A 243793-nucleotide genomic window follows, 5' to 3' on the forward strand; every position below is an offset into this window, starting at 1 on the left:
TTCGTTTCCAAGTCTGATAAATGAAACTTTTTTTCTGAATAATTTGCTCTGAAACAGGTGTAATAATGAGTTCTGTCTAACAATGAGTGTAACATTGCCTTCGTCAAATAATCCTTAGAATTTTAAATTCTATAGTTTTGTGAAAGATATATTCATACCCATGATCATATCGTCTCCATAATTAAACGAAATATACTGACCAAGAGACACAGAAAATCCACGATGCAAAAATACTTTATTCATATATCTTTGAAATCCAATCTTAGTGCTTTTTGCACTGAAAATATTGTGCTAAAATATGCTTACAGTAATGGCAGAGTATGTACGGTTTCTGTATGGAAATGACAATGCAAATCAAGATAATGTTGGAAACATTCTTCGTATAATGCCCATTATTTGTTGTTGGTTAAAAAATAAGTTTGAGGCGTATATCGTTGCTTAGTAACCTATCAGTACGTGATTTTGGCGTTTAATGTCATATGACTGGTGACACCAAGTACATACCAGATACTCATTTTATTAGGATGTCTCAAATTGAAGGAGTGAAAACAAACAACAGTAATTTGGTTTTTTTTTCTAAAACTGCTGATTATAAAAGAAAATAGAAAATTACATTGAACACAGAATAATTGAACGCAGTGCGCAGCATTTCACGTGAAACAGTAATTACATAGGAACGATGTTGCTGTACTGCATTGCAATTTTTTTTTGTAAAAGTTAAACGTGATTTATTCAATGTCGATCTTTCTTAAAAACAGTTAATTTCAAAATGATAACAATTTGAACAGATCTTATGGCAGGATGTTGTGACATTTAGAATCATTTAAAATCGCGGAATAAAATCCTTTAGAATGATATTCGAAATCTTTCAAAAGGTTGACATTACGCATTTGTCAGTGAATGGCTTCACGAAATTTCAAACGAAAAAAGACAGCCTAATGCTTTCATACAGAACATATTTCCTTATTATCTTGTTGAGTTCTACTTGTTTATGTAAAAGCATCTCTCTGTAACCTATCAGTACATATCAGTTTAAAAACTATCAATGTATGTAACGGTTTGGAATCCGTTTCGGCCTCTCGTCAGATTAAAAAGCTTTAACTGATGTCAGTAAATAAATCCGAATGTTTGAATCATGTTTATTCTGAACCACCACTACCGATCGTCGAGTGTTTTACATACATACTCCATCAGAAGGATTTAGCCAGACACAGAGATCATGTACGTCTGTGTTGAGCTCAATAATGTAGCCTTCATTTCTGGAAACGTTTCTCTCTTTTGGCATTTAAGAGAAGATAATTAAACTTTGTCTATATCACGCACCTGCAAGTGAATACAATAAAAGCTCAAGCTGCTTTAATAATACAGATTACTTAGGATTGTCTTAGGATAGATGCTAATAACGATTATAATTTTCCTCCACATTGCTTTCATTGTATAACTTCCAACAAGACAGAAATTATTCATTTTGATATTTCAACTTTCAAAAACATCGATAAAAATATATCAATACTCTCGCTGCTGGAAAGAAGGGGAATGAAAAGGTAACAAGTGCTTTATCGTGTTTTAATAATAGTCATTGTGATATATGAATATTAGTCAGGAAAAGCATGCACAACAAGGTACCGGAATCTATTTATGACATGGCAGTAGCGTGCAGAAACATGATATACCAAGATTTTCTCTAATAATTTCATATTCTCTTATAGTAGAAGTCAAATTATCCGTCGAAAATATTGATAATGGATGGTTGTTTTGCAAGATCAATGTTTCGGGACTTGTCCCCTGAAGGTTAATTCAACATATATTGTATCATCGCGATGTATAAACACATTTACAATGCATGCGAGGGTAGAAAAATAGGGATAGAGAATAAGAAAATTTAGACATATTAATGAAATTGTGATTCAGAACAAAAATTATTTTCAAAACGAGAGCATTGAACAATAGCAAAAGCTTCAGAAACACCTTTGCAAATTTTCAATGAGAATCAGATCATTTAATCATGGAATTCTTCATTGACAACACACATTACAACGTATTGATGCGACGACATGTAAACAGTATCAGTGTATATACTCTATTACAAAGAACCGCCCGAGTGCTAGAATTTCACACTGTCTAGACACATGTTGTAGATCCGCAATGCGTTTCTTCTGTCAGTGGGTACACTTTTTTAATACTAATATTTTCATCAAAAAGAATTTAAGGTACATTTGAACCGTCAACATTACGTCTTGTAAGACGATAACTCACCGCTACTGTCGAGCACAGCGTCTAAATATTACATTAGAAGACATCTCGAACGGCCTGACGTACTTTACTACCAGCATTAGTGAGTTAATCGTCAGATAGCCCACAACTAGGTTTTTTGTGCTTTTGAAATGGATGTAAATCAGAACAATTATTAAGTATTAACCATGGCTGATTATTAACACATTAACACAACGTGAACAGCTAAAGAAAAGGGTAATATGATTTTGTTAATGGTTAGTCTTTTATAACTTCATTAATAATGCGTCTTTGCCCATTTCCGGTGAATCTCCATTTCAAAATTGGTTAATGCTATCGGAATGCAGGAATATCATTCTGGCTATTACAATAAAGACGTCCATTAATTACCCATTAAGCGTTAAGGCAAAAATCTTGACATGGCGTCAATTATTCTAATGTAAGCTGATTGGGTTAAAATCTTGCTGCACCGTCCATTAACATCCATTAACACATTTTAGTTAAGGGGATTAGATTAGTGCTGGCATAGTAGACCTGTTTATCCTTTTTCTGGTCCCTTGATAATACTGTTGCCAAAGCTCAGACAAAAAAAAATATAGTTGACATCTGTAAGACGTGCCAGCGGACTGTGTTTTTGTCTTTTAAATGTTCTGTTGATATACAATTATGCTAATTATATTGTTCCAAGGATAAATTTATTTTCGGGTATATCAGTAATATTCTATTTGGTTCATACTAAGACAAAACAAAAAATCTTAAGAACAGTCGCGAAATGAGACACAGTGAAAGACTTAAACTTAAAAATGATGGAGTATTTACTTGGAAAATGCTCGTACCAAATAAACATTTTTTTTCATAATCGAGAGTAACATTCATAAGTATCTATTATATCTGCCCTTTATAAGATTAGGATCAATCTTTGGAAATAGTCCCTGTGTATAGAAGATTGAGCCCTAGAAAACAAGTTTGGCCGACACTGATTGGCTAGTAAATTATGAAGTTCCAAAACATATATGTCATGATAGGTAATGATTCATAGATAATAATGAAATAAATTTGTTAAGTCTGATTTGAAGTTTTGTCCAAAATTCAACTTCAAATAATAAATAGGCAATAATAGGAGTTTTAAGAAGTTCCACCGTGAAATTCATCTTGTTTCAAAAATGCCCCCGCCACTCTTTAGAAAAAGTTTGAGGCGAGTGACCTCCTTCTTTTTATATGAGACCCTAAACGTTTGTTATAGATCATAAAAGCCAAATTGAATTCAACAATTCTAATGATTATTGATATAACCCAGAACATTAACACTGAAGTCTATGTAAAATTAATTTGTTGGTTGGTCTCTTTAATCCCCCACTCACAACCCCAAGGAAAAAATTATTTAGTTGAAAGGATTTACCATTATGACAACATAATCCTAATTCAAACTGAAATCCCATCAAACTTTGTTTTCGATGAAGTTTAGATTAAAGAATTGGGAGATGGGTGTGGGAGTAGGGTGGGGATGTTGAGGTGTTGAGAGCAATTAGTCTGTTAGAGCGCTGACGTACGGCACATTGGATGCCACTAGACATCCTAATACGTACTGAACGTTCGGTATTAATTATACAGAGTGTAGACATTGTGAAGGACTATTGTTTGAATTTTCTTTCGATCATTTTCGATTTTCCTCATTTGCCCCCTGGGTTTCAAAACTTAGGCTCATAGCATCACTTGCAAGTTCTAGAAGGGCGAAACAGCTGTATGATGCAGTTCAGGTCATTGTTTGGCTCTACTGTATATAATTCTTAACCATGAAAAGGTGTTATTTTTGTCTTTTGAGAAAAGTTGAGAAGTTTTTAAACAATGAATTTTTCCGGACAAGTCTTAACTTTAGACAAAATCTGATTGGCGCAATTAAAGTTAAATTAACGTTATATTCAACTATCACCTGCTAGTAAATTTTAATGCAGTGAAAGAGTTAAGGAAATTGCCATGGGTGGTTTGTGTTTCTACAGCATAAGTATGTACTAGACCGCCATTGATACAACGGTTGGACCCTGCTTTCAATATAAAAATCATAACGTACATAGTTTTATATATTCTGCTTCATATAACACAAGCTCTGTGCTTCAAACGTCAATTTAAAATACTGTAAACCCCAGACAACACCAAATTAACCAGTACGCGAAACGTTAAGTAAGGAGACATCTTGATGTATCTAAGCTGTTCTGTGTTATATTGGTAATGATGAATTCCAAGATGTACTAGTCTTGAATGACGATGGCCGTCCTATCTCGCAGGCAGATTATCTATCATTCTGTCAAGCTATAAGTACTTCTGTCCACCTTCACTTAAAGCCGAGACCGGTAAGCCGGACCTAACCTGATTTCCATGACAGGCTTTCCTAGTGCAGAGCTCCACCATTTCTGATCAAGACGTCATTGTCAGTATATATACATTTGATCTGTAATTCATCTTTGATCAACAGGATACTATTCTGTATATAATTGTAAGGCAGTTACAATTCAGTAGAAACGTCATTTGACACATCAATTATTCAGCCTGTTGTTGTTTAAACAGTCACAAATTAGGTTGGTTCGGTACTTAGCCAGTAACCTACGTGGAAGGATGATTATATTTTCATCAATTGCCCCAAGAATGTTTCTTAACTTTTCATTTAATTGAAATTGGAAGAAAAGTCTTGCAAGCAATAAGGAGATATGAGGTTGGTTTGTATTTGTTCCTAAATAGAATTTACTTAATTTCATAAAACATGCTTAACTTTTTTCAATAACAAGGATATAACATGAAAACAATCAGATGAGCACACAAATTGGATCTAATATGTTGTTTAAGACATCAACAATCAAACCTTGCTGAAACAAGGAAGGTAATGGAAAAGTCGTCAGTTATAAGCATTATAATAAACATTTCTCAAGATGAGACAGCAGATGACCGACGATATAGAAGAGAAACCTGGAATACGCGGCTGACAGACCAAAAGATCTCGAAAATAAACCACCTAAAGATAAGCCTATCCTGCAAAATAAGCATGTGGATTCTTACACAAAGGGATCCGGATTTGCTTACTCTTTATGAAAATGTTCCGCATCTTATTTCCAAGTTTTTAGTGTTGACGATACTATCTTAAACGTAGACTAAAGAAACAAAACTTACAAATACATGTTGATTGAGGTGTTTAAGGCAGGTGTTATACATGGAAAATATATTTTACTGTGGTGATATCGGGAAGTAGTTAAATTATCAAGATCAATTTGTGGTTCTCCATTTCTCTTAAACTCGGATATGCGGCAGTGCTGCATAAACAAACCATTAAACAACGAATTTCTTTCTTATCTAATATATATTATCACAAAGACCGTGCTTTTTGCCACCATCCGTCACGACTCCTTCATAAGAAACATCGATCTAGGGTTTTATGAAGTGCTTACTGACATGTAAAAACAATCTTATACTAAACTAAATGGCGCATTAAAATTTTTTAACGATGATACTAAATATATATATCACCGAAACAGTAAAATGAAATGTTATGGTGCTAAAGGACATAATATTACCCATTTATGTTCAATGTGGCCGCTCTCAGGGGGTCAAAGATACACAATGACTAACGACTGGCACAAGGGTATTCGTTGACTTTGTATTTTGTAATTGATGAGACATCGCGACAAATAGAAACCGTGTAATAACAGTAATATCGAATTAGTTATAGATCTTATGGCCAACAGAAAACATTTTTTTTTTGCGATTCAAGAGAAACATTGTATTTATACATAAGCACCAAATGAAAGTAATCCGATGCTAATGTAATTAAATTTCCGTTAGTACCAATGTAATTGACAGAGGTAGTACAGAAAAAAAAAACTATGCGCAAAGGCATGAAATAAATTGTTTAAAGTCATTGACATGTCAAGCCTGAGAAGCGAACGATTTTCGGATAATTTAGGCTGTTTGTGCTCCGTCTGATAGCTGAGCAATGACTATAAAGCTGCGAAACATGCGGTGTTTGTTAGTTACATATATGTAGTGTGCCTACGTATTTGGATAATGCCTCCAACTGATCACCTACCGCCCGCCTACCAATTATGTTGAGTGAAAGGAAACGTGATAGATGGATACACAGGGTGACCATTAGAGGTGACAGACTGTGATAATACCACGGAATCCAAGCTGCTTTGGGACAAGTGACCGATACATGGCAGTGACACAACGCTGGGCTCTACTGCTGGGGTCTGTTCAGTGATAACACGATACTCAATCGATAGACTACGAGTCAGGTGGGATAGAAACGAAAAACGATTACAACTTATTTACTGAAAGTAAAAGATTCACACACGGGGCATCAAGGCAGCGTTCTATTTTGGAATTACCTGTCAACATGTGGGCTTATTGTGGTTAAGTATTGTTTATTCCAGCTGAGATTCGTTTAAATTCACAACAGCAGAACATGACGTGAGTACATTCAATCGTGAATTAATCATGAATATATTTAATAATGATGTAAGACACTTTTGTAATAGAGTTTCAAAAGGAAAAATTATTGATCTGTTTTAACTTGAGTGTAGAAAAACAGTCTGTTGATTTCGATATAATGCGAGGCAATACAATTATCTCTGAGGCGACCCGACTCATATAATACATTTAATATACGTGATATGTCATGCACTCAGAGTAAAGAAGAATAATGTACAAATGTGAAGCAGGTCAGTGAAGTGTTTTCTATATACGATGTCTGCAGTCAATGGTGGGCTTTGTTACCAATTTCCTGCGGAATTAACATTTACATGAAAACAGTGAATACTTTTGAAAAGAGACCGCCTGTACTGCGACTTTGGGAATAAGACCAATTTCCGGGACATTCTGATCACAAATGATGGACATCACTACGTCGTATACCAACCAGACAAATGACACCTTCATAATTCCAGGAGAAGATTATGTTCGTTTTCTAAACATAATTGTGTTTTTAGAAGCGTCGATGTGTGTTCTAATAGTAGTTGGAAACGGGTTCATAATAACCTTGATAGCACGCAGAAGGTTGCTTGGAAGGTCTACAAATATATTTGTGTTTTCGATTGCAACGGCAGATTTTCTTAATGGAATTTTGTCAATTCCAGCACATGTGCTATTTCTCGTCGTAGGAGGAGATTCAACAGTCTATCTATGCAAATGTCACAAATTCGTTATGTATCTAACGAAAACCGTTGTACCGTACACAATCTTATTCATGACAGCGGAAAAAACCATGAGAGTTTTGTGTCCAACGAGAGAGATAGTTACTGTAGCTAGGTGTATGTTCTTTACCAGTTTGTGGTGGTTTTTCAGTGCGGCCTTTAACATTTGGAGCGTAGTGTTATTTACGAAAGGAAGCGTTAATATTCTCTATAAGGAGGTTTCCTCATATCAAATACCAAGTTGTGTTCTTAATTCCAGGTTCATCGACTTACACACCGCTTTTCTTCTAACAGATGTCATTATTATTTTTGTGATACCTACTTTTGCAATACTAGGAATATATTGTGTGCTAGTCCGAAATTATTTCACTGTTCTGAGAGAGAGAATTTTAACTTATTTCTATGTGATAAAACTATTTATAGCACTCTTTATAACTTTCGTATTGTGTCATCTTCCCTTAGAGATATTCACGTTTCTTGACAGTAGACAGGGATCATTTACGTTGTTGTATGTGTTGGCTTCTAATTTCGCCACTTCGCTGTATTTCACTCGAGGTATATGGAATCTACTTATATATGCCTATTTCAAACACTATGTGTGTCGGAAAAGACAATTTTCAAGTATCCGAGCAAGCGGAGCCTTTCGTGAAGGAAGCATGGGGCCCTCTTTACGGCAGCGACTCAGACCTAGAAATCGATGATTTTACATTACCACGATCTATTTCATGTTTCTTGAATTAAAACAACACCATTTGAAATAGTATTATTTGATTTATTTTAATACTTACCAATGTATTTGGATCAGAAATATGGAAAAAATTGGGTTTCACAATAACAATTACTTAGTAATTACAAATTGTATTTGCTTTTTAATTTGCAATAAGGCGGTACAAAACACGTAGTATTTATAGGTCTTTCATATCTCGATGAATTATGTTTGATTTAAACCACACATTTGTTTATGTTACATGTAGTTCTTAGTTGTACATACTCATATTGAATGTGATCAGCGTCATCGTTCTGGCTAGTAATGATACCAATGTCAAGTCGGGTTTCCGTGTAGCTCAGTGATATTTGGACTCCAGAGAGTAAGCGATCGTTCCTAGTGATTTTCTCGGCCTTCTTACATTATTCTTAATCAATTGACAATGTTCGGTTTTATAAAGAAACGTCATCGTGTTCCGCAGAATAGGTTTTACTTATCGAAATTATCGGTATTTCAGTTGAAAATTTTCACGACCAATTGTTCCAAATTTCTCAGATCAGTTACATTTAAAGCAAAATACATCTGTTTCCGATAATGTTTCAAGGGAACATAAGAAAGGATGCTAAAGGAATGATCATAAAAACTCAAATATCGATGCATGCGTCAGTTGAAAATACTGTTTAGAGTTCAGATCAATGAGCACGCTTTGAAACACAACATAAATATATATCATTTTACATTTTATAAAAGAAATTCCGGACTCCTTTTGATGAGGACAGAATAAACTGGGTATAAAAAATCTTTGTACATACAACCGAAACTCCAGGGAAAAGGTAAAAAAAAAACCCAAACAAATAAACAAAATCATGACTGCAAGGAGACGACACAATGTACGTGTGGTGCCAAGTTTGAATAGCCATGTTGCTACAGAGAGCAACGTATCGATTCGTAAAAATAGAGACCAACTGGGACAACTAGAAGCAAAGGCGATAAAATTGATCAAATTAAGGAGTGAATGGGAAAAATCTAGACTTTTTTTAACATTGTGGTATGTGTTATAGCACTCATGACACCCATCCAAAAATTTTGTGACTGCCTGGACACGATAGCTAGGTCGAAAGTAAACTTTGAACAGATTTTGACTCTATATATAGCATATAAAACCCTAATTGCGATGCGTTTGTATTCCGAAATGGAATCGAGGAAAACGTGCGAAATGAATTGAATTACTTTTGTCTGCTACATTTATGCTCTTCGTTGCATTTATTCCATGTAAGACCAGCCAAAATTATGTCACACCTTTATTCATTTGGCGACGTAATCATTAGTTACTGTGTCTACATCAAAAGAGAGTTCTGAAATTTGGAAGCAGCAATATACTACTTTGACATTGTGCTTGTGCAACCATTTTTCGAGCACGTGTCCATTAACCTTGATACTTTAATGGAATCTGCATTCAAAATAATGAATAGCGATACGTGGGAGCAAATATTAGAAATCCGGAGTTATAACATCGGTATGTAAGTTTATATTTATTCGTTACTGGAAACCAGGTTTATTTTGATGCGCACACATCACTCTGTATTATTTGTAATATTTTACCAAAGTAAATCGGAATCAGGTTTGTGATATACGGTACAAGGATGCGATGGTGAAATTTCTGTGCGATAATTATGTTGCTCCATTTTGAATGCACGCGACCAATCGTCAAGAACATTAAATTAAGCATAATATACACGCCTGTAACTACCACGTATACCGGTAAGATACGCGGGAAATATTTGTTTGACAAGGTGGTCATAAACATTAGTTTTCATGTAGATGACGTTTTCTGTTTATAATAGCATACACAGTGTATTACGGAGCGCTACCTAAATCCGATGTTAACACTTATCAGATAAACGTATAGCTTCTGCATCTAAGAACGTCTCGATATATTAAAATGTTACTACATCTTATGAGTTTCCAGATTCCAATCTTACCTGCATGAATGTTTATCAAGGTAAAATAGATAATAGCTAATACTATACAAAGATTTCGTAGGATGGCCAGGAATGTCACCAAATAAACTCAGTATGTATTTGATTGTTCCGTAGTCACTCTAAGTGGATATCCTGTTACCTATACGAAATAAAACTTTTATTGTTTTGTGAAACGATTTTTAAACACGCTCTATGTAGACAGGAAGGGAAATAATCTCCTCAATACTTCGACTTTCGATGGGAGTCCCAAATGTCTCTTTTAAACCATGCCTGTATTGTCTATATTCAGACTTGCCTAGCTTGACTACTTTAGAGTTTAGGAGGCATGTGGAAAACGTTACTTTCGATTCAGGAAGTATAAACAATCCCCTGAACATGTATTCAAATGAAGTTTATAGGGGGAGGAATAAATTTTGATTTTTGTTGCTATTTGTTCATAAAACAAGTAACTTCCTGCCGTTTTGGGGTTTATTATTGTACCATCAGTCTGTATTTCGCGTTATTTACCGTCGGAAAGATTCTTTGATTGGACACGTTTCTGCTATATATGGGTACTCAGACGGTATGATGTATTCGATAAATAGCCAATCCTAGAAGAACCCACATTTCGTAACGATAATTTGATGTAGATGTCAGTAATTTGTTGTGTCGGAAAGTGGTCACCAACTCATGGCAATAAATATAAGATATTGATGGGTATGGGTCTTACTTGAATGAATGGACTAAATCTGGACTGCATCTCTCTATCTAGCAATTAGTTGTCAATCCAGTGTAATGTGTTGTACCAATCGGTAAATCACTATCATCGACTGATTATAAACATTAGAAAAGAAAACTATAGAAGAAAAACGTTTTGTATTTAAGTGTTCTCCTTTAAGTTAATTGAAAATGTAGCTAATTCTTTTAGTGTAGGAAAAGATAATTGATATTATTTATTCATAATCTTGAAAACAGAATACTTATATAACATTAACGAGATGGGATATGGTTTTATGCGATCTAGCGTGTTATTGTGTATGTTGTATGATGTTAAAAAATTCGACGATATGATTATTCAATGCTGTGTAATGTGAAAATGCCATTTCAACACTGACATACCTTTGCAATGGTATGTTTTACCTTTCAGCAAAGAACGATGTTCACGACTTAAAGACAAAAAGGCTCACAAGAGGCTAACCTCGTTTGTCTTTCTCCATCCGTGACAAAATACACTGATACTGACGACGTATTCTCTATAAATTCCACTGCATAAAAATGGTCAGGTGAAAAAAACTAAAAAGTTGTTAAAGACATTTTCAGAATTTTTGCACAGACTTCATTTCAAATTCATGATTGACCCTCCATCAAGGAATAAATTTGTTCCTTGTTAAGCAGATAGAATGTGATGGCTTGTCTGATAGAAATACCAGCAGTAATCACTCCTATACATGAACTGCGATAAGGAAAACGTATTCAAAATATTAAGTAGCTTCAGGCTCCAAGTCCCAGTGATAATCCGAACCTCTAGTGAAATACATAGTCTCATCCATCAATAGTATATTAACCTAATAGCTTTCCACGAGAGTATAAAAATATAACTACCGACCAATTCACTGACGTTGTTATCAAAGTTCATGTGGTAAGCATTAGCCAGACCGTGAGGATGAAATTTACCGATAAGTGCATATAATGAAAATAGCATTGAATTCAGTGATTTTACTTTTATCAGCCATCCACTCGATACGATATCAATGTATTTCTTGAAAAATTTTATTTGTCTGATATGTTGCTGATACATTTAGCTTTTTAAAAACTTCATACTTTGTGGCTACGACTTGAATATCTTTCAAATAACACTGACCAATGTATAACAAAAAGGTTATCTAAATCCATACTAAAATATATATTAGGTGTTTTCTTGGTCTGACGATAATGTTCTTTTTTACCTTTTGTTACCGGTTAATGAATAACATGGAGTTATACCCAATTACTATAGAATTCCTGATATATTTCAAAGGCATTTTGAATCGTGTTTAACAACATGTTTTCAATTTTTATCAAATAAACTCCATGTAATGTTTAAAACACGCCTTTTACTGGAATCTGTCTAGCACAGAGGAGCTTTTTTACCACAGTCTACAGTTTGTTGTCATGCCTTTTAAGATAACCTTGCAAAGCTAAAAACACTAGGAATTATCATTTGATATCCCTTTGTTTCATGGCAACAGACAGTTATGTCCTCACTATGTCGGCGATTGGGAGATGCCAGACAATGATTTATAGATAAAAAATCCGACAGTCAAATGACATCAGACAAGGAATATTTCATACCCCATTTTGATGGACTTAATCCGTAGTATACTTGGAAAAGTTTTGCCCACATTTTACATTTTCCCCCGTGTATGTTCTGTCAATAAACTGCGACTGTAAGTACAACTGAACGAAGATTTTTCCAGCGCCAACTGGATTTTAAACAAAAAGTCATATGCTGAAATGGCATCAAATGTAAATGCACTAGGGTTTTAACTCTTTCAAACAAAAGCGAAATCAGGGACTGTAACTACAACTTCATTAAACACTTTCTATCAGACAGTCATTGGGGATTGTACCTCCATATAACTACAATTACATGGGTCAAACTCAATCAAAGAAGGCAATCATCAGGGACTTCCTCGGGATGTTAACGCTACCAACGTACGTTACGTTGAATGCTTCTAGATTTAAAGGAAACAGTAAGTAGTACATATAACTGGTTACGAAGAAATTTGAAGAAAACAATGTTAGGTGGATCTCAGTAGTTTCTCCTTGCACCGTTTCAGGAAAATCCGTGTGAAACATTTCTTTTGTTTTATTTTACCATAGTTTTAATGAAATTGAGTTTTGGTTATTATTCTATTGGCATGCTGTTTTTTCTGTGCTGTTTTCATTTAGATGGCGAAATGACATATGTCAATGATAAGCATACGATGCATGTCCTCGTGACAACCACCAGCTTTACTGGTATGTACCAGAAGAGTAATATACTGAAGGACATACATTCCTATAACCATTAACCGTGCAATGACTTGAGTCCGAATAAATCCTATTAGTTTTCATCCCGAGGCTGCCCGTACGTGCAAAGCTTTATTGCATAATATAGCTATCGGTATAATTTCTACAGAGACAATCACGCGAACAATCTTTATTTTCCATCATTGCAATAAGTAGAGCAGTGCACTTGGCTCACCCTACACCAGTGCCAGACTGATTCAGACTGTTAATTGGATTTTGGGTCTAAATCTATGTTAAGATGTACTATCCATTTGTGTCTTTTGTACAATCTATTCCCTGTCCAAATAAGTAAAACAGAACTGTTTAAAGCACAGTTGAGATAAAAGAGTGAACAGATAAGTACAACTTCTCCGGAGAGACGCTCCAACCTAAGATCTATAGACGGAAGTGGTCATTGATATGTACTTCATACTGTATATGTAGTAAGAAAAGTCGCGTATATCGTCAAATACATCAACTGATAATGAGATTTAATTGATTAAGTGTTTTCTGTAAATCTAAGTCTCGACAAGTTCCTTATTGGTTTTTTTGTTTTTGTTTTTGGATTCGCGAATACCGAATTTGTTTAAGATAAATGTCTGACTGAAACTACATCCAACACAGTTGTTGTTGTTTTAATAACCTATCTTACAATTCGCAAATGTTTCATTTATAGATTGTATATTGGATGAAATATGACTACAGTGTAAATGATATTTGGAGAATGGATGTAAGGTAGAGCACAAATTTAGAATACGATTTATTAAACCAAAAAATTCTTCATACAGCCGTTTGTTTCTTTAGAGTCAGTCAGTGATGCTAATGGTCGATATTTTGGAAACTTCAAACACATAAGGTAATTAAAAAAATCCTAATCACTTGAAATAATGTTGAAGACTCACGATGAGATAAGTTACACATGCCGATGTTGTCACTTACACTTAAATTAGCTTTCTAGCTTTACTAGTAGAAAATGACAAGTAATTATAATTAATATGCACTAATTGATGTATAATTACCTTATATACGGGTTACTTGACGTAAGTGATCAATACGAATGAATTAAATAAACCGTAATCAAAAAAGCTAATTAAACCATGTGACTATAGATCGTATCTTTAATTACAAGTAGTGAGGGTAAATTAATGATAGTCAAGGTTCAATTAAAAATAAGACTGAACAAAACAAAAAAAAAAAAAAAAAATCTTTCACCCTTTAATCTTGTACACTCTAATGCATGTGTCAGCTTTAAATGTCCCGCATGCTAACCTACATCCTGTGCATTCTCTTACAAACACTAAGCGAGATGCAGGGTGAATCAAAACCAAGTTATATGCTGCTAGGAATCAGCCAGGCTTCCAAATGAATACATGTAATTGATCTCCTCGCTTGAAAGGCAACTGATCCAAATCGAAATCAGGAATTAAGAGTCCTACATAATTAACATCTTACGCGGTATACTAGAGCTGTAAGCTTGCAGTAGGTATCCATTCCTACAGTCCCAAGCCAATTTATGTATTCGATACTCCTTTTTTGAAATGCCTATCATAATTTCCTCAACAAAACAGACATAACATCAATACAATGATATTTTCATCTTTTTATTCGCTCAACTCAACTATGACCATCAATTTTGCTTCAAGCTTAGTGTAAAGCAGCTCGATGTTTTCTCACACAAATAGTCGATTATTCTCAGAAGGTGATGATGCCTGTGTTTTAAATAACAATATTCTGCATTGCATAATTTGTGAAATGTTTTTCCTGTGCTCATATAGTGTTAATGTTGCCTTTCTCCAAAAGAGAACTGTTCACATGCTTGCCCCAATCTTGCAGAAACTAATACAGAAGAAAACATGCGATCTGTAATTCACTTTCTCATTCAATAAATAGTTTTAGAAAAATACAGGTTGTGAAGGAAGGTTAAAGCATATAGTTTTCCGGATGTGTAAAAAGACATATGAATACAAAAACATGAATGTTTTTATTTAATTATTTTTCATCATTCAATATGCAGATTATAGTATCCAGATTGAAACCACTATATCATGCATACCTGCGATTTCTTTACACACGAACAATCAAATATTGCGTTACACCAATGTGTGACACAATTGAATAAGTGAAAACACTTTAACCATTGAATTATACTGATTTCCCAAACATTAAAAGTAAATAACGTTTAACCATCGCTTGAACAGCAGTGATGTCAGGTAATCATCAATATCACATCGGAAGCATTAGATGGAGCCTTTGGGTACATATGAAATGGATTGCACGACATAAGCCGTAAATAAGATTAGTCTTCTAAAAATTCCATTGGTAAGGTTGAAATAATTTATCAATATTTACATTATTGATAACTTGCAATACACGGTCATCATTGAAAACAACCTCAACAGCAACACAGCTCCAAGAACAAATATAAGATAAGTTTTCTATTTATATCCAAATTAATGTATCTTATAACAAAACAGTTTGATATCTTTTAACATATCAAACGATGTTTATATCACAATCAAAGTGGAAGAAAAAACATTGCAACTTCACAATTAAATAAAGCAGAGATGAGATCGAGTGGTTTTGTGCTAGCCAAGTTATCGAACTTATTATAGTTAATTGCCAACGTCGTACTAAGTTAGCTTCATTTAGAAGGATTACGCAACGCAAAAGTAAATAAAGTCAACTACCACTTTCATACGTTTTTCTATGTGTGATTCCCTCCTGTTGCCCGCATTAGTCTTCCGGCTTCATAATGTCTTGTGACAGTAAGTCTGCAAGGATATTGAATCGATGCGTCACCATAATTTGTCTGAGAATAACAGACGGTATCCGTACTGATTGAGGTCTTATCCTGACAGAATAATACCTCATCTACAGTACGTGTCATTTAATGATGTCTTCATCAGACCATCCATTTCATTATTCATTCAAGAACGACCAAGCATTAAATATATAATCATCTTTATTATAACTTTCACGCTGCTGGCTTAAGCCACAACACATTGAGATATTTGGTTCTAACTCCTATTTTCTCTCAAACCAATTAAATATTGCTTATTAGAAACTTATCGCAATAACTGCCACACAAGCCGTTAGCCATTTCACCTGCTGTACTTTGTATGATTTCTATATTGTGATATTTATTCCTGAAACTATGGTAGAATTCTACTTTGTTGTAAAAGGTTCTTGGGTATTGTCTTATGTACACTAGCTGTAAATTGTATGTTTCTATATTGTGATATTGTGATATTGTGATATTGTATGCATGCTAGCTGTGTTTACAGTATTTGTTATTTGAAAGAACTCATTACGTTTAACCACTACAATTAATCGCTACTGATGTAGCATTATTGTTATCTGATCTGTTATTTGAAATAATTCGTTTTAATGTACAATATCGTAAAGTGTCTGGTTTTGTTGCAATAAAGCTTGCTATCTTATGAAGTTAATGGAAATTTAATATATTTTATCTATCATTATTATGAAATAACTTTAGTACTTTAAGTAGTGCATGTTGGTTGATATAGATTAGCGTGTTGATATCACTATTTGTTGATTTTGTTTGCTCAGCAATTTACTAGTAATCAGAGGAGACATGACAATACGCTTAAATTATGTTTATTTCCGTATATATTTATATCAATTGTACATTTTGAATAACTTTTGTTGCAGTTACATTACCAGCTATTCAGAAATCTATTAAAAAATGTTTTCTGTCATTATATATGCTGATCCAAAAGTAACCGTTACACGTTTCGTAACATTTTCTTCTAGGTTGGTAAATTCTATAGAATAAATGTTCATATAACAAAACCAGTACAAGATTAAAATGTGACGTTTCGATGACTACAAGGTCACCTTCATCAGACAAAGGTAAAATAAATTCGGTATATACAATAATCGGCCAACTTTTACATCAATAATCTTATCGCAAATAGTGTGACGAGATGGAAATACCAAATATATCACCAACAGCATCAGATTTACTTGTGATGTCGAAATCGATGGCACTGTGGTTACCATGGCACATCTGAAAGTTTAACAAAGAGCCACGATAAAGCTTTTTAAACTGTTTGCTTTGTTTGAATAGCTCACCTTTGTGTTGGGTTCCTGTTACATGGAAGCTTTGTGCGTGATTGATAAGTATAGTTTCGTGTTTAGCTGTAATTAAAAAAAAATGGGAAGAGACTTATTGTCGGATGGTATCCGTGGAACGTAGTATCCATAGTGAAAACAGAATTGTCCATGTTACGAAATCGTCAGTCTACATTTGCTAGTTATGATCTTAACTAAATAATCAACCTTCATTGCATTGTTTAACAACGAAGCCTCTATACAACGTAAGACAAAATTGTACAGCTAACCTTTTTGCAGCAGATGCAGATCGTTCCAAGGAGATGTACTGTAAGTGGGCCTCTATACAACGTAAGACAAAATTGTACAGCTAACCTGTTTGCAGCAGATGCAGATCGTTCCAAGGAGATGTGCTGTAAGTGGGTCATTCTGTCTGGACAATAGCAACGCAGTTCAATGTCAACTGTAATAAATTTACACCCTAATCAATACCTAACACGAGTCAAGCAAGTTGTTCTCAATACACTGGATCGACGTAAAGCCGGGGAAGGTTTTAACCAACAACTTTATATGGTAATTGACGAGATGCTTAATCTAACATCAAAATAAATAAACGATACGTTACAAGAAATATACCATTAATTCATATAATGGTCATGATTGCCAATACTTTTTAAGAGAAACAACACAAAACTACTGTCAACTAAACGGAACTAAACGTGCTGACATGAGAAAAAGAAAGATTTACAAGAAGGCTTATGAAAACGTACAAGGTCATATGAGATGCATACAGTAATAAAGTGTGTAAGAAGTTTGAATCTCATCCATTGGCGTTTGATATAAATATAAGCAGACGTCAGCTAAGTGCAAGATGAAGCTTACCGAGAAAAAAGATCGTGAAAATAATTCGATAAGATTTATCGAAAATGCGGAGGAGTTATTTCCCTTCTTCGAATCTCGAATTCTCGAGTTAACACTGCTTGCTCTCATCAATTTACCGCAAGAGTTCAGAATTGTAACGATGGTATATAAGTTTAAACGAAGGAAAGTCAAATCGGTCACCTCTACGAATATCTTTACATTAAAAATGTACCTGCATGTCTAATCTACATATTCCAAATTTAAAGAATTACTTCAGGGATCAGTGAATATTCATCGCTTCATGGTTTTCCCGAGTCTTTCATCCAGAAGAGATCATCGATTTAAATTAAATTCACTTATACTAATGCTAACTGTTCGTGGACGTAAGAATTCTTGAGTTAAAGCCATCCACGAAATCCACGAAAGTAAATAAACACTGAAAATAACTGCTTTCAAAGTAGTTGACAAAAGACTTGCATCACATTTCAAAAATTATTTTCCTTAAGTTTTTCACTACTTTTCTTCCTTCAATGAGTTTTAGTCCAAGTTGACTTAAATATCAAGATAACCACTCAAGTGTTATCAATACTTTCGGCTTGGATTGAAAAGAAAGATATCGCCGGTTACTGTCCTTAATTTAGTTAAAAATACGAGTGAAGCAAGGTGCCAAAGACAACACTGGTAAACACTAATTTATTCACAGGTTCACAATGAGGCGAACTGTGCAAATGCTTTAGTTCTTTATGATTCCAGTCTGAATAGAATAAACAAGCGTTGAGAAACAAAAAATTCGAAACTTTCATGCAGTGTAATTTTTGCACGAGTGCTTATTTATCAACACAAAACAGAGACAAGGCTGTACCAGTTGTCAGGACATGAGAAATAGGGAGCTTCGTTTTAACACAAAGATTATCTCATGTTCTACACTCATAACAAGATAACGCAGACAACAAGATTGAATGAAAATGGCCATCAAAATGGTGACATTAAATTCATAATATCTATCATAGAGTCAAAGCCATGACTCAAAAACACAAATGGCAATAATACTCAACAAAAATTTCCAAGATACTGTAATTGCATTCTATCAACCATAGAAGCAAATACTACTTAAAAAACAATGACAGCTAGCCTAACTTGGGGTCCCCACTCTTTTATACTCTATTTTTGAGAGCAAATGATATTTGGATGCTTCCAAAGTACCGGACGTTAAATGACATGGCTGATTGTGTATTACAAAAACCGATATCCTTTGATGTGTATATATCTAAGACACTTCTGATACTAATGCTTACAAAACACAAACCGAATAAGAGTTACGTGAAAATACGGTTCCTTTGTGGATCTAGCCTCTTTCTATCTTAATACATACATGTTGCGGCAGTACCAACCAACATCTCTCTTATGCAATATGCAGCATCTACTGAATACTTTCGCCGCTGCCAAAAACAATCGATGTCAATAAAGCGCTTCCTACGCACGAACCCGAAGAGTATGCTGACAGGTGATTGCGTCTAACAGATAATCTATTTGATGTTAATTTGATAGATTCATAAAACATAATAATGTTATTATTAGAAAAAATGTATAGTAATCATGTTTTGATTCTCATCAGTGTGCTAGGCGATTTCGAGATCTGGGTAAAGAGAAAGTATTTGAAAAAAAAAAAAATACTACATGTATACCTAAATGTAATACCAACTAATCTAGTCTCAAATCTATTACATATAAATGCCTGTGAGTGTCGTAGTACAGAACCATGACCCATCGCCGGGTTCATAATGTAATACAGACTAACGACAGAACACTGACATGCTTGCCGGTAAAGTAACACTAACTATTGAGTCATTTGAGAGTGGGATACCGAAGACCAAGGAACCACATGTGGTGACGAAATACAGATCACTTATTTACCTGTGACTGACGTAGAAATACCCTATGACTTGCGTTTGGATGACTTACCAAACACCAAAGAGCCGTCTATAAGTGACGTAACACAAACACGCCCATTATTATATATAACAATACATGCCAATTTCAAATGTGATAACATTATATATAGATACTACGAAAACTGTTTGCGAGGTAAAGAACATTGTAACGTCGTCTTATCAAACTCAAAACTCGACTGATAATTCGAGGAGACATGTTGTTTCATTCATCGTTCAGGGTTTCGGACAGCTCCTGTAAGATCGACTGCTAATTTTGACGTTCTTTCACACATTGCCCAAGAACATCTCCATTTGCAATAAATCAGATTATTTTAATGGCCAACATTTGCACTTCATTCTGCTACTTGAAGGGTCGGCTGACGTAACTGGTGTGCGCTGGTGGTGCTTTATCGTGCTGGAGAGTGGTGCAAACGCCATGAGGTCTTCTAAATTGTTAAACAACTTGTACTTAAATTCCGTCCCTATATTGAATACACCCTCCGCCTCCCAACACTGTGTCGCAGACAAAATTGGAATTCGTCTGAAAATAGAACATGTGGATGTTTTAAGGCCGTCAAACTGATCTCACAGAGAAAATATTTACTTCTTGGTGCGAAATAAAGCTTGGCGTGTTAGATGCTTGTTAGTTTTCTTGTTGGTTCAAATGTTGTTTACTGTGTTCTCGTTGAGAACGTGACCCTATTAAATCGGGTTGAGGTAGATTTAAATGACCGGTGTCTTCGATGAAGCGGAATACGCTTACTCTGCTGGAGCACTTGGTTGTTTGATCCTTGTACTTTTTCGGCATGCTCTTTTTTGATCGTTCTTAGTGTGCTCATAATTTGCCCTCGTTTCAATAAATTTGAGCTTAACGTAAGACTCTTTTTACGTATTGATATTTTCTTTGTTCTCTGTTTCATTTCCGTTAGGCCAAACAATATGACATTAGGTCCAGTTACGACCATCATTACGATGGATTTGTAACATGATTAGTACAATATAGGGACGCGGCGTTTTCTATTGAAAGCTTTCAGCCTTTTGTGAACTGTTTGGACCTTTCGTATCTACCAAGGCTACGAAGGGATTGTCCAAGTTCACGACGGTCATTCCTGTTGTGACTTAACAACTAGAAAATTTCTCAATACTCCATAGACAATTTCTCAACACTCCAATCAAAGTGCTGTGATGTGCTCACATCCCTTTACTCTGAAACAGCCGGTACCTAATGCTAAAAATTGTGATATCTTTTTTTCGAAATTCAAATGACGATATTTGAATAAATCTTATTACCCTCTTCGATAATTGTCAATGGTATATATATATTCAAAGTGGTTTCCTTTAACATACAATACTAAAATTAATGCTAAAGATAATCATCTTTTCTCAGCTCTGCAATTATCGATTTCGCCACTGCACGACCAATTTGGTTTTTTGGTTTTGATGAATTAACTGTGACATAAACTTTGACCGTGGTGTACAACAAAATTCAGATTAATATCCAAGTATTATAAGCAAGGTTACATCAACAGTAATAAGATAATACACACGAAATACCCTGTACCAGATTTACCGTATGTGAACACCATCATTTCAAAATACACGAAAAAACTGACAAAAATATGGTAAAATTTAACATCTTATAAACCTTACATTAAAGTCATTTATTATCGTACTGAAATTATTATTTAGTTGATTAATTGATAAGTATTTTTGTAAACGTTGTGTGTATGTGTATATTCTGAACCGTGCCACTATTCGGATGAAATAAAAGGTACTATGTAGGTAACGTTCAGCTTCGAGGAATGTAAGATCCAACAACAGTGTATCACCTGCAATCTCGAGGAGAATACAAAAGACAAACAATTCAAAAGCGATTGTGGCTAAAAATTGAGAGTTTGATACTGTAGAACCAAATAATGAATTCAACTGCATCAAATAGCTATTCTGTCCTTCTACGACTAAATAGTAATGCTAGGGGCTTAACTCTTTAAATGTACAGGGCAGCTTAGGAAAACTCAAATAATGAAACAAAATCTCAAAACCTAGATAGGGAGGTGCTCTAGTCTCATAATTCAAATCTCATTTTTTTTTTGTAAACTTATATATTTCATAACTTCGGAAGAACAAGTTAACAAATTACCTGAAGGTTGTTTTTTCTCGAAAAAAGAAATATTCATTTAACAATAGTTATACTGTGATGCTAACAATGTCTAATGACAGGAAATGAAGATAAAATTCGAACTACAAACAAAGGAATTTCATAAATCGACTTTATAACGGGCAGATGAGCACGTTGGAGAACACAATACTGGTAAACAGAAGGCAAGAATGGTCAGATGTAAAGCGTTTCACGAACAAAAGCATTATAGCATAGATATAATCAATAGAATATATGAAAGTTAGTTTCATTCCTCTTTGAAAACACATTCATATTGTTTATAATACTCCAGAACAGTGCTGAGGTGCTCATTTCGTCCAGTGCATTTCTTATACTTTATTATGTTAAGACCATTCATATTAGTGGTACCCAAGCAGATTTCCATGGCAAAAGTACACGGTTTATACTATTAAATTTTCCAAGCGTCACATGCCATGGGATCAAGAGTACAAGAGAGCATGATAATTGTGGTGTGCTGGTGGGAGCAAATTTGATCCACTTTGTCGAGGGCAAGACATGTCTGACATGAAATCAGGAAAATAAAATACGTTAACGTTTATCTTGAGGCAGCCGTATATAGAACAGTATACTAGCTTGAATCTTCATTTGTGTTTAATGTGTGTATGTGGAATAACAGGAATCAGCATTCAGTTTGGTTATTTTTCATTGGAGGCTCCCAAAAGTGCTCTTCTGTTTTGATGTTGAAACAATACGAACATGTAAAACCATTTATATAAACATAAAAATCGAAAGCAACAACATGCACGCACGTGTTAATCAACATACGATTCAGCGACACAACCCATGGAAGGGAGGCGATAATTAGTCTTCAACTGAATGGAACCCACCGGCCATAACAAAGAACGCATCAAAAAAGCATAAAGACTTCAACGTTTTTGTTTCGGTGACATCGTACAATAATTATCGTCATTAATTCTTCTGATTTTACCCTCCTGAATCCCTTTGTTCACAGTATCATTATCAACAGATTGAATATCAGTTAAACAGTGACGGTAACTCTGTGGATTGTGAAAGCGGAGATGTTATAAACACGAAAGACAAAAAATTGTCATACGGAAACCGAGACCATCACTTTTGTTTTAGTAGTTTTTAGGTGTCACGATTAGTAACGTTTTTGAAAAAAATGGTCAGTGAATATTTTAAAGAAAAGATTGAATCCCTAATTTCAAGTTCAGAATGCTATAAACGATTGTCGTTGCAAACTGATATTCTGTTGTTGAGGTACACGAAAGGTAAATAATGTATCAGCAAAGATGAGTCAACCAACCGTTACAATAACTCGCCACCAACCCTGAAAAATACAAGGATTTCAATCTTTCTTATAAATATAATTTGTCCTCAGTCTTTTTACTTGAAAAATCAAAACTTCTAATATAATAAACAAGCCATGAGACTTAATTATATCGTTGCATTTCTTAAAACTTCATGAAGTCATTCATTTTACTGTCTCAGAACGTGATTATAACAGTGCCAGAGATTATAGAAAGAGCTTCTCGAAGAAACAACAGGGTACAGTTTTACAATATAGGCAACACTGTGTACTTATTGAAGGTCATTTCCTAAATTATCCTACATATGTCCAACATTTATCATAAAGGATTTGCAAATGTATCTGTAGAAAGGTTGATGCAAGACATGAGTTTTAATATCAAACGGTTCGAAACAGTAAGAGTATTCAGTTATTGATTAAGGAACAAATTAAACCAATTCATCCATCAAGTGAGCATGTAATGAGATTTTTATTTGAAAATGTATTCCATAAGGAATTCTTACATTCCACTGAACAGTAATAGTACATTATTTGACATTAGATATAGTGCACATTCCCATTAAAAGAATGATATAAATGACTTTACTTCTATTGAAATGTTTCTTCAGTACATACAATGTAGTTAACTTTTCTAAAAGCATTATTCCATTACGAAATGTATTGTCGTCATTGGCAAAGTGGAGATCCTATGAATAATCACCGCAAAATCAGTCTTGTCATTTTCAATCATTTACGATTCATCGTAACGACACGTCATGTATGCAATCCCAGTCGAAACGTGATGTTGTATAGCTAAAGGTCGTTACTACCTACCGCGTTAGATTTGGAGCGATACGATACACTATGTACTCAGTTTTGAATTCTTTACTCAAACTGTATTGGGTAAATTGGTAAACGTATGTACAATTCATTTTTATCTATATCAGTGTTAACTCATTCACTAACCTTATTAGCTTTGATACCGTGCATCACTCAGTGATAACTCATTCACTAACAATTTTAGCTTTGATTCCTTACATCACTCAGTGTAAACTTATTCACTAACCTGATTAGTCGTGATACCTTACATAAGCTAGTGATAATTCATTCACTAACCTGATTAGCTGTGATACCTTAAATCACTCAGTGTTATCAAATTCACTAACCTGATTAACTGTGATACCATACATCAGTCAGTGTCATAAAAATTATGTTTTCTCGCTAACAAATTTGACCCCCTGTGATATTAAAAGTGATTCCTATATATGTTATGTATTTGATTTATTTTGAACCTTCATAACTCTACCGATTCATGTATATAATTTATTTGTTGAAAGTAAATAAACAATTATATAAAAAACCGAATGCTAGTTGCTAATGGTGAATAATCTTTACGGGAGTGATGGCATAAAAGATAGATTGTTGAATGTTCAAAATATTCTGATATCTTTGTCACTTGCCTCTTGTTTTATTATGTCCTGGCGAATGTATCATGTTATGTCTCGTCAAAAAATAAACGCAATACCGCTGGTAAAACGTAACGTGTTTAAAACAAGAACAGCAATATATTTTTGTTCAAAACCTACTGGAATTACCTGTATATAACAATATCTGCTTTAAAACCTTAAAATCACAAAAAATGGACAATATACAATGGCTTTGTTGACACGTGAAATTGTTCAAGTGTTCACCATGGTGATCAAAGTATAAACGTCTGTCTTGATTTTACTATGGTTGTTAGGAACATTATTTGCGCTAAAAAATATTTACACAGATAAAAGAGTGGTGATAGGAATGGTATGCAATAGGACGATGATGATCTCATGTCTGCTCTGTTAAAAACGACCTATCAGCTGTCAGATAACATTGAAGTATGACACCTGATGGTGACAAATAAATGTGGTAGATAATTAACCCGTGTACGTGTATGATTTGACATCCCAGACAAGGCAGACACGCAGCGAGACAGAACGAACATATCGAAGATTTCCGGGGAAATATCAGATGTAATAGTATCGTGTCACGAATATAGAACATTTGAACAGTTTTGAAGGACTGATGATATATACTGTACGACCAAATTCGAATCCTCAAGCTTTTAAGGATACATAATTATCATTATTACATTCTTAACGGCCCATCAACACATAAAATGTCATTAGGGCCATCAAACGGTAAAACACATAGCGATCCAAATGGAAATAACATTTAACAAACCAAAAAGTAAACGACAAATGTTAAAAATCTTAAATGGGTATGTTAACACAAAAGATTAAAATGGTGCGTCAAAGTCTGTCATATAGACCAACATCTTTCAGGTAATGTAGAATTATACAAATCAGTTTCAAAAAGGGATTTTAGACATGTAATATTACGATAAAAACGTTCTCGAGTAGACAGAAGTTCATATATCATATATAACAATATCGTAACAACATTGAGTGTTAATCATGGTTATGTTTACGCATCTTATTACCTGCATTTTTCTTGTTTTTTTTTAAACATGTATGATTGTATGCCTTAGTGTATTTAGTTACGCAGATTCCTGACAAGTTCAGTTGGCGCTATGGTTAGGGTCAGACTCGATTTACCGTGAAATATAGAAGAAATGTCATGTCGTGATATAAACAAAACATTTTTCGAGAGCTAAATAATCCGATACGTTTCGTTGCACAAATGGTTCTATTATAATGTATCAGTGTTCTGGATTGCCACTAATCCGCCGATTAACAGAAACAATTCGAAACAGTGTTCCAGAAGAGAAAAAAAAAAGACGAACTAACAAATACCAGAATATCTACAGAATCCCTATCCAAACTCAAACACAATCAAATTTGGGGAACATGTCTACAAAGAAAAGACCAACCCGGATATAATTAACATTTAGGATTTAGACCGAGAAGTAGCTACTTGTCATGATATATCTATAGCTGAAAGGATTACTATTCTCAAAAAGATTGCTAGGACCACATTTCATGATTATACCACAAAGTGAAGAACTCTTGTGGACATCTCTGCTGTACAAGAAGACTTTTGAAACAGTACAGGGAAAATAAGGTTAGATATTCCGAAAGAGTCAGTGTCTTCTGTTCCAGATAAGGTACACACCGACAGAAGCAACACGCATGCTAACGGGCATCAAATACGTCCACAAAGAAATAGAATACTTATCAGTGAGATCTCCATGACGACCGAAAATTTCCCCATAATTTTCAACAACCTGCATCTCTCGAAACCTATGGTTGTGATTTTGTTTCCCGCTTGTTGATATTTTGCACGAGAATCGTGATATCAGAAACTAACCCTTGACGATCGAATCAACTGCGACATGTAAGCAGGGATGTTGGTATCCAGAAGTGAAAGATGCATCATGGGTAATTGAAATCATTACGCTTTCTATGCAGAACGAAAACTGTCTATGTTGGTTTCGTTGTAGGTGAAAGATCGAGGCTAATGTAATGTCCTTGATTTCCCATTCTAATTGGAATAGACAATAGACGAGGTCAATTAATCTTTTGATAATTAAGACAAGACTCCATCAATATATCTAAAAAAATTAATTGGAAGGACGTTGCAAGGTCTCTATGACCTTTTTCTCTTAAGCTATTTGATAATTCAGCCTCATGTGAAAGCAAGAATCAAGTCAGCCAACACACTCTAGCTGTTGTTTAATAACGTTTTTAATTATTGATGGTATGTAGTATGTAGTCATAACGTCCGAGGAGTTCGTGACGATTCCAAACGATACATGTAAAAACCACTGACAAAGGATGCATTAGCCTTACTTATGTGTGCAGTTTTAGCGTAAACAACACTATGTTCAGCTTGATTTAAATAAAATCAATTACACGTGTATCTGCCACAAACAGTGAATAAGTCTACCTCAGCCGTGATGCGATAATTGTACACGTTCCAGAGTAACTGAGGTTTACTCTCAATACTAGGAACGGAACTTCTGAATGCTATACGACAATGGATATTTACATCTTAAATATAGAGGATTTTGAAGGTCAGTCCTGATTAAAACCGACCAATAACCATGTGTGAAATATTCAGGTAAAGGTTAATTTAACACACATAAGTAACACCGGGAAATGAGGGAAAGACCGCCGAATGCATATAAAGGCTAAAGGATAACTGGCGATATATATATATCACAACAACACATCAAAATCACGTTTATCTTCATAAAGACTTCAGAACTTCGGACGGATTGAGTTTCGATCGAATCACCGCATGCTTAAACAACGTAATGTCTATGTATATCAAAATTAACAATCACAAGGCTACCCTTACTCCCCGTTTCCCTCGGAAATTACCTGTGTAATCAGATTTTAATATTTCTCCTGCAATATAAATTTCCATCTTACTAATTATAGACAAGCGGAGGATTATCCCTTTTTTGATGTATGGTAAAGAAAGTTATGTGCCCTGCTGGATGTCTTTTCCAACGTGCAGATATCACCAGAGCAGACGTTGTTTGCATAATGAGACTGGGTTAGCAAGCATGTTGAAGTGCCCAGAATATTCGGTTTTACTTGTATGTCTCTTGACTGGCTAACATGTCCGTTGACACGCTTATTAAATAAGCGAGGATATTATCGTTCCTTATCCGTGTTGTATTATAATTGTATCCATGAAAATATACATTGAAGTGGACGGAAAACGCCACAGATATCAGTCTATCAATAACATATTTCACCCCCTTGTGTTTTATAAGAAAATCATGAAGAAAGAAATATTCTTTTATTAGCAAGCACGCGGGATTTTTTTAGGGATTGCCAGTCTACTTATCTTTTCCCGAAAATTCAGCCGCCCCTATCAAACCTCCAAAGGAATTTCTATTTTTGTTATCGTTCTGTGTTTCTATACATGTTATGGTGTTGCTATCACAATTTTCAGCATTAATGACGTGACATCATTGAATTCTTGCCGTTTTGACATGCAATTGTAGCCACATTAAAATCCCAGTCTCCACGTCAGGGAATAGCAATCTCACAACAGTTAACTGTTCAGAGAAAGAGAAGTGTCTTACTTTCTAATCAAATATTGTTAGTGTCGTGTTCATCTTGATGATGTTAGTCTAACTTGTCGTTCGGGATGGGTAAATGAAAAGTGTAACTCTAGAGTGGTGTATAATGGAAAACAACCTCATCTTCAGAGTAATATTTCAAAAAGAATCTTCCCGCGAGGGTTTAAATGTCTTACCAACCAGGGAGTTTGATATCATGTTTCTCCTATCCAGCTCGCCCTTAATATTAAGTTTATTATGTTTTCTTTCTATTGTTGACATGGAGTCATAGCTAAGTATTGGAAATTTCCCGTTCTTAAATCTAGGTTGGAAAATGGAATTTCCACTTCGCTGAATTAGTAGACAACTATCCAGGGTATCGGAAAAAAAATTTCTCTTCCATAATATCTATGCGATAGAAAAAATAGATATAATTACTGGCAAACAGTAGATGTGCCTATGTTACCGGTGTTATAGATACCAAGATTAAAATCAGACGTGTAACGTCATAGGACTAACGGTAGAGCATTTGATAGCTGTTATGGACATTCAGTTTACAACTTTTGAACTGTTGTCTGTGGTTTCTAGACATCGGGGAAGGAGCAGATAAACCACGTGTCAACAGAAGGTCATAAAATGAGACATTGCGTCGTCAACAGTAAATCGTTTGTTGAACTGTTGGATGTTTATTCCATCGCTAACGGCTGCGATCAGGTCAGTTTCTACAAACTGAAGTTCTCGTTTGCCGTAAAACCGGAGACAATTTAGATATAAGGTCTGATTATATCAATGTCATATGTACTGACGTTTCAGCATTTACATCGTAAATGGACATTTATGAATATTTCCGAACAGTCAAATCAAATTAATTGACTCCACTATTAATAGACAAACGAAAGACCACAGTTGACATGTACTCGAATGACAATATTTTATGTTTGTCATCAAATCTTTTAATGTGTCTCATCTCTGAATATTATGAAGACGTAATCTGTATACACCAGCAGACAGGTTTAATTGGTTAATATTGCAATATGACACGTGAGCTTTCGAATATTATAAATCATCCAACACAATGCCAACGTAAGAATGGAAATGTGGACTAACCAAATGATTTTATAAAATTACCATTGTTAGCATACGTTAAATGAACACGAAGTACGTGTGTGACCAAATTCATAACAGTGTCACTATTCATAAAAAGGAATGTGACAAACAGGGTCATTAGAGAACAAGAAGAAAAAAAAAACATGTTAACGTAATCATAATCCAAACTCAAGTGAAATGAAACCAAAACCAAAATATGAACTAAAGGAAGATTTACACAAAGTCTCCTGAAAGAGAACACGATGAATGAGACCAGGTGGTCCGTTAAGACATCCGCCAGGTAAACCTTCGTCAATTCAAGTAATTAATGTCATATTCTAAAAAGGGACCAATGTATAGAACAAAGGAACCATTAGAAAAAAACTAACAAAGGTCAAATACGAGAAGTTTAAAATCGCTCAAAGAGATAAAACATTAAAGTTAAGGGGTCGAAGCAACAATATGAAGCCAACAAATAAAGACAAGATGTACCACGATCAACTTGTATCTTCCATATCGTGTTTATAGAATGAGAATGAAATGTAAACACGTGATTTGTATGCTGAATGAATACATTTATATACCAGTCGAATTCGGTCGTGAAAACGATAAAGATTACAACAGTCACTTGGTGGAAGGGAGACAACTCAAAAACAATGGTAACGATCTTCTGAACAACTCCCTAATAGTAAACATACATTGGGTCGTCATATAGGTTGCGTCAACTGTTAGTATGGTGTAATAAGGGATTTGTTTTATATCTCATGATCTAAAACATTGTTCAATTTTCATATGTGATCCATGGTTAGCATACCTTTATTAGTGACGTAAGAGCTGGATATCTTGAAACTTTCACAGTAGCAGTTTAAAGTGCGAGATTCGACGACGATTAATTGTTATATACAATAAAGTATACCTGTGGTTTATACGTGGCGTGTGGATAGAAAACGATAATATCCATTCGACAATGCATGGCGACAGCAACATTTCAATTCCAGGTTCGAGGAGCAGCTAACAGCTGTTTTTAAATAGGTAAGTGTGTAGTACCTAGAATATATTTTAATATTTCTACTCACTTCCTAAGTTGAGTGACATTTTGATAATCACGTTCATTTATGATAAATATATAAATCTATAGTACGGTCACTTCATTTAAGAATACTGTACAGTCTTCAAACGATGGTTCTCAACGTTGGCCATTCTGCGTTATCTTTCATTTGTAAAGTTAGATTTTTTTTCAGGATTATGCTTAGAGTCCTACTACATATCACAATTACCACAGATCATCCCTCACCCATTTTTATTAAACCTTTGTAGTATTTCAGAGATCTCTAAATCATACCTGTGTATGGCATTCACTTTCCAATTCTGAGACGTGAAAAGTCAACGGGGCCTGTAATTCACTTTTTCACACTATATACCTTAAAGTGCCGCTAAGATACACTTTGTCTATATTTTGCTCTCATTTTGAAAGGATAACCTCACATATCAGTTAACTTGGTCGAGGGGTTGATGAGAAATGAAGTATTTTTTCAATTCATCAACTTTGCGTTATGACGATGAATTTTCAAACCACTAGGTCTTTGTTCACCATTTATAACCAATCCAAAACAAGGTATATTCATCATCTGAACACACAAGAAACAATAAAAAACCTAGAATTGTCTACCTAATTAGTGTGTACTAACAGAAATCAACGAAAAATAGACCTGTAGAATATACACGTGCAAAACTATGCATAAAATTATAGAAAGAGGGATTTTATTATCTATTAATTTTACAGTATATTGATTGATACTATATTGATTAAAATAATATTGATTAACATTTATGATATTGATTAATGTGATATTGATAAATGATATTGATTAATGTGATATTGATAAATGATATTAACTAATGTGATATTGATAAATGATATTGATTCATGTGATATTGATAAATGATATTGATTAATGTGATATTGATAAATGATATTGATTCATGTGATATTGATAAATTATATTGATTAATGTGATATTAGGAAGAGAATGAATTTGCTATCGTTCGGACAGGTTGAAAGTCCTCTGACACCAACTAATGACTGCATTATTATTCATTTATTGGTTTAGGCCTTCATCTGAAAACCACTCATGGATAGAAACCTTTCGGAAGATCTATTTATTTGGCAGTACCCCTTGTATGAAATGTGCACCTTGATCAAACACAAGCAATATTTCTGCCATACAATAACAGTTCAGCATGAAATGTAGACATTGGCAATGGTAATAAGACATAAAGTAAAGAGTGTCAAATGTAGACATTGGCAATGGTGAAAAGACACAAAGTAAAGAGCGTCAAATGTAGACATTGGCAATGGTGAAAAGACACAAAGTAAAGAGTGTCAAATGTAGACATTGGCAATGGTAATAAGACATAAAGTAAAGAGTGTCAAATGTAGACATTGGCAATGGTGAAAAGACACAAAGTAAAGAGCGTCAAATGTAGACATTGGCAATGGTGAAAAGACACAAAGTAAAGAGTGTCAAATGTAGACATTGGCAATGGTGAAAAGACACAACGTAAAGAGTGTAAATGTAGACATTGGCAATGGTGAAAAGACACAACGTAAAGAGTGTCAAATGTAGACATTGGCAATGGTGAAAAGACACAACGTAAAGAGTGTAAATGTAGACATTGGCAATGGTGAAAAGACACAACGTAAAGAGTGTCAAATGTAGACATTGGCAATGGTGAAAAGACACAAAGTAAAGAGTGTCAAATGTAGACATTGGCAATGGTGAAAAGACACAAGAGTAAAGAGCAATGGTCAAATGTAGACATTGGCAATGGTGAAAAGACACAAAGTAAATAGAGTCATATGTAGACATTGGCAATGGTGAAAAGACACAAAGTAAAGAGTGTCAAATGTAGACATTGGCAATGGTGAAAAGACACAAAGTAAAGAGCGTCAAATGTAGACATTGGCAATGGTGAAAAGACACAAAGTAAAGAGTGTCAAATGTAGACATTGGCAATGGTGAAAAGACACAAAGTAAAGAGTGTCAAATGTAGACATTGGCAATGGTGAAAAGACACAAAGTAAAGAGTGTAAATGTAGACATTGGCAATGGTGAAAAGACACAAAGTAAAGAGTGTCAAATGTAGACATTGGCAATGGTGAAAAGACACAACGTAAAGAGTGTAAATGTAGACATTGGCAATGGTGAAAAGACACAACGTAAAGAGTGTCAAATGTAGACATTGGCAATGGTGAAAAGACACAAAGCAAAGAGTGTCAAATGTAGACATTGGCAATGGTGAAAAGACACAACGTAAAGAGTGTCAAATGTAGACATTGGCAATGGTGAAAAGACACAAAGTAAAGAGTGTCAAATGTAGACATTGGCAATGGTGAAAAGACACAAAGCAAAGAGTGTCAAATGTAGACATTGGCAATGGTGAAAAGACACAAAGTAAAGAGTGTCAAAGGTAGACATTGGCAATGGTGAAAAGACACAAAGTAAAGAGTGTCAAATGTAGACATTGGCAATGGTGAAAAGACACAAAGTAAAGAGTGTCAAATGTAGACATTGGCAATGGTGAAAAGACACAAAGCAAAGAGTGTCAAATGTAGACATTGGCAATGTTGAAAAGACACAACGTAAAGAGTGTAAATGTAGACATTGGCAATGGTGAAAAGACACAACGTAAAGAGTGTCAAATGTAGACATTGGCAATGGTGAAAAGACACAACGTAAAGAGTGTCAAATGTAGACATTGGCAATGGTGAAAAGACACAACGTAAAGAGTGTCAAATGTAGACATTGACAATGGTGAAAAGACACAACGTAAAGAGTGTCAAATGTAGGCATTAGCAATGGTGAAAAATTACAAATTATATAGTATAATATCACAATGGTATCACATTTAGTACAGATTAGATAGTGTAATGTTAAAATGGTAAAAAGTGAGTGCAGATTAGATAGTGTAATGTTAAAATGGAAACACACTGAGTGCAGATTAGATTGTGTAATATCACTATGGTAACATATTTTGTACATATTAGATAATGTAATATTACAATAGTAATACATTGAGTACAAATTAGTAACACATTTTGCATGGTAACACAACAGCATCATACATCGATGACAAAAACAACAATTATGTCTACGGAGTTAACCAGGTCAGAGATACCACTGGTATCAACAGCACAACAGCAAAAAACATCTATGATAAATACAACCATAGTATCCATGGAGTTAACCACGTCAGAAATACCTCTGATATCAACAATTTGAATGCAAATGTGGCCTCAGCACAAGAGCCGAAACAAGCTTTGCGAAAAATTAGCTGTAAAATTACAGAGAAATGGGCAATTATTCCTTCAACAAAGTCGCTGCAGATGCAACTGCAAACTGAAAACAACGACCAATATTCTTAATCGGATGATGGATATGATACGACGGGAGCTTATTGTCGACAAGAGAGCGACTTCTGCATTTAACATGACAAAGGTGAGCGCTGAGGGATGTCGTTTGTCATCCCATGTCATGGGTATATGCGAGTGTCAATGAAAGTATTAGCGGTTCTTTGTATTGTGACTCCAGATCCATTATATAGTCTGGCATTCATATCCTCTAAACCAACGACTCCATCAACATGACTGACCATAAGGAAACACGAAAACATGTAGCTAATAGCTATTCCTAATTATAATGTCATGAAATAGATGCGATATTTTGATATAATCTTTTTTTTAGTTTTGATAGGACCTTTGCAAATTTTATAAATCAAAAACCTCAAATTAACTTATTAAAAAAAATAAGATGATAACTAATGAAGAGCCACTGTTTTAACAAAAAAAAAAAAAAATTGTATGAAGAAACAATGTTAACAAAATTAGCCCACCCCACCCTCTAAAACCTTTGTAGCTACAATATGTCATGTTTATAAATAGTATAAATGGTATCGAGCTGTTTAATGAATAATCTAGTGAATGTTTGGAATGATAATTCTTTTCTGTCATTTATGTAATTATCTTCATAGCAGCTTCCTGTAGATTCCTCTGTTAGTTTAATACAATATCATCATACTGATACATAACGAAAACTGCAAGCTTTGGGACATCTAGCATACTACCCATGCATGCTTCTTGGTCTTCACATTGAAATATCAAGATATTCCGTCAAGTCCCATAACTAAACCTCAAGTGGGCAATGAACAGTTATCTACAACTTTGAAATGTGTTGTTTATTTTTATTTTGTATGTATTTTTTCTTATCTGATGAAGTATTGACGTCAAGATTGCATGTTAACATTATCAGAGATGATTTATGTAATGACAGGAATGTGATTGATTAAATATACTATTTCCAAGTTGTCACTTCATACGTTAAATATTTCGAATGCGAAATTGCAAGGAAAAATGAGAGCAAATGTTTATAGCCTGTGTGAACATATATGAAATAAACAAATAAAGAGCATAATATTGCTTTCAATTCAGGTATTGTTATTCAAACATTGTTTTCATTATTGCAGCTAGTATTCGATGATGCATAATGAAAAGTTCATTTACTGATTATTAGCTCCCTTGTTAACTTTCATCACTGGACTATTTTATATTTTCTGTTACGTCATCACACATCTTCAAATTCATAATTATCATTGGTTTTGTTGTATTTGTTTTTCATAAGAAAATTCTCTTTTCAAACGTAACACTTAACGTCAATGATTTTTAAACTGAAAAATTCACAATTTCTCCTTTTTCATTTTGATACCACTTGTTACATAATTAAGAATTATTAAATGCCTCTGAAACTTATTTTATCGAGGTTTTGTATTTGTTTAATCTTTTTTATCTTTATTTTTCAACGTAGTACATGAAATAAGTATTAAAGGATGAGGCAAGAAGAAAAGGACGACTAATTAAATTTTTGCTGATAGCCACTTTATAATATATACAGTGTGACGAAATAGAAATGGGCGTGGGTTTGCAGGCGACAATCAAGCATGTGTCTTTTCATGCAGTAAATAGTTAACGACTATACAGATCATAGGTGTTAAAAACACAATTGTCTCGTCTACATTAACTATATGAAAATATTCCATTAATAATAACTACTAAATTTTCAAGTTGTATCCTTACGTAAATGTCTAACTGAATACAATAGAAGGTAGGGACTCACTCACGATCCATCAACATGAAAACATTAAAATATTTTTTTTAATAATAGATGTATAGAATACCTTAGACAGCTACATGAACTTCTCTCAATTTGATCATTGGCACAGCTGTCACAAAAAGGTACATTTTAAAACTGTAGAGAAGCACAACATGTTGTGTAAAAAACATTGTTTTACTTTCGATGCAGCTTTTCTTAAAGTTGACCCACAACAATAGTAAGAAACTGCAATATTAAGCAATGTGAAACTGCTAAATTTTCATTTCATTTACCGAATTTGAAAACTGCACATTACTTAAATCCTAAAATTTACCGTCTTATCGTTTTTAACTTTTTGAGAAAAAAAGATGTTTGGATCTTGAAATTATCGGGGTCGTTTTTCCTGGAAAAAAGTCAAGGTCGCTCGCTTTTATTCATGGTTCTTAACTATCACCAGCATAAGCAGTTTTTCTAAGATCAAGAGACAAGCTGATTTTTTTTCTGGTCCTAATACGCAAGGAAACAGGTCCATGAAGTAGGAATCGATAAATTTAAAATCTGTAGTTTATGGTGATGATACTTGCAAAATTTAGTTTAAATCTACAACAAGACTTACTGACATATCCTCCATAAATTCTTCTCGAGAGAAGTGCAGAGGTACTTTAACGAGAAAACGTTGAAATTCTTTACGTTTTTAATCACGCCGTCTACTACACCATATTAAAATATAGTCCACAAGCAAATGGCAAAAGACATTATGTTGGAATTTAATACTGAATTATATCTTACTTCCTGTTAAACATAAGATGAGTACAGCATTAAGAAAGACAATGATTTAATGATAAGACGTTTTCGGGGCGTCGTCGTCAAAAACAATACGTCTGATTCTCAACGCTTGGGAGTATGGAATGCCCCTTGTGGTGTGATGTAGGTGACAACTAGATGGATGAAAATACTGTTGAGTGTATGTGGGCTTACTGATTAACACGGATTTATACAGTTGCTATTACTTCAATGATCATATATCTAATCCAGTAACAAGCATCCAACGAACATTTTTTGTTAGGATCCAGTACCAATGTTGGAGCATACCAAGGATATTACTCACTAAACTCTATATATATATTTATGATCAATGAAGGAATAACAACAGTACGGACAAGCGAATTGTAAAATTTTCGAGACAACCTGCCACATTATCAAGACACAAATATTACGTAAATTACATCATATACATAGAACATAAAAATACGAAGATATAAATCTTTAAAAGAAATGGGTTTTAAATTCTTTTATAACATTTTATTTATTTTGTTACTATTTAAGCTTTCCTTCTTATTTGAGATTAGACTACTTTCCACTGAGTATGACATGCAATTATTTTCATTGTGATCACACAAACGCTCAGTGTCTGAGTTCAAAACATACCGAGATTGATATAAAACTTCTGTTTTGTACTGTAATCACCATCTTCCATACAACAACTTTGGATGGTTTTTGTCCGTTATAAAGGGCCTTAGACGTCCATCGACCGATGGGATTGTCGATACACCTAAATTTACACCACCGGAGATTGCCTCGAAAATTTAACAATTCACTTGTATGAACTGTCGTTATTACATCATTGACAACAGCATATATTCCAGCAATTCGCATCAAACATTTGTTTGTAAGGATCCAGTACCGATATTAGACTATACCGTCGATATTACTTACTAGATTATATATATTAAAAACACTCATTACGTTGTTTAAACAACATTGCAAACAGGGATTTTTTTTCATAGCCAAGAGGAGTAAACTATATTTAAAAAAAACAGTGTATATATATATATTACAGTATTTGACAATGATTTCTACCACGAGCTTACTCATTTGAAACACATATTTGGTATATTTTAAACCATTTATTAAACAAATTTTAAAAGCTCAGTGGCAGGAGGATTGGAATACCTATACTGATAACAAATTGCAATCCGCTAAACGAGCTATCGGTGAATGGTTTCAAGACTATAGAGACAACCACCGAAACTTCGGATTGGTCATACAAAGCTTACACATTCATATATGCTGAAAGGCGAAGATAATCCTTGGCGCGTAGGATGTAATGAGCCATTCTCTGTTAAACATTTTTTATTGGACTGCATAGACCTGTCTACTCGAGAACGTTTTTATCGTAACATTGCATGTCTAAAATCCCTTTTTGAAACTGTTGAGATTTGTAAAATTCTACATTACCTGAAAGATGTTGATCTATATAATAGACTATGACGTACCATTTTAATCTTTTGTGTAAACATACCCATTTACCTTTTGGTTTGTTTAATGTTATTTCCTTTTGGATCTCTGTGTGTTTTACCGTTTGATGGCCCTAATGACCTTTTATGTGTTGACGGGCCGTTAAGAATGTAATAATAATATTATTATTATTAATAATAGCAACGCCTCTGCATTCTCAACCGATGGTGATTACATGTAGTAGTTGATTCTATATTCAGGGGTCTGTTCTTATTATCATGATTTTCGTGCACGAAGTCGTCAACTGATGGGCAAATTCATAACACAGTTTTTTTTGTTTTTTGTTTTTGTCAAAAGTTACAGGTTGATGAGAAATATGGGGAAGTTTTACAGTTGTCATAGTGATCTCGTTGAGATATATTCTATTTCTTTGTGCGTATGAAGTTAGATGCGTTTCATGCTCGTTAATTTGCCTGTAGGTTCCGTTGTTGTATATCTTCTCATTCGAGAACACACTATTACTTACTTGGATGAACGAAGATTTAGATGGCGGTTGTCGTCGATGAAGCAGAAGATATTTACTCTTCCTGAACAACCACTTTGTTCATATTTTGCTTTACTTTTATTGAATTTGAGTTAGGATTATGATTGTGTTGACATGTTGGTATTTCGAGTTGTGTTCTATATATCATATAAAGTGCATAGAAAATTCATTCATGTAATTTCCAGAAAAAAAAAAAAAAAAAAAATGGACACTGCATCTTGTATATTGGGGATGGTTTCCCGTTTAATGTCAGTTATATTTCACTCCTTTGACAGAATCTAGCAATATATTTCTCTCGTGCTTCGAACGGGTAATCATTCAATTTTCTTTATATTACACATTGCATGAGAAAACAATTGACAACGCCTCTTACAGCACATTATGAACCCCTGTTAAAAAAATTGGGAAATTCCAGCGGACTCTAAGATAATGCTGTTTACTTGTATTATACCATTATATGCTATTATCAAGGAAAAATCTTTTACCAAACAAACTAGAGGAATCTATAGGTCTACAACTTGTTCAACTTACGTTTCTTTTGCATTCAAGCAGGGAAATCGGGGAATTTCAGTGCAGTGACCAGAAAACAGTGATATTATATTATTCTTTTTTTATCATCACTGCGGTGGTTGTTTGTTTTATTCAACTGATGGATTCCTATATTTCACCGCCAAAATTGTAATAGATATGTTTCACTATACTGGTGATATGGCAAACGATATATATCCATCACTTTCACGATATATCACTTGAAAACTCCTAAGTCACTCCCCATCTTCGTGGCATCGTCATTATTGCAGAGTTACAAAATCTATAAAACGTTTTCCTCGAAAAAGTCCATATACAGGAACAATGCGACTGATATAACATGTTATGATATCACCAAATGAATTATGAAACTTTATAACCCGATTAATTTGACTTGTTTAAGATCATGGGCTGTATGCACGACGGTGAACAACTCAAAATAGCTTTCAGACATTGCACAAAAGATATGTGGAATTAAACCATGGACAACAGTCATTAAGATATTCGTTGGCTTGCACTCTGCATATGTCAAAAATTCGGATGAAGGCTGACCGTGTTCCCATGGAAATCACTGTAATGGAAAAAATGTATACACGTATATTAATACTTACTTATTTGCGGTCACAAGTAAATCATAAGACAGTAAAAACTGTAATTAGAAATATTATTATATGTACGTCATAAAATTATATGTACATTCTAAATGGATAGCAATGACATGAGCTTATTTATACATACATTGCAAAGTGAAATTATGTTCAATGCAAATCAAATTATGTAGAACATTTCATCTCTGACATTTTAGTCAGAATGTGCCTTGCAAGCAAAGCTGATCATTTATATTTGTCATTCGAGAAGACAATTAAGCAATGTCAATATCATTTAATAGTTTTTAATATCATCCAAAAATATTCTTTTTGATATTCAACCACAACGATATCTATTTAATAAAGGCGATTAAATATGAAATGAGTTTTGCATTTTCTTTTATATTTTTTAACACATAAAGCATGCACTTACAACTTAACAATATTCACACATTATTGATACTCAAATATCGTTTTCTTTAAAGTATATATTTATTTTGATGTTTATTTGTTGGTTCCTCCCGTCACTTTACATTGTCATAGTGATTTCCATCCCAGAAATTCATGGACAGTCTTAAAAGTACAGAATAAAACTTGGTCTTAACACAACATTCCCTACACGATTGTGTGTGAGTTGGTAACAAGTGAGGTGGCTGATGAGACAAAGAGGGCCATACTTACTTTGATAGAGGAAATAGAAACACAATATTGTGAAAGGGTCAGCTGCCTAATTCGATAAAAACAACATATTTAAATGTTCGCGGGATTCCGATCAGTTTTCAAACGCTCTCTTCCCTATGTTTTTAAGCAACCAAGGGAACGAACTCTCTTTTTATAGAAGGTAGGTTTCACCTGATAGGTGGTTCGAGTAAAGGGAAAGCAATTCTGATAGACGGAAGCAATTATGATAGAAGGATAACTTTAAGAATTCTTCTTTTCTGTTTGTATGAATGTATTTTTCGAAATCTAGTTTGAAGCATCCTTGGGAGAAAGACCAATTCGATTCGTTATTCAAGGGACTATTCCTATCATCAGGATTTGCGTGCAAGATACCGTCAACTGACGGAAAAACTCATAACACAAGGTTTCGAAATTGTGCTGACATGTCAGAATTTTCTTTGTACATTGTACATGTATCATGTTTGGTCTCGCAGAGGTTTTAAAACCCAAAAAGGAAAATATAGCAAATTCTTTAAAATTATTCTTTGCAAAAAATGGTAGGCAACGGCCATGGTCTCTTAAAAATTTCTCTGTTTGGATGAATCTATTTGGTCGAAATTTGGTCCGAACATCCCAGAGTCAAGACAAAGCGGTTTCGTTTAAAAGAAATGTATCGGTTGCTTAGGGGTTGAAGGGGTGCCCATTGACCTTGACCTTATTTGGTCTGAAGAACCATCCTTGGTTTAAGGGGACTGAATTTTGTATAAATATTTGGACTGCACCCTAACCCCCCGACTCCTTCAAAGGAAAATTAATTACTCGCTTTTGAATTTTTTCTGTTAGCCAAATTTAGCTTAATCTCTATTAATTCTTCATCTAAAGGGATGATAGAATTCTGCTGAATTTCTGGACAACTGGATTCTGTTTGAAATATAAATATCATCCCCCTAGATCTGAGGGGAAGGGGACGACAGATAAGCTTTGAAATATATCTTCTATATTTCAAATAACCAGCAGTGAGTAGGAATCAAGTCAAGATCCTGCAGAGAGATGGTGCCCTTGTTTGAAAAAAGTAGGATCCTTACAAATGATTTGTTTGATAAAAAGTTAACCCAAAGAAGAACCCACTGAGTATTTGATTCGTCTTCTGGAAGGTATCAGCTCTATAGACTAAAATTCTAATTAAGTTAACCTTATACTTTTTAAGACAACAGGATTTGATAGAGATGCCGATAGTGTTTAAACACGATTTGGTTTTGTTGAAAATTGAAGTTATCAAATTTGCCAGTTGGGTTTTCATAATCTGTACACTTACTGCCATTTGTTAAAATCACAGCACGGCAGACAGAGACCATGTCGTCGCCTACAAATCTTGGCTGGCTGACACACTGTAGTCTAGTATGATTGTAAATAGGACAACACTCCCTCTGGTACAACTGGGCTCGAACAATACATATCCCCAGTGAAGTAGAGAAACTGCTGTATGTCGGCATGCTTAGCATGGTCAGACTTTCTATAAAAAAACAAAACGACAAATATTGTAACTACACAATTGTTGAAGTATGAAAAATCCTAAGATAATGAATTCAGTGATTTGAATGTCCTTGATACTTACAAAGATTTACAAAAAGATAATTGAATAACACATTTAAACACTCATATGATTAAAGTGCAGCTTTCTGGTCCTTCTGGGAGGCGTCGGTGACACAAAGAGCACAAAGCATGGAATGAACGTTACGAAATTCAGAATAAACGGAAGAAAATATTACAAAGACGAAGAGTGCATTTTCCCCATAATAATTCAATAATTCGACATTTTGAAAAATAACGTCAAATACACTTATATAAATCTATATTTTGAACTTTGCCGCCATTCTCATGAATTAATAAAGTGTTACAGCTTTAATCAAACCGTTAGGACCGCTTTGCATTTTAAAAAAATGGTACAAAAGCTACATAAATTAATAGCACCTTTAATTGAACAAAGGATTTAAATTTACAAAAGGCACACAAGGAATATTGTGTGAAATACACGCAATGACGAAATTTATCAATTTGCGTCGCTGCTGCACCTCCCCAATTAGAATTTCACTTTTCTTTTGATTATATTGGATTTTCCCTCGTCGCCTCCAAGGCTTAAACGTTAGACCCTAAGTATCAATAGCGTCTAGAAAGATAAAACAGCAGTATGTTTAAGTTCAACTCATTGTTTAGCTCTGCAGCATCCAACTCAAAATTTGTATTCATTAACATTGTACGTCACTTTTGTACAATCTACATCGAGTTTGATGGAAAGATCTTCATACAAAACATTGGAAAGGTCAGTGCCGCCAGGTGCGGTATTGTAGTATACCTGTTACGTGATAGCAGTTCTTGGAAGTCTTACAGATAAACAAAGGTAATTAGTTAAATACAAAATACATTTAATTTACAATCGCAACACGATAAATTTACATTATCAAGTGATAGAGATTATAATTAATTGAATATTATAACAAACTAAACTAAAGATGTAGATGTCAAATAATCCAATTTTCAAAGACTTAGTACAAGCAGTGATTATTTTAATCCAAACATTCCTTGTGATAATAGCATGATAGAAATGCTTAAAATATCAAACATCTATTCATTCATGGTCGCATACATATCTTTTAAGAGTGACGCGCGAACCTTCTTTCTTTTCAATATTTTGTTATCTTTATATTTACAAGAGACAATTACGACAACTATTGGGTCGCTATCACTAATAATCAAATTATAATCAAATAATTTCACGTTTTTGTCTATGTATATATCTATATGTAATCAGAACAAAAATAATAAGTAATAATAAGTAATTGTAATTGAATACTTTTGTAAACAATTATCGCAAATATTGTTCAAGGAAAGTAATCAGTTGGGGCCATAGATAATATGCCGATGCTATGTAAATTATAAGTCCATATCAAAAGTGCTGATTACCAGAACATTGATGTATATATGATATATAACATACAGATAACAATGAATCTATGTACAGCGTTTATCTAAAAAGTACAGAGAACTGTTACAGCACACAAACTAACATAATTTAAGTCCAAGGAAGACGAAATCATAATAATCATGGATACGTATCGGTACTGCTTTATATCAAATTGTACAAAAGACAATTATTTTGGAATAAGATAGCGCAGAGCAAATAATGATCTAAATTGCATCGTCCTGCAAAAATCAAATCATAACCCCAATAATTCAACCTGTTTTCGGAAATATTTAACTTCCTATCAATACCACGCTCTATTGCGTTACCAAGTATGGGATGTTTTTATCAACTTTTTCTGCCAAATGATAAAACCAGAAAACCAATTTACTTAATTGCAAATTGTACAAAAGTGCACAGCTCAATATAAATTCAGAATTTGGTTCAGATGAACAAGAAAATGAATTATATACAAACACCAGCTGTCCGTCTTGAACAATTTACTCATGATAAGGACCTAAATTTGAAACAGAAGAGGCGACTGATAAAACAACCAAATCGAATGAAAACTTCGTCAAATGATAAAATATTTCACTGCTGTGCATTTGTGGCCTTTATCGTCATTTGCATGTAACTTTTTACCTGTAAGAATGAAACATACATATCCGACCTTTAAAGTCATGCCTGATTCATATTAAGTATTGCATTTAAAAAATACTTCTTTGTTATTCACATTTCGCACTCCAAACCTAAAAAAAGGCATTTTAACTTAGTTCATACACACTGTAAAGTTAACTATTTAACTAAACTAAATGTTAGATAAACATTTGGCAAGTATTGTCCTTACCTTGAAATTGAAGCATTTCTATGAAAATCAGCAGACAAATAACGAGTAACCGCATGTCCGTTATCACATACATCGAAATAGGACTTAACTGAGGTGAATGCACAATTCTGTCCCAAGTCCCGTATTTATAAAGAATATTTTCATATGCCATTTTAATATGCATGAAACCGACCATAATGTAATGTAAACTCACCTAACACTTACACAGGGATTTTCTAACTTCCGTTCCAGGAAAAGTCCTGTAGGAGGTCTGTCCTTTGATAATACGGTGATATAGAATTATAATCAGATATACATAGTCTCTTGCTGGTAAGCTGCCAGTAATTTAATGCTAACACCACAGTTAAACAACAACGGATCACTAGTATAGGCGACAAGTATTTTAAGTGTATCCTGTTTGCAAATTTAATTACTTGTGCTATTCACACTCTCTACGCCTTCTTTTAACACTACAATACCTGCCTCGAAAATTAACACCATGACTTTATTTACTTATTTTACTTCATTTACAAATCTTGCGGATATACCGTTCCGTTTGAAAATCTAAATGAATACAAGATCAAGTGTTGTGAAAGAATGTCTTGCATGCTTAAATGGGAATTGAATTGCAGGACCATCTGTTATTCTAAAACGAAAATGAAACACTTAAAGTACATTTCGGTCATATTTCACCATAATCGAAAGATCGACATAAAATACTGACGATGTCAACGCGAAAGTTGGCAATGTAAATTAAATAGTCTTGCAATATAATTTGATCAGGACACATGGTCGAATCAGACTACATCGGTTTCACCAATGACCTGTGTGAAGTAAAAGAATAAAAGTTATTTTGATATTTTACCGACAGGAATAAATAACAAGTAAATGTACGCCGAAGTGGTTATATTGGCCAAATAAATCCTAGTAACGTCACTATGGTGTTGTAACCGTCATTACCGCTACTCCTGAGCTTAATATTCATTTCCCCTCATTTATACATGGAAACGCAGCATGATCTAAAGGGTTGTGTTTAAGTTCAGTTTACAGCATCTACTGTTAATACAAAACTAAAGAACATGTGGTCAAGAACATTTTGTTTGCTTTGCCTGAAACGTTTTTTTTTACAAATACCAGGTTTAATCTGTAAAATATAACAAAGTATAGAGGAAATCAATAATTTTTCAGCTCACAGTAAAGGATACATGTGTCACAACAGAAAAACAGTTAATCCCTTTGATAAATTGATCTTTCACCTACGCAGTTTACCTCCGTCCAGCTAAACCAGATACCATGACCCAGTCCTGATTCTACCTACGCAATTTTGTCAGATTTGTTGTATGTAGGTGTGTACATGTAGTGTTTATAGAAACGTCTGAGAGAAGACCCGTAAGACATGTGGATATGGGAATTGATCTTTTACCTACGCAGTTTACACCAGTCACGCTAAACCAGATACCATGACCCAGTCCTGATTCTACCTACGCAATTTTGTCAGATTTGTTGTGTGTAGGTGTATACATGTAGTGTTTATAGAAACGTCTGAGAGAAGACCAAGAAGACGTGTCGCTATGGGAATGGCCATCAATACTTATGTTTATCACAATTGTCTCCTTGACTTTGCAGATTTGACGAAGCCAAATGGATACCTATTTACAGTAACTAAATTAAGTGCTCTTAAGTTCATCAAATAATACTAAACAATCTACACAAAATTTTGAAAAATATAACATTTAATGAAATAAATAAATAAAGCAACACCAAATAAGGCAAAGATAAATACACCTAGTGGAATGAATCTAATTACACTACACCACATTAGCATAAATTCTACCAAATGACATAAATCTAACAGCACCTAAAAAGATTAATTAAACTACATTTAATTACTTTATTAAATCGTCAGATAAAATCATTCTCACTACACCAATTTGAATAACTAACAATACACTATATAAAATAAATCTCACTTTTTTATTTAGCGTTAATCTTACTTCACCAAATATAACAAATCTACCGACATCAGTTCTCATCTATGACAAAACAATAAAAAAATACCAACCTGTCAACAAAACCATAATCCAAACTCAAATTTGATAAAACTAGGACAAAATATCATCTAAAGTATCAGCCCGGAAGTTAGTGCCCCTGTCTCGAATCGAAGGAGATCGCCCTTATCTGATTTCCCAAGCATGGCCACTACAATTACTAATGAGGGTGATCCTATCGACCTGACCGAACTTATACATGCCTCGGTCACTTCACCTACATTTATAGGCGCGCTTGTCCCGAACCTGGCTACTGCACTGGGGCCAGTTATCGGCCAGCCAATTTCTTCTGCCATGGCCCTTTTACTGAATAGATTAAAACTCTAACCGACCAACTGAATACGGTGACCCAATATAACCGCCAACTTACAAAATAAAGTTCAGCAGTTGGAAACTACTGTGAAGCATCTGGAGTCCTCTTTAGAGGATCTAAAGCAGTATGGCGCCGTACCAGCCTCTGGTTCTATAGATCTGTAATCAAAATATCTCTACTGATGACATCAACAGGTCGCACGTGATTGGTGACATACATAATGGAAAGGTACAAATTATATGCAGACTGCGTAACTGGAAAATCGAGAACAATATATATAGTCGCGTCTCAAATTAAAGAATCTCCAATCCGACCAGTTTCGTGTTTTTATAACTGAAGACCTGAGATCATTCCGACAAAAGATCATCGCGGGTTTGTCAAAAGCCAAAAGAGAGAAGAAAATCCAATCATTTTGTACGAATGACGGTCGAGTATTCTACAGAGCTACTTACAACACTACGAAAATCCTAATGAAACACTTGACCTCCTCTGGTTAAACCTCAAATACATATATATATATATATATAAATGAGTGTATTGTGTTCTTCATGTCGATGTACATGGGTTTCGTCTTATACACGTAGCAGTGGCAGGTACAATTTTGCGCAATTTATCTGATGTATGTATATGAAGAAACTGGTATTTATATCGGCCCAGGTGTTGGGGGTGTGGCGATTTAATATATATGCATAATTATCTTCTATCTTCGTTTCAAGTATCGACTATAACGAAATGGTCGCAGGTACTCTTTTTTATAAGGTGTAAGTTGAGGTATAAGTTTATCCAGGTGATTGTATTTCAAAGGAGAGCACCTAGTGTTTCAGGAGAATGTCAATTTCTTAGGCACGAATGTGATGAACATTTGAACAGACAGAAGGAATATGTGTCTGATCCGTTTTGCTACTTCTGTCGTCTGAATCGGGTATCCAAGCCATGCGTCATTGTTATAATATCCGTTCGTTCTTTCGTAATATTTATCATAATTTGATCGTAGAGTTAGCCCACCCACCTCACCACCTGCTGCGAATTTGTCAATATCACCGTAAGATAATGGTTTATAACTCATTCCTTAGGTCTGTGTGGGTTTTTCTTTTGTACATATGTATGGTATTTTAGCTATGCATCTTGTGTTACTAGCTATGCCTTTTTGTGTTACTTATATATATTATGCATAATTGTACAATTTTGTCTATTTTGTAAATACGTCAATATACCCAATACCCACCCTATATTATTCTGTATCGTATACTAATCTGCTTCGTTATTATACCTATTCTATTTACTATACTGTTGTCTTGCCATCCTCCTTCACCCCAATTATTTTCTTTTCTCGGTTCCTCCTAGATGCCAATATGTGACTATTGTTGTACTATATTGTATATATATATATATATTGATGGGAGAAGTCGATCATAAGTTGGTAAAACTTACAGACCAATCCCTTTGACATGTTATTCTGTCAATAAAATATGTTTAAACTAACTAAAGATCTACACGGAGACTCTTTAAAAAATACTAGATAAAAAAACACCAGATGTTCCGGATGTTTGCCTTCTGTTTCATCGAGGATATCCGCCATGCAAACCTTGGTCAATCCAAGTAAGTAATATCAAGGTTTTTAATACGAACAAATTATACAACAACGAAGAAACAGAATATTTCTCGATATAACCACTATTGCGATCGTAAATCTTCCCAATAGTTTCCATCAACCTGCATATTTTGAAACCTATTACGGGTGTGGCTGTCAGCTGACGAATTCTTGCATGAAAATCGTGGCTATCAAAACTACTGAATATCAGCATTCTCTCCTGGAGTTCGCTAGCTGTAACCTCTATGATCACGTAAACAAAGAAAGATATCTTTACCAGAAAACACATTTAAGGAATGAATCCATTTTTTCTGAAACATTACACAAAGCCAAAAGTTACACAAATGTGCTTCAGTTTGATCACATTAGTTAAACGAATACAACAGCACCAAATCAAATAAATCTGACCCCTCCCCAAAATCTTAATTAACACTAAATAAAATTATTTTAGGTACAATAAATGATATAAATCTAACTACACCAAATGAAACATCACCAAAAAAGATAAATAAACGATAGAAAAAAAATATAGACACCTTCGGAAATGATAGATGTATTATCACTTTAACAGTTTGAATAAATTACCATATACCAAATAAGATAAATATAACTACACAAAATAAGATAATATAACTACAGCAAATAAGATAAATATAACTACAGCAAATAAGATAAATATAGCTACAGCAAATAAGATAAATATAGCTACAGCAAATAAGATAAATATAGCTACAGCAAATAAGATAATATATCTACACCAAATAAGATAAATATAACTACACCAAATAAGATAAATATAGCTACAGCAAATAAGATAATATATCTACAGCAATAAGATAAATATAACTACACCAAATAAGATAAATATAACTACACCAAATAAGATAATATATACAGCAAATAAGATAAATATATCTACAGCAAATAAGATAAATATAACTACACCAAATAAGATAAATATAACTACAGCAAATAAGATAAATATAGCTACACCAGATAAGATAAATATAGCTACACCAAATGAAACCTCACTAAATAAAATAAACAAAAAGATAGAATAAAAAATATATATACTCCTTCGAAAATAATAAATTTAATCTCACTATAACAGTTTGAATAAATTACAATATACCAAATAAGATAAATATAACTACACCAAATAAGATAAATCTAACTACACCAAAATATTTACCACATTAGATGGAAAAATTTAACAACGCCAAATGAAATAGATCCCACAACACCTAAATTATAATGCGCAAAATAAATCTCACTACACCAGATAAAATAAATTTGATGTCACCAAATAAACTAAAGCACACTACACCAATTTTACCATCTCAAATGAAATAAATATAACTATACCAAATAAAATTAATCTTAACATACCAAAATAGATATATCTTATCTCACGTGATAGAATTTCACCAAATAAAATTAATTTAACTACACCAAAGGAAATAAATGTTACAACACCACTTAAGATAAATAACAATACACCAAAAAATAGCAACCTTACAGCACCGAATGAAATAAATCCTACCAAGCAAAATGATATAGATATAACAAGACAATATAAAATCATTCTTAATGCACTGATCATGATAGCTAATAAATAATGATGTCATCATTACGGAAACCAAATCGAAGAACACTTAAAAATCGTATTACGCAAAATGAGATATCATAATAAAGCGGGCGACTTTTCCGGACTAATTTCGAAGCTTGTTATGCAAATTAAATATAATAAACTTACTCTATTATTTGACATACTTCTAATAGTATTTGATATTGAAAATTCTGAAACGGAATGAAAACCATTGTGGTTTTCGACTTTTGACTTCCCTTGATACATTTCAGTGAAAGACTTTAAACAATACCAATGAGTCAAATAAAAAACAAAACCAAAACAAGTGTCCGATGCATTGTCTGCGTCATGAGACTAAAACCGAATTTGTCTTTAAGGTGCTTTATGAGATTATGGGTGGTGCATTGTATATTCTACTAGTGAACTGTAATTCCGAGATGTTTGAGAATTTACCCGACGTTCTTGTGCGATCGTTGATTACAAAAGATATTAACTTTATTAAATTACGTGGTAAGTGAATACCCCGGTCTCGTTTTCACATTTCTTCCAATCAGTTTTGATTTCCTTCTGTCACTGCATTGCTTCATAAATTTTGTCCATTATCATCACTCCAGAGTCCTAGAAAGATAAAGGATAAAGTTAGTGATAAAGATATTGTAATATTGTGATGTGGTAACACCATGATTCTATGATGACTTTTTCAAAAAATAACTATGTCCAAATATATCCGTCTAAAATTTTCAACATTTCGAGGATTTTATAGCTAGTAGACACAAACGACATGTGATGAAACATGGTTATTTTGTCCTTTTAGAATTCTTCAAGTGATGCTAAAGGAATAAAATATGAAAAATGAATTACCGAAAGTAAATGTTGATTTGCTAGCATTAGTCCGATAAAATTCGCAATTATGATTCTGTTGATGAAATATTGATAATGGTTAGCTCGCATTGATGGACGTTTAACGAGATCGATCCTTCACATCGATTCCGAATGTTAGTGCTTTTGAAGTTGTAATTGTAAGATAATGTTTACCGGTTTAATACAGTGTATTTTCAGGAATCATGCAATGATATCTATTTTGGCAAACATTTTAACATGTATCATACTCGACCCTTAAAACTTACAGTTGATGGTATATTGTAGGGGTTGTTCCAAATATTACGATTTCTATGATAGATTTCGAAGACAAAGGGCTTCGAGAGGTGCTGGTTGATGAAGAATGTAGGAAAGTAAGCATGCGTATTGGTTTCGATGTTTGTTGGGTTCTCGTTGTATAATCTTGACATGACAATACTTGGATTGACCGAAAACTTGCTAAGCTGGTATCGTCGGTGAGAATTTAGACACGTGCTCTACCGAGACGCATGCTCTTGTTCCAGTGGACTACGATCCAGTGTTCATAATTTGCCATTGTCTTATCTAGTACGATTTCGTAGCAAAGTAGTATTTTCATTTTTTATACACACAAATATTAAACTGGTTCAGGTTAGAATGCCTCAAATTTAAGTTCCATGATCTCAAACGAGAACTGTGTGAAGTTAAGCAAGACTGAAGAATTATGAAAGACCTATCATGCGTTAAGATATTTGATCCATAATTAATAGTTGCAAAAAAAGCATTTTGTCTCTTGTCGCGTCAGCGAGAAAAGAATTGATTGTTTTACCGATGATGTACCGTATACTTCATTTATTTATTCACTTAAACGTAACATCATATAACTAATATTACAACTCATTATATGTAACATAAAAGCGACAGATAATATCACAAAATAGGATTTTTCCTTAACTACATTTTCCATGAAAACTTCACATTATTCTGTTGTGCTGGTAAATAGATTAAATTTATCTAAGTGATTTTTTAGTTAATGCCTTAAGCAATACCGTAAATTGTAATCAGCTGATAAGGGAAGGGAGGAAAATATCCCAAACTCTTACTATAACAATTCAACTATCAAGTTAGTTGGCCTAATAAGCTTACCTATGAGGAAACCAGGTTAATCCTGTATTAAAGCTGTGTTTAGACGTGGGTTCTCTATTGCAAGGCTCAGCAACTGCGTGCAATGCTTTCATTACATAGAAATACGAAAATGGAGTCTTAGAGAACAAAGAAGGAAGATTTTTTGTTTCAACAACCGAAACGTTTCTGACATTACCATGGTGACTTAAAGCTTACAGAGAAGGAATACTTGTAACTTATAGATGTTTAGTGAAATTGCTCGATATATTTGTTAAAGAATTTTCTTTTTCATTTTTACAATTTATTGACATGCAAAAGCTATATTGAATGAGATAGGATTAATTTTCTTTACATTACTGGTGTGTATTAACATTTAATTTGTTCTATTGATTCAACACACATCGCAATACATTCTAATGAACAGGAAGGCCGACATCAACGTTACTATGTCTTACTAATCAATATTTCCCGGTACACTTTAATAGCATGAAGTCGTGACGAAGTAATGCTGTAAAACGTGACAAGAAGAAATCAGAATCAGTAGACCGAATGTCGCATTACTAATAGGATTGAGAAATACAAAATGAGAAACATTCGCCCAACTCGGTATGTGATCCAGAAGTCTCGTAATCTTAGCAGTGTGGTGCAGAGTAAACATGTGGAAGACAAAACTGGTCAGACAACTTCACCTCTTTCAGAGTTTGGAGAACGAACAACTTTGCATGGGTTACGTTACACTGTACAGCAAGATATCTCAGCTATACGAAGGTAAAACAAATCTATGTCTACCATCTATACTTTTGATATATAACTTATAAGCTGTCTTTTAGACGAGTCTTCATTCATTAAATAGACAACAGCTTATTTATCACTTACTACTCAATCCTACCTACTTATCAATATTTCCGGTTACAAAAGGCACACTTCTGTATACTGTAGGTAATACGATATCGCTTACAGTTGCATTATTTTTTCAGATTGATCTGGATAGTAGCGTTGTTGACTTTTGTGGGGATGTTGATTTACCAGATTGTTGACAGAGTGACGTATTATTACGCCATGCCAATCAATGTCAACGTTCGAGTTAACTATAACGCTTCTCTGCTTTTTCCAACAGTTACCATATGCAACCAGAACGCATTTAAGTATGTTTTTAGTTGCCTTTCAACTACTTTGTATTAACAAACAAATATTATGACACTATGACACTAACTTCCTTTTATGTCTACTCATATCCAATTCAAAAATCAATTAATGTTGTTCGTAGTGACCAAAGTCTTCTATCAGTACTTGATATTTTGCGGGATTCTTTTTTTTTTTTAATTTTAACTTACTATAGCTATTTAATACTGTTTCAGACTTTCAGTATTTTACAGTTATATACTATTAATTTAATGTGTCATTTATGGTACGCAACACTATCTTTACTTCGTTATTTAATTTTTTCTTGTACATATTATTTATCTTCTCAGTCGTTTGTTCAACAGAGTTAAGTTTTTTCTGTCACTTCGTTGTGGTCGAATTCCTTAGAAGACAAATTAAGGGGAAACTAATTCTTTACCTATCCTTACCTAGTGATTTTTTAAGAGATATGAAGTATACCATGCAACTGTTTTGGTAATGTGTTTCTGTGATAATTGGTATATGTTAATATGTTTCCGTGTATTACTGTAATGGTTGATATTACAGAGCCACCCTTGCTAGTAGGTTTAATATATATCATCTATTGGAGAAAATGTATTCGGCATCGGCAAATGTCACTGTGGAGGATTTGCAGAAATATGGTGTAGCAAACACTTCTTTAGACGACATATTTAACCTTACCGCGCATGACAAGGAAGACTTTATCACCAAGTACGTATATAACTTTAACATAAGGATATTCTTACTTTCAATTATTCAATTTGTTCTCACATTACACAACGAAATCTCACTTTAAACGCTGTGCTGGAGTGCTCTGTCTCGTCCATTCTGTACGGAACATTCACGCTGTATGTAGTGCCAAGTGATCACAAGTCTTTCTCCGTATGAAGGGTAATTTCTGACGAACGAATCTGCTGAATGATGAATTAAATTCATTGCTTCATTTTAATTGATCAAATCTTTCATTTAAGTATTGAAAACTGTTATTCACTTGTCTTTCGTTAACTGCTTAATAACTTCTTTTGGGGGTTGTAGACTCTACTAATAGAATTAAGATGTTAATGGTAATCTACATGCTACGTCCTAATTCATTATTAATGATTAGTGACACTCTTATAATATATAATTAATGACGTAATAACGACAGTACGAACAAGTGAATTGACAAATTTCCGACGCAATCTGTCTCCTTTATCAAGACACAAATATTACATAATACATTAATGTAATACATTATACATTACAATTACATAATTTTGATATTTCTTTCGACCAAGTATTTTCCCTCTATTTCAACAATTAAGGCCCTTAGCGTCTACAGGAAGAAATAGCTGTCCGATAATTGGCTATAATGTGTCTAATTGTAATCTTTTGAATGGTGTTATTCTCTTTCTGTTTTTGCTATTCTTAAATGTAATGAACATTAAAAAATCATTTTAATGTTCATACTAAGACAAATTACATGTTATCCAGGTGTTTTTGGAAAGGAAAAGAATGCGGACCGGATGATTTTGACCTTGTTGCCACAGATCATGGAATTTGTTACAGTTTCAACAATCGTGAGGGTGACAAAAGTATCTCCTCTGTTGGTAAATTACTTCTATTAATCGAGACTCCTCAAATAAAAGCATAGTTTTACCGTAACAATATAGCTTAATATTCGTCCTGGAATATTGTTTGTATAAGTCAGTTGTTGAGTGATATTTCCATCATAACACAGCAAACTACATCAATGCTGCTCTGTCAAATAATCAATCCTGTTCTAAAGAGTCAATCCCCCCAGCGGTACATATACGGTATTGTTTTCTAATGGCATTTGTAAGAACGCTTATATTTCTGATATGACCTATATTAATCAGAATCTAGCTTTGGAGCCATAATACAACATAGACAGAACATTTAATTAATTAGAGTATAAAACACCGACAGTAAGCCAATTCATTCGGTCTATGTCAGAATGCTTCTGTTTCTGCCTTGACATAATGTTGCGTTTTCTTCTTACTTTCTTTTGCTTTCAAACCATTTTTTTCTGTTCTTTATGATATATCATGGTTTTGTTATACAGTATGGAAACATTACATAACAAAATGAATGAGGTCATTAAAATTAAACACTAAAATCATACAACAACATTTTTAAGACATGAAGATCAGACTTGGATAAACATATTGTGGGCAAATAAGATACAAGATACAACACAAAACGAAGTCTTCAGGAAGTATACCTTGTGATCATTGGAGCAAACTGTAGTCAATTTAGACACACTACATAATTGACGACCATATTTCTTCAGGATTTTTTTTATTATTGATTTTACAATGGTTACGTGTATAGTGACACTTCCCAACATCTGTGTATTTACTCTTATTGGTTTTCGTTAGAGTTCTAACCAAACAATCTATGTTGCAGGTAGTGAGAACGGACTGCGCATGACCCTGAACGTGGAGCAATATGAGTACATGTCGGGACCGCGTGACTCGGTAGGAGTAAAGATCTTGTTCCACACTAGGGAAGAGGTACCACGTGTTCACGCCCTTGGCCACGCTGTTACAACCGGGGCACATACGTTCATTGGACTAAAGATGGTTCATGTAGGTTTTTAATATTCTATTGTTTTGTAACGACTATTTTTCTATTTTGACAAGCCAGATTTTATTTTTTTAATGAATAACACCAAGAAAATACCATCATGGCAAATTATCATAATTCAAATTCAAATTTTTTAGAACTCGGTCAAAATATGAAAAAAAGAAAGATCTACAAAGAAACTCCTGAAAAGTTATACGGAGAAAAAAAACAGGTGTCCCGGTCAATCCAAGTAAGTAATGTCACGTTCTCAAATGGGAACAAGGTATACAACAACGGAACTAATAGGCAAACTAACAAGCATCAAATACGTCCATAATGCACAAAAAAATAGAATATTTCTCGATGAGATCACGATAGCGACCATGAAACTTCCCAATAATTTTCATTTACCTGCATCTTTTGAAACCTATTACGGATGTGACCGTCAGTTGACGACTTGAAAATCATAACAGTGGGAACAGGTCCTTGAACATCGTATCAACTGTGACGGTGAAAGTATGAGATCAACTATTGCAAATAATGTTAACTTTGGACAACATTTCAAACAGGTAGAAGTATACACCAAATTTGCCAGATTACCAGATAGTAATTACAACGTCATCACCTCCATTTTTGTCCTGAAAAATTATGAAGCCCGAAACTATTCACTTAGACACAAGTTCACTTTATAGAGGCTTTATTTTACATATAATTGCAATGCTACCTTTTGAGGCATCCAATTGTATGCATTAAGTGATTTGGTAGGGAAGTGAATATTTGAAGGACATTATATTTACCCAATGAAGTCGTGCCGAACGTGCAGTTTAGAATTGTGATGACAATGTTTACTTATTGTGTTACGCTTATTCAAAGATACTCGAACTTAAGAAAAAAAATTTGTTGATGCAGTGATTTGCTTATCAAGCACGATAATATACATATCAAACAGCATTATGTTGTATGGATTTGCGTTCTGCAGGTCCGCAACTTGCCTCCACCATATGGAACTTGCAGTAACAGGTCGTTGGAATATACAAGCCACTATACTCTTGCTGGTTGCCAAATGGACTGCCTTACTCTTCTCGCATACGACAAGTGTCACTGTCGACATACGTACATGTTACACAAAAACGGTAATACCTGAGGCGATATATGATTAGATACATGTTAAAAAATTTAAGGCTCTTTCATATGTGTGTGTATATATAAGGGTTATCCGTCCAAGGGTCACAATACGGTGAAACCTGATACTGGAGGTTTTATTTAGCCATTGATTGCATTTATTATGTAATCTCACAGACGTTCAATGGTTATATTTACATTTTTGTCATTTTTTTTTTTTTTTTATTTTTAGAAATAATTGAAATTCAAATTTCCCGCTCAATCGTTAGTGTTGCGATGTTGATGGAACAGCCATATTGACGACGACAACAATAGGTGCGTGGAAAAACAACAGTAAAACAATGACAGATTGATAAAACAATAAAGTTTGAAATTTTATTAGCTGACGAAATGAATATGTTTAACACTTTCAACAATTACTATTTAATATCAGGACTTAAATCCAGAGAATTAAAAATTTCACTACGCAGGTGTAAACCGTAGGCCGACCGTGCCGGTCCATTCATTCAGAAAAAATTGCGGCGTCACGTCAATTCGAGTTAAAAGTGAACGAACAGCCTGAAAATGATGAGCCGGCGAAGAAACTTGGTGTAGCCGTATTGGCTTGGACATTTACATTAATGTTTTGTCTGAGTGAGTTTAAAGGAAGAGGATTATCGCTTGCAGAAAGGGACTCCGATGAAACACATGCTACGGTTTGTGAGGAAACTGCTTGTGGGGATCTCGAAACTGTCGCTGCGTGATCGGTAACAGGGGATCGCGAAACTCTCTTTAGCCTACCACAGAAAAAATATTAATGCGCACTCTCTGAACTGCATCTACAATACTGTGAATTCAGTCCACATTAATATAGACATAATGGGTGACAGAGCAAAATGTAAATATAATACTTTGTGATCCCAAGGGTGGAGTATCACACACGCATATAAACACTAAACGTTTCGAAAAAATGACTGCCGGCCCTCCATTTTCTTAATTTTTTTTATTTGTTTTGTCCGCAGATTTTCTTTAAAGAAACTTAGATTTAAGACTTACCCATATTTTGCAAACTGAAAGTTTGGTTTGCCATGAAATTCTTATCCTGTAATCGGTTTATAGATACATCATTCGCTCATGGAAACATTACCTTATGTCATTTCATTCGTAAGAATCGTCACACAAAATCTCTTTTACGAGTCGCTATCGATCACTATGATGTAACGACATTGCGGTGCTGAAAAATATTTGGTGATATTCATGGGGATTCATCAATTGTTCTTAGGAGAACCAGCAAACTGGAATCCAATGCGAGTTACAGACTGCTTCTGTTTTACAGTTTTGCAGGTAAAAGTTGAACTTGACGAAAACAAGGTGACTGAGAATATAGCATTCGGGTTGACGGAACCAAATACGAGTTTTTAGTGTTTGACAACAAGTTAGAAATCATAAACTTTTATCTTTTTCCTGTAGTATCCAATAGGTATTCAGCGATTGTGTTTTTGTGTCATGTAGCAGAAACCTGCAGTGTGTCTGAAACATGATGGTCGGTCGTTGTTTACGAACATTTGTATTGATCAATCGTTTACACTAGGCAGGTCTACTTTTTTGCAAGCACTCTCATCATATTGTCGAGCTTAACACTGTCCACGTTCATCTTTACCATATGATTACATAGCTATCGGTATTTGTATCTGCCACCAAATAGAACGGGTCGTTTAAGTTGCAGAAGTGTTGTTGACGTTTTGCGGCACAGAAACAATACATGGCCACGGGGTATCTCTAGCAAGTTGGACTTCATCCAAATTTTAATCTTGCTGAATATTGTGACTTTGTTGACATGTCGATGGCAGGTGCGGCTTCGATCAATATCAACAAACACTCGATATTGTAAGAGCTGTCTCCCCTAAATGCAGAATACTTCGCGCACCTACACTTATGTAAGATATGATTTCATCCGTTATGGGCAAACTCTATCCAACATGGTGGGATATGAGAGCAAACTAGTAACTTATATGCATACAGACAGACTCGTTCTAGTGTCTCCAGAAATCGTAGAATTCCAAAAGCTTTCTCAATCAAATTTCACAAAGTGTTAACAGTAAAAGCCCATACTAAATCTCTAGAAAATCAAACTATGCATTGAAATCTGGCAATTAAAAAAAATTGTACCACTTTGAGTGTCATGATTCAGTGTCTTAGTAGTGACATTCCAATGTACTAGTTTTTCATAGCGCCTTCAATGGTTGTGTTTTCTGAGACCACTATTGCCTTAAAATCTTTGCAGTTGCTAGGGCGACAAAAGAACGAATTATAGTAATGTGTCAATTTATTCAGAAAAATTGTTACATCATTGACGAGAAATTGGAACAACCTTATATTTCGATGCATTTTGATATGTCTATGACTTAACACACTCTGGAATGGCAAACGTTGGTGACCTCAATATACGTCAGTAGACCCTAACGTCTAATATTATCCAGAACTTTTAGAAATTATTGTGCATGCGTGCAAACTTCATCTTTAAACATAACAAACCTTCCTGCCTTAAATGGACATTTTTGTACGCTGTATGTTATATATATATATATTATTTTTGTCATCGTAATGATTGTTGCTTGCGTCCAAATATTTTAAATCAAAATATTAACACAGAGTTTACCCTTGTAGGACTTTATGATATTCTACGGAATTTTGATATTGTATTTATAGAAATAAAAATAAGCGTAACACGTCGAGCTGCAGCACGATGTTTGCGTTGGGAACAGCGGCGTATCCATGTCTGTTTCGTTTGTTTAATGTGATCATTTCATTTTTTGTTACAGGCGTTCCGCCAATATGTACCCTTTATCAGTATATAACCTGTCTAAAACCTCTGCTTGGTAAGTAATGGTTAAGTGTGTTTGATAGCAAACGTTTTTCATCAATAAACAATATCAATGAGAGGAAGAAAACTATAAACAATAGTTATATTGTAAAGGATTGGTCATGTCCTCGTTAGAAAGTTTGCTATTGGTTGTAGTCGACCTCAACCACAATTTAAATACGGCATTTGGAGGTTACAAATGTAAAGTACGTATGGTTACTGAGTATTGCTAAAGCAAAACAAATCTCATATTGACCTCCTCAAGCTATTACAATTATTCATTTATATGGATGGTGCTTATAAAGCATTTTCACAATGTCAATCAGCAGCGTCCACATCTGATATAACATACATAATACAATTTGTCGAAACGCTTATACTGATATAGCTTAAATGGAAAAGTATTATAAAACTTTAACGTTAAGAATTTGACCAAAAAGAAGTTATGTCCCAAACATGACTATTATAGATATGTTTAATCAACCGGAAAAATCAATCAACCCAAGGATTTTGGCAAAGTCAAAAAATTAAATTTAAAAAAAAGTGTTCCAGTTTTACTTTATCAGTTTCCTAGAGCAATTATTCAGCGACAAACCTCCTCTGGTTTTATCGGACTTATAAAACATTTAATTTGTTATACTAGGTACAAGGTATATTCATTGATAAATTTCTTCATAGCAACACCATGAACTAACACAATATGATGAGACAGATAAAATGAAAACAATTTTTATGTATCAAAATTTGGTATCAATGAAATTGTTTCATATTTCATGTACAATGTACGTCATTTATAATGAATTTTTCAAACTTCGGGTGCCCGTTTATCTTCATGTTTGTATTTACTGAAATTTCGCCTTTTCTTGTAAACGTAAAGCCAAATATGGATTTTGTTTTGGTACATAATAGATTGGAGCCTGATATCGATATATGTGTCGTAAAAATTACTGGTTTTTTTTTCGAAAATTGTACACCTTATCATCAAACCATTAATGCTTGATTAGTTTTGATATAACTCTATATATCTATACAAGACACTTTCTAGTGAATGGAGATGTTCGAACACGTGACGAATCAATGATTTTAAACAAAACAACGGTAAAATCACTCACGAAGAATGTAATCAGCATTCTGCATTATCATTGATATGAATCCAGTGTATTGAACAGTATACAAGACTAAATGTGATATTTTCTAGCTGCGATTATTAAACCTACAACACCGAAAATGTTATTTTACTGCCCAGATATGAGTACGGTGACAGAATAATGTGTGCAAAGTGTGTGGATGGAATGTAAATGCCTTTTGCACCCCACCATTGTTACAATTTAAACAATAATATCTTCTTCTCAGTGTTGCCTAAAAATAGGTATCAAGACAAGAAGGGTGTTTTAAAATTGACGAACGTTGTATTTCTTTGGGTTTTTTTTTCATTTCAGAAGGACTTTTGAGTATGCCGCAACTATGCAACTGTCCTGTATCATGTGAATTTCGATCATTTGAAAATGATATGTCTTACGGTTCTACGTCAAAATATGCAATAAAGCAGTTTGTTAACGAAAACAATTTCGAAAAGCTGTCAACTGCTCAACTGGCGGCAAAGGAAGTGACATCACGAATGCAAACTGCCACTTGGCAACGGACAGTAGCTCTGGCCTATGATTTCATACAAAATTTTGACGACGTCGAGGAAGTATTGTTGGTCAGCCTGTCTAGGCGAGTAGATGAATTAATCAATGCTTTCGATGATCATTTCGTGGCCATCAAATACATATATAATACACAGACGTTTCTATATAATATGCAAATATACCTTGTACGGAAGAATTTTATTGGAGCTAAAGATGATATGGAGGAGCAAACTATACAAGCAGTGGTCATTGCGTACGTCAATTTTATCATGAAAATCGAGAAAAATGTCGGTTTATTAACAGACAAAAATAGAACGGATCCCTCTTTACGTCTAATGCTTCACAGCTGTACATCACTTATGGTGGCGAACAGGATAGAAATGATACGTAGAACCTATGTAAACTACACAACTTTGAAACGTGCATATGAAACGGGGACACCTATTTTAAATCACTCATTCGTAAATCTTTCCACAGAATGGAATGAACCAGCCACACCAAAGTACTTACTAATGGATTCTCTCATTCACAATGATTATGCTAGGATTTATAAGAAACTCCTGTTTCTTAATCTTAATAATCTCACATCTGTATTGAAGAATATTATCAGTCTTGCGGATAAAGCTTATGCCACTGGATTTGTTGATAATGACGACTTACTTTATCAACGACAACAGTTTGAATATTTTATGAGAAAATTTGTTTTTGCGAGGAGTGTGTTTTATTATGAAACCGTAAATTATCCCATTAGAAAACTTGAAACTAGACGGGAAAATTTGCATACTCTATGGCATCACATTACTGAAGAAATAACGACGGTGAAACAACGATTACAAGCAATGCAAGCCCATCTTCATAAAATCAAAGACGAATTTCTACATGCTATAGCAAATATTAAAACCAAACTGGAAAATTACATATATTTTCAAAATGAAACATTTCTATCCATTTCAGACTATCTGACATCACAAAGAGTTAAAACGTTCATTTACTGCTTTAACAACTTTTTTGAACACCTGAATGAAAATGAAAAATCTTTAGTTGATTGGATAAAACTAGTGGAGAAAGAACTCATAGAATTGTGGCACACAGTAATTGGTGACAGAGATTCGAGTCAGTTTCATAATTATAGGAATGGATATCAATTCATTCGAAATTTTTCTGACGTTAAGGCAGAAATCATCGCCAATTTCACAAACATTATCCGTCTTTGTCAATTTTCTACCATCGTTTCAAGTAAGGGACACTCCTTTATCAATTCACTGGCGAGAATACGTGATGAGGCAATGGTATATACAGACTCCGCAGCCATCGATAATGAATTTGCACGGTAAGTCATTGTTTCGGTAACATAATGGTAATCATTTATTTATAAGGTTTTTCAAAGGAAATGGATTAGTATGCAAAAAATTAATTAAGGTCCTACTTCCCTTGAATATAAAGGAGATATGGACATTGTCTTTAGTTGTTAAACATGAGAGAAAAAAACAAACGAACCGAAATTATCGGCATCATCAACACCTCAAGAATGCATAGATATAAAATGCGCTACCTTCTGATACTTTTATTCGTTTCTTCATTTTCAGAAATAATTTCTTGCAAATAGATATTTTCTACGAACAGATGAGTTATGAAGAAGTTCAACAACAGATCGGTTACGATATATTTGCTCTCCTTTGTGAGTATCAACAGTCTGAAAATATGCAGCGGTGCTAAGATTCAATTCAATTCATTTAGGTGGTAGGTTCATTGTGGAATCAACGGATTGTTAGCAAGTCAACAAACACTTTAGTAGTGCAGAATTACTGTTTTAGGTTTTATTTATCGAAACGTTTATTTTACATGTAATTATGTGATTGCATTAACATGTTTTATATTTTCCCCGTGGTCAGTCCGTAGTAAGTAAAAATTTAGGTTTAGTTCTAGTCACTGTACATTAAACGCAATGAGCGTTACCTGTGAAGTATTTCCTCCATGAAGGTACGTATAATTAGAATGGAAGATCTTATTCCACATCCAATAAGATAGCAGTGTGCTTATTTTAATGAAATCACTATAATAGCTTTTCCGATTGTTAATGGACCTTGGATTGTAGTATCGAAAAAATGAATGTTTAATTTCATACTTTATTTTGACGAATAGTCTACGGTTTTCTTTTCACAGGTGATGTCGGTGGATCCATGGGATTGCTATTAGGAGCCAGTGCGCTATCTGTTTTAGAAATAATTGATGTCCTGTTTACCCAAACGTTTTTCAAAATCAGAGCAATTTTCTAACTGGAACTCAAGTCTTGACAACGCTGAACATTTCCATCCAGTGCAAAAGTACAACCTACGACCGATATTTGAATTTATTCGCAACGGAACCGAAAAGACAGACATTACTACATTAAACAACAATCGATATCGTCTCGATCAATATTTGATCTGACCGAACTGATCAGTGAATGTATAAACCAGATACTTATATAACTATATCTACAACTATAGAAAAATCTCTCAATATGAGAATATAGATTGTAAATCTAACATTCATGAAATACATTTCACATTTCGTTTCTAAGTTGTGTATAGATTTCCTTTCCGATTAATATCAGATACGATAATTAGAAAAACGATATATCGGATACATTTCTGTTTGATATCAGTATACACAAGACTGATCACAAAGAATGTACATAGCAAATTATATAATGTAGAGTATATAGAAAGCATTATATACATGCTATTGTCTATAGTTCGATACCCAGCAGGTGATCACTACTAACTTCCTGTTTCTTTATCAATATATTTAATTATTTATTTTCCACTGATAACCTGAGGTAAAGTATAGCATGCCCTCAATTTTTTACGCGCAATATTCCTGAAAATAATAGGAATATCCATCATGATTATGTACGAACAACTTCCGAATATGACAATAGCAGCAACATAGCCCATCACTCTACACGACGTACGATCGTCGGGTACACTCACTAGTCTTCGTTTGTAAGACGACAGGTCAGTTTTGTTGATCTTAAGGCTCCGTATTATAGTGTCGAAGTCTAAGCTTCCAGTCACTGTGTGTGTCGTTGGCTGACACAAACAAGTTGACAACGAAGTGGTCTGGGAAGCACACGTGTCTGAAATCAAAGACACGTGAAATATAGATTATGAAGTATGTAAAATTCTTTTACATCCAATACGCTATAAAGAAAATAGACTGAAGATATTTTATCCTTGTATAAAACAATAGTAATGCACAATACAATGGCTGAAAGAAATTATCACTAAAACATTGAAGTATGGTTTGGAGTAATGATACCTTTGGTTTTACAAGCCACATTTTTAATTGTCCTATTTCTTTCATATAATATGTAGGTGTCGAATCGATGACAAACATATGATACCTCGCATTTGGTACCTGTAGCTTTTAATTGAAGTCAATAAGTCAATGACAACATGGTTTTACGATATTTCGCTCAGGGCAACAAAGATCACTTGTTTTAATACCTTAATAGAATACAGACGTCTGAATCGATTGTTTTTGTAAATACATGGGGAATGTATATGCATTGTGAATATTTAAATCGGTGATTAATTTGGAAGATATATATACTCACAAGCTGATGTACTTGTTCCAGTAACGATTGGTTCTATTGTAGTAGTGTTTGGCTCCACTGCAGCATCTAAATAAAATATTTGCTTAAATTTTGAATCATGAAACACACAAAACAAATACATCGACAACATTCATTATAAACCACCTCCAAAAGAGCACTAAAAATGTCAGAGTAATTGTAGCCATAGTAAAGTCATAAAGAGCATGTTGAAGAGATCTAGTCAGAAATATATTTTTATGCATGTCTAATTGTCTATGATAAAGAGTCAGTGTTTTGAAGTTATATAATTGAGCTACATAACCATTCCAATCTTATGAGCATTTGATAAGCTCAAAATATTTATTGTATAAATCTGCACACAATAAACACTACATGTAAAACGGCAGTGATCAGACTTGCAAAGGGATGTGCTTTTGCGAAAATCATATCTTATTTTAAAGATTCAAATTGCGGTGTTTAGCTTATGACAGATTTATTAAAAAATATCATAGTCCGCCAAAGACCATGAGAGACAATGGTATATTTCTGCTAAAGTAATTGCCCTTTCGTTGCCTTTCAATTAACGCTACTTTTATACGACCTGTGTTCCAACTTTGTACGATAATTTATAAAATACGCTTCATTTGTTACTCCATCCAAAGTTACCGGAATGGATAACTTACTTTCTGAAGTGTAAAACCCCGTAACCTGTTAACCAATTAATTAATTGAATTAAAGTACAATTTAATTAAACTTTTAAACCATAATACACTAAACCATATAATAAAAAAAAACACTGAGCTTTTTTCTTGTAATTGATATACCTACTCAGCAAAGGTACACAGTTCATAATCTTCTGCTTGACTGGTTTCGTCAAGGTGTCCTTCACTTCATCTAAAAGGAAGCGACAACGATTAATCAATCATACAAGGGTATAGGTTTCTTGTATGTAAATTATGTACTCAGTCAGCATACAACTTTTAAATAATTAAACATAAACATGAAAAATGAGAAAATATTGTTATGTATATGCTATAAAGAGTCATAACTTTTTATACAAATTCATAGTTTCCTCAACATTTGCATGGATTTCATTTAGGTTTGTGTCGAAACGGATTCCGCTGTTTTTATATTATTTAACCGATTTTCGGTTGCAAATATCAGAAATAATGTGCAACTTACACTTATGTCCTGACGTCTTAACGTAAACCGTGGTATGGTTGGTGACTGGGAGAAGCTCATAGTTGTGCCGAAAATATACTGGATTCGTTTTGTACACTACACACGATCTAACATCTTTATTGTAGACGGCAACAAATCCTGGAAAGCCTTTCTTGAGATTAATAGAACATACAGTTTCCGTCGTGTTATATGTTGAGTCTGTCAGTATATGGATTCCACCAGGATCGAGAAGAGTCATGTTAAAATAGGTGTCCGCTGAATACACACCTGTTAACAATGTATACTCAAAATGGAAATTGCAACTGAAACTCAAGATCTATTGCAATAGGCAAAACTGAACAAAAGCAAAATTAACACAGAGACTCCTGAAAAAGTACAAGAAGAACAGTACTAGGAGCTCCGGAAGAATAAGCGTCTTATACTTCATAGTGACGTTATCTGCAATGTAAATCTTGTAAATTCAATTTAAATCACAATGCCAATTGAGACAAATTTAACAACGACATTACAACTAGACATAATAATGATCATAAAACACGTCAGAATTCATATCGTGCAAGGAAACAGAATATTTCAAAATGAGATTATAATGACGACCGTACAACTTATCCATGATCTGCATCAATGTCTTGATACCATGTTTTGTGTGTTAGTTTTGCATTGGTTGACTTTGATCTTGCACTTAGAATTTTCTCTGACCATCGATGCAGAAGTAAACGATCGTAATACAAATCATTACTATATACAGAGTAGCACAAACACCATCAATGACTTTCCACTCGAATTCTTACTGCTATAGTCATGCATATACAAAAATAAAAAAAAATATCGAATAGGTTTTGATTTTGCAATCGATTACGGGATAACTCACTTACAGACCGGGCATTTTATTGGAAAAACAAAGAACGATATCGATCTTAGTATTCATGTATAAGGATATCAGTTAAAACACGCAACAAATAATAAAGGAACATATGACCCTGGCAACACACAGCTAAATCACTAGCCTGTACATCTAGATACTGTTCGCTGATTTGGATATAAGGGCTTACAACTTCCGGAACGTCTTGACATCTGCTGCAATCCAGACTTCTCCACATGCCCTGGGCACATTCCAATTGAATTTTTTTTTATTACCTCGTACATAATCATGTTCATTTGTTAATATATGCTTTGAAATGTTTCTACGGGTTGAAAATCTCTGAAATCTTACGTTTACATATTTGAATCTGTAAATGTATTGAAACCAGGGTACAATAGCGGTATTGATTCATTTCAACACTGCATGACGTGAACTTTCACATATTACAAAAGAATAATCATACTTGGTAGAAGTTTGTAGTATATTTGTTTTGAAGGTTCGTATTTTTGGGTCATTTACATTAACAAAAGAATCGTGATTGGCTACATGGTATTGTTATCTTTAAAATCTCTTCTTTCACTTAACACTCTAGAAATGTTGAGGAAAAGGCCTTCCATTTCAGAGAGAGCAAATGCTAGAATTGATTTGTGACAATGTTTGTATATCAGAGCAGGTTATAGTCTCCTCAGCATTGACAACTTATCGGTGAACGTTTTACAGCGTAGGTTTATTGGTCCTGTATTGAAATTTCGGAGTTTTGACATAATCTTACTTACCTGTTTTCATTGTGCAGACGAAATAGTGTTCTTCCTCACAGTTTGTCATGTAAGGTTCAAAATTTGTTGAATCAATCGTCATGTTTATCGCTAAGCATAGGATATAAGGATGCATGATATTTTCCAATGTTTTGCTGTTGTAAACGAAACAAGTTGGTGCATACCACTTCGTTTCGTTCGCAGGTTTGATGAGTCCCAACCACAAATCTTCTCCTGTTGGCCTACAAATGAACATAAATAAATAATGTACATATGTTAAAACGAAGTTACATACGCGTTTGTGTCATGAAAAAGAACCCTTTCATTTAATGGAAACATCGAAATCCCTCTTATAAGCAAGCATGGAAAAATATAAATTACTGTTTTCTCTTCTTCGCCTTGAAGTTGATGTTTTTCATATTTAATGTCTTTGTTGTTCATATTACTGTATTTCCGTTTACATGTCACAGTTGATTCGATATTCAAGGGCCTGCTCCCATCATCACACTTTCCGTGCAAGAGGTCGACAACTGACGGACAAATTTATAACACGGGGTTTCAAATGATGCAAGTCGAGGTAAATTATAGGTGAGGTTTAAAGTAGTCATAGTGATTTCATTGAGAAATATTAAACTTCTTTTTGCAATATTACACCGGACGTATTCGATGCTTGTTAGTTTGCCTGTTGGTTCCATTATTGTATGCCTTTTCTGTTTTGCTTTGGGAACGTGACATTACGTTCTTAAATTGACCAAGAACTACTCTTTCGGAACACCTGTTCTTATCCTCCTTGTACTTTTCCAGGAGTCTCTGCGTAAATCTTTCTTTGTTCATAGTTTCATTGCAATTTTGGGGAGATTATGATTACGCTGACATGTTGGAAGTTTAAATATAATAAATGGTATGTTTATCTCTGTTTTGGATCGACAAAGCAAATATCGAAATTTAAATTAAAAGTGACTATGCTCAGCCTAAAGAATACAATTTGGATGTTTTGATTTACCACTGCATTGTGTGCATACGATGTCGCAGGTCTAATATGTTATAACTGCCAACTCCACTATAAAGAACCCCAAGACCACTGTCGATGCAATACTGCGCCGCTTGAGACCAGGTCAACCGAACCTTCACCACAGTTCTTGTGTGCGTGGTGCCTCCATTCAGCTGGGCAGCTGTTTACAATAAAAGACCGTGATTTAGCGAGTGAGAGAGTAAATAGTTGATAATTACCATGATTTCCATTGCCACTTTAACCAAAACAGGTACGATGACAAGCACAAACTAAAATAAATAGTAAATAAAGAAGTAAATACTGGCCCGTAAGTTCCATTGATATTTCAGAGGCTGACATTATATCAATGAATTTGAAATGTGCTTGATATTAGTTTTATATTGATTACAGCTTTGTCTAAATCCACACGAAGAAGCTAATTTACTGATTTCATCTATCACATTACCACTTTCACAAAACAAAATCTCGTATCAGTACGTTAAACAAAAAGGTGATAATAATCGAAAAAGGAATTTCCCACAAGTATCGCATTAGAACTTATTCAAATTAATTAATAATTTAAATGAAAATTAACAATCCAACAATTTGTTTCAACTTCTAGAGTAATTAACAACAATGAATTCAATTCTAGATTTGAAAAAAAAAACGTAATAACAACTGATTAAGACATTAGAAAGCGGTTCTAATCAAGGTTCATTTCATTTAGAGAAAGAGAGTTCATGACATTGGATAACTTTTGACGGTATTCAGCATACCTCAGCTTGCCCACCTTTCTATTGTTAACGAGCTATAACACAACTGAGCACCTAGAGCTCAGATTCCCTGGTCATTCAGTAAAGGCAGTTCAACATGGAAGAATGTGACTTACCTGTGATATTGATTTCCTGAGCAGCAACTGAAAATGTTGTGGCTACTGAAATGAGATAGTAAACAGTTTCCAATATGTGTTTATACTCTAAGGATAAAGAAACGCGTGATAAACTTTGAAGATGATTCTAGTTAAGACGTCGAGTATAATAATTAATATTTTTTAAATAAGAATGAAGATTAATCCATACAGAACAACTTGCAAAATCAACGATTTGTATCTGATAAGTGATTTAGGATTAACTAAACATAATTGAAATCGAAATGGACTGATTGTGGTGGCTGGCTAGTCAATACCGGGTATGTCTCTTATTCGCTCTCTCCACAGTCCTGATTCTCCTAGGCATGGAGTTCATGAGTTAGTTTATCCTCCTCATTTGGAAGTTGTCCCATACTTTAAAAAGGGCAGCTCTCAGTTAGGTCAGAGTAACAGAGAAGGCTGGCGTTGTCGTTGCCACACCATAACCGATCCACCCCCAAAACCTATCAGTCTCTACTATGCAGCAGTCGGTATACATGAAAACGAATATCTACTCGGACAAGGGTGAATCGGGATTCAAAAGTAAACAATGACCGCCTCCACTGCTTTAGTGGGAATATTCTGGAGGGGGCATGTGTCTCTATGAAGACTACCTAATGGTAACGAGCCGTGTAACTCATTGTCATAACACTGCTATGCGCGAGATTTCCCCGTTCGTGCTATTCCTGGAAGACATCGTCAAGCAATACAATAATGCAACATTCGATACAAGACTACATGCACTGTGACTGAGAGAGTGGCTCGACTATTTTCATTGTTTCGCGTTCGCAAGACATTGCATATAATGTCACCCTGCGTTTCTTTATCCCTTGAGTATATGTAGTATGGAGCCCAATATGTTGCATTTCGTTATTATAACGTTAGGTAAGAGTTAATGTCATCTGTTCACTACACGAGGCAAAAACAAAAATCCACGAGGAGTATCATTCATTTACAATAGAATTATCATTACCGGTATTTCATATAAAAAAAATAACAAAATAATCGTTATTCGCCAAGAGAGGAAAACACGATTGTCACAAGGAAAAAAATAACGATAACTTATTGGGCGAAATATGAATATCGTTTACAGCGATATCAATGTTATTTCGAGATATTGAGACACTATGTTTCGTCCTGCAATAGACGATACATTGTATGTAGCAGGACGACAGAAATAATGAACTGAAACTTAGCAGGGATTATAAATTATGTATCAAGAATGAATGTTTGTCACTTCACTTCTCCATAAAAGAATATAACTTCAAAGAGCAGTACACATGGTAAGCAGAAAACGTTTTTGGAAGATATGGTATCACTGCCCTTCATTATTTCAAAGATATCCGTTTATATTTATTTTTTTCAATATTTCGTCCTCGTTTTAACGGATTTAATGTGCGATTTTAGTTTCTTTTATATATGTTCATTATGTTGAACGATCTAAACACACAAAATTAATCGCCCTCATGTACTCAGTAATATATTTCATCATATATAGCAACAGCGATACAATATATACTCGTTACATGCTGAAGTTGCAGAGAGAAATTTGATTCAGCAGGATCATTTAGACGATGAATTGGACACGTTTAAATTGATAATATGATATTCTAATTAATTTTTTATATATATAAATGCCAAAAAAAACAAAAATAATTTCTGAATATTATTCATAACCAGAACATCAACAACAAAGATCCATGAAATGGTAAATACATACCGACAATGCAATAGACAAATACATTGTGCCAGTTCCGCTCAAACATACACTCCATGGTCCCTGTCACCACAACAGGAATGCTCGAGACGTGGAGTGACTTGGAGCTTATTCTGTTCCGCGTTGACTAATTGATTAGTGACACCGATAAATTAAATGAGATTTGTTTTTCAGAATTAATATGGTATCCTGTCCTTTCTTTACGTTCAAGTAGAAACCACTGTGTTAGCGTCATTAACATCCATTTTGTTAACATGTATTGGTTCATAGGATATTGATTCATAATCCGACACCACAAAGGGCCGGATAGATCTATATCTCACTGTCATATCATTAAGTGCAGAATTCCTTTCAAAACGCCGATAACAGAAAATGTATCCACCTCTTTCATCTTGAATTCTGTAAGCGGATAGATGAGACAACTAATAATGAAATTGTTGTTGTATATTGTTTTTCTTTCACTCTGGTTATCTGGTGGCCTGTTTCTACCACAACAAAAGGAAAAAAACTATTCAGAGGATTAATTGATCTGTTTTGTACACACGTTTGTTTTGTTTACGATACCAGTAGGGGCGTAATGATATGATATGTAGTGAAATGTCGCTAGTTCATATGCAGAACTGACATTATCAGAATAAGGCAAGAAATATTATAATTTACTACGAATTGTAACGTGGAATAGCCAGATCCATTATTTTCAAATGATTAAAAAATCAAAATATGAATTAGTTCATGAAATAGTTGTGTGTGTTTAAATGTCCGCGAGTGCGTGAAGCGCCGTTCTGTAACAATTACAATTCATTCACAGAACACACGTCAGTTCGACGTCACTGTCGCTTAGGTAAATTATTTTTGGGGGTACGGAGGTAGCATCAGTGTTGTTGTTTGCTTGAATAAAAATGGTAATTCATCAACGAGTAAGTACTTAAATATGTATAGGTGTTCTGCACGATTGCGAAAATCACAAATGCGGATAAAACAGTTTTATTCAACAACAGCTTTAATGGTTAAATTGGGAGTTGAATAACACACACTAATCGTAGTAGAAATGCATTTTAGGAATGGCTTGAATACAAAATAGTTATGGCTAATGGTATCCATTTGAGTATCATGCAGAATGTAGCAAAATGAAACAGAATCACGCATTTTTAATTAAGCAAAAAATAAATAAAAACTAAAACTAAAAAAAAAAAAATAAATAAAAACAATATATATGAAAATATAATAGGATTTCTTAGAGTGATTCACATATCTAATTTCATTTTTTCATCCAATTAAGACATCGCAAAGTACTATGCATACACCTGTATGGACCTTTCGTGTTTATCATTTCTTTAAGTCAGATTAAGTCATGCAAGCAATATATGACATATTCAAAGTATCACTGCATTAGTCGAAAATGTTACATCACATTTTCCTTGGATCTGTAAAGTGTCAGACATTACAATAAAGTCTTTATATGCGCTGCAAATTTCACGAGATGTTGAAGATCCAGTATGACAATAGAGAGAATTGCACCCGCTAGAAGAAACGCCCCAGCGAATCCTATGACCTGAGCGGAAGTCCTTTCATCAGGAGCACTGATATGTTTCCGCCTGTAAGACGATAGACTAGTTTTCTCCATCATAAGTTCATTCTTCAATTGTTCCACTTTTAAGGATAGTTCTTCAACCGATACCTCGTCTTGTTCTTCTTGACATACACAATGGTGTGTAGTGTTAGTAATGCAGCTCATAAGTTCCGTTGTTGACGGACCTAATGGAGAAACAACACATTATTGATACTACAGTATCTAACAATAACCCTAGCTGACTGTACGTCTCATCATTATACAACTAAGCAACGAAATATTTAATTCACTTCAGCTATTTTTGTTTTCATCAGTATTCACATAAAATGGAAGAATAATATTTGATCAATCAAAACAAAGTTAAAATATACCAGAACCTGACGATTGCTGATTGATTTATCAAACACCAAACGAGATCCAGTAAGGTTTCTGTTTAAAAACGCAAGTACATCTGAATCATGTACCATACAAACGATTGTCATTGCTGAAACACCCCTGAAGAATTAGAGACAGATGTCTTTACTATTTAAGTCAAACTTCATTTCGTAGATGATCTTTTAACGGATGGAAATTTTACGATCACAATAAAGCCTTGTGAAATAGCAAAAAATACTGAAAGTATATTTTAAATTTTGTCTCAGCATAAACGAAAGTCGTGTATACAATTGTATCTGTATTGTATAACAAAATATAGAAAAAATCAAAAACAAAACTGCAATTGAAACTTAAATGATATGAAAGTAAAAAGGAAATGAAATGAGGGCAAAACATTTACAAAAGAAATCCTTGTTTGGAGAATGTTGGAAACACCAGGGTACAAACAAAATGAGATGATGTCCTCCAAAGTGTATTGTTCTTATTGGTAAACTTATGTAAGTAACGGTACGTAAATAAATCGGAATAATGTTTAAAAAAGGAAGCAACCACGGAGACATGATAACGAGCACCGATCACATCTACCTTCATATCACGCAAGGAAATAGAATCATTCCCATTGTCATCACAATGACGAACAGTAAACAATATTAACGTTTGCAATAACCTGCATCTCTAAATGATTTTAGAAAAAGACACACAAGTGAAAGACATCTTTCTATACAAATTTAGAGTTAGACACAGTAGAGTCAAACAATATAAGCAAACAAAGTACCAATCAATTTTTTTTAATAAAACTTACTTGTTGTCGTTTCAACCGGAGTACCTGAATGTGAAAACAGAACAAAAACACTTTTTAAAAAGATATTAAAGAAAATCATATATTTTGTTTGTTTTATTTGTTATAACAACTGGATTTTATATTCATGTTGTTTGAACCGATTCACAGAAAATTATAATATTGTAAGCTAATCAAACACCAATCCAAATTTTCTTTAAAAACTTACTTGTTGTCGTTTCAGCAGGAGTGCCTGAAACGTACAGACAGAACAAAAGCACAGTTTAAACAGATATTTCTTAATATATATGTCGTATCCATAATGTTTTATAAGAACTGAAGTGTATTTTAAACTTTGCATCAGCATAAACCAAAATTGTTTATGTATTGCATAATATGATATAGAAAGACAACAACAACGTTAACAAAAACCCAATTGAAACACAAATGAAATTAAATTAAAAGAAGGAAATGACGTTGACGTTACAATAACGAACATTAAAAATTAACGTTTTTCAATAACCTGCTCTCTAAAAGATTGTACACAAGTGAATGACATTTTTCAATACAAATCTAGTGTTAGAAATTTAGAGTCAAACAATACACAAAGCTTACTTGTCGTTTCATCCGGCGTGCCTACAAGTAAAATCAATTATTTAAAAAAAATACTGCTCAATGTAATACAGTCTTTATATATATATCATGTTAATAATGCTTTGATTGTGCGAGGTGTGGTATATAGTCTAGAGGGTTTGATCAAACATTTAATAAAATGCTAAAATTTAATAGCGTAAGAGCATTTCAACTCTACAGTATACAAACTCAGACTTACTCTATGCCATCGTAGTTCCATCAAAGCGTCTCAAAAACACAATCAAATTTTCCTCTCTGAACTAGCAACCATTTATTTAGCTTTACAGATTTTAGTTCCAAAGTATGTAAGTATTACAGTAACATTTTGATAAATTACTCAAAATAAATTACTAGTATGTTGGGTAAGCATGTCAGTTTAGTACGTGGAAACTGTACTGATGTGGATACGTACATGGGACGCTCTCCTCAGAAGTCTCTGTCACGTTGTATCCACTGTCTGGGAATATGTATTGGACTACAAATACAAATCAGGATTACCACGAGTTAATGATTAAAAGAATCCTCATCTTTGATAGTTATCTGAAAGGTTTGTAATTAACGTTTTTATTGCTAGAACTTTTTTCTCTTATCTAACTGTCTAGTATAGTACAATTTTGTGGCTTGATACTCGAACTAACTCGATCAATGTAACTGGAAAATAATCAATGACGATAAGGATTTGCCTGTGTTTGTTTGCGATTCTTACCTGTATTGCTTAAATTCTTTACGCAGACAATGTTATTGAGGGTCATGATGGATTCCGCTACTGTCACGTGTAAAGGCATATGATGCACATGTGTTTTATATTTTCGACACATGGATTCCATGACGTCAAATACGACCGCAAATCGTTCGCCTTCGCTGTCACATTTATCAATGCAGTCGGTCATGCTTGAGTTTGAAGTTGTGACATTCGTGATATCGACATTTGGAACCACACTTGAGATCTCATAGTTTGTTAGATTGGCATACTGCGCCTTGTCTGAAACATCAAACAGACATTCAATCGCTGAAAATTAATATCGACAAATATTGTTCTGCGAAAATACATGGAACCGATACAGTTTCTATTTTGATATATCTACTAAAATTGAAAGAAAACGCAATAATGCACAATGAAATTTAAAAAAGTACAGCTCTGTAAAGAAAATAGGCATAGTAATTTATGTAAACCTAACATGAAAATTTGACAAATTCCCGGAAATTAAGTAAAATATGATTATAGTGATTATCATGATATGTTGCTACAGACTGTTATTACATGTATACACATAAACGAGAATAATGATGCTTTACTTTGTAGATATTGATAAGCTACCTTTCCGTTTCGAGCATAAGAAGAAATGTTTATTCAAACAACTAGTCCCGAGCCAGTTGATTTTCTCGTTGTCTGACGTCATATTTAGCAGTAAACATTGTTGTTCATCCGATGTTAAGTTACCAGCTTCAAGAGGTGCTAATGCTAAACACGATGTTGATCTATAAAATGTGGTGCCTGGCACAGGCTTTACCATCCCAGTCCACAGAAATTCAGTGTTGTTCCTGCAAGTATAATTATGATTTACTTATCAGTATCAAATTCGACACATATTCGATCAGCTGAATACTTCGTATTATAAATAAGTCATTCTTGATACATAAAATCTTATGGATATGAGCAAAAATAGATTACAAACGACGTTGAAAGGAAACATTTTACTGCAAATAACAATCTCCTTATATCCAAAGATTACTTAAGATATCTAATTCAATTAAAACCACTACGTACTAGGCTATTCCGGTTATTAGCGTTGATTTGCTATTTGACAATTAAGATTCCCCTGTGTTACCCTTGTAATCTATGATGAATCCTAAATGTTGGAAAGAGTAAATGATTAACGTTAATTTTCTTTTTAACAATACATCATTTAAATCAAACTTTGTATCAAATGTGCTCTTCATTTAAGTAACCTATAAATGATATGTTGATTGTTCCATGTCTCGTATACTTACCACCCATCGAGGAAAAGCTTATGCCGCAGGTAGACAAACACCATGCCTCTAGCACCACTAATCACAAGATCACCGAGATTATTGTCGATACAGTATTGATAAGCACCAAACCACGAATCCTTAACCATCACTACAGTAAACAGTTTCTCTAAATTTGTTCCATATGATGCTGAAATTTAAATGTCATTTGATAATGACAAAAATCCAATTAACATTTAAATACTGTTTAGTCAATGATTATAACCCCCACCCCTTCCCACTTGCGTAAGTGACGGGGATATGAATTCATCACTTTGTCGTTTCGTGTATCCATAATAATATTGTCTACAAGATATCTTATAAAGCTACCGAGAATGTTGATTCATATTCTCACCATGGTCTACATCCGATTGGTTACTTGTGGTCATCGGTGAAGATAAAAGGCCAAATGTCACTTCTGAGCACTTTTTAAATAATTGAGAGTAAAAAAAAAACAAAAAAAAACAAAAAAAAAAAAAACTTGTGTACAAGATATATTATGAATCCCTTTGTAGATTAACCTCACAATAAATTTAGATCTCCTAAAATCAGGGGGAGAGGGGAGATATATGTTTTTATTCTGTTAACAATTATTTCTATCTTTATCGGATATAAAACCAATGATACACTGTTACTTCACAATAGTCTGATGGAGGTGATCGTGCAGTCATCAAATCATCGCACTCAAATCTCCTACCGGTTATGTTATAAAAACTTTTATTCTATTGACATTGGAAACCTTAAAATGCTCCGGAATAAAAGAATTTGTTCATTTTTTTCATATTACATGTTAATTATTAAACGTCTCTTATAAAATCTACATTCTTACAAATGTTTATAAAAAAAGTTATAAAAACTTTTATTCTATTGACATTGGAAACCTTAAAATGCTCCGGAATAAAAGAATTTGTTCAATTTTTTTCATATTACATATTAATTATTAAACGTCTATTATAAAATCTACATTTAAATGGGTGGTGGTGTTCTCACAAATGTTTCGCGGACCTTAAAAAAGTAATTTTCACAATTTTATTTTAATAAGGCTTATTATGTAAAAACTTTCATTCTGTTGACATTAGAAACCTTAAAATGCTCCGGAATAAAAGAATTTGTTCAATTGTTTTCATATTACATATTAATTATTAAACGCCTCTTATAAAATCTACATTTAAATGGGTGGTGGTGTTCTCACAAATGTTTCGCGGACCTTAAAAAAAGTACTTTTCACAATTTTATTTTAATAAGGCTTATTATGTAATCAATGTAAGAAAAAACCAAGACAAATTAAAGCGTATTAGCTGTAACAAAATAGAGATATATTACCTGTATAATTCAAAGTCTGTACTGTTGAGGCTGTAACCGTGTCTGCAAGCGAGAAATTAAATACATTAAATCACAAATATACTTTTTTTAATTAAGAAAATGTCACCAATATATGTAATTCATTGTAAGGTGACAGATACATATGGGGGAAATCTATATCACTTGAAAGTGTATGTGTTAGCACAATATAAATCTTAATTTCACGTTGTTAAAGTATGTTCAACAAAACAGAAATAGGTTCTGTAGAGTTTTAACTAGGAAGCCCAACCTAGACATCATACCCAGCCGCCTGTGTGTCCTCGAGCATACGTTGTAGAAGAATGTCTCCTGTTTCAGAGCACCCATAACAATGCCAAATAAACTGTGTATAGGAATATGTTTTCAACATTTTGTAAAGAAAAATGTTAAGAGATAGTTTCCCTTAATATTTAGTTAGAGGAAACTGGACTCTACAAACACCCCTGTTGTGTGTGTATTGATATGTAGTGTTGTCATCATTTCGGTACCCAAAGGAACTTTTTGTTATAGATAAATCATTCCTAAATTCTCACATCCAATTGAGCGAAGATATCTTCATTCTACAAAAATGGTCTGGCTAAAGCGTAAAAAACATCTTGCTTAGTATCCTATTAACATATTAGGTCTTTTATAGACACATAGTTGCCTTACATCTGTAGTGTGTGGTTGAGGCCTAGTTGTGGTAAGTTGGGTAATGGGGTAGTTTCACGGTCGTCATAGTGATCTTATTGAGAATCATTCTGTTTCTTCATGCGAAATGGACGTGTTTAATACTCGATAGTTTGCCGATTACTCCGTTATAATAAACCTTTTTCTAAGTTGAGAAGTTACCATCACTTACATAGATTGATAAAGATTCGCACGACGGAGTCGTTGATGAAGCAGAAGACGCTTGCTCTTCCGGAACATCGGGTCGTATTCTCATTTGTTATGAGTCTCTGGGTAAATTTATCTTTCGTTAACATGCTGTCCAGGTTTTATTGAATTTGAGGTCGGATTATGATTATGTTGTTGTTTATCGTTTTGTGTTAGAAAATCCGCTTGCCATATCAATGCGCAAATTTACAGGTACAAAAACTTTCCTAAACTTTATTTTTTTCATTGGAACTGCATTTTAGTAGCATTTCATACCTTTAGATATGCACAGTTTATTAGTTCCACTCCTTGGCACAGTATTATTAGAATGAGAGAGAAGTTTTAAGTTACAGTTGTAAATTCGGTTGTTCACAGTGACGTTAAGGCCATTAAATCATCGAAAAACATTACACTTCCTGGAATAGAATGCTTGATTAAGGTTTTCAAGGCAGTTGGTTTATGATCAGTCTTCACAAAAAGACACTTTATGAATAAAGACATTTAAAAACTTGATTATAATTATGTTGCCACTGTGGTATTTTCTTAATGTTTTATTCATTACAAAATTGAGATGAATAATAGAGTGTCAAAAGATGTTTTTAAACAAATTTCCTCAAACAAAGTCAAAACAACAATAATGATGGTGGCTATGAATATGGATCAATCAGCAATGCTGAAGCATTATTCGTGTATGACACACAAACAGGGTAAAAGCTCAATGTACTTATACTATCAACTTTATCACATGCACGTGGACAACAACAGACCGTTTCAATCACACGTAAAGCGGTATCAAATCTTTAGCATTCTGGATACCCATAGAATGAGTTCACCAATTCTTAAGCTATTAGATATCCGTGATAATCACATGCCAATTCAAACTAGATATATCAATAAAGGCCATACTTTATGTATGCAACACAATATATAAAGCCATTTTGTACACTAAGATTTTTTTTCATTTCAAATCTTAAGGCAAATTAGTTTTTGAAAAGAGTTTACCATTGTGAAAAAATGCACCATATCATTATACACTTGGTGTACCATCTTTTAAAAGTTTATTGTACATTTGTGACATTTGTAACCGACTGCAGCTGGCAAATTTATAGTTTTAAAACATTCTCACTCAAATTGGTAATTGTAACCTCGACCCAAATGTTTTATGTTTTATCTCCTAAATTATCTGGCATATACGGAGCATACAATCTGAAACGTGCTACTATCAACATGTAGACATCTGATATCTTTATGTTATTATTGTTATAACCTAACCAATAAGGAGTGTCTATGTATTGATGTGTTTAATGAATAGTACTTCATGTCGACATTTTTGATTGAATATGACACCATTATCTTATCGACTGTTTGCTTCACAGTACATAAGCAATTAGTCTGTAAATCACCATGTATGTAACTTGCAACGCTAGGAACGAGTAACCGATAAGTTTCTGGTGTTTTCAACTAATGTACCACGGTAATACTATACAGTCAAGGCATCGTGAATTTATCGGTTGTTCGCTCCACAATGCGTCAGCAACTAATATATTAGTAAATCGTTGCCTAGTTTGCATCATAAGGAAAAAGTAGTCGATATGTTTCTGGTGTTTTCAATAGTGAAACTTTAGATTCTTTTCAGGTTATAAGGCCGACAGTCTTCGATCAGACGACGTGGATTAGAGTTCAACAGCCTCTACTTCGTTAAGTCAACCTTGTACAACGTCGCCATGAGGTGCGATCGTTTAATTTAGTCACGGTGTACTCAGGGCAGTTGTTTTATCGTCACTACGGTCATTAACATAAACACATAGGATTATTATATAAATACTTATTTAATTACACCGGTAACTTAGGGCCTTTCATACATGACACAATGGTCGGGGCGAAATACTTTTATAAAAAATCTAACATACAAAAACGATTTCTGGTAGATTATTAACGTGTTGTTACTCAGTGCAATACAAAAACAAATATTGAGAGAGAGAGAGAGAGAGAGAGAGAGAGAGAGAGAGAGAGAGAGAGAGAGAGAGAGAGAGAGAGAGAGAGAGAGAGAGAGAGAGAGAGAGAGAGAGAGAGAGAGAGAGAGAGAGAGAGAGAGAGAGAGAGAGAGAGAGAGAGAGAGAGAGAGAGAGATTTTAAAATGTCCCATCTGAGCTTCGAACTCTAAGTCGTAATCCGTCCACTTGTCAAGCCACGGTTCGCTGCCTTTATCTGCATTATGTCTTCATTTTGCGATTTCCCATGAAAATTATTCGTAATAAAATAAAAGCTCTAGGAACTGGAAATACCCTTGATCAACAAATATATGTTGCCCATTCACTGTTCTACGTTGATGCCGCCATCTTGTTACCGCGAGGTAGGTAGTTAATGACGTTTTAACGTGATTTCGGAACTTAAACATTATTCCAAAAATCATGTTTTTGTATTTAAAAAAATCATTTGAAGGTAACACAATCATTTTTGGTAATTAGATTAAATAAAGTGATAAAATAAAAACAGTAGCATACAATCGTTATATAAGATTAGAGAGTTTATCTTTTGAGCATGATCGTTTTTAAGCTTTGCAATACTGACTCTTTCAATCGTTAAAACGTCACAGACAACAAATATGGCGATGGAAAGAACATATATGTCGGCAAGAAAACGTTGCATAAATGTCTAAGTGTGGCCAGATCATCAAATTTAGGCAAGGGGCATTCAAATCAGTAGTTGTTTAGTTCCTTCGGTCATTAACATAAAATTCCGATTATATATTCTTGCTTATTTGTTGTGAAGGTGTAAACTAGGGGTTTTCCCTCATTTTTTCTCAAAAATCATACATTTGTAGCTCTTTCTTCACTCAATGACGTTACATAATTGCTTACGCATCGGGATGAAATTTAATGGACATTTTCTAATGTAGGATTCAAAAAGGTATCATAAGAATAGAAACAATATCATATTTTCTCTGAGACCTCTTTGGAAGATGTGGACTGATCGCGTACGCAGAGTGCTTTGAGGAATGTTTTCGTAAAGCTATCATTTGCCCTCATACTTAGTGAACAAAGCATACCAGAAGATAAAAATAACAGAACAGTAACGCACTAGACTAGCAACCGTCAATGAAACAAAGGAACGACATTTAATATTGATATATGAAAAATAGTTATCTTACCTGTATACCGCAAAAACAGCATCAACATTTTGGCAGCGCCCAGAAAATATGAGAACAGATGTAACGTTTCTCCCATCATTTGAAATCACTGAAAATGTTAATCTACCACAACAGCTAGTCTGGGAAAGAATACCTAATTTATCAATCTTATTTCTATACGCAACGTTATTGATCAACTCAGAAAGTGAGTGTAGGATGGATTATACAGCCAATAGGGACTATGATAGCAGTGGAATCAACTTCGCTTATTGGCTGTTATTCTATAGGGTAATTCTCAAAGAAAGCGAAAGAAATCGGCTCGTTCGAGAGTAGTTTACATAAAAACACAAAACATGTATTTTAAAGTCTTAGGAAGGAATGGTTTATCATAACAGTTATGATATACCAAAACCCAAGTTTCTTCCCATCTAGAAAACGAATGATCATAGTTCATGTGCTGATTGGTGTATTTCGAAAAAAAAAAATGTAAATATAAGTAATCCTTAGGATGAGATCACCTGCTGGTTATCACTTCGCTGGTAGTTATTGCTGTTGCGACCTCTGAAATAACAGAAACACTGTCCTACAATAGTTTAAAGGGGAAAAAAACTCATCAGTCAAGCAATAGAAAAATTGCATGATGTTGCCTTGCAACTATCCAATGTTCCATTAGTACCTACACAATGCACTTTACTATTATTGACATTTAATCATTATCCAACTTGTGTAAATAGTGCAGAAAATTTCAAACGGTAAAATAAATCAATACGTTAAGGTAAATGTGAGTGATTTGATGTATGGAAGTTAAAAGGCTTATTTGTATAAAGAGTGCTTCCTGTCGATGGTATCTTCTGATAACGCATTAAAAGTCCAATATCAATAATACGCAAATACGCACGTGTCGTCGGATATTTCTACGCGCAGATGCTTGTTTCGAAATTTTCTGGGAAAAATGGCATGTGAAAATTAATAAGCTTTCCAAAGACATTGGAGATAATTGGTCACCGATCACTAGTACTTATACTGTTCCAATGATTACGTAAAACGTTATAGCCTATTTTATGCATGCTTTGCGATTTATGTATAGTGATATATGGATGAACAACTAATTTACTTTGATTTAAAAAAAAATGATATTGTGAATTCAAGAAATGTGAAACAATAAAATGTGATAACTCATTTACGTGTATTATTTTATTTTGAGATGTAAATGGTATAGAAATCAATCTCATTTTTGTTATTAATGTTCAACATAATCTGTATATTACCTACAACAAATTACATGACTTTAGGTAAAAAAATATGCAACATAATATATAATAATAATGACATAATATGTAATAATATTGCCCCACTACTGAATTCAATTAGAGGTTGATATCACCATGGTGTTATATTGCAGAGGTTTCATTCTAATCAACAATTTATCATATTCGACCAGTCTGATCGTTGATTTTGATAGTAACGTTGTGACGCTGCATGTTGTGCAAGAAACAATACATCTTTTGAACACAAATATGTGGTTTCGTTTTATCTCCTGAGCACTTGGTCTTAGCTTTGTCAATTCTTGAACACTACGTGTTGTAAGGGCCATTGGGCGGTGATTGTGTCATTTTCAGAATACCCAGTGATTTGCAGTTATTCCTGGCACGCCTTATATTGTCACTCCCTGAACGCCCGCAGTCACTCAAAGCCAGAATTTGTACAACGAACACTCGGTGTCATTTTCCATCCCAGAACGCCTCGTATTCTCACTGCCATTCCTTGCATACATGCAGTTGTCACTGTCACGCCCTGAACAGCCGCAGTTGTCAGTGTCAATCTCCAAACACCCAGCATTGTCATTATCAATCTCAGAACACCTGACGGAATACCCAATGTTCTCACTGTAACTCCATAAACACCCGGAGTTGTCACTGTCAATCCCCACGAGCAGCCGGCGTCATCATTGCCAATTCCTGAACACTCAGCGTTGTCACTCCCACTGTATAGAATCCAATGTTTTCACTGTCATCCCCCGAACACCCGGCATTGTCATTGTCAGTCCCAAACACCCGGCATTGTCATTGCCAGTCACGAACACCAGGTGTTGTCATTGTCAGTCACGAACACCAGGCGTTGTCATTGTCAGTCCCCCGAACACCCGGCATTGTCATTGTCAGGCTCCGAACACCCGGTGTTGTCATTATCAGTCTCCCGAACACCAGGCGTTGTCATTATTAGTCCCCCGAACACCCCGCGTTGTCATTATCAGTCTCCCGAACACCAGGCGTTGTCATTATCAGTCCCCCGAACACCAAGCGTTGTCATTATCAGTCTCCCGAACAACCGGCGTTGTCATTATCAGTCCCCCGAACACCAGGCGTTGGCATTATCAGTCCCCCGGTCATTATCAGTCTCCCGAACAACCGGCGTTGTCATTATCAGTCCCCCGAACAACCGGCGTTGGCATTATCAGTCTGCGAACAACCGGCGTTGGCATTATCAGTCTGCGAACAACCGGCGTTGTCATTATCAGTCTCCCGAACAACCGGCGTTGTCATTATCAGTCCCCCGAACAACCGTCGTTGGCATTATCGGTCTGCGAACAACCGGCGTTATCATTATCAGTCCCACGAACAACCGGCGTTGGCATTATCAGTCTGCGAACAACCGGCGTTGTCATTATCAGTCTCCTGAACAACCGGCGTTGTCATTATCAGTTGCCCGAACAACCGTCGTTGGCATTATCAGTCTGCGAACAACCGGCGTTGTCATTATCAGTCCCCCGAACAACCGGCGTTGGCATTATCAGTCTGCGAACAACCGGCGTTGTCATTATCAGTCCCCCGAACAACCGGCGTTGGCATTATCAGTCTGCGAACAACCGGCGTTGTCATTATCAGTCTGCGAACAACCGGCGTTGTTTTTGTCAGTCCCCCGAACTCCCGGCGTTGTCATTGTCAGTCCCCCGAACACCCGGCATTGCCTGTGTCATTTTCCGGATATCCAATAATGTCACTGTCACTCCCTGAATATCCAGTATAGCCATTGTCATCACCGAATGCATAGCGTTGTCACAGTCAATCTCCAAGCATCCGACTTTGTCAATCCCAGAGCCTCTGCAGTTGTCACTCCTACTCATCGAACACCCGTAGTTGTCACTATAACTCCCTTAACACCTGGTGTTGTCACTCGACGTTGTCATGATCAATTTCCAAACATTCTTGTCCGCGATGTCAATGACAAAGAACATCCTTTCTTGTCATTACTATCAATCCCTGAACATCTGGTGCTGTCACTGTCATTCTCTAAACGCCCAGTGTTGTCACTGTCACTGTCAATCCTCGTACTTTCCGCGTTTTCTTTATCTATTTTCGAACCCCCAGCGTGGTCATCATCAATCCCCGAATACCCCCGCGTGGTCACTTTCAATTAACAAACACCCGAAGTTGTCACTATTAATCCCCGAACACCCGAAGTTCTCTATATCAATCCCTGAACATTCGACGTTGTCACTATCAATCCCTGAATACCCGATGTTGTTCACTTCTAATCCCTAAACATTCGAACTTGTCATTGTCACTCCCTGATCACCCAACTTTGTAATGATCATTTCCTGAACACCCAGTGTTGTCACTGTCATTCTCTAAACGTCCAGTGTTGTCACTGTCACTACCAGAACGCCCGAAGTTGTGACTCTCATTCCTGAACACCTAGTGGTGTCACTGTTACTCCTTGAACACCCAACGTTGTCACTGTTACTCCCTGAACAACTAGGCGTTGTCATTGTCATTCCCTAAACACCCAGTGCTTTATTGTCATCCCCTTAACACCTACTGCTGTCACCGTCATTCCCTTAACATCCAGTGTTGTCACTGTTACCCCCTGAATACCCAATGTTGTCACCGTCATTCCCTTAACACCCAGTGCTTTATTGTCATCCCCTTAACACCTACTGCTGTCACCGTCATTCCCTTAACATCCAGTGTTGTCATTGTTACCCCCTGAATACACAATGTTGTCACCGTCATTCCCTTAACACCCAGTGCTTTATTGTCATCCCCTTAACACCTACTGCTGTCACCGTCATTCCCTTAACATCCAGTGTTGTCATTGTTACCCCCTGAATACACAATGTTATCACCGTCATTCCCTTAACACCCAGTGTTTTACTGTCATCCCCTTAACACCTAGTGCAATCACCGTTATTCCAATAACACCCATTGTTTTACTATCATCCCCTTAACACCTACTGCTGTCACCGTCATTTCCTGAACACTCAGTGTTGTCATTGTTACCCCCTGAATACACAATGTTGTCACCGTCATTCCCTTAACACCCAGTGCTTTATTGTCATCCCCTTAACACCTACTGCTGTCACCGTCATTCCCTTAACATCCAGTGTTGTCATTGTTACCCCCTGAATACACAATGTTATCACCGTCATTCCCTTAACACCCAGTGTTTTACTGTCATCCCCTTAACACCTAGTGCAATCACCGTTATTCCAATAACACCCGTTGTTTTACTATCATCCCCTTAACACCTACTGCTGTCACCGTCATTTCCTGAACACTCAGTGTTGTCAATGTTACGCTCTGAATACCCAATGTTGTCACCGTCATTCCCTGATAACCCAGTGTTTTACTGTCATCCCCTTAACACCTAATGCAATCACCGTTATTCCCTTAACACCCATTGTTTTACTATCATCCCTTTAACACCTTCTGCTGTCACCGTCATTTCCTGAACACTCAGTGTTGTCACTGTTACTCCCTTAACACCCAATGTTGTCACCGTCATTTCCTGAACACTCAGTGTTGTCACTGTTACTCCCTTAACACCTAGTGCAGTCACCGTCATTCCCTGAACACCCATTGTTTTACTGTTATCCTCTTAACACCTAGTGCGGTCACCGTCATTCCCTGAAACAATCACTATGATAGCCTAATGTCTTGTCATTAGTTCCCCATTAGTATCTGTTGTACATACGTTCTGTTCACCCCTTGTTATCTCAGTTTCTCCCTCAGCATCAGCGTTAGTTCTGACATTCATTCGACTCCCAAAAAGTATTTTGATGAAATTCAAATACCCTTCGCCCATTTTTCAGCGTCCTTCATGAAAACATTTTTTATGAGAAACGTTCTATCCCTAGAGGGCATAAACCACATTCCAATTCGAAGGAAGCCTTCATTCTCTGACTTTGAGAGCGTCCTTTTTAACAACCGAAAAGCCGTACAAGTATATGGTTGAGGAATATATAGGAGTGATTTTGTGAAAAGATAAAATGAGAATTTCTGTTTAATAAGTATATCATCCAACAGGTTATTGACATATCTTTAACTTTTACTGGGCCCCTCTCGTGGCTGACCTGTTTTAATTGCTTTATATAAAAGGCTAAATTGAACAAGGCTGCTCAAAACGGGTACCAAAGACCTTGCAAAGACTTTCAAGTTCACATTTAGATATAGATTTATTGTTGTCCTAATTTAGCTGCTTACATTGACCTGTATCTACAACTATCAGGGTCAGTTGTTTACTTAACTATATGATAAAACGTGATTATTTTGATTCCGCCTATTCAAGGTTTCATTTGTTCGATATATCGTTGCTTCCGTAAACGATGCCAACAACTGGGCGATAAGCTACCAAGATGCGGGTTTAAATAAGTGTAAGTTGGTGAACACCATTGTGATGTAATGGTTGTGTGTTTTGAAGTTAGATGTGTTCGATGCTCGTTTATATGTTTGGTGGTTTCGTTATTACAACGTGTCTCTCCGTTAATCTTTTGTGTGTTCGAATTGTGATATTATTTACATGATATCATGTTTTGTATTTTTTAATTCTGATGGCTCTTAGTGCGTGTTATGCAGAAAAGGAGACATTGATTTCTCTGTATATATTCATGATATTCTAAATGATGTTGTTCATTGCTCTAGTTTTTTTAAAGGCAGTCTTTCATTCCCGGTTAGTTTGATAAGTATATTCATCATACGATCAATATTTCAAACAAAGACAATAAATGCCGCTATCACATTTTCCAGCTCAACATCGTAATGTATCACCAACCCAATATCACCTCATTAAACATAGTAAATCAAATGTTACTATACCAGAATGCTACTTTTGACCGATTCAACTCTACCCGTTCCAATCCATCTAATATTTATTCACGTCTCCTTTATCACAAACTTCGTGACAATAGGCATGTCCCGTTCATTGCTATTTCACCTGTAATGGCGTTTTTTATAGGCACTTAACGTACTCAATGTCTTCATTTTTATAATGTATCCCGAGGAAAGATAGTTGAGTAACATTATATTAATACAATTTTATAACGCCACACGCTCTACATAGCATCTCCATTACAGGCAACCTCCTAAATGCTCTCTGGATATTGAATTTGCAGCAATTCCGTGATCAGTTCTGTGAAATGGTTCAGTAATAAAGACTTTGATCATCCGTCCAAATAGTACTACAATGAAAATAAGACAAAAAAAAAATGAAACGTTTGCTATATCGTTTGTGAAGTCTAAAACAAAGCGAAGCAATATATATACATTGTATATAGGCACTTGAGGATGACGTCCATTTTTTCCCATAGTATACTTTCATATCTAGCTTATATTTGGCGAGTAATAGCCAGCGTGTGACAAAATGTGAATAGTTTTGTCTCTCTCAGACTCGTACTATGTCTGTTATATCTACATATACTATACAATGAGCCGACTTTACCATGTGCAACGGTTTATGCTTTGTGACATTAAACATACGTCTTAGGCGTCGCGTCTCTGTAAATCAGATATTATATTTTTTTTTACTCTTCAATTTGAAAAAATAAAGATAGTAAGAATAATAAGACTTTCCTGGTGATGAAATATGAGATTTACTAAATGTCTGGTTTACAGTAAGTTTGCCCCTTGTTAAACTGAGACATACCATACCGTCGACATTGCAATGTAACGTAATAGGGCCGGGAATCAAACGTCTTTAATTAAACACGAATGTATTGATGATACAAGAACTTGATTGATCACATTGATCGAACGCACCTTCCTGACACTGAAACCAATTACATTAATTTTGTACATAACTAATTACTTCGTACTTTAATTTCGTCGTCACGGCCTGCTCTTCACTCAGACGTTTTGATTTTTTTCCTTTACGCGGTACAGTAGTACCGCTCTGACAGTCTATCTTCGATTTTATAGTGTGGAAAAAACATCACGAAAATACCAACATGACAACATAATCATAATTCAAACTCAAATTCCATAAAACTGGGGCAAAATTTGAACAAAAGAAAGACTCCTGAAAAAGTACAAGGGAAATAAGACCAGGTGTTGTGGAAGAGTAAGCGTCTTATGCTTCATCGACGACAACCGCCGAGTAAACCTTGGTCAATCCACATAAGTAATGTCACGTCCCGAATGAAAACAAGGTACATAATAAAGAAAACAACAAGTAAACTAACGAACATCAAATGTGCCCAACTTCATGTCACACAAAGAAATAGTATATTTCTCAGTGAGATCACTATGGTGACCATAAAACTTCCCCGTAATTTTCATAAGTCTGCTTCATTTGAACCCTTGTGTTACCAGTTTTTCAGTCAATTGACAACTTCTTGCACGAAAATCGTGATAATGGAAACAGGCCCGAATCAACTGTGATATGTAAATACCATACATGTTGGTTGGAGATATAGGAGTATTGCTATCCAGAAATGGGAAATTCACATCAGGGATTTTGAAGTCATTATGTTTATCGTACAGCTTGATGAAAAGCTATCCATGTTGGTTTCGTTGTAGGAAAAGATCGAGATAAGCAGCTGATGTAGAAGTCGATTCATGAGTTTACACGAGATCAAAATTTGACAAGCAACAAGATTCCCAGAGAATATGAACTACAGACAGGAATCACCTTCCCCTTCATGGTTTCATCAGGTATCTATTACAGCCTTGTTCAGTATCCTGGCATTTCTGCATCTCGTCTCTCTATTCTGGTTTACCATCCCAATGATCCGACCATGTTACTTGATTGCCCAAATTTTATTTTGCAGTTTTATTCAACCATAACACATTTCTTCAAATCCTTTTTCTTCTGAAATAAAATTTCACTGGGGTCTCTTTAAAATTATTTACGTAAATGATTCGAACCGTAGTTTTTATATACTGTCGTGCTCTTTGGCTGTACAAATTGAAAAATAAGAAAACAATACCTCCTTGGATTAGGCACATAAATGAAATTGTTATGTAATAAACAACAGGAAGAGGAGAAATATGCTTTATTGGAGTCGTCAGTCGATTCTGTCCTTAACTGATTGTTACAACCCCTAACTCGGAACACTCTCTGGATGGTGGGTCTATAGTGGTGATCAGTCAAAGTGTTCCAATGGTTAGCTTTCAGGAAATGTCCTCTCGCTTCATCCACACCCAAGTCGTTCAACTGCTTGGTCAAGACCCTGTACTGCTCCTTTCCTCTCCTTCCCCAAAACTCCTAGTGCGCTGAACATACTCCACACTAACTGTGCAGGGAAACCCCTACACCCAACTTCCACAGGGAACTTTCATCTCGGTCATCCCTGCTCCCAGCACTCTACTAACAAGTCCTCATTGGCAAACCCACACCTCTCCTCCCACAGCACAGTCAGCTATACCAGTATCAACTTCTTCCTACCCACAGTACAATGTCAAGTCTGAGAAATGTCTGGACAATGTCAGAGAAAGACGACCCATTGGACATCCTTGATAAACTTTCTTAAGTAGTGCAATTTGCAGGGGGTCACTATGACAGCATAATGAGAAGTGTCTTCCAGTATCAGTTGAGTATTTTGAATTGCTCAAAAGTTCTACGTTGCAAACGTTGTATTGAAAATTGTCAACTGATTTGACGTTGAAGCAAAAGTCACAATGGCCTAATTTCAAGACTCTGGTCACCGTCTGAGGGTAAAGCAGTTGTGTTTCAAGTTTTATCAAGAGAGAGTTTACAAGGAGGCTTGCCACACTAGAATGTTTCTTTGGCACCTTTTTTTAGTCAACACTGCACTACACGCCACCTTTGGGTGATGCAGCTTTTTTTTCACTTTTTATCATGGTATCTACCTGTACAAAACCTATAACCAGGAATATAATGCTTTGGAAATGTTTGTTTTTATTTGACCTTCGACATTTAGATGAAGGTCAAAGTGATATTTCAGTGTACTGAAAACCGTTTGTCGGTGATACAGTTAGAAGTCTATCAGAACCATACTAATACATTGGTTAATCAAACAAATTAAGTGAAAAGTGGTGGACAGAGTGGTTTAAAGTAATGAAAATTTTGCAGGAATCCGCACAAGTGTATCAAATAATCGCAAAGTAGTAAAGAACAGGTTTGCCGTTTCCAAAAAAAAAAAAAAAAAAAATAAGAAATAAACTGAAGATGTAACATGGTTGTATGGAGCTTCATCCGTGCAAAATATGGATGGTGAGTTAATACATCGCCGTAGAAAGAGCTAAAATGGTGTTAATTGGGCTGATAAAGGAAGTCAATATCAGTAGTTGGTCATGGTAAATAATAATTGGGCTTTTGTAAATAGCCTATTGTAGAAGACTTATTGTTTCATCGCAAAATGAAGTAACGGAAAGAAGGTGGCTAATGGACGTATACAGTGTGTAGTTGACATCAATATCAGACTTTTCCCGAAGTTTGACGTAAATCATTGCTTCTATACAATATTGTGTTACAACATACAATACTATTATATAACCCTGCTGCAACCTAATCATACAAGTGGCTGATCGACATACAGGTATTGGACATAGATATCGTAATTATTTTCCGAAGTTTGACATAAATCGTTATTTAGAAAGACTCCATTACAGTATAGCATTATATCAACACACTGCAACCTACGACTTCTACTGGTTTTAAAATGCATCATTCATTGAAGCTTTCTGATAGAACAGCAAAAGATATCTGGTGAGCAGGTATATGAAACATTTAATTCTGTTTTGATTATCAAATTGTTATCTCCTAATGTAGGAATGAAAGATTGCCAATTCGACTTATTTTACTACAATCTTCTAAATATGCGAACGTTTTTACACCTTGATATACATAGCAGTATAACACAGCCGGGACATTCCAGTCGATTTCTTTACCATATCATACACAGTATAACTAGATGGAGTTAGTGAATTTCCGTCAGATCGATGAATTTGTTCTTTCTCTCCATCACGTATATGGAAATACTGCAAAAATTTGTCGGGTCCTTGTTTCAGTTTGAAAATTAATCAATTGAGTCAAACGCGGATTGCGTATTATATTGTTGATAAAAGGTTTTAGAAATGTTATTGACGTTTTGAAACTGATCTTTTGTACTACACAAAGTTGATTGTTATAATGATCGATTGATGGTGTAGTACCGTTATTGTAACTAAACATTGTAACTGTCTGTTAGAATATATTGTAAAAGTCTACATGTATGTTTGGACTAAACGTAACCGTAAGAGTCGAAATATTGATTTACGAAAGGCTGTCCCTTTGTCACATGACTCTGAGCTTTGGGTACATTAGCATTAGATGGTGTGAGGCTACATTTATTCTTCAAATAAATCGAAAATTAAAGATGAAAGATTTTCACAGATCTTATCAAAGTACAGCGTACATTTTCTGGTAAATAAGCTTTTACATCTTCTTGGCCAATATCCGTAAATGAGTAAAAACAACGAGACGATTTTTCAATATAAGAAATAAGCCATAGCTGACAGTATCAGCGCTTAGAATTCACCAAATCTGAATACAGAAGGAAAGGGCTCGTGATCCGGACTGGGAAGTATCGGGGTGGGGTGGTACTGCTAACGTTGACCGTCGCATACGATTTATACACATGCACAATCGCACCGGTTTGATAGCCTTCCAAATCGAAAGCGCGTCAGCCCTACACCAGACCCACCTTGTTGCAACGTAGTCATAATAACTGCAATAAAAGGACTCGAATTCATCGTCTTTTGGCCTTACAACGACAGACAAAGTTGTTTTCATACGAGTTTCGATTTCGCATACAACGGAACACAGAAGGCACAGGGTACAGAGGCGACGAAGAAAACGTATTTTGTGAACTTGTGTAATGGTTTGGAGCGGCATTTGTACCGGACTTGATTTCGTAAAGACAATTTAATCGGAATTGATATCAGGTTGTTTTAAGACCAGAGGTTTTGTCATTCTTCTTACGTCATGGTGTTGGCTCTATTTTCCAGTAGGATCACATGCCAGCGTATACCAGTCGCGTCAACAGAACTGGTGTTATATTGGCCACCGAAATTGAGCCACTAATTGTCCATGCATGGAACGTTTCTGGGCAACCCGCGAGAGAACGTCAACGTCAGCTATCAAACTTCCTGGAGCTGGACCCCTTGAACGATGAATGGCACAAAGATCTCTCCTTCAATCATCTGGTGATTTACAATTTCCATGTACCTGGCAAACGGTGGTCATACCCGTTACTAACGATGTGACATTTGAAATTGTCCTAAACGTCCTTTAACGTCGAATTAAACCAACTGAACGCAAAGTTTGACGACGAATACTTTAACTTGTACATGATTGATAAGGATTTATAAAACTCATTATTAATATTTCTTGTATCTTTCTTGTTTTTTTTTTTTTTCCATTTTTCTTTATTTTTTCCGGAGCGTGATAGATATACATAGAAGTATAACACAGCCGGGACATTCCAGTCGATTTAATTACCATATCATACACAGTATAACTAGTTGGAGTTGGGTTTACTGGCCATTTCTGTAATGAAAGTGACAGCATTGTTATAGGAATGGCACAAATTTCAAAGGGGTTGTGTGATGTATGAAAATCGATTCCATAGTTAGCGAATTTCCGTCAGATCGATGAATATGTTCTTTCTCTTTATCGCGTATATGGAATGCTACAAAACAAATTAGAGGATCCTTGTTTCAGTTTGAAAATTAATCAACTGAGCCAAACGCGGATTGCGTATTATATTGTTAATAAAAGGTTTTAGAAATATTATTGTCGTTTTGAAACTGATCTTTTGTACTACTTATTTGGAATACAAATACGATCAAAAGGAACACCTGAGTACAAATGTGGCATCACCAACACAGGGTTGATTGTTACAATGATCGATTGATGGTATAGTACCGCTATTGTAACTAAACATTGTCTGTTGGAATACATTGTAAAAGTCTACATGTATGTTTGGAATGCTAAACGTAACCGTAACAGTCGAAATATTTCTGAAAGTGTGCAGTGCAGAATGAACGTTGAAAATATCACGCCAAAGAAAGACAAATTAAGAAAGAATCGGACATGTCCATAAGTATTGTCGGAATCCTAAAATCTTCCAAGCGTGACGTAGAGATCTAGATAAAGGAATAAGATGAGTTAAGAAAAAAGGCTGTCCCTTTGTCACATGACTCTGAGCTTTGGGTACATCAGCATTAGATGGTCTGAGGCTACATTTCTTCTTAAATAAATTAAAACATTTAATGTTTAATCCTGAACGATTAAAAATTTGTCACAGATCCTATCAAAGTACAGCGTACATTTTCCGGTAAATAAGCTTTTACATCTTCTTGGCCAATATCCGTAAATGAGTAAAAACAACGAGACGATTTTCCAATTAAGGAAATAACCCATAACTGACAGCATCAGCACTTAGAATTCACCAAAACTGAATACAGAAGGAAAGGGCTCGTGATCCGGACTGGGAAGTCTCGGCGTGGAATGGTACTGCTAACGTTGACCGTCGCATACGATTTATACACATGCACAATCGCACCGGTTTGATAGCCTACAAAACCGAAAGTGCGTTAGCCCTACACCGGACCCACCTTGTTGCAACGTAGTCATAATAACTGCAGTAAAAGGACTCGAATTCATCGTCGTTTGGCCTTACAACGACGGAACAATGTTGTTTTCATACGGGTTTCGATTTCGCATACAACGGAACACAGAAGGCACAGGGTACAGAGGCGACGAAGAAACGTTTTTTTGTGAACTTGTGTAATGGTTTGGAGCGGCATTTGTACCGGACTTGATTTCGTAAAGACAATTTAATCTGAATTGATATCAGGTTGTTTTAAGACCAGAGGTTTTGTCATTCTTCTTACGTCATTGTGTTGGCTCTATTTTCCAGTAGGATCACATGCCAGCGTATACCAGTCGCGTCAACAGAACAGGTGTTATATTAGCCACCGAAATTAAGTCACTAATTGTTCATGCATGGAACGTTTCTGGGCAACCCGCGAGAGAACGTCAACGTCAGCTATCAAACTTCCTGGAGCTGGACCCCTTGAACGATGAATGGCACAAAGATCTCTCCTTCAATCATCTGGTGATTTACAATTTCCATGTACCTGGCAAACGGTGGTCATACCCGTTACTAACGATGTGACATTTGAAATTGTCCTAAACGTCCTTTAACGTCGAATTAAACAACTGAACGCAAAGTTTGACGACGGCTTCATTAACTTCTACGTGATTGATAAGGATTTATAAAATTCATTATTAATATTTCTTGTATCTTCTTTTTTCCGGAGCGTGATAGATATACATTCCAGTCGATTTCATTACCATATCATACGCAGTATAACTAGTTGGAGTTGGGTTTAATGGCCATTTCTGTAATGAAGGTGACAGCATTGTTATAGGAATGCCACAAATTTCAAAGGGGTTGTGTGATGTATGAAAATCGATTCCATAGTTAGCGAATTTCCGTCAGATCGATGAATATGTTCTTTATCTACATCACGTATATGGAAATGTTGCAAACAATCGTAGCATCCTTGTTACAGTTTGAAAATCAATCAATTGAGCCAAACGCGGATTGCGTATTATATTGTTAATAAAAGGTTTTAGAAATATTATTGTCGTTTTGAAACTGATCTTTTGTACTACTTATTTGGAATACAAATACGATCAAAAGGAACACCTGAGTGCAAATGTGGCATCACCAACACAGGGTTGATTGTTGCAATGATCGATTGATGGTATAGTACCACTATTGTAACTAAACATTGTCTGTTGGAATATATTGTAAAAGTCTACATGTATGTTTGGAATGCTAAACGTAGCCGTAACAGTCGAAACATTTCGTAAAGTGTGCAGTGCAGAATGAACGTTGAAAATATCCCGCCAAAGAAAGACAAATTAAGAAAGAATCGGACATGTCCATAAGTATTGTCGGAATCCTGAAATCTTCCAAGCGTGACGTAGAGATCTAGATAAAGGAATAAGATGAGTTAAGAAAAAGGCTGTCCCTTTGTCATATGACTCTGAGCTTTGGGTACATCAGCATTAGATGGTCTGAGGCTACATTTATTCTTAAATAAATAAAAAAACATTTAATGTTTAATCCTAAACGATTAAAAAATTGTCACAGATCCTATCAAAGTACAACGTACATTTCCGGTAAATAAGCTTTTACATCTTCTTGGCCAATATCCGTAAATGAGTAAAAACAATGAGAAGATTTTACAATTTAAGAAATAAGCCATAGCTGACAGTATCAGCACTTAGAATTCACCAAAACTGAATACAGAAGGAAAGGGCTCGTGATCCAGACTGGGAAGTCTCGGCGTGGAGTGGTAATACTAAGGTTGACCGTCGCATACGATTTATACACATGCACAATAGCACCGGTTTGATAGCCTACCAAATCGAAAGCGCGTTAGCCCTACATCGGACCCACCTTGTTGCAACAAAGTCATAATAACTGCAGTAAAAGGACTCGAATTCACCGTCGTTTGGCCTTACAACGACGGAACAATGTTGTTTTCATACTAGTTTCGATTTTGCATAGAACGGAACAGGGAAGGCACAGTGTAGAAGGCGACGGAAAAAACGTTCTTGTGAAGTTGTGTAATGGTTTGGAGCGGCATTTGTACCGGACTCGATATCGTCATTTTCATTGTTCTTCGTTTTTTTCGGGAGCGTGATAGATAGTACACATTCCAAGCTTGGTTCTGCACATTTGAATCAAAACCTGTTATTCTAATCACCTTCATATGTTGTGATGAATTACTGCCTCTGATGTACTGGTCATAAACATCCCTGATATTGAATGGACACCAAAACGCCCTTGTAAGTAAGACCAGTGTAGCCTCGTTTTCCGCGCTCTAAAATATAAACAAACAAATCAATTATTTACTAAGATTTTATTGGACGTTTCCGTTAAATATCGTCTGGTCCACAATGACCTATAACATGGGTGCATCAACACACTAAAAACTTCCATGATTGATAGTAACATTGGTATAGTTATCAGAAAGAGACAGGCTTTGGTAAAAATGGACCTGTTCCCACCTTGACAAAAACCCGTACATCTAATGATTTCCGGTTAGAGTTCTCCATCTGGTATCCATTAAAGCCAGTCGCTTTAAACAAAAACATGACGTCATACTGATACAAATGTACCATTGAAGAAAACATTATCACTAATAAAGAAAAATTCAACTACATGTAATTCATTCCGTCAATTATAGTAAAAAATTTTGTCTACATCTTTCATTATTCCTTCCTGACTTACAAACACATGTAGCTGTGAATAACATACATATTTCAGTATTTGTCAATGAAAAAAAAAATCTTTAAAATATCCAACTAACTTTTATTTGTAGAGTCGAAAAAAAAATCAAGGAACTTAGACATACACCCTGATCAAAGTTTCACTGTTAAGTAATTAACTTAAGCTAATTTCATTCCACGAACCAATCATTGTAAGGTCCTGTGTTTACAGTTGGCAGCTGTTAACTCACTTTTACCTACTGTAAGTATGAATACAATATAATTTTCAGTAGACAAAACACTAGTCGCGGTTCCCCTCTTCCCTTCTTATCTATTACCACGTTTATTGTTATCGGTTTATTTAATAATATTCAAGTGATGAAAACCCCACAGAGTTTAACATCATGTTGCCAAAAATAGTTTGAAGTAAATTTGGGACAACCCATAACCAAGAGTGAAAATTGTCATTAATTCATTCAGTAGACTAATATATTTTTCAACAGAAACAAGATCTGTGGGAGAAGTAATACCTGTACATACTAAAAGTAATTGATATTCTAATACTACAACACGTGTTGTTCACAATAAATGCAATTATCTATATCACTGCATAAATCAGTCCTGGTCATGAAGAAATCATTTACAAATTACAAAACTATTGTTGAAGATAATATAACTTCAATCTGATTATCATTCATGTTACAAATGATCATAGGTAATAGTATTCATCAACAGAAGTCAGTTTTTCGTGGTTGTAGGTTTTTTCACTCCAGACATATACCAGTACACAGTTCTCATCAGACATCATGGACACAAAATTATAAGCTACAACAAAAGTGTGATGTTATATAATCAAACTATTATTGTCTTGCCTTCTTGATAAATATCATAATTATATAGAATTTTCAATAAATTCTTTGTTCAAACGTGTTCTAATCAATACATGTTACTTAATAATGCTAACTAATAGATTAAAGCAAAGGGAAAAAATACACAGGATGAAAATATCAGACGAGTCCATCTATATGAAGTTATAAAACATTATCTACAGTATCAATTTGATTTTTCTGCAAAACATTAGTAATTTTAAAAAAGAAAATATGAATTGACCGATAGAAACACTTTGTATTGATGTCATCATGCCAATCAAAAACTCCAAATTTTTATGTGCAATATTTTTCATGCTTAAGTTAATCTTGAATTTCTCATCAACATATTCTCACACATAATCTATGTCATTGATTGCGAAGATCACATTCACTTTGCTGACAATAAATTCAGAGGAAAAACGTTCCATAACAATTGTCTAAAATCTATTCTAGAATTTAAAGGTTTACTTAGATATCTGATCCTTTGGGAAATTCTATAAAAAATAAGTGGTTTTAGATATCGACACCGGACAAACAAACAAAAAAGATTGACCTTGTATAACATCTCCATTGACACTTCACAGACAAACCACAAAGACAGTGTTTATATACCTACATATTTCAGCCAAGACACTTATTTTTGCAATAACAGCATGAATCAAATTACATGTAACATATTCAATTGATTTATACAATGTCATATACTGTACAAAGTAAGAACAAAATCACCATCCTCTCACAACCCCAATCATTTAGATGTTGATTACCTGATAACTAGGATTTTAATTAAATATCTATTAAAGTTATTCTACATTTATTAAAAAAACAACTCGTATTTCTTCACTTCAACATAATTGGAAAATGTTAATATGTTCTCAATTACCTTCGAGAATGATCTTCATTTCATTCAAACTTAGCCTGAGTAAATATCTTTCCTTTGTTTACAAATGCAATGTTAATTTGTTTTACAACTTATAAGTGTAAAGTATTAAATATGATATCTAGGAAAGAAGTGTCAGAAAAATGCAAATCAATTTTTGAAAAAAATTGATGAGTGTCATTTTGTTCTCTATTAAAATTTAGTGTCAGAGAAATGCAAATTAATTGATGAAAAAAATTGATGAGTGTCATTTTGTTTTAAAATCTTACAATTGGGGGAAAAGTTTTATTTTATTTCATTACTGTTAATCTGGAAAGAATTTCAAACTCATTCATGCAGTATTATCTGTAGTTATTTTTGAGTGAAATATTCATTCATGATATGTAAATAATGTCAGACAGATTCAAGATGAATTGCTCAATTTGAATGTTTTCATACGGAAATGTTATGCATTACATCAAGCTTTGAATGAATCAAAAATACAAAATTTAATGAAGTACTTTTCTCTACATTATACACAATAAGTACACTCAAATTGTGAAATTCTCATACAAAACATAAAAGCATGTTGATAAGATTAATGTCCCTTCCTGTCACCTATCATAAATGGTTTGGTGATAAGTAGGATTCACCTGTATGTATGTTATTGAATAACAACATTACATGAGTTAAAGTCCTTACTCATGCAAGTTCTCTAGTATTTCATCTATTTTCAGTAAATTGTCTAGGCTACCAGTTATGAAATGATCAGTTCACTCCAGTATACACCAAAGAAAATTGGAAATATTGTCTGGTATTCTTTCACAATGATGAAAGGGCAGTAAATCTTTGTATATTCAAGTACAAAAACAAGATCAAGCACATGCCCTTTAGAGAGTGAGAGAGAGGGCATCAAATTATTGTAACATTCTCAACAGAATGGAGTATCATGATACCACCCTGTAGTTAATAGTGTTTTTACACATTTAAATAAACAGCTTTACCCTGATTATAATCTTAAATTAATATTATCTATCAATCTAATATCTAACCTATTAAGTGTTTCTGTTGCTATTACAAACATGATCTTATTTTTGTTACCTATCCTAACGGAAATATGATTATTATTCTTGATAAAGTGCATTGTTGATCACTTCATTGAATCATTATCAATCCATAATAAACAGTCAATTACAATACATTTGAAAGAAATTTTGAAAACCAAGCACTTGTGTATACAGAGACACCTTTGTCTAGAGTTTTCTTTCTCCTTCAAACAAAAATAACTTCAAACTTTGGCCATTATTTTATTTTCGTCTTATTGACAAAAGCATAGAATGGGCAAAGGTTAACCTGTGACCAAGGTCTCTCCATATACAGTAAGTCAAATGCTTTATACAACCTACATGTTATAAAAGAGATAGAACTTAATCATAACCTAACCGATATGACATTGAATTCTGAGGTATTTCATTTTTAAAAAGCATATTGAAATTATCCAGGCAACAAGCATAAAACTATTCTAATCCAAATTATATCAATCTCACTAAAAATTAAAAAAAAAATTCTAATCCAATCAATTTTCCTGACCAATTATGATTTATTAATACATGTAGTTAGATGTAACTGTGTATGATGCTATGAAAACAACCTGTATAAAAGTGGAAATACTTGTACATATTCTACATCATCATTGCTTATTAATATCACCTTACTGACCTAGGTAAAGCCGTGACAGTCACATCTGAATAAATTACAAATGCAATATATCATATAATTTGTGAAGATTACACTCATAAATATCATCCTGATCAAGATCAACAAAATCCTTCATATAGTTTACAGTTCTTTAGGTTATTAACATCTTACTAACATAGATATTACATAAACATCCAGCTATTGATCGGTTTGCTTTATTTTTGAAATCTATCTTCTATAATCATGCTCTATTAGTCATCTCATAGAAATCAAATTCAGTAGGAATTTGCTTTTGATAATACAACAGACTGAACAACTTTATCATCTTTATAAATTAAGGTTGAGATTTAAGAAACCAGTAAATCTAATGTAAGAAGAGTGATATTGCTGTATGGACAGCTGCAATGACCTACATACAAATATACACTGATATTTTTTGTCTTTGTTATTTTCAATTTATTTCAGTTTTTTAAGGAATTGATGTAATATCAAAACAAAGAAAGAACAGATAATGGTCTTCTGAAATAGTCTTTCTTCAGTAATAATTACACTGTGCATCTTCATGCTTTTCAGGGTCATTCTTGAAGTCTAGATTTCTGCTTGGCTCCCTATATTTTGTCATAACATATCATTTTACAATGTTGTAATAGCTATTACAAGGTATGTAATGTAAGATCCCTACATGATTGTTATAATGTGAAAATGTAATGTATACTTGTAATCCCAGACACTGATCTACAGGTCAGCTAGTAACCTAACAAGATTCAATACCGTCAGTATCAAGTAAATATTTTGAGTTACTGAAGAAATTAATATGGAAGGGATAGTTAACTTCTAATAGTGATCTATACAAAACAAATTAAAAACATTAATAAATTTCAACGGTTAAATGATAACTGGTGTTTGGTAAATTGTTGTTAATTAATAGCTTTTGAAATTAATTGTTACAGTTCAATATTACAGCACTAAATCAGGTGATGGATTTTATTAATAAAACTTGTCAGATTTACCACACAAAATACATGTGATGTTTCTATGTTATCATCACTTCAGATCTAATTTGACATCTGACAAAAACAGAAGCACCATTGGCCATTCCTTAAAAACTTGCATCAATGTTTAAACACCTCAAAACAAAGTTCCTAATTTTGAACTTGTCTATAAATTCATTTACAATAGACTCACTTTTTCAGTCAGAGGTTGAGGAGCTATGCATGTAATGAAACCAACTGGAAGTGACTTTGTAGATTGAACACTCCAGCAAAGGATGCATCAATTGATCTCAGTAACAACATATCACGATTTACAAACACATTGGTTAACAGCTGATCACTCAAATCTACATTTATATCCTTAAACAAAACAGGAAGTAAAAACATTCAAAATTAAAACAAAATATCACAATCCAATGAAGTTCACACACTTAGCAATTTCATCTCTCAAACAAGCTTTTTTTGTCCGACTAGCATCCATGGCAGATTCATTCCCGGGATTGATAAAACAATATATAACCAGTCTCTGAGTTTTTCTGTAAGTCAGAAGGCAATCCATAAAAGTCTTCTATTGCATTGGAATCAATTTTCTGCAAGAAAAAAACAAAAGTTGTACAAGAAATAAGAAAGACATATACATATCATAAATTTACTCTGTACTTAAAGCAAACAAAGTTGATAGTTCCAAACACAAAAACCTATAGCTCTGCCATATTAAAGGGATATAACTCTTATACCACTTCCATATTATAGGGATATAACTCTTTTATTCATAAACTGTTTCTAATAAAAATGAAGAAGTATCAATGATCCAAGTAGAATGGGACACAAAAGCTCATTGTCCTGTCCTCATTTTCAAACCCTGTGCCTTTTTTTTCTGAATGTTCTGATTTTTGTTATATTTCACATTTCTAGAATGTGTCACTGTTTACTTAAAAATTAATCTTAAGTTTGATTCATATTTTTTTTTGAATTCCTTCAATTATTAAATAAAACTTCTGCATTGATGTTCTTACTGGATTTCTAACTTGGAATGCAAATGTCTTAGAAATCAAATTAAGCTTAAAAGATTAATTTTCTGATTTTTGTGCTTTGAATCAACACAATAAGCCAATTTTTTTTAAACATTCAGAATGAAAGCTGAACACAGGAACATGTAAATATTCAATTATAATACTGAATGGTTGTAAAAATAAGAATATGAATATAGGAACACTTACATCAACAATATCATCATCAAACAGGAACCAAAAGCCGTCACTTTTAACAATACTGATGTAGTGTCCGCGATTGAGGCTGCTGCCAATATGGATCACCACAGCTACCAGGTCATACATTCGGTCAGGATTACACGCATCATCCGACTTAAACACAAACACAATCAATTAAGCATTAGAAAGCCAAAATTCTATGTGATAAAGCAAAAATTACCCTGGTTCAAAAATGTATAAAATATAAATCTACAAAATTCAACGCCCCTCGACGCCTACTAGATCTATGCTACCAGCAATATCTAATGCAAGAATTTCATCAGCTCAGATATGAAAGCAGACAAAATATAAATTTGCTAGAATAGAAAATATAAAATACGACTTTGATTGGTCACTTACTGTATTGAATAATCGCAGCTCTAAGGGAAAGACAACTCTGTAGGACAACTTAGTAAATCGGTTCATCTGTTCCATGTACTTGAACCTTTTTAGATGAAGAGCCAGGATTTGAGGCAACTTTTTCACTCTCATCCTAAAGAAAAAATGATAAGATTTTATGATCATCAAACAGTTTGAAAATATGATAACCTCTAATAATGAAATTACCAAACTGTTCATAAATATGAATAAAGATAATCGTTTTTCACCTTTTTTTGTAATTGATTTCTCATTTGATATTAAGTAGAATGTATTTATTTACAAAAGCTACATAAAATCATGTCTTGCATCAATCAATCAAAACTTCACACATTAGCCCCATATGGCAGAAATAACATCACAGTGTGACAAGCTTAACAGGTCTTACATTTATAGAAAACTGAAAGTCTGCGACGTTGGGCAGTTGATCCTCTACTTTTGGAATTGTATTGGGGAATGAAACCTTATCTCCATGACAATTACAGTATATCTTCTGTGCCACTCATCAATCTAATACATATCGTACTATTAATGCCCTAAATCAAATGAGAATTATTCTAACTGTGAATAAAATTATGTATGAAGTCTAACCTCTTCTGTGCCTCTTGTTTACTGCAGCATCCTTCACAGTAGTATTTGTGTTCTGCACATAGGGTCTCAGTGCTGCTGAAACCACGAAGACAGTGTGTGATAGACGTGTTTTGTTCCACGTCTACAGACAGGTCTAGGAAGTCTTCATCCTTACTGCTCACCTACACAATAAAAAGAATATAAAAATTTATAATAGGTAAATGACATTCTTTACAAAAAGGTGTGTGGTGATTCTTAGCTATATACAGTTCACACAGTAAATAAAACTTTACTAAGTTAGTTCATTTTCTGATTAAACATCTTACATGTGTATATCAAAAGTGGAACACACCATGAATAGTCCCTCAATATTGTTGTTCCTGAATAGGGAACTTCCTACAGCTCAGGCAAACTAAAAACTGAATCAACTAAGGCTCAACACACACATTCACAGACCCTCGTCATATATTGTCAGCAGATATTTTAGTTCTTAAAGATTATACATGAATTCCACCGTAAAAACAAATGCTGTTAAAAATTTACGTTCTCACACTTTTTTTGTGCATTATAACAACACCTTGATGTACCCTTACTGTTTCAGAATTTAAATCTCCTAATTATAAATTCACCTATTCAAGTTTTCTTTTTACACATCAAAAAGTCATGGTCTCCTTTCTATGGATATTATTGCTTAGCACAGTGTTTCTATTGATATTGTTTATGACATATATGGTAATGTTTGACATGTGAATAAATGTGTATGTATCATCTCCGTAATTGGCACTACATCTTCAACAAATACAATAACCATAACCCTTTCATTTTGTACAACTGTTTGCTCCCAAATAGAAATGACCTATAATACCATACTCCTTATTTATTTTACAATTGTAGAAAATCAATCATTTCATTTACCTGGAATGTTTGTAGGTCTTATTATGGCAAAAATGCAGAACATAGAGAAAACTTTAATCTTCAGTCGGTAAATTAAGTCCAAGTTTTGAAAAAGGAATACCTTATTGATTTCTATGTTTATCCTTTTAAGGTACAATCAAGACAGGTTGTCTGTAACATCAGTACATCTTTCTTATTACAATCGCAAAGGTATCTAGTTTACAATCTGGATGGCACAATATATCAATCAGTTTAGTATTAGCCTGGGCAACCTCAGGTGAACATCTGAGGTGTGGTTTGGCACTACCCACAGTGGCAGATTGTGATTCTCAGAAAGCTGAAAAACAGACTAGTGTGTGTTGACATTGTTCTTGGGTAAGACACATTCCCATAATAGCTCTGAACACCCTGCAATGAGCCTCCCTTAGATTTTTCAGTGAGACAACCACCAGTGACTACAAAAGACACTGCCACAAAACGATCCTTGTTATTCATGGGGTGATAAACCCAGCAAAGCTTGCAATCTGACTATAACATACCGTTTCACAGTTAAGACATCGTGTCTCATTAGTGAATGTCCCCTGGAAGAGGTCCTCCACCCAAGTTGGCTCTGATTTTGATCCAGGCTGGTTATCATTTCCTCCATTCTTTGTCTTGTTTCCCTGTTTTTCTGTAATTAGAAAGAATTTTATATAGTGCATTGATAAAAGGAAACAATCACAAAGATTTTGACATGCCTTATATTCAATCCTATACCTACCAGACCATTTTGATGCAATATTTCAAGAAGAAATAACTTAACTTAAACATTATAAGAAACCAGAACAACATTGATTTCTTAATACATGTGGTTCTGATGGTGACTCCATGTGGATCACATATATCAATTTCAAGTTTGAGATATAAGGTGGCTGATAATTTAACAAACAAAATGATGTTGACATGTCTAAACATATACACCTGACAGTGTATCGTTGATTTCTTTATGATTTTGTTTTAGATAATTCTGTTACCTTGTAACAGCTCAGACACTCTGTTGAGTAAATAGTTGAGGAACTCATGTGCATCCTGCTGCATGTAGTTGTCAAAAAGTTCTGTACAAATAAATATATCTTCACATTAAAATACATTCTGTATAAAAATTGATATGTAACTCTATCATATATCATTGTCTTTATATGAACTTCACCATATTTTGCTTTACAACTCTTAAAGGCAAAACCAAATCAACAATATTATTACCAAGACCTATTTTCTGTTTAGCAACAGACATCTACATCACATGTAAAAACGAACCAATCTTTAATCTATTCCAATAAGCATATTCATACCATATTCCTTGCGTAATCTTGTGATGAATTTCTTGGGAGCAATAGTGCCAACCTTCTTTTTCTGTGTAGCTATAGTATAGAATAGATCTGCTAGACATGTCAGCAGGCTCTCTTTCTTGTTGTTCTTTTGATGTTGTTTGTACTGTAAAACTTTCTCTCGAAATGGTCGACAGAAATACAGTGCTTGTAAAACAGAGTTACAGTAACAGGTGTTCCCAAACTGAAAACACAAAGAAAGTGAATAAGGTCTCAAATATAAATATAAATTTATACTGCTTATAAAACTGTGGGGTGACATTCATCATTTTAACCTTGACACTAACAATGTAATGACCACAAAACATACAATGACATCAAACTCCAAGTTACCAATTACAAATGTTATTAAACTGGAAATAATTATTGAACAACTTTCAACAGAGTTCAAGTTATGGAATAAGGGCATTATTATTTGTCTGTTCTATATTAATCCTACCTGGTGGATCAGAGATCCCTATATTTTTGTTGTTTTTTTTTTTTTTTTGTTTTTTCTTTTTTTGTTAAAATTCACATGTAGAAACAACATATTCCAATGTATCAATTTTTTGCAAAGATTTACATGTATACCAGGGCTGACTACATCACTATGAGCAGATGCACATGTACTGTGATTGTACTATCTACACCTTTCTATAGGCCTTAATTACTTGATTAAGTGATGCATATATCCTATATGTAACCAGACCATTTATGCCAAACTAATATAATTCACTATTTCAATGTTCATAATTAAAAGTAACCACCGGCTCATCTGCTATATTGGCAACATGTCTTCTGAACTTGCCTGATGTTGTGGGCGGTATCGTTTTTGACGATCAACTGACATAGATAAAGTGTATTACAGTAGAAACACCACACGAAATACTACATTGGGCCATCAATACTTACATTCACTAATCCGAAATAGTGTTCGTTTGCAGGCAGCTGTTCGGATCCAATCTCCTTCTCTAGTTGGGAAGCATTGTTTCCCTGTAACAAATACAATACATTCCATGTCACAATATGAATGTTCTACATGATATGGTAAACTCAGCTTACACATATGCTAATTTGCCCACACATACAGTTAACCATCATAGAAAAAGAAAATGAAATAAAAAAAATGTTGAAATTCCAGATCAATTTAGCATCATTTACAAATCAAAGTGGGCTCATTTTTCAAATCTGTTTATCATATTGGTATTATTTGAAGACATCTGAGGTGTGTGGTTTGATTCTCAATCCCTAACCATTGCAATTCATGTTTTCCCAATTAGTAAAAAAGCAGAACTGTCTTTACTGTATTGGATGTGTCCTTTGACAAGATACTTTATCCCAACCACGCACAGTGATATGCCATTAGCCTCTTATATGTTATTCTGTTATGTAGTTAAGGAAACTCAAAAACATCTGACAAACATGCTTTGTGTAGTCTTAATTTGATAAGTCTGATATATCACAGAGCAAACAATTCAATGTAATAGTTTCATGGAAGTGAGTGTTTAATGGGGGATATGCTCACAATACGCTCTGGTAATCTATAACATGTGATTACCACACATGTATGGTCAGGTGGCACAGTGGTAACACACTAGCACTTCACCTAGCCCTGCAGAGTTTGATTCCCAGAACGGATATGTATATGAAAAGGTAAGGGCCTGGGTCACCTGCACAACCACATGGATTTTCCCCAGGTATTTCAGATACCTCATAAATTAGGACGTCTCACATGCTTACATAATGGGCAACAAAAGTGATTAGTATAAGTTGAAATATTTTGTTTCACAATTGTTATAAAATAAACAAATTAATGTTTATATTTATATGTTTGTAACAAATGAGCACACAACATTTATATTACGTATATTGTGGTGTGGTTTTACAGACGATATTAATACATGTTATTGAACATGCTAGTCCCTAGATCATGCTCCCGTTTACTTGTGTGAAAGTTAACGTTAAATACATGTATTAAGAGCTGATTATCAATTACTGGTTTAAATTATTGTGTAGGACATTACCTTGTTGTTCGTAATCCTTTGAAGAGACCTAATTAGATCTCTGTCATAAGTGCGACAAACGACTTTTTCACAATATCTGAATAATATTTCTAGTTTGTAGCCGCTTGTTAAATTTAGACATATTGTCAAAACAACCAACGACAGCAAATATGATCCAAGACGGAAATGAAAGTTCATTACGCAAGAAGTCATACAAAAAACACCTGAAGACTTTGTCGACAACTACATCGCTGTCCTGACTGCTACCCTTCTGTAACGAGTAAACAAATCTTAACGTTAACGATACATACCATAGTTGTGGATCCTCACGGTACCTAGAGAATGTCACTGTAATCTTCGTTTATTTACACCGGCGCCATATTTTTTCTCGTGTCATGTCTAATATTGGATCCGAATACTTGTGCGGAAATAAGGTCGTCGCGTTCATTTGAGTTACTTCCCTTCATTAACGTATCTTCAATTTTTCTTGAGATGTGATTTACAAAGAACATGTACAAGAAATTTGAGAATTGTAATAAAAATATACGGAAGTCACAGCGGTCATGTTTAATGACAAATGACAAAAAATAAGTATATATTCTGGAGTGATGAGTGATCCCTATTCAAAGTTTCCGTCCATGTGCCACTAGTCGCTTCACCGTCTGTAGAACCGCCCACAGAATTAACACGGAATGTGCTCATATTAATATTATAAGTCCTTGGTTTTCAGTAACTGTATCAACGTCCTATCTAGATTCATTTCAAATTAAAGATGACATAACACAATATAATATGGTCAGATATATATATATATTCGTTGTATATATTGTTGTTTTACATACGTAGTTATTTTGTCATCTTTTTTTTTAATCTAAAGTTATTTGTTATTCTCTGCTTCCTTAATAAATCCTTAATAAATATCTTTCCCCGCTTTTGCATATCACCTGCGGAATAAAACAGCAAATGTATGTAGCACCTGTTATATACATTGTTAATCTAATAATCAAACACCAATTTTGAAATATATTATTTTCTTGAAATCTTTGAGAGTGTGATGTTCTTAAAAGCGCACAAAGAAGCTCAGATTCATCCGCAATAAGCACAAATTAATAAATCATTTGTAAAGGGTACTTCAGTGACAACGAAAAACTTCACACGAATTTCACTTTTCAAGAGTATATATGTGAATGTTGTTTATCGCCCTGAAAACAGTCAAGGTCTTTTTTAGACGAGGTTCCCTTGTAGTCGCTGGTGACTACCTCACTTACGGAACAACTAACGGAAGGCCCGTTGCATCGCGGCCACCCAGAACGGTTTGTATATGAATTCTATGCATGGCTATGCCAAAACATATCTCATATCATGGATTTCACCTGCAGTACAGTCGGCCCCGATGAATAACTATTAGTGATGATTGTAAATAAGCTGAGGAGTTGTGATGATTGTAAATAAGTTGACGGGTAGTGATGATTGAAAATAAGTTGACGGGTAGTGATATTGTAAATAAGCTGACGAGTTATGATGATTGTAAATCAGCTGAAGAGTTGTGATGATTGTAAATAAGCTGATGAGTAGTGATGATTGTAAATCAGCTGATGAGTTGTGATGATTGTAAATAAGTTGACGGGTAGTGATGATTGAAAATAAGTTGACGGGTAGTGATAATTGTAAATAAGCTGACGAGTAATGATGATTGTAAATAAGCTAACGAGTTGTGATGATTGTAAATAAGCTGACGAGTAGTGATGATTGTAAATCAGCTGATGAGTTGTGATAATTGTAAATAAGCTGGCGAGTTGTGATGATTGTTAATAAGCTGGCGAGTAATGAAGATTTGGAAATCAGCTGACGAGTTGTGATAATTGTAAATAAGCTGACGAGTAATGATGATTGTAAATCAGCTGACGAGTTGTGATAATTGTAAATAAGCTGACGAGTTGTGATAATTGTAAATAAGCTGACGAGTTGTGATAATTGTAAATAAGCTGACGAGTTGTGATAATTGTAAATAAGCTGACGAGTAGTAATGATTGTTTGTGATCTGATTTTTTTATGTTATGATCTCGCAAGCCAATTAATCTTATCTTTGACATTGATTTCACATTTTATGTGTAGTTTTAAAAGTATTTTGATGTAGATCAATATGTGACACTTGAATAAAATAAATGTATTTATTATAATTATCATCATTATTTGTATCATATTCTCTATATAAAGCATTTATGGAGCATTAGTTGAGAATTCGTTATTGGATAAACAGCATACTATTGTATAATCTGAACAATTTTATATATTCTTGAAATTATCGAGTTAATTTCATCTGCTAAAATAAATGGCTGAGTTGACATATTCCTTTTGATGCACTGATTACTCACTTACTTTTATATAAGCATCTAAAATACGCGCAATATCGTACTGTTAACTACATTGTCCAACATAATTAATTTCGGGACGCGCACACTAAATATACACGCAACATAATTAATACACTAATCTTTTTATTACGATGGAAAAGGAAATAGCCCAAAAGCTAGCTGTGACAATGATAGACGGACGAAAGCAACAATCAGACAGATCGGGCAAAAGGCCACAGACAGTAAGGCAGTTTATACATAGAGTACATTTTAGTACAGGCTACATGTACACAATTATTCTACGTTACTTAGTCTTCAGAAATAAACTGTCATGTGAATTCATTGAAAGACTTATACTAGAAATACTTTTTGGTAGGTTCTTTATTAAATCAAAATGATGCATCTAGAAGATTACTAGTAAAAGAAAAGTTTGATTATAAAAAGTAAAAGAAAAAATAGGAAAATTAACAGAAAAGAAAGGTATGTTTCGTGACGAAAGCCGAATGGATTTGTTTTTATAACGACCGCATTGTTCAGGTTTCCTTGCACTATGTGAAAGGAGTGCGCATGCGTAGACAAATCCTTTTTCTTCCGGTCGGCCATACTGTAAGGTGCGAATAAAATTTGCCCTCAAATTTTGTACTTGCTCTGCAATTTGAAATAAGCTAAACGTTTTGTAATATATAAATCGGTGTTTAGACACAACTGCTAACTGACTTATATGTATACTAAGGATTCAGCGGTTTATGAAATACTAAAATTCTGAACGATAAATCGGAGGGTTGTAAACCACGTGTGCCGTCGTTACCAGGCCTTGAGCCTCCTCTTGGACTCATTTGCCTATGATGGAGTTCTCAATTTACGATTATTTTTAGTATTTATAACACAACAGAATTTTCATTGTTATGATTTGTAACTAATGATGAAATGGTTTATTCTTTTAACGTACACCATACAACATATACACGTTTCGAAACCCATGTAAAGAACCATTGTAGGCACCATCGGGTAAATCCTGTTCAGTGAAAATTATCATTAGTTGCCCATCTTCCACATTTGAGAAAACAAAAACAAGCCGGAAACAGACTTGATAAAACGGCAAACGTTCACAAGATAAAACAATGCTAAGCAAAGTTGAGGCTAAAGTGGGAATATTTAATCCATTATATATATATATGTATAGTCAATAAATGAGATTATAAGTGAAATAATACATTTTTATGTAATTATGGGTTAATATATACAATATTCATTATACATTATGTCAATCTTTGATTTTGCATTGTAAACTAGCTGGCATTGAAAGTTTTTGAAGCTAAACAGATTATGAATATTCTGAGAGATGAAATCAGTGTTTGTTTATGATCTACTAGTACAAGTAAACTATAATACATATAATTCTTTAAAGAGGATAGGTATAATGCCCAGTGCATGACATTTAGATTTCCAAAATGACTTAGAATCAATATGAACAAGATCTTGTTCAAGTAGAATGACAAATCTTCGATAGTGCTGAATCAATGATGAAGAAAAAACATGAATCTCGTTAATATGATAATTCATGAAATCATATAAATGACTGAGATTGGCATTGTCGAATATTTTGTTATTTGATTTACATTTGCTTAGGTCATCTACTAATTGTTTAATGACATGATAAAAATGTTGCAATATTTACTTATATTTGGTCTGAAATAGTAATATAAGCATATATTCAATATTGAAACAGTTAAGAGATGTTTTGCAAGTTTTATACATTTCATCGCTGTACGTTAAACTAAATAAAGTTGTTATAGAATAATACACCTAAAACTGTCAGAATTGTAAATAATCTGTGATTACCTTCTACTTGATGTTGCACTTCCACATACGTTTGTCATTGTTGGTCTACCCAGGCTTGCTTTAGCAAAAAATTCAGTTTTCCTCTAATCTGTTAATTTCTCAAGGAAATATTGATGAGATTGAATGCTGTAGCTGTAACATTGTACTAAAAGCTTTGATTTGCTCTCAAACACTTCCAATGAACCAAGACCTTGAGCAATATTATAACTGGTGTATACATATAATGATGCAATCTGCCAATGCACTTTCGTCTATCAGACTTCATTTTCTTTCGATTTTCAAATATTATGACTTGACTGTCCACTGTTAATTTAAATTGAAAAAGAAGTTGTCTGTTAAATGTTGATAGTTCATCCTTGCTTAAAATCAGTTGATTATGCATTTTAACAATAGTTGTTTTTGGTTTTTCAGACCACGATATTCTGAAAATTTCACAAATTCCAAAATTCAGTACAAAATGCTGTTTTGTTATTTGACATCCCACTCTCCTCTATATGTTGAAATTCAGTAAAATTTCTTTCAAAATGCAGCAGTTTATTGAAACATGAATTACATTTCTTTTCAGCAGGCATCATGACCAACACTAAGGGATATAGGCGCGGTACGCGCTACATGTTCTCCCGTCCGTTCAAGACAAAGGGAGTCATTCCACTGTCCACGTATATGAAAATATACAGAAGAGGAGACATTGTTGACATCAAGGTATTCACTTTATGCTATATTGGAAAAATCTTTTGCACTTTCATAAGTAATTAATTCTATCAAAGAAAGATGACTTAATCTGGAGCAAAAACTGTCTGAACAATTTGATAAATGATGCGGTTGTAGTGCAATTGTAATGTTAGATAATTATCTTTGAAAGGGCCACGGAGCTGTACAGAAGGGTATGCCCCACAAGAGTTACCATGGAAAGACTGGTCGAGTGTTCAATGTGACTCCTCATGCTGTCGGTGTTGTTGTTAACAAGCGTGTAGGGTAAGATTGTCTCCAGTATAAAAAATCATGTATATGGATATAATCGCACTATAGTAACTATAAGGGCAAACAAATAAATGTTTCTTGTAACATGTTGGAAAAATTTAGGGTAAGAAATGGTTTTTATAGGACAGATCTTGACTAGAACATTGCTTCTTAGAGAATTGTGTAAAAACAATTGGGGTACAAAACATATAGGTAGGTAGGTTTACCAGAAACAGAAAATTTTCTTGATCTGGTCTGATAGGTGGCCAGTAGCATAAGGAAAACACCAATAGTGATATTTTGTGTATTTTGACAGGATGTGCTCTAAGAGCCTTTGATAAGAGATATGTTCGACTTGATGAAGGACCCCATACAATTCTTTTTTCATGCAGATCAAGGACAACTAAATGATATCAAGTAATGTGTACATATTGATGTAGATTCAGTAATCTCTAAATATCAGGGAAAACTCCCATCTTTTGCCATTATTGTGTGAAAACATCTCTCTGGAAAACCGGGGAAAAAAATTAATACTGCATTAACAAAAACTTACTATACAATACTGTTGTGATCATAATGAACCCAAAAATGAATGTGTGAGTTGACTAAAGATGCCATTTAAAATCACTAGAGCAGGTAGTTGTTATTGGTCAGGACTTACTAGGGATACTGCTGCTAATTGGGAATAGCTTGAGAAAACATTGTTTGTTCACAGCAGATGTAAATCATTATTACATAGCTTAAATCAATTTATCAAAAATAATTTTACTTCCAGTAAAGTTTTATATGTTCTTAATAATATTCATGATCCTTTTGATAAAAAAAAATTGTTATTGAAAAGTATTACATAATCTATGTATATAGATACTTATCAAATGATGTATTCACCTATGTTTGAAAATGCAACACTAGTCAAGAGCAAAAATCTTTTTCATGTGTTTCACTATTTCACAGAATTAATCTAATGCAACAAAACCACAGCTTTACCACGGATCATGGAAATTAGTGTTTCCTTACAATATAGAGTACTGATTGATTGAATTTCACATTATCAACATGACTAGTTTTTTCTGAAAACCTAAAATTGGTTTACTTCTTGTTTACTTCAAATCACTTCTCATTTCATGACTTTCTGATTTTTATCATCTTTGTAAAACAGACACAGAGTGTTGCCTAAAAGAATCAATCTGCGAGTGGAACATGTGAAGCACTCCAACTGCCGTCTGGACTTTTTAGCGAGAGTCAGGGATAATGCAGAAAAGAAGAAGCAGGCCAAGGAGAAGGGAATCAGATTGAACTTGAAACGTCAGGTGTGTCTGCCTTGTCATTCATTAATTTTATTGACAAGTGAATTTTTAAAACAAATCAATTTTGATTCTTTTGTGTAATTTTTGTTATAAATTTTCTTGTTCATACATGTGTGATGTGGTGATTGGATTATCTTTCAAATTTGTTTAAGTAAAAATCCTTACCATTATAGAAAACTCTGATACATGCACATTGCATTAATTGATGCGTTATGTAATAGGATTCTTCTTTCCTTTTACAGCCCAAACAGCCTAACAAAGCTCATTTTGTGAGTACAAAGTTCAACAAACCACAGCTGATTGAGCCAATCCCATACGAGTTCATTGCCTAGGTCATGAAATAAAAAAAGTATACAGAATCTCTCTGACTTTCTCCTTCTTTATTTCCTCCTGGAAAACATTGGACTGAGGAATGAGTTCAATTAACAAACCATTTCAATATTTGGTTGTCTTTTATCTTTTCATTAGTTTAAAAATATTTTATTTGACCCAAAAATCAAATGGAATTGGACACAAGTTAAACAACTTAAGAACATCCTCTTCCATAAACAATTATACAAGGTTACATATATGGCAGCATTTCATCAAACATTGAATCATTGATTTATACATAAGTAAACATTACTGTATACTGATATCTTTTCATTGCAAGCTAATGCATACTGTGGGTGTCGGTCTGCCTGTTCTTTTTCTATAAATTGCTACTAGTCGTGAACGACTGAGCAGATTTTGACCAAATTTAGTCAGTGGTATCATTGGAGGAAGCAGTTCAAATATTGCATAAATGGTTGTACTCTGCTCCAAAGGGCACCTGAGGGCAGGACCCTATATTGGAAGTAGAGCAAACTCTTTGAAATCCTACTCCTAAATTTGGACTAATTCATTCTAATGAGAAGGGGAATCAATTTGGTGTAAATGGTTGGTCTGGGCCCATTAGGGGAATTGGAGAAAATTCTTTAAAATGCAATAGGATTCCTGTAGGAATGAGAATTCTGGCTGAATTTGGATTGAAGCTACTAGGATGGGCCCAATGTGGGAAATGGAGGAAATTCTATAAGATCCTACTCCTGTTAGATGATTGATGGTTGGATTTTGACCCGATTTGTTCTGAAGTATCTTTGGGGCAACATCGTTAATTATACATAAACTGTTCATCCTATCCTCTTACTTTTCTTTCGGTCTCCTGAAATATTTTGGCAAACTAGACCATGGGAGTGATACAGGTCCTATGTACCTCTTGTTACATGAAGCACAGTATGACTTGATTTTGTGTAAACTGAAAAGCCTAATCAGAGGTGTAAACGTGGTCATTTGCAATTAGGGTCTGCTTTAGGTCAGTCAGTAGAACATTGCCTACAGTAATACTACACTGTTATTTACCAGTTTGGTAGTAAAATCAAACACTGATTTTTTTAATCAAAGTACATGTTGCATTCGCCCACACGATATCATTCCTGGCATCTCCCTAATACATAAAATGCATCAATTTCAACAGCTGGTACAGCTTGTGTAAATCGAGGACAACATCGAACACTTGTTTCATTGAAGACGCCGCCTAGCATTACTGAAGTCTATTCCAAATTGGAACTTCAAAAAAAGGAAACGGGGGATGGCGGTGGGGAGGGGGTGTGATTAGAACTTTCCATATAATCTGAAAACTATCAAGTTAAGTGCCATGTTTGATTGAGTGATGAATTACATTTCACAACCACTTCCATTATTTAAGTAAGTAAGCTTGATAACTGATATTCCAATGAAACATCTATCTCGCCCCTGGACGCGTGGTTTGTTTTAATCAGCTCAGGAGTAATATACAGAAATCTGAGTCATGAATAGAAGTGACTCATTTTACTGAAATGATATATATCGTTAATTTCATAATCTAAAATGATCGATCGAAAATTTCTGTCTCTAAAATAGTTATCTTATTCTTATTTTTATCCCCCACTTTCATCGAAACGGGGGATATTAATTGGGGTTTGACCGTCCGTCTGTCTGTCACACTTTCGTTTCATGTTCTAACTTACTCAAATATTATCCAATATGGGTGAAACTTGGTCAGCAGATGCATCTTGGGGTCATTAAGACTTGAGTTTGACAATCAGTGTCATCTGTTAATAATTATGCATACTAATAAGATATTCTTTGATTTCATTGGTTGGTTCATTTCCGTGCTCTAACTTCCCTAAATATAATCCGATTTAGATGACACTTGGTCAGCAGATGCATATTAGGGCACATAAGACAGAGTTCAGCAGTCAACATCAACTGTTAATATCTATGCATACTAATTAGTTTACATTTCATTGATTGTTCAGTTTTTGTGCTAAAATTTTCCTAAATATAATCTGATTTAGATGTAACTTGAAGTCCCACAAATATTATCCAGTCTCCTATTTTGATCATCGTATTGTGTGGACTACTACACCTGCTGATGACCATGGATCTGCTTAGCACCATTATAGTTACTAGTATGCAAGTTTTCTTCAATTAGTTCACTTTATTGGTTAATATTTGACATGTCCAATAAAACATCTACTCTCTATAATCCTTTACATCTTTCTTTGGTTTTAAAGCAATACATCATAGCTCAAGAGAATATATCATTCTACATAGCATTATGACATGTTTGCTTCTAACCTCTGAAATATTTACTTACAATATGTTTGGAAAGCGGGGGTTATAAAATTCCATGAATTTGCTTGTCATGTTTTGTTTAGGATTTGACATTCAATAGTAGTAATCTTGGTTATGCTCATATTAAGAGCATATCAATGGTAGAAAAAATACCATGTTTCACCTTGGGATAGCCGGTATCTTTAATGGTTTGAAATTTTGTAAAGAGATAAAAGATTCCATGACATGGACCCATGATTACAATCTTCAGAAATTCATATCAAAACAGAAGAAACGACTTTTATCTACATAAGAAACCATTTTTCTTTTTTGTTGTTTATATATAAATATTTTATTACATCGTAGACTTGTATTAATCACTTCTTAGATTTTTAAATATTGTAAATTATTTTATCTTTTATTCCTAACGTCATTCCAAACACCATTCTACAAGCATGCCAAAACTCTCTGGCGTCCTGAAAACTAGCCTGTCAATACAAGACCCACACGACCGGCATAGCTAAACAACTCTAAGAGTGCCTAAATAACTCTCGATACACAAACGTTGATGACGTCCTACACAGTTGGATACCCAGACCGAAGGTTTTAAGGCGACATTTCTGTTAAGGTGCCGCCACTCACTTGGTATCCAACCCATTTCATCGTCGAAAGATTTTATCACGGTACTTTTGCCAATATAAAGTTCTATAAAGATGATGGAAGCGAAGCTTACAGTAAAGAGAAAAGCACCCCAAATCAGTAACACCGCCTCCACTGAATGCTGGTGTGCCCAGAGTGTGATTATGATGGCTTGTCGTATTTGTAGGGACCGAACTATAACATCTGTCGCAGTAAGTAAAAAATAGTTTTCATTATATCAATAGACTTTTTACCAAGACCTTATATTCCGTGTCTGGTTATTACGAGCCCATTGCAGTCTAGCTTGCGTGTACCAGTGAAAAGAGGACGTTTTATAGGTCGGCGAGAGCAATGTCGCCTATTGTTCCAACCTCCTCTTTCCTCATCGAGTTGGCAGTGAACGGAGCTGGCATTGTCTGTCTACACAGTAGACAGCACAATCTGTAATCTTTTGAAGTTCTGACCGACCTGGGACGCTCGTCAATATGCCCGGTTTGGTTCAGACGCTGCCTTGACAGAAAGATAATAAAATAGGTGACATTAGAGAGTGCAGCTGCTTGCTTGTACGTCATAACATCGTGAACATACCAGAAGCTCCCTTATCCTTTAGTCCGAAGGGCTCTTACGACCAGTTCGCGGTGTTGTTTTTGTCTTGGACGGACCAACAGGATACGACAGGACGGACCAACAGGATACGACAGGACACGGACAAACAATACACGAGCGATGGTACAAACAACGTTGAGTGGTGAACCAGTCTAAACAAGGTACCAGTGCAAACCAGTCTAAACAAGGTACCAGTGCAGGAAAGTCTGCAAGAACATCAAAGGGCTGAAGATCCATCACACAAGATCCAATTACAGCCATAGGAAAACACCTATGCAGCGCGCAGAGGCCATCGACCCTGGTGAAACGCAGGAGGAACTCGCCATAAGTCAACCTATAGTATTGAGAGTGTCCAGGCCTTAGTGTTATCTCTTGGCAGTAGAGGGAGCTTGAGTAATAAGGGTGCCCAAGATGATCAGACAGGGACGGACATGAGGCTCGAGAGACTACAATGGCCGAAGATGAATGAGGAAACAGCATGGGCAAATCTTGACCACGACCTGGAAGCTATACTCGAAGTTACTGTACAGGGTACAGCGGAGAAGAAGTTGGAGGCAATGACGTCCATTGTATACAACTTGAGTAAGCAGCGGTTTGGAGTGGAAGTGACGAAGCTGCACTCTCTATCAGCAGCTACAAAAACGAACAGAAGACAATATCGGATTGTGCAAATACGCAATAAGCTGAGGTACTTGGGGAAGCGAGATAAGGAAGCACTTAATGAGCAGAAGCATGGGCTACAGTAGCTTAGAGATAACCTCAGAGGGACACTTTGTAGTCTAAGGAATGCAGAAAGTCTTCTGAATGAAAGGAAGGATAAAACAAAGAAAAGAGCAAACTTCGTGAAAGACTCATTCCTTTTCACAATACCCATGTTGGGAGGTGAAAGATTAGGCCTACTTGAAAGTTCCAGGGAGGAAGTGGAGGATCATCTAAGAAGTGTACACCCTGATGACAGGAGAGCAGAACCTCTGGGAGATTGTCCTTGAATCGAAGAGGTGGATACCCCAAATAGACCACTGGATATCAAGCCCCCAAACTTGAAAGGAAATTCAAGACATTGTCAAGAAGGCAAGAACATGATCAGCACCAGGCCCAAGTGGCATACCGTACAAAGTCTACAAGAAAATTCCACAATTTTTAAGGAGATTGTGGAGACTCATCTGTACAGTGTGGAAAAGGGGGGTTATACCAACTTGCTGGAAAAGAGCGGAGAGAGCCTTAACCCCAAAGGAGAAATACTTAAAGACGGTTTACCAGTTTAGGACTATCTCGTTGCTGATCATCGAGGGAAAGATCTTTTGTCTTACCCCGGACAGGGATATCCACAGTTTTTAACCTGTGTGAGATTTTTCTATCTCACCCTAGAGTTGAGACAAGCTACACGCGCTCCTTGCGCGTACTGAACAATACTGTGACGTCACTTTCTTGACGCGGAAGTGGAACTTGACATGTAAATGACGTCATTGTAAAATAACGATTTAATAATATGTGTTGATTTTGTGTATATATTGAAGTAATCTCATCCATACTTTCACATTAAAACTGTTTTTTATCATAAATATTATGCCTTTTTATGTTTTACTGTACCGTTAATGGGAATTATATTTTGTGCGGGATATCAAAATTAAGTGTGACGCGGTTGAGACGGCCTCGTCACTATATTCATACGCTGTCTACGAGGTTTTGTTTACAAACATTCTATTTCGTATCTTACAATCAGCGGGGGAACAGGGTAATAGAAAAATAATCATTCATCCCCTTTGGGATGAGACAGGGGGATCTCAACTCTCGGGGGTGGGGGGGATTATTAAGCTGTCAATCACGAGGCTTGCCAACCTCGGGTTGAGATCCCTCTGTCTCTCCCCAAAGGGGGTGAAAGATTCTATTATTCTGCCCTTGCTAAGTGAATGACATCCTATGTGGTGGAGAACATCTACGTCGACACCTCAGTCCAGACGGGAGGTATTCCCGGGTTCTCTGGATGCATAGAGCATACAAGTGCAATTAGCCAACTGATCAAGGAAGCCAAGAAGAACAGAGGTAACCTGACGGTAGTCTGGTAGGATCTTGCCAACGCCTATGGTTCAGTCCCACACAAGGTGATCAAGGTGGCCTTAGAACACTTGCATGTCCCACGGCAGGTAGGAAACATGGTAATGGACTACTTTGGAGGCATGCAGATAAAATTTGCAGTTGGGGAAAGCACTACAAACCATTTTAATATTTGGTTGTCTTTTATCTTTTCATTAGTTTAAAAATATTTTATTTGACCAAAAATCAAATGGAATTGGACACAAGTTAAACAGCTTAGGAACATCCTCTTCCATAAACAATTATACAAGGTTACATACATATATGGCAGCATTTCATCAAACATTGAATCATTGATTTATAAATAAAATAAACATCACTGTATACTGATATCTTTTCATTGCAAGCTAATGCATACTGTGGGTGTCAGTCTGCCTGCTCTTTTTCTATAAATTGCTACTAGTCATGAACGACTGAGCAGATTTTGACCAAATTTAGTCAGTGGTATCATTGGAGGAAGCAGTTCAAATATTGCATAAATGGTTGTACTCTGCTCCAAAGGGCACCTGAGGGCAGGACCCTATATTGGAAGTAGAGCAAACTCTTTGAAATCCTACTCCTAAATTTGGACTAATTCATTCTAATGAGAAGGGGAATCAATTTGGTGTAAATGGTTGGTCTGTGCCCATTAGGGGAATTGGAGAAAATTCTTTAAAATGCTATAGGATTCCTGTAGGAATGAGAATTCTGGCTGAATTTGGATTGAAGCTGCTGGGATGGGCCCAATGTGGGAAATGGAGGAAGTTCTATAAGATCCTACTCCTGTTAGATGATTGATGGTTGGATTTTGACCCGATTTGTTCTGAAGTATCTTTGGGGCAACATCGTTAATTATACATAAACTGTTCATCCTACCCTCTTACTTTTCTTTCGGTCTCCTGAAACATTTTGGCAAAATAAACTATAGGAGTGATACAGGTCCTATGTACCTCTTGTTACATAAAACACAGTATGACTTGATTTTGTGTAAACTGAAAAGCCTAATCAGAGGTGTATATGTGGTCATTTGCAATTAGGGTCTGCTTTAGGTCAGTCAGTAGAACATTGCCTACATAACAGTAATACTACACTGTTATTTACCAGTTTGGTAGTAAAATCAAATATTGATTTTTTTTTATCAAAGTACATGTTGTATTCGCCTACACAAGTCATATCATTATCCTGGCATCTCCCTAATACATAAAATGCATCAATTTCAACAGCTGGTACAGCTTGTGTAAATCGAGGACAACATCGAACACTTGTTTCATTGAAGACGCCTAGCATTACTGAAGTCTGTTCCAAATTGGAACTTCAAAAAAAGGAAACGGGGGATGGCGGTGGGGAGGGGGTGTGATTAGAACTTTCCATATAATCTGAAAACTATCAAGTTAAGTGCCATTTTTGATTGAGTGATGAATTACATTTCACAACCACTTCCATTATTTAAGTCAGTAAGCATAATAACTGATATTCCAATGAAAAATCTATCTCGCCCCTGGACGCGTCGTTTGTTTTAATCAGCTCAGGAGTAATATACAGAAATCTGAGTCATGAATAGAAGTGACTCATTTTACTGAAATGATATCTATCGTTAATTTCATAATCTAAAATGATCGATCGAAAATTTCTGTCTCTAAAATAGTGATCTTATTCTTATTTTTATCCCCCACTTTCATCGAAACGGGGGATATTAATTGAGGTTTGACCGTCCGTCTGTCTGTCACACTTTCGTTTCATGTTCTAACTTACCCAAATATCATCCAATTTGGGTGAAACTTGGTCAGCAGATGCATCTTGGGGTCATTAAGACTTGATTTTGACAATCAGTGTCATCTGTTAATAATTATGCATACTAATAAGATATCCTTTGATTTCATTGGTTGGTTCATTTCCGTGCTCTAACTTCCCTAAATATAATCCGATTTAGATGACACTTGGTCAGCAGATGCATATTAGGGCACATAAGACAGAGTTCAGCAGTCAACATCAACTGTTAATATCTATGCATACTAATTAGTTTACATTTCATTGATTGTTCAGTTTTTGTGCTAAAATTTTCCTAAATATAATCTGATTTAGATGTAACTTGAAGTCCCACAAATATTATCCAGTCTCCTATTTTGATCATCGTATTGTGTGGACTACTACACCTGCTGATGACCATGGATCTGCTTAGCACCATTATAGTTACTAGTATGCAAGTTTTCTTCAATTAGTTCACTTTATTGGTTAATATTTGATATGTCCAATAAAACATCTACTCTCTATAATCCTTTACATCTTTCTTTGGTTTTAAAGCAATACATCATAGCTCAAGAGAATATATCATTCTACATAGCATTATGACATGTTTGCTTCTAACCTCTGAAATATTTACTTACAATATGTTTGGAAAGCGGGGGTTATAAAATTCCATGAATTTGCTTGTCATGTTTTGTTAAGGATTTGACATTCAATAGTAGTAATCTTGGTTATGCTCATATTAAGAGCATATCAATGGTAGAAAAAATACCATGTTTCACCTTGGGATAGCCGGTATCTTTATTGGTTTGAAATTTTGTAAAGAGATAAAAGATTCCATGACATGGACCCATGATTACAATCTTCAGAAATTCATATCAAAACAGAAGAAACGACTTTTATCTACATAAGAAACCATTTTTCTTTTTAGTTGTTTATATATAGATATTTTATTACATCGTAGATTTGTATTAATCACTTCTTAGATTTTTAAGTATTGTAAATTAGTTTATCTTTTATTCCTAACGTCATTCCAAACACCATTCTACAAGCATGCCAAAACTCTCTGGCGTCCTGAAAACTAGCCTGTCAATACAAGACCCACACGACCGGCATAGCTAAACAACTCTAAGAGTGCCTAAATAACTCTCGATACACAAACGTTGATGACGTCCTACACAGTTGGATGCCCAGACCGAAGGTTTTAAGGCGACATTTCTGTTAGGGTGCCGCCACTCACTTGGTATCCAATCATTTCATCATCGAAAGATTTTATCACGGTACTTTTGCCAATATAAAGTTCCATAAAGATGATGGAAGCGAAGCTTACAGTAAAGAGAAAAGCACCCCAAAACAGTAACACCGCCACCACTGAATGCTGGTGTGCCCAGAGTGTGATTATGATGGCTTGCCGTATTTGTAGAGACCCAACTATAACGTCTGTCGCAGTAAGTAAAAATCAGCTTTCATTATATCAACAGACTTTATACCAAGACCGTATATTCCGTGTCTGGTTATCACGGGCCTATTGCAGTCTAGCTTGCGTGTACCAGTGAAAAGAGGACTTTTAATTGGTTGGCGAGAACAATGTCGCCTATTGTTCCAACCTCCTCTTTCCTCATCATGTTGGCACTGAACGGGGCTGGCATTGTCTGTCTACACAGCAGACAACACAGTCTGTAATCTTTTGAGGTTCTGACCGACCTGGGACGCTCTTCAATATGCCCGGCTTGGTTCAGACACTGCCTTGACAGAAAAATGATAAAATAGCTGACGTTAGGGAGTGCAGCTACTTGCTTGTACGTCATAACATCGTGAACATACCTGAAGCTCCCTATCCTTTAGTCCGAAGGGCTCTTACGACCAGTTCGCGGTGTTGTTTTTGTCTTGGTATCGACCGCGACCAAGACAAAATAAGAATCGCGAATAGATTGTCTGAACCCTTCGGAATACCTAGTTTTACAGTATGAACACGTGTATGATTTACCACTAATAGACACTGCTTTAGTTGGCAAAGCAAACTGAGTATGGTTACCCCAGTTTAATCCGGGTTATCGTTAAGTTCGGTATATCGCCTGTTGACAAACAGTACCAAATGTAAAAGGAGAAACGGTTTATTTTCACAAAAGAGGAAATTAATTTCCTGAAAAAATACCCATTCTGAAATTGATGATCTCGAACTTAGGGCCAAGTGTATGTAATGAAGAATCTACTGAAATGTCACGTGATGGCCTAGCTGAAAGGTAGCGTTAAGATAAATGTGAGGTTTTTCTGTATTGACTTTTAGTGTGCTACATGGTTTGGATATCCTGACCTCATAACACACTGGGCATTCCTATCATCTATTATGAGGTTTTATAACCGGACTTACAAAGAATTACTTATTTGAAAAATCATGACCGATACAGGTGAAACCCAAGATGGTCAGGGCCAGTCGAGTTCTACACAGTTGAGTGAAGCAATTACTGTATGTTTGGCGGATCAAGTCACCTCTTTTATTACAAGGGAACAGGTCTATTTAAATACCGTTCCATGAACTGATCCTGGAAATAAACGTGGCATTGATAAAATTTACATGGACAATTCCTCCGAAACGTTATTGCAATACGATTCGCTCGGCCAAGATGACCATAATGATGTTATTACGACGCGCGTTTCTCGCGACCCTTCATGCGTTCATCTTACCGAGACCGATATAGTTATCAAACCCCGGCTTCATCAATCACCTTGCTCAAATTTCCGCCATTCCTGTTGCGGAAGCTGTCGTGAAAGCTATCGACAATGTGTTTAATGGCACGATCACAAAAGTTTAAAACAAGAAAAAAATTGGTAAGGTTTTCAGAAATTAAAAAAAATTTAAAAGATATTTTGTCAAATTCTTCGGGAAAAAAACGCCAACCTACAGAAAAAAAATTGAAATAAAGGATGCCGAGATTTCCTTTCTTCAGCAGGAAATCAAACATTTAGGCCTTTAGATGAACACGACCAATATTCTAGACTTACTCCCTGTAAGCTGTGCTGAATATTTTGTAATCGCAAGCTGAATGTTTAACTAACTGAAACAGATTTCTCGTTGTCACATTTTTGAATCCATTAGGGATGGAAAGGTCATGGTTATTGTCGGCTTTGTGAGACATTTTGATAGACAAAGTGTGCTTGAAGTAAAAGCATGTTTGGAAGGAAACGCTAATGGCACTATGATAATTGAAGCCTTACCAAGCATCGGCAAACTATCATAAATGAACTTAACAAACTTTGCCATGATAAACAGATCTTGTCATTCTGGACCAAAGGTGGCAGAAATTTTAGGGTGATCTTCTTCTTCTTCTTCTTCTTCTTCTTCTTCTTCTTCTTCTTCTTCAGTTTAAGAATTCATGTTTTAAAGTTTATTCTATTTTACACATGTATGTTAGTACATACTCTACGTGTGCGTACAAGTCCATTCTTGGGTTATGGATAAGTTTCGTATAAATTGCACATGTCTGTGTAATGTGCACGGGGCAAACTCGTGTTTGTGCTGGTAACTGCCTGGTACACTATCTTCATCACTTTTGCGACAAATCTAATGTTTGCATGAATGCACATATACGTATGTTTGCGTGTGGTTTGTACATAAAACACTAATAAATGTGATTTTTAGATATCGAATTTCCATGTATGTCTGAATGAAATGTCATACACGTGTGTACACACTTCTATCTACTGTATAGATATTGTTATTTATATACTTGCGTTAAAACGTAATTCGAGATTGCGTTTTATATCTTCCATAATTGAAATATTTTTGTCTCATTATCGTATTATGTTACGTTCATTTCGATAACGCAAACAACGAGATATGGATCTCGTTAACTTAACTTTAATCTTGTCGAATAAATAGCAATGCAATATGCACATCTGGAATAACGAAATAGATTATATGCAAAATCTCAGACAACTTATATCCAAGATGTTGAAAACTGAACATCGGAGGCTGATCAATTACGTCTATCAGAGTGTGTACTTTGTGGAGGAGTATGGAAGGTTTTCCAGGAATGTCTTTTAAGTTTTTTTTAGCAAACCCATGTAGGCTAGGAAATGTCTTTTAAGTTATATTTTGGTTGATGTATAACTTGTTTATTGAGCAAGATTTGCATGTCGGATATCGTCGATGAAGCAGAGGACGCTTCCTCTGCAGGAGTACCTGGCCTTACTCTCATTGTACTATTTCGGGAGTCTCCAAGCAAAAATTTCTTTTGTGAATATGTTTATGTTAACATGTCGGTATTTTCTATTGTTGATATTTTTTTATGTTGACATGTCAGTATTTTCTATTGCTGTGATATGTTAAATAATGATTCATGTCATGACATATGTCATAAGATGACACAAAATCGATACAAAACGCCATCATTTGGATGTCTGTTTTACGTTAAATAAATTTGACAAGTATACCTTGGACAAAAAACATATTCAATAAGAATAGATTTTAAAACTGAACAATGATCATTTGGAATGTCACTTGTTCGAGATTTATATGTGACCTGAATGTCTTGCCTTTATTTGTTTTGTAATATAAGTATATGATGTGAACATTTCTGGCATGAAATCAGTTATCCCTTGTTTTGAAAAAAATTCCTACTGAAACATTGAAATCGATTAAAATCAGCGTCTGTTACTGCCATTTTGCCAAATTGTAGGATTGCAAAATGCTATCATTATCCATTGAATTTGTCATGAATACTTATTTTTACATAATATGGTAATTTCATCCATGTGTTATATTAATGAGTCTAGTGCATTGTCGTTCTATTTTTCTATAGTTATTCCCTATCACGCCTTTCAATATGTCGCATATTCAAAATTGAAATTTACTTATAACATCATCATGATTTAAATCTGATTGAAATACCTGTTACAATAAACTGTCATGGAGAAATTCTGTAATTTGTTTTGAAGTTTGTAGTTAGGCAACAGTAGAGTTAACTAGACCGCTTTAGCCATACGTTGTATTATGGCTAGTGTTTATAAGAGTTTCGTCCGTTTCCAAGTATTATCTCTGAGTCTTTTATGGACAGCATGTAACAAATGTCATTATTTATTACTATGCCTCCACTTATATTCGAACTCAGACCCACTGGATTATTTGTCGTACCCTTAACCGATTAAGAGAGAAGATTTTTATATCTAAGTTGTGTATTGCTGATGGTATAATTTACCGGGGTTATGCTAAAATAGTAGTCTAAATGATATACTGAAAACCTAGATGTTTAAAAATGCACTTAAAGCTCTTTCATTTTGTTTTTTATCCGTATCATGAATTACGACTAAGATTTTTTATGTCATCTGATTCTGCAAAAGGCGATTGAAGAAGTGTTATATTGACATTTTATTTTACAATATTAAAACATGACTTGTAGAGAACGTTAATTTAATCCTCTGATTTGCATAACGTTTGCAAGCTGTTACCTATGATTAATAGAAACCAGACGAAACATCAACAGTGTGGCGACAAATACTTTACTTACGTGTTTTAATGAGGCAGGTTATCCATCAAACCATCTTTAGTTTCTTTGAACGAAAAACATATCAAATCAAGAGTTCATAATTAAAAACCTGTGGTATCTTTTTATTCCTTGAAATATGAGAAATATCACAGCTGAAAATTAATTCCAAAGTTTTATATATATATATAAATTAAAAATAGCTATATATACATTATTTAGGTGGTAAAATCTTATAGGGATCATGGATAGGTTCTGGAGATGTATAGAGAGGATATTACACAAGGATACAGAGAAACAGACACTACTTCATGCGAAATACAAGTAAAGTATCAATTTTTTATTTAAAAATAAAACGTCGGCAAACACTTCAACAGTATCTTCTTTTCAACATTTTAAGTGAGATAGTTAAACGTAAGCGTATGTAAAATCTTACAGCGTCTTTATTATATTACGTCTTTAAAAAGCTTTTGTAGATATTGTATGATAAAACACCTAGTACTATGTATATTATATATCTGTTCTTACCTAATCAGTTTCGTTTTCAGCATTTAGTTCACGCAGAAAACAAAATAATTGACAATAACCAATCTCACTGTCAGTTTAACAAGATATTGTTGACAGCAATGAATTATCACTGTTGACTCATTTTATCATTTTTGTAGTCAACAATAAATAATCTGCACACTATAAATTTTAACGTACATAGATAGAAAGATATCTTTATTTCCTCCATAAACATGAAGATTATAAACATACAAAACGTATGTTCCAACGAAATGTAAGAAAAATAAGAATATTATGTACAAAATATTACAGCAGAAAGTAAGCGGCTTTACGGCCATTTCATCTATTGTACTATCTCACAAATTTTTAGTTAAGACTTTTACCATGGCCGCGATGCTGATGCTGTTCATCACTGTTCCCATTGATCGTCTTCCATATCTCTGTTGACTCGTTACAACTTTTTTTTTGTAGTCAGCAATTAATAATCTACAAAATATGAGATTTAATTTACATAAACATTAAATTTGGGATAAATCCATTTAAAATTAAGATTAAATCCAAGTATTACATAACAAGATTCAATGTAGGAAATTATTTACATTAACATACTGCTTCCAAACTAGTGTTGAAGAAATGACTTTGTACACCTGATTAAGTCGCTATATACATTTTCAGCAACGGAGAGATTCCCGTCAATGACGTCGGATATTTATCCTACATATCAATAGGATGGATTACCCCACTGATTCTAAAGCTGTATAAGGACAGGGAAAAGGAGATAAGAGAAGAAGATGTGTGGTCATGTTCAAAACTTGAGTCGTGTGTCGTCAACACGGAAAGGTACTTCAAAAGATATTTCCTGTTTTATCGATAAATCATTCTAGATTGGATATTTTTCATAGATGTACAGATGTATAGCATAAGTGAAAACATGAAAGTTTGAATTCTACAAAATATTATAGAACTGATATTTCCCAAAAAGTACTCTTATCTTTCATCGATATCAATTTAAATGAGCCGTTCTGTCTTCTGCATTTTTTCATTAAAATCGCTAGACAATATCATGTTAAATAATTGCCAAGTTTTTTTTAAAATCATCTTACACAAATGTACAATACTTCTAAAAATGTAAGATTGGTCAAAGCCAATCAGTTACATTAAAAAGAGAGTAACAGACCCTTCCGTTTAGGCTGTAATGTGATGTGATTGGTCCTCCCGTCATTCGTAAGTGATGTTAAAGGCTTAAAGTTTAATCTGAAGGGGCGGATTCAAAGTGATCGAAAAAAAAGCCAAAATCTAAATTGGGAGGTGTACTCTGTGATCTGATTGGTCAAACTGGTCAATTTGACTTAATTTGCCATGCTGAATTATCACCTATGTTTAATGAGTTTACCTTATAAATCACTGTAAAAATTTAATAAAATATAACCACCCATAACACAATTAAAGGTGTAGTTGAAAATACGTGGAATATTCGTCGTGCCACTGACTCTATTACGAGATCTGTGGCAAGAGAATGAATCTAATACATCGCATTTTTTGTCCTTTCTATATTGTAAATTATGTAAAACTTTGTATTAAAATCAACATATAATGATGAACAGCTTATATCGACATCAACAATAATTTTGTATGTGACAGCGATAACTCAGTGATCTTAGAGCGACTGTGTCTTACGTATCCTCGATTCGGGTTATGGAATGTGTAGTGTTGCAACGGTTGGATGCATTTTATAGACATATTACATGAACATTTATTATCTATTAAATATTACTTTTTAAATTTTTTTTGTCAGATTGGAACCAATGTGGATCAACGAGCTACAGACACATGGCCAGAGAAATTGTTCGTTCTTCAGATTGTGGCTGAATTTCATTTGGGTTCGGCTCCTTATTGCCTTCATAGCTGTCTGCTTTCATGCCGTTATAACATTGATAGTAACGGTCAGTATCAAAGCCCATGTAGCAATGTCCAATTTAGTAATAATCTCATTGTCCGCCTTCGGTGATAGATCTTTTACCTTAATATTCGAGATGTTTGTAAAAAGCTGTGACAATTCGATAATTTATTCACACATCAAATCATCGATGCTTTATTAAACTGCAAAAAGGAGGAAGAAATATGAAGGGACATCTTATAGATCGGCAAAATATTTTCAAAAAATCAAAGGACATCTACATAATAGAGTTGAATGGAAATAAAGCTGCCTGTAGGGACTACATAATGTGTTCTTCCAGATTGAATAACTGAGTCAATCATATATATTCCCTTTTAGGGGTATTTGACCGATGTGATCATAGATTATCTCGCAGGACCGGAAACATCAATACTTTATGCTTTTTGTTTGGTGATAATTTGCCTTGTCGGACAACTTTTAAGATGTTTAGCATTTACAGCCGTTTTCTTTTATGGATCACAAACAGGTGAGTTGTAAATTTCATCTTCTCATTGGGTGTAGTAATGACAGATCACACATTTTCACATTATCATATACCTACTAAATAGAAAAAAAATGTTTGGAATTCTCTTTCTCTTGACAAATAGGTTCAAGGTTTAGGTCGGGAGTAGTTGGAATGGTGTACAAAAAACTGATGAAGCTGAAAAACCTGAACGGAAAGATTACCTCTGAGGTATATTAATTAGAATCGACTGAAGGTGATTTCTGAATTCAATATGTTTCTATCGGGTGATATAAAAACATACCGACAGATATAAAAGGTTCATAGGTATCAGTTAAAATTCTGACATATTTTCAGTATTTCATTTAATAAGCGGTTTAAATGGGCTTCAATAGTATCATAGATCAAAACTTCAAGAAAACCTTTTTAACTCCTAAAATGCCTTCGATATATATATCACAACTTATGCTCTATAACATATCAATCATATCCAGGGATCTATATAGTCTGACCTTTCAGGCTAAGTATATATATGTATATATAGTTTAAATAGATGAGAACATTGTGTATCGTTTAAATACATAAACATAAAAGGCCAACAAGGCAAATAAACTTGATTATTGTTGATATGTTGATACCAAGACATTAAAGTAATCCCCTGAAGATAGCCGAGTCATGGCTTGAATACGCTAGCGATAATCAAGTTTATTTGCCTTGTTGGCCTTTTATGTTTAATATACAAACAATGAATTGGTACTGGGTCCTAACAAACAAGTGTTCGTTGGATGCGTATTACTGGAATAGATATATGATCAATGAAGTAATAGTGACAGTACGGACAAGTGAATTCGCCTCTTTAGTGTAACACAAAATAAGACACAAATATTACATAAATTATATCACATACATAGAATATAAAACACATACAATTTTATAAACTAAAATCGAGAACGTTGGTGTTAATTTATATGATTGAAGATAATCCCTTCGGCCGATGGACGCAAAAGTCCCTGTATAAGGGACAAAAACATCTTAAGTTGTTGTATAAAAGACGGCTGTTCAATTACAAAAATGTTTTATAGAAATCTCAGTATGTTGTTTACGGTAGCGCATAGATAAATGTTCAGTGTCACACCACTTTCCTTGGAGTGTGACAATGAATATTGGCCGCTGTAGAATATGGAAGCTCTGATCGTTGACCTCACATTTGAACGAACTGATACTGTGAGTATATGGACAAAACTGGCACCTCTTGCTGTTGCATGTCTGGAATATTCTTGATTCGGTGGAAAATGTTTTGAAGTTAACTGGACGACATTACGATTTGTCAGTGTTTCTGGAAGATGGGTGTCAGTGGTGACATGCCGGTTTCAAAGGTCACCACACAAGGTACTCTCCCAGTTGTAGGTCGAACTTGGCATTCAAGTGTACTAATCCTGTCAAGTTCTTTAATTCTATCGATTTTACGGTCGATCAGACCAGCTTTATATCCTCTGTTCAGTAAATGGGGATCCAGTTCTAAGCAATGGCGTCTAAAGACGTCGTCATCAGAAACCAAACATCTGATTATCAACGCTTTGGACTATGGAATATATGGTGCCCATATATTATATAACATACTCATTACAACGGAAAATCTATATACAATACTTACATTCAGACTCTCTAAAATCATTTGTAAAACCCCTAAATCAACATTATCAATAGATCATATAACCTATAGATACCCGTTTTACTAGTTAAGGGGAAAATGGTTTCCTAAGTATAAAATGTCAATTTCCGTTTGTGAAATGAAACGATCATTCACATAGCCTTTATCGAATGAAATTTGAAGACATTCAACTTTGTAACATTGCGCAATTGCTATTGGTTTTATTTTGTATCGCCCTGACGGATAACTTACACTGAAACGAAGGTTAGAAAGAAAACGAAAAGGAAATATATTAACAAGCTCATTAATCTTACTTCAATATCTTCAAAATACAGAAATTCCAATTGTTTACCAAGGAAATATTCTCTGTATATTTTGTTATTCAATGACGTCATGAAATGAAGTTTATATCAATTACAGGTAATAACTATATTTGGATCAGATTCTTTGCGAGTTTATACGAACTGTCAGTTATTTGTGTATATTCTCGCAATACCTGTTTACCTGGTGGTCGGAACTGCGTATATCTACTATCTAATAGGATTTTGGTGCTTTACAGCATTTGTGATATACGTTGTTTTCTTCACTATACAGGTAAGGAAGCCATTTTTTTTTTTTTTTTTTTTTGCGAATATGTAGAAATTTTTCCTCTATTGTATCATTTTATATCACCATATTGTTTTGCAATGTACTCATGGGTAAAAAAAACATTTTCACAAAAAAATCTTGTTTCGTTTCATTTCACAGGTTAGTGATGATACTCTTTTACTCGGTTTAGTTTGTCGTTTGTTGGTTAAACAGATAAATACTTAGATACATAATTTGTTCCAGGAAATGGAAAGTTATGTAAAATCTATTTCCAAGCATTCGTGAGTGTGGTTTTTAATATGTTTGTAATATCTTATTATTAAAAAGGATATTTTATACGAACTGTCAGTTAAAACTGTAGACAAAATTTACTACATTTATGTCCCTATGTATTGATTTAAGTTGTAAAATATACCAAAAGTTACCGGCTAAACAAATAAATAAATAACATTAACTGAAACATAAAAAAGCCAATGCCATTCACGACATGTTTTTCATTGTAATACTTATTGATGAGTGTGATCACACTTTTAAATATTTGCTATCAAATTGATATGAGTATGCAAATATGGTACCTACACCCATCTTTGTATCCCAAAAACAAAAGATTCAAAAATCCCGCCCTCCCTACGACCATGAGCCTTCACGTCATGAACATAGAGTTATTTCCCTTCCTCTTAGCCTTTATGTAGCACCCGTAGAGGGGCAGTCAGGCAGATAGGAAGAGGGGAGGAAAGGGTGGGACTCCATAAAGTTATGGTAAGTATTACCTCATGAAAATTGGTTTTACATTAAAAAACCTCAATTTCATTTCAGTAATAATTACCATAACTTTAGTATGCGAATTCGTCTTACCGTAGTGGTGACTAGCAGCCAGGCAGCCCATCTAGCACACTAAACTTGGTAGGGAGGGGGGACAGAGTGCATAGAATAAGAAGGGGCAACCTCCCCGTGACCGAGCAGGTAAACCACGTGCCGCCGAACGGAAAAGACGAGCCCCGGGGCTAACGGGGGGGCACAGCCACAGACTGTGCAACCACCAGAGGTCCCAAAGAATACAAACCTTCTGAGTGGGAAGCCAGGGATCTCAGATAAAAATCTGTAAATGTATCCCTGCCCCGCCAGAAGGCAGCAGACATGACCTCCTGAAAGGAGGACCCATTAAGAAGGGCCCAGGATGCAGCGAGGGCCCTTACCTCATGAGCCCGCACTCTCACCCTCGCCCGAGCCTGGTCATCAGAATGCTCATAAGCATACTTAATGACCTGGCATACCCACCTAGACACCGACTGGGAGGAGATGTCTCGCTGTCCCTGTTTGATAGGCAAAAATAGACGGGATCTGGAGCCCCGCCCCCCCCCCCCCTGGTTTTATCGAGATAAAACCTAAGAGCCCTACAGGGACAAAGCAATCTATCCCTCTCCTCCGAGCTAGTCAAAGCCGGAATCTTGATGGGATCGGGCGAGAACCCCGGGACTTGATTCTTCGCAAGGAAGGAAGGATCAGTTAAAAGAGTAACGGCAGCGTAGCCTCTGGACCAACGAAGGCAGGAAGGAAGTGACGACAGGGCGTGCACTTCACTCCTCCTACGTCCAGAGGCCAGAGCCAAAAGGAAGACTGTCTTAAAAGTTAGAAACTTCAAAGAGGCAGACTCCATAGGCTCGTAAGGTGACCTCGTCAGGGAATCTAGCACCAAGGCTAAATTCCACTGCGGGGCCAGCTGCCGAACTCTGGGTCTATCCAAAGCGAAGCCTCTGATTAGGGCAGAAAGAGATGAGGAAGAACCTATCTCCTTCCTGCCGTAAAAAGCCAAGACACTGGCAATTGCTGTCCTATAGCCAGCAATAGTGCCAGGTGCCAGATTGCGGTCCCTAAACAGAGAGAGTAGGAAATCCGCAATCAGCTGAACAGAGGCTTCGAATGGATCAACCTCCCTGCCGACACACCAATCACAGAAGATCTTCCATCTGGACTGGTAGACGGCAGAAGAGGAAGCCCTGATAGATCGCGCGATGCGATCTGACACCTCTCGAGAAAAGCCTGCCTTGGCGAGGCTTCCAGAGATAGCCTCCACGCGTGAAGGTGGAGGATCTCTGGTCGAGAGTGTGTCGTCCTGGACCGAGGCTGACGCAGGAGATTCGGTCTGGTGGGGAGAGCCAGTGGCTCCTCCACCAGAAACGACAAGAGCTCCGGAAACCAAGGCTGCCTCGGCCACAGGGGGGCTATCAGAAGTAAGGAGCAGTGATGCTCCCTGAACTTCTGAAGCACCCTGCCCACCAGGTTGAAGGGAGGGAATGCATAAGCATGCATCCCGTCCCAGTCCAGAGAAAGGGCGTCCACAGCCCAAGCCTTCGGATCTGGGACCGGAGAGACGAAGGTTGGCAGCTGATTGTTCAGAGAAGTGGCAAACAGATCTATCAAAGGTCTGTCCCACACCTGACAAATTCCCCGGAAGACCGAGGGACACAGCTGCCATTCCGTCAACACCGGTTGGCGGCGCCTGGAGAGGGTATCCGCCAACACATTCAACCTGCCCGGAAGATGCTTGACCGTAATGGACAATTGCATCTCCTGACAGAGAAGAAGGATGCGGATGGAGAGGGCACACAGGATGTGAGACCTGGTGCCCCCTTGTCTCTCCAGATACGCGACAACTGTAGAGTTGTCGGTAGCCACACAAATCGCCTTGGACTGCAGGAATCCCCGAAAGGATTGCAGTGCCAAAAGAACTGCCCTCATCTCGAGCACGTTGATGTGCTCCGAGAGCTGATCCCCAGACCACTCCCCCGAGCGACAATGGCCGTCGAGGTAAGCTCCCCATCCTGTCATGGAAGCATCCGTGAACAGGGTCATAGAGGGGACAGGCTTGGTCAGAGGAACCCCGCGGAGAACATTCTCCCGAATGGTCCACCAGCGAGCGAACTCCCTGACCGACTGAGTGAGAGTTATCCAGGCCTCCCACTTCCTGGATGACGGAACCCAGTTGGACAGGAGGAACATCTGGAGAGGTCTGATGTGAAGTCTCCCTAGGGGGACCACATCTGCCAGGGCGTTGAGATACCCCAGAAAACTGAGGAACCAACGTACCTGGACCTGCGACCGTTCGATGAAGGACAGAGCTAGAGCCCTGGCCTTCTCGAACTTCTCCACCGGTGGTAGGGCTATGCCCAGAACCGTATCGAAACGATTCCCCAGGAAGACAAAGTCCTGAGATGGGGAAACCTCTGACTTCTCTCTGGAAGGAATGAAGCCGACTTTGAGTAAGACTTTCAGGACCAGCCTGGTATCCTTCACTAACGATTCCCTCACCCTGTGAAGCATGAGGGAGTCGTCGAAATAGATGTGGACGTCTATTCCGCGAGAGTGAAGGAATCCCACGACTACCTGCAGCAGCTTGGTGAACACCAAGGGAGCTGTCGTCAGCCCGAAGGGCATGGCCCGGAATTGGAAGACCTTGCCGTTGCACGTGAAACGGAGGAACTTCCGTGCCGACTTCTTGATGGGGATATGGAAATAGGCGTCCTTCAGATCTACTGAAGTTGCCCACATCCCTTCCCTCACGGAGGCCATGATGCCCCGTGGGGTCTCCATCTTGAAGTGAGGAGAATCTACGTGCCTGTTGAAGGCACTGAGATCTATGATCGGGCGCCACTCTCCGGACTTCTTCCGAACGAGAAACATTCGGGAGTAGAAGCCGGGAGTGATTTCCGACATAGGAATCTCCTCTACCGCGCCCTTGGCAAGCAAGGTCCTTACTTCCTCCTGGATCGCCCGAGCCTTCTCCAAATCCCCCGGAGGAGGAAAGAAGATCGGCTGGGCGGTAAGAGGCGGATCCTGAAGAAGGGGAATACCTAGACCCTCCTTGACCACCGACAACGTCCACACGTCCTCCGTAATTTCCTGCCACTGGGATAGGAAAGCGGAGAGACGCCCGCCCACAGGAAGCTCTGGCTGGGGCAGATCGAGTCCCTGCCAAAACAGAGAATCGTCCGCCCATCCGGAGCCTGAGCCTGCGGGAGAAGGACAAGAGACCTGAACGGGAGGACCGCCGTCCACCCCGCCAGACCCCTGTTCTGTCTCGGTCAAGGAGAAGAAAGAGTCAGGAGCCCTTCTTCTTGCCCCCAGGAGGTTTCTTACCTTTCTTACCTTTCCCCTTATTGCCCTTGAAGTGTGGCTGCGATTTGGGTTGGGCAGACGCCTGCCCAGCCGAAAACTTAGCCCTCTTCTTGGGAGGCGCTGACCCCTGCGAGGTGCTGGCCTTCTCGGAACGAAACCTCTTCACCAAGAGTGCTGAGGCGACCGAGTCCTCCTTCATATCCTTCTGGACAGAAGGAAGAGCTCCCCCGAACAGGGTAGAGCCAGTGAAGGGGGCAGTCAATAGACGGGAAAGATAAGGTTCTTCGACTGGGCGATTTTTTAAAATAGAAAATCGCCTAGCCAACACGACATTGGCGAGCAGGGAGACCTGTAAGGCCGCCGATGCCCTCAACGCCGCGTTCAGGGCAGCTGTAAGCCTGTCCTGAATGTCGGCCTGTTCCGTCTCTGGTACCCGACCCTCAGGCAAGTCGGATACCTTGTATAGACTCACAGTCAGGAAGTCTATGTAAGACAGAACTTGGATGGAAAGGCGCAACATCCTCTCCATCCTGTGGTGTTCTCTAGCATCGAACACCACCTGGTCCACTGATTTGCCGGGCCAGGCAGCCAGCTCCCTCGACTCCAGCTTTGCTGGTTGAGGGGCCAGTTGCCCGTCATGTGTAGCGTAGTCAGCGGTAGAAGCCTCTGACAATTCGCCAACACCGAGCTGCAGACCGGCAAACCCGGGGGTGCGGGTAGATGAAGAATTCTTCTCCAGAACCCGTGCCCGGGCAGTGGCCAGAGCCGAAGACACAATGGTGCCTTCTGGCAGAGTCCGATCAGTACGAACGGAAGCCCGAGGAGCCACCAAAGAACCTAGAAGGGTGGTGGACTCGGGCACCGACGATGCAGAAGGGGGTGGGCATACCTCCGCTCCGAGAATCCGAGAAATGTCGGCCCGTAGGGCCCGCATCCCCGAAAGAACATGCTGAGCCTCGGTTTCAGCAATCTCGGAGCCCCCTACCTCCTGGGAACCCTCCTGGTCGGAAGGGTCATCTGCCGATGACTCGGACGGATCAATCGCCGAGCACCCAGGAGACAGATGGATAACATCGTCATCCTCTGCCAAGCCCACGCCCTCAGCGTCCATCTCCTCCTCGCTAACGACCGAAGTCGCCCTGGGAGGAACAGGGGCCGCCAGAGGAGACCTCTCCGGAGAGGGGGACTCCTCTATACGGCGTTTAGACGTAGAACGTCTAACAGCCGAAGCTGTAGGCTTAGAAGCCAACCCCTGAGGACAGGAGACCGACGAGTCCGCGCGGGAGGCGGAAGTCCTAAAGGTCCGGCGAACCCTTTTTGGACCGGCCAAAACGGCCCCCGAAGTAGCAGAGCGTTGGGGGGATTCAGCACTGCTAAAACGTCTCCTAGAGGGAGAGACCATACCCCAAGGGTTCCATGAAGGAAGACCCATGGGGTTGAACCCAAACCTCTGAGGGAATGGGAACAGTCCTGCGGGCTGGGAGTGACCCCAGAACTGACCAAATTGGCCTGCCTGAGCCTGGGGCTGGACACCCTGTCCAAAGGACCAGGATGAACCTCCACTCCCACCAGGTGGAAACCCAGCCATGTACGGGCCGAGCCCGTAACAGCTGGGTAACTGTTGGTACCCATGACCATCCGCAGGTTGGCCTGGGCGGCCCGGGATTGAGTGCCCGCAGGCACCCCTACACCCCGAGCCCGGGGGAAAAGGCGACCGGAAACCGGAAGCCTGACCTGGGGCCCCAAATCCCTGGGGGAAACCCCCTGGGAAACCTTGCACAGGAAAATCTGGACTAGAGCGAAAAGCCCCAGATGCAGAGACCTGTGAGGGTAGGAACCCAGGCCCCGCACTGACACTAGGATTAGTGAACTCAGTGTCACTAATCCCCGTAGCCACTGACAACCCTGACAAAAAATCAGTGACCCCTGACCCCATACCCGGGGGTACCGGTCCGGCGTCAGAGCGGCCCCCACCAACGACGCCATCTGGCGTGCCGAGGTCCCTGAAAGACTCAGAGACCTGTGACCGGAAGTCCCTTTCCGACGGTAGCACCGCCGGCTGTCGAGAGCTACCGGCCGATTCGACCCTAGACTTCGCCGAGTCAGGGTCGGGTTGCTCCCCCCTATACCAGGACGCGCCTGGACAGGGGGAGCCACCCCCTGCTCGAGGGCGGAGCTCAGTGTGAGAACACCCCCAGCAGTGACAACCTCACCCCTCGGCTCAGGGCCGGGGGTAGAAAACCTGGATGGCTTACCTCTCTTACCGGAAGATGAGGACGAATCCCTCTTCCGGCGAGAAGTTCGCCGACTGGGTAGGGGAACCTTTACAGCGGACCCGGCGTGCAAACAAAGTTCGCACGGCGAGGCCTCGCTGCAAGGTCGGCATAAGGGACAGGCATCATGGGGGTCCTGCTCTCCGTAGAAGTGAGAACACCCATGTGCTGAACCACGACGCATCCCTGAATCCATAATTGTTACGAAATAAATAATCAAATAACAACAGTTATTAATACAAATAAACGTAACAAAAATAAATGGAGTGAAAAAAACACAACTCCAACAAACAAATACGAACGAAAGCAAAAGCTAACGAAACGTAAAAAAGCAAAGCAAAATATACGGTCGAATAATTAATACGACCGATAAAAAGCGAAAAAACTTCACGAAATAACCGAACAGCGCAAAACACGTAGATACGCGCTCGGTGCGTGGAGTATAGCAAAATGGCCGAACAAAGGCCGAACAAAGGCCGGCCGATAAAGGCCTAAAAGCAGGATATATTAACTAAATAAATGTCTGCTACTTCGGGGGCCGTTTTGGTAATTATTACTGAAATGAAAGTAACATGTAGAATGCACGTCTCCGAGAATGATGGTATTGCAAGTGATAATAGACTGCAGATTTTATATCCTTATTGTACATCGTGTTATTAGTTAATCCATCCGCTGAAAGATTAGATAATCGGACGTGCAGAATCGTTGTGACTGGTTCAGCCATATCCCCTTCTAAATATGTGCGATCCTTAGTATATTGAAACAACGATTCATTTATTTACTTATTTATTTTTTTTTTGTATGTTAATCTAAAATACAAATAAACATTGAAAGGTCCCCACAAAACAATCATCCTATGTAGCATATTGGTATAGGTATGTGATCATGCCAACGTTAACACCAGAATTATCTAGTGTCCTTTCGGTATAAACACGTGCTGCAGTTTGACGCAGTCATGTGAGACACATGTACATTTTTTGCGACTATAAGCCAAATTTCTACGATAGATAAAACTTGGAACATGTACTCTGAACATCTCAGGGAAGGGGATTAAAATGAGTTCGAGGAATGCAGGATATTCGAGGGATAACGTGTCGAGGAATCCGAAGTTGGATGATAACTATTATATAAAGACACAATCGACAATAATCGACCAATTCGATATTTAAGGGGCTATTCCGAGCCATCCTAGTTCTACTGTATTCCTGATCTTTCCTCAGATACGGAAGATGAATGAAGTTCTCGCCAGCATGAAGTTAATAAAGATGTTTGCATGGGAAGAATCGTTTAAACAATCTATATTGGGTAAGGACGCTTATTCTCGCGGGACAGCTGGTCTTATTTGTTCTCTGCTGGTTAAACCAGAGATAATTATAGCGTCTTCCTGTCTTTCTTTCTTTCTGTCTGTCTGTCTGTCTGTCTGTCTGTCTGTCTGTCGGTCCGGATGATTTCCATATGATAACATGAGTAAGTGATGACCGATAAGGTTGAAACTTGATTTAGTAGACCTAATATGTGATATTTGGGGTGAAAAATCAACCATGAAGGTGACTGTTGCTAAAGATAATTTTTTTGTTTCCAGATGATAACTTCAGTTAAAGATGATCGATTAGCTTTAAATTTGGGGTCGATAGTAAAAGAAATATTATTTTCAAACACTGCATACAAAGTTTCTTAATTTGAATTGTTATCAATCCGTTTCTTCAATAGGTCTCAGAGAAACGGAAACTAGACCATTGCTGCATTCGACAATATTGAATTTGATTAGCAATGCCATAATACCAGTTACTCCTTCACTTGCTACGGTAGCCACAATATCCATGTATGTTTATGCAGGAAATGACCTAACAGCTGCAACAGTAAGTTAATGTTTTTCAGTTTAATTCATGTAGTCATGACTGAATTGAGTATTGCCGGTAAAAAACTGTTGTATCTATCCTTAACATGGTGTGTATATGGAGATCCCTGAAAAGTGTCAAAATAGTATAACAATGTCTTCAAGATTTGAAAGCTGATATTAATCTATTTGCAGGTTGTTCTAAATGATATCACGTTATCAAATTAATGATATGTTTATAGCAACACATCTCCCAGCAACTATAGCGAAGGCTGAAAGTGTATAATAGGCATTTTTGTCTAACTGATCTTTTGTTGCAGGCATTTTCGATTGTCGCCACTCTCAGTTTTATGCGAATTACGGTCACCATCGTTCCTTTCGCCTCCCGGATATTTGGAGAAACAAGGATCAGTTTTGAAAGAATAAAGGCATGTCTTTTTTAAATGTCGTAAAACACTAGATATTCTCCTTCAATATTATGCACATGCTGCTTTATTACAGCAACCTTAACATACAGCACTTATTTGGATGTGACAATTTCCATGCGAACATCATTAAGTAGTTTGTAGGATTTTTGTTTCAAATGATGCGACAGTTAAAGTTTATCTCCTAAAGCAAGCATAGTTACAACTGATTTTTGCCTTAACAAAAATGTCTTTGACATTATAGATAAAGAAAATCAGTATTTACTTATAGACCTGCCTATGCTGACACCTTCATGATAATGACATTTAATCATTCCATACGGATAAAATGGTGGCTATTCAACTACTCCTTTGTTATGTATAAAATTTTGAAAGTGTTTTTTTTTCAAGTAATAACATGTACAATGTATAAAATATATGCCTATTATTCTATATCGGAGTTAAAGATAACCAACACAGTAAAAAACGGATGAGTTGAAGTCGACAGAACCAAATGAAATATTCGAATTATTCGATGGTTCGACTTAGAGGTGTTTCTATGAACGGGAATATTGTGCATCGAAAATTGGCCCTATTCTCATCGGTTGTTGACCGGATACGTGTCTCATAGGATGGTGTTACATTAGAATTAGTTATGAATAAATAAAACATTTTGTAATTTTGTACACAAACGATATCTTTAATTTAAATATTCAGATATAAGTGCGAATATATGAAACAATAAAATGAAAAGTGAAAAACATGGATACGCACCCACTCTCATACACATAACAATAAAACCGATACCTTAAGTAATACAAATATTATACTCACGTTTATATCCTTAAGACAAAGAACTTCTTATTTGTTAAATATATATCTATTGTTTTAATCTATTTTTTTCAAGTAAAGCGTATACAATGAATAAAACACATGCCAACTATTTTATGAAATTTTATCGGAGTTTTGAGATAACCAATACTAACATAGATCTTTCAACGGCTGTTATACTAATGTAACGCGTTGAAATATGCAACATTAATATTATTGTTTAATTTCCCTAGCGCTTTATGTTAGAGGAAGAATTCACGCCACCAAGTCGTAATGTCGTAGAATCGGATAATGCTATTGAAGTACGGGATGCAGTATTTATGTGGGAAGAAGATACTTATACTATTCCCAGTGAAAAACTCAAACAGAAAAGTACAGAAGGTATCCAATTCATATCTCATTATCAGGCTATTGTATGTTTGTGCTGCGTAATCAGAATGAAATACTTACTCTATACGGTATTAACACATAAAGACAATGCTTATTGTGACACACAATAGATATGTCGAAAGATGACTCGGTCAAAATTATGATGGACAAAACTTTGATATGGTAAAACTATATTGAAAATCTGTGAAGAAAAGCCAAATTATACAAAGTTGTTCAATTTTATATAAGATGATGTACTTACAATACAATTTTGTTAATCCAAAGTAATGTGTGCAATATCTGTTCAGCAGTTTACATATTGTTTAAAATTTTATTTTACTGCTATTATTTTCTTTTACATTATTTTGACGTGTTTCTTCCATATTAAGCTTTATCTATCAAAATATTTTAAGTATTCATATTTTCATCTAGGTTTGAATCCTCGTTCTTCGATAACAGCTCTATCGTTGAAGAGCATCAATATTGCAGTCAGACGGGTAAGAACAACAAGTATGAGAAATTTTAGATATGAATTATCAAAACAAGGATTTATTTTCAAATGAAACCCCTTTTATTTCCAACTATAACGACATGGAAGCGATTATTATGCATACCAAATACCAAATCCGTCATGAAGAAGCAAATAGTTTAAGGTTGCCTTTCCTTATAGAACATGTCATTTTGTAATCAATGCTTATTTGAATCAATCATTTGATATTTCCGATTTTAGTAATGTTTCAACTTCGCTAACATATGCAGGGTCGGCATATCGGAGTTTGTGGTGCAGTTGGTTGTGGTAAATCGTCCTTGTTGCAAGCGCTTATCGGAAGGGTAAGATGAATTACATCAAAGAAATACCAACATATCAATATAATCATAATCCAAACTCAAATTCCATCAATCTAGGTCGAAATATGAACAAAAAAAGATTTACACGAAGACTCATGAAAAAGAACAACGAGAATAAGACCAGATGTTCCGGAACAATAAACATCTTCTGCTCCTCGGTAAATCTAAGTAAGTAATGATACGTTCTCAAATAAGAACAAGGTATATAACAACGGAACTAACGAGCATGAAACACGCCAGCTTTATATCACACAAAGAAATCAAATATTTCTTAGTGAGATCACTATGACGACCATGAAACTTCTCCATAACTTCAATCAACCGGCATCTTGTAAAATCATGTGTTAGGAGTTTGTCCCTCATTTGACGATTTCCTGCATGAAAATCGTAATAATGGAAACAGGCCAATTAAAATCGAATTAACTGTGATATGTAAACAACATCGGTTGGGGATGTAACGATAAAGCTACCAAAAAATGGAAATTCACAAAATTCAGAAATTAAAAGCATCACGTTTTGAGACGAAAACTCTCATGACAAGGGAATGAAGGTGTTCCTTCAGTTTAGAAAAGGGTATGTTGGGGTATGTATCTGTAATCTTAATCTTGACGTGTGAATTTCATAGCAGAATCGTGGAAAGTTGGTCTATGATTTATTTTTTTTATTTTCGTTTTCAAGCTGCAAATGCTTTTACGAAAGGCGGACAGAATGGACTTGTTCTCGTTTCTCCCATTCTCTTGCATAACTTTCAACAGAATAAATAATTATCTTGAAATTCATATTCCTGTTAGACTATTTCTTTTATAAATTAGAAAATATCAAATATTCTAAAATCGACACAGCGCAACAATTTTTTGTTTTTGTTTTTTGTTTTTGTTTTGATCTTCAAATGAGAATTGATTCCTGGGATAATTTTCAAAATAAGGCGAGTGGATTTCTTTAATGTTTGAAAATAGGACAGTTGCCTCTCATCCCATATGTGATAAGAATGATAATTGCATTATCCTTAAATTTGAAGCAATACAGTCTCGCTCAATTAATCTCTCTGACCGAGATCAGAGTTACCTCCCTGATATAAAGGTATCACAAACATTGTTGTGGAACACGTTGTATAGGGCATACATTTAATTACGACTGCATACATAAAAGAACATACATTTTAAAAATCTATTTGAAGAATATTGCATATTCAAAGTTAAATATAGTTTGCAAATAATGTTCAATTGGAATTAGATATTTTGTCTGTGTAATTATTCAGGTACCAGATCAAAGTGGTTACAGAAAATGAAATACGGAAGAAGAAACATCCAGTCAATACTAAAATCACCTCAATAGTTTTATCAACTAGATACAACTATCAATTTTGTATTTGCTTAATTCATCAATGAAACTATATTGTATTATTGCATTTCTTATGTTACAGCAAACAAACCACAATAAAGTAAATTTTACTCAGTACTCCATTTACATTTATAGGTTAGAAAAAACTGTCAAATCACATATCTTATGTAGAGATTAATTCTCGTTGATCGTGTGGTTACTCTCCATGCACAAATTCATTTTCTGGAAAAAAAACTACAGAATCGAGCCATTCGACTTTATGGTATCGAAAATTTACCAAAGAAGCATAAGTGAACAGACCCATTCAATGCACGCTTAGATATAGACAGAGTATATCACACAGCTGACACGTCACTGGTGGTAAACTAAATATATGATGGTTGACATCCAAAATCGTAAAAATAATGAATTTATTTCAAGAAAACGTTAAGTACATGTGTATTTCCTAAACCGTCCCAGTATACAAATGAACAAAACGTTGGTATTCAGGTTACGACAAAGATCAGAAACTACAAGTTCATCAAATGCCTGCAGTCTGCAATCTCGAAGATTGTACACAAGAAAGACACACAAATAAATAGTATTTTTCAATACAAATTTAGAATAAGATACAATGGAGACAAACTACATCATACAGTTATAACATACTTTAACACTGATCCGTTTCCGCTATGTATATAGTTATAACATACTTTAACACTGATCCGTTTCCGCTATGTATATAGTTATAACAAACTTTAACACTGATCCGTTTCCGCTATGTATATAGTTTTAACATCTTTAACACTGATCAGTTTCCGCTATGTATATAGTTATAACATACTTTGACACTGATCCGTTTCCGCTATGTGTGATCATTTTCGAATTTCCAACTTTGGTACGAACCTTTGAAATAGACGGAAGATCTTCATATCAAATAAAAATGTTTTCTGTTTATTACAGATGCCATTGATTAACGGCCATCTTGCGGTTGATGGCTCAGTTGCGTATGCGGCACAGCAAGCATGGATATTCAACGGGACATTGAGAGAAAATATTCTCTTTGGAAAACCTTTTGAAAACGATTGGTACGTCCTTAGAATTATTACTAAATTTAAAGTTATAAAGAAAAGTGTTTGCTGTTTTATGTTCTGTTTGTATAACGATTCCTTCCAATAATTTAGAATGTCATAGTGCCTCCTCAAGTTATAGAAAGAATAATAACAAGAACAACTTAAAATTACAATTATGTTTCAGACTACCAGTTTCACCGCGTTGAATATTCAGACATCAAGTACATGAGGATCACAAAAGTGTTCGATTTAAAAATACATTTTTGTAAGTCATACTTGGAGCGACCGACATAAATTTCAGCACAATTTTGTCTGCATCATACACCTTCCTCAAATTGATTATGGAATTGGTGATTGAAATTAACAAACTGTCCGAACTTATAAATAAACAAACTATACATATTAACTTTTTAAAAATCAACACAGGTACACTAAGGTTTTGCACGCCTGCAGTTTGGATCCTGATATTCGCATTCTGGCCAATGGGGACATGACTGAGGTAAGCATATGCTAAAATGCACTTACTAATATTATTATCATACCACCGTTTTCAACTTATTAATACATACTTTCCTTAAAATAAAGATTAGTGAATACGGAGTTAAAAAAATAGAATCATACCAGATCTGAAATAAAGAATAAACCTCATTCATGTGCAAACAATTTATTTTTCATTTAACTTTACGGAATAATACCCACCTCCACTTTCTACAGACTCTTTAGATAGAAAATAAACTAGGTCACATCATTTTAAAACAAAATCATGTTTTTGCATAACCGTTTTTCAGATTGGTGATAAAGGAATAAATCTCAGTGGTGGTCAGAAACAACGAGTAAGTCTAGCTCGTGCTGTCTACAGTAAAAGCGACATCTATCTCCTTGACGACCCGCTATCCGCAGTTGACGTTCATGTCGGACAACACTTGTTTCATAAATGTATCGATAACGTTTTGACGGATAGAACAGTTGTTTTGGTGACTCATCAACTTCAGGTGAGTTAAAGCCTTGCCATGATGTGGCAATTAATTAGCTTGCTAACCAGATTTCCTCTTGTTATACAGCGATTATTTTTAAACGTATGAGTGAAGCCCGTTATGCATTTAATCTCATTTTTGTATATCGTCAAAAAGGTATATAACATTCGGTATATCAGTATTTATCAGATATACATATATATATCAGAATAATAATGACTCTTTTTTCATGCGTGCATCCTCATATGCTAAGAGATGGTTGAAGGATGAGATTATTGGTAATCGAATATCAATGAATGTTCCGGAAATCATATCGTAACACAAATCATCTATTAAGATAATGAATTCTTTATGCTTTCTTGTTCTCTTCAATGTTTAGTATTTAAAACACTGTGACGAAATATACGTTATGAATGATGGTGCGATTGCCGAATTTGGAACACATGAGTCACTGTTGACCCTGGACGGACTGTACACTATAATGGTGGAACAGTATAATTCCAACATGAACTTTACAGATACAATAGGTAATGATATCTCTGTCGTGGTCCTGGATTTTAAGTAATAAATAATATTGCGTATCTAGTCAACGGGGTTAATACTTACTTTTATGACCGTTCGACCTTTTCATAAAGTAGTAGTAATATTTAAGTCCCATTTGTAACACGATTCTACAAAGGATGATAATTAGATATTTCAATACTTATTAAGCATTAAATACAGATTAGTAAAAATGATAAATACCAATCGATGATACAAGTGTTCTGTATTATCTGGGACCTGCCAGTGATTAAAAAAAAATATATTTATACGTAAACAACAACAACATATCTTTACATACAGTTCTAATCTAAATTCATATTAAACTCGCCAGTATTGATATATTTTTCCTTTAGCCGAAACATTGTCTGGCGCTTTCGAATATCAATATTCTTATTCTATAATCGTTACCTTACAGCTGACCAATCGCTAGAAGACGATGAAAATGTAGAATTCATGGATATCACGACAAAACAGCAACAACATAATTATTCAATAGGTGCTGCAAAAAAAGATAATCACGAAAAAGGTTTGTTGAGAGAAACCGTCATCAGATTTCAAATTATAATTTACAATTGTTCAAGTGCCGTGTTACGTCATATCCGACATTGTTCTATAACTACCGATTTTACAGCCACACTTTAGTTTATTGTATATTAATAGAACACCCCCACCCCCTCCACTACATTTCTGTTCGTTGTTCATTATATTAATCATAAACAATAGTACCTTTCATACCTTGGAAACTTCTTCTCGTTTCAGGAATTCTGACAGATAGGGAGACATCTACAGCTGGCGACATTAGTCTTAAGACATACATGAGCTATATCAATGCTGCTGGAGGCAAAATAGTGACAGCATTGGTGTTATTGTTGTATTTTTTGTCTATTTCTTCGGTTTCCTTCAGTGACTGCTGGCTTGGAATCTGGATCAAGCAGACAGTAGGTTAAACATCTGATTTAATGAAGATATAATGAAATGATATTCAATTACAAGTACAGAAATATTTCTACTGCCGCTTCTACTACTATGTATTTCTTGAATTGTAATCTTGATCTAATTCCAGTCGCCTGAGTCCTTCCACCGCCTTTTTGGTTAACTGTGCATTTTACTCATTATTGCAAAGCTTCTAAACGATCATGACACATGATAAAGAGATCGATGTGAAACATTGGGGACCTCTAACATATGATACAGTAATCGGGGTGAAACATTTGATAAGCTTAGACATATTTAAACGTAGGGGGAAATGATTTTGGTGCATGATTTATATATTCATCATTTTTTGTTCACTATTCTACCTCTACGCCGCCATCTTGTTTCCGCGATCCAAGAAACAGATGGGTTTTTTTATTTTCCCAAAATAGATTTATTTAAAGGTTCAAAATCAAAATCAAGACGGATAGGTGCAGCAGCTTCATAATTAGATAAATTTCTTAATTTTCATACATCAAATAATTTTACAGTATCGTCAAGTACATGTTTAGACACGATGTATTTGGATTAGTTGTTGTTTAGTTACAGTCAGTAAAGTGAAAAATCAGATTATTAGATAAATACTCATTTCATTATTATTACACTGTACTGATTTGCTAGTAGCTTGCTACTGAAGGAAAAAGTGGCCGGTAAGTAACAGAGAAGGATAGATTGATCCGTCAAACTATTTAACACCATGGAGGGTCTTGTTAGGCAGACGTCTTGAAATGGAAATTCAGAAGTGTACATTTATATTTCGGCAAGCACACCTTGTACAATTTCCTCGTGGGTGGGGTCAGATCATATAATATAATATAAATGTACTTCAACCTGTTGGTGTATAATTGTTCTGGTCATTAACATAGGTGAACTAATTAGAAATCAATTTCGTACACAGGAACGAATGAAATATTCAAAGTTAATATGGAGGTTATATTATTCAAAATTGTGTTCAGTTAAACATATGTCTATTTAGTTATTGATATCTATTGACCAATTGTCAATTATGTATTGACCAGTGTCAAGAGGCATATTGTTGTTACTTAATCTACTATACATGGTCAATGTTACAGTTGTGGGATCGCACAACGTTAGACGATATACGATGTGCGCACGATGTCTGCACGATTAGCGCACGATGTATGCAAGAATTTCGCACGATAGGAAAATTGGACTTAATAAGCTACCGCACATTTGTGCGCACGTTGTGCGGTACTATCGTGAGACAGGGTTGTGTAAAACTCGCCATCTGTCACAAATATATCCGTTTACAAGTAACTTTTGTTGCCCGAGTCACCATTACTCGCCACGTTCTGGGGTGGGTAACTGTATACGATGACTTAATGATGCAAGTCCAGTGTTATTTCACAAACTATCGAATTTTAATGTCTTTTATAATCACCGATCAATTTTAATGTTCATGAGATCGCTATTTAGTTATAATTTGACGCATATTCCGTTTAATTTTCAACGGTGTGGGCAAGATGAATGCACGATATGCACAAGAAAATTTTGGTGCGTTCTGCGTTACCATAACTGTATAATGAATTCCCTGATTATATAAATTCTTACCTTAGGTCTATCTAGGCAGTTTGCATGAAGGTCAGTGTATACAAATCTTGTGGAAAACAATGTGATACTCAATCGTTGTAAGCCTGCGTATCTATTGTATAAAATCATTTAATCAACAGTTTCGTAACATTTGGGTATAAATAAAATCGTATATCTATCCAGTATGCATCGGTTCCTGAAGGTATGTGAGTGCTACAAACTCTACATAACATACACTTCAATAAACATACAACCACCCGAACAGCGTCCGGACTTTTCACTGGACTATCAAACATCAGATTTCGGCTTAATATATAAGTACTTATTTGATTATTATCATTTTTTGTGTGTTCTCTCTTTGTGATATTATAAATACCCAGTTTCACAATTATTGCAGACTTCCCCAGTGTTGATTACATCTCCTGCCAATACCAATACAAAAGACACACATTTCACAGGAGATGATAATTGCACGTTGTCCACCGAACAAACACACGCAAGCTCTTCCTTGGAATGTGAAACTGAAATTAACCTAGAGGAAACGGACTGGTATTTGAATATCTATATATATACAACTGTAGTAATGGTTGGACTAGCGTTGTTGAAAGGCCTGCTTTTAGGTTTGGTAAGTGATCCCTTTTGTACACAATTTGGATATATATATTCTCTTACATCAAATTATTTCATTTTTGATGATACCATAGCAAAGAAAAATAATGTGATGATACACTCCGAATTCCTAAAACGGTACATATTCAACATACTTCAACGTAATTCTGGGATCGTGAATTATTGAATTCATGAGATGTGAAAAATGAAACCACTGTATATTTTGATTAAAAGATTAAGAGTTCGCCATTTTATGAAACACTATTGTCCTGCTGCAGGTGACGATAAAAGCTTCTGCCAATTTGCACAACAATGCCCTTGGCAGAGTGATGAGTGCCCCCATGCAGTACTTTGACGCCAACCCCACGGGTAGAATCCTAAACCGATTCTCACGAGATGTGGACGATGGTTAGTGTATCTAATGACAGGGATCGATTTTGAGACTTTTACAAATGCCTTAATCAATGTCTGAATTCAGATGATGTACTTCATTGGCCGTTTAATTCTAGTTGAGGACCTTTCAATATTTTCATTTTTTCAGCTCAATAGTTAATGAATACAATAAAAGTATACATTTTCATGTCGCATAATTTATTCTTGAAACTGTAGCTTTGGTATTAAGCATTCAGCAATTCTATCCTCATCCAAGTGTATCATGATCATCTATTTTTTCCCAAAAGAATGTTTTAATGTATTATTTTGAGTAATGTTGCTGAAGTCATATCATTGTTATTGTTTAAAATTTCCTGTTTGTAATATACGGTAGGCTCATGAAATTTTTATGCCCCTTTAATGTAAATATTTCAGCTGACCGAAAACAAAATCCCAATTATTGGCTTTCTGTTGGCAGAAGTTAAATGTGATGTCCGTTATTTGGTTCTATGTATTATATACACAGTTCTCATTTGAGAACGTGGCATAACTCTCACTCTTCCGGACAACCAGTCTTATTTTCCATGTACACGCTTATCTCTCTTTGTATACTGAGAATTATAAAGCTGATGTTAATTCATAGGGGCTTTCGGATGGAAAATGAAATATGACGGTTTGCGGTCGTGAATGGTGAAAGGCGAGTGCATCGCCATTGCCCCATCCGACCACCCAAACAATTGATTGATAGACTTTGTATCTTCGGACTTAATGTTATGCTGAGGATAAAAGGGTCACAGTTCTCATATAATTATATGTATTTCTTTGTTGAAAAATAGTATTCTCTGATTTAGTTTTTGTATAATTCGATTCAGATTCAGGGTAGCAGCCTTTGCTGATGAACTCTGGTTTGTCATAGCATCAGACCAACTATTCTTCACGACGTTTTTCCAAGTCGGGGATTTGAATTGGAGAAATCTACCTGCCTTTCTGGAGTTGTACATTTTTCTTCAGGCTGTTTTGGTTTCCTAACACATCTTTTAGGCATTATCTGCGAGCTGAAGAAGAAACCAAATGCTGAATTATGCAGATAAAGCCTTGCTTAGATATACTATATCTTATTTTAGATTTGTATTGAAGAGTGCTACTGTGTTATGTGTCCGTTGTACATCATTTTAAGTGACAAGTTTGGCATAATCAAATTGTCTTTTTTCTATTGCAGCGGATATATTTATCCCTAATCTGTTGGATAGCCTTATTCAAGTTTTGATCCTAATAATAGCCTCCCTTGCCACAACAGCCTTCAATTTTCCTTGGTTTATCGCCGCGCTTGTTCCAATAGGACTTTACTTCTGCGTTGTCAAAACCTTCGCATCCGTATCAATCCGAAATTTCAAACGGCTGGAAAACGTCTTGCGGTCACCACTTATAAATCATGTAACCATGTCATGCAACGGACTTGGTACCATCGTGGCCTATTCACAGGAAAACGACTTCTTGAATGGGTAAGAAACAACAAATAATTGTCATTATTGATTCAATAGTGCCTGCGTATATCTCGACCAATAATAAAGACATTCTGTCACATTTCTTTCTTGAATGTATGATGCCTGTTATAAACAGATGTTACAAATACTCGGACACGACTTCAATGGGACTGATGTTGTTCGAAGCTAGTATGAGATGGATGTGTCTAAGAATGGACCTTGGGTCAGCTGTTATTGCCACCATCACAGCTATCATCGTGTTGTTCACTAAAGGTTCTATATCCCCTGCTTTGGCAGCTCTGTCCCTCACTATGTCATTCAAGGTGGGTGAATATGTATTTGTAGTATTAATCCTTTACCTCGTAATCAAAAGATGTTAATCATATTGCACGCACTTGGTTTTGAAAAATAGAAATATATATAAATTCTTGTATCTTGTATTCATCTTTCTTGGAACTTGATATCGTTTTCATAATGAAGTCAATTTATCGTGAGAGAAAAAATCAAGACACATATCAAAAAGTCATTAAGTCATTCTTTAAAAATATTTATGTTTATTTTCTATGTTGATGTCAGGTATCATCAGTTATCCAGTTCCTCGCCCGTATGGTGAATGAGGTGGAAGCTAGATTTACAGCTATTGAACGTCTTCATGAATATGAGGTATATGGTGATATTAAGGATTTTATTTCATGAATATATATCACATTTTACTAAGATAAAAATAAGGATGATCTAAATGAATTTTCTAAACAAGGTTTTACAACACATTCCTCAATCTACGCTGAATGTATGATGGTCGCCATTGTCTCCATCCTGTAGTATGATTGTGTTATTCGTCCCATTATGTTCAATTCGTGTTATTTCATCTGCTTATAAATGAATGTAATGCTATTTGATACCGTAGGATCTAGCTATAGAGAAGGAAACTGGAAGAATGCAGGTTGACAAAGAATGGCCAAGCCAGGGAAGGATACTATTTTCAAATGTGATAATGAAATATCGCAAGGACCTGGATCCTGTACTTCATAACATCAGTTTCGATATCCGTCCCAAAGAAAAGGTCGGCATTGTCGGACGCACAGGCGCGGGTATGACTTTAAAGATAACGAAAGAACTGAATTATTCAATACTTGATGAATTATTTGTGGTTGGTATCCTTCTGTACTATCAAAAGTTTGAAAACCTGCTTTCGAATACGACGCATTTCATATTCAAGATACAGAATATGTCTTCACTTACAGAACACATGATGAAATATAACATGTTTAGTTTCATTATCATGAATCATATTACATCGGATCTATGGAATTTTAACCTTTATTAATATATGTGAATATTGCAGAGTGTACGTATTGATGTTTGTAAATCATCACGTTGGAGAAGATTTGTTTATTAATCTTTCCGTAAAGTGCGTGTGCATCATTATCTTTTATTTAAAGAGATGTCATTTTCTTTTTTATAGACACGAGGAAACAGTCAGTGTTTCTATCAATATATGCAAAAGGAATACATAATCTCCAGAAGTTATGAATATAAAAACCACTCAATCAGAAAGCATTTTTTAAAAATCTTATACAATAAGTATGAAGATAATGCAAAGTTGAAATGAATTATCGAATAATATTATTGATGAAATGTTTCATTGGTTTTAAGGCAAATCATCATTAGTTGCTGCGTTGTTTCGGCTGAATGATCTATCAGAAGGTGAAATAATCATTGATGCCGTCAAAATCAGAACTATATCTCGGGAACGTCTACGATTAAGTTTGTCATCGATTCCACAAGATCCTGCCCTTTTTGCCGGAACATTACGGCAAGTAGATTGAGAATTGTGTTTGTTAAATTTTGTGAGCTATCAGGAATTTCCAAAATTATTGGTCCTTCTTCAATGGTACTTGATATTTTCAACCCTAAATGCCTGATGATGTTGGATAATTTGCCTGGTCACTGTTATTGCGTTACTGATAACACTGTAGTGATTTTAGGGTGGGTTTTCATTTTCACAGGTACAATCTAGATCCCTTCAGCAAATATACGGACGCAAAAATATGGGCAGCACTGGAACAAGTCCAGATGAAAGAAAAGGTATACCATACAGTTATGTAAATATTATTTTATGTTATGTCCATTTCAAGGACCTTTCATTTTTCAAATAATTTTATAGTTAAGTGTAGCGACATCAGTGAATCTTGCCATCATTATCAATTGGATGATTCAATGTTATGATCGGTTGTAGTCTTTACTCCATAATTACAACTATGTCAGTAAATTTTATAGTAAGGAAAAATCGGGTCGGTCGGATAGCAAAGATGACCAATGACCACTTCAGTTATTACCATCTATTTATCTATTTATTCTAATTCTGGTTGTAGGGAAGTCAGTAAATCTTGCTATCAATATATTGGCCGTGTCTTAGTGTTATGATAGGTTGTAGTCTTTACTCATCAAGTGTATAACACTTTCAATGATATGAAAGATTGTTTGTATAAATTGTACTTTTCATTTGTATCGAATTAGTTTAAATCATAAAAGCAACTTAAGTTGATAGGACAATTTTACAGACTTCAAACTTCATTTTAAAATGGTGTTGACCTGCTTGTTAGGACAATCAACTCAAAGAGATGTTTTGAAAACATAACACTTGAAAATACCTAAGAATAGAAATTCAGAGTGCTTATCCAAGTATATTTAGTGATAATGTTTTCACACTAATAATTGTATCTAATATCCTGAAATATATAATATTGTAAGAATATACAATGTTGTAATAAATAATTTTGAATTTTTTCATTAAGATGTTACTTCTTGACCAGAGTCTTGACTCACGCATCGAGGAAAACGGTGAAAACTTCTCCGTGGGTGAGAGACAACTTATATGCTTGGCACGCGCAATCCTACGTCAAAATAAGGTAAAAATACATTTAAGTCAGTTAAAATCTGAAGTTCAAATACAAAAGGTGTCATTCAACTTCATATTTGATCTGATGTTCCAAAAACATAATTTCGTTAGTCAGACGGGTAAAAAATATTTGCGTTCATGCGGACAAATTGTACACAACTGTCTGTATCTATTTGCATACAACATGTTCTTTTGCGACGTTACTATGTTCTATTCATCAAGTATGCCAGAAATTATGGATAATTAATGCAACAAAAACAGTTTTGTCACGGAACCTAAATGATGTGGCAGATACTCTGTGACAGTATAACGATAGTGTGACTATCGACTTGATAAATATGAAGTCAGAAACCCCATTTCATTCCTTTTATCTCAAAGTGTCGGCTCATTTTGATGTTGTATTCAGAACAGCTCTGCTATTTATATGCAGTTTGAATACCGGAGTTGGTAAATATTGAATTTAAACTCCTTTGTTATCTAACAGTATTATACTATACCTATGTGTCGCTGTTTTACGATGTAATATCATGAATTGATTTATGTACACTAACTTCAGCAACTATAATTTACTTTAGATTCTGGTCCTGGACGAAGCAACAGCCTCTGTCGACACAGCAACGGATGTCATGATCCAACAGACGATTCGAGACAGCTTTGCCGACTGTACCGTCCTTACGATCGCTCACAGACTCAACACCGTGCTTCATTGCGATGTTATTATGGTCATGGAGGCTGGGAGGGTGATAGAAATTGGAAATCCTCATTCCTTGTTGCAAAATCCGTCTTCAAATTTCAGCAATATGTTTCGGGCTCAAACCTTCCTGTCACACAATGTTTGATTTCAATCTTAAAAAATAAAGTTTCCGTATTCTTAAATTAAATTAATAAATAACAACAAAGAAATATAATGAGAAAGTTTGCATTTGTACACATACAACTTTGCACACGTAAGACATAATGACATTTTCTCACATCTTCAATCTGTAATATAACCAAACAAATATCATCACTACATTCAATGATATATCTATATATAAGCATGTAAACACATGCATACACATACATCATACATACATCCATATATGCATACTCTTACATACATGCATTCATACATATATATATATATATACATACATATATACACCCTCACACACCCACACCCTCACACACCCACACCCGCACACACACACACACACACACACACACACACTCTCTCTCTCTCTCTCTCTCTCTCTCTCTCTCTCTCTCTCTCTCTCTCTCTCTCTCTCTCTCTCTCTCTCTCTCTCATAGACATTAATATTTACATAATTATAACTAACATGATGAGCAAAGGATATTAAAACACCTAACGATATGCTATTTTTAAGTGGTCTGCATGGAAGTGTGTATATTATCATAGTATTTTTCAAAGGAAAGAAAGAAAACAAAAATTTTAAAAAAAGAAAGAAATAAGGAGAGAAAAAAAAATAAAGATAAAAAAGAAAGAAAGACTGAATGCATATGTAAGAAAACTATTTACTGGATGGGGTGGCAAGTCAAAGCTGACAGCAAAAAGTACAATTTTTTATTCTAATGAATTATTTAGGTAGTTTTGACTGTTTGCAGGTCTGAGATGTGTTAGTATGGTGGGTAATGTTATTAATATCATTATATTATTAAGAAACTGTACCTTAAATTCTTGCAGTCAGATGTTAATTGGTGTAAAAAGTTTGTATTTATATTAAAGTTTTGAATAAATTCATATGTAAGTCACACCAGTGTTTGTGTCTTTAATTAAATCATCAATTACTAAAATATTTATATGATAAAATTTCTTATAAAACACTACCAAACCGTAAAACATTATATCCTTGTTGTGCCACAACAAGGATATAATGTTTTTTTTAACAATATATTTCCATTTCTCGGTAGTTTGATAAACGTCTTCTTTAAAGAATTACGGAAAGTTGATAAGTTAAACATTTTCAAACCCCCATTAGTATTTTGAATTTATCATGTCCCCCATTCCATAAGTAATCGAAAAATATCAAATTTAAGAAAGTTTAAGAAAATGCATAATTAGGTTAGATAAAGAAATGAATAAACGAGTAAACTGCTATATGAGTAACAACTAAATGATATCTATTTTTCCAATAGGAGTTAATGACCTTCTCTTCCATTGTAGATTGTACTCTGGTAAAAAAACTGTCATCATTACATTTTTTATTCCCAATCCTTATTACCTGGTCTTATCAACGTTTAAAAACCCGCAATCTTTGCAAACCAACGCATCAAACTGTATAACTGATTCGTTTAGCATTTTTTACCCATCCAGTATATATGAAGCATCATCTGCATATTGTGGTAACAAAAGTGGATAATTTCAATTTAAATCCCCGTAATGATGCTATTATTTCTAACTTTCATTGCTTAAACCTCTGCACAATGGATAAATAAATATGGTCATTACATCTGTCTGCAGCCCCTCTCAATATTGATTACCCCCTTGATTTACGTTTTACATTCTCAATAAAAGACCAAGAACCCGAATCAAATGTTACAAGCAACATACTATGTATATCACGCTCCTTTGTATAATTCATAAAATCATATATTAGCATTGTATTAATTCTTTAAGTCTTTTATCTATTAGTAACAGAACCAGAAGCAATTTTGTATACTACATTCAATGATAATATAGTTCTCTAATAAAGTGTCTTAGCTTTTCATTTACAAATTCTGTTGTAAAGCCGTCAGACCCAAGGCTTTTGTTAATTTTCATTAGTTTTAAAGTATTCCACCGATTTCAGCTGATTCAAACTGTGACAGTGTAGGTGTGTCATTGTAATTTATATAACCATTCAGGTTAATTTTTTGCATGCCATCTGTATTGTAACCACCATCATATAGAATTTAATAAAATATGTATGCTTCTCCTAATATATCTTCTTGCTGTGTAACGTATGCATTAGTATATTATTCACAGTAAGTAATTTAGGTATTAATTTAGAAGTGTAATTACAATTTTCCAAACTAAAAAAAATCTAGATGGGTTTTTCACCCTCTTCTACCCACTTAGCCCGTGATCTAATGATGCTTCCTTTTTGGCATTTAATTCTTCTATATTAATATTATCCGAAGTTTCAAGTTTATTAATTATTTTCTTAAAATTTGCTTCCTGTGAATTTCAAAGCTTCTTTTGTATGAAGTATTTGGAGATAGTATTTCCACGAATTTCCAAAAGTACCATTTCCAGAATTAACTGATCATCAACTGAATATCAGAATTAGAATCAGGTATACATTTTGATATTCTCTTAAAATATCAAATAAACCATAATTTTCAATGATTTCCGAAACTTTATCCCTGGTTTTTGGATTATTCACATTTTTATATATAACGTACAGACTACAATTTTACAGACCACATTACACATAACTTAAAGACAAAATAGATGACAAATGTATGTTATATACTATTAAAAGAGTTAGATAATGTTCAACATACAGACAGATAGATATGAATGATTTTCCCGATTAAATCCTTAAAGGAGGAAACACAATGTTAACACTCATGGACACAACATTTAGAAATGATCAACATATTCCTACTGACTGGAAACTTTACATGGCAGGTGTAGCTGATGAAGCAAAGAATGTTTACCGTTCCTGGAAACGTGGTTTTATTCTCATTTTTAAAGTGTATACCTGTACATCTTTCGTTTCATCGAATATGTGAATTGAATTACCATTCCGTTACAATGCCGGTAGTTTTTTTGGTGTTTTGGTATTTGTATTCTTTTAATGCAAAGGAAATAGGTCGACAGAGTTGATAACTAACTTAATAAAGATTTTAATAGTAGGTGGCAAGTGGTGAGAAATTAGGCCTTATGTCGTGACGATGCATGCGATGAACGTTGGGAATGCATGTGTTTGAATAATTACATCTCACTCCTTCGCACAGGCTAATATATAAACCAACGGAAAATGTAAATCGCTGGATTGGTTACTTGATAAATAATTCAAAATGTTTCGTTTCGTTAATTTACATAAACATAGGAGAGAATAGATTTCACAACGCCTTGAAGTGTAATATTTATAACGAGTTCCAATAAGACAGATGTGGTAAGGCGAAAGTGGTAAGTTTACACTGCATTTGTTGGTTTTAAACAGCTTTTATGTTATCTTTATTCAATCACAATATTTTTTCTTCGAGTAATTCGATGTTGTGAAAATTAGGATAAAGATTGAATGACTGAAATATTTAAATATTTAAAATGTAAACAGTAGTATGTTTGTAAGATTTTAGATACGCTAAAAAGAATTTGATGATAAACTTTATCACGTGGTAAATGTGAAATTCAAAATATCAGATATTAAAAACTGTGATACTTATCCTTAGAAATTCATTGCAGAAAAGTTTGAAAATGTGTGTACCTAATATTTGCTTATATCATTCTACTTATGTGCTTTGTAAGAATATCAAGCAGTTCGAAGTTTGGATTATACAAAGTTTTTTATGTTTGTGCTTTTAAATGTCAAATTCAAATTACAAGCTTGACTTAGTTTTAACATGAAAGCCATAACGTAATTATTCGTTGTACTATAGTCCACCTTGATGCGTATAGAAAAAAACTGGAATTCAAGATACTTACTAGGTAAAGATAGAAATTCTAATAAAGATATCATCATGCTTAAAATGGTTTCGGCATTTGTTATTGACCTCTTTACAGGTAACAAGTTACCAAAATGAGCATGGATGGTAAACCAAAGCTCCGGTCATTCAGTATATTTCCGGACAGAAAAGTAAATTTTTCCTTTGACAATCCCGCTATTAATGGCGATCCTGATATGGTTGAAAATGATTCCAGGTAATTGATCTTTACTTTCATATATTCTTTGTTTTTATAAAAGTTTTAAATAATTGATGGTTGATAGTGAAATGTACGAGATGAACAGATTTTTGATAATCTTCAGATTAATAATAAGGTGGAAAATTATGTATTATTTGCAATCTGGACAAAATTGTTCGACTACATGCCTATCTTAACCCTGTCTTATCTAACTAACTATTAAGATGGTATTATTTCTGCATTGTTTAAAGCTTTTATAAACGATATTAAGTTACTCTATTTGTAGATACAACTATTCTAATAACTGATGTTAAAATAAGAACACCTCAACATACTCGTAATTCAAATCAAGCCTGGCAAATATAATATGAAAAAATGCTTCAGATAGGTCAATCACTTATTCTGTCTACTTGTGAATGGCCATCACACCATATGTTCATTTCTTAATGGCCATTTTCAGTGAACGAGTGCATAAACAGTTCCAAGAGATAGTTGAATCTGGAAGAATTAATTTGTCATTTTGCACCGAACTAAATACGTTTTTGTTGTTGTTTCTCGTTACTGTTTCAGTCAGCCCACAGCACATGGACTTGCAGATAGTCATTTCACACATGGATCTGCATACAGCCGAAAATATTCTGTTTCACTCAAAACTATGAAACCTTTTCGTCCATCATCTAAGTAAGGAATATTAGTACAATTCTTGTAATTATGTACGCTGTTTTCTATCCTGCAGAAAAAAAATGTAACAACTGTTCGTAAATTCCTAAATCAGAGTAATATAAGGCATCTGTTTATTAAACAAATACATCATTGTCAGTTGGTCTGGGATACTTCTGCATGCTCATACTACCGGAACGAATATTATTTCAGTTTGATCACGATATCTCCTGTATAATTTGTCAGTCGATATGTGTATATATATCTATGGATGTGCATATCTATACGCTATCTTCATCTTCTAACGTGTAAAGTAGGATTATATCGCAATCAGACAAGAGAAACGAATGCATGTCATTAATCCCCCAGATGAAGTGGGGACTATTTGCTTTTACCCCGTTTCTTTATAATATAAGCGGTAGTAGTTTGAAGGAATTAACTCATTGGTATGATATAATATGGTAAGCACGACGGAGCAATCAGTTGTTTGAGTAAACATCAAATATGCCGCCAAAATGTTTAAACTTTGTAAGCCAATTCCTCTCCATATTCCATCACGACATTCAAATTAATAGGTTGCACTGCCATCTCTGGCTGCTGGTCGATAACATTGCAATTAAACCACGATCCTATATCTAAAATATATCTTTTTATTATGTTTTTTTTTCGCGTTACGGTAAACCTCAGAAACATAAGCGATCATAGGGCATGACACCTCCTATTGCGATTTGAGCTTAAATAGGTTCGGTGCTTACAAATATGTCTCGTGGGTGGGTTGTTATTAACCATGCTCTCATTTGAGGAACATGTTATTACTTACTTGAATTGACAAAATGCATACAGTAGATGTGGTCAAAAGAGCAGGAGACGTTTGTCCTTACGAAAGATCTAACCTATTCTTATCCCCCTTCCATTTCGTGTAAACAGTTATGTCTCATAGTTTATACTCGGTACAAAATTATGTTAAAATATTGGTATTTACTTGTTTTCATTGACCCATACAACTTTATTTGAACCTCCGTTTTTCAGAAGACTCATTGCCTATAATAGCAAAATGGTTATATCAGATTGAAGCATTATTGTCATTCTTTATGTCATTATTTTTCTTTTTCTAGAGATGGAAAAATTCCAGTAAACAAAGTTGGTTTATTCTCCTACATCACGTTATCATGGATATCCTCCATGGTTATGAAGATTTACAAAAACAGAGACCAGGCTCTGAGGGAAGAGGATGTATGGGAGATATCAGACTGGGAGTCATGTGACGTCAATACAGTCAGGTGATACATCCATATTGGTTTTAATAGGTTTACATTTTACAATATCAAAATAGCTTATCATGATTTTTTCAGGAAAAAAAATGATATTTCCTTTATGGCTACATAAATGTAACGTCAAACATATCTTTTACCGAAGTGAAAAGGGCTAAATAGAAGGAATTGATCAACGTTATCCCTGACTTTGCACGATTAGTTTCATGATCTCAGTAAACATTGGTATCGGTATCATCATAGATCGTACAAAAGACACATAAGTGGAGAACACCTTTCAATACGGATTAAGAATATAACACAGTAGAGCCAATTGTTGAATCAACTCAATAATACAGATGATTCGTCCTTTCAGGACCTGTCAGTTATGATATACAAGTGTTGATTTTGAAACTTAAGAGAACACGGATGGAAATAGAAATTGGTCGAAGGAAATGTCGAAAAGATAGAGTGAGATATGTACAAGCCCCGTAATCCAATACAATAAGTTTCAATACTAGCTATGTTATCATTCTGTTTTATTATATCGGTAGAGAAGCTTACGATTTTTTCTGTTTTGTTAGGCGCTGGGGAATGTCATATTTTACATAAAATCTCTTAAAAGATTTTTCATCACATTTCAATTATCGTACACTGTTCAGTTGTGCAATCGTAACATCAATTAATGAATAATAAATAATAAAGACATATAATGCATAATCGTATGAAATATGTACAGCAGTCAGAATTTCATTGAGGCCCTAGGGCCCTGTTAGCAGTATTAACTACAACCAGTTGAGATTGAAATAACTTATTCTATTATTAGATTAGAAAAAATATGGGAAAATGAAGTAGCGACACATGGTGAAAAAGGATCCTCATTCTTAAGAGCTTGGTTCAAGTTCATCCAGACACGGCTCTATATAAAAATATTGCTTGTCTGCGTCAATGCTGTGCTCTCATTTTTCATGAGCGTAAGTATATTTCAAGTAGAATATGATCCTTATCATGCCCTAAACCTAAGTTAAACGCACATTATATACGTTATTTATCAATGTACATGAAATTGATGACTAAATTTGGACATATTTGTAACGTGTTGATAGACACACTCTGTCATCTACATTAGACAAAAGGCCAGTGAAACGTATACCGAGATGTACCGTGTAAGAGAAAACAATAGACCGATTCGGTTTAGAAATCGTACACCTAGGTGTAAATACTACACGAAATGACAATAAAATTTTAGGAAATTTAATGTCACGAGAGAGTTGTTTGAATGGTGTGACTAGCATAAGTTTAACTTTACTAAAACATGTCATCAAATCTAAATTTAGCTTTCCCTAAAATGTGGTTTTTTTTTCAGGGATACATTACTAATCTCGTAGTCAGCTACCTAGAGTCCGAAACCTCGGATCTGGGCTACGCTCTGGCACTTGTTGCAGGAAATACCATCGGTCAAATTCTGAGAGCCGTATCATTTACCTGTATAATTTTCTTCGGAGTCCAGACAGGTAAAATTTTTGTTTCATTTATATATCAATGCATACTTTAATCCACGCATAAACCTTTTATTGAAGATGATATAAAAAATTCTTACTTGAGTCGTATTTTTAGCCTGAATAAACGACATGAATGTAGCGTTATATATATATATATATATATATATATATATATATATATCTATCATTTGTATTAATTTAACAAATAATATTGCTTGTATCTCGGGTACTTGTCAAACTATCGTGTATATTTTAATAAAAGTCAGAAAGAAAGGAACATTTTGTTAAATTGCCTTACACTATTAATGAACATCCCGTTCTATCAGTACCCTTATTCTTAATCGAGTTCCTTGTTTTAAACTATATGGCTACAGTATCGTAAATTTATCTAATGTTTGCTCCTCAGTACATAAGCACTTAACCTGTAATTGGTAATCTGGTAGTAGCAACTTTCGAGTTGTTAAGAAACTTTGCAATTTTGATCCTTTCAAAAACGCAAACGATCTAGTGCATGGTGTAGCACGAAATGGTGGCATTGACAAACAGAGGTCATTGAACTGAATAACAATTATTTCGGCTGGCAAATCTTGTACAATGTCTCCGTGTGGTCAGATCATCTAATTTAGTCAAGATGTACTCAGATCGATTGTTGTTTAGTGACTCTTGTCATAAACATAAAAAATAGTCGTGTTACATAAATACTTACTTAATTATCTAAATAACTTATTCGGACGTAAGAAATACGATCACTCGTTGTATAATCCCCATTTCATTACCCTACACGTATGCTGCATCTCATATTTGAAGGCACGAGGTTCCGAGCCGGTATGTTAGGTGTTGTCTACAAAAAGATTCTGAGGCTGAAGAATGTTAAAGGCAAGGTAGCATCTGAGGTAAGATTCAAGACAAAGTCTATACGAAACCCAATCAATTCAACTCGAAAGTCAGATGATAATTTGATACATAGTTAGCATATCGACCACCTGATAATTCGATATGTAATCTCTACAAATCCCGAAGTCCCTTAATCCTTTTAGTTGATAAAATTTCATTGTATCAGTTACAACCTTGTCATATTATACTTTTCATTTTGACCATTTCCTATGTCATGAAAGTGTATTCGTTCTAAATCGAGTAATCGAACCCCCGGGTCATAGCATAAACTTTCCAGTACACATTCATTCAATGTATTATGCTACAAATAACACTAATGTATGTATTAATGTGCGTTAATGTATTGTTGTGTTTTATAGATCGTTACAATATTTGGAGCCGACTCAATGAGGGTGTTTATCAACTGTATATCGTTTGTATATCTATTGGCTCTCCCAGTTTATGTTATTATTGGAACGGCATATACCTACTATCTTATTGGTTACTGGTGCTTCATCGCTCTCACAACGTTTCTAATCTGCTATCAACTACAGGTGAGGTTTTTTCAATATCTATGAACATAAATATGATGCAATGACCATGATATATCACAATGGTATAACTGATTTGTGTTATGATATTAGATAATAACTGTTACAACGTTATATTTAAAACTTTTTACGATATATTAGGTCTTTTGAAATTTTTAACATAAAGGGCAGTGCGAAACTCTAAATAGCTAACATCGATGTTAAATAAGACTAATGTGAGATTTAATGTAACAAATATTCTAGTTTCATGTCAACCGAAAATCATATGTTCCATATTCATATTGGCATTACAATTTTCTTAAGGGTTACATTCTGTTACTGAAAATCCTTTTTAACAAATTAAATCATGGCTTGAATTGTGTTAATAATTTCAATTAACATGTTGGATATCGTAGACGAAACAGAAAACGCTTACTCTTCCGTACCACGTGGTCTTATTCTTGTACTTTTTCCTGAGTCTTCGTGTAAATCTTTCTATTGTTCATATTTTGTCCCAGTTTTTAAAATTTGATTGCGATTGAGATCATGTTGACATGTTAGTATTTTCTTGTGTTTATGCAGGCACATCTCTCTACCTTTGTCGCTTCACTCAGACGCAAAACATTAATTCACACAGACAAAAGAGTAAGTTATAACAATATTGCTGAACTGGTCTATGAAATGACGTGTCTGACAAATTATTAAAGACACATTCCTTATATTGAAAACAACATCATGATTAACCTGTTTCAACAACATACCTGGTATAAACCTGGAACATATTTAACACGCTTATATTCACCATTGCTAAATATGATGTAAATTTACTCAACTTGTATTTCATTCAGATTAGGAAAATGACAGAGGTACTTAATAGCATGAAGATGATCAAGATGTATGGATGGGAAGATTCGTTCCTGTCAGCAATTACGGGTACGCATTGAGACTAGGACTTCTGCATTATAACGTTAAATGTTATTTTATATATCATTTCATGAACACACCAATCCTGTTATCTTATCTCTATAGTTATGCAATGCCAATCGATACTATACTTGCTTTTGATACACAATTATAAATACTATGTTTTATTTGCTTATTGTAAAACCTTGCAGCCATCAGGAAAAGTGAGCTTCGTGTTCTGCTAACCGCTGCCATCGTCAATGCCATCACCAATGCCATTATACCAGTCACGCCCTCTATCGCGGCAGTCGCTTCCATAGCAACCTATCGAGCATTCGGAAACGAACTGACAGCGTCCACGGTTAGTTGATTCTGACAGAAATAAAATGAATGGAATGCTGTCCTGAATATTGATTCAATTTCGCAAGAGTGGAATCAGTTTAATATCTTAAGGCAGTTTTGCGTTTATGCTAATAATGAATTCTATAGCTGATACATGTGCACTCGTTACAACAAACATGTTTTTGATGTAAAGTGTAGAACCGATGGATTCATTCACAATAAAAAATTTAAAAAAAACCGAATACCACCATACTTGAGTGCGCATCCCCTAACATTGGAAATCGTTAAAACGTTTTATTAGTTTTTTTCTTTTCAAATCATGCTATAACAGCAAAGTTTGAAGCACATTTGAAAATTTTGATATCGCTTATATTATTTTTTCCCATTGCTTATCAGGCATTTGCTCTAGTGACCACACTGGATTTCCTACGGGCTATTGTGTCCTATGTGCCGTTTGCTACGCGTACATTTGGCGAGTCGAGAGTCACATTTGAACGTGTTAAGGTAAGCAAGGATATACCAAACAACTTCTGCAGGAGGTAAAAACATGATATCATGCATAAAATTTTAGTATGTTATTGCAAGTTTAAATGCTAATCAAATTTATCTAGGAGTAAATTCATGTAAAATAGAAACTGATTGCAATTTTCTTGATATATTTTCGACCAAATAGCTAAGAAGTATATTACCTTCAAATATATTTTATGTCTTGATTTAGACACCATTTTATCTACATCTCGATCTCAACACTTTTAACATTTGTGACATCATACAATTATTTCAAATATTCACAAATACAACATTAAACCAACAACGTTGAACGCACCTTTTCCTACGATTTATCTGTGCGAAGTAAATTATAGAACAACATATTGATAAGGATAGCAAATGCATATTTTATATGAAACTTCTGAAAGCTAAGTAAACCATCTATTCCATGGCTCTTCGATGTTGTTATCACCTAATTATGATTGCTACTCGTTACACGTTACATATATATAAATTCAATGTGGTATCAAAGAGTTTTGAGTCTCACACAAGTTTTCGTGCAGTACTTCTGTATTTGTTTGGCAACATGTTAATTATAAAGCGGTGATAAAGTCTCTAGTCATTAGGATCAATCCTCCAAACAGGTTGAAGAGCTAGTGATTAAGGTTTATAGGGAATCTTCCCCTACTTCTAGAACTACCATCCGCCGGTTGGAGGACCTCTACCATGTTAGAGAAAGTTTATAAGGTGACCCCCGCTCAGGATGGCTATCAACTAGTTTTGTATATGTACTGTATACGGATAGATGGGGGATGTTGCATTCTACCGTTTGGCATTATCCTGGCAATCTATAAGGAAAGAGTGTGTGAATTTTGAAGTGTAGAGTTGCAGTATGAATCCGATTGTCTTGCTATTTTCTGTGTGAGACTCGAACCTGTTTTACTATGAATTCGTGTATAGATATAACACGATATACAAACGGCATTAAAAAAATTGTATAAAAGGAAATTATTGCTTCTTAATCTTAAATACATGAGTGAGAACACCCATAATCCAAAACAAAAGTCCAAAAGTCAATAAATGGTGTATTTGTGTAATTTATCTTTAACTGTATTTTAGGCTTCTATCTAAATAATATATTTCAACCTATGTATTTGTCCGAAAATAGAAGTTGATGTTAAGAGAGGAATTCCAGATTCCAAGCTCCGAAGTATTAGACGATTCTAACGCTATTGAGATACAAGATGCTGTTTTTCAATGGAACTTGATGACCGAATCACCGGATGACAAGTCGAAGAAAAAACATGAACGAAAAACGAAAAAGAAGAAAAAAGAAAATAAAGGTAGTTTTTTTTATGATAAATTGAACATAGTTATGAATGTATACTATTTAGAAAAAAAGCTGTGTACTTCGATTTGTTAATTTGCAATGCGGTATAATAATGAATGACATCTAGCGATCAATGTATTTCTTGTCGACGAGACGTTACACGCAAACGCCCTGTTCGTGTCCGATCTCGTTTAGTCTTCGTTTGCTGAAAAAGCCTCCACAAAGCATCTTATCTTATTAATGGGCACCATTAGCTGTCATGATTTCTCTGGAAAAACACTTTCTGATACAGTCTATGGAATGCAACCTATAAACGCAAAAACTGTTGGACATTGAAGCGTTGCAGAATCAAATTTTGATGTTTTTACCAAAATGTCCTGGATTTTTTTTCTGAAATTACTATGTTAACACAATTCTTTCTTTCGTTAGTTAATGTATCTAGTACGTTCTTTTTAATTCTTATTTGAAAAAAAATCAGTAACCATTGGTTATCTCTAAGCAGTCATTGAACAATCAGGACCAGGTCTTCAAAGTAAAATTATTATTAAAGATGAGAGCACACAATGTTTCTGGTTTTTGAGAAATCATCAGCTCCAATCATTTCGCTTGACATTTATTAGTAAGTCAAATAAATATGTTTGTTATAATGCTACCATATTGACATATAGTAACCAACTTTGGAAATTTCTTAATGTGTTTTATATACATGGAGACATACGTTCAACGCTTTTATTTAGAATCAAATCGACCACCAAGTAGTTCCTATATGCAACTGGACAGTATCAATCTTAATGTGAAAAAGGTAAGCTTATTTACTATATAGCACTTAATGTACACAATCACGTTTTCTTCACCTGATTGTTTAACTTTCGTACTTTTTATTTCATGTTGAATATGATTTCGCGACGTATTGAAATATTTTTGGCATTTTGGATGGCTCTGTAAGTATTCAGTAGGTCCTCTCCCCCAAATTTCATTGATTTTGCAATGGCCTGTATTTACCTACTACCCCGTTTTTTCAAAGAATTATGTTTTAGAAGACATTTTTCGGATGTATTTTTGATCGTTTGCATGTACTTGTCTTGAACATATAAATCTGACTTTTATCATATCTTTCAAATATATACGTTTACGCTATATATTTTGATAAAGCGGAAAGTTTTGCAAAAACGGGAGGAGGTGGTTTCGATGTCTAGAGTGGGAAACCATAATTTTTCGCTCCTGGCAGTGTCATTATTAATGGATTTGAATTTTGTGTGTAAATGCCTGTGTGCATTATACTAGTATGCGACATTGTACTATTCTGATCAATAGTTCTCCCTCAACTGTAAATCACATTTCATCTGAATTTTACCTGTAGCATGCTATCATTACCAGGGACAACTTGTCGGAATATGTGGATCTGTCGGCTGTGGGAAATCTTCCCTGATATCGGCTGTACTTGGACGAGTAAGTCACATAAACGATTCAAAACCTATGAAATATTTGATTGATGTGAAATCCATATCCATTACTAATTATAAAACTACGTTACATTTTAAAATTTTACAGCCTTAAATATGTGCTTTATTTCGAACATGATTAAATGTGCCTATATGTCATATTGTTATGCTAAACAGATGCCACAGTTGATCGGACATCTTGCAGTAAGTGGAAATGTAGCTTATGCTGCACAGCAGGCATGGATATTCAACGGTACACTTCGGGAAAACATACTATTTGGACTGCCCTACGACCCTGACTGGTTTGTACTTTTATGTTTTTTCTCCCAACATTTGAAAATTAGATTTCTATAAACCTCACGTCAGATACTGACATGGCCGAATCATTAAATATGACAAAGAAGAGGAGATAATATCTGAGGACTGAACCATAAGTCTTTTCATTAATAATCCGTCACTTCTGCTATATTGGCTACTTTTTATGCTAATCGGAAAGTGCGTTTCCAGTGTAGTACACTTGAAGTGGAACTATTTTGTTTTGGAAAGCAATACCTTCCTTTGAGAAAATTGATACATGACACGGTTAACAATTAAAGCTTGTTATGATACCAACAAAGAAAGATAGAAAGTATACAAAATATTTATGTATGAGAATTGTTTTCCCAAGAACAATGAGACAACTATTGCTAAGTATACGACTGAATAATGTCGTTTGAAACAGTATTTAAGTATTACATAAACAATTTTCCATGAATGTGTTAATATTTTTTGTAATTGTCTTTGAGAAAATACCTCACAATACGTAAATACAGGAAAATCTTGTAAACCGACTCTCACAGAACACAGCGTATCCAGCAGACTAATTAAGATGTTACAGTATACGTAGACCTGCATGGATTGAAAAATACCAACATTGTAACGGATAAAAAGGAATCAATTTTTTTGAAGAGAGCAGGGAGGAGGAAGGGTACAACTATTTATATGATTTAATTTGATTAAACTTCATCCAGGTACAACAAAGTGATATATGCCTGTGGTCTTGAGCCTGACTTGGATTTGTTGGCCAACGGGGATGAAACAGAGGTAAGATATTGCATTGTATTCTCAGCAGAGGAATAAGATTCAGATTTAGGAGAAAATAGTCAACAATCACTCAAGTTATTTGAACTATGTAAACATAATAGTTAGCATTTAGTCATTATTATTAACTACGTTTAAGTAATCTGTCACATGCTCGGTTCCCTGTCCGCGCTTTTCTCCATCCAAACGCGCGTTTGCTTGGTAAATTGACATATCGTCTTTGCGGTTCTGTATATTAACATGTTGCAGTCCTCTTTTGGGGTAGTTTAGTTGATATATTGAAGGAAATAAACTTTGTTGCACGGAAAATAACTTCATTTGATAACATTATCAATTACGTTTGATTTTAATATCCACAATAATTCAATAATTTCAGATTGGTGAAAGAGGGATTAACATTAGCGGTGGACAGAAGCAAAGAGTGAGTCTTGCACGTGCAGTCTACAGTAAAAGCGACATCTATCTCCTTGATGACCCGCTCTCGGCCGTGGACGTACACGTTGGCCGGCATTTGTTCCATAGATGTATCAATACACTGTTACAAGGAAAGACTGTTATACTGGTCACTCATCAATTACAGGTAACTAGATAACAGTCACAAGTGTCTCGGTACAGTTTGTCGCCATCCTAAAACGCTGAAGTTGATATGTACAAACTATACATGAGAAACTTCTCATTTGCTAATGTAACATGGATTTTTATCACGATCTACATAAAAATGGTTAAAAACATCCATCTCCATGAAAACTAATATTCTATCAGCTATAATATCGCTTGATTTATCAAGGCTTGTATAAACAGCTGAAATCAAATATCGTTCATTCATACAGGTCGCAAGAACCAAAACAGTAGACAGGCATTGACACCGTCCATGCAACTTGATTCCAATTTATTAGAAATACTTAACAGTCACACATGGGAGTAGTTATAACTCGGTGTAGATGAATTATAATTCATAATCATAGTCATAGTCAGTCATATATTTTAATCTAAAATATTTGTTTGATGCTGACATTTTAATCATCATTGGGTTTAATAATGAATATATAATCAATCGACAGTACCTGAAGCACTGTGATGAAATACTAGTCATGGAAGAAGGTCGAATCGTTGAGAATGGATCACACGAGTCTTTGCTGGAGTTTGGTGGTTACTATAGTTCAATGATGGGCCAGTTCCATGCCACGAGCGCGTTCACAGCAACCACAGGTAGGGTTCTCCATGCTATATGACAAAGAATCAAATGATTAATTGACTTATTTACTGATAGAGATTAAAGAAGATGAAAGTTTTCGAATGGGTGAGATTTTTTTTCACAGTTGACAATTAGAAGACGTCAACAATGAAACTAAACGGTATAGTTCCTAGAAAGTGAAAACTCAGATCTTCATACCGCGCAAGATATTTCTCATGATGAGACATTAAAGTTTCACGCTATGCACTACACACTATACACTATCTGAGTCCCAACTGCCAAAGGAAGTAACCTAGTAAAATAGCAGAATTTTAATATGAAACAAAGACAAATTTATTTTAACACATTCATCCAAAAGTAAAAACACTTTTTACACGCATGTCTTCAAGGTCGATTTATCTCAAAAGTTAGTTCACAAAAAGTAAAAATGCTCATTCTATACGAGACAAATGAAATTTTACACAATGTACGGAAATAAACATTTTCGAGTACATTTAGATAATCGATTATGTGATTCCTCATTTAATGTTAATGGCGACTACAAAACGCCCTCCTCGCACTACCTAAGTTCTTGGTTTTGAGTAATACAAGCAACAGGATCTTAACTAAAATTCAATGAAACTCAAATTATGATTTACACGAAGACCCAAGCAAATCTGCAAGGACGATAAGACCGAGTGTTCCGGAAGCTTCATCAACGGCGTATAAACATATTTATCATAAAATATCAATGATGATTTTAGTTCTATTTATTACAAGTGAAAGACGAATCGAGAAGTGATGATGACCAGGGTTCTTCTGAGAAGCGAGGAGAAAGTAAAGAACAACCGAAGAAAGACGAAAATGATGATTCCGTTTCTAAGGAAAATAAAGGTGAATTACTAAACATTAGTAATCGTAGTTCAGAAGCTTTTGTGGGACCTCTGTCAGTCTTGATGTTAGGATTATATTTTACACCTGTTCATTAATTGCTTTCAGGCAGAAATCTAAAAGAAAACTATATTTATCTAAAAATTCATTTGGTGTTGAAATGGCAAAGATGAATACTTCTTGGACAATAAGCGCAAGAATCCTGTTCCGTTGCCAAATTTGTTTAAAAATCTATATACATGAATCGTTAATAGCTACAAATATTTTAGAGATATGTCATTCCATTTATGATCTTTGCATTCTCCTGTTTACACAAATTGTGAAACATATCCTTAGTCCTTAAGATTGTTTTAAGTCTGCTAGATTAAATTGAAATGATAGAAAAAAAATAGAATCGAGTATTTTTTGAAAAAGAGAAAATCCCATGTTGCCCTTAAAGATATGTGACTATAATCTGACAAATCCATTCTGCTCAATGCTCACTTCCACAACTGTATCAAGAAGTTCTGTTAGACAATAAAACATTAGTTGACATTGGGTCATTGATAAAAATAGCACCGTGATCTCTTGAAATCATATCAATAGAAGATTTCAAAGAATTTGGAAATCATGGTTCTGTTAGTACATGTCATATATTCGCACGTGTTTATGCTTTACACCACAGGAAGACTAACCCAGAAAGAAGACGCCGGATTCGGTATGGTAACGTTTGGGACGTACAAGTCGTATATCAATGCTGCCGGTGGGTTCACAGTAGCCGCGGCTATTCTTCTGCTGTATATTCTCTCCTTGGGTGCAGTTGTATTCGGGGACTGGTGGCTTGGCATTTGGCTAGGGCAAACGGTAAAATATGTGTATACAACGCCTAGCATAAAATATAACATTTTTCGTATCATTTATGAAAATTAATAGAAATATATCAATATGGGGAAATGTTTTTTTTAAACCTGAAAAAGTTGTGAGCTCATCTATTTACAATTCTTTTCTTCGTAAAATGAAACATTATCTTAATATTCAGACTTGGATGCACATATGTCATTCCAGTAATCTAGTTCTATTTACAAAATTCAAGATTCTGTGAATTACATAACATAATAAGTTGTCGTAATCTGACTGTGTGGTAGGTATAAATATGTAGTGACAATGATATTAATGTATACTTGAATATAGTCAACAGCTTTGTTAGCCTCCTGTGGTGTCTAAACAAAACGGATTTACTATTCATTATAAACTTTGGCCTTGAGTGTAACTTCACCGTTAAAGTTATGAGACAGTTTCGAAAACCTAGTCAGTTTCCTTCCTTCAGTATTGACTAATCACATTAAACTTGGTCAATCATGCATGTGGTTTACAGACAATTGTCTGATTTACATAATGAAATGAGATTTTAGAGCATGTATGATAAATTATCAAACATTTTTGGAAATATGCAGAACAAAATGTATTATAGCGATTCATTAATTTAAATACCATGAACATTATAAGTTATAGACTAGCGATTTACTAGTATTTTTGGTTCACATTCTGATCCACATGTAACCTGGTCAGGTAATTAGCAAGTTCTTTAAATCATTTGGGTTAAGTTTACTCTAGGAGTTGTATCTATTGCCTCTTTCCCTATCAATAAAGCAAAATTCCATGGTACGTGTCCATAAGAATCGTCCATTTCACACCAAATAGATATCAAGGAATTGCAGATAACACTCGGTTGCCAATGACTGACAGGTAAACTTTTGGTCGTTATATTGATTGATTATACGAATAAAGATTTTGTTTTCCCATTGCAGACAGATTCATCAGAAGCCACACCTACAGCAAATATGTTGCCCAATGCTTCCATGTCTATAAATATGACAGCCACCTCTCTTTTCCAAAACAGTACAGAACCTACGAATTTCCAGACCGGTGGCATGGACTTTTACCTCAGCATCTACTTGGCATCCTTAGGGGCCATAATACTCTTGGCGTCTTTAAAAGGAGTCATAGCATCGACGGTAAAAGCACGGGGTTATTTTTTAAGAGTGACGGGGGGAGGGGGAAGATAAAATTGTTCAGAAAAATAATTAATAACCTCAATGTCAAACGTTCATTCTTTTATTATTTTCATTTTTAATATCGTCTGAAAAATATTAATGTGTATATGCATGCCATACAATACGAAACTTAACTGATATAAGATTTTACACAACTCACACCAGTGAATATCATTTGGCACTCGTCAATGATGCTAAGAGCCGAAATTTTGATTTTAATCAATTTCTTATCAATTGAATAAACCGTGATATGCATGTTACACAAACCTCCGAAGGAAAAGTCAACCAGCACTGTCTACCACCTGGGAGTAAAAGATACAATATCTCAACACGACTCTCCAATTCCCAAAGCTCGTGAAGAGGACAGAAACAAATAACTTGGCGGAAAAGCAATATACCTATGTGAAAGATGGGTCACAGAGTTTTCAAGTATTCTCACTTAATTTTCAAGGTGATGGTAAAAGCTTCCGGCAAACTTCACAACCGAGCATTACACAATATCATGAAAGCACCAATGGCGTTTTTCGACGCAAATCCACCCGGTCGTATTCTCAATAGGTTCTCGCGAGATATGGATGAAGGTAAGCCTTCGAAACAAACTTGGAGAATATGCAAAAGAAACTATTGGGGTATGTTATTCTTTGTAATATTAATCCCCCAAAAAGGTTGACAATACTCTCTGATGCGATGGACTAATTATACCAATTGTAAATCCTTACCAGTGCATTAATAAAGTAATTGATGAATTTAGACAAAACATTTCGTTGAATTGATTTTATTCAACGTTATGACTCCTTCAAGTTTGATGGCTCATTTTGACGTTCTCTCACTTGTTGTCAAAGAATGTCCCTAATATACTCGATTTGTAACAAAATATATGATGTCCATGGCCAGTCTAACACCTGCATATTATCCTGCTGCAAGAAAGTTTTGAAGACTTAACTCGTGTGCACTAGCGCGTTATCCTGCTGGAAAATGGCGCCAGTGCTATGACGTCTTGAGAAGGATAGAACTATTGGTCTCAAAATGTTAATGTGTCAAAGTCTGAAAGTCCTTAACAGCTAAAACTAATTTCTTTTAATCAGACAGTTACTGTTATTGATGTATTCCAGCTCATATAATAGAACAATACAACACAGGACTGCGTACGTTTCAGGTGATGTGTTTTTACCGAATGTTATGGACATTCTACTTTATGTCTTGGTTGCGGTTTTGTTGTCATTGGGAGCTGCCGCAGTAAACCTTCCTTGGATTGCGATTGCTTTCGTACCTGTTGGACTGATTTTTTACGGATTTAAAAAGATTTCTGCTGAATCAGTTAGACAGCTCAAACGATTTGAAAACGTCGCTCGCTCACCCCTCATTAACCACGTAACCACTTCAGGAGCTGGTTTGTCCACCATTGTCACCTATAACCAACAGAGGCAGTTCATCATCAAGTAATGATATTTATTTTAGTGTTTAATAGCAGATAAGATGCGGTGTGAACATGCAGAGAAGTGTTATATTCTATTTTATGATATGACTTTTGATGTTTCTGATTCCTTACATTTTCATTTATAAAATAACAAGCCTGATTTGTCATGTAATAAAGCCAGGTCATGAACGTCATAAGACATATGGACCAAAACACTATTGTGCATCATAAATAAATAAGGTATCAATGAATTCACATAGTCTCGATAATGATAACCGTACAGTCAGAATCTAATTAAGTATATCGTGAATGGTGAAAGGAATTTTAATGCTTGTGCTTATTTCTCAGATTCTTACACTTGTGCTGATGTAAGATAGAATATAAAAAAATCATGACATATCAAATTATTTAATTCGTCTCATATATTCCTTTCAGGTCAGTCATGTTAGATCTTTTTAAGAGCGTAGGCTTTAGAAAAGTTACTAATAACTCACTTTGATAATTAACAGTTGTATGAAATATACGGATGTGACCTCAACGGCATTGATGTTGTTCGAAGGGAGCTTTCGCTGGATTGAGTTAAGGCTCGATATCGTCTCGTCTCTCCTGATTGTGGCAGCTACTCTAGTCATGGTTCTAACAAAAGGATCAATCGCCCCAGCTTTAGCCGCCCTGTCGCTATCACTGACAATCAGGGTGAATTCATTACTAGTCATATTTTAATCATCGGTCTGCTTTCCTTTAGCGTGTTCGGTACAGGTCTCCTCGTTAAAGAATCGTGACTTGTAATTGACGATATTTTGTATAAATCTGATCTGGAAGTGTATCGGTCATGTCCGATTTCTTTCCCTTATCAAGATGCTTATTTCTCCTCATACCCACCTATTTTGACCAATAAGAGTTATTCATTATTTTATTGTGTTTCTGAACTTATTTCAAAGATATTGCTGTATGATAGAAATTTCAATCTACTTGTGAATAGGATTTTCACAATATCTACAATATTTTGTTTTAATCAGGTCATTTATTAGTTCCAAACGCATTAGAATGGAGAATGGTTTATCGGAATTTTGACCAGACTTGTCTTGAATATATATTTCTAGGTAGTATCTGTGATGCAGTTCGCAATAAGACTTATGAACGACACTGAAGCGAGATTTACATCCATCGAACGGATACACGAGTACGAGTCGGTAAGCATACAAATATGAGTGTTTAACCATGTAATGTCGTAGCACATTCTTGCATTACTTATACGATTGTCCACATGCACATTAATCTAAATGCGGGTACCTATTGGAATATCACATTGTCGCGTTCTTAAAATCTGCTCTGGTTGTACATGTTTGATAGTGCATGGTATTTTGTTAATGTGTTAAGGTTGACGGAGAGGTATTTCAAAGCAGAAAAGACATGCAGTTTAAAACTATTTTTAAACGGTATTTTGTTTTCTATAATTATACAAATACATGCAATGCAATTATGAAAGCGTATTATCGATTGTAAAGAAACTAGACACAGAAGTGGACACTACCTCTGTGGTTCCGGACGAGAGCTGGCCCCGCGAGGGGCGGATTATTTTCTCCGACGTATTAATGCGCTACCGGAAGGACATGGACCCAGTATTACGGAACATACACTTCAATATCCAACCGAAACAGAAAGTCGGCATTGTAGGAAGGACAGGAGCAGGTATTCTAGTTTATGTTCAAATCTACAAATAAATGCAGTGCATGTATATATACTGCTATAAATCAACGAATCTCCACAATTATGTATATAGACATATATTTAGTATAACAAATGCAAGGAAACAGATGATGACATTGTCATTACTCAAAGTCCCTGCGAAAGCTCATATTCAATGTTAAATTTAACAACCACATCAGTTATTCCACAGACCACAGCTTATATCTTTCTATGTAACGTCTAGCACACCTTCAAAGATTAATATGTTCTTTGTAGGACACAAGTGCTTTTTTTATATAAGTTCATGTGATATTTTATTACAGGACAAATATGACTTGGAATTTTATTTCTAGGCAAGAATTCGGGAGTAGATTGTTAGATTATCATATTAATAAAGTTCTTACCACAAACATCAGATATATTTTGATCATGACAAACATCACAGTAAGTGCTAGACATACCCTAACATAAAACGTCTTTTACACACGTAATCTATATTTCTCATGCCACATAGGTAAGTCCTCATTGGCCGCGGCGCTGTTCCGATTGTGTGATCTTTCTGAGGGGCACATCTACATAGATGGAGTGGATATAGCCCACATTCCGCGTAAAACTCTTCGATCTCGTCTGTCCACCATACCTCAGGATCCTGTCCTCTTCACCGGTACCCTCAGGTAACAACAAATAACTAAACTAATCTTATAATAATCTTAAACACTGATAAGTGCTAATTAAAAGTTTGATTTAAAAATAATACCAGTAGCCATGATTCTTGCTTTGGTGAGTTATACGGCCTATGAGTGTAAGCCGAAATACAACATATGCTTGGGTGAAGAGATCACACTATAAGAAACCGTGAAGGTCATAGGTCATACACTCAATAGGTTCACTACGATCGAATCCTCGGTAATAACTCCAACTATTCTGTGATGAAACCTGATATAAATTGATCAATTCTTTGTAAATTCAATACCGATTTCGTTTAATTGTATTTTTTAAAATATTTGAACGTTTTGTCTGCTTGAAAATGGACCAATTAATAAATGGTAACATTTGAATATGGTTACAGGTATAATTTGGATCCATTTGATCTGTACTCAGACGAGGTGATTTGGGCAGCCTTGGAACAGGTTCACATGAAAGAAAAGGTAATCATTAACAATGGTTTACACTTAAGGCTTAAATCCGGAAATGATTTGGGGGCGTAAAAACATGGAATAATGTTTCCCCGTAAATAGTAATACAGACAAACCACTCAACGTTTGTGTGGTAATTTACAAGTATCTAATATGGCTACTGATGTTACACATTTATTTGTTATATATATAATATGCTAAGTAGGTTTAAGTTTATTTTTCTTAATCTAGGTACGCCAGTTTTGTGAGCAGCTCGACTTTCAAGTTGAAGAGAACGGAGAGAATTTCTCTGTAGGTGAACGACAACTTATTTGTTTGGGTAGAGCCATACTTCGTCAGAATAAGGTAAGGAAAGATATTGATGTTTTCATAAAAATATTTAATTTTCGTATTGATAAAGTAGAAATAAGCCCTCTATGACACGGGCATCCCTTGCAGGCCAGCGTTGTTTTTTCCGCTGTTCTCTGTTAAGGGGACATCAATGAGACCAAAAATAAAGTATCTTGTATTTCACTGCAAGTATAATTAATGTCGTATTTTCCCATAGATTCTAGTCTTGGACGAAGCCACAGCGTCCATTGACACCTCCACAGACGCTATGATTCAGCAAACGATCCGCGACAGTTTCTCCGACTGCACCGTCCTGACGATAGCACACAGACTCAACACCGTGCTACACTGTGACGTCATTCTAATCATGGAAGCTGGAGAGGTATACTAATAAATATACACTATATTGATGTAATGAGCAATAGAAACTTTGACGACCAACCTGTTATATGCGATTGTATCTCGCCTTTAATCTAACACACAAAATGCATTCAATCATAGTAAGGATCAAAAACATCAATTATATAATCAAAACCTGTGTTGATAATGGGTAATCAGGTAGGTCATTCACATATCGAAAAAACGAACGCAATTCGTTAAGTTGATAAAGGTATGGTTTATAAATTGTTAGGTACCTGAAAAATTTTTGCAAATGCATCAACAAATCTGCCAGTCTTGAAATTAATTTTACACCTGAAGGGGATGCCCTCTGTAAGAATTCGCGGCTATGTCAAACGGCTTAAAGTTATTTTGTGTTAACGAAGAAATGTTCGATTTGCATCAAATACGCACAATGGTATGAAATAGTAAAGATAAATTCCAATGATTTCTAAACCATAATGTTTGACCCATTGAAATATAATAATTTTATGCAGTATGTGACTGATGGAGATTATTTGACATATGGATGTGTTTAAGCCCTTGCGTTAATGTACTAACATATAATCTATCACTGATAAACTTAATCCCTTGATAAAAAAAAAACTGAGATAATGGAATACAACACTATACTGCTGACATACTACACACCCGAAAACTAAAACATTTTTAATAGCGTATGATATGTAGATAATGAGATAGCATGTGTAAAGCGAAATATAAAGCTCAAGGATAGGTCCATGTCAGCACATGACAAGCAAATAACCCGGAAAAGGCAATATTATTAATGAAATCGATTTCTTCATAAAAATAAGAAAATAAAGAAAGAAGTGAAAAACTTTCACTTTGTACACAACTTTAAGATAGACATAATGTTATTCTAAATTCAGTACGTTCGGTGTATGCGCGGGATTTGTTTCTAGTGTGCTACAACATATTTTAGAGCGCTAAAACATATTGATGAAACATTAAGTGGTACTGAAATGACAGTGAGTTCCTTATTCGTCAAACTTTCTGCTAAGGAAAAGAACAAGAATAGACTTTCGGCTAGAAAGTTATCTTTTGAAATAATTGTAATAGAAATAACGAGTTTATTCCTTTATATGGCCAGGTGTGCTGTATTGATTTAGTATTTTTGTTATACCTTCACCTGAACAAAGGCTGTAATTAAGTAGGATTATATCTTTTTATTGCAGATTTTAGAAACTGGACACCCACAGAACTTATTGGCTAATCCTCTCTCAGTTTTCAACAAGATGATCAGAGCTCAAACTGTGAAAACGCCATCACCATGAACAAATCATATTTCTGCATACAGTATCTTAGATAGCGCGTGTTGATGACAAAATCGAGGATAGTAAAACTCAATTCAAGCAATTTGTATTTCAATTTCAAATCAATAAATTTGAATTAAAATGTCATGTCTTAATAATTTGTGCGATATAAACAACTTTCATATTTTTGTATTAGAGTATAAGTCGCCTTACTAGCCTCGGCTAATGAGAATTTTCATTTAGTCGAGCGGTAGAGTGTCGGACTAGTCCGAACCCCAGCGGTGGCAGGGTGTGTTTCATTGCTTCTTACTATTACACTATATTTGTTGAGATACATGTAGATTATTAGGTTATCACCGAGAGTATGTTAGCTTAGTGGACGTGTTTGCAGTTGAAATGGGAAAAAATACATCTCCCTGAAAATGTCATCATAACTTATCAAATAAACTAAATCCCTATTCTTACATCAATCAATATAAGGTCGTTTTATGGAACGCTGAATACCAGTATCTAGATAATCAAGGTCACATTTAAGTGAGATATCACGTGTACATTTAACTTGATACGATATCATCGTAGCCTGACTATTAACGTGTCAATCAGGTCTCTGTTCTCAATAAGTAAGCTCATGAAAAATACAGAAATGTATGGACGAACATGTGTGTGTGTACAGTGGGGTGTGTGTGAGTGTGTGTGGATATGTATGTAACGTCCGCGTATATTTCTATCCTATGTTAATGTTATTATGTTTATCTACTGAAACACATTATTTTTAATTTATAGTATATCTTATAGGTGCTTCATGACAATATTGCATGAAATTTCTTATCGTACCTTAAGTGGGTAAGCTCATGTGCTCTCCCTCCTACTTCCGCTACGTTGGTTATTCCGCCTGGTTAAAATAAGATTTCAGCCATTTCATAACGCCGTGAAACACACATTGAACGACACGCTTCTCCTAGCTATACATATGTCTGTCAACCTGGCGAGGATTACACATGTTGTTTACAAGCAGTGTATTTAGCCGGTAAGTAAACTGACCTTATCCTTATTTCAATTCATAAAACTAACTAAAGCTGTAAGTAAACGTGTGTTTTATATTGTTTATTTTTCAAATATGTTGTTATTATGCCGTGTTGATAAAACTATACATGTATAAAGATATAACTGTGCAGGTAAACATGATGTAAACTACACACCCGTTTTATTCTATATATGCAGTAAATGATGAATGGAGTCAAAGAGAAACAGGTTGAACAGGCGTTGCTAGAGAAATCAGAACTTCCCACTACTGTTAAAACTGACCTAGATGTGAATAATGTAGCTGACCCCGAGTACATCACAAGGTGGGATATTAAACGGTGTATATATGTATAAAGGTAGAATGTGTAACATCGTGTATATTGATGCAAAGTTATTAAGGAATAACGTTACATATGTGCTTGTTCTATATGTGTTTAATCATTTCTACTAAGTATGGAGTGTACATCAACATATATGCAATATCAAAATTCATATTTATATTCGAGTACATATATACTTTATAAAACGTAAATTTATATGTTATTTATTTATATATTTTATCTCAAAACATAGATATAATATATATATATTGATCCTCACGGAAATATATATATATTCATAATCGATATGACAAGTAAACAAAGCAACTTTATATGATGTTTCCCTTAGTTATGTTTTATCAGTGATAATTATGTTATTCATATCTTTTCATTCTAAAGTATATATGAAATCATATTTCAGTAATTTGGAGGGGATAGGAGCTCTAGGAGAAAGTCATTTGTCGTTAAATTATGCATATAGCCGGAAATATTCCACAACTTTGAAGATATTGAAGCCATTTAGACCTTCAAATAAGTAAGTGTTCATGTCCAAATGAATTGTTTGTCCAAAGCAAATATCATTATCGGTAACGGTTAAGTATGTTCTACGTATACGACGTCCGATATTAATAGCGAGCCCGTATTACGCCAAGAGTACAGTTGAATTTTAAGATAATTTATAAATTACACATATTTTATATTATGGATGATATCCTACACGTAAATGTACCTTTCAGCTGTCGATTTATCTTAATTAAACAGTGGCAAAACAAAGACAAAGATATCTCAGATTGACATAGGTTTATCAAGATAGATATCTACCAATTTCAGGTAAATCAAATAGCTTGAGGTATGGAATACATCTTTATTCGAACATTGATATTATTAATCAAAATTGCAGATCTGCGATCAATTCTATTAATACTACATAATGTATATTTTAAAGATAAATAAAATATATAAACAAAGTATCATATTAAGCAAAATATTGCAACAAAACTATGTATTATCTTTATATTGATTTTAATTTTCAACATATCTCGCTTTATCCAATGTTGCAGAGATGGTAAACTGCCTGTAAATAAAGTTGGTATATTCTCCTACATAGCGGTATCATGGATTTCTTCCCTTGTAATGAGGATATACAAACGCAGAGGCCAGGCACTAAAGGAGGAGGATGTCTGGGAGTGTTCTGACTGGGAGACCAGTAGCGTCAACGCTGACAGGTGACAATATCCCATAGGAATATACCGATATAATTCTGAATGTATCTCCCCTTACAATAATGCAAAATAGGTTTGTCATTGGAGCAAAGGAAAAGCTCCATTAGGCTTTTTACAGATTAAGATTTAAGAGTGAACATTACCTTATAAAGTTCCATTTAAACGTGAACACGAGAAGAAGTCACCGTTTTTCACTTATAAAATTGTAACTATGGTCTGGTACTTGACGTTGTTTAACATTATATAAAGAATTGCGATATTCATCAACTTATATTCCTAATACACCTCCCTATCTAGGTTTTGACATTTCCTTTCGATCGTTTAGGATTTTTCTCAGTCGTCACCTAGGCTTCAAAAGTAAGGAACTTAGCAACGATAGCTTTACTGACTAGCCCCTGAATGATGCAGTTTAATCAAGTGTTTGACTCTACTGTATCTTCTAATCTTTTATTAAAAGGTGTGTTATCAACCGGTATGTCTTTTGTAAAATTATCTATATATGCAACTGGATAAAAATATGTCTTAAATTTGTGCACGAGGAGGACCTTGAAAAAGGACATGAAAATTAAGGCTAGGTGTTCCGGAGAGAAACCATCATTTGCTTCGTCTACTACACTCGTCAACGTAATCGTCATTGTACACATACATAGATTAGATCTGAGTTGAGAAAACTGGCGGATTTATATTATTTTATTTTCTTTGAACAGACTAGATAAGCTATGGAGGAAAGAAGTCGAGGATCATGGCAAAGGAAAGGCGTCGTTTTTGAGGACATGGCTGAAATTTACACAAACGCGTTTATATGTATCAATTTTCCTTGTTCTGTTGAATGCAGTTTCAACTTTTTTCATGACTGTGAGTACTCATTAATTGAGTTAATTTGTTAACACAAATTCATACGTTGCCAAAAATTGCAATTTTATATTTTTGAAACAAATGTAAGTTTCGTTTTTGAGGTTATATATTTTTTGTCCGTAGGGTTATATTACAAACCTGGTCATCAGTTACCTGGAATCGGAAGAATCCAATCTCGGTGTGGCTATAGCGCTCTTGACGGGAAATTTCTTCGGTCAAATTCTCCGAGCAACATCATTCAATTTATTGATCATGTTTGGAGTACATACAGGTAACACTGAAATAATATCAACATGTCAACATAATCAAAATAAAAATTCGATTAAATCAGAGCAAAATATAAAGAAAAGAAATATCTAAACGAAATCTCTTGAAAAAGTACAATGAGAAGAAGACCAGGTACTCCGAAAGAGTAAGCGTCTTCTGTTTCGTCGATGCCACCCGCTATCTAAACTATGGTGAATGCAAGTAAGTAATGTCACGTTCTCAAATAACAACAAGGTATACAACAACCTACCGAACAAGGAAACTAATGAGCGTCAAACATTCAGTTTCATCGTATACAAAGAAATATATTTCTCAGAAAGATCACTATGGCGACAGTAAAATTTCTCCATAATTTCTTGAAGTATGAGTGTGTCCGTCGGTTGACGACTTCTGCAGCGAAAATCGTGATAATAGGAGCAAGCCCTTGAATATCAAATCGGCTGTGACAATTTAACACCTTAGGTCGGGGACACAGGTTGTTGCTATCCGGAAATGGAAAATTCACAATAGGATGATACCAATCATCACGCTCATCATATAGCTTTGTGGAAAGCTTTCCTTCTTGGTTTCGTTGTAAAGAAAGGTCGAGATAGCCGATGTAGAAGAGCATGTCGTGTCCTTGATTTCCAAATCTGGTGGGTTGTATAAATGATAACATGAAAGTGAAAGTTACAACTTTGCAAGGTCTTGGTGATCTGTTTTGGTGAGCTCTTCGATAAATTCAGCCTCGTATGAAGACAAAAATAAGCCAACCAACAGAAAGCCACAATTACTTCCCATAGTTATGCCAAAAGTCTGTTGGATTTCGTCTCCCATATATTTCTTCTTTTATTTTGAAATAGTTTTTTTCCGAAATACATTTCAGCATGGTTCACAACTATAAATTTGTACCATCATTCACATTTTCTTGGAAAAGTGAGTTTACATAGCAAGCGAACGAAGACATTTTAGAATGGGATATGGTGGTGTACAGAGTGCAATAACAAAAGAACTAATTTTTAAAAGTGGGTGTTGACGATTGGTCAAAAACTATTTGGATTTCTTTAAAATCCAAGTACTACAAATTCCAGATATTGAATAACCATTATCACACTAAAACTGTAACCGATATTTGTTAGTGCTAATAATGACAGTAAGTAGTTCGGGCAAATATTTGGTTTATCAGCTAGACGAGACAGCAGTAAAAGGTTGTTTATATGGAGTCTTATGTAGTTTAGGAATTCAATATAAGCAGCGGTTGCCCGTATTCTTATCATTAATAGCCAGTCTTAATTAGTGTAATATTGAAGAATGATTAGCCATTATTTCATCATTGGAAAGATTGCATAGATGGAGTTTCCTTCGTTATCTAGCAGGCCTAATTCTTTTTGATACCAGAACATGTAGTGATGTTTGCAGACAAGGACCAAGTTATCGGACGCCTTATCTGTAGGCATAATAATATACATGTCATGTAAATGTTTAAGTGTGGCTTTAACATAAGACTCGAGGAACGCTTATCTGTTTTGTATTTATTTTAGAATTCAAGCTGCAAATTCTTTTAAGAACGGTGGATCGAATGGATTTAAATTAAACCACGCAGAAAGGGAATCCAACGCAGCGTGTTCTCGTTTCACCTCATTCTCTGGCATAGATTTCAACGGAATCCATCAGTTTCTTGAAATTCATATTCCAATTAACGAACAGGGTTTCACGATATTTGTTACCTTTCATGGCAAGCTCTCGTAGATTTACATTTTGAATAATGCTTAAGTTACCAGTAACTATGTTCCCGGTCGGACAATAGTTAGTTATAAGTAGTAGTAGAACGAGAACAAGGTAGCAGAGGAGCAGTTCTTTGGTTATCTACATTCATTTTTTGAAGCGTTCGTTGGTAGTTGAAAAGTTTGGATCTAGTGGGCTTTGAGTAGCTGTAGGGTATTACAATGGTGTTTCTGCTTTGACAGTATAGTGGAATGTTAGCTTGAATAGTCTTCTGGTGTAAAATATTGCTGTTGTTCATGGCACCAACTCCCTTATTTGCAAACTCAACTTTTGTTATTTGACAAGTTGTAGGAGGATGACGGCTATTGTATGGATGAGTTTAAAAGGCTTGATTTGTTCTAATAGTTTTATGATGTCTCCAAGCTAGTTTCCACAAGTCACCAGAAACAGTATTAGCTGGATCCACTTCAAGTCTTCTTAACACGGAGAGAGGAGTCGAATATATACGTTGGTTCATGATCGATGGATGTTCAACAAGTAATATTGAAAATAAGAACGGGATAAAGTAACAGATGTATGCTCCAACTCCCACCCCTCCAGGGAAAAAGATGGATATAAACAAACTTGCAAGTTCTTTGTTATGAAAGTTGTCAGAAATTACGCATGGCGCGTTTACTCGACGATGATTAACAAATTCTTATGAGACATGATTTTGATTATTTTCTAGGTGTACGGTATCGTGCTGGTGTGTTGGGATTGGTTTATAAGAAATTCATGAAAGTTCAAAGTTTGCCAGGAAAGGTTTCCTCTCAGGTATACTGTAGTGGATTAGTATTATTACATGTCATTAATCATCATGAATATCGAATATGATGTCAACATAATGCATATTTCGAATTGTATATCTAGACAGGGCCTTATAGTAAGTAAAATTTGATATAATGATGTAACGTTTTTTGTGTAACATTGGCAAATGTCCGAATTAATTCTTTCTATTATTATTTATTCATCCTTTTTTTTTATATAAAACAACAATGCCAGTGTCTTAAACATAAGCTGTATTTTGGCGAAGGTGAAAAGAGACAAAAGTGGCGAGCCTTTCGGCAATACACTTTTTTCTCTTTGCCACTAGCCAAAAAGCAGCTTATATAATAATAACCTGTCCGTGTGTTCTATCATCGTGCAACATGTTTGAAAATTCAAACTTTGAAATTTCAACAGCTTTTAAGGCCTGTTTGTTTACTTGCTTACCTGACGAAGTTGACATCACGATTAATTGTGCCTGATGACGCAATGGCAGCACAGTTGTTTGTTTGTTTGTTTTTGTTTTTTTGTTTTTTTTGTTTTTTTTTTTTTATGTTATATCATGAAATCATGATAAATCAATTTGAATAAATCATGATTATCAATTTGATTTGTTCTCTTGATTTTTATGCGATTTTACTGTTTATATTACAGGTAATTACCATATTTGGTACCGACGCCCTCAGACTGCACATTAACTGTGTAACACTCGCCTTCCTGTTGGCGGTTCCTGTCTACATCATTATAGCGACCATCTACTCTTACTACCTGATAGGACCTTGGTGTGTTATTGCTCTAAGTGTCTTCATATTTTGCTATCAAGTTCAGGTAAGGCTTAAATTCCTTTGCTAGTGAAAAATCATTGGACGTGAATGATAATTAATTTGTCCATTTACTTAATATATAACATAAACTTCATCTAATTTCGAAATAACATTTTAAATTAACGTTAATCACTCTTGTTGAACCGGATGGAAACATGCGAGGGGTCTTAATATGGTACCTAGAGAAACCCACGTGGTTGAGCAGGTGTTAGCTACTTCAATTTTAGCTCACCTGGTCCGAACGGGCCAAATGAGGGGATGCCATGGTCCGACATCCATCGTTTGTCCTGTTCGTAGGGAGTCACCTTTACTATTTAAATGACTTCTTCTGAACAACCAACACACCAAACGTCATGGTATTTGACTGGATTAAAGCCCGGCACAGTTGGCGAAAAGAAATGGCATTGACTATTATTCAAGGCCTCAAGGGTCGAATTTGTTAAAAACATTTTAACAATTTCTTCTGACTAAACAAAAGGCGCAGAATCATGATACTTTGCTGATATATTCTTAGGATAAAGGTCAGCAAAGCTTGCAAATGAAATGCCTTGACCCATATTCCTGTATTTGAATGAAAGGGTCTTAATTCAATTTTTAGCATGAGGAAAATTGAATATTTTTCGTCTTCACGTTTAAACAAAGACGGACTGTTATTTGTTATGAAAAAAAACATTGTCCAAGGGTAAATCCGAACTGGATGATTATAGTTTATCATGGTAAAAGCTCTATTTGTTTTTATTAATGTTGTATTTTATGTACATGGATGCTGCCACTAAGCATACATTACTCATACTGTTAGAGGTCAATGGTGGCAGACAAGCATGTACTGCGTATGCATAATTACCTTATGACTAAATAAATCCTTAATAGATAAGACCATAAAGTCATTTCTAATGTAGAAATGTCTGTTATTTAACCTTGCGTGATTTGTACTTATGTATTGTATTGCCTTGTCATACTACAGTACTATGTACCAGTGACCTCCTAATGACAATGAATCAACCTCAATAAATAGTTATATATATAGTTACTAAGCTATATCAATATACCTAGATCTTGAGTGTTCTTCTTGCTTTTGCAATGTAAAGTTCTAGGTATCAAGATTCAAGATTTGCTGTCAGAAATTCTTTCGCGTTCCTTTTTTTACGTTTCTAACTAGATCACATGATCCTTCCCATCTAATCAAATCTCTTCTCACATCCATTCGCACAAAAAAAGTTCCTTTCCCTCGTACATTATATTCAAGTATCTTAGTATTTTCACTTTCGAAAATGATCTTAGGCTTATGAAGAAAAATTAAGATATAATCTTCATCAAAAGGACAAGTATTATCTATACTCAGCGTCTCGTATGAACAATATTATTCCTATAACAATCATTATCACAGTAATTTCATAAAACGTATAAGTAGGCTTACAGATAATAATTAAATGCCAACTCTGTTCCTATAACGCAATCAGACTATCTATAAAGACATAGAAAATGCTTTGATAATGCTAGTTGTACATCGCAATCAAACCGGCAACTCACTTCCAGTTTACAACTTCACAATCGCTGAATATTAAAAAACAATAAAACAAGTTCTCGATGGCGGTTGGGTCCCAACGTAAGTTAAAACTGTAGTTATACCGCGTCAGTAGGTTCCTCTTTCATTCCATTATGGATTTATTGAACATTGCTCCAGATAATTCAATGGACATTATAATGAGAACTGGGCCAGTAAAACAAAAACAAAGTCGACACAATTATATAGCTTACTTGAATGTCCCTGACAAAATGTTACACTAATTTATTAAAGGTGTATAACAAAGGACAGCTTTCAGTTTTCCAAAATAAAACTAGTATTTCTACAGGCATTTTTTTTTTTAGAAAATTTTGGTTTTAGATTGACTGTCTGGGCCAACTGCTTTCATGTTAATTAAGGGCGTTCATTATGCAGGTATTGTTAAATGTGGCGTTACTTTGAAGTCTGCAGTAGTGATTGAGTAAGCTTACCACACTTGTCTAAGGGAATTAAATTGAAATCACGGTTAGCAGAATTGGTCACAGCACAAGACAGACTTCCGTAGTCGACACAACTATATGACCTACTTTTTGGTTCATTACAATATACCTAAAGTAAAACTCAGAAATAATTGCGAGGACAAACTTTGCCGGTGGAAAAACGTGATTTTTTTCTTTATTCACATCTCATTCGGATATATATATATATATAGACAGATCTGGTGTAGGATATCCATACAGAATATGTCTCTAAATCCCATTAATGATCCACGCCATGAATACGCACTTACTCCCGACACGGTTACAGAACGTCAGGAATGCGAGTAAGAATATAAGAATGCAATCGCATGCACTTTCCGACTCAATAGCACAATACACATTTTTTAGTTTTTATAAGGCTATTGTGTGGTTTGTAATTTTTAAGTGCTATTGACATTGAGTTCACAAGCACCTGTGAGTGCATTTAGAAAGCACAAATCTTCCATAATAAAAATGAAAAAGAATTGATGACAAATTCATTATCTAATCACATCTGATGTAAAATTTCTTGCATCTGTGCAATGACGTGAACAACGCATTTAGTATGAAATGTATTAGTGTACACATACAGTACGATTTCAGAGGGTGTTAATTGGGCTACGTCTCAGGTAGAAGTGAACAATTCTAAATTTGAGGGAATAATCATATTTGTCGCAACAAAAATGATATATTCACCTTCATCTGCGTCATATGAAGGTTACAGGTGATGATCATTATATCTCGCATTTAAGGTTACAAATAAATATATTATTAAATGTTTAACGTTACAGTGATTTCTGCACTTTGATTCTATTTTACTCGGGAGAAATGGTGTCAGTCACTAATGGTGCAATTGATTGGTATGAGCATCTCTTTAAACAAGGCAGAATCTGGTATGTTTCGAAATAAGTTATGAAAATTGTTCACCATCATGTAGACAATAGGAGGTATCAGTCATGAGAGATAGTTTTTATATTTGGCATATATATCTTAGCTAACACCTGGAGAATCCAGGTAAGGCAGAGATAAGACAATTTATTTCATAAATAATACCTTTGTTGTAAAACTATTGTATAAGCTTATAAAGAACTGACATGCTGGTAACAAAGCATATTATTGACTTGCTACATCTGTAACTTGTGACGATGAACACTACTTTTATCGGATATTGTAATGATTTTCATGCAGCGTTATTGTAGCATCCAGTACCAGTGCTACTTATGTTTAAAGGTGTGCAGTAGTAGATTATGAATAGAGGCATAAGTTGTAAGGCTTGAGAAGCTAACAAAGAATTTCACAGTGAGCGGTGTTTAATTGTGCACGTAAACATACATCATAGTATGTCCTTCACAGTGTAGATGGTGTGTGTGGTAGCATAAATCTGACATTAGGCTGCGCTCTGCACTACATTACAGTTTAACGTGATAAATGAAAATGTTATACCTTTAACTTTAAAGTCTTAATTCATCTGATTCGTTATCACTGATTTTAACTTGTTATATATATTTGGTCTTTGTTTTCTGTGAGAGACAAAACTGTTGGAAATATTTTCGTTCAAATCAATATATTGCATCACCAGTTGATGAGATAGGTGGATGTTGCTGACTACAGTTCCTTTAGTTCAGTAACTGTGTTAGATAGATCATACCTTAACATAGAGTCACTGTACATAACAGTAGTTCAATGAAAACAACGGAAATTATGATAGGTAGGTAGATTTATAGTTGCAGTAATTTGTACCTGTGCAGTCTGATCAGTTTTTACCCTTGTGCGATGAATTTATTTCCTATAGCCGACATGGTAATTTAAAAATACCTATGTAAATACCTGGCTATCCGTTGGATGGACGTATTGTTTGAGCAGGACGTTCTAGAGTCTAACAACTCTTGAAATTTGATTTTGACAAATAAGGCTTGAAATAAGTCTTGTGTTTTATTTCACTTTCAACATAATTGTATTTAGGAAATAACAAGGAAGTAACAAGGTATAGATAAGAGTTTAGGTTCCTGTAACTTACACTTACACTAATGAATTCTAAAAAAAATGGCCATGCAATTTGATTATTTCTATTGAATGCGAGTGTGCGGACATATTGAATGGGGAAATCGATTACAAACTAAACTTCAGATGTATCGGTTTCATATGCGAAATTATCTAGCTGTACAAACGAAGGCATGGATGAGATATGTGTGTAATTTTAACATTTGGATGATAAGTGTGATTGAGGCTGTGTGTTGTATGAATTCAAAATGCTCTACAATGTATAAAAGAATTAACACCGAGCGTAATCTGATGGGAGACATACGGTGACAATGACAATGTATCTGTTCAAAATTAAAATAACGCTTGCTCTTGGAGTCCTTATGTAAAATCTTTCATTGAATGCTTAATAAAACAAAATATTTACACGTTTCAGGCACGATTGAACGTAATGATATCAAACCTCAGAAGAAAAACTCTAGTTTTCACAGACCAGCGAGTAAGTATGCTTGATAAAAAATACAGGGTATACACATATTTATACACATTAAAGATACCATGAATTTCAATTTTATTCCGAAATTATGCTTGAGTAACTTAAGGAAAGATATCATCTATTATTTTGAAATCTAAACCATTAACCTTCTACGTTTTCAGATACGAAAAATGAAGGAGGTGCTTTATAGTATGAAAATGATAAAAATGTATGGTTGGGAAGACTCATTTCTAGATGTTATTAAAGGTAAGTGAAGATATTTAATTACTGTATATGTAATTTTTTATACATGTGTAATTGGTTATCACTTTTGAGTTATAATTTGCCATTTTAGATTTCACCATTTCAGAGAAAACCCATAGTTAATGATAGTCTACATGTTTGAAGCTTGGGGACCTTACCTTTGTCTTCAGCTCGCATGTTATTTTAGGGGAAATCTTTTTTGTAAGGCTTTTGAATATGAACATATGTTCTTTAAAAAAAAACATCTCTTGTAGTAAATTATGAAACTAGTTACGGCAACTCCACATCAAGAGATTTTCCTCTTTCCAATTAACTTTATTTCAAAACAAACATAAGAAGCCGTTAAATTATTACCTGGCTGAATTACACCTGATTATTAACTCGTGTCCTGTCTTGAATCCTCAAGATAAACGGGAGAAAATCTTTTAATGTTGAACAAGTTTAGTCATTCTTAGTTTAGATGACGCCTCCTAATACATATTTTTTCATCTAAAAACGAACCCCATAAAATCTATGCTTTAGATTGAATGCTTACTATGGTAGGAGTTTCGAAAGGAAAAAACTGTATAAACTACACTGTATAGTTAGATTCCAGCCCCCGTCATTATGTAATCGTTTGTTTGTGAAACGTCTCTTCATATTTCTTTTGGTGCATAATGAATATTATTTTTTATAAGTGTCAGTAGTAGTAACGTCCGAGACCTTTTGAAATGCTGGAACTTACTTTTACATCACTTTTTCTGAATTCCTGGCGAAAATCTTACACTTTTTTGAGTCTGGATTCATATGTTAACACTTATATATGTTTATTATTTTTAAATCGTCAAGGAAATGTTTGTTTATTTATTCGTTGATTTTAATGTGGCATTTTTACAGCAATAAGAACAAATGAGGTGAGGATATTGATGAAGGCGGCGGTTATAAATTCTGTGGCCAGTGCAATCATTCCGATAACGCCTTCCGTAGCCACTGTCTCAACCCTCGCTGCTTATATGGCATTTGGAAATGACATTACAGCGTCAACGGTTTGTTATGTTAATAAAACGCTATTTGTTTAATCAAAAGCAACAACGCGAAATTTCCCCAACCTTTTAAGAATTTTAAGACGGTTCTGTCGTCAGTACCAATCGTTAGGGAGAATCTCGAATATTGGCTGAGTTAATGTGGCTTATCAAAACAACTCGAACAACTTGTACCCTGTTTCCTGCACCACAAAAATGAAAAGGATATAATTTGGGCTCTTTCCATCCGATGAGATTTTCCGAAAAACAACTCTTAAAAACGTGTCACTAATTTCTACAGAATGATTTCCCATTAGGCTAGTACCTTAGTTGTACGATAGGTTTTGTATTCTAAAAATCCACGGAAACAATTAAAACATAACAAATAACACTTTTGCCATTTTTCCAGGCCATGAACCCGGAAGTATTCAATTGATTTTAAAAGTGTTATTACTCATAATAAAAAGGATTTTACAGCTTCTGAGTTGTCGAAACTATGTGGAAAACACTGAAAATATTCATCAACATACACACGTATAAAATAGATTAATGACATGTATCTTAATTTGTGTTTTGTCATCATTTATTACTGACAGAATGCAACGTGTTTTAAGATAGAAAAGTTTCCGGATGTTTATGTATGTTACTTTTCATGTTAATAACCCACTTTTATCAATGTTATTCATATGTAAGATATGTGTCATCAATATAAAATGAGACAATTGTTCCAGTAATGGTAGTGTTTATGTCACATGGTTCAATTTAATTGAATATACATTATTGAACAAATGATGTTTTATTCAGGTAATTATTCAGTTAGACATAACAGTGTAATACTCGTATCCTAACATCCATTAAAACCTCACTGTCATAATTCTGATTTCGGTCCCTATCCAGGCCTTCGCTTTAGCTGCTACGATGGAATTTCTCCGCGTACTATTGACCAGTGTGCCTTTTGCTACGAGGATGTACGGAGAATCGAAAGTCGCCATGAAACGGATAAAGGTATGTGAATTTTGTACTATCACATTAGGATTATCATGTCAGTTACGGTAAAGCAATATTTGTCGAATACAAATATGCCAGGTGAACAAGCTACAATATTGCCGTATACCTACTGTGTGTATTGATTTGTCGATAACAATATTTAGTGTTGAGGCATAAGTGTATCGGTGTAACATCGGGGGTAGTGTATAATTATGTTATATAACTTCAACTCCTCGTATACATTTCAGTCAGGGACAACCTGTGTCTTAAGTTTGTTCGTTATATTTAATAACAAAAAATCAATGACATCTCAAAGGAATATATATATATTATACATGTAACGAAACTATACAATGTCGATAGGAGAAGAATCTATAAAACCGGAAGTACTCTATCATTTTAAAAAGATGTACATAAAGAGTTATTCCCAATTTCTAAAAATCAGTTTTGAACTCTTATTAATGAATACGTCATCAAATCACGAAAACATGTAACTTGATCAAAACGATTAGCTAATCAACGGGGTTTTTGGTATGAAATGTCAATATCGGGTACGCTGAATCGAGTTCTGAGGAAATATCTGCTTTGGCTTTTTGTCTGTAAAAGTCCCACACATGCTCAATTGGGTTCATCTTTGGTGACATTGCTAAGCGGACACTATGTGGTTTGGTATTATCATCAATAAGGATAGGCCGAATAATTGGGCATCGAAACTTTCGAACTTTTAAATGTCCTTCAAGGACATACAAGCGAAAGTTACAGTTTAGAGAAAGGCATTCCCAAACAGTAACGCCCCCATCAACAAATGTTGTTAAGCACAGAATGTGATTAAGATGGTATAGAATATTTTGTCTACACACATGAACCAGATGGCTTGTCGCCAAAACCTAATATTCATGTCCGATGATCAAAAGAATCTTGTTTGTGCCTTCAAGTAAAAAGAGGACGTTTTATTGGTCGGAGAGAGATGTCATCTATTGTTTCAACGCCCGGTGACTATACGCTAGCTAACGCGAACATTGGCGTCCAAATGTCGTATGAGCCTGTTGGCAGTTGTGAAGGGGACTTCTCTTGCCTATCTGTCTACGCAGAGCATGTCAACAGCAATCGTCAATATAAAAATGCATTGTTACTATAAATAGATATTCCACAATAGCAAACGAGGTTTCACCGATACATTTATTTGTGTTACCTTGTACTAATAACAAGCATCATAATTAAGATTGACATCATTTTCAAAGAGTTAATTATCATGACTTATTTAAGAAAACAGATGTATTAAACATGAGAAAGTATTTCAACTATGAGAAATATTATCTTTTATTATATAAGAGTGTTCACAGAAAACATTTCTGTCGTAGAAATTTCTAATTCGGGACGAGTATACACCACCGACTAACCAGGTTAAAGATGAAATGAATGCTGTCGAAATTCACGACGGTGTTTTCCAATGGGAAGATTTAACTGATTTACCAAATGAAAATGATAAGAAGAAAAAGAAACAGAAAAAGAAAGAAGAAGAGAAAAGTAAGAGCTTTCTCATTGAATGAATGCATATGTTATAGATACATATTTGCGTTTTAACCAGTCTGTGTGCTGTAGTTATATTCGAAGAGTGAGATTATACATGTTACTATGATTTTACGTATTGATTATATTTCATGTTTTGATAAGGAAGGCTATAGCTCATTAAATATCCAACCAACTTCCTAGATTTTTTTATGTACGAATTCAAGCATTTTAAAATTTTCTGAATACATTACAAAACTTTATTTGAATCTTGTACTATTATTAAATGATATTAAATAAGACCTCATTATTGCTACGAAATAAGTTCTTTAATTGTATTATAGATGTTTTGAACTCCCCGCGGTCTGAAAGCACTGCATCCTTTAATCTTGACGATATCCAGTTTAATGTTAAAAAGGTAAGTTTCTCTCTTTGTCTACAGATAATACAATACATATATATGATATTTATCATCAATGAGATGTGATATATTGAAACATTATATTACTTTAGGGACACCTTGTTGGTATTTGCGGGTCTGTAGGCAGTGGGAAATCGTCTTTGATGTCTGCCATTCTGGGTCGTGTAAGTACATATTTGTTTAATTCTAGTGCCAACAGTTGTGTTGTTGTACTCTAATAAATACGGTACTACCAGTCTTCTTGTTAAAGATAAACTTTATCTTATAAGTCAGTACGTCAAAAATTAACCTGAAACTTAAACGCATAAATATAATGCTTTGGATGGAAAAATGTATCTGAATTTGGTCGATAACTTTGCTATTTCAATTAATTAATAAGGCAGTTGTTAGTTCGTATACATAATATGATACCTAAGATATCTAACTTTTTATGGATATTTCTACAACATTTTCTCCACTTTACAATCAGATGCCGAAATTAACAGGTCATCTTGCAGTAGACGGGTCTGTCGGCTACGCTGCTCAACAAGCGTTTATATTCAATGGAACCTTAAGGGAAAATGTTCTATTTGGGAAATCATACGACAGCATATGGTAGGTATATTGTATGTAGTGCCTTGACATTAAAATTGGATCAAACTGTGATATTCTTTTATTCAACTACATGGTTATTTTACCTATGTGGTTAACCATAGTCTATAAAGAACCTCTTTCTCAGAATAAAGACTCATTAATTGTATTATTTTCTTTGTTCGTTGATTGAATCAATTTCTCGTGTTTACATACATTGTCAACCAATGTATATTAGTAGCTAAAACAGTATAATGGTCACAAAGTATATTGTATGAAAATGATATGATTGATAGTATGTTATGTTTGCACAAACTGCAATGAAATGGATACAAAATTCAATCTAATAATTGATAAACAAGTGTTACCGGTGTAAATATATTATACTACATGAATACTAAATGTCTTGATTTTAATATGAAAGGTAATATAAACATTACTTTTGCTATTATTTCCAAGGTATAAAACAGTTATATATGCCTGTGGGCTAGAACCCGATATTGCTTTGCTGCCAAATGGAGATCAAACTGAGGTGGGTATTAAGATACGAATCGTTGGATCAATGAGTTAGGATATGAATAACAGACTATTATTCACAATGTGGTACTCATCAAGAACAAAAATAGGACTACGTGTACCTCTATAGGAAACTGAAACAAATATAATTTTGACATGTAAATGTGTTGTGTTTAGATTGGAGAAAGAGGGATCAACATCAGCGGAGGACAGAAACAAAGATTGAGTCTTGCACGTGCGGTCTACAGTAAAAGCGACATATATCTTCTTGACGACCCTTTGTCAGCCGTTGATGTCCACGTTGGCCGACATTTATTCCACAAATGTATAAAAAAAACATTGAAAGGGAAAACCATTATATTGGTCACTCATCAATTACAGGTATACACCTTACAATTACTTTTTGTTGTGAATTGGTAAATTGCAATTAATAGGTTATAGTTCCATACCATCAATATATGTATATGTATTTATCTAAATTGATGTCAATTACATTGTAGTATCTTCATCATTGTGACGAGATCCTGGTAATTGAGGAGGGTAAGATAGCTGAACGGGGCCAGCATGATGATCTGATAGCACGAAATGGTTACTATGGCTCCATGATGGGTCAATTCCACGCTACAACGTCCCACAACGCAGCAACAGGTAATTGTATAAGCAACAAGTAATTGCATTATAATTCTTTGGGAATTTTTAATTACTAGTGAGACTTATAACCCCTTCCCATCCCTCTACGACTGACTTACCATTTCTTAAAACCGACGGATTTCTCATTTACAAAATTTGTCCGAGAGAAGTTTGGAAACCATTTCAGACTGGTCTTTTAAATAGCAATTAACCTGTGCACATGTGTTTTGAAATATAAGGTCGGTGATGGTGTAGTTTGATGTCAAGTGCATAGGTTATCATCTAGTGAGAAGTTTTTATCACTTTGAAACGTGTTTGGTGTATTCAGCATATTGTTCTGTGGAACAAAAGAATAGAACATATATTGATTAAGCTGTTTTGCAAGGTCTTTGCCTTTAGTATCTTATTTCTGTTACGTAGTGATCGACATGCTCTTTTCACGATTGCCCATGTGTATTTATCGGAACTTTTGCAATAAAATTACAATTTTAAGATTAAAACTTCTTTACTCACATGAACTTGCCATTGGATAGGTTTTTTTTGTTTTTTGTTTTAACAGGAGATAGCAAAGAGTCACCGTCACAACAAAGTCAAAACCAATCACCGGACAAATCGAAGGAGACAGATTCAAAATCAGACGAAAATAAAGGTGATTATATGAGAAAAAAAACTTTTTATTGAGTACGACAGAGAAACTTTTCTCCTTATCGATTATTTCGAGAGCATTTTTTTTCCAAATTTTATTCAGTCGATGCTAGTCTGTGTATTCTACTCATCCATAATGGTCGTTCAGTATGTGTTAGTAAATGTACAGAAATTGTCTAGATATTGCTAACACTTCATTTATCAGGTGTTAAATTTACTCTGTCAAGATGAGTACGTGATATTTCACATTCCATGAATTGACTTGCTATGTTGTATTTGGAATGTGAATTCAAGTTGTATCAGCAATTTGGATTTTATTCTTTACGTAAATAGCACACATTGGTATAAGTCAACAGTAATAGTGATTTAATAAAAGTTTTTCGTATCAGAGTGTCTGGTACTACACTCTAATGAATGTTAATCCAAAAGTAAATGCCATTTTTATTCCTAAGTACAGAGTATCATTTAACTGAGAATGCAATACAAGTATTTTCCTTCACTCCAGGTAATCTAACGGAGAAAGAAGAAGCGCGAGTAGGCGACGTGTCCTGGGGAACATACAAGTCTTATATAAATGCCGGTGGTGGCTATGTACCTATGACAGTCGTAATGTTTCTAGTCATCATCTCAGTCGCTGTGCTTGTATTTACAGACTGGTGGCTAGGCATCTGGCTCCGAGATAACGTAAGTCATCAACAAATTTAGAAAGTCAAGTTTTACTCTTTTTATCATAAATGGGCATTTTATAATCCCCAAATTATGAAATGTGTGTTTTTGTTTCTCAATATATCTCTGAGGTCACAAGCTAAGCGGATGGTTTTGAAAATACACTCTAACAATTAAATGAAGGGTTAATAAAGTCAGTCATATATTGAATATCAGCGTCATGTGTTACCCTTTGGTGAACGCCAACATCATGCTTTGGTACCCAATAGTGAATACCAACATTGCCTTACACTTCTGTCGCCAACATCTTGTTATGGTACCCAATAGTGAAAACCAACATTACCTTACAATTCTGTCGACAACATCGTGTTATGGTACCCAATAGTGAAAACCAACATTGCCTTACAATTCTGTCGCTAACATCATGTTATGACACCCTTTAGTGAACACCAACATTGCCTTACAATTCTGTCGCCAACATCATGTTATGACACCCTTTAGTGAACACCAACACTGATTTACAATTCTGTCGCCAACATCATGTTATGACACCCCTTAGTGAACACCAACATTGCCTTACAATTCTGTCGACAACATCGTGTTATGGTACCCAATAGTGAAAACCAACATTGCCTTACAATTCTGTCGCTAACATCATGTTATGACACCCTTTAGTGAACACCAACATTGCCTTACAATTCTGTCGCCAACATCATGTTATGACACCCTTTAGTGAACACCAACACTGCTTTACAATTCTGTCGCCAACATCATGTTATGACACCCTTTAGTGAACACCAACATTGCCTTACAATTCTGTCGCCAACATCATGTTATGACACCCTTTAGTGAACACCAACATTATGTTACACTTCTGTACGATATAGACTGGCCACCGGCTGACAAAAAAGAATATGACTATATTTTAGGAATCGTGTTCCATTTAGAAATTGTTTACATGTTTTGAAATTTTCGATTTATCTATAAATATTTGAATGTTTCCTAAATATGAGATTTTCCTTCATGATTTAATTTTGTTCACACTTCTACCTACTTAACTCGTCTCTAACTGGTTGATGAAGATATATTATAGATGTTAACTATTGCAGGACGAATATGCCAAGTATCTCGGAGGAAACATCACATTTAACAACACAGTGCCTCCAAATACATCAACGCCTAACTCCATATCAAACTTTAATCAAACATATAATATAGAAAATAACAACTCCACATTCTTAGGACCATCTGAAGATAGTCATGCAAGGCTGCGGTTCTATATATCTATCTATATAGGCTCAATGATTGGGATCTTGGTATTCACCATCATTAAAGGACTCGCTCAATCCATGGTACGTGTAATTTTAGTTAACAAATGTAAACTTTTTATTTAAAGTTAATGTTAGATATACTTTCATTTTAACGCCGTCCATTTTATGTTTATAGCAAATATATTAGATAAGCAAACACGAGCGTCCGCACTATTTTGTCAAATAGCATATCATTTTATTAGTAATCTTTTTTCCTTCAATACATATCTTGAGCACAAAGAGCAATAGTCAGGTATGAAATAAAAAGAGCATCTTGAATTGTACTGCTTTGGCTTTAGTGCTTTTGTATTCGTCGTTTTAAATTCAAGAATGTCAAATGAATATCTTATCATTGAAATTATAAACTTGTTGGACATAGGATCAATCCAGATATTTGATATGAAACCGTTTCTGATATGGCTAACAACAAATTTTCCATATTGTATTGTTTGTGAATAACGTCATTCGTCATTAAAGAATGGACAGTCAATACATAATATTTTCTTCCTCAGATGATGATGCGATCTACCAGATTATTACACAACAGAGCTTTAGCAAATATCATGAAGGCTCCCATGTCGTTCTTTGATGCCAACCCAGCGGGACGGATCCTCAACAGATTTTCTCAGGATTTAGATGAAAGTAATGACATTCAAATAACGAATTTTAATTGATTTTGAGTCTACAGCACGTTCACGTCTAGATTTTGACTTTGATCACATTGGATTTTCCTTAGTCACCTCTCATGAATTGCATCATGCAGCAGTCCTTCTAGGACTCATTAGTTTTGCGAAGGACCTAAGTTTTGAAGCTTAGCATGCGACTACGGATCCTTTAGGTGAACATCGAGTGTACGTGTGTTCCATCGATCTGATTTTACTTTTTACCACAAGACAAACCTAGGACAATGACATACATAAACCACACCGGAATAATTATTTTTGACCTTGACAAAATGTTTAAACTCGATCTCGTGAAACATACTAGTTCACAAAATTTTTACACAATGCTGTTGTTAATTAAAAAATACACACATAACTCATATATATCTTTCAATCGGTGTCTTTTCATAAAACTTATCCTTTACCCATTAAATGAATCATTGACTTAATATCTAACTATATTTTGACAACACATCAAAATTACTAATACTAAAAACCGCGTATATGCCCAATGAACTTGGGATTAATTCGCTATTCCGGAGGTTTATAGAGGTTTTATCTATCAACAGACTTTTTAATTTAGTTTTCATATGTAAGGCTTAGTTGTTAATACATAGGAATGTCATGTTGCTGAGAAATATGTATTTTTTAACATCGTAAAGAAAGAGTTGCCAGCATCCTTCATTAATTTTTCAATATTTTTCGTCTTCTGTCATTAGTAGGGATTCGCAGTTTCATCCATCAGTATTTAGGTTTTTAACATTGGTTGTGAAACATATAATATTATTTATATAACAACATTTCTTTTTTTTTATTAGGTGATGTCTTTCTTCCTATCTACATTGACGTATTGCTTCGATTGTTGGTAATGACTGTCATGTCCCTCGCGTCGGCCATTTACAATCTCCCATGGACTTGTATCGCTATTGTCGTCGTTTGTGTTGTGTTTTATATCTTCAAAACGATTTCTGCCGAATCCACCAGACAGATAAAACGATTTGAAACCATTGTGAAATCTCCATTACTAAATCACGTGACTGCTTCCGCGCAAGGTCTCTTTACAATCGTCTCATTTAAACAACAGAAGCAATTCATCAAAGAGTAAGCTTGTATTACATCTTAGCATTAATCCGTGGTTGCATTATTAATATCCTGGTTACTTTGTTGAAAATTCATCATTCATAAGTGGTATCTACTTTAAGAGAAAATCATATTTCTGACTATTATACCAACTAATGATATAACATATAACACTTACTTACAAGTATTTTTGCTATGGATCTATATCATTACACCTTGATATCTTATACATGTTTAGTGCGTATATTTGAAGAAAAAAATACAATTCAAAACAAAAATAACAATTCTTTTTACAGATGTATGAAATTTACGGATGTGACGTCAACGGGCCTGTTCTTATTTGAAGGGATGATGAGGTGGATAGAACTAAGACTTGATGTCACTGCCTCGATAATGATAGTGGCCACGATGTTGGCCATGGTCTTAATGAAGGGAACCATCCCTCCTGCATTTGCCGCTTTGTCCTATACCTTGTGTGTCAGGGTAGGTTTCTTACCATATTACACATTTTTTTCTGGTGTCTTCTACTTGGGTCGTGTGGAAGAAATTATAAATATATTTGCAGTATTTAGGCACGTGAAACTGTCAGAACCAACTAATGTGACGTTTTTACACAACCTGAATCTACTATGTGTCTTCCAATTAGGATACATTCAAACGATACAAATTAATTCATTGTTTGCAATGTTAATTGTTTTAATTCCATCTCAACGTCCCTTTCTTGTATTCTCTCTTCACCTTTTGTCTGATATGGCTCTGAATGTCACTAATGCTTAATATCCCGATCAACATAGTTTTCCCACTTCAGCAGTTCATTTTATTTCTGCTGTAGTTACTTCGCTTCCTTCGAAAGACAGACACAGGATGACAAGCATGATGTAGTGAACTACCATGCATGGTACATCTGTCTTACAAATAACGCATATGGAACATATCTATCAACGACGTGTGCATTTTGAAATATTTCATTTATAACACTACTTTAACAAAATGTTAATTGGTTTAGTTTTTAAACACGAGATTATCTATGTATGTAGCGTATGTGATGTTTTTGTTTGTCCAGGTGGTATCGTCCATGCAGTTTATAGTCAGGGTAGCAAACGAAACAGAATCCCGGTTCACCTCCGTTGAGCGGATACATGATTATGAATCGGTAAGTCAATGACAATATGATATATATATATATATATATATATATATGTGTGTGTGTGTGTGTGTGTGTGTGTGTGTGTGTGTGTGTGTGTGTGTGTGTGTGTGTGTGTGTGTGTGTGTGAGGGTGTGTGTGTGGGTGTGTGTGTGTGTGTGTATTAAATCCGGAAACGATGCATGCCTTTCAGTAATTAAATGTTTGAAGTAGATTAACAAATTAAGGTCCAAGTCGAATATATTTTTGTGGGTAAACTCAGAAAGTGCATTGTTCTAACTTACTATGTTTATACAACAATTGTTTATCGACATTATATCATAAGAAGTTTTCCTTTGTATTTTTTACTTAACGTCTTGAAGAAATGCAACCATTTTCTTTAAGAACATAGAGACGGAGGAGGACTCTGCTTCAGTGATTCCGGACGAAAGTTGGCCACAGGACGGACGTCTTATTTTTTCCAATGTCATGATGCGCTACCGGAAAGACATGGATCCCGTTTTAAGAAACATCAGTTTCGATATCAAACCAAAACAGAAGGTCGGCATCGTAGGCAGGACAGGTGCTGGTATGTAATTACACTAGTGTTAATAATGTAAATTACAATTACACGTCTGACATTGAAAATAACAGAAATAGTTCTCATTTATTTCCAAATGGTATTGATATCACACAGGTAAGTCTTCCCTAGCCACAGCGCTGTTTCGTCTGTGTGAACTGTCAGAGGGACATATATCCATAGATGGCATGGACATCGCGCATATCCCACGTAAAACTCTGCGGTCCCGTTTGGCCACGATACCTCAAGATCCTGTGCTCTTCACCGGTACCCTCAGGTATGGCACATCATCGAGTAATCTTATTTTAAAATGTGCTCTTCTCTGTGAGATAAAGGGATAATACGCCGAATAAGAATGTTAAACATTATATGAAAATGACATATAACAATTCATCTAAATTAATTGGAATGTTGACATCAATGTGTCACGTGCTATATTAGAAGTCAACAGAATATATATACATTCTATTGGTGTTTTGATTTTACCATTATAGATACAACTTGGATCCATTTGACAAGTATACAGATGAAGTTGTATGGGCAGCTGTAGAACAAGCCCATATGAAGGAAAAGGTATTTTTCTTCTATTTGCCTTTCTTAACTTAAATGACGTGATTCGTTCCTTCCTATTCCTTTATCATAAAATATTTTCCATTTAATCCAAAGTATTTCAATCGTCGAAAAATTAATACACCAATGCGCCGAAAATATAATTCCCCACGAGAAAACCTTTTATGCGGTAACTATACCCAATGCATATATCAGTTTAAAGCTATTTTTGCGATTGTGTCTTTCGTCCAGATAATTGTGATCAATGTTTAATTATAAGAGATGTTTGAATTTTTAACAATATTCAGTAGATCCGGGTGTGTAACAGAGCTAAAAAGGGCAATTATCTTATCTATTTATCTCGATAAAACAGATAAAACAAGTTCACAGGCTATATTTATAGGCATGTGAAATTCAAATAATTAAACAATTACTTATTTAAACTATTTGTCGTTTTGCATCAGTAACGTTATACTTGTAATAATAAAAATATATCTTATTATAAAAACATATAAAAATGATCTCAAAACTGTTATTTTAATGCCATACAGTAGTATATAATTCACACGCAGAAAAAAAAGAGCATTTTTACTCATTTTGAGTTTTGAGCGTTTGGAAACTGGACATTTACACGAAATAAATTGTTCGATTAGAATTAAACGAGATTAAATTTGAGTTGAATTTTTTTTATAGAATTGTTGTTCATTTTCTGATATAGAATTTATATATAATATATTCAGATCAAATCGTATGGTGATAAACTTCAAATGAAAGTGGAAGAGAATGGAGAAAACTTTTCTGTAGGAGAAAGGCAGCTCATCTGTCTGGCACGAGCTATCCTCAGACGAAATAAGGTGAGATAAATATATTTACACGTACATATTCAACAGTACACGGGACTTTATTAGTATACATATATTACTTCTTGTCAAATTAAACACGTCCGTCGATAGAATGATTCATTATGGTTAAATATATTTTATTATTCGTTTAAAAGATATTCGCAGATTTTATATGAGAAATTTATTTTAATTAATCCAAGCGAATAACAATTGAACTTACTAACCTAAAATGTTTGTTATATTTTTCCGATACAAATATGAGAGTGATTTTTAACCTTCATTAGATTCTGGTCCTGGACGAAGCAACAGCGTCCATCGACACGTCCACAGACGCCATGATTCAGCAGACGATACGGGAGAGCTTTTCTGACTGTACCGTCCTGACGATCGCTCACAGACTCAACACTGTTCTACATTGTGACGTCATTTTGATCCTTGAGGCAGGAGAGGTGTGAATTATTTCTGGGCATTTGTCACTTGTTTTATACAAAATATGAACATGAAGCCTCTAACAGAACGTGTATGAACGTACAAGAATCTCCGGATGGTCAGACTTAATAGTAAATTGATCAGGACAACGTTCGATTTAGATAATCTCAAAAGAATAACGAATTCAAGCGTATAACTACATGAACATGACATCAATAAATTTCATATGATGTTATTTCAATTTATTTCTAATCATATGTCAATATTTTATCAAAAGTATGCAAATCAAATCAGTATTGTCTTTTGATATGATGCTTTTTACATACAGGTTCTAGAGACAGGGAAACCGCAAGACCTATTGTCAAATCCAGAGTCTGTATTCAATAGGATGATCCGGGCACAAACCGTCAAAACTCCGTCACCGTAACTCACAGTCATCTACTGTAACCATGGGCACACTAGAAGCCCAATCATATGTCAAGACACAATGCGGCGCCATCAACATGATTGATATACTTTCATCAATCGTGAAACATCGATAACCTATAAAGTTTTTTTTTCACTTTTCTTGATGAATCACAAACGATGCTGTACATCCTCAATCGTTCATGCTGCATCATATATGTTGATCTCTTCCTTTTTTTGAGTTTAACAATTATCCCTGAATCATTCAGTCACCCTGTGTTTTTCGTGTTTACATACAGATAGCTCATTAAGACTGTACGGTCTCATACATTCCAGGTCATAAAGTCGACTTACAACTCAATATATGTATGTATAGCATGTAAGGACAATAAATTTCCACATTAACTCCACAGGGTAGGGAAAATCCATCTTTTTTTCATAACATGCTTCAAACACAAAGTTCTGGTGCTTAGCGCGTATATGTACGCTGGACTGCTTATTCAACTGCTATACTGTGATATTTATCTCGTGTTAGAGAGTGAGTACTCACGGAAGGTTATGATGTTATTCCCAAAGAACTATGTTTTTGGTGTTTTATTTAATGCATGCATACAATTTTATAATACACTTGAATGTAACAAAGATATATATACGCTGATACCTACATCTAATTATCTAAAATGTGTTTGCTTATCTACCTTTCCCCATTTGAACTTTTATATTTCCATCAGTTAGGACGTTGGACAAGTTTAACTCCGTGAACAAGATTCTCTACTTGTTTTAGACGACTCAGCTTTAAGTGACGTTACGTTGGTTACAAGCCACCAGTACCGAAAATCAGCTCCGACGGTATACTCTCGACGGAGTTGAGAAAGATAATAATGTGCAGTAGCGTAGCTAGCGCAGCAGAAATGTGTAAGCCCATGCGAGGGGTCTGGGATCGCTTAGGCTCCCAAAGGGTCCAGATCAGGTCCCTGGTTGGGGGATCAGGGGGGCGAATTTCTGTATCTTGGTTACATGTACCTTCGGTCTTTGATTTGTCACTTTTAGTGTGGTCACTCGATTCGGCTTTATTTTGTTTGAAAAACATGTCGATCGACGTCTGTAATCCAGACGCCTTCTTCATTTTGAAAATTTGCACTTTTACAACATTATAATCGGAAACGTTTAAACGATAGTAAGAAGTAGAATAGTATGGCGTGTATAAAGTTCCGGAAAGCAATGCACTAGGCCTAGTTATTCAACAATGTTCTATTTATACTTTATTTATTTATCAGAAATATTAGATATTTATTTTCAACCTTAGTTTTGTAATTTTGTCCGACATACACGATGCACGGATTTTTTTTTATGTGTAAGCCCGGGTTTTTTCTTTCTATGGAAGCTACGCCCCTGATGTGTGTACAACTTTGAGAAGCTGCGATGAGATAAAGTAGTATGTAAGAAAAGTAGACTTATTGTAACAGCTGACTAATATCGAAAATATTCAAGGAATCGTCAAATTTAGTGAGATTTTTTTATCGTAGAGAATAGAATATGCGTGTTTCAGACAGTCGTGTTGTGTTAGATATCTGATAACGTATTGTTTGCCAAATAATTTGAAATAAGAGTGATTTCCTAGTACATGTAATTGTGATAAAAAGTGCAATGACTGAAAAGGTAGTCTAACTGATATATTGTTCTTATTTATTTCGCTCTTGTTGGTTATATCGTTCTACAATCATCCATGCCCCTGTGGGTTCTAGCTGACGTAAAGTAGACAAAGATGAAAATGATGTGTGTGCGTTCAATTACAAATGATATCTGTTTTCAAGAAATTCTTCATGATATTGAATTGCCTTGTTGTTGTAAATGCATATGACTGTACACATTTTAAAATTGTCCTCAACCCATTAAGAGAAAATTCGAGATAGTTGATGTCAGATTTTACCGTTAAATCCAAGGTTGTCTCTATATATGTCATGTTTGTTAGTATCTATATATATATATATTGTGGTTGCCATGGTAACATAACATATGCGAGAAAAAACTTTCATTATGTTTGCATATTTTACACTTTATTATACTTTATCATTTATAATTCCTGGGAGCAGAAGTCTACATGTTGGAAAGATAAATTAGAGTTTTATGTTTTATCCGCAATAATTCCTGGGAGCAGAAGTCTACACGTTGGAAGGATAAATAAGAGTTTTATGTTTTATCCGCAATAATGCAGAGTGTGTAGGAAGGCATTCTTTTAATATTCGACATCATTATAAAGTGCAAATGTGGCATTATTTTATCATATCAGGTAATTGTATGTTTATGCATGTGAATATTGGCCTAGTAAAGCCATTTGATATTACTAAGGCTGCTGGCTGATCACATTGACGTATCAAGTGCCAGTGCACAGTGCTTGTTTTACTCGATTTAATTTGAGCTACGACCTGGCAAGGGTTAATGAAAATAAAGTCAATGCGTCAGTTTTTAATGCTGTGCGGATGCTAATCCGGTATCTTAGTCCTTAATGTAGATGTCATAATAAAAGCAAAGCTCCTAATATAGCATGGTTACTTGATATCCTGCAGAAAAAGTACCACTATTCTGCGTCTTATTTACAACTAGAATGTTGTTCCGTATGCAGTTGTATGGTGATTTCATTTTACTTTGCGTTTCCAAATGAGCAGAAGAATGTCTTAACTTGTTAGATTAATTTATTAATTCATCATTGATTAACTTCAGATGAATCACCAATGATTGTAAAATTATATAGTAAAGACAGTTTTGTTTGGTTCTGACAATTGATAACTTCGTAATAGAAGAATCTGCAATGTGCATTTTAAATGTCTATTTTTATTTCTACGATAAAATATATATTTTTTGTGATATTTTACAATAAAGTTACCTTCGGCGTATATTGTCTGGTATTATTGCCTTTAAATGTTTTATTATATCATTATTTTTTATGATATCATATTTCATATAAGTTTACAAATCGATTTAATCGATCAAGAACTTACAGGAAAATGGAAAGAATGACATGTAAACGCCCACAAAAAAATCAATGTTTCAAGGTAACAGAAAAACAAGAAGATGCCAACATGTCAACATAATCATATTAGAAAATTAAATTCAATAAACCTATGGCAAAAATGATTAAAGAAAGATTTACACGGAGACTCATAAGCATGTACAGGGAAAATAAAACCATGTGTTCAGGAAGAGTAAGCGTCTTCTATTTAATCGAGGACATCCGCCATGTAAATGTTTATGGTTTACAAAAACGAAACAACAGGCAAACTAACGAGCATCAAACACGTCCAACTGCATATCGCATGAAGAAATATATTTCTAATGAGATCACTATAGCGACCGTCAAATTTCCCTATGATTTTCATTAACCTGCAACTTTTGAAACCCTTTGTTACGAACAGGAAGCTTCTAATGTTTTCTAAAAACACTACCACTTTTTGAGATTGCAAAGATGGCAGAGCAGTGCAGTATATCAGCCGTTGATTCTATAATGCTGATGTACTTATGATTGAAAGCTAAGTAGAAACGCAAAACCTATTTCTAATACCTACATCAATAGCAAATGGAAGAGGAAAGTTCTACATTATTTTCTACTGAAATACTGTCCTTAGTAAAATCCAACGGTGATTAAATATTTGATGGCTACTATTTACTTTTCAGAAAAAGTATCATTATTAATCAGGTAATGCGAATATAATTTTCAATTAAAAAATGTTTTATTGCATAATTAATTTTCAAATATCTCAATTATTTTGGTTATAGAAGTTAGTCGATATAGTATCAGATTGAACAAATGTAAGCTGGAAATGCTTCGGGTGTTGTTCAGTTCCTGCTTCCCGCATGATGTCCGATGTCATTAAAAAGTAAAGATGGCTGCCTGTCAGTCATTTTGTTTTTCTAACATTCCCAAATTCAAACAGGTACAACTATGGACCAATGTGAACCTATATATTATATTTTACCAAGATCAATCCAGTACTCCTCAAGAAATAGTCATAACAAAAATTGTAGCGGACGGACGACTAACAGACGTAAGGGGAGTTGAATAGATCAACATCTATAAATCTCGAAAGAAAACAAAGAAATGAACAAACGAAAAATTTGTGGTTTTATTTATTCCAATTATGAAAAAATATAAAAGACACACATCCTCTTTATTACATTTCACTAATACTATCCACCTAAAAAAATAGAAGACAGGTACTTTAAAATAAACACTAAGCACCTTTAAAAAGTTTCAATTTTACTAAACACGGCCTACATGTATTTGCAACAACAACAACTAAAATATCAAGATCTACAACATGTTCTAATCAAACAATATGTACAGACTTTGTGTAACTCATTAAGAACTCAGCGTATCTTTATTGCATTTTTATCTATAAAAGAACTTTGCATTTTCAACACGCTGGTAGAATAAAAAATAAGTAACTAGATAACCTGATAACATTTTTTTCTGTAATGGTACATTTCTCAAAATAAGGCTATATCATCATCACACACTTAAGTATGCGAATCCAACGAGTTTAAACATAAGAACTAAGTGGGCTTTTTAAAAGTTAACAGCATATAATAATTAAAAAGTAAGTTGACTTGATAAATCTGAAAGTTCATTACACATGTCATGAATTATTAAGTGACGGTTGATTGATATACAGCAAATCTGTCATGGATATCCACCATTAACAACAATAGGACTCAACGAGTAAAAATTAAACTACAAATACTAGACAAAATCGATGGAATGAGGAAACAATGTGAACAAAAGAAATATTTACATAGAGATGACTTGACTCAACTGGTACAACTGGTAGAATAATTAGATAATATGTGTTTAAGATACCAATAAATTTAAAATCTACATATATTACAGAATAACTGCAGAGGTAATCCAAGTAATGCATTATCTAATGTCATGTTAACTCGTCTCGTAATATACAGTGAACCCGGGTATTTCCAGGTTTTCAAAGCATTAATTTTATTTTGTAAATTTGTTAATGTATAATAGAATATATATATACTAAGGCCTTTAAAATGAAACGTGTTCTCTTCCACAACCTAGGCTTGAATCAACAAGAAGCGGTTATACACACCAGGACAAACACTCACTTTCTAAAACATTTACAATATGTGATTCTATTCAGACCATGCATCATGACATATTCAAACAGGTATTATGTAATGAGCATCAAACGAGAATATAGCTGTATAGTTTTACAAAATATGCAAAAATATAGGAAAGAGATACTTTTAATATTTGTATCTTAATCGCCAAAAACAAAAATATCCAAAATTATTAGCACCAATTTCTTGAAATGAAGTTCTGTAAACATCTGGTATGATTTGTGACACTTTTTGCAGAGGTCAGTGTCACGTGACCTGGATAGGTCAATGATAATGTTTTAAAATACATATGTAAATATTGTCTGATGAACAACCTTGTGAATTACTGTTTAAGAGTACAACTAACTGTTGTGATTGTGTAGCATAGTATGATGACGACGTTTGTTTCAAGTTTACTTCTCTCTGTCAGGACAACAATGATAGCCGTATTGATTTTGTTTTAGGGTGACGGTGTTTTCACTGTTTGTGCTCTGATCATCTTGTTGAATACGGATTCTGGATTCGATAATAAATCTTGTGGCTTCCCCGTCTCTACAACCTGTATGTAAAACAAAAACAATATGAGAATACTCCCATTTATCACTAACATTATCATTTATATGAAAATGGACATGAATACTGACATTTTTCACTAGGATTACGATATATACTCAACAAAAAAAGAAAGGTTAACATGTTTCCTTGGCGAATACCTATAAATGAGTGAAAACAAAATGACGTTTGTGCAATATTAGAAAATGGTAATGTTTTACATTACAAAATCCAAGGGGGTTACCAAAATCATTCAAGCGTGAAAGTCTGTATTAGCGAAAGAGCTGCACGAGGTTTTCTGCGACTAACTTGTATCTTCGCTTGAATTTCATAAACATTCAAATTGACAACTGTTCCTTATATCCTTAGGACTTAGAAATCACCGAATCTTGCTATCTATCAACTTTATCATTATGCCCCGGCTGTCACAAGTACAGAGAGAAAGGGCTGTAGGCATGATCCAGGCTGGGGAGTCTCGCGTCGAGTTGCACGGCATTTTAGTTGCAGTGTTAAGACAATTTGCCAGTTGGTAAGTCGTTTAAACCAAACTGGGTCAACATCCGATCGTCCCCGAAGCAGCCGACCCCGTAAAACGACCGCCAAGGATGACCATCGTATACGATTGATACACTTGCGCAATCGATTCATAACCGCAGTAGAGACTACAAGGACATTGTTTGGGCGTCGTGTGTCTCCCCAAACAGTCCGCAACAGGTTGAGGGCCTACCAATTGAAAGCGCGGCGTCCCTACACTGGACCCAATTTGTTGCGACGTCACCGTAATAATCGGCGTAACTGGACCCGTGTTCACCGTCGTTGGGCCTTACGACAATGGAACAATGTTCTGTTTTCAGATGAGTCCAGGTTTTTTCTGCAACACGGTAACGGAAGGCGCAGAGTGTGGAGAAGATGAGGGGAGCGTTTTGCGAACTGCTGCGTCGCAGAACGGGACCGCTTTGGCGGCGGAAATGTAATGGTTTGGGGTGGTATTTGTGGGGGGACTCGTACCAGGCTTGTTGTGTTAAATGGCAATTTAACCGGCATTCGATATCGGGACGAAATTCTAAGACTAGTGGTTCTGCCATTCTAAAGACGCCATGGCGTTGGCACCATTTTTCAACAGGATAACGCACCAGCGCACACCAGTCGCGTCAGCAGAACTTTCTTGCTGCAGAATAACGTACAGGTGTTAGATTGGCCATCTAAATCACCTGATTTGTCACCGATTGAGCATGTCTGGGACGTTCTTGGGCGACGCGTGAGAGAACGTCAAAATCAGCCGTCAAACTTGCAGGAGCTGGCCCAAGCCTTGATCGCTGAATGGAACAACACCTCTCCTCGAAATATCCGCCGGTTTACGAGTTCCATACGACGACGCTGCAATGCTGTTTACTTCGCAATCGGTGGCCATACCCGTTACTAATGGTGTTACCTTTGAAATTGACCCCAACGTCCTTTACAGTCGAATAAAATCAACTTTATTCGTACATGATTGGTAAGGACTTATGAAGGGGTTAATTAATTAATCACAGAATAAAGTAATGTTACCTTTCTTTTTTTGTTTAGTATATATGAAGAAGAAAAATAGAGTCTAAGAATTATATCTTACTGCATATTAGAGTTCTGTTTATGCCATGCACTTAATAATGACATAATGATCACTTTTGTATAGAATTTTATAAGTTGCCATAGGTTGTTCATTATAGATAAAGGCTGGTCATTCTGGGTTTTGTTTGGTGTTTACAATGTAGGTATTCAATATTTTATGAGAAAGGATTCATTTGCAGGTTATGAATCCTCATCATGTCATGAAATTGCATACTTCTCCAGCTTCCAGGATTAAAATGGTGTCACAATGTAAAACAGTGTTAAGTCTGTGGGCAATTGTCAAGACCGTACAGTCGGAGAAGCTGTCCTGGATAGTCTCCTGGATCATAGCGTCCGTGGACGTGTCGATGGATGCCGTGGCTTCGTCAAGAACAAGAATCTGAAAAAGAGGATACGTTATCGTTATCAACGTTAATTATTAACATAACTTTCTATATCTAGTGAGTTATATATATATATATATATATATATATATATATATAAAGATTAAGTTCACAGTGTCTGGTAAAATATGTCAACATAATTTCAAACAACATGTTGAATTAAGCATTAATATTTAATATATATATATATATAATGGGCATAATCTCACAGCAATCACATATGAATAGAATTTTTCAGAATGAATTATCAAAAACACATGGAGTGTTGATATGTTAGTATAACATCCAAGCGATCTCAGAGTGTACCGTATCCGTATACACATCAATGTAAAAAACACAGTTGTGATCATAATACAAATAACTGATTTTTTCTCTTAAAGAATTTTTTTAAAAGCTACTTGTGTTAGAGATTAATGATGGTTTTTTTTTTTTGGTATTATCTTATATTAGAATTATCTGTTTATGGGAACATATTGTGTACAGACATATGATTTTAGGATTTTTTTATCGAAATATATCCTAATTCATCGACGAAACAAGTTTTCAAGAAGGAAATACAGTACATGTGAATTTCCCTGCTCTGTGTAGCCGAATATTTCACCTTATTTTGTCGCAGGATAGCTCGCGCCAAACAAATCAACTGCCTTTCTCCAACAGAAAAGTTTTCCCCGTTCTCTTCCACTTTCAATTTCAGTTCCTCGGAATACGATTTGATCTATGGTATACAGAATATTGATACTATACAAAATGTATAACATAAAGTCATTGACACAAAAATGCTACAACTGACTTTATTGATAATTGCTATGCTATATCTTGTTTAAAGTTTTTATGAAATTATGTTTGTAAACCACCTTTGTGTTATGTTAATTATCTAGGCATACGAAAGATGTTTAAATGATGAAATAAAGATTGCAAATGAATATAAATGTACAGATTACACGGATAAATCAATGGTCTCCGCGATGAAGTACGCCTTCGAAAGGTAAAGAAAAAGTGAAAAAAGAGCCTGCGTATCCGATTGATGCCCACTAAACATTACAAGCAGTGTATTAAAAGTCAACCTTTTCCTTCATGTGGGCTTGTTCTATTGCTGCCCATATCACCTCATCTGTATACAGGTCAAATGGATCCAAGTTGTATCTATATTAAAGGAAATTAAAACATTAATACGCGTTAAAATTAAAGTCAAACTTAATATAATGATATTGCTAATACTTCAATACTAAACTCGATTGGAAGAGATTGCCTACTGGTTTTGTTATTCAAAATATATACCGGGTTTTCTATAAAGAATATATTATCCAATCCTCAAATGGAAGGTTGCCTGTCGTCAAATAAATCACGTGTCGTAGTCAGACAAAATTGTCATACCTGAGTGTACCGGTAAAGAGGACAGGATCTTGAGGTATCGTTGACAGACGGGATCGGAGAATTTTATGCGGAATGTGGGCGATGTCCACTCCATCTATGGATATACAGCCCTCTGATAGATCACAGAGACGGAACAGTGCTGCAGCAAGTGAGGACTTACCTGTGTCGTATAAATATAATTTCATAACAAATAAGATTTTCAGAGTGTTATCAGTGTCATGTAATTTTGACTTGAAATCAGATATAATTTGAAATCTTAAGTCATGCTTGTCAATTTTGGATATTAGATGAATATAAAATCAACACAACCTATATAACACCTGATGGAAAAATCAGTTATCAGAATTTTTTAAAAAAGTGACACGCACGTGTAAGCATTCAATACTTGACAGGGAAATGCGGTATTAGATCCTACATCTATCTAATGATACCCCAGAAAAAATTATTGAAACCAATAACATTAACTCAATTAATTCCATTTGTAATAAACATGATGGATATTATCGACATGTAGTAATATTACATCTTATCAAATTTGTGAATTCCTATGTATTCATAAACCAACTGTCTTAAGAGTTTGATATCTTTAATGTGAAAATACATTTTTCGCTGCAATCAAGCTATAACTTTAAGAAATCAAGTAAGTACATTTTTTGATATCACAATTAAATCACTTACCAGCACCTGTCCTGCCTACGATGCCGACCTTCTGTTTCGGTTTGATATCGAAACTAATGTTTCTTAAAATGGGATCCATATCTTTCCGGTAGCGCATCATGACGTTTGAGAAAACAAGATGTCCGTCCTGTGGCCAATTGGCATCCGGGTTCACCGAGGCAGAGTCATCTTCTACTTCTATTTTCTAAATGGAAATGGTGTCGCTGTAGCAAGTAAGACTCGGGAAAGCAAAAGCTCGAAACAAAAGTATCAAACTTAATTTGCTTTGTACTTAATGGGGAAATTTATGTTGATCCATTACATAACAAGATCTATAATGCAGGATGATTCATTAAAAAAACAATGGAATCATTGGCTTACCGACTCATATTCATGTATACGTTCAATAGAGGTAAACCTGGACTCTGTTTCATTTGTCAACCTGACTATAAACTGCATAGAAGACACCACCTAAATGAGCAAAACAATTGTACAACTGTTAGCGAACCTGACAGTCAAAGACATTGCCGTTATATTGTGATGTGCCGCATTTCATCTGTCCTAAACAAACTGCGATTTGACAGCTTTTTCGATCTTTATTTTTTCCATTGTACATTGTACTTTAAGTGCTTTGATACATTATCTGAACATACTTGAGATTATTTTTTAATACATATTATCAAGAAGAAGAGATAAACTGAAAATACCACGTGATTCCAGATGAAAAAGGTAATAAAATGCAAAAAGATCTGAAGAGCTGAAAGACGCACAATTTAACTATATTCTGGGATGTAGCCTGGAGGTGGCACAAATGAGTAGCTTTGATGACCATGATGAAAAACAGGTAATAACATACACTTACCCTGACGCAAAGAACATAGGACAGGGCAGCAAAGGCAGGGGGTATCGTTCCCTTAAGCAAGACTAAAGTCAGCATAACAACTACTATCATTATTGAGGATACGAAATCCAGCCGCAGTTCTATCCATCTTGTGATTCCTTCAAACAAGAACAGTCCCGTTGTCGTAACATCTGTAAATTTCATACATCTGAAAACGGAGAGATTAAGCTATTGTTATATATTCTGATTTTTTTTCAACATTTTAATCTACAGACATGATTATGACATTTTGATATAAAACTATGAATCTACACATCATCAAATTTAACTTAGCTGTTTTCTATGTTAAAGTAACAACTTACATAAACCTGAATTACTGTTATGTAAGTATGAAATCGGGTCTTCCGCATTTAACATTTATCTTAATCAGAAACATAATAACATTGTATTTCATTTTTATCAATGTTTCATTTCAGCACCACCAATGTTCCTATCACCACCTGGTCTTTGTTTTACTTCCAAAAATTGCTTATACAATGACAGAGATATTGTGATATATATAAACAAATGTAGAAAATCTGTTTGTTACACATGAAGATAAGACATGGAGAACGTTATATTTAATAACATTAATAAGTACTATATTTCATTTTCAAACATAGATGTATACTTCATAAAGACAATTATTACATTTTAATTTTTCATGAGATGCTGATTGGTCCACATTAGATCATACGCTATCCCATTTATAATGGAATTTCACTATGGAAAGTTAATACAACAGCGTAATGCACGTTTGTGGGAGTATTCTGTGATTTCACATACATTCTGACAATCAGATTTCTCCGGAAAACTGTGCGAGAGTATAGTACAATGTTTTATCAAATATGCGGTATGTATCACGCTGTGAGGGAGTAAGATGTGCTTTCAATGATATTATCCTTTTGAAGCTCAGATAACCAACCTTGGACACCAGCCTGGCTCCTTAGTGGTAATCTTCACTCTATAAAAGATCATATTGATCGAAACAAAGTGCTATAATTGTAAGTACTGATGCATATCGATTAAACTCGATAAAAATCCACACTACACAAAGACCATATTACTCTAATAGGAACAAAGGGATGGGCATAGGTTCTCCAACTTGAATTTGTCGACATTCAATGAGTACTTACTCTTTGATGAACTGCTTCTGTTGTTTAAATGCAACGATTGTAAAGAGACCTTGCGCGGATGCAGTCACATGGTTTATTAATGGAGATTTCACAATGTTTTCAAATCGCTTCATCTGCCTGGTTGACTCAGCCGAAATTTTTTTGGAGACAATAAATACAAAAGCAACTGCAACTATTGCGATACTGGAATATGGTAAATTAGCTATGGCTGATCCAAGAGCCATGATAGTCATAACCACCAATCGAAGCAGCAAATCGATGAAGAATGGAATGAAGACGTCACCTATATACGAATAATATAGGTATGCATACACAGTTAAAAATATCTATACTATCAATGCATCACAACAATTATAACAAAACACCTAATATAGGTATGGATTAAACCAGAACCAGTAAATATGCTGAATAAGGAAAGGTAACATCAAAAACTTCGGAGAAAGGCAAAAAAAGATTTTTAAAAGGAAAAAAAATGTACTAACATATTAGAATAAGCTTTAATTTACCCCTACCTTAGCTGTAACAACAGACTTTGCTGTACTAACTGAACAAACAGTCATTTACATGAACTTATATATGTAAGAGCTATTGTCTATCATACAGCTACTGATACAGTTGAACAACACAAATTACTGGGACATGAATAAACATAGTTTTTCTTAAATAACATACATTTCAATAAGTCACAACGACACCTGCCTAAAAACAACACAAACAGGAAAAGCTTTTAACTACTAAGAAAAGAAGGATAACCCATCTCAGAATAAAGTCATGATTGTCACAGATTTTAAGAATGAAAATGTTGCCGAAGTGTAAATAAGATAAGAAATTAAGGTTGTGATGTCTCTAAATATTCTTTGATAAAGAGTGTCATTGTAAACGATATTTTGGATGTTAAAAACAAGTAAAAGGAGATTTACTTTCTTATAAAAACAAATGTATCGATGTTCCAAACTGCTAATCATTCATTCAATAGAAGTATCCTCTGACAGACGTTACCATATCACATTCAAACTTTGTTGCCATAAGTGTCAAATATAGATATGTATCTATGTCGGTTAACTCTTCAGCATGCCTTTCTGTACTGGAGTATCCATTATTTTAATGTAACAGTCAAATAACAATCCAGTCAAAGAGGAAACACTTATCATGATGTAAGTGTGAGGTGAATGAAAAATTGCTATTACTTTCATCTAAATCCTGGGTAAATCGGTTGAGAATTCTTCCGGCTGGATTTGCATCAAAAAACGCCATTGGAGCCTTCATAACATTCGCTAAAGCTCTGTTGTGTAACACTCGAGTTGCTCGCATCATCATCTAGTAAAGGAAACACCAGCACTATTGTTTAATAACCCTATCGAGTACACTAAGAATTATTTATTCTACGTGTACTTTCATTTTTCAATGCCATGAAATGTGAACAAAACAGCCTTCAATTATCCAATGAATAACATCAGAAGGCATGGTGTGCAGGACATGCGTGTAATGAAATGTGAAATCGCTGAAATGCTATTTTGTCAAACGTTAAAAGTTAGAAGTAAGGATTATTTTAAAGTCTTGTTTTTTGTCTGTTTGTATTTAAACAAAGAAATGGTTGGTATATCTGATGGTCATGTTGGATAATTTTCTTATGTAATAACACCATCAATATATATCAAACAGAAACTGAAGGGTTCACAGAGGTTTCTTATTAGAACCATCAATATTGTACAAAAACAAACAATTCACTCGGCCAACCAGGACCTTTTGAATTAATTCTATAGAGCTAGCATTCAGGTCTAACAGATAACCTGATATTACATTTCTGTTTGTGTATTGCATGTATTTTTGCGTCTGATGAAAATGATCATAAGATCGTGAGTCAGAAAATAAGCTAAACTTGTTGAAGTCCACGAAGAGAATGACACAATTATTGCCGATTCTCTGTCGGAAGATCTAACCACAATTCATCTTTAAAAAGAGAATGAAGGTGGCATTTTGGAGAAAAGTTTCGGGGAAAATATTTTGAAAGTGTTCTTGATCAATCAAAATCTCATTGGAGTTCTTCGAAATCCGCTCTTGTTTATAATAATTCTTGTGTATTTTATAAATGAAAACTATCAACACTTCAATTAATTATTTTCATACTAGACATATGTTCCACATGTTCGTTGCACGATAATACTCACCAAAGATTGTGCAAGTCCTTTAAAGATGGTAAATAGCAATACCCCGATCATCGCCCCAATATAGATGAAGAGATAGAACTGTAGTCTTGCATCGCTGTCTGTTGGTGGTACTGGCAATGTGGAGCTGTTACCTTGTGTTGCATATGTTGGAATGATGTTTGTTACCGAGTAAGGTGTTGATGTGTTTTGAGATGCTGTAAAGTTAACGGTGGTGTAATTCGCAACAGACTTAGCATAAGCATCCTGAAAAAAAATGCATTAAGCATGTAGGGATGAAGTAAATTATTCTGGAGAACTACAAATGTTGCTTTTTCAATGTTTTAAATTTTTGCAGTGTCCTACTTAGAATGCATGAAACTTCCTATAATTTTCTCTTTTGGTTTTATTTTCAATGTATCTATATTAGAAAATATATTTCATGCCTCAAAACAGCGAAAAATAGACACTTCAAAAATAGTAAATCAACCAAAGATTGCACAAAAGACGTACAAGTGAATAACATCTTCTAATACAAATTTAGAATCGGATACAGTGGAGGCGAATAATGAAGGAAACTGCATCGCACAGCTATTTCGTCATTATCAGTGATGCTAACAGCGTAAATGTTGTACTCTAGAACAGTGCAAGTGCAAGTCATTTGCAATTCTCAGTCGTGTCACTATTTGAAGGGACGATCAAGTATTAAACCGCTGAGAAGAGAAGTCAGCCGGCAGAAATAAACACCTACAGTAAATAATATATTTTTTTCATGTAGGATGGTTATAAACGAGAGAATTTCAGTTATAGATGTATTATTTTGTAGATAGGTGATGTAACCGTGGTATTAAATAGCAAAAATATGATCACACATCATTAGCACTTTTCTAGTAATCTGCTTTAAAATGTTTGTTCTTGTCACGTTACAGTACGATTAATCATCTCTACTAGTACCTCAACCAGTCACGATTTCATCAAAATACATAAGAAAACTGAAATTGTATTTCAGATGAGGTATCATAATTATAAAAAGATAACTGAATGCAGGTAAGGTCACAAAAATATTCTAAACGTATCAGGTCTGATCAACCCAAAAGTTAAATATGACGTTTATTCTTAAAGTCACGATAATGTCAACACAGCAGAGTTTACGTTCTCTGAATGTGTTTTCATTTCAAGTACCTGTTTGTGATATATCGACATCCATTGTCCCTGATCAATGATCTTTGATAATTATAAATAAGTGATAAACGGTACATTCTACAAATACTGATAACTCACGTTGTCCCGAAGCCAGATGCCAAGCCACCAGTCAGTAAATACAAGCGCAGCGACTGAAATGATGACAAGAAACAAAACAGCAGTCATAGATACAAAGCCCCCGCCAGCACTTATATAAGACTTATAGGTCTCACCAGACACACGGCCGACATGAGCTTCTTCCTTCTCCGTAAGAGTACCTGTTATAACAGAAAAAGATAGTATTTAGAGTTATTTTCTCATATCTATCTTTTAATTTCCCTAATAAAGGAAACTAATATAAGTACTACACAGTAAGCATTAAGGATATAAGATAGTCATGTTTGACCAGAAGTAGGACATAATTCCGTATGAAATAAATCTCTTTTGCCTATTTTGCATACTTTTATTAAACACTTGTACTTACAAACAAGGAGTGCTTTAGTGTGACATTTTGTAGAATGTTTGCTTGCAAACTACATTTTGTAACGATATAGTCAATGTCGTGATTCGGTTAAAAGCATTGCCAATTCCTTTTCTAAGAATCAGAGATTTAAAATCCTGAGTGGATGGATCACTTTCAGTTATTTCAGCATCCGACAATAAACACATTGGAAAAACGGATTTTTTGTGTAAAAACAAAAACAAAAAACAAAAAACAAAAAAAAAAAAACAAAACAAAACAAGAGGCCCATGGGCCTTAACGGTCATCTGACAAAAAGCAAGCCAAACCTAGAAAGTGGGTTGAGGTCATTCATTTGAACAAACTTGGTAGCCTCTCCTCCAAGCATCTTACAGGCCCAATATCAGCACTCATGGACTTTTGCTTGTTGAGAAGAAGTCGTTTGTATATTTTAACATATTTGACCCCTGTGACCTTGAAAGTGGGTTGAGGTCATTCATTTGAATAAACTTGGTAGCCTTTCCTCCCAGCATGCTACAGACCCAATATCGGCACTCATAGACTTTTGCTTATTGAGATGAAGTCCTTTGTATATTTTAACATATTTGACCCCTGTGACCTTGAAAGTGGGCCAAGGTCATTCATTTGAACAAACTTTGTAGGGCTCCATGCCAGCATGCTATGGGCCAAGTATTAGCCCCCTAGGCCTTCTAGTATTTGAGAAGAAGTTATTTAAAGATTTTGACATATTTGACCCCTGTGACGTTGAAAGTTGTTCAAGGTCATTCATTTAAACAAACTTGATAGCCCTTCATCCCAGCATGCCACAGGCACAATATCAGCAATCTGAGCCTTTTGGTTATTGAGAAGAAGTTGTTTAAAGATTTTAACATATTTGACCCCTGTGACCTTTAAAGTGGGTCAAGGTCATTCATTTGAACAAACTTGGTAGTCCTTCATCCCAGCATGTCACAGGCCCAATATCTACACTCTGAGCCTTTTGGTTAATGAGAAGAAGTTGTTTAAAGATTTTAACATATTTGACCCCTGTGACCTTTAAAGTGGGTCAAGGTCATTCATTTGAACAAACTTGGTAGAGCTCCATGCCAGTATCCTCTGTGCCAAGTATTAGCCCCCTAGACCTTCTAGTATTTGAGAAGAAGTCGTTTGAATGAAAAGTTTACGGACGGCGCACGGCGCACGACGCACGGCGCACGGCGCACGGCGGACGACGACGGACGAAGCATGATGACTATAGGTCATCGGACCCTTCGGGTCAGATGACCTAAAAATACACAAAAAATAACAACAAATAAAGCACGGCAATACCCTTATATTTCTTTACCAAGTAGAGCGTTTTTAAAAATTTAAGTTCGTGGCATTTTCAAATACTGCATTTTAAATATTTTTTGGTTGTTGTGCAGTCTCAGATTCGTAAATTCATATTTTCCCCATCGCTTCATTGAAAAAGATTTGGGGAAAGATCGCCCCGAATCTAATGAAGAGTTTTGTTTTTCACACAATAAAAGGATGATTTTTCAAAAATCACAATCTGAAATAGACTGATATACATATTTCACACCTGGTTTAAAGTGCTTTCCGCAACTGTACTGTATGAGTACAAGCACCTGTAATGTGATATAAAGCTGGCTACTTTTAACAGATATGGATTTTTTCATACCTGAATCACATGTAATGGTAAAAAATAATATGTAAGCAAAATATGTTCATGAGATATCTATATCAGTATGCGAAGTCCTTATTCCCAATGAACTTGCTAATAATCAATGGTATTTATATTTGGAAAGTGATGAATACTAATTCCGTGGTATGTGTGATGCACACGCAATAATAAAGCAACTTTGAGCTCTTATTTATTTCTCGACAAGGTCAGGTTTACTGCTCGTATCCAAAGTGGTAGTAACATGACATTAATGTTTGTTAAGTATCAAACTAATAAATCCGCACAAGAATGTTGTTTTATTTATTCACCTTTATTTCCGTCGGAGTTTGGTGCTTTAGTCTCTTTTGATTCACTCAATGACTGGTTTCGACCGTCTTTTGACGAAGAATCTCCTGAAACAAAATTCAAGTATTACCATTATTGTACATTGATTTTTTCCTAAGCTTTTAACCGTATTAGCATTTGTTTCGTTTTGGCTTCAAATATTTTCGCAGCTTAAAACTGTAATTAACCATGTCCATCACTAACAAATTTATAAAGTTACCTGATTCTTACAACGAGCGTTTATCACATTGTACTTCGGTCAAAAGAACAAAAGATAATTACATGTTATACAAAATTAGGGGGAAAATAGGACAATTTGTTCATATACAGAAATGCTATTATCCAAGCATCCGAGGCGATTTCAAAAGATGCAGGTTGTCATTGTGATCCCATTGAGGAATATTCTATTTCTTCGTACAAAATACATAGCGGGATGTTAGTCTGCCTGTTGGTTCTATAGTTGTATACCTTGTATATATTTTAGAATGTGCCGTTTTACATGACGGATGTCGTCAATGAAGCAGAAGATGCTTAGTCTTCCTGAACACCTGATCTTATTTTCCTTGTACTTTTTCAGGAGGTTCCGTGTAAATTTTTCATTTGTTCATGTTTTGCCTAGTTTTACTGAATTTGAGTTTATGATTATTTTGACATGTTGGACAAATGCAATTTCTTGTTGCTAATATAATTACCTGTTGCTGCGTTGTGGGACGTTGTAGCATGGAATTGACCCATCATGGAGCCATAGTAACCATTTTGTGCTATCAGATCTTCATGCTGGCCCCGTTCGGCTATTTTACCCTCCTCAATTACCAGGATCTCGTCACAATGACGCATATACTATAAATCAGCATTAAAAATAAATCTTCTGTTTAAATATAAAGAAACTGACACAAAAAGGTCTTTTAGTCAGGAATGAATCTGAATTTTGAAGACAAGCTTTGATATTTACTGCAAAAAATAAGTTCAATATTTACATCTATGGTTAGCAAGATTCCAGTCTTCATGCTCTATGAATACATAACGCTTTGCCTGTTTTTAATATGGTGGTTTTTACCTTGCTATTTATAGGGAGAACATACAATTTGACCAATATGTTATTCTGATCATTGCATGTTTCACAAAGAGTGTTCAGGGAAAGGCTCAATGACAAGGCCAGAATAGCAGCTTTCCTGTGATTTACACAATTTAGAAAAAACGAACCTGTAATTGATGAGTGACCAATATAACAGTTTTTCCCCGTAATGTTTTTTTGATGCATTCATGGAACAAATGCCGGCCAACGTGGACGTCAACGGCGGACAGCGGGTCATCAAGAAGATAGATGTCGCTTTTACTGTAAACAGCACGAGCTAGACTCAGTCTCTGCTTTTGTCCTCCGCTGATGTTGATTCCTCTTTCACCAATCTGAACACAGTATCTATAGTTTACTCTAAGAATGTCTTTGTTAAAAAAAATCAATGCGGACTCTAATAATTCATTTTTTCCGACAATTATCCACTATTACCCGGATCACATGTATATTCTTCACATTTACCTCTGTCATATCCCGATTTGGCAGCAAAGCGAGATCAGGTTCTAACCCGCAGGCATGTATAACTGTTTCAAACCTTTGAACACAATATAAAAAGGTAAGGTTTCACTTCCTTCAAAAATAACACAATTTCTAATGTCATTAGCACTAATAAATCATAAAACTTATTTTATTGAGAAACGATCGGACATAAACAGTTTTGATAACAATTTCAATGAAATGTTCAACAAGGTCATTTCAACGATGGTTGTGCAGAATTATATTCTTAGATAGACAATACAATAGACTTTTATAATGTCTTCCACACAAAGTTCACAGTGGGTCACGTATGATCAAATAGAACAAGGGGTATTTAACCACAACAAGACAAATACTGCTGGGAATATATTAAGGAGACTGGTAGAAAGTATTTATTAATTAGATCCATGTCCGAGTCCATAACCGAACAAAAAGCTACAACGATAATGAAGCATGTCAATTCTACATCTTCAATATTAATGAGATCAAAAAGAGTCCATCGGAGAAACAGCATTCAGCTATGTTTCCGATATAAACGATAACATATATGTGATTTTTATTCTTCACATCATGAAATAGCGTCTCTTAATAAGAAAATTAATTCAAGCGTATTTTCTGAGTAATATCTCTGCAGCCTAATTTTCCTGTCCAAAACTGTGTATATTACTCCTAACATTACTCTACCATGTACTGTTGTATGCGTTTCCAAATAGGATATTTTCCCTTAAAGTTCCATTAAATATCCACGCTTGTTGAGCGGCGTAAGCTACCGACCCAGACACACCAAGATAACCAGTCAATTTCGGCATCTGATTGTGAAAAGGAAAAGGAATATTCATGGAAAAACAAAACCATTAACGTTTCAAATTAATAACCATCAACCACACACAGTAATCAACATCAGTTACTTATTAATGATGAACTAAGTTAAATTTTAAAAAATCGAAAGTGGTTATGATAATTTCTGTGTGTTCACTTTGTGATATATATGATGATATTGTGGTTTCATATCAAATGAGATGTAGTTTAACAATAGCTGGTAAATATCTCGTAGATTACAAAGCTGAAAGATTGAAGGGAATTCTGATATACTCACACGACCAAGAATAGCAGACACCAGGGAAGATTTCCCACTGCCTACAGAACCACAAATGCCGACCACGTGTCCCTGTAGCGATACAGTGTAACCTTTCTAGTACAATCACAAACTAGTTACTGTTCAATCACTAATTTTTGTGGAGGATTAAGTTTCGCTTTTTTAGTTGGTACTCTTAATCCACAAGAATACACGTCCACGAAATGATAAACTGACAAAACCTTGTATGAATTGTAGTACTGGAGGTTTTAATAAGATTTAACCGCGAATCGAGCAGCAACACAAATGCTATTTTTTAGAAAAACACAAAATTTGAGCATCACGAAAAATAACAATTTAGATCATATCAACCAAAATCAAATCAATATCATTTATATATCCTATCCTTTATTATCTTTATAACAATTTAGACATCATTTATCAAACTCCACATCAAATATTTTGACTCTTGAAAAGTTATCTGATACTTTGTTTTGATAATTCAATATCAAGATGAAGGGGTAATACTTACTTTCTTAATATTTAACTGTATATCCTCCAAGTTAAATGTTGTAGTATTTTCAGCACATGATGAATTCAAAGCAACTACAATATCATAACATTATGTATTTCTAAAAATGATATTTTACAAAGTGTATATGCAAATGTATTAACACTAAAATAGCAAGCAAACATGTAAATAAAATTATTCAATTAAATAAGAGGTCATTATTGAAATTCTAAGTTTTCAATAGAGGTCACTACATCTACTACTAACCAAAATCAAGAAAGTTACAAATATTATTATGATTGTTGTTATTCTCGAATAACCATTAAGCTGAACATATAAAGCTTGCAAAGAATACAAATATTGTTTACCTTTCTCTTCTTTCTTTCGTTTCTTTTTCTTTTTATCGTTTCGATCAGAGTTATCTGTTAAATCTTCCCATTGGAAGAAGCCATCTTGAATTTCAATGGAATTGTTTTTATCTCTCACTTGCGTATTCGGGGGTGTATACTCTTTCCTTAAAAGAAATTCCTGAAAGAATAAAATATCTCAAACTGATACAAACACATCATAGAAATACTTGTTTCATTGTGTATAATAATTCCATGAAAATCAAGCCTCTGTTGGACGTGCTATTGATTCCATTTGCATTGTTAAATAAACAATCTTTTACGTTTAAACAGATTATTGCTTCAAAGCTTCGTGCTAACGTTTTGAAAACACAACAGGAAAATACCAACATGAAAACATCCAACTCAAATACAATATAACTATTGAAAACATATGAACAAAAGAAAGATTTACACGGAGAATCCAGGAAAAGTCCTATGAAAATAAGACCTTATGTTCTGAAAGAGTAAGAATCCTCTGCTTCATTGACAACACGTGTAAATCTTTGTCTATTCAAATAAGCAAGTAATGTTAGGTTCTCAAATAAGAACAATGTTATTAACCCGTGGGTTATAAGAGATAAACCTTTGTACATTTAGACAAAGAAATATTCATCTTTCCTGAGAAAACGTATGAAAGTCAAATTGTAAAATGTAGATACACATGCTCAATGTAATGTAAATCAGAAATGTTTCGTTACCCCTGAACTTCCATAATTTTCATACGAAAACAAATCATTTTTTATACCGTTACCATAGATGGTGCAATGAGATCGAAGTGAAATTTCTCATTCTTCGTATTTGGAAAACAAATTTGGCCATGAGCAAGGACGTTTACGTTGTTGTGTACCCAACATCAACAAACCAAACAGTTCTAAAAATATAAACCCGTAAAAATTATAAGAAACAGCAATTGAATCAAAATTTACCAAGGAAAAGAATTGTTCAGTATTCTGTCCAGTTTTATGAAATGTTTTGTTGATCGATTTACATTCATTACCAGTGGGATAAACTTTCTTATACGATCCACAAGTCTTAAATTGTCCATTTGACAGCATGGAACAGCGGTACGTACCTTTATTCGTTCCATAGATATTTTTGCTTCTCCATATATTCTAGTAGCGAAAGGCACATGGGACAGTAACAAACGGAGGTATTCCATCGTAGCAGCTAATGCAAATGCCTGAATTAGAAATGACATTATATAGATAATGTAGAAAAAAAAAAGTAAATCATGCCGACCCATATGACATTTACAATGTCATGACAGGATTAAAATACTTAAACCACTTTTCCAAGTATTATTACGAGATGCGGTAATAAATCACATTCAACACAGACATTTTACCTAGAAATCTCACAAAAACACAAAACATTAGCTACATTTCAGAAAATATCTTTACCTGTAATTCCCATTAACATAAAAAGCATTATCTTAAATTCGATCAATTAATTACTGATGTTTCTTAGTTCACACCCCTTCAATGAAAATGTAACTTCTTGTGATAGTATTTCTAAAGCAGTAGCATGCCCAAATTCATCATAACTTTATTCTAACTTAAAATCAATAAGACTTCGGCAAAACAGTCTAAAAAAACTGCAAAGAGAATAAGATTGAATGCTTTTTTTAATCGACAACAAGAGTCGTGTTAAATTCAATCTAAGGCATTTGGTGTACTAAACACAGAAGTAGGGTCCAGACAACAAAATAATCAGACATGCTTGAGGCAATCAAACTTTATTCAAGTCTCCATTAACGTGTACTTTTCGAAATCAGGATTTTTCCAGTAAGTGTGGAAATGAGAGCACGGACATCAAGTCCTTGAATACATATTTAACAAAATAAGATGATTCCCTTGGCACGGCAAGAAGGGTTATGGTATAAAAGAACTGGAGAGATTATATGAAAATTCACATAAAATGGCATATCTTTATCACTAAAAACATTCATACCTATTCCACTAAGATATTAGGAAATGTAGTTGTTTGAAAGAATGAAATATATTTATCATTAAAAGAACGAACCTTGGACGCAGTTATATCATTGCCAGATGCCATGTATGCAGCAATGGTGGCAACGGTACATAGTGACGGCGTTATAGGATTAATAGCGTTGGCAAAGGAATTGATCACAGCCCCTTGCATCAATACACGTACTTCATTATTTCTTATTCCTGTAACAAAAATTTTAAATTAATAAGCGTTTATCCAAGTCTAAATAATTCTGTATTTTACATAAATAAATGTCAATAAATGCAAAACATGACCAAGTCAAAACAATGAAACACTCAAAAATATACAAGTCTGAGAAGTGTGATGAGTGTCTCCTGTTCAGTGAATATAAGTGCCCTTCTCAAATTGGGTAAAGCCAAAACAACACTGAGAAACGGTCTTTATAATAGTAAGTTTTACACTTTTTGAAAATTGGGACTCATACTCGTTTCTATTCCTCGTGTGATGTACACTTTTTATTCATTTATTAAATTTTTCATTATTATTTTTTTTTTTTAATTTTTCATTTATTTACTTATTTTCGTTATTTTTGAAATTGCTCACTATGACATAAAAAGAAATTCCCATACACAAACACACATTCACACTCACAGGTATTCATTTGTGAATTTTACCATATTCATTCTCAAGTACATTATCATTTGTCTTAAATACATACTCCCAAGCCATCATCATCATCCTTTACAAGTTTAGAATATTGCACTGCACTTATTCATCATCAGCAGCAGCAACAGCTTCAAGTCACCTACACATAACCTTCATCAACATTTCACCATCATCTTATCATTTTCAAAAGAACGTCAATATTTTATAGCCACCGTTACAAAAATGACATTAATTCATCAAACCGATGATATCAGCCACATCAGTAGGAATGATTTCTATTCTTATTCTCTCTCTCATGTAATAAGAAGCCGTGCACGGTGTTAGATTAAATCAACATCATATATTCGTTTGTCGTTTATTGATTGGCAGTTCGAAACAATGTAACAGATTTCAATTTAGATTTGTTGAATATGCTAAAGAAGTTAAAAATATCACATCTGAATCCATGCTTGTTTGGTATCATCACTTGAAAAAGTCTGTGTCGTAACATGATTTCAATATTTCATTTTTTTAACAGAATTTGGATCATTTATAATTAACAAATAGCACATCTTTCAGAGTTTGTAAGGATTCCTGTGAAATCAATGTTCCTAGCAATGAATTTGACGTTATCATTTAGGAGGTATATATATATATATATATATATATATATATTGATTCGATTTCACTTACGTTTAATGACAGCAAGAAATGAGTCCTCCCAACCATACATTTTTATCATTTTCATACTATAAAGCACCTCCTTCATTTTTCGTATCTGAAAACATAAAATGATAAGAAATTCATTTCAACAATATTATTTCAGAAATTTCATAAACAAAACTTATTATAAAGTATTTTCAATGATACCGTTCTTATATTTCTTAATACATACACATATAAACCAGATAATAAAAAACAAAAACACAAGAATGTCCTTGAAAAAAAAAACATATGTTTTTTATTTAAGCGCTGTTAATATTACCTGTTGAAATATCTTATATAGCCTTATGGTCATCCTTTGTTTCTGTAACAAAACCCTAAGAGAGGTAACATTTTCAGGTATTGCAAGTTTGATTCAAGAACATCTAATTTCAAATTTAAATTGCTTTATTTTGTTAAGCTTTATTGTAAATTCATGTTTACAAGCACACGATAGAGACATGAACATCACACATGTATCTAGCAAGGTCTCCAAACGCATACATACCCGCTGATCTGTAAAAACTAGTGTTTTTCGTCTAAGCTTTGAAATTAGCAAGTTCAATCGTGACTGAAACAAAATCATGTTTACTTCATTAATATATATTCAATTCAATTCAAATTTCATGAATTAAAGTAGTACTTCTTTACGTTAAGAATCTGAATATGTCAAATGGTCCAGAAAACAATTACTAAATTCTGGTTTCACACATTATCACGTACTTTAACGCTTCAGTTGTTTGAGCACTTCTGACTTTTTTTATTCATCAAAGAGGATTATCTTTTCTATAACAATACACAAACATTACCTGTAATTGATAACAAAACAAAAAGATCCCAATAGCAATGAAACACCAGGGTCCTATAAGGTAGTAGGAGTAGATGGTAGCAATGGTGATGTATACTGGAAGGGCCAATAACAGTGGTAGTGTCATAGTATTCATATGTAACCTCAGGGCATCTGCACCAAATACAGTAATTACCTGTAATTAGAGGAGTGAAAAACAAAACTCTGAATACGCTCAAAGTCGGATCATTACAATGCACTCTACATAACAATATACTATGTTAAATATCTAAACAACTATTAGCATGAATAATTGATTTTGTGAAAGTTGAAACAAGTGAAATCCATTTAATTTATTTGTCATAATTTACCTGAGATGACACTTTTCCTGATAAACTTTGAAGTTTCATAAATTTCTTATATACCAATCCCAATACACCAGCACGAAACCTTACACCTGTAAGATAAACAATACAGTAAGGTTATTCTCACTGAATGACATTACAGTGTCAAGATTGTATGACAAGACACCTAAATATTTATCACAGTGCATTGTCGATCTTGTGTTTCACCAAATGATATAAGATATCTTAAGTTTTCATATATAGTATACGAGATATATTGTATCACATATAAGATTTCATAGGTAATATACAAAATATCTCATATATATATAACATTTCTTATATTCTATATGAGATGCCTCATATAACATATATGTCTCATATGATACATAAAATATCTTATATATTTAAATAAGATACCGCTTATGATACATAAGAAATTTTATACAATATATAAATTATCTTATGTGATATGTGATTTATCTTTTATCTCAAAATAAAATAACTGATATAATATATATAAGATATCTTCTATAACTGAGATAAAAATATTGCACCTTGAATAAATGTTAAGCTGGCTTGCCAGAAGACTAGCCATCGAATTGTTGAAGGGTACGAATATTTGTTGATATCATATCAAGATCAAATGAATCAGGCAAAACGTACAATAACGTATACTATATATATTGTAAATGTATGTTTTTCATCTTATCAATGCTGAGTTAAATATAATAGCTCTATAAAGAATCAATATACTATCTTGTGAACTGTTATAAAGCACCTTAATAAATAGCAAGATTAACGATTATTTAATATATATGTATAACTGTAAAAAATCTTCTATACACATATATGGGGATAATTGAGAGTTTATATTGATAGATAATTTCAGTGAAGATGTAAAACAAAACAGTTTATGCCAAATTATCAAGTGTTTAAGATGAAATATCAATTTTACCTGTATGAGCTCCAAACACAGTCATACAGGTGTAGGATGTCCCTCGAAGCAGCTGGCCAAAGAAATTCCCTGCTAGGAGCGCGAATGCAACCTCGACACTGGATTCCTCCGATTCCAAATAACTGATGACCATGTCCGTGATAAAACCCTTAGGATAACACATGCAATCAATCAATTCCAAATGCTTAAGCATGCCAAATATAAATGGAGTAGGGTAACTTCTCACAACACAAAAATTGAACTCTAGAACATTGTGAAATTCGCAGAAAATTAAATTATCATTTCAGCAATCTTATTGAGACCTCTTATTAACTTATGCCTTTCAAAACATTTCGGGTGTGAGACACCAACACGGACTGGTGGGGAGGGGGTTGGGGGCATTAGCTCAAGGGTAGTCGTAAAATGTGAGCCAAAAATGCAAACATGTACACTTGTCAAAATCAAAACGGTTTACATTTTTACGTTTTTTTTTTAAATACTCACTGTCATGAAGAATGTAACGACAGCATTCAGTAGAAGATGAAAAATTGAAAAACATAAACGTGCTCTTATAAACCTTAGCCATGTTCTCCAGAACGACGCCTTTTCTGGGCCATGGTTCGTAACCTCTTCTTTCCACAGTTTATCTAGTCTGTTAAATAGAAATAAAAACCACTTGAGTGCTTACTTAATGTTATGCAACATTTCACATATTGTCAGAAACATCATATCTAATTCATCATAATAGAGTATTAGGTAAAATTTGGTAAACAATATAAAATGGGTTATAATCAGTGCTATGAACATGAGAGGAGGAGTAGTTAGTCTATTGCAAATCATAGAAAAGCATCAACATATGCTTGTAAGTGTCCTGTGTATGTTGGTGGCTTTTTGGTACAAGTGATGATTGTGATAAGTCCTAACAGGACAAAATAAGCGGTTTTGCATCAGAGAAGTGTCTAACGTGCAAGACTTTTTTTTATTTTTTCGTTATTTCCTTCTGAATGGGATTTCACTGGTTTTTAAAGAGATTTTGATGGTGAAATAACTCTAATTTTGTGAAATCGAAAATCAAACTGAAAATAAATAGAGGATTCGGAGAGTAAACTACAGCACAATGTCCTCAATCAGTCGCACAGCATTAAAAACATAATATTGGATGGGTATAAAGATTGCATTGTGGCAGATGAAAAATATATTGACTGTAATAATGATAATGAAATGTTTGCTATTTAAAATGAATTGTGCATGTTTTAATGAAATTACCTGTCACATATATATGAAGCAGTTATAATTTTATATTTTGTTGGTGAAATGAAATGTGCAGGAGTTGTACTATATGACTTTCATGTCCATATAGACAACAGAAAGATTAGTCTGTACGCAATTAAAGAAACAGTAAAGAACGTTTCTGATAGTTTCAAAAGAAAAGGTTTGAGATATAGCCCAATGGAGAGGTGATCACAAAGATTTGATAAATGTGATTAGCTAAACCAGCTTTAGTCTAGAATTTTTTTTTCCTTTAAGTTTAGAATTTATTGATACTAATAGGAATAAGATTGTTACCAATAAAATATCCATATTTACATAATAACATGACAGAACTGTGAAAGTGTCTGTTGAATTGTTTTCATCTTATTGGTGCACAAGTCTATATGGGTATGATTATTGATGGTTCAAGGATAGTGAAATGGACGGTCAGTGGATTCTTCAAATAATAAGGTATTTTGTTCCCTCATTGGCCTTCATGTTCTTTGTGCAATTTAATTGTGAAAAAATAGACTCGGCCGATAACTAACGCCATGGACTGTGATCCAGAAATATGTTGCATTAGCGAAGTGCACATGCATTACCTATCAGTGTTGACGCTACTGGTCTCCCAGTCAGAACACTCCCATACATCCTCCTCCTTTAGTGCCTGGCCCCTGTGTTTGTATATTTTCATTACAAGGGAGGAAACCCATGATACCGTCACATACGAAAATAATCCCACATTATTTACCGGTAGTTTACCGTCTCTGTAACATCAGAAGCAAACAGAATATAAGTTTCGACAATAATTAACAAATGATTTTTGTCTTATTAACACATTGAATACTTTGATTCTAGGTGAATGATGAACAATTAGCTGTATGATGCAGTTTAGTTCATTATTTTTCTCTACTGTATCTATTTTCATGCCCTCAGATCGAACGATCAGGGGAATATTGTTTATGTGCTGTCTGTAGGTTTGTTTGTTTGTTTTCAAATCTAACCTTGCCGACAACTATTGCATCGTAATTGGTAGGAATTCCATATTTAGCATGCGTGGTGACAAGACCTTTCTGATGGTACCAAAATATCTATGTGATTTTAATTTTGTTGCAATCGTGAACATAGTGTTTCATAAACACATCTTGTTTGTATTGAAAGGTACCACAAAAGAGAGTGTCTAGATTGACACAGTATAAAGTAGTATTTCAGACTTTGATAAATTAGTCACTTAAATCAAAGTAAAAACACTGCTGACCTCTCGCCACACAAAAAACAATATAAGCGATGTTAATGTCATTCTAATGTACGAAAGAATTTGTAGAATCAATATCCTATGGTGTGTATATAGATATATATATAGAACACTTGGAGACGTTTGAGTATATTCATCATACTATGGGGCTGACATTACACTCTCATTCTTAAACTAAACAGTAATGGTAGATCAGATTTAACATTAACTGATAACATTGTTTACTTTGTATACAAAAATAAATTTTATTCAACATGGTGGGGGAGACTTACTTCTTTGCAGGTCTAAATGGCTTCAGTGATTTTAATGTTGTTGAATATTTCCGGCTATAGGCATAATTTAAAGACAGCTGACTTCCTCCCATGGCACTTATTTCTTCCAAACTACCAAAAAAAATCGAACACATAAGCTACATCCATAATCTTAAAATGATAAAACCAGTATCAAGCAATCAATTTTAATAAAATAGTGATGTGACGTGTAATGTAATGCAATTATCAAATGAAATTAAAACTGATTTTTTTTTTACAGATATTATATCATTTTTATTTTTTAAAAATTACCTTCAATGGTGGTTTTATTACTTTCATCTGGGACGTATAATACTGGTTATTATATATTATACGTCCCTGCTTTCATGAATTCATTTTGATTACATTCTATAAATAGAATACAGTTACTCAAACACAACGTATATCTCCCACCTTGTGGTGTATTCGGGGGCAGTACTACTGTTGTTTACATCTAAATCAGTTTGTACGTGTGTTGTAGAGGGAATTCCTGATTTAGCCAGCAATGGTTGTCCAGTCTGGTTCTGATCCTCCATATTCATTATCATCTTAAATGGATAAGCAAAAGAATCATTTTGCAGCTAACGCAACCGTATAGGTGTCATACTTACACAAGATTCAGCGTATAGTCAGAGCAGAATATAATTATCGGTACGTAGTAATGAATTGTAAACCAAGTACAGTACTCCAAGATATACACTTACAGGTCCGTTGTTGGATTCCCTGAATCCCTGTGATCCGAACTAATTTGAGGTGAACACCGGAGCCAGGGACGTCCCTGCCGGTGCTAACTACACGTGTGTACGTTGGTGTATTAAACATGACCCAGAAATTGACCGCGGGCTCGGTGTCCAAGGCTCGGTTTTAACGGAACAAGGACGTTAAACCCTATCAATCAATCAGACCGTAGATTCTGGATCCAATGGCTTAAGAAATTCCACAAAGAGTTTTATTGTACACACACGTTAGTATTTTAAACATAACTTGCAGATCTTGACGTCCGTGTTTACAGAATGCATTTCCCGGCATCGATTTAAAAATAAAACGTACATTTAGAGAAAAAGCACCCAACTGTTTTACACATATATGGGGGCGGGGCTAGTATGGTAAGTAGTGTTATTGTGCTTTAAATAATGACTTGGAAATTGTCATCTGTACAGTCGTCAAATATTTTTTCTGTGTGTAACAGAGGTCACACAGACATGCGTTAAAATACAAATAGAGAATTCATGGTCAGTGTCTTAAAATATAAGCTGTATTTTAGCGAGGGTACAGAAAAATAAAAGTGGCGAGACTGTCGAGACACTAAGTGTCTTTCTGTCCCCGTGTCAAAATGAAGCGCATATTTAAGGCACTGACCATGTATTTTATTCATCCTGCAACACTGATATCAAATCAGTGCATCAAAATCTCAGCTGTTTCGTGTCCAGTCTTTGATTACCTGTCGTTTACGTTACGTTGAATTTTGCCTGATGACGTACATGTACGCCAAAATAATTGTTCCGCACAGACATATAATTCCAAACGTAAACGGATATGACAGCGATTTTATGAATTTTCGTACATAAACTTGAGCATGACAATGTATGGAATCATTTGTTTCAACAGTTATTTAAATCGTAAAATGTAATTTTAAAGTAAATTCAGAAAGTAATTCTTGCGAGTTACTGCACGTGTTAAAATACAACTACTTGAAATTCTGTCTTTGCCGAATAAAGCAAAAATATATGTGCCAGATGTATACCGACAATGGCAGTGTCAGTTGCAGGATAAACTATATTCATCCATGGTAGAATAACATTTGCAAACATTGGGTAGTCTCAATTTATTACAAGAGTTCACTCCCTTGTCCAGTAACTCTCTGGTAATTCTGGAAGTACCTGACAGGTGAAAATCCTATTGCGTGGTCACTGGACGTCGAAAGGGAAGCAGATCACAGTTACGTATCTCCATGGATCGTTTTCATATCTCATGTAGCTACTGAGCTAGTTATGGAGACAGAAAGTTCAGGAAAACGTACAGGGCACGGAATATGTGGTCCAGAGGTTAGGAAAGACCCTTTGTCCCTGCTAACCCTGGTGGACATGGCCTTGGCATTGGAAACACAGAAACCCTCGGAGAAAGACCACACGTACGCAGTTGCCAAAAAGCACACGAAAACTAAAAAGTTCCCACATGCAGAAAATGAAATGCTACTTCAGAAGGAGAAAGATCATAATTACTCGTTTTGTAGTAAGTCTGTAGCATTACGTCACAATCATTTACAGAAACCTAAACCTCAAAAGACGGAGCGTGAATACCCTACTAGAAGTTCATCAGAGGAAAACCTATCCAATGCTACCTTTCCCACCCTCTCTGAATCCTCAATAACCCAACGTCGGACAGCAGTGGACGACACTAGCCTTAATACGTCGCACAAGTGTTTTCCTTTTGGAAAAAACAGGTCACCATTCCACACAACCAATGACCATACTTATCCTTTATGTGTGGCACTTGACAGCAGAAAACACCATGGTAAAGGTACTATGTCAGATGCTATGGAAATTCAAGGGGTTAAAGGCGAACCCATGGCAATGGATGACTCATACCTTGGAAGTCATTCATGGCCAAAAGAAAACATGTTTCCTCCATTCCGTGGCAGAGACAATAATCTTTCACATACCCTGCCTCTGAATTATAAGTATGATCACACCTATGCACAAGGAAAAAACAGTGATGATGAAAAGATGAGTATCTGTGATGATTCAGAATGTCAAAACCCAGCTGTTGAGAAATCAGCTGCATTAAAAACGGATCACAACTACAACAAAGGTCCGTGTGATAAAACAAAGAATTTATCAGGACTGGTAGGTCACATTCGGGCTCCTAAGCTAATGCTGAAAAACAATCGCATTGATCACAATTACAGTGGCTTTACAGGTACATTTTCTTCTGCACCAACCCAATCCCAGGGATCTGTGGAAAGTTTGGATATGGATTTTTCTCAGTCCGACACAGACTCTTGTGAGGAGACCGAGGAGGAAGAGCGTCGGCTTGCAATTACCTCAACTATTTCAGCTTGGCTTCAGCTGCGAAAAGATCATCCATATTCATCCATTTGATCTAGAGTTGATTTTGTAAGTTAAAAGATCAGAGAGGGATTATTTTATGTTTAGATGCTAAATATATATATATATACTTGTAAATTGTCAATATCATGATAACAATGATGTTTAATGTATGTCGGAGTTTCTAAAAAATGCACAAAATTACGACAAGCAAACAGGTTTGAATTCCTCCAAGAAAGACTGCAGTGATTCCACACACAGATCCTGAGAGTGGCGTTGTTGAAGCTTCTTTCATTTGCAAATCAAACTGCACACTTGCAGTGAATTAGATTGTCAAAATATTGACTGGATTTTTGTCTTTTCTTTTCATGACTGTGATAAATATTTTTGATTGCAAAAAAGCTGTATGAAAACATTTTCTTTTAACCTTGGCAGATAGATAAAATCAAAATTAAGACTCTGTTTGTATTGAAAATGTATATCTGATTGGTCTTGTTTCAATCTAAATTTTATGTAGTTACCTGAAGATGAATAGGTAGAAGTTGATATGTGATTGACTTTAAAATTATGAAATAAATATGGAGCACTTTGTCTAAACCAAATGTTAACTTGGCTCAATTGAATGGATCATCTCCAATTTCATAGCTGTGATTTTTAGACTGACAGGAAAACAACATGATTGTTGATTGCTAGGTGAAAGTGGTCATCTTGGATAGGTCATTCTCAAAATTAATATGTAGGTTTCCCTTTATTAAAGATCAATTCTCTTTTTGTGATGTGGTACATAAGGCCATCACCAGAAACTTCCAGTACAGTCTGTCCTTCGACCTTCATTTAACTTGTCCCCATGTCCATCCTGCTTCCCTCATTTCCTTCTCAACGGACCACCTCCAGGTTTCCTTGGATCTTCTTCTCTTCCTCTTGCCTCCTAGTGTCAATCTCCTTGCTAGCCTTGTTATGAAATGTGGGTGCATCCTGCAGACATGCCCAATCCACTGCCATCTTTTCTGCTTTATTCTTGTATCAGAGGTTCAGTGTTGGTTCTCCTGTGTTCATTGGAGATGGTATTCTCAAGATTCTACGTAGACATCTTGTCTGAAAGATATCCAGCTCAGTTTAACTGTATTGTCAAATTTCGTTTCAGAAGATTCAGTTTTTTTCCCATTTTTTTTTGGATGGGGCGTTTCCGTCTCGCTTTGAGAGAAAATTGGTGGGTGAACTGGGAAGGAATTTTTAGAACTATATTGCAAATTTTCTAAATGTGGCTTAAATTTGAAATAGTTTTGAATGGAAGAAGGACCTCTCATTGTCCCTAGAAAGCCCTAGAAATATGGGATAAATAATTTTCAGGTTTCCTATGTAGGGTTCATTTGGCCCCTTGTGCGCAATTGATTTTGAGACTTGTCAAGAGCATGTGATCCATGCTTTGGCTTACAGATGGATCTAGATTTGTGAGTTGTGAGTGTATGCCCTGTGCATTAGACTCTTCAGCTATATACATACCCATTTAAATGCTTGCAGAAAGAAGATTCCTTGGGCTTAGCTATATAATGTTGTATTTCATGTATAAGACTGAGGTGATATTTATCTGATTTACAGGTATACATGTGATTTTGCGAAGTGTGGAATGATGGAGCTGGTGAAGTGGTTCAACTAGAAACAGATGTAGAGATGAATCTATGAGGCTAATGGTGGATGTGACGTCTAAGACTTCATAAAAACAATAACAGTTGTTGAAGTGAAAGTGTGTGGAATTTTTGAAGTGGGATTGTGTCCGTACATGAAAGAATCATTACAGATGAAATGCGAGGATCAGAAGAAATTTTCCAGTTTCTATTAATAGTTCCTGAGTTGAAAATCAGTTTTGTAGTAAAATTTTGAAATTACGGTTTTGTTGGTATATAGTAAATTTGACAATTTATAAATTCATATTTATTTTGTAATTTACTAGAAGGTATATTTACCATTTTATATGCAAAATACATGCAGGATATGCTTTGTTCCATGTGCTATAATTCAGCATCTGACATGCTTGTTTGTTTTTTTTAAGTCATCTGGCACATATTCCATGACTTTGCGATGCTGTAGTTCAAATTAATATCTGGTCATAGATTATATATCTCGTATTTATATATGTTCCTGTTTATTTTTATTGGTCCTGATAGACATTGGACATTCTGGTTATTTTCACAATAACCACAAATAATTTTTGCTGGATAATGATAGAATTTAAGAATATTTGTCTGTTGATAGCTGTGTATAATTTCTTTTTGCAAAATTATCAACAACAAACAAAAAAATGTGGCTTTTTTTTGCATCAAATAAAAAATATCATTTAGCAGATTTATTTCTTCAACATTAGCACATTATCTTTAACCTTCTTTTGTCCCATTATAAACAGAATTTCAAAACAGATCTTGTCTTTGAAATATGTCAGCTGTTATTTTCCTTGAAAATGAAGTCATAAAATATACCGACAAGATATTTGTTGAAGACAGAATTTTCAGTTTGGAGTTTGGTATATATTTCGCCATCAGTAAGAAACTTCCATTTATTTTCTTTTACAATTCTTACATTAAACATATTCCAAATCATATCATGTACTGGTTATAATATACAATATATACTGTAGGATGATGCTACTGTTGTCATACTCAAATATTTTGTGTCAAAAACAGAACACTAAATTTCAATAATGTCATTTTTTCACGATTAATGGGCTTATTTCTTCATTAGAATTTCTGACCTGGAAATTTCAACATTCACCACTGATGACACCAATGAAACAAAAACTTACACTGTATTGAATATATGGAATGTGTCAGAATACTATCAACTTTAAGCAGTCATGAAATATACTTTGAAGTTCATATATATGATTGTTATCATTGATATTGCCTTCTGCTTGGTGTCAAAGAACTTGTCTGCTTATGTATCTACATAATGGAACCATATACTGTACCTTATGTTGTACATAATAACTAGTAACCTAATATGAAGACTAAAGACCAATTATAACATGTTCTAGAGGCATCAGTGTCTTTGTACCAGTTATGACTATATCTGTCTATTCACTTGCAGTAGGTATATTGTAAAACATGGATTCTTGTTTCATACCAACTATTAAATTATAATTAGACAATTACTAACGACATTTTCAACAATTTAATGTAGTGCTGTTAAAGTTTTAAATATCTTCAAATATCATAACTGTCATAAAAGATTTTGTGTATATTAAAATTCTCCTACATATCCATATTGTTTTGAACCTGTAAACTGGAAACAAACATTTTTCTCCAAGTACTTGAATCAGAGGTTTGTATCATGTATTAAATGTGTGAAATTTGGACAATGTATTGTAAAAATCAAGATGACCAGATGTTAGATATTTTGTTGAAAACATGTGCAATTGGATAAGGAGAACTTCTAAACATTGACACGACACAGGGACTTCTATATACATGTTAATAATTGTCTTAATATTGTGTACTATTTAATGGTTGTAACAATTGTTGAACCTCTGAACATGGACTTTAAAAAAATTTTAGACAGCAGTTAAAAAAAAACTGAAAAAAAAAATCTAAACACTGCATGTGAATTGTTGATAGAATCTTCATTGATACTGTGATAACATTCATTTTTGTAAGGTTTTTATTTTAATCTTTCGGGTACACAAACCCACAAATTCATATCCATGAAATGATAAACCAGTAAAAATTTACATGAATGTGTTGTACTGTGTGTGGATTTCTTAAGTACTAATCAAGTGTCAACTGAGTTTGTTTCTCCCAAAAATGTCTTACTTTACAGTATGTGATTATATTGAACAATGATCATGAAAGGTCTAATGTTGTTCTGACGATTCTAAGAGGTTCATGGTCTGGTTTTTTGATAACAGTTCTTTTGATATATATTGTAGTGTAGACTGGAAATCAGGAAAATACATAGAGGTAGTTGATTGAAACTCCTAATGAGGAGAACATAATTTGTAAGGTAAGTGAACTTGTATAGAAAAAAACTCCAGTCAGGTTTAACAGTCACTTCCTGGCTTACTACAGCAAGATATGCAGACTAAAAGAGAGAGAGAGATTGTACTGCATTCTGGACCTAGTCCTTTTAGATGTGATAGTACCTGAGAGCCTCAGTGAGAGGTGATTGTACAAGTCTGCTGTGTTATAGGAATGGATGTATCACTGGTTGAATTGTCCAAGGTATGAGTCATTGATGTACAGTATTATCTGGTAAATATTCTGTAAAGCTTTTTTTCTTTAATCTGCAGGAGAAAATGTACATGCATTAAGATTTATTTTCAATAAATATCAGAACTGTTTTGTTTTGTTGTTTTTTTTTCTTCTTTTTAAAAAAGGTTTCGTTGTTGACACCACGCAATTCAGATGTATTCTTAACACATCTATATAGTTGAATGGTGAGATATTTTCTGCAAAATGATATCTTGAAAATCGCAACCTATGTGATTATAGAATTGCAGTAATTCAAATTACTTTAGAATAAGAAAGGGCAAACACAAAAAAGAAAAATTATGATATACAGAAAAAACTTTTCAGAACTCTTCATATCCCCCTAATTCTACTTTTTATAAATATTGTCACAGGAAGGAGAGATCTCCAGTTCCTATGTATGTTAAGTATTTGTTAACACTCAAAAAATTCATCATTTGGATAAAAAGTTTTCCTTTGTGATTTTTCCTCCTTAGAAAGGGAAGTAACTCATGTCTCATTGTGTTTCATAACTTCAGAAACCTATCCTTATACACAATGTGGAGTAGACTGGCCTCTGTCTCTAGAACATTTAATTACAAATGTAAAAATAAGTCATAATTCTATCTCTTGGGTATATCTATATTTTTAAAAGTAAGGAGGGAGATAAGCTGGTAGGCAAATACAGGCAAATCTTTACAAAAACTTGTAGGACCTTTTACATGTACAGATGTAGCCAGTATACTATAGGGGTGATGTTTTGGTTGTTTTTAGTCAGTCTGGAATGGTTATGTATAGACTGCTATGATAATAGGACAACATGTTTGTAGGATTTACTCATTGTATTACATTTTCGTTCTACTCTACTGTACTAGGAGCTCTATGCAACAAATATACAATACAGTTTATCTCCTTTTTCAGCATGATTAAACCTTGTGTTGTTGGTCCAAATTTTCAGTCCCGTAACTAAATTTCTGGTGTTTTTTCTATTCACAGAGAAAAATAAA

At 34.8% G+C, this 243793-nt stretch overlaps 9 protein-coding genes across 10 annotated transcripts; 7 read left to right on the forward strand and 2 right to left on the reverse strand.

The window, feature by feature from the left end:
* The first annotated feature begins 7108 nt into the window (after window positions 1-7108).
* On the forward strand, window positions 7109-8110 carry LOC132560226 (beta-1 adrenergic receptor-like). The gene has a single exon (XM_060224886.1). It carries the CDS (start codon window positions 7109-7111, stop codon window positions 8108-8110), a length of 1002 nt encoding a protein of 333 aa, XP_060080869.1.
* A 43960-nt stretch (window positions 8111-52070) lies between these two features.
* LOC132560265 (uncharacterized) lies at window positions 52071-63069 on the forward strand. Its single transcript, XM_060224928.1, has 10 exons — window positions 52071-52255; window positions 52465-52632; window positions 53177-53341; window positions 54104-54219; window positions 55040-55221; window positions 56178-56331; window positions 59122-59178; window positions 60602-62123; window positions 62380-62471; window positions 62957-63069. The coding sequence occupies exons 1-10, from the start codon at window positions 52071-52073 to the stop codon at window positions 63067-63069; spliced, it is 2754 nt and encodes a 917-aa protein (XP_060080911.1).
* Window positions 63070-96651: 33582 nt separating this feature from the next.
* On the reverse strand, window positions 96652-108222 carry LOC132560243 (ubiquitin carboxyl-terminal hydrolase 46-like). Its single transcript, XM_060224904.1, has 9 exons — window positions 108160-108222; window positions 106758-106838; window positions 105831-106050; window positions 105513-105593; window positions 105039-105169; window positions 103627-103787; window positions 103018-103150; window positions 102628-102771; window positions 96652-101997 (listed from the first exon to the last, which is right to left on the reverse strand). The coding sequence occupies exons 1-9, from the start codon at window positions 108160-108162 to the stop codon at window positions 101896-101898; spliced, it is 1056 nt and encodes a 351-aa protein (XP_060080887.1). The 5' UTR covers window positions 108163-108222; the 3' UTR covers window positions 96652-101895.
* A 2575-nt stretch (window positions 108223-110797) lies between these two features.
* LOC132560241 (large ribosomal subunit protein eL21-like) lies at window positions 110798-114672 on the forward strand. The gene is made up of 5 exons (XM_060224902.1): window positions 110798-110813; window positions 112610-112746; window positions 112907-113019; window positions 114164-114314; window positions 114554-114672. The coding sequence occupies exons 2-5, from the start codon at window positions 112618-112620 to the stop codon at window positions 114641-114643; spliced, it is 483 nt and encodes a 160-aa protein (XP_060080885.1). The 5' UTR covers window positions 110798-110813; window positions 112610-112617; the 3' UTR covers window positions 114644-114672.
* Window positions 114673-140234: 25562 nt separating this feature from the next.
* LOC132560266 (ATP-binding cassette sub-family C member 5-like) lies at window positions 140235-155934 on the forward strand. The gene is made up of 21 exons (XM_060224929.1): window positions 140235-140310; window positions 140716-140864; window positions 141163-141270; window positions 142311-142458; window positions 142879-142943; window positions 143206-143277; window positions 145579-145703; window positions 146115-146187; window positions 146477-146680; window positions 147042-147189; window positions 147621-147731; window positions 147965-148143; window positions 150616-150745; window positions 151929-152211; window positions 152330-152516; window positions 152770-152856; window positions 153101-153284; window positions 153850-154009; window positions 154203-154281; window positions 154992-155105; window positions 155671-155934. The coding sequence occupies exons 1-21, from the start codon at window positions 140235-140237 to the stop codon at window positions 155932-155934; spliced, it is 2946 nt and encodes a 981-aa protein (XP_060080912.1).
* Window positions 155935-159822: 3888 nt separating this feature from the next.
* LOC132560267 (ATP-binding cassette sub-family C member 5-like) lies at window positions 159823-180670 on the forward strand. Its single transcript, XM_060224930.1, has 31 exons — window positions 159823-159944; window positions 160497-160607; window positions 161702-161866; window positions 162663-162810; window positions 163203-163350; window positions 164146-164231; window positions 164592-164765; window positions 165324-165386; window positions 165590-165674; window positions 165857-166005; window positions 166383-166490; window positions 167644-167818; window positions 168543-168607; window positions 169183-169254; window positions 169425-169549; window positions 170258-170330; window positions 170704-170907; window positions 171389-171536; window positions 172282-172395; window positions 173057-173244; window positions 174180-174386; window positions 174877-175006; window positions 175582-175864; window positions 176352-176538; window positions 176946-177035; window positions 177351-177534; window positions 178046-178205; window positions 178601-178679; window positions 178899-179012; window positions 179215-179379; window positions 180572-180670. Exons 1-31 carry the CDS (start codon window positions 159823-159825, stop codon window positions 180668-180670), a joined length of 4221 nt encoding a protein of 1406 aa, XP_060080913.1.
* Window positions 180671-181589: 919 nt separating this feature from the next.
* LOC132560249 (ATP-binding cassette sub-family C member 5-like) lies at window positions 181590-206427 on the forward strand. Its single transcript, XM_060224912.1, has 32 exons — window positions 181590-181676; window positions 181871-181995; window positions 182414-182527; window positions 183054-183218; window positions 183923-184070; window positions 184194-184341; window positions 186769-186854; window positions 187500-187673; window positions 192108-192170; window positions 192329-192413; window positions 193287-193435; window positions 194309-194416; window positions 195760-195925; window positions 196252-196325; window positions 196421-196492; window positions 196798-196922; window positions 197358-197430; window positions 197592-197795; window positions 197915-198062; window positions 198604-198693; window positions 199195-199373; window positions 200465-200707; window positions 201178-201307; window positions 202146-202428; window positions 202704-202890; window positions 203471-203560; window positions 203936-204119; window positions 204228-204387; window positions 204605-204683; window positions 205400-205513; window positions 205786-205950; window positions 206259-206427. Exons 2-32 carry the CDS (start codon window positions 181874-181876, stop codon window positions 206355-206357), a joined length of 4227 nt encoding a protein of 1408 aa, XP_060080895.1. The 5' UTR covers window positions 181590-181676; window positions 181871-181873; the 3' UTR covers window positions 206358-206427.
* Window positions 206428-210445: 4018 nt separating this feature from the next.
* On the reverse strand, window positions 210446-236309 carry LOC132560235 (ATP-binding cassette sub-family C member 5-like). 2 transcript variants are annotated; one of them, XM_060224896.1, is made up of 32 exons: window positions 236227-236309; window positions 235937-236070; window positions 235505-235615; window positions 234580-234744; window positions 233231-233378; window positions 232748-232895; window positions 231817-231902; window positions 231468-231641; window positions 231167-231229; window positions 230650-230734; window positions 229384-229532; window positions 228434-228541; window positions 227341-227500; window positions 226994-227067; window positions 226483-226554; window positions 226071-226195; window positions 225372-225444; window positions 225038-225241; window positions 224527-224674; window positions 223819-223902; window positions 221466-221644; window positions 220209-220451; window positions 219228-219357; window positions 218041-218323; window positions 216887-217073; window positions 216406-216495; window positions 216046-216229; window positions 215368-215527; window positions 215058-215136; window positions 214595-214708; window positions 213825-213989; window positions 210446-212009 (listed from the first exon to the last, which is right to left on the reverse strand). In XM_060224896.1, the coding sequence occupies exons 2-32, from the start codon at window positions 236068-236070 to the stop codon at window positions 211911-211913; spliced, it is 4224 nt and encodes a 1407-aa protein (XP_060080879.1). In that variant the 5' UTR covers window positions 236227-236309; the 3' UTR covers window positions 210446-211910. The 2 variants fall into 2 exon arrangements, with proteins under 2 accessions (XP_060080879.1, XP_060080880.1); XM_060224897.1 differs by lacking the exons at window positions 232748-232895; window positions 233231-233378; window positions 234580-234744; ... (1 more) ...; window positions 235937-236070; window positions 236227-236309 and having other exon boundaries at window positions 231468-231619; window positions 231817-231858.
* Window positions 236310-237439: 1130 nt separating this feature from the next.
* Window positions 237440-242899, forward strand: LOC132560231 (uncharacterized). Its single transcript, XM_060224891.1, has 2 exons — window positions 237440-238638; window positions 240169-242899. The coding sequence occupies exon 1, from the start codon at window positions 237514-237516 to the stop codon at window positions 238621-238623; it is 1110 nt and encodes a 369-aa protein (XP_060080874.1). The 5' UTR covers window positions 237440-237513; the 3' UTR covers window positions 238624-238638; window positions 240169-242899.
* The last annotated feature ends 894 nt before the right edge of the window (window positions 242900-243793 follow it).

This window comes from Ylistrum balloti, unplaced genomic scaffold, assembly GCF_031769215.1.
Source record: "Ylistrum balloti isolate Yb309-2 unplaced genomic scaffold, AGI_CSIRO_Ybal_v1 Utg371040, whole genome shotgun sequence".
Lineage (NCBI taxonomy): Eukaryota > Metazoa > Mollusca > Bivalvia > Pectinida > Pectinidae > Ylistrum > Ylistrum balloti.

Coding starts and splice junctions, on each gene's coding strand:
- LOC132560265 (XM_060224928.1), top strand. CDS start 52,071: ATGAGAAACATTCGCCCAACTCGGTATGTGATCCAGAAGTCTCGTAAT. Junction 54,220..55,039: donor CAAAAGTATCTCCTCTGTTG/GTAAATTACTTC, acceptor TCTATGTTGCAG/GTAGTGAGAACGGACTGCGC. Junction 56,332..59,121: donor GTACATGTTACACAAAAACG/GTAATACCTGAG, acceptor TTTTTGTTACAG/GCGTTCCGCCAATATGTACC.
- LOC132560235 (XM_060224896.1), bottom strand. CDS start 236,070: ATGATAATGAATATGGAGGATCAGAACCAGACTGGACAACCATTGCTG. Junction 223,903..224,526: donor GTCCCACAACGCAGCAACAG/GTAATTATATTA, acceptor ATTTTGTTTCAG/GAGATTCTTCGTCAAAAGAC. Junction 221,645..223,818: donor AAACTCCGACGGAAATAAAG/GTGAATAAATAA, acceptor CTGTTATAACAG/GTACTCTTACGGAGAAGGAA.
- LOC132560249 (XM_060224912.1), top strand. CDS start 181,874: ATGATGAATGGAGTCAAAGAGAAACAGGTTGAACAGGCGTTGCTAGAG. Junction 196,326..196,420: donor TCCAGTTTAATGTTAAAAAG/GTAAGTTTCTCT, acceptor ATATTACTTTAG/GGACACCTTGTTGGTATTTG. Junction 205,951..206,258: donor TGATCCTTGAGGCAGGAGAG/GTGTGAATTATT, acceptor TTTTACATACAG/GTTCTAGAGACAGGGAAACC.
- LOC132560243 (XM_060224904.1), bottom strand. Junction 105,170..105,512: donor AGTGTCTGAGCTGTTACAAG/GTAACAGAATTA, acceptor TTCTAATTACAG/AAAAACAGGGAAACAAGACA. Junction 102,772..103,017: donor AGCTGCGATTATTCAATACA/GTAAGTGACCAA, acceptor TTTGTGTTTAAG/TCGGATGATGCGTGTAATCC.
- LOC132560266 (XM_060224929.1), top strand. CDS start 140,235: ATGAATGAAGTTCTCGCCAGCATGAAGTTAATAAAGATGTTTGCATGG. Junction 147,732..147,964: donor AAAAGATAATCACGAAAAAG/GTTTGTTGAGAG, acceptor TTCTCGTTTCAG/GAATTCTGACAGATAGGGAG. Junction 152,857..153,100: donor AACGTCTTCATGAATATGAG/GTATATGGTGAT, acceptor TTGATACCGTAG/GATCTAGCTATAGAGAAGGA.
- LOC132560226 (XM_060224886.1), top strand. CDS start 7,109: ATGGACATCACTACGTCGTATACCAACCAGACAAATGACACCTTCATA.
- LOC132560267 (XM_060224930.1), top strand. CDS start 159,823: ATGAGCATGGATGGTAAACCAAAGCTCCGGTCATTCAGTATATTTCCG. Junction 162,811..163,202: donor TGCTCTCATTTTTCATGAGC/GTAAGTATATTT, acceptor TTTTTTTTTCAG/GGATACATTACTAATCTCGT. Junction 179,013..179,214: donor CCATACTTCGTCAGAATAAG/GTAAGGAAAGAT, acceptor ATTTTCCCATAG/ATTCTAGTCTTGGACGAAGC.
- LOC132560241 (XM_060224902.1), top strand. CDS start 112,618: ATGACCAACACTAAGGGATATAGGCGCGGTACGCGCTACATGTTCTCC. Junction 113,020..114,163: donor GTTGTTAACAAGCGTGTAGG/GTAAGATTGTCT, acceptor TTTGTAAAACAG/ACACAGAGTGTTGCCTAAAA. Junction 114,315..114,553: donor GATTGAACTTGAAACGTCAG/GTGTGTCTGCCT, acceptor TTCCTTTTACAG/CCCAAACAGCCTAACAAAGC.
- LOC132560231 (XM_060224891.1), top strand. CDS start 237,514: ATGGAGACAGAAAGTTCAGGAAAACGTACAGGGCACGGAATATGTGGT.